The sequence below is a fragment of the Eleutherodactylus coqui genome, chromosome 1, assembly GCF_035609145.1.
Source record: "Eleutherodactylus coqui strain aEleCoq1 chromosome 1, aEleCoq1.hap1, whole genome shotgun sequence".
Taxonomy (NCBI): Eukaryota; Metazoa; Chordata; class Amphibia; order Anura; family Eleutherodactylidae; genus Eleutherodactylus; species Eleutherodactylus coqui.
The window spans coordinates 469,921,815-470,196,538 of record NC_089837.1 but is presented as its reverse complement, the minus strand read 5'-3'; the positions used below and the strand labels follow the sequence as shown (position 1 = coordinate 470,196,538).

The following is a 274,724-nucleotide window of genomic DNA, read 5'->3' as shown; positions in this document are numbered from 1 at the left end:
AGTCAATGTTAGACTCTTTATACAAGCCTTGTAACAATGACTGGGAATTGAAAGCCAAGCCAGATCCCATACACAGACAGCTGTTTCAGGGTATTTGCTCCTCATCAGTGTGCAGTAGGTTTCCCGCTTGGCTAGTGAGAAGCCTGTGATGTGGGTCAGGAATGTTATCTTTTCTCCTTAAGGAGAGCACCTAGAAGGTGAGTGAGTAAGGAGACTTATTAGGCCATTCATGCTCCTCTGGGTAATATGCAAATAAGGGAGATGGAAAAATACCTCTGCAGTTCCAACTATTAGAAGGCAGTATTGCTGTAAGTCAATGTTAGACTCTTTATACAAGCCTTGTAACAATGACTGGGAATTGAAAGCCAAGCCAGAATCCATACACAGTCAGCTGATTTGTCATCACTACCCCTGATGACCCCTAAAGGGCCCTGGGAGTTGAGCATGGCCAGCCCATCACATCATAATTAGCACTTCCAATTTTATGGTTCCAAGACCAAGTTCATTGAAAAACGTAAGAAGTTCTTACTATAAAGGGCAGGCTCACATGAGTGTAATTTAATTGCATATTATGTGCGCAAAATATCTGTGCATAATATGCAGTGAATGGAGTCCATGAAAGTACATTGATTTTCATTGATCCGTTCACACTTCTGTATATTCATTGCGTTTAATACGCGCTTAAAAAAAAAACACATGTTCACTTTTACCACGTATTATGTGTGATAGAGCCCTATTGTTCTCTATGGGTACGTAGAAAACATTGTACAAACGCAATTACATTGCATTTTGCCGGTGTTTATATGCAACATTGCTAAGCAGCATAGCAGGACATTAAAAAATAATGAAACCGGGAAGTCTGTGTATGGCAGCGTGTGTGAGATACACTGTCATGCGCAGTCAATAATCGCTTCCATATGCGGCGATTCACCGGCTCACACTGTGGTAAAATGCTGCTTTATACACGCTGAGTTTTGCCCCTTGCTTATGTGAGCCCTGCCTAATAGAGAATGATAGAAAATGAAACAACTAATTTTGGATTCTTATCTCTGATTCTAGACATTGAAAATAGTATTGAGTCAAAGTGTGTGTGTCGATGAAGGGAAGTAGAAACATAGTTCTCTACTTTAGTCGTATGTTACTTAGAACTGTGATGCCATCATATTAATCAGTAGATGGCAGAAACATTTTGCTGCTCTGGCCTCTCCTAGTTGATACAGTTTATCAATAACTACCAAGGCCCATTTACACGCAAAGATAATCATTCAAACGATTTAAAGATTGAAAGTTTTAGCAATCTTTTTGAATAAAGTGTTAATGGCTATTAACACTTTATCATCTTCCTTTGCATGTAAAAGGGCCTCCAGGAGCTGTTTGCAGAGCCCAACCTGTGATAAATCACATGCCCAGCTGCATTGTTCTCATCAGGGATGCTGGTAAATTACAATACAATCTCCCGGCTCCCATGGAGAACATAGCATGCTGTCTATTGAGAGACATTTTATCTCTCTACGGCTGAACGATATATTTTAAGTTCACCTTAAAATCATTGTTCAGACGAAATTTGCACGATGCCAGCATTTACATGTAACGATTATCGCTCATTTTCGGTCGTTTGAACTAATTTTGATCGACAATCGTTACATGTAAATGGGCCTTAAAGGGGTTGTCCCGCGCCGAAACGGGTTTTTTTTTTTTTTAACCCCCCCCCCCCCCCCGTTCGGCGCGAGACAACCCCGATGCAGGGGTTAAAAAAACAACCCGCACAGCGCTTACCTGAATCCCGGCGGTCCGGCGTCTTCATACTCACCTGCTGAAGATGGCCGCCGGGATCCTCTGTCTCCGTGGACCACAGGGCTTCTGTGCGGTCCATTGCCGATTCCAGCCTCCTGATTGGCTGGAATCGGCACGTGACGGGGCGGAGCTACACGGAGCCGGCATTCTGCAGCAGCGGCCCCATTGAAGACAGGAGAAGACCCGGACTGCGCAAGCGTGGCTAATTTGGCCATCGGAGGGCGAAAATTAGTCGGCTCCATGGGAACGAGGACGCTAGCAACGGAGCAGGTAAGTATAAAACTTTTTATAACTTCTGTATGGCTCATAATTAATGCACAATGTACATTACAAAGTGCATTATTATGGCCATACAGAAGTGTATAGACCCACTTGCTGCCGCGGGACAACCCCTTTAAGTTGAAAAAACCTTGAGTCGTAAATTAATGGGCTAACATCACCAATTAAAAACCACTGTTAACTTGTAGCCATTTATGAGACAGACCCAAGTTGTCATTATTTGACAATCATCTTTTTCTGAAGCTGAAGAAACCCCTTCAAGGCTTACACCCCCATTCTGAGAAAGACTTTAAAATAGAAATGCAAGAATCACTCAGTGATCAGGATATTTTAATTTTATGGACATAGCAATTTTTCATCTAAGACTTAGAAGTGAAGAAAAAATCACGCGTTCTTCTTTTCTCTTCTCTATTCTCTCCTTGAATGCGCTGCATGGCATAAAATATCCTAAAGGCTTTGTTACCTGATGGCCTACATTCTTTAATCAGTTTGCAAAGGCACAAGATGTTTATTTCCTGCACTTTATATCCTGAAACTGAGAATGTTCAGAGCTGACATTTATCTTGGGCAAGGATACCTGCAGGGAAATCTAGGCCATTTTTAGGTTCCTTTGATAATATATTTCCAAAGGTTAAATACCCCAATCTCTGGTGTCAGAAGATCCAAGACCACAGTCTCTATTGCCTAGACAGTTGGTGCCCAATAGAGATGAGCGAATGTGCTCGTTTAGAGCAATTACTCGATCGAGCATCGCTTTTTTCGAGTAACTGCCTAATCGGGCGAAAAGATTCGGGGGGCGCCGGGGGTGAGCAGGGGGGGGGGGGGAGTGGGGGGAAAGAGAGAGAGCTCCCCCCTGTTCCCCCCAGCTATCTCCCGCCGCCCTCTGAATCTTTTCGCCCGAGTAGGCAGTTACTCGAAAAAAGCGATGCTCGATCGAGTAATTGTCCTAAACGAGCACGTTCGCTCATCTCTAGTGCCCAGTGTGATCGCTGTGCTATCTGGTGATCGCTTACTTGCTTGCACAGTTCTTTTTTGCTAATCCCTTCTCTGCCCAAGAATGGAGCAGCATGCAATCGGACAATAGACTCATCACATTATACGTCCTGTTTTTTGTTCCTCTACAGATCTCAGTATTTATGGAAGACGCTTCCGAAGCAGCTAGCCTCCCTTACCACTGCTTTCTTGGGTAATTGGGTCTTGGATCGCGCTTATAGTCTGCTATTTAGTTTTTAATATAATTCAGTTGCATTGCTTACTCAACTGTAGAAACACATATCACGTGTCTAAATAGAAAACCCGTCTGATAAAAATACTTATTATTTTCATGTTTAAGAAGATGGTGAATTGTGATTATTTGGTTAATCTCAAAATATAGTACATGGTTTATTAGAGCAGCAGGGCATTTCTGTAACAATGAATCACAATACCTGAAACATGCAGCACCTAAACTCGTAGACTAAAAACACGTAGATCTGATTCACACTTGCATATTTCGCCATTATTTTGCATCTTCATTTTTTAGATGCCAAAACCAGTAATGGAATGCGAATAGAAGAAAAAAATATATAAAAGAAAAAGCATTAAAACTTTTCAATTATATATAAATTGATAGAAGTAGTACTTTGCAAAAGTCTTAGGCAGGTGTGGAAAAAATGCTGCAAAGTGGATTGCTTTAGAAAGAAAAATAGATGTGTTAAGTGGAAAGCTAATAGAGCCCACATGCATATGTGAATGGGGCCCAAATTGTCAATAACCTAAATACAGAGTGAATGAACAAAAGAGAACTCTAAATCAAATCAATATTTGGTGTGACCGCCCTTTACCGTTAAATCAGCATTAATTCTTCTGGGTGCACTTGTACAAAGTCAGGGATTTTGTAGGATTATAGTCAGGTGTATGATTAACCAATTCTACCAAACAGGTGATTGTAGTAGACATGATAATTAATTAGTATAAAATGTCTATTGATTTGTATAAACCAAATGTATTATGCTGTTGTAATAACTCTTAGCTCTGTGGAGTTTGAAGGACACACACAATCTAATCATGGTATTTGCTAGACAATGGATGTGCAATATAATGTTAGCTAAGTACATAGGAATTGCGCAAGAAGCCTCTAAGAGTTAAGGGCCATAGTGTTATATGCAATATCTGTGTTCAACACTGAGTGTTTACCTAGCCCCCACCCCTCCCATCCTGAAGCTATTTAAACAATGATTCATCACTACACGGAGGTGACTTCAGCTAGGGCAGAGAGGTGGGAGATTCTATATGATCCGACAAATGAGAATCCTATATGTTACTGATGTAACCTGTTGCACGCCCATTGTGTGTCTTTACAATAAAAGGCCCTGTCTGGCTGTTTCTGGGCAGAGAGCCATTTTGGATATGAGGCTGATAGCTTATGTCTAATTTGCTCCACGATGTGTGCACACGATACAATTCGGAAGCTACAAAATACCCCAAAACCTGCTGGAGAAAACCGTAATCCAGATCAGTGATAATGATCAGCATTTTATTTTCATATGTAGGTCGAAACACAGTCATTACCGAAAATAGAAATGGCTGTGTAAGAGGCTTAAAACTGGGCGAGGATCAGCGAAACTGTGTTACAAAGGTGAGGTTGTGGAAGACAGTTTCATGTCATACACCATGATAACTGAGTACAGCAACAAGGTAGTTCTACTGCATCAGCAAGATCTCTCCCAGCCAAAGATTTCAAAGCAGTATCAAGATGTGCTGTTCAAATAGTTTTGAAGAAGCACAAAGAAACGGGCAAAAATGAGGACCGTAGAGGAGTGGTCGGCCAAGGAAACTTAGTGCAGAAAATGAAAGACATATCCCGCTTACTTTTCTTTGAAATCAAAAATGTCTAGCAGTGCCATCAGATCAGAACTGTCTGAAACCAGGGTGACTCAGGTACACCCATTTACTGTTTGTAGAAGTCTGGCCAGAAGTGGTCTTCATGCAGAAATTGCGGACAAAAAGCCATACCTTCAACATAGAAACAAGGCTAAGCGACTCAACTGTGCACAAAAACATAGCAACTGGGGTGCAGAAAAATGGCAGCAGGTGCTCTGGGCTGATGAGTCAACATTTGAAATTTGGCTGTAACTTAAGGCAGTTTGATCGCTGAAGGTCTGGAGAACGGTACAATAATGAGCATCTGTAGGCTACAGTGAAGCATGGTGGAGGTTCCTTGCAAGTTTGGAGCTGCATTTCAGCAAATAGAGTTGGGGATTTGGTCATGATCAATGGCGTCCTCAATGCTGAGAAATACAGGTAGATACTTATCCATCATGCAGTAACTTCAGGGAGGCGTCTGATTGGCTCCAAATTTATTCTACAGCAGGACAACAACCACAAACATAAGGCCAATTTCTTTAAGCTCTTCAGCATAAAGAAGAGCAAGAAGTCCTGGAAGTGATGATATGGCCCCACAGTTCTCTGATCTCAACATCATCCAATTTGTGGATTTACACGAAGAGACAGCATTCAGCCAGCCTAGATCCACAGAAGATCTGTGGTTAGTCCTCCTAGATGTTTGGAACAACCTCCCTGCTAATTTCTTTCAAAGCCTGTTGCAGTGTCCAAAGAGCGAGCCCATAAACTTTTGCACAGAACTATAGATAGAGGTAGGATTAGTTTGTGATTGCCTTGGGTCAAAGGACGCATATCTTCTCCACAATCAGAGTCTGCAGCCAAGCATAAGTTTAAAGACTGACACCCGGCCAGCTTTATTAACTCAGATCAAACAAAAAAATAATCAGCCTTGCGGGTCCAGCACTAACTAGTACATGTGGGTTTCCACCCTACCAACTACAAACAAAAAACATTTTCAGCAACTTTATCCACAGTTTAGAACTCACACAGAGCCGCTCCCACAGACAGGCTTTCTGTTTTCTCCAAGTAGAGCCACTCATTATTCCTTGAGCTGCTCTTAAATATCCACCCACAGTATTAATTACCCAGCAGCTGGACCCTCCCTATCACCTATGAGGAATCTAGAGGAAATGTACCTTCACTCAGTAGCCAATACCCTAGTTTTATCACATTCACCCCCCCCCCTCACCTCTCCCAGGCCACTCCGACTGAGCAACTGTCACCAAATCAGCGGAACACAGAGCCAGTCTTATGTCCCATTTACACGGGACGAGCTGTCAGCCAAATTATGCCGGACAGCGCATCCCAGTGAAGTTCGCTCCTGTACTGTTATACAGAGCGTGGCCATCATGGAGGTGGGGTGGCCGGGGAGCGTTCTCCCCCGCCCTCCTTCATTCACTTTAAGTAGACAGTCGTTCAGAACTGAACAACTGCTGTTTACACTGAATTGTTTGTCTTGCGGTTTTCTGCATGCAGAAACTGAAGGACTGAACAACTCTCGTCCAGTTTTTTCATGCATTTACACGGGACAACTATCGTTCAGATTCCCATGGGAACACAGGAATTTGAACAACTCTGAGTGATAATCGTCCCGTGTAAATGGGCCATTAGTGTCTGGAACACTTTTTCAGCTACTGCGTTCCATTTTAACATGACTGACTCTTTTGTTTGGATAAGGGCAGCTAAAGGAGTCATAATATCTGCCAAATTGGATATAAACTGTCTATAGTAGCCGGTAATTTCCAAGAATGTTCTCCTTTACTTTTTACTAAATAGTTAGGGCCAATTCTGAACTGCTTATATATTGTGTCAACTTTTGCCTTTCTACCCCACTCCTCAATATTTAACCTCCTCTAATCCAAGGTTACATTTCTTGGGGTCGGCTGTCAACCCTGTTGTCCTCAGGTCATCAAATACTGCCTGTACCTTGGCTAAGTGTGTCTTCTAGTCTGAACTAAATATCACCATGTCATCTAAGTGTACAAAAGCATATCGTCGGTGTGGCCCTAAACTCTGTTCATTAGTCATTGGAAGGTCACAGATGCCCCATTCAGTCCAAATGGCATGTTCACATATTGGAACAAACCGTCTTGTGTGGATAATGCTGTCTTTTCTTTAGCGAAATCAGTCAGAATCAGGTATCTGCCAGTATCCCTTGGTCAGGTCTAATTTCATGATGTAATGAGCTGTACCAAGTCGGTCTATCAGTTTGTCATCTCTTGTCATAGGCTATGTGTCACACTTAGACACTGAATTCAACTTTATAGAGTGATTATAGTACCTCTGTGTTTTGGAATTAAGGGCCAATAATCGTTTGGATTCCCGCGACTCAATGAGAATTGGTTATTTTTCAGGGTAAATGCACGCACCGACTGAAGGATAATTTGTTCGCTGTTCAGTTCAGGCAGTCGTTCATCCGGTCATCTGCTGTTATGGCCCATCCTTGCTAAAGAACAATGACTTGCACATTCGGCCATATTAGTGGAAGAATCAGTTAGACTGCACTGCCTGTTCATCAGAATGATTCTTGACATCCTCCTCTGACCTCTTTTCTTGACAACTTGTTTACGTTCACAAGATACTTTTTCAGGGAATGTTTTTCTTTGATGACGCCATTTTCTATATTCTCCAGACAGCGCAGCACAAGAAAACCTCACAAGGTTGGCAGTTTTTGAAATACTGGTTCCAACTACTCTAGTACCAATGACTGTCACGTTCGAAGTTGCTCAGACTGCACAATTTTTCCATTCAAATGTGAATTCATACTGAAACTGATACACAGAAAACTTGTCACAATAGTGAAAGGCCGGTGTGGCTATTCAGTGTATAGGTGTGTACCCTGTTTTTCCCAAAAATAAGCCCTACCCTGAGAATAAGCCCTGCCCTGATTTTTCGGGGAGGCTTGCAATATGAGCCCTTCCCTGAAAATAAACTCTAGATGCATTACATAAATAAAACAAGAAACACTTACCTAGCAGGGTCGGTCAAGGTCCTCCTGTTGCTGTCCGCAGCTCCGCTGTTCACCCACAAAAGATCACGTGGCATTGATTAGACAATTCATAAATTCCACCTCCAGGAAGCGATAGCTGTGATTGGTTCACCGAGAGCTGCATTAATTGGCTGAGCAGTGGTCAGAGAGCCAATAACAGCCATCGCGTTGTGGAGGCAGGATTTATGAATTGTCTAATCAATGCCACGGCTTAGCGTGTTAGAGTTCTGGAGAGCAGCGGGCGGAACCTGGACCGAGCCTGCTAGGTACGTATAATAAGACATCCCCTGAAAATAACACATAGTGCCTCTTCTGGGGCAAAAATTTATATAAGACAGGGTCTTATATTCAGGGAAACACGGTGTATATATACAGTGTTGTAGTAGAATAAATATCCACTTGCAACAACTAATTCTGTTCTTTCAGTTTCATTCCTTCATGCAATATTTTGCTCCGGTTTGTCAGACTGTAATAGCATATTTGGCAAATTAATTTTCAGGAACTATTCCATGTTGAAACATTTTTCTTTTAAATGCTTTTGCACCTTCGCAATTTTCGAGACTTCAATTAATATTATCTTACAATTGTATGAAATTTTATTGTTATATTTATGAAAGAAAAGCATTTACATTTCAAAACACGTTGTGAGCGTGTTATTGTAGTACTCTTCAATAAGGCGCAGAGAGGAACTGAGTCCCTGAATTGCTCGCTAGATGACCATGAAAACTATTCCAGATTTGTAGAAACCATGCTGTTTCCACCCACTGTAGCCTGAAATACCCTTTTGTATCAAATTCTCCCAAACTGTTCCAGTGAGTCTTGAGGGCTCCTTCATACATATATTATACAGTATATCCATATTGTACAGTAAACATCCATAATATGCCCCCTGTAGCTCACTATAACCCCATACTGTTCCTTCAAATGTATATGGTCACAAAGAGGATTTTGTATTAAAGGGAACCTGTCATCTGCCTAAAGCACTATAAACTAACTTATGGTGCTCGAAGGGCAGGTGCTAGGGAGCCGGGGGCTGTATTTTTCATACTCATCCGCTTCCAAGATCCCCTGGTGCCCGCTGCTGAAGTCTGCATAATTCTAATTGGCAAAGGCAGAAAAATACCCATAGGTAAAATCCTCTAAAATATAAATGCTTTTTTATTCAAAAATAGGCAAGGACAACATCAAAAGTATTATAAAATAAAGAGGCAAATAGTGCTAGTAATATAGTGTGACCAACAGTCATCAATCAGTATCCTGTGTGTAATTGTGCATATACACGCTTAAACATAAACCTGGATGGCCAATTTCCAAAAGCCTATGTAGAAATTAGTAGGCCAGTGCAGCATCCCGTAGGGTGACCCGGGACGCAGGGCATGCGTTGAGGAGCTTGGAGAGTAGAGTGGTCACGGCGGCACTTTACATATGTAGCCTTGACCACAGCAGCGCTGGGCATCCCCTAGGAGAAGGATTGCCAATAAACATAGGAACAGGGGATAACGTTGTCACGGGTGACGCCACCGTTCCGTTACCCACTGGAATGACCCCCGGCGGTAAATTAAGCAGCCGTAGACTGTGTAACGTACCTCAGGTCCCTGGGAACGGTCAGGGCCTGGCAAAAGTTTACTTGAAGAAAACTTGGTACAAGGCACAAATTCAAAAGACGGCTGTGCAGGCAAAACAGCAGATTTGAGGTCAGGGAGGAAACAAAGGATGACACCGGTCCTACAGTCTCAGTTATCTGACAGGAACTGCTCCCAGCAGGGGAACTTGCCAGATGAGGATAGGGGTAGAGTCACTCCACAGACACTCTCATAGTACAGTACCTTTGCATGGTGATCTCAGCCTTTTCTGGACACGCTCACTCTCAATCTCTCTCATCCTTTTGTCCTCACTCACTATTGGCTCTTGGCATTGGGGTACTCAGGAAACCTCTCTTTTTCTTCCATTCTTCAGCACATGAGGGTTGAAGGTACCCCCATGTGGCTGGCACTTTCACTCAGGAACCCAGAAGAGTAGAAGATTAACTCTCTACCACACCCAAATCACTCATATGTATCATCTCTCACATACCACATGATAGGACATAAATTGATACATTTGCAGGCATCTCCCAGTCTCATGCAAACATTAACCACTCACTTGCTGCAGCTGTGCAATACACATAGCAGGATGACTAGACAATTTGCACAGCGCATCTACAAAAGACATAACATGTATGACATTTATGGAGGGGCCAGGAATATACATTCTGGGCCACTACATCAGCACCACCAGAACTGTATTAAAAGTCTAGCCTATAGCCACCTGCCAAAAATCTGGCTCTTTTCAGCACCCTGCCCCCTATCTTCTACCCTTACTGCACCATAAGCTAGTTTATACTGTTTTAGACAGGCATTGTGTCCTATAAACATCATTACAACTCTCAGGTGGGCAATGAGAGTTGCACCTGAGATTCTGTTGTGTGACTTGCATCGCATAGCACACGTACACCTCATCCGTCTGTTGTACGATGTGGGGACATTGCACATTACATTACATTTTGTGCAAGACTTGCACAAAAATAAGACATGAAGCGATTTTGAGTGGCTCTTGTACATGAACCCAATCAAATTAATTGGTTCTTTTCCCATGCGAGTTACATTCCAATCGAACAGAACAAATATCACCTGTATAACTATGCCCTCAGAGACACCCTTTTCAAGTCCCCTAGAATAAGCTCTCTGGCAGACATGTGCCATTCATTGTGTACATGGTCACTCAGCCAATCACAGGCTTCAGAGGTCAGGCTTCTCTGGCCGCTGAAGCCTGTGATTGGCTGAGTGGTCACTTGCGCAATGTACGGCACATAACCACCCACCGACTTCTTTCGAGGGACAGGTATCAGGGTTCCAGTCTAGGGTGGGGCAGCATTAGGGCAGGTGAGTGTTTGCTTTTTCTTTATTTTATACATATTAGAGCCACTGAAAATTTTTTAAGTCCAGAAAATCCCTTTAATTCTCCCTTATGGCCAGGAAAGTCGTTATCACACAAACTAACTTTGCTTATTGTTTAAGGAAGAAACAATCTCATGGTCATCTTGGCTAGACATCTTCTTGTGTATTATTTCTTAAAGATGAATTGATAAAAGGGTTGTTCGTAGCTTTTATTACCCTAATACCAATATGTGACTGACGGAAGATGTGCAATATCATTAGGGGAATATCCACCATTTAACTGTGCTTTTAGATATTCTAACTAGTAGAATAGTATACAAAATGTAGAACTACCAGTAAAAAGTATTGGAAGTGCTTATACTGTAGGTGGTAGTGATTGGAGATCAGTCATTACTTACCATAAATTTCCTTTTAAGTCAAACAGATGTCGTAGAAACATTTGTATGCTTGAATAAACTAATGCGCTGTAATTATGCGTTCCTTTCTACCACAATTTCATATGCAGTTCTAAGTAAAACTCGATAACTTACACATACGGTAGAACACTATAGTACTTACCTGAAAGAGATAAAAGGATGCCTCAGTAGACCTATCGATACGAGTTAAGTAACACAAATTGCTATAATGGATCCACTTTCTTTTACAGCGTAGATTTATCCCCAAACCACCATTGTAATTGCAATGCAATTGTTTCTGCATTTCATTTCCACTATCTACTTTATCTAGATTTTCCTGTTTTGAAACTTATAATAAAGTATATTAAAAACAGGTAAAAAGGTAGTTTTTTGCTCCTTGGCAAATTGTGGCAATTAGAAGTTTCATTTTAACCCCTTAGGGATGCAGCCGTTTTTTTCCCCATTTTCGTTTCTTCCTCCCCCCTTTAAAAAAATCATAAATCCATCAGTTATCATTCGACGTCGCTGTATGAGGGCTTGTTTTTTGCAGGACGAGTTGTATTTTTCATTGGTTCTATTTAAAGTACCATATAATGTACTGAAAAACGTAAAGAAAATTCTAAGTGGAGTAAAATGGGAAAAAAAAACAAAACGACATTCCGCCATCTTTCAGTGCGTTTTGTTTCTACGGCGCACAAACTGCAACAAAAACGACCTGATAACTTTATGCAATGGGTCAGTACGATTACTACGATACCAAACTTGTATAGTTTTTTTTTTTTGCTATAGTACTTGTATTTTTTTTCAACGTAGTTGTGCAAGGGCTCATTATTGTGGGATATCTTTTTTTTTTTTGGACGACGTTCACTGTGCGGGGAAAATAATGTGCTACTTTGATAGATCGAACTTTTACGAACGCAGTGATACCAAATGTGTATTTTTGTTACTTTATTACTTTTTTTTTAGCCCCCCCCCCCCCCCCTAGGGGACCACAACATGCGATGCTTTGATTGCTCCTGCAGTATGATGTAATGCCATAGCATTACACCATACTGCAATCTGACAGGCAGTCTATCAAGCCATCCCATGAGGATGGCTTGATAGGCAGACTGCTAAGGCAGGCCTGGGGCCTTTCATACATACTCCGACACTGCAGGATGTAAATGTACGTCCTGGGGCATTAAGGGGTTAAGCACCCCCAGATTGCACACAATGCGCCTCTATTAAATGTCCATAGGGATATAAAGTTTTATTGGATGTAAATATCCTCAATTTGTGTTTATTCTGATGATCTGTGAGGGTCCTTCTGGGGGGTTAAGTCGCTTTTAAGCAGGTGGCACGATAATTGTGCAGTGTGAATGCATGCAGTGAAAGAACGATCAGTGATAAATCGCTGATCGGGTCTTTCATGCAAACTTAAAAATTATTGTTGGTCTGCTACTGCATTGTTCTGTTTAACCCCTTACTGAACCACCTATTTTGCACCTGACTGACCAGGCAATTTTTTCCCGTTTTTATATTCTAAGAGCCATAACATTTTTTCTTTTTATCGATGTAGCCTTTCTAGGCCTGTTTTTTTTTTTTTTTTGTGGGACAAGTTGTATTGTTTAATTTTTGTTAACATTTTTTGGAGTGGTTGGGAAAAAAACTGAAATATACTATTTTTTAAAGTTTTTTTTTACGGGGTTTACATTACTGTAAAAGTGAATTTTAATTTTATTCTGCGAGTCATTGCGCATATGGCAATACCACATTTATATTGTTTTTTATGTGTTACTATTTTTCAACAATAAAAACACTTTAAAAAAATAATTGTAATTGCACTGCCACATTCCAAGATTCATTACATTTTTATGGGAGGTACTAATTTTTGCAGGATAAGGGCTCAGTCACACGGGCGGTGTTCTGCGCATATTTCTGTGCGGAAAAACGCCCGCACCGTGAGCGGACGAAAATCCGCATGACCAACTCCATTGCCACCCATATGTTCTTTTTTTGACAGGTGTGGACTTCTGCGGTGCGGAAGTTTTTCCGCACGGAAATATGCGCGGATCACCGCTGATACACGTGGACATCCGCTCGTGTGACTGAACCATGAGTTGTAGTTTTCATTGACATCCTTTTGAGATAATTGAGTACCTGCTACTTTTTTAAAATTAGTTTACAAATAGATGAAAAATAGCAATTCTGGAATTTTCCTATTGCTCTTATTGTGAGGTATATATAAGGTGCTAACTTTATTCTTTCAGTCAATACAATTATGGAGATACCAAATTAATATGTATATATTTTTGTTGTTGTTGTTGTTTTTTACTATGGCACTACATGAGACTTTTTATTATGATTTTTTATTGCTTTTTTTTTACGCAGATGAATGAAAAATATCATTTACCATGTGGGATAATGGACATTATGTTTTTATAGTACGAGCCATTGCAAACTTGGCAATATCTTTATTTATTTATTTTTTCTATGATAAAGGGGGTTTGTAGTGGGCTTTTTTTTACATATTTTTTGTCTCTCTAAGGGACTGGAAGATGCAATAGTTCAAATGTTGGTACACTATGTAGTGGCCTGGAGGGTCCTCAGAACAGTCACACTAACAATTCGTCCTGTCTATGCTCTTTCCTTAGGCAGAGAAGGTACCGTGCATCAGAGAAACCCTTTCCTAAGCATAGAGCTAGCTCTAGCAATAGCTGGTTGCCTATTGGCTATATGTCAAGCCTCCACTAATTGGCTGGAGAGTCCAGAGCGGGAAAACACTAACATGAGTCCCTATGCAGAGGGGTGGAGTGGTTGGAGAAAGTGCGGGAAAGAGAGGAAGTGGAGGGGAGTTAGAAAGTTGGTAGGAGTCGGAGGAGAGGAGAGGCAGCAGAAACGTGGTCAGAGAAAGGAGGTGTTAGGAGTTCAGCTGTTCATGCAGTGATTCAGCAGTCCAGCAAGGGTAGCGAGGTTGCTTTCCGCTCCCTTGTTTTCCCAGCAGCTAGAGTTGGTGGTCATCACTCCCACCTAACAGTGAGTCAAGCTACTCTGTGAATTCAAAGCCAGGATCAGTTCAGTGCCCATTTTCAACTCGCATTTCATTTATTCATACTACACTTCCAGTAAACCCTTTAGCTAGTAATAACTGGGGAAATTATTACTGAGTAACTTCTAGAATTAGAGAGAGAAAGCGTTGAAGATAAGTGGAAAACAAATTGTCAATATACTCTTTTCATTGTGTCAATTCAGTGCATTACTGTGGACTTTGCTGTGCCTGTGTAATGCTGCCTATCCGTTATTACAATTAAGCTTCAGTAAAACTGCATGCTCCCAGTTTACTAATTCAAGCTACTGGACTCATCTCAAGTTATTCCGCCATCACTACACTTGGGAGTTCAGGTTGGAGTACTGGCATCACCCGTGACAAAACACCTAACTATTTCAAACATGTTCTCATATGCTCTTTGTGCTACTGTGCGACAGCTGAGCAGAGCCCCGTTATCACCACTGTCGGGAGGGATTACAGAGCCACCCGTGATAACCATCTTGCAATCCCTGTGGTCTCCCCCACTTTGGCACACTCCGCTCAGCTGTTGCACACTACACTGTACCACTTATTTAGTGTAGTATAGTATATCATTAAATGACCAACAAACAGACCCTGCAAGAGGGTCTGACAGGTTGTCATGCTTGGCAAATCAAGGGGCCTTAATGAGGCTGCTATTGGAATCTTGCAGAGTGCCGATGACAGGAGGAACCACCTACCCCTGTCAGCTGTTTATATTGTGTGATCACTATTGATCGTGTCATTAATGGGTTAAACAGTTGGGATCCTGGCTGTCAAATGACATTTGGGACCCAGCTTTTCCTTGCACGGAATTCTCTTGCTGGCGGCCTAACCTAAGGTCTTTTAGTGACCGCCATAAAAACCGTATGGCTAGTCACTAAGGGGTTAAACAGGCAGGCGGTCATCTATTAAAGAAAGCAGTGTCACATAAAGTGCTAGCTAAGCTGTCCAAGGTTAAGGCAAGGGGTTATGCACTAATTCGGGACATCCAGAAGAGTGCATCCTGCTGTGTGTAAGCCGGTTTAGCACCTCATGTGACACTGTTGCCCTTTATCCGGCTTGACTGAAGAAGAGACTATTAACTTCGAAACTTGTTTTATGCTGGTTTTATTCTGCTTATGACTTTTCAATGAGGAAGATTTGATCTTGACTTGGAAGGTTGCACTGTGTGCCAGACTTTTTTCTTCTTTCATCTGTTCTAAAGATAAGCCATCGATATGTTTTCCCAGAAAAACCCTTTAATACAGCCCAGAACGCTCTAATAGTAGGAGACAGCAGAAAGAAAGAATCACAATTCCCTAGGGTTGCCTTGTGGATCCTTCAGGAGTCAGCTTAAGTATTTCTCCCTTCCAGATGCTCCCCTATTACTACACATTTCTAACACCTTTGCAACTATTTATATATTGCTTCAATTAATTGAAACTATAAAATAAAGCAGCTTTGCAGATTGATTAAAATGAACTACCATTTCAAACAAAGCTAAAACTTTAAATACTCCTGTTTACCTTCTGGCGGCTTATGCCGAAAAGGCTTTTGATAGTGTATGTTCCTTCAGTCCTCCCTAAAACAACTCGGCCTGGGCCCTACGTTTTTGATATAGAGGTACTCAACAAGGATGTCCTTAGTCCACACTGTTGTACACTATAGTGATGGAGCATTTAGAGGAAGCCTTTTGAGATAACCCCGATGTACACGGCATACAGATTGTCTCTCGATCCAAAGAGAGTTCACGTGATTTGGCCATTTAAGCAATTTTAAAGTAAACCCTGGTAAGACGGAAATCTTAAATATGTCCCTGCTGAAGAAATTGCCCATCTAACTAATCAATTTGACTTTAAATTGCGTTCCCCCTCTCTCTAATATTTGGGGACGAATATATCCGCACGCCTATCTTCCTTATACTAATAGAACTACGGTCAAATCTCAAGTTTTGGTGGTAATCGGTCCGAAAGCAATCGGCCAACCTGAAACCAATGAAACTCGAGGCAATTATCTCCATAGAAATCAATGTAAATCCAATTAATTTGTTCTAGACATTCCAAAAAGCACACCAAACCACATTTAATGGAGAATAAATGTTTTTTAATACCAATAACAATAAATTAATATAAAAAACTACTGTAAAGAATAAATAAAAATGTAACATGTTATTGAACATGTTACTGTGTATTATCTGTGCTGTTACATAGGACTGCAGGTCACATTTACTACATCATTTGTCCTAGTGTTATCATTGTGTTCTCTGTGCTGTTACATAGGACTGCATGTGCCATCATTATCTGTCCTCAGCGTTATCACTGTGTGTTATCTGTAATGTTACATAGGACTGCATGTGCCATCATTATCTGTCCTCAGCATTATCACTGTGTTATATGTGGTGTTACATAGGACTGCAGGTGCCATCATTATCTGTCCTCAGCGTTATCACTGTGTGTTATCTGTGGTGTTACTTGGGACTGCAGCTGACATCATTATCTGTACTCTGCGTTATCACTATGTTATGTGTGGTGTTACTTAGGACTGTAGGTGACATCACTGTGTTATCTGTCCTAAGTTATCACTGTGTTGTCTGGGTAAACATGTCCACTTACATTACACTACAGTACTGTTTTTCTACCACCCACAGCAATGCTGGAGAAGGGTGGGCAGCGTTTCAGCATCATGAGGAGGGGACGTTGAGCAGGAGATCACGCCGGCCGTGTCAGCAGTAAGGCCACCTGGGCTGGCGGCCGCCAATGAAACTAGAAGCAGCCAGTGAAACTAGAGGCGAAATTCTGGCTTGAAAAGTGTGTGAAACTGAAAACCAGTTAAACTAGAAAACAATTAAACTAGAGGTTTGACTGTATGTCTCCCTGCGGGATAATGCCAGATTTAAATATCTACTCAAAAAATCCTTCTTCTTGTTTGGATATTATGCTGTGATTCTTTTACTTATTGCAAACTTTCCCCATTAAAGACCTAACTCAGTTTTTTGAACAGACGTAGCTAGCTTTTCGACAGTTTATATGGGGAGGACAAAGCAGTCATCTTAACTACACATACAGGGGTTTTAGCTCCCCTCTCTTATAATCCAACATTTTCCCCTGCAATGCATAAACATACATTTCTATGCTGGCAGGATTGTGAGAATACTCAGATGTGCCATACTAGGTCAAATACTCCTCTGCCTTTGTTCACTTCCCTCCAAGCGGTACACCTCAATATAAAAATTCTCTTGGATGGAATATTTACAACTATCCTCGTTCCTAAAAACTATCCCCTAGACTTGCCAATCCCACCCCTCACTGTCCCCAATGGTAGACATATTTCTACAGAAAAATTCCCACACACATGCTCTATCAAAAATATACAATATCATATTAACTCCCAGGATATTCCCAGTTCACTAAGTCATGGGAGAGGGAGTTGTCTGTCACTGTGTTGGAATTTGATTGGGATCGGGCATTTACGTTCTCGCAAAAACTGGTGGTATAGATGTGTAAACCTCATCTATCATATCCAACAATATCGGACTTCTGTTGGCGTTACGGCTCAGGGAGAGATACCATGCTTCATTTATGGTGGGAATGCCCGGTCCTTCGGCCTTTCTGGGATGTGGTTTTTCAGATATATGAGCAAGTAGCACACAGTCTGTATGTTGCGTTACCTAAATTTGGATTACTTTCCATTGTTCCTGGCAAATTTGCTCAGGTAAAAAAACTTTACTGTGCCCTTTTTTACTGCAGCGCGAACTGCCATCTGTTGCCACATCCGCCTTACATAGTAGAGTTTATCCAAGAATGGAACTACTTAATACTTATGGAGGGACTGGTAGCTGAGGATGCCCCCGACCCATGTGGAAATGTGGATTCCTGGATGTTGTGTATCTCCTTTCAAAATACTCTTGATTTCCTAAATTTATTGGGGTGATCAGATAAGGTATACCTTTCCCCCCCAGTCACCCATTTTCCATTACCCCTTTTTAGTCCTCGACCATCTACCTGTGATGCTATTTTTTTCCTCTTTTCTCTGTGTTCTTCTTTCTATAAACTCTATCTCTCTCTTAAGTTGTTAGTTAATAGTGGCAGTAGCAAGTGACCATGGAGGCGTTCTCACTTATGACTTGGATTCTATACATATGTCTTAGTTTTATGTTGAATCCTCACTGGACTTCGTGGACTCTTCATGTTCGCCTCAAATGCTCTTCCCGATACTTTACTAGACAAGCCCCTGTCTCCACAACAAATCTCAGAAGTACAGGGTCCCACCTCACATATGGATAGAAGTAAATCAGATATGTAGTTTTATACGCTCCAGGCTTTTCCGACCCTTCATCTGTATGAACACAACTTCTTTTGCAAGGCTCTGTTTGAGATCACCTATGCAACCGGTGATGATTTCGTTCCTGTACTCGACCATAAACCAACCCTCACATGAAGCGTTGGGAAACAGACCTGAACTTATCACTATCGCTTGCAAGGTGGCATCACTGCTGCATCTTTATTTCTAAGGGAAGTCATAAAGTGAGTTTAACGGAATCCTCATATAAGATACTTCATAGGGCGTATTATGTTCCCGCTACCATCCTCAAGTTGTCCCCAACTTCCTCCCCCTATTGTTTTAGGGGATGTGGAGCTCTGGGGACTGTATCTCATATATGGTGGACATGTCCACTGGTGAGATCCCTATGGGGTCAAGTAACCAACCTAATAACAAGAGTCTTGGGTAGGCCATTCCCATTTCTCACATCGGCTTGCCTCCGGGCGGACAAACCTAGGGGACTTAACAGCCAACAACACAAGCTTTTCCAAAACATTTGCATGGCGGCTAGAAAATATATTGCCTCCCAGTGGCGCTCACTGGTTTTACCCCTGGAACCAATTTTAACGAGAATATCTAGAATGATGCTTATGAGAAGTTGTCCGCCATGAGGAAAGATCGCATGGAAGGATTCCTTAAGACCTGGCAGCCATGGTCTGAATACCTTAACATCCCAGGTTTGCTCCAGTTTGCTAGCAATATGAGAGGATGACCTGGCATCTAGATATGGGTAGGAGGGGAAGGGAAGGAACTGGACGACACCATAAAACAGGGGAGAAGGAGGTGGGGTAGTCGGGAAGCAGAACACATATCGTTGCAAAGCAAATTTATACCAGAACACTAATTTAAGCAAGTCACTAAGACACTGTATGTTTGTAAGTTTGTTTATTTGTCTTGTTACAATGATTATGCTATCGAATATATAAGATCCCCCTGCGAGGGGTAAAATCAAGCACAACAGTTTGTTATATTGATAAATATGAAAAATTACCAATAAAATCTTTTGACACTAAAAGCTCTTCCTGAGTCCATACTGATGTATTTATCAGGACAGTGCTTTACTCGATCATAATAGTCTTTTTTTTACTTTTGTATCCGTTTCTATGTTATAATTTAAAAAAAAATTCCAAAAAACAGATTAAACATAAAATGTACTACCATTTCTAGCTCCTCTACAGGCTTACGTGTCTCCATGGTAACAGACTACAAGCAAACCCTGTGTAGTCTGATCCTGTAGTCATGTGCCTTTTCATTTGTCCCCTACTTCTTGTTTACCCACCAAACGTAGGTTTGCAAGATGTAGCGATATGGAAAGGAGTATGGCTGCACGATCAGACTGCAGGTCAGTCTTTTGTTTGTAGAAAAAAAGATGGTAACCAAACAGAACTGAAGCTAATTTAACCCTTTCCAATCCAATTTTGGATTCAGGGTTTCCTAAAAGGCTTTCTCTTTTTGCTCTTATACAACAGTGCCATCTGCTGGCTAAAGCCAGTGTATGTGCGCCAGAAAGGCTCCGACAGCGGAGTGGCTGGCAATAGATGGTAAGAATACCCTGTCGGACGTCTTTTAACATTGGAGCTCTACAAGCTTTAATCAGAATGTAGGAAGACGGCAGACAGTGGGTTAAACAAAACAAGGGTTAAACAAAACAAGTCCCATTGAAATCAACAAGGATCTTCCTGGATCAGATTTTTTTTTCTGCTCATAGGATGGAATAGGAAAGTGTAAAAGAAAATGCAAACGTGAACCCAACCTTAGTAATGCTACAAGGTCTGTCTAGACAAACATTGTATACAGGATGTCCACAGAATACATATCCAGGGGCAGAAGAGATCTTTCTAGCACCGCGTGAGCATATGTGTGTGGAGTATGCTTGTTTCAGCACTAAAATAACCAAAGAAAATCAATTAAAGAAAAATTTGCATATCAATGCATTTATTCATTGATGGCAATTAAAAAATGCTATGAATGAATTAATGCAGTCAGTGAAATAAAATAAAATCAGTCAATTAAAGGGACAATTGTACGGTAATTCAGCAGCAATAGGTACATTTTTCTAACATCAGAGAATGAGGCGGAGTGCCATTGTGCTGGCACCAAACCAACTGATGCCCTTGGCATCAAGTCATTCATCCACTGTTGTGTCTAGAATGCTCAGATATTGATCACCATTCAAGGATTCGTCAACGAAAACTAGACCAAGGGTCTGCTCACCCCAAATTCCACACCAGATACTTGGGGCAAGTATGTCCTTTGGTGTTGTGCTGGTCATGTGCATCATGGAGCATGCTTGGCCCAGTGATGCACTTTGTGATGGTTACAACATTCTATCCCAGGTAAACAAAGACTCATCAGTCCATAAGATGTGCTGAAGGAGTAGTAGCTCATCATGCTGTTCATGTCCAGTGCTAATTGATTCCCTTTGGTTATTTTAGCACTGGAATAAACAAGCTCCAAGCACATACCCTCGTGTAATGCTGGAAAGATCTTTTTTGCCCCTGGATACGTATTTCTGTGGACATCATGTTTACCGTACAATATGTGAAATTATTTTTAAAGGGGACCTCTCGTCACCTTTGAGCCCCATATGGGGTTCAAAGGTGAGGGAATGGGGAATCGGTGGAACTGTGTTTCATACTTAAGGGGTGCCCTGTTCCTGTGTTGTGTCCCCACAAAGTTGGTGCGTGTACACAGTGTAATGCTTTTAAGACAGCTCTATTCTTGAGCTCACAGAGATCAATGAGAGTGCATGTGCACAGAGCTATGTGAAGAGTCATACTGTGTGCGCACCAACTCTGTGGGTCGGGGGTATCATCTCTCCTTAAGAAGAGCACCTAGAAAGTATGTAATGAGACACCTAGGAGGTGAGTGAGGTGACCTATAAGGCCATGCATGCTCCTCTGGGAAATATATACAAATAAGGAAGATGGACTCTATACACAAACAGCTGCTTTGGTTTTTTTTGCCCCTGAGCCACGTCATAGGCCTCTGACTAGCTAAGTCATGATCCTACTGCACACGGATGAGGGCCCAAAACCCCGAAACAGCTGTCTGTGTATTTCAATTCCCAATCATTACTCTTCAGACTTGTATAAAGGGTCAAGCATTGATTTGCAGGAATGCTGCCACCCAATAGGTGGCACTGCAGAGGTATTGTTCCATCTTCCTTATTTCCAACTCTGCGGGGACACAGTGCAAAGTCAGCTCCACGGACTCCATTCCCTCACCTTTTAAATAAAATGTAAAAATGAATCTTGTTATTTGTATAGCGCCAACCTATTCTGCAGCACTGTCAGGTAATTTATTTCCCTCCACCAAGCTGGGTACTCAATTTTATCGACCTCACAAGGATGAGTTCACCTTGAGCCGGCTACCTGAACCATATGGTGATTGAACTTACAACCCTCAGGTCCTGAGCAAGAGCTTAAGACTGCATTTCTGCTGCCTTAACACTCTGTGCCACACAGGAATCCATAGCATAAGTTATGGGGCTCAAAGGTGGTGACAGGTTCCTTTTAAACATTTACAAGTACGTCAAGAGCAATAATTTTATGAATAGCGCACCTTTTGTTTCTGCCAAGTTACTGCCAAAAACTTAGATAAAAGCAGCTGTATGAAATAAGGCGATCTCCATAATGTTACCATGATAGATGAAGTCTTTGCCATTGGTGCCTGTGTTCTACCTGTTCAGTAATTCAAGTATCACTTTCACTGTGATTAATCTGCATGCTTGTAAGAAGCAGAATGTAATTAGGAATGTTCGCTGTGCAATTAAAAAGAGAGTTAATTATTAGAAGCTATCCCATAATGCAATGATTGGACTTCATGAAACCAGAGCCAATCTGTTCTTTTTTCCTTTTTAGTTTAGTCTTTTCCTTCCAAAACACACAGACGTTTGAGAGCTTTTGACCACAGGGCTTTCGAGGCAGAAGTGAACCAGACCTTTGCAAAGCAAATAGCATCTAATTACGAATTGCACTAACTTACACATTTCCCGGGGCTTGTGCCTTTTTCCGCCCCTCATTGCAGGTCATAGTGTTTCAAATCAAGGTCGAGTTGTAACAGTGTTGTTTCCCTGCGTCATATGGATACATTTATAGCAGGTAATGAATCAGTGGCTGCTGGGATGGAGTTGCTTCCATGAAAGAATTCATGATGATGTGTTTTGCAAATGTATTACGTTAAAATATATGTGTGTTTCTTCTGCTGCTTCCTCCGCAGCGTGTCACCATCAGTAACTGCAGGCAGTGCCACGCTCCATCCCGTCATCTGCTGCTTCATTACATACCTTCCAAATGGAATATTTATTGTGTATATACAGATGACTGGATGGAGGCAATGGGATTTTTTTTAAGGAATTCAGTATAAAGTCGGTTAGCTTCTGTGATAAGAAAAAAAATCTGAAATTTTGTGATAGTAAAAAAACGGAATTGTGTCTTTTTTTCGCAGAAGGGGATTGTTTTCACAGCGTTCCTGGTGCAGTAAAAATGACATTATTCTATCTTTAGTCTATGGGTCAGTATGATTATGGCGATATAAAATTTATATAGTTTTTTAAAAGTGTTTTCTTTTAGACGTCTTTCAGAAGAGTGCGATGCCGGCTACTTTTCCGTGGCCCACCCTGTAGATGCTTTGGTGATGATTACAGATGAGCGAACGTACTCGTCCGAGCTTGATACTCGTTCGAGTATTAGCGTGTTCGAGATGATCGTTACTAGAGGCGAGTACCACGCGATGTTCGAGTTACTTTCACTTTCATCTCTGAGACGTTAGCGCGCTTTTCTGGCCAATAGAAAGACAGGGAAGGCATTACAACTTCCCCCTGCGACGTTCAAGCCCTATACCACCCCCCTGCAGTGAGTGGCTGGCGAGATCAGGTGTCACCCGAGTATATAAATCGGCCCCTCCCGCGACTCGCCACAAATGCATTCTGACAGAGATCAGGGAAAGTGCTGCTGGTGTCGGAGCTGCTATAGGGAGAGTGTTAGGAGTTATTTTAGGCTTCAAGAACCCCAACGGTCCTTCTTAGGGCCACATCTGACCGTGTGCAGTACTGTTGAGGCTGCTTTTAGCAGTGTTGCACAATTTTGTTTTTTTGTATATCGGCTGTGCAGAGCATTGCGTCCGCAGTCTGCAGTCATTGTACAGAGTATAGGGCCAGTACTGGTGAGGCAGGGAAAGAGATATTCAGGCTATATAGGCAGTGGGCTTTTTTCAAAAAATTGATCGCCGTCATCCCGCCAGAGGGAAACAGTATACATAATATTATACGCTGCCTACAGTATCTATCTGCTGGGGGTAGCAGTCCTAATTAATACGCAGCTAAGCGTTACAGCAGGCTTGCGCAAAATTGTTTCCTGGATCTGCTGTCTCTGTTACATGATCGCCGTCATCCCGCCAGAGGGAAACAGTATACATAATATTATATGCTGCCTACAGTATCTATCTGCTGGGGGTAGTAGTCCTAATTAATACGCAGCTAAGCGTTACAGCAGGCTTACGCAAAATTGTTTCCTGGATCTGCTGTCTCTGTTACATCAGCGCTGTCATCCCGCCAGAGGGAAAGAGTATACATAATATTATACGCTGCCTACAGTATCTATCTGCTGGGGGTAGTAGTCCTAATTAATACGCAGCTAAGCGTTACATCAGGCTTGCGCAAAATTGTTTCCTGGATCTGCTGTCTCTGTTACATCAGCGCTGTCATCCCGCCAGAGGGAAAGAGTATACATAATATTATATGCTGCCTACAGTATCTGTCTGCTGTATCAGCTCAGCATTTTAAAAAAATAGAAGCAAAATACTTAAGGCCTACTACTGGCCTTTGGCCACTTGACTGCTTCTGCACTGTGAATTCCACTAGCTCAGTCATACGCACCTACATCTCACTACAGGCGTGCGCAAAATTGTTTCCTGGCTCTGCTGTGCGTTCCGTAAGGGAAGTCAGCCTCCAACCACAGGCCAATAAGTGGCACATTTAATTACAGCATTCTGTTTCTGCACTACTGGTAATACAGCATGCTGAGGGGTAGGGGTAGGCCTAGAGGACATGGATGCGGGCGAGGACGCGGAGGCCCAAGTCAGGGTGTGGGCACAGGCCGAGCTCCTGATCCAGGTGTATCGCAGCCGACTGCTGCGGGATTAGGAGAGAGGCACGTTTCTGGCGTCCCCACATTCATCTCACAATTAATGGGTCCACGTGGTAGACCTTTATTAGAAAATGAGCAGTGTGAGCAGGTCCTGTCGTGGATGGCAGAAAGTGCATCCAGCAATCTATTGACCACCCAGAGTTCTGCGCCGTCCACTGCTGCAACTCTGAATCCTCTGGCTGCTGCTCCTCCTTCCTCCCAGCCTCCTCACTCCATTACAATGACACATTCTGAGGAGCAGGCAGATTCCCAGGAACTGTTCCCGGGCCCCTGCCCAGAATGGCCAGCAATGGTTCCTCTCCCACCGGAGGAGTTTGTCGTGACCGATGCCCAACCTTTTGAAAGTTCCCGGGGTCCGGGGGATGAGGCTGGGGACTTCCGGCAACTGTCTCAAGAGCTTTCAGTGGGTGAGGAGGACGATGACGATGAGACACAGTTGTCTATCACTCAGGTAGTAGTAATTGGAGTAAGTCCGAGGGAGGAGCGCACAGAGGATTTGGAGGAAGAGCAGCAGGACGATGAGGTGACTGACCCCACCTGGTTTGCTACGCCTACTGAGGACAGGTCTTCAGAGGGGGAGGCAAGTGCAGCAGCAGGGCAGGTTGGAAGAGGTAGTGCAGTGGCCAGGGGTAGAGGCAGGGCCAGACCGAATAATCCACCAACTGTTTCCCAAAGCGCTCCCTCGCGCCATGCCACCCTGCAGAGGCCGAGGTGCTCAAAGGTCTGGCAGTTTTTTACTGAGAGTGCAGACGACCGACGAACAGTGGTGTGCAACCTTTGTCGTGCCAAGATCAGCCGGGGAGCCACCACCACCAGCCTCACCACCACCAGCATGCGCAGACATATGATGGCCAAGCACCCCACAAGGTGGGACGAAGGCCGTTCACCGCCTCCGGTTTGCACCGCTGCCTCTCCCCCTGTGCCCCAACCTGCCACTGAGATCCAACCCCCCTCTCAGGATACAGGCACTACTGTCTCCTGGCCTGCACCCACACCCTCACCTCCGCTGTGCTCGGCCCCATCCACCAATGTCTCTCAGCGCACCGTCCAGCCGTCGCTAGCGCAAGTGTTGGAGCGCAAGTGCAAGTACGCCGCCACGCACCCGCACGCTCAAGCGTTAAACGTGCACATAGCCAAATTTATCAGCCTGGAGATGCTGCCGTATAGGGTTGTGGAAACGGAGGCTTTCAAAGGTATGATGGTGGCGGCGGCCCCACGCTACTCGGTTCCCAGTCGCCACTACTTTTCCCGATGTGCCATCCCAGCCCTGCACGACCACGTCTCCCACAACATTGTACGCGCCCTCACCAACGCGGTTACTGCCAAGGTCCACTTAACAACGGACACGTGGACAAGCACAGGCGGGCAGGGCCACTATATCTCCCTGACGGCACATTGGGTGAATTTAGTGGAGGCTGGGACAGAGTCAGAGCCTGGGACCGTTCACGTCCTACCCACCCCCAGAATTGCGGGCCCCAGCTCGGTGGTGGTATCTGCGGTGGTGTATGCTTCCTCCACTAAACCACCCTCCTCCTACGCAACCTCTGTCTCGCTATGAAGATGTGTCAGCAGCAGCACGTCGCCAGCAGTCGGTGTCGTGCGGCGTGGCAGCACAGCGGTGGGCAAGCGTCAGCAGGCCGTGCTGAAACTACTCAGCTTAGGAGAGAAGAGGCACACAGCCCACAAACTGCTGCAGGGTCTGACAGAGCGGACCGACCGCTGGCTTGCGCCGCTGAGCCTCCAACCGGGCATGGTCGTGTGTGACAACGGCCGTAACCTGGTGGCGGCTCTGCAGCTCGGCAGCCTCACGCACGTGCCATGCCTGGCCCACGTCTTTAATTTGGTGGTTCAGCGGTTTCTGAAAAGCTACCCACGCTTGTCAGACCTGCTCGGAAAGGTGCGCCGGCTCTGCGCACATTTCCGCAAGTCCCACACGGACGCTGCCACCCTGCGCACCCTGCAACATCGGTTTCATCTGCCAATGCACCGACTGCTGTGCGACGTGCCCACACGGTGGAACTCTATGCTCCACATGTTGGCCAGGCTCTATGAGCAGCGTAGAGCTATAGTGGAATACCAACTCCAACATGGGCGGCGCAGTGGGAGTCAGCCTCCTCAATTCTTTACAGAAGAGTGGGCCTGGTTGGCAGACATCTGCCAGGTCCTTGGAAACTTTGAGGAGTCTACCCAGATGGTGAGCGGCGATGCTGCAATCATTAGCGTCACCATTCCTCTGCTATGCCTCTTGAGAAGTTCCCTGCAAAGCATAAAGGCAGACGCTTTGCGCTCGGAAACAGAGGCGGGGGAAGACAGTATGTCGCTGGATAGTCAGAGCACCCTCCTGTCTATATCTCAGCACGTTGAGGAGGAGGAGGAGGAGCATGAGGAGGATGAGGAGGAGGGGGAAGAGACAGCTTGGCCCACTGCTGAGGGTACCCATGCTGCTTGCCTGTCATCCTTTCAGCGTGTATGGCCTGAGGAGGAGGAGGAGGATCCTGAAAGTGATCTTCCTAGTGAGGACAGCCATGTGTTGCCTACAGGTACCCTGGCACACATGGCTGACTTCATGTTAGGATGCCTTTCTCGTGACCCTTGCGTTACACGCATTCTGGCCACTACGGATTACTGGGTGTACACACTGCTCGACGCACGGTATAAGGGGAACCTTTCCACTCTCATACCCGAAGAGGAAAGGGGTTCGAGAGTGATGCTATACCACAGGACCCTGGCGGACAAGCTGATGGTAAAATTCCCATCCGACAGCGCTAGTGGCAGAAGGCGCAGTTCCGAGGGCCAGGTAGCAGGGGAGGCGCGGAGATCAGACAGCATGTACAGCACAGGCAGGGGAACACTCTCTAAGGCCTTTGACAGCTTTCTGGCTCCCCAGCAAGACTGTGTCACTGCTCCCCAGTCAAGGCTGAGTCGGCGGGAGCACTGTAAAAGGATGGTGAGGGAGTACGTAGCCGATCGCACGACTGTCCTCCGTGACGCCTCTGCCCCCTACAACTACTGGGTGTCGAAGCTGGACACGTAGCCTGAACTCGCGCTGTATGCCCTGGAGGTGCTTGCTTGTCCTGCGGCTAGCGTCTTGTCAGAGAGGGTGTTTAGTGCGGCTGGGGGAATCATCACAGATAAGCGTACCCGCCTGTCAACCGACAGTGCCGACAGGCTTACACTCATCAAGATGAACAAAGCCTGAATTTCCCCAGACTTCTCTTCTCCACCAGCGGACAGCAGCGATACCTAAACAATACGTAGGCTGCACCCGCGGATGGAAGCATTGTTCTCTATCACCATCAAAAACGTGGACCTTTTAGCTTCATCAATCTGTGTATAATAATTATCCTCCTCCTCCTGCTCCTCCTCCTGAAACCTCACGTAATCACGCCGAACGGGCAATTTTTCTTAGGCCCACAAGGCTCAGTCATATAATTTTTGTAAACAATTTTTATACGTTTCAATGCTCATTAAAGCGTTGAAACTTGCACCTGAACCAATTTTTATTTTAACTGGGCTGCCTCCAGGCCTAGTTACAAATTAAGCCACATTAACCAAAGCGATTAATGGGTTCCACTGCCCTCTTGGTTGGGCATGGGCAATTTTTCTGACGTACATTAGTACTGTTGGTACACCAATTTTTTGGGGCCCTCGCCTACAGTGTAATCCAATTAATTTTTTGCCCACCTGCATTAAAGCTGACATTACATCAGCTGTGCTGGGCACTGCAATGGGATATATTTATGTACCGCCGGTGGCTTCCTGGCACCCATCCATGCTGTCGGTCCACACGGAGTTGTAACTGCATGTGTCCACTTCTAAAGAACCCCAGTCTGACTGGGGCATGCAGTGTGGGCCGAAGCCCACCTGCATTAAACATGACATTACCTCAGCTGTGCTGGGCACTGCAATGGGATTTATTTATGTACCGCCGGTGGGTTCCAGGGAGCCACCCATGCTGTCGGTCCACAGGGACTTCACAATAGGGAGTTGTACCTGCCTGTGTCTATGAATTAAAAACCCCGGTCAGGTTGGGGCATGCAGTGTGGGCCGAAGCCCACCTGCATTTAATCTGACGTTAGCTCTGCTGTCCAGGGCACTGCAATGGGATACATTTATGTACAGCCGGTGGGTTCCAGGGAGCCACCCATGCTGTGGGTGCACACGGAATTCCCATTGCGGAGTTGTACCGGCCTGTGACTATTTATAAAAAACCGCGGTCTGACTGGGGCATGCAGACACCTTGACAGAATGAATAGTGTGTGGCACATAGGTTCCCCATTGCTATGCCCATGTGTGCAGCTCCTGATGGCGGTGGCACAGGATTAAATTTCTCATTGCTTCTGTACAGCATTGTGGGCTATCGCCCCGCCCCTTTTAAAGAGGGTCGCTGCCTTGCCGTGCCAACCCCCTGCAGTGTGTGCCTGCGGTTCCTCCTCATGGCAGACGCACTTATAAATAGACATGAGGGTGGTGTGGCATGAGGGCAGCTGAAGGCTGCGCATGGACACTTTGGTGTGCGCTGTGGACACTGGGTCGTGCGCGCGTGCGCGCGGGGGGGGGGGGTTGGGCAGCATGTAACCCAGGAGAAGTGGCAGCGGAGTGTCATGCAGGCAGTGATTGTGCTTTGTAGGAGGTAGTGTGGTGCTTAGCTAAGGTATGCATTGCTAATGAGGGCTTTTCAGAAGTAAAAACTGTTGGGAGGGGGGGCCCACTCTTGCCGCTATTGTGGCTTAATAGTGAGACCTGGGAACTTGAGATGCAGCCCAACATGTAGCCCCTCGCCTGCCCTATCCGTTGCTGTGTCGTTCCCATCACTTTCTTGAATTGCCCAGATTTTCACAAATGGAAACCTTAGCGAGCATCGGCGATATACAAAAATGCTCGGGTCGCCCATTGACTTCAATGGGGTTCGTTATTCGAAACGAACCCTCGAGCATCGCGAAAATTTCGTCCCAAGTAACGAGCACCCGAGCATTTTGGTGCTCGCTCATCTCTAATTACAACCAATAAATATTACTAAAGGAAAATAGAACACAAACTTTAATCATGTCAATACCAAAATCATCTCGGCGTTCTGAATGACCATGGTTGCCCAGAGAAAGCTAAGTAACTAAACTGCCACTAATGACCACAACTAGGATTGGAGGGGACGATGTTCTGCTGCTGCAGTCCTCTAAGGCAATCAAACGCTTTCCCAGAAATGCAGTTCTTAGTAGCAAGGTATTCCGCTACTGGAAATACTTTGGTCAGTCCCTGATGGCTGTCAGGCCTCGGGACCAAAACTTCAGCCAATCATTGGGAACTGGAAGACTTCAGGACCATATGGTGACAAAACGATCCTACGCAGCGTAGAAGGCACTGCTGACCTTTTCACCATCAACCAATAGAAGAAGGAAACAAGAGGGGATGGGAGGGGGCACCAGCCAACATCAGGCATTAACAATTAAATATTGGTGCCATGAGGCTGTATCCACACATGAGAGTGCCATTTTGGTCAGTAAAAAAACTGACCGTTTTCCATGAGTTTTTCCTGATATTTTTATTGTGCATTTTTTGGGGGGGCTTTGCTTTTTTCTTTATGCGATCTCTATGGTAACTTGCATTAAAAATACTTCCCACTTGCAAGCAAATTGCAAAGCATTGTAATTGCAATGCTTTTTTTTTTTTAACATTCCGCAAGAATTTTGAAGAATAATCGCACAAAAATAGGACATGCAGCATTTTTTTTGAATTCAGACTATCAATTCGAGAGAAAAATCGCTTGTGTGAAGTAACCCATTCAAGTGAATAGGTTCTTTTTCCAAGTGAGTTCTGTTCGTTTCGGATTCAGATTACGAAAAAATCACCCATGTGAATGCGCTGCATGAAGCACTTATGTGACCCCTTTCATGAGTAGACGACTCTGATACAAACCATACACTTGTGTGAGCGTCACGTGGCCGGCGCAGACCCTCTGATATTGTAATCCACTAAGAATTCATAGCAGAGTGCAGAGAGGGATGTGCCGGGGTATCAATAACAGCCATCTCTGAGCAGTGGCAAATGTTTTGTACCAATAGTGGTCTAACCTTTGTTAAAATCAAGCCACTTCAGCAATCAACTGATTGACAGGTCCGGCTGTTGAGCTACATTGAGTCCTGTGAAAGCTGCGTCGGAGGATCCCTGCATCTCCGAAGTCCTGCAAGGCTATTTTGCCATGAAAATGCCTCGCATTCATGGGGATTTCACATGGTGGGGAGCGCGATATGGACGTGGGATTCATGGCCCCGTATTGCGCTTTCCCATGTGAAGGTAGCCTTACAGAGAGCACTGAGGCAGAGCTTTGTGTGGCACAGAGCGTTCAAGGGGTTGTCTCACGGCAGCAAGTGGGGTTATACACTTCTGTATGGCCATATTAATGCACTTTGTAATATACATCGTGCATTAAATATGAGCCATACAGAAGTTATTCACTTACTGGCTCCGTTGCTGGCGTCCCCGTCTCCATGGCTCCGTCTAATTTCAGCATCTAATCGCCTGATTAGACGTGCTTGCACAGAAGGGTCTTCTCCCTTCTGGTCGGTCCGGGCACGAGCGGCGTTCTGGCTCCGCCCCCTTCTACACATCATTGCGTAGCTCCGCCCCATCACGTGTGCCGATTCCAGCCAATCAGGAGGCTAGAATCGGCAATGGACCGCAGAGAGCCCACGGTGCACCATGGGAGAAGACCCGCGGTGCATCGTGGGTGAAGATACCGGCGGCCATCTTGGAGGAAAAGAAGGAGGAAGTTGCAGAGAGGGGATTCGGGTAAGTAAAATGTTTTTTTTTTATTTCAACACATCCCTTGCGTTTGTCCTGCGCTGAACAGGGGGCCTATGCAAAAAAAAAAACGTTTCGGCGCAGGACAACCCCTTTAAGGCAGCAGTATGCAGTCCTAAACTCTTGCTCATGACCTGAAGGTTGTAAGCTTAATCCCCACATGGTTCAGGTAGCCGACTCAAGGTTGACTCAGCCCTTTTATCACCCTGAGGTCAGCAAAATGAGCACCCAGCTTGGTGGGGGGTAATAAATAAATTTAAAATGACCTAAAAGTCCTGCAGGATAAGTTGGCACTATACAAATAACAAGATTTATCTATATCTGGTATCTGAAATGTTGTGCCATGCATTAAGTATTCTTCTGAAATGTCTTGCTTTTCATGGATTTGTCCTGTGAAAAGGACAACAAAGAGTCTAGGAAATTTTGTGAGTGTTGCGATGTATTCTAGAGCTAAGGCGTGCAATGTCCCACAAATAGAGATTTAAAGGGGCATTCCCATCTCATAACCAAGATGGCCACCCGGCTAGAGCCTACAGAAAGAGCCGAGCGCTGTTTCCATAGTTCTCAGTGGCAGCTACCGAAACAGCATAGCGTAATGTGCTACACTGTTTCCGGAGCTCCTATTCACTCCAATGAGAGCTATGGAGACAGCACTGCACTCGGCTCTTTGCAGCACGTGGTTGGAAATGAGCTCCTCGGTTTTCTCTTTTCGGTCATAAAAAGCAAAGATGGGAATACCCCTTTAAAGAAGTACTCTTGGAATTTTTATTATTGGTGCCCCCTTCTGTAAAGTACATTAGGTAACAGATAGTGCTGAGAACTCTTATCGGTGGTTTCACTGAAGAATTATCAACCCTGTAGGCTGTTATACCACGTGTCCGCGCACTCTGAAAACCCGAATCGTGTCCGCGCACTCTGAAAACCCGAATCCTATAGTGCCGGCTGTGCGGACAGGAGGTCAGTCCCTCCATGCCTGTTTATGAAAGCCTCGATGCAAGGCCAGATTCACACAAACGTATTTGTGCATGAAAAATGTGCATGCGTGATATGCTGAAAATTCACATGTGCATATTTGGGGCGCGCAATTCCATCATGCATAAAAATGCACAGCATTCTCTATTTTCCTGTGCATTTGTGCAGGGAAAGAGCACATGGTCAAGTCATTAAACCAATTGGTCATTTCAATGGCTGAGAGCAAAAACGCAGTGCAAATACGCATATGCTTGATTGAATCCAACCTAACCAACAAACCGATCCACCATTCATCCTGTTACCTGTAGTCCGCAGCTTGATGGAAGCAGACAGAGTAGCCATGCGCCTGAAGACATCACCTCCGGATCAGGAATAAAAGGCAACCCCTCGCCCGACACACCCTTGCTGGATACCGCCATCCGACTGCCTCGGAAGGTGGGTGAGAGGTCCACTAAGGCATTGACACTATTAGGGCTTCTTCACATGGGTGTGCTTTAGTCCCGTTATGTGACTGTGATTATCACAGGGCGAAACAAAACCATTGATTTCAATCGTTTAGTTTTCATTAGCGGTATTCTCGTCCGGTAATGGTACGGGTAAGAAAAGATAGGATTTGCTCGCACCGCTGTGTTTTTCAAACTAATGTGCACTACCCTGTTTCCCTGAAAATAAGACATACCCTGAAAATAAGACATAGCATGATTTTCCAGAATTTTTAAGGATGCAAAATGATTTTTCAGACGTTTTAAGGATGTTTGAAATATAAGCCCTACTCCAATATTAAGCCCTACTAACAGTTAATTAAAAAAGTCAATTTAAATAGTGTCCAGGCAGCTATACATGTAAAACAGTTAAACCTTTTTGAACAAAAATTTATATAATACACTGTCTTATTTTCGGGGAAACACAATAGTGTGGAGTGCTAGAACAAAAAATAAAAATACTCTGCTCATGTCATCTGTTTTTACCCTAATAATCCCCTTCATTTACATAGCACATACATATTATGATTGGGGTTTGTCCCCATTGAGGCTCATAATGTTCTAATTAATCTATCTCTATGTTTTTGGAGTATGAGAGTAAACCCACACAAGGAGAACATACAAACTCCATACAGATGTTGTCCTTCGTCAGATCAGAACCCAGGACCCCAGCACTGCAAGGCATCAGTGCTAACCACTGAGCCACCACACAGCTCCAAGGCCAGTAAGGAGTACTATTACTGTGAGGGGGTACTATAGCACACTATTACCATGAAAGGCACTATCGGGTACCGTAAGGGCCCACTCATACTGGTGTATTTTCTGTTCGTATTACATCTGTATTTTTTACAGATATGGACAGCATACAGCACCATTGACTTCCATTGGTGTGTTCAGATTTTTTTCATGGACTAATCGTTCACATAAAAAAAGCATGTCCTATTTTTGTGCTATTTACAGACTAAAATCGTCCATTAAAGTCTATGGGATTGTGTAAAAATGCAGCAAACAGGCAGTTGCGTGCGTATTCACCGTGCTTTGTCACATCCCCACAGCACTGACCGGGAAGGTGACGGTGAGTCGGGGATGTATTTATTATACACATCTGCTCCTGCGATCCAACGCTTTCACCCTCCGCTCGATCTTTAAAGGACGACTGCGCTGGATCGCGGAAGAGGGTGAGTATATAAAATAGATCACCCGGCTCCCTGTCACCTTCCGAACAGCAACATAACTTAGTTTATGCTGTAGAGACGTGGCAGGGTCCCTTTAACCATGTGGCCAGAAGACGGTGGGGGAAAAAAGTGGCATGAATTGGGCCTCGTGGGTTTTTTTTGTGGCACGTGGAAGGCGCACTGAATACAGATGTAAAAACATACACGCATCAAAAACACATGCAAATGAAAAATGTGCATGGGGTACTAAGGGGCACTATTAGGCCAAATGTCCACGAGCAGGTTTGATTTGCGTAAATCAAGCCACCCATAGGGAAACATGGGCGTCCGCAAATGATTTAGAGCATGCAGATTTAATTTGGGGATCTTTAGATGCGAAAATCAAATCGCAGCATGTTCCATTTCAGTGCAGATTCCGCACGGACGGCTTCCATTGAAGTAAATGGAAGCCGTCCGATTAGCGGCCCATCCGCAATTGAATTACGGACAGGCCACGGATTCCGGGGTTAAGCAGGAATAAAAAAAAAAGTACTGCACATGTGCGCCAGCGCGTCCGCAGGCATCCGTGAGTGAGAAAATAGAAGACACGTACAAGACCCGGACAGGTATGCAGTGCCCTCGGCCGCCGGCAGGGTCGGATTCCACTACAAGCTGCCGCATGCAGATTCCACTCTGCCTGTGGACATTGGGGCATACTGTGAGGGAGAAAAAAGGCACTATTAGTGTAATTGCAGCACTAGGGGACACTATTACAATAAAGGGCACTATTAGTGTAATTGCAGCACTAAGGGACACTATTATAATAAAGGGCACTATGAGTGTAATGGCAGCACTAAGGGACACTATTATAATAAAGGGCACTATGAGTGTAATGGCAACACTAAGTGACACTATTACAATAAAGGGCACTATTAGTGTAATGGCAACACTAAGGGACACTATTACAATAAAGGGCACTATTAGTGTAATGGCAACACTAAGGGACACTATTACAATAAAGGGCACTATTAGTGTAATGGCAACACTAAGGGACACTATTACAATAAAGGGCACTATTAGTGTAATGGCAGCACTAAGTGACACTATTACAATAAAGGGCACTATTAGTGTAATGGCAACACTAAGTGACACTATTACAATAAAGGGCACTATTAGTGTAATGGCAACACTAAGGGACACTATTAAGCTGGCTCCACAAGGGGGCTGATTTTCAGCAGATCAGCAGTGGAAAGCCTGCCTCCAAACCTGCAATATGTGGTGCGGATTGTACAGCGGGGATTATTGCGTAGTCCTTTGTGGAATTCAACCCCTCATTGAGAAGGTGAATTTATCAGCGGAAACAGAAATAAAATTGACATCCTGCTGTACTGAATTCCGCACCGCATGTCAATTTCCGCGCAGGTTTTGTGCAGATTATTTCTGCAGCTTGCAGATGAGATTTTCAAAATTTCATCCACTTTGCTGCTACTGTAAATGTCACGGAATCCCCATTCGGAGGGTGCGCACGAAAAGTTTGCAGCAAATCCACCTTGTCTGGACCCTTTCATACTGTGAGGGGTCTCTGTTATTGTGAGGGGGGTCACTAAGGGTCATTTTACACTGGCTTTTGCACCCCGAGAGTGCCACCCGATTCTTATATGGACTGAACTCACAAAGGAAACGAACTCATTTGAGGCTAATTTCACACGGAGTTGAGTGCGATATTGGGTGATTTCTCTGCTGATGCAAGACGTTTTTATATCAAAAACACCTTGCATTACTTCGGAGGAATGGCGATCCCCCACCGCACCAGAGAACCATGGAGTGTCTCCCATTGTTTTCAATGGGAGACATTGCATCGCACTTGCGTGCACCTAGCACGTGGTTTGATGCTACTGACGGCCCTATTGAAAACAATGGGCAATGCGATGCTAGGGCATGCCCCAAAGAAAAGACGTGCGTCTCACAACGCAGAAATCTTGCATGATTTTCACGGCCGTGTGAAAAAGGCCTAAGGGTCCTGAGATCGCAGCATGTCCAATATTTGCGCAATTCTTTAAGAACTGCTTATTATTTCCTATGGGAGCATGAAAAAAGCGTATCACTCTCGCATGTCACGCAATTTGCATGAGAGCTTGATGCAATTTTTTTACACCCACGTGAAAAGCGCACGTACATTAATGTGAACAGAAACACATAGCACCTGTATGAAAATGGCGGAAAACACGTATGTGATGTACGTCAGATGTTCAGTGACCTACATCGCACTCGTCCGTGTAAATGCGACCGTAGGGCTTAAACAGATGCGCATGATTTTGTCCCGTTAGGTGGCTGTGAAATTCATGGACGCATAACGACGCGACAAAACAAAATCATTGATTTCAATGGTTCCGTTTTCACTTTCGTGATTCTACTTGCGTGAAAGCTAGGGCAGGACCTACCGTATCTTCCCGTTTATGTCACCTGTAGGGCAGGACCTACCGTATCTTCCCGTTTATGTCACCTGTAGGGCAGGACCTACCGTATCTTCCCGTTTATGTCACCTGTAGGGCAGGACCTACCGTATCTTCCCGTTTATGTCACCTGTAGGGCAGGACCTACCGTATCTTCCCGTTTATGTCACCTGTAGGGCAGGACCTACCGTATCTTCCCGTTTATGTCACCTGTAGGGCAGGACCTACCGTATCTTCCCGTTTATTTTTTCAAACCCGAGTGGAACAGCGCAGAGCTTGAAAGGCAAACCCCCCCCCAGACCTTTACCTTGTTCACGTGCAGCTACTCTCCATAGTGGCAAGCGTAGTTGCGCATACGCCCCTGTGAAGAAGCTGGGCTCACATGGTCATATGTAGAATCCGCTTGTAGAGGCCTGCAGCAGATTCCAACTGTGAGCCAGCCATGCCCCTGCGTACGCCGCGTGATGTAGTGCGTATAACCGCGTACTCACACAGGCGGTCATGCGCAGTACATCGTTTTGTTTATATTTCCCATGCCGTCGCTTATCGATGACGCGGATACCCGCAGACCTACACAATGTAGCTGCTTTATGGGCTGCCGTATATCCGTGACCATGGAGAACAAGGGGCTCTCTGGCACGGATTCCGTGGTTACATTGAACCTGCTGCGTTCTGTTTTCCATGAGCGGATTCTGTAATCCAATGCATTTTATGGTTCGGCGGATCAAACGCTCACGGAATCCGCAATTCCTATCCGGTTGTGTGATAACGGCCTTACCTTGAGAGTGTCAGTATTACTATGAGGGGGCACCATTACTGTGTCCCATGAAAGAGGTCACTCGCCCCTGTCCCCTTGGGCACGGACATGTCACCTGTGGGGTCACTCACCCCTGTCCCCTCAAGCACGGACATGTCACCTGTAGAGACACATGCCCCTGTCCCCTCAGGCACGGACATGTTACCTGTGGGGTCACTCGCTCCTGTCCCCTCGGGCACGGACATGTTACCTGTGGGGTCACTCGCTCCTGTCCTCTTAGGTATGGACATGTCACCTGTGGGGTCACTTGCCCCTGTCCCCTCAGGCATGGACATGCCACCTGTGCGGTCACTCGCCCCTGTCCCCTTGGGCACGGACATGTCACCTGTGGGGTCACTCACCACTGTCCCCTCAAGCACGGACATGTCACCTGTAGAGATACACTCCCCTGTTCCCTCAGGCACGGACATGTCACCTGTGGGGTCACTCGCCCCTGTCCCCTCAGGCATGGACATGCCACCTGTGCGGTCACTCGCCCCTGCCCCTTCAGTACGGACATGTCACCTGTGGGGTCACTCATCCCTGTCCCCTCGGGCACGGACATGTCACTTGTGAGGTTATTTGCCCCTGCCCCATCAGTACAGACATATCACCCGTGGAGTCACTCGCCCTTGTCCCCTCGGTACGGACATATCATCTGTGAGGTCACTCACCCGTCCCCTCGGACACAGACATGTCACCTGTGGGGTCACTCGCCCCTGTCCCCTCAGGCATGAACATGTCACCTGTGGGGTCACTTGCGCCTGTCCCCTTGAGCACCTGTGGGGTCACTTGCTCCTGCCCCCTCGGGCACCTGTGGGGTCACTCGCCCCTGCCCCCTCGGGCACCTGTGGGGTCACTCGCCCCTGCCCCCTCATGCATGGACATGTCACCTGTGAGGTAATTTGCCCCTGCTCCCTCGGTACAGACATGTCACCTGTGGGGTCACTCGCCCCTGTCCCCTCGGGCACCTGCGGGGTCACTCGCCCCTGTTCCCTCGGGCACCTGTGGGGTCACTCGCCCATGCCCCCTCGGGCACCTGTGGGTTGGCACACGTCGGTGCCGCGAGGAGGAGCGGCCCCCGGGGAGTGACGGGTCAGTCCGCCATCTCCCGCCCTGTTCCTACGTGAGCCGCACGTCAGGCCCCTCAGCCTCCTCAGCAGCCGCAGATGCGCAGCCCGGATCCAGCCACGGCGGCGGCGGCTCCACACACGACACATCCACTCCACTGAAATGTTTTATTTAACATGCCATACCGGAAGAAGAAGCCATATTTATCCAGCCCTCACTTCATAGCCATCCATTGCTGCTGCCAGGGCTCAATGCAATAAGAAGACGGGCTGGAATGCAGGAGCATGGCAGTGCATGGTAAGCCCCCAGCCCCTTGCATGTGGGGTCTGTACTGTAGGGGGGTGACAGTCCGTGTCTGACGAGGTATCTGTGTGTTTGTGCAGTGACGATGCCCCCCAGCAGTCGCAGCAGCAGGATGGACGCCTGAGCTGGTGCTGATGCGGCTCCCTGATCACCACTGGATGGATGGACAGGATCAGGCTGGGGATGCTGAGAGCTGAGACAAAAGACGAGGAAGCAAAGGGGAGGGAAGACATAGGAGGAAGCCCGGCACCTCATCCAGATTGTTGCCTTCTCCATTGGATTATAAAGGATTCTTGTCTCTTCTTTTCCAGATCTTCTCCTTCTTCTTCTTTTCCTGATTTCTTGGCTAGCAGAGGGCACGGAAGGCTGCGCTCCCCGCAGATAGGATGGGCACAGGGACCCCGTTATTCTCCTTCCACCATCCCGCATCCATGTTAATTGCTTTTTCCTCTATCCAGTAAAAACCCCCTTCTGCCTTCCACATAGCAGATTGTTGCACACCCTTTACCTGCTGTCCACCCTTTTTTGGCCTTAAGGTTTGCAGGTCCCCCTTCTTCTTCTTCTTCCCCCTCACTGCATGCCGAAATAATACAACTCTTTTCCAAAAAAAAAAATATATATATATATATACATCCAGATTATTTGCTTCACTTTCCCTCCTCAATTGGCGGCTGCCTCTTATTGCAATCCCATCCAAAACCCCTTTTTAGATTGACAATACTGAATTGCACTCACTTAACCCCATGCGGTGCGGTCCCCCGTCACAGGAGCACAGGAGAGTGAGAAGAATTCTACTATCGTTGGGTCACCGGGGACCGAGGTCCATGTCTCTGCAACGCTTGTCCACCGGAACCCCCCAAACTCCTGGTCCACCGGCCGGTGAATGATGTTTAAATACCGGCTCCGCATGTTCTTCAATGAACTTAAGGTTCTGGTGCTGACCCGATCTGGGCGAAGTGAACCGGAGCCGGGCCACGCTATGCGAGGGCTTGGGGTTGGGGGCTGTGGATGGCCACCCTTTGCAGACTGCTCCTCCAGAGACGATGATGAGGAATACTATGGGTCTGATCCTAGACCCCGTAGCCTGGCGCTGGAGGAGAAGGATGGAAGGCTTGGGGCTGCGCTGGACGCTGTGTCCCTGGGCAGCAGCATTGACAGTGGCATGAGGACCCCGCAGTGCAGAATCTGCTTCCAAGGCCCTGAGCAGGTGGGTCGTTGTTTTGTACTTTGGGGTCATGCTTAGTGCTTTGAGATGAAGTCACCTAAGGTAAAGGGTTTGTGGTAGAGAAGGTGCTTGTCTTCCTTTCGTCAGTTCCTCCAGGACTTGTATGTCTGAGGGGCTTGGAATCTATCCTACATAGCTGGAGAGATGGATATTTTTTTTTTGGACCTATTTATGTTCCTTTCTGTATATTGATACATAGTATTTACATATTTATTTACATAGTATATATTGATGCTTTGATGATAACAATGTTGCCATTATTTCAACACACCTGGCACTGTCCATATGTGAACAAAGGAGACTATGTAAAGAGGCTTTCAGTATATGAGGCAGGTGAATATATTGTGTCTTGAGATTTCTTGGCTGGATCTTAATCTGGCTTGATAATTTGGTTGATTAGGTCTTGTACATATTTTGGCCATCGGTCAGAACCTTTTATCGGAGACGGTCCAATTTTGTTATGGCCATTAACAGAAATTGGCCAAGAATTTCCCAGGTGGGACATCGGCGGTAGTCAGTTGTAATGATGTTTGCTACAAACACAATGATTTTTTATGAGATTGTAGAACAATATCTGTTTGTGTGTTTGGAGTATATGGGAAATGACGGACTACTTATCTGATGGAGTAGAGATCTGTGTCTGGTTCGATGTTCATCGTGTCTGAATTGTCTTCCTTGGTCTACTGAAGGGAAGTAGTTATTCCTTAATGGCTATTTAGTCTCCCGAAGCTACAATTATTGTTAATGACAACTCAAAAATATATATATATTTTTTTGCTGTATTGAACTTGTGGGTATAATCCAATCAAATAACTTCTTGTGATTTATACCCAATCGATCTTGTTGGGATTCATGTTTTATGGTATGCTAGTGGATGAATGTGGAGTCGACTACTGAGGTCCAAAATGTTGGGCCTGTGTCGATGGTGGCAGGACCGTAGCGCCCCAGTATAACCTACTGCACAGTGGTTCAAGCAATATTAAAAATTAGTCATTCTACAGTAAATACATATTCAATAGTAATCTTTAAGGCCGGGTTCATCCGTATGGCCGGCCGCATAATGTACTGCATGTGACTACGTACTCATGGATGCCGTCATGTGCAGTACACCCTTTTTTTTGTACTTAGTGATGACGCGGGTACCCGCAGGCCATAGATAATGTAATTGAATATGGGCTGCGGGTAGATCTGTGACCATAGAGCACAATGGGCCCTATGTTGCGGATATCCGCGGTAAAATAGATCATGCTGCGTCCTATTTTCTGCGGGCGGATTACACCTATCCGACCTGTTAATGTGAGCAGAACTGCATAATCCAATGCATTTGATATATTTGTGTATGAATGCGGTTCAAATACAATTCCGCAATTACAATCCACTCGTTTGAGGCCTGGCTTCACACTGTTGAGGGTGATATCGGGCTGTGGTTCACGGCCCGATATTGCCCTCACAATCCTTCTGAAACCCCAAGGAGGTGAGACATTTTCACATGGAAGCAGCCTCACATCTCTGTGGGGCTGAAGGAATCCCCCTGCGTGGCTCACACAGCCGCAGCAGGGGATCGTGATGTTGTCCCATTGATTTCAATAGGGTTGGCCCTGGCCCTACAATATGGGTTATATTAAAGATTTTTTTTTTGAGAAGGAATTCATTGAAAATCATTGGTTTCATAATCATGCGTTTTCACTCACTCTCGCATCGTGCGATTTTATCGCCAGTGTGAAGCCGGCCTGATTGTATTTTGGCCATGTAATACTAGCAGAGTCGCTAGAAAAATCTATAATGCTTAGACAGATCAGCTACAAAGAAGACCCGGCCGCCAAAGGACACAATGGCTGATACTGTCAGAGCGGATACTGGCATGAATATCACACAACTGAAAGAAGCAGTGCAAAACCGAAAAACATGGAGGGAGGGAGCCTTTAGGGTCGTCGGGGTCGTGAACGACTAAACGACTAACAACATTTTCCACTAAGACATCTGATTGATTGGACTTTTAAGCTGGTCGAAAGTAGGATAAATATATCCACGACCCAAATGTTGTGAGAGCGTATTGTCCTATCATAAAGGACAATGCCATTTTGGAGCTACAGTATATTGACAACTAACATTGAACCCAGTATTTCCAAACTTAAAGGGTTTTTCCAGGCTTTTACAACTGATGACTTGTCCTCTGGATGGGTCATCCGTAGTTAACCAATGGGGATCCGCCACTCTAGATCCCCGTCTATCAGCTGATTGTCTGGTCCGCTGTCAGCGCAGCAGGGCCGGACATCATCATCAGTGGTCAGGCAGGAAGTGAAGGCGCCAGCTTCACTCTCATTGAAATCAGTATGATTGCTGCGTTTCTATTACATTTCCTGTTCCTCTTATGGTCAGGATCAAAGTCCTGTCCTTAAGCCTAGAATAACCTTTTAAATTGCAATGGCCATGAAAGAAGTGTGCATTACATAGAAACATATACTTGTTGCCCCAAAAGAGGTAAAACAATGCCAATGTCCTACTGACAGAGATAACTGAGAAGTGCAGCCAGGGGAAGTAGGGATGTAACAAGTAACCATGGGACCCCGTAGCGGAAATTGGAATGGGGTCCCACCCCACCATGACTATTTTCCGCAGCAACTTTAGAAAAGCTCATGATTTTTTAATGCACAGGGATAATGTAGACCATATTGCCACAGGACATAAATAATGCGCACAGGGATATTACAGGACATGGAAAATGCACACAGTGATGTCACAATATTAGCATAATGCACACAATGATGTCACATAACAGGGATACTGTGTTAATAGTTTTTACCCCTTCAATATTACTGGTGGTGCCTTGGATTATTTTGCACACCAAAATAGGTCATGTCGGGTATTTTTTTCCACATACATGAAAAGAATACGTCCACGTGAATAAACCGAGTGAGAACAATGGGTTGAATTCACTCACGCAAAAATTGCCCGTGTAATATGTTGCACAAATATGCTCATGTGAACAAGTCCTTACTATACAATTACCATTGGCAACCATAAGGCTGATGTGGCCCTTGAGGAAAATGAGTTGGATCCCCCTGGTGTAGGAGATCGGTCTTCAGTCGCCTTATTTTTATATTATCTATGGTTACAAATGATCATAAACCTACACTATCCTACCCAAAGTAATTAGATACATGAGCAAGAATCAAAAGTAGTATTTATTTACCTATGGTAATACTTAGTTGGGCTCATTTGGCCCTAAGGACATCGGATACTCTCCGTGGTATATTTTCTACCAACGTCTGATACACTTCAGCTAATTATTCCCTCCATTCATCCTGCAAACTTCTGTCGAGCTCTTTCAGAAAATGGACGATGTTCATACTTCCTGACCTGACGTTCCAGTTCGTTTTAACTATGTTCAGTAGGGACTCTATGCAGTCTGTCCAGTCGTGGAACGTCCATATCCTCAAACCAACGTAGAATGTTGGATTCGTGACAAGGCTTGTTGTCTTGTTGGAAGTATGGCTGACCATTCCCAGAGTATTACCACATTGTCGGCAGCACATTATTGTCTACAATGTCTAGGTATACCTCCGTGTTCATGGTTCTTGGCATTACAACCAACAGTTCGAGACCATGCCATATAAAACATCTGCAGAACCTCAGCTATAATTAACTGTTGTCACAACACACTCAGGCAAAAGGCTTCCCAGGCTCCTCCACACCCAGATACCTCCATCTTATCTGAAGATGGAGTAGCGTGATTTGTCAGTCCATAGAACGTTCTGTTATTGCTCAACCGTCCAATTAAGACACTCCTGGTGCCATTTCACCTGGCCCAATGCGTCTTCTTTGAGAGAACTCGCCACATGTTTGCAGGATGAATGGAGGGAAATACCAGCTAACGTGCATCAGACTTCAGTAGAAAGTATGCCACAGAGAATATAGAAGTCATTAGGGCCACAATAATTATGAACACATGTAAATAAATGCTACTTTTGATTCTTTCTCAGGTGTCCAATTAGTTTTGATGGGAGAGTGTATGTTTTTATTAAATAGTTTATCTAGCCTTTAGAAATCGATGGCCTATCCTCATGATTGGGCATCAATATCTGATCATTGGTGGTCCGCTGCTTGAGACCCAGTTGATTGAAGGGGCCATGGCACTCATATAATTGCTTCACCCTCTTCAATGTTTACAGTCCTCTTCGTACTCAGAATGACATATTATTTGTGAGGGCTGTAGTGAAGTGAATGGGACAAGCCTCTAGTATCCAGCATGGCCAGCGTAAACAATATGGTGTTGGGAGCACTGACAGGTCCGTGCTTAGTTGTAAACATCGTCGCAGCCCCTGTAATCAGCTATTTGGCAGGGGTCCCAAGCGGTGAACCCCTACCAATCAGTTAGTGATGGCCTATCCTGGGGATAGGCCAGCAGTTTTTAAAGGTTGGATAACTTTTTTTAATAATGGGCATGGATGACGGAAAATGGAAAAAAGTAGTAAAAAATACTAGTATCCAATCAGCCTTGAATAGTAAAACTAAAGCCTATTAATAATCATGTTACAAGATATCTCCCTTGTACAGTATGCAATAACGGAACAACTCGCAAATTGCTTCTATAATTCTGTCTCCTCCATAATTCACAACTCCTTTCCAAAACGTATTTTTTTCTTCATTTTTTTAACATTTTATTTCATAGTTGGTGACATCTAGTTTCTAACTTTCTCGAATCGCCCTATGCATTTGTAGAGGAGGTGATGGCCGTGGAGGGAGATCAGGGAGGAATGATCTACCCGGTAATGACTGAGAGATAAACTTTCGCTGTGCGGCAGGAGCGCCGCCTGTTTTATGCGCCTGCTTTTTATTCTACCTCTTTCTGCCATTGTTTTAGCTATGACAAAGATTTGTTCAGTGTTTATGAAACCTGACGAAATGGATCTTTTTAGAAAGTCGAATCAAATGAACAATGAGTCTCATTTGTGCACTATTTGGCAGAGGTTCATCTTTCGGCATGGAAACTGCAAGACAAAGATCTACCTGGGACTGCAGCCACCTGAAATAAATCTGGTTTATATCCGGTGACGATGGCTGCAGCTTGCTCTGCATACTAGGCACCTGTATATACCTTGGGTAATGGTCACTGGTGCCCTTAACACTAATGACTTTCCAACTGTATCTTTTTTATTATTTATTAGGGATGACTAAAAAAGCACTTGTATGCAGATTATATTATATGCACTTGTATGCAGATTATATTATATGCACTTGTATGCAGATTATATTATATGCACTTGTATGCGGATTATATTATATGCACTTGTATGCAGATTATATTATATGCACTTGTATGCAGATTATATATGTGGTCTTTTGTATTTGAGGCACTAGTATAGCTTGTATTTTGCATTAGCATCATCATAACCACTATTCCTTCATGTATCAATAGTAGCTATCAGCAATCTGTTTCGGTCAATAGGATAACTTGTTTCGATTATTGAGCTATGCAATAACCTTTGTATTTGTCATTAGCTTATGAAAAATGTTATATTCCAGGAGGGACGTAAAAAGGATCAGCAATGACCAACTTTGTGTATAATGTAAGATGTAGGATACCGCAGATATCTATACTGTATATAATATGCAGAAAATATTAACTTGTTAGGCTGGCTGTCCACGGGCGATGCCATATCCCATGGCGGGAGCCGCCTGGGGAGCATGAGCGACGACGATTCACCGCCGGTCAGCCCTATTTAATAGATAGGCTGACCACGGAGAATCGGGGCGATTCGCAGCATGCTGCGAATTGCCCGCCGCGAGCGGAGAATCGCAATGATTCTCCGCTCGTGGACAGGTGCCGGCGCTTTCCATAGCAATGCTATGGGGAGCGTCGGTCGGCGTCATTTGCAGTTTACCGCCTGCGAATAAAGTGCAGGGGACAGGGGCCGTACAGTGTTTGCAGAAAAAGTAGAGCTGAAAGTATTTCTAAGGCCTCTTTCACAAGAGCGGATATACGGCGATGGCATTTTTACATTTTCACGCACGCTTCGTACAAGGGCCTGAATGGGTGTTTTTCCGAGATCACGGCCAGCGTTTTCTCGTCCATTCATACAACCACAAGCGTCAATTTTAGCAAAAAAATATGCTGCACCCCGGAAAACTCTCGCTCTGCCAAAATCCTCAAGATGCCTTCCAGTGTCTATATAGAGACACTTGTAAGCTTTTCGCAGCATTGGACGCTGCAAAAATGCATCCCTTCTTTTTCCCTGCTCCCAGGGAGTCTATAGGACCCGCCGGTGTATATTGGCCAGAAGATAGTACCAGAACTATCTTTGTGACCACCGTATATACGCCAGAAATATTTTGTCCGCCTACGTTACACCTTTACGGTACTGACGTATTTATGCGCCATATAGTCGCCCATGTGAGCGATTGCATTGGAAACCAATGCTTCACATGGGCAGCGTTTATACGTCCCGGGTGTAAAAATGCGCCGTACATGTGCTCATGTGAATAAGCCCTTAGGCCGCTTTTGCACGGCCGAAAAAATCGCACGAGTTTGGGCATTGTGAGACACACTAATCTTGCATGAATTTGAACCCAATTTTTTTTAATACAAAAATTGCAGAATGTCCTATTTTCCCCCTCATCGCCCATTGTTTTCAATGGTGGCGGCAAAGCAGCGTGCGGTGGAGGTTTACCACTGAAAATTTTGTGAAACCCTCTGCTATCCTTTGCAGCGGCATCTGCAGAGAAATCACACGTTGGCGAACCCGATATCAGGCCGAGTTTCATGGCCCGATATTGCACTCGTCTGTGAAATTAGCCTTAGGCTGAGTTTGCACGACCGCGATTCATGGTGTGCCGCCCATGGGAGGTAGACACTCGGAGATGGCATTGCATATATGCAGTGGGCTGCCCATCACCATGTACTACCTTGGCATCCATGTGCACATAGTACTTGCCAAGATAGAATATTCTGCGATTTTCCTTGTGTGCGTATGTAGCGCAATTCGTGTGAGCGGCAATATGGCCGCCTATGGGAGAATGGTACAGCGTATTCGACGCCCAAGACACACGCGTGTAAAACGCTGAACCGACACGGTCTTGCGAACCTGGCCTTAGGGTACTTTTATACGGGACGACTGTCACGCATGTAAGCGCCCAAGCTCCTGCGATTATTGCTCCTCTGCTTTCACGCAGGAGCGATGATCTCAGTGAACGGAGGCGGAACGCGCTGCAGATCTTTTCCGGCTGGCCAATTGTCGCTTGGTTTTTAGGTAAGTGATTACTAGGGCACCCCTGTAAAAGTACCCTTAGATGGCGGATACACCGTGAGATCAGTAAATATACCATGCATGGACAGATACGAAGCCGTTGGATTCCAATCTCTCTTTCTGGCCATTCCTGATTGTGAATGTAGGGTGTGATTCACCAGTAAGACACTGGCTTTCTTAGCGCAGCAACTGGGATGTATCTAGAGTGCGTGGGTAAAGATGTATTTAAGGGGTCTGTCTGGAATCATGTCCAAGCTGTTTTTTATATTAATCCTCAATTCGAAAGTCATCCATTGCTTTAAGTCTGGATCTAATTTAAGATTGGAGTTTGAGGAGTGAAATGGAAGCTATGTGACATATCTAAGTATTACCGCAAAATGTGAGAGTTGCAATTTCTTGCAGCGAAGACATACTGTAATCATTGAAGATTGTCCTGGAATCACACTAAGGTTTGCTTTGTGGATAGTGTCTAGGGAAACGGGAGAGCAAAAAGATTTGTTTTCTATGTGTTACACTTATTATTACCTGGTATATACATATGAGGGATTAGCAGGGAAGGTCATCTCGGAGAGGAAAGGACAGGACCCTCTGGATGACCGAGTGACAGAAAATACAGCCCTATGACAACTAGTTTGGGTGACAACCGTAGATAGGAGATAAGCCTCGATATCATCCAGCTGAGCATATGATAATGCACATTTGGCCAATAGCTATGTCTCCTGCCTCCGCCATACACATGAACACTGAGATCGGTTAAGCTTTCATATGTTTTCAAATGCCAGAGGGGAATAAGTTGCTGCCAGATGCCTCCGGCAGCGGCTTATCTCCAGGAAGAGCAAATGGATCCGGCATTGAAGTTTAACTTGCACAATTCTTCTTTCCCCCAACATCATCTGTTGGGGAAGAGTTGGGAAGCGCCCATACACATATGACAGTGATTTTGCCGAAATCGTAGGGCTTGGATGACTTAGCTCTAATGTGTATGGGGACATGTACTTTACAAGTATGGGAGGTGAACTTATAGGTTGTAAGAAGAGATTTGGTGTAAGAAGGATGATTGTCGTTGGCATTTATCTAGTTGTTGTCAAATTCTCAGGGCAGCCATGGCTCATACAGAGGAGTATTTATACAGGTGGACCACCTTTTAAAGGGAGGACCCAGGGGTATGTGGAGACCGACACGATATGGCGCTATACAGCATCAAGTAAGGGTGAACTTGGGTTAAACTCACTGGGATGCCTGCGACTTGATTCCCAAAAACATATCTACTTGGATATATTGAATTCTCAAGTTATTTTGAACCAACTGTATAATCCCTAAAAAAAGAACATGTTACACCGAGTAAGTGTCAGGACAGTGTCCGGGATATGGGGGTCCCTGAGATATCCCGCAACCCCTGTCCCTGCCTACTTGCCCCCCTGGGCTAACCCCCAGGGCGACAACTGGGCGACGGTCCCTACCCTCACTAGGGAAGCGGGACACGGGAGACAAACAGACACTGAGACAAGCAACGGTAGAATGGTCAGACAATCCGGGTAGGCAACAAGAGGGTACGCAGTACGGAGGGGTCAGGCAAAAACGTAGTCAAGTCCAAAAGCAGGTGTCAGAAAAGCCGAGGTCACAAGAGCAGTCAGGATAAACGCGGGTGCAGCTGGAGAACCAAACTAACACTGGCAAGGCCTGAGAGGAAAACACACCTATTTAAATGCTGTCAGCGCTCCCGCCCCAGAAGCTGATTGGGGCGGGGAGCCTGACAGCAGCAGGGCTAATCAGGGCGGTGCTGGGGGCACGCCCCCAGTCTCACTGCACAGACAGTTACTAGGGAAGCCAGCCTGGTAGTCAAGCGACTAGAAGCACCAGCTGCCTCCCTAGCAACCCGGCGGCGACCAGTATTACAGCGGCCCGGGGAGATCACAAGAACCGGGGTACCTCTGCGCCGCGCTCCTGTACCCCGGGTGGCCGGACCGGTGGTGCGGGCACGGCGGCCCCGAGAGTTGCCGGTTCTGACAGTACCCCCCCTTCTACGGGGGTACACCGGACCCCCATGGCCAGGTGCGGGCTTAAGCGGGAAAGCCCTGTGGAATGCCTGGACTAGGCGTGGCGCATGAACGTCCCTGGCAGGGACCCACGTCCTATCCTCAGGGCCAAATCCTCTCCAGTGGACCAGGTACTGCAGCCCACCTCTAACCCGTCGGGCATCCACAAGCCTTTCTACTTCATACTCCAGTTCCCCCTGTACCAGAGAGGGAGGAGGCGGGTTCTGGGTGGGGAGAACTGGAGTCACATACTTCTTAAGCAAGTTCTTGTGAAAAACCTTGTGGACCTTCCAGGGGTCAGGAAGTGCCAACTTATATGACACCGGGTTGATAACCTGAGAAACCGTAAATGGGCCAATGAACCGAGGAGCAAGTTTCAGGGAGGGAACCTTAAGTCTCAGATTCTTAGATGATAATAAAACCTGCTCCCCGACCACAAAAGGTGCAGAGATAGTACGTCTTTTATTTGCGTATTTACGCAGTTTCTCTTGGGAACCCTGAAGGTTCTTACGAACCTGGGCCCAAACTGTGCACAGTTCTTCGGCGGATATGTCGGCGGCCGGATTGTTCGAGACCAAAGGAGTAGAAAGCGAGAACCGGGGATGGAACCCATAGTTACAAAAAAAAGGTGACAGTTGGGTCGACGAGTTACCATGGTTGTTAATAGCAAATTCGGCGAGAGGTAAGTAGTTGGCCCACTGATGCTGGTTATCAGAGACAAACAGTCGCAGATACTGGATAAGTTCTTGGTTCATCCGTTCCGTTTGTCCGTTACTCTCGGGATGGAAAGCGGAGGAAAAGGACAAATTAACGTTTAGATTTTTACAGAAGGCTCGCCAGAAGCGAGCGACGAACTGAACCCCTCTATCAGACACAATATCCTCGGGGATCCCATGTAACCGAACAATCTCCTTGATGAACATCTCAGACAAAAGTTTGGCGTTAGGCAACTTGCCAAGTGGAACAAAATGAGACATTTTGGAGAAACGGTCAACTATTACCCAAATGACCGTATTCCCCAGCGAGGATGGCAGATCAGTAATAAAATCCATGGACAAATGGGACCATGGCCTGGACGGAATGGGCAAGGGCAGAAGAGGCCCCTCAGGACGTCTCCTGAGGTTCTTCCCCCTTGCGCAAACCGGGCACGCGGACACAAATACCCGTACATCCTTGGCCATGTGCGGCCACCAATAGAGTCTGGCCGCTAACTCCAGAGTACCCCTGATACCGGGGTGTCCAGCTAGGACTGAAGCATGTGTCTCCTCTAACACTTTCAATCTCAGTGACAACGGGACAAATAATTTGCCTTCCGGAAGGGCTTCAGGAGCAGATTGTTGAGCGGCGTGAATGAGAGGTGAAAGGTCGGAGGAGACAGCAGCGAGGACCACCCCAGGGGAGAGAATGCTCTCAGGCTCCGGCTCGGAAGGTTCCGGAGAACCAAAACTCCTAGACAGGGCATCAGCCTTGACATTCTTAGAACCGGGTCTATAGGTAACAACAAAATTGAACCGAGAGAAAAACAAGGCCCAGCGGGCTTGCCGAGCATTTAACCTCTTAGCGGAATCTAGATAAGTGAGGTTTTTATGGTCAGTGAGTACAGTAATCTGGTGATGGGCTCCTTCCAAAAAATGCCTCCACTCTTCGAAAGCCCACTTAATCGCCAGCAATTCCCGGTTGCCTATATCATAGTTCCGTTCGGTGGACGAAAACTTCCTAGAAAAATAGGCACACGGTCTAAGGTTGGTGAGAGTGGAGGGACCTTGGGACAGTACCGCTCCCACACCAAACTCAGAGGCATCTACCTCCACCACAAAAGGACTGGACAGATCCGGTTGTACTAGGACAGGTGCAGACGAGAACGCCGCCTTTAGGGTATTGAAGGCCCTCAGAGCCTCAGAAGACCAGGTCCTCACATCTGCCCCCTTTCTGGTGAGGTCCGTTAGAGGTTTAGCCACCACGGAGAAGTCTTTAATGAATTTGCGATAGTAGTTGGCGAAGCCGAGGAAGCGTTGAAGGGCTTTCAACGACCCTGGCTGGGCCCACTCCGTGATGGCCTTCACCTTTTCAGGATCCATCTGGAAGTCGCATGGCGTGATGATATACCCCAAAAATGATATCTTTTGTACCCCGAAAACACATTTCTCGAGTTTAGCAAACAGCTTGTTATGTCTGAGTCGAGCTAGCACAGTCTGAACGTGAGTATGGTGACTCGGCAAGTCGGAGGAAAAAATCAAAATGTCGTCTAGATATACAACCACGAACACCCCCATGATATCCTGAAACACTGAGTTCATGTACCCCTGAAAAATGGCGGGGGCGTTACACAATCCAAAAGGCATAACTAGGTATTCAAAATGCCCGAGGGGCGTATTGAAGGCGGTTTTCCACTCATCCCCCTCCCGAATGCGGATGAGGTTGTATGCTCCCCTGAGATCAAGTTTAGAAAACCATCGGGCACCAGCGACCTGGTTGAGGAGGTCAGGAATGAGTGGAAGAGCATACTGGTTTCGGACTGTGATTTTATTTAGCTCTCTATAGTCAATACAGGGCCGGAGACCCCCATCCTTCTTCTCAACGAAGAAAAACCCGGCACCCACCGGGGATTCTGAGGGCCGGATGTGCCCCTTGGCCAGGCTGTCCTGGATGTAGTCCCTCATGGATTCTCTCTCTGGAACCGTAACGTTATAAATGCGGCCCTTAGGAAGTTTGGCCCCAGGAATCAAGTCTATTTTACAGTCCCATTCCCTATGAGGGGGCAGAGCTTCAGATAATTGTTTGGAGAACACGTCAGAAAACTCGGAGAGGTATTCTGGTAGGGGGCTCCCCTCGCAGGTGGAGATTCCCACCTTCACCGCACAAAGGTGATTGGCACAGCGGGGACCCCACTTTACCAGTTCCAACGTGTCCCAATTTACTACCGGGTTGTGCTCCCGGAGCCAGGGGAGGCCTAGGACGACGTCCACAGACAAATCTCTCATCACTAGAAAGGTGCAGGTTTCCACGTGTAAGGCTCCTATAGTAAACCTTACTTCAGGGGTCACCAGATTAACCACCCCTGCTTGCAAAGGAGTGGAGTCCACTCCTGAAACCAGAATCGGAGTTTCTAAACGTAACAAAACCCCGGACAGTTGAGCAACGAAATTAAAGTTAACGAAATTAGCCGCAGCCCCCGAATCAACAAAGGCTTGCCCAGTACGGTGGAAAGCATGAAATTCTAGGGTGCAAGGCACTAACATTTTGGACAACACAGGGAGTACCTTGGCTCCTAGACAGTCCCCCCGACAACTGCCTAGGAGCGGGAGTTCTTCCTGCCGTGGCTTCTTAGCGCAGGTAGCAATGCGGTGACCCGGCTCCCCACAGTAGAAGCAGAGGTTCTTCTTCAGGCGGTGTTCCCGTCGTTGCTCGGGGTTCACGGCTCCCAGCTCTATGGCCTCGGTGGTGGGAGGGTAAAAGGTCGGGTCAGTCGAAGAAGTAGACGTGGGGAGTGGGGTGGTCCGAGCGGCGTGTCTGGCCCTCAAACGTCGGTCGGCTCGAATAGCCAGCGACATGGCTTGCTCCAGGGTTCTAGGCTCTGGGTGGGCCACAAGTAGGTCCTTGAGACCCTCAGACAGACCGGTCAAAAATAAGTCTTTTAGGGCGGCATCGTTCCACCGGGATTCCGTACAATGTTGACGGAATTGGGAACAGTAGTCCTCCGCCATCTTACAACCCTGGCGCAGGGCCAGAAGTTTGGAGACTGCGTAGCCCGCCCGGTCGGGTTCGTCATAAATTTGACCCAGGGCGGAAAAAAAGGCGTCAAGGGATAGTCGGGCTGGAGAGCCAGCTGGTAGCGAGAAAGCCCAATTTTGGGGCTCTCCCCTCAGGCGGGTAATTACGATTCCCACTTTCTGGTATTCAGTACCAGAGGAGTGGGGGCGGAGATCAAAGTAGAGCTTGCAGCTCTCTCTGAATGCAAAAAACTGATCTCTCTCTCCGGAGAAGCAATCCGGAAGCGTGGCTCGAGGTTCTGACATCGTTCCTGGAGCGGACGAGGGCTGCATGGGACCTGCAGCTGCCACTTGTTCCCGTGGCTGCAAGCGGGCTGTTAGGTCCTGGGCAAGGGTCGTAAGGACCTGGACCTGGTTCGCTACAGCCGCCACGGCCTCCATCGAGGGGCTCAAAGTTGCCGGGCGGATGCAAGGGTCTGACCTTAGTTCGGCCAGTGTTACTGTCAGGACAGTGTCCGGGATATGGGGGTCCCTGAGATATCCCGCAACCCCTGTCCCTGCCTACTTGCCCCCCTGGGCTAACCCCCAGGGCGACAACTGGGCGACGGTCCCTACCCTCACTAGGGAAGCGGGACACGGGAGACAAACAGACACTGAGACAAGCAACGGTAGAATGGTCAGACAATCCGGGTAGGCAACAAGAGGGTACGCAGTACGGAGGGGTCAGGCAAAAACGTAGTCAAGTCCAAAAGCAGGTGTCAGAAAAGCCGAGGTCACAAGAGCAGTCAGGATAAACGCGGGTGCAGCTGGAGAACCAAACTAACACTGGCAAGGCCTGAGAGGAAAACACACCTATTTAAATGCTGTCAGCGCTCCCGCCCCAGAAGCTGATTGGGGCGGGGAGCCTGACAGCAGCAGGGCTAATCAGGGCGGTGCTGGGGGCACGCCCCCAGTCTCACTGCACAGACAGTTACTAGGGAAGCCAGCCTGGTAGTCAAGCGACTAGAAGCACCAGCTGCCTCCCTAGCAACCCGGCGGCGACCAGTATTACAGCGGCCCGGGGAGATCACAAGAACCGGGGTACCTCTGCGCCGCGCTCCTGTACCCCGGGTGGCCGGACCGGTGGTGCGGGCACGGCGGCCCCGAGAGTTGCCGGTTCTGACAGTAAGACTGGGTAGGCTTTACTGCATGTAGGGTACTTTAGTCACAGCGCTGCTTGCACTGGGTTCTTGGGTTCCATTCCATATCCATTTGGGATCACATGATGCGCTTCCGGGAGTATTCATTTTCAGTCGGTTCTAGACATGGAGGGTTAAGCCTCTCGCTGCTGTTCAGCTAAAGGACTGGCTGGACTGATTGACAGCCCAGTCAGCCAATCAGCAACTTTCATATGATATAACCGGCTCCTCCTTGCTGAAGGTGCCGGTTATACTCCTTGTTTTTTGACCCTGTCAGGATCTCAGCATACCTTTCAGATTATCTGTTGGTCAGTCTTTCTGTGGTCTCTTGTCTGGTCCCCAGCTCTTTTCTGACGTCAGATCTTGCCATGTGAAAGTAGGGGAATCATCCTTCTCGGGGCTTTGTGGCGGGTCCAGTTGGTAAGGTTTAGGGGTTTCAGTCCTCTCCCATCCTTTGATGTTCTCTCCCGTCACCTGTCCAGCTCCGCAACCCTTCGCCCCCCACGTACACGTCATCCCGTCTACCCCTGTGTCCAGTCCGCCATAGTTAACGTGTGTATTCGTTGGCGATTCTGGACAGATGTGACAACTTTGCTGAATTTTGTAACCTTTTAACATAGCATATAATGCCCAAAAAAGACATATGTCCATCCTGTTCAGCCTGCCCCCCCCCACCCCCTTCCCCCATATTGATCCAGAACAAGGCAATAAAAAAAATGAGGTAGAAGCCAATTTTCCCCATTTACAGAATTTTTGAAGCTCCTGAAAATCCTTGTTTTATCGTCGTTAGATGCTAAGAGCAGAGACTGAGATATTATTATCCCATCTCATTAATGGGTTAGTAACATAGAGATATACTATAGCATAAAGGCAAAGCAGTGATTATCTTGTGCCCATCTAATTAAAGCTAATAAGTGTATCTGTCACACTGGGGTTCAGGTCATTTGGACTATACACACATTAGTCAGTAAATAATCCCCCTTTTAGTGAATGCAAATTTCTCCAAATATTTAAGCAATCTGTCTTTGCAAATGAACCAGAAGTCTTAATGCAATATTTAAGAAGCCTTCTTGCTGTTGCAGCAATGATCGATAGTCATTTTGCCATGCATTATTCTGCAGTAAATAAGCCTTATTCTCAAATCAACTGATGCAGCAAAAAGAGGTTTCTAATGAAGCATTTATGTTGTGGTTGTTGTTGTTGCTTTATTGTCTGTTAATTGGGTACTATAGGTTTAAGTAAATACATTTTCTCTCTAGATGTCCTGTCCATATAGAAACAAACACTGCCCCACCCGCATCTGCAACCAGGGTCCCTGAGAGCCGCGCCTAGTAATTGAATTTCAATGCGATCTACGTTTTTACATGGGACAACTGTCGGGGCGCAGAAGTGCTTGACCACTGTCCCAGCGATGATCACTCAGTGAATGGAAAGCGCAGCCCCCCTGTCCACCAGCGGAGATTCTGGAGCTCGCAGCATTCTGGGAATTACCGCGATTCTCCCTGGTGAGCCTGTCTGTCAGATAGGCTCATCGCGGAGATCCCTGGGCAGTGGCTCCCGCAGCAGAGATTCGCTGTGGGATTTCATAACGCCGTGGACAGAATATTGGGAATATTTAGGGCTTCTGCCCACGGCTGGATTTCTGCCGTGTGAAACGCAGCAGAAATCCACGATGGTGTCCCGCAGCTATTAAGTTCTATTCAACCTAATAGCTCAATGTTCATGCTGTGGAATTCTACTGTGGAATTCTGCAGTGTGAAAGGAAAACTCTCGTCCAGCTTCCATTGTAGTCAATGGAAACCGGCCGTCACACAATACATGTGTGCCAGCTCGCCGGTCCGGACCTTGAGCGGGGGATCCGGAGAGGTGAGAATGGGGTCTTTGGGGGGCACCGTGACAGACTCCTCTGTGATATTGGGCTGGCAGAGTCCATCACGGCCGTGGGCATGAGGCCTTTTATAGACCGAAATATTAGTTGTAAACTAGTTGGGATATGTTAGGTTCTTTGGCAGGTATGAAATTTGAAATTCCGACCCCTTCCCAATGCACACTCATTTTTTGGGGGGCGAGTCTACTGACTGCACATAAAAGCGTGCCTTTGAGTGAACACTCGTGGCTGGGGGCTCTCGCTGGTTTGACTGAACAGTCGGCACTACAGAGACCGTAGTCTTTTGAAGACCGGCAGGAACTGTTCAGTGAAGGGTCATTTGCACATATTTATGTGTTTTCGGGAACTAAAGAGCGTTAAATGGGAGTTCAAAATGTAAAGAAAAAAAGGCAGGAACCAATCAGTATTCAGTGGGAAGATAATAATCACCTGTTTACACCAGTAGAAAATTAATCATCCAACGACTATTTTTAGGTGAACTGAAACAAAATGACTCGTGAAGTAATTCTCATGCATCAGCCGGTTGGCGGTCGGTTTACACGGAACAACTGCTGCTTATGTTTGCTCTATCGAGTGACTATTCGGATGATACTTATCCCATGAAAAGCCACTCTAATAGCACTATTACCTGATATCGTCGTACTCCGTTCTGACCTAAAACTTTTGGCTTTCCTACAGACAGAAGAGTGAATGAACTGAAGGGAGTAAAGACCCTCTTTACTTGGCCGATGCCCTGGCATGAACGTTCGCTTGCCTCATCATTGGCCAATGTGAACCTGCTTGTGATCGGCTGATAAGACAGCAAATCTTCCTTTATGCTCGCTCGTCGGCAGTACGTCTCCTGTATATACCATGGCGAATACTATCTGTATGAGGAGGAACGATCGTTCCAAAATTGGTTGAAAAAAGTGTACATGGCCTTGTAAGGAGTTTTGTGCGACAGTTAGGGCCCATTTACTGATCGTTAAGCACGAACGTTCATTCACCTAATCCTCAGGCCATATAAAAGGTACAATAATACAATTATAATCACTCGATGAATGAGCAAAGTCATGTTTGTCGGCTGATTGTTGACTTTCAGCAAGCATAAAAATGCCCACTGATCATCTGTACGTCTCATCGTGTGAACGGGAAGATGCACAGTTGGGTTACGGGGGGGGGGGGCGTTGGGGTGAAGGATCGTAGTTACAATCATTCATCCCCGTAAGCGATTCTCATTCCGTGTAAAACAATTAACTGAACGCCAATCAACATGTTTGTCAATCGTCACTCGTTAAAAGTACACTTATATTGATGATATACCCTTAGGATAGATTATTAATATCAGAATGGTAGAGGTCTGACTCTCGGCACCTGTCGATCAACGATTTTCAGAAGTCGTGGTGCATCGGAACTAGCACAGCTCCGTACAGTGGCCTGGAATGGTACTGCAAGTTCAGTCTCATTCGCTTGAATAGGACTGCGCCTTCAGTACCGTTCATGGCAGCTATACCCCTTTAATCATGTCTATAGATAGCTTCCAAAAAATATCCCAGCATTTCAAAATAAGGTTAAGTTCACGGAGCATGGGATTTGCTCTCTGTTTCTAATATATGTTCTGCAGCAAACTCGTGCCGGGTGTGCCATATAAAAGTAGACAGCAAGGTATATGGAGACACAGTGCAGGATACCTGTTCTCACGGACCAGATCACTGTATAATTGACACGGTAATCCCATGTGGATTATCATTAGGTATGGGTTTGATCGCAAACTGCAAATACACAACATTTTTATGGTAGCCAGTTGTTGGTGACAATTTGCTGATATAAGGGCCAGTAAAGGGTTAAATCATCATGCATGCAGAGCATCTGTACAGTCATCTGAACTGGTGGTGGGTGCTGTACATCACTACCATAGTCCTTCTAAAAAAAGAAAAAAATAGACGTATGGCTGGCGAATCAGAGGGAAGACTCTCGCAGTCTGCAGCTATCCCCGTGTTAGTGCTCAGGAAGCACTCGTTTGGAGATATTGATTGGAAGGTAGTCGCTGACTGGGCCCTCTTCATTTGCTGCGCTCATGTCATTTCAAATGGGCAGTGGAAGTGATGTACAACATTCTCAAATTCTGGAGCTGGTTTAACCATTTGCAGACATCTTTGACACTATGTTGATAAAAGTATTGGAACCCCCACTAATCCTGTGCTGTGAGGCGAAGAGTATATGTAAATCAGATGTGTGAGCATTTGGTATAAAGGAGAGTATCACACAGATGCCGCAGTATAGAAACCATCAGGATGCCACCAGGTGTAGAGGTGATGGACTTCCAACAGAGTATGGTGGTGGGACGTCACCAAAACACTCGCTTTCACTGGTCATTGCAACATTTATTAGCACCTGAACCATCCATAGGGAATGGCATGGGTGAGAGACTGCACACAAAGCCAACATCACAGCAGTGAATGCACAGAGGCGCCTGCAGTGGTGCTTGGAGCGTCTTCTTGGACTGTAAATGAGTGGAAGCAAATGTTGTGGTCAGATGAATCACAGTATACCATCTTCCGATCTGATGGTTGGCCTTGGGTTTGGCAGTTATCCCCCATACCCAAGATGAGAGAGCGGTTTCTACTCTACTGCATCATCCCAACAGTGAAGTTTGAAGGAGGTTCTGTTCTGGTGTTGGGGTGTTTCTGCTGCGAAGGACTAGGACCATTGGTTATAGTGAAGTCCACTCTTAATGCCAGTAGGTACAGAGACATTCTGGAGAATATGGCATTACCTACTCTGTGGCAATACTTTGGTACAGCTCCGTGTCTCTACAAACATGGTATGAGGAGCTAACTGCAAACTTCATTGGCCAGATCAAAATCCAGATCTTGATCCCATTGAGCATCTTCGAGACAAACTAGAACGCCCTGTTTGTAAATGCCCAATACGCCCATAATCCCTTATTACTATCTGAAACTCTTAAGGAATGGAGGCAAATCCCTCCACACATTTATGGGAATTTGATGGAAAGCAGCCTAGGAGTGTTACCGCAGTCATTGAATTTCATCACCTTCTGTGTGTGCCCCAATACCTTTAACTGTCACATGATAATAGGACTTTAAATTGCTCCAAGGCTGTTCCTCTTGGGAGTGGGTTTCTTAATACCTCATACACATTGCTTGGTACATGTAGGAGACTTTACAGGTACTCCATATTAGGGAGCCATAGGAGTTCTGTGTACTTTAGTATGATGCTCCATGTAGCACCATGTTTCTGTGATATTCTTCATTGCAATTGGATTCATACAGAATCATCTAGAAGGAACCTTCTTCTGAAAACCCAGTCATATAGCGATACACTATGGCCCCAAATAGGTTTCCAAGTGCCCTATTACAGCTCCTCACAACTCGGCGATTTACAGAGTTGTAATATGGCCATATCTATGAGGCCTTAGGGTGTTTGTATATTAGTATTCTCAGCAATTCTCTAGCAAACAGACAGAAGCATAGTCAAAGTAACAAGTCAGGGTCTGGAGCGGAGACAGGAACTTAGTCAGGGATAGCCAATGTCAAGAACCGGACGATCAGAATGAATCTAAGAGTGGAAGAAGAAGATACAGCATCTCAAAGTTTAATTAATGAGCGCTATGCATAGAACAGTGGAAGCGGCAATGCCATGGCAGAGCTGCTGGGTCGTAGTAGACCCTGATCAGCTCTGCTAGTGACTGCTGTCACTACAGGGGATATTTTCCCTTGTAACTGGGGTTCCTATAGATGTCACAGCTACAGTGGGAAACTGCAAAAAAAATGCCTAGACTATACAAATTATATATCAAAACGTCCCAAACAAAACTGGGAACCCATTTCTGTTCTTAATTTTTTAAGATTGGTATATTTCCACTAAAATAGAGAAGTATACATTTTTTAAAAAATCTGTTTTTTTTCTTTATAGCCTTTTGTACACATTACGCTTAATAAAACAGAACAAAGGAAAATAGTGAAAAAGGTATTATAAGGCTGAAAACACACTGCTGAATGCGCAATCGGCAGTACTGAGCATAGTTGCATCTGAACGAAGGAGATTTTCTCTCCCTCGCCGGCAGTTCAAACTTCTCGTGAGAGCGCAGGAGTTTGAAAAGAGAGGCGGGAAGATAGCGGCTGCCCGAATCTCCCAGCACCATGTATTCATGGGGAAGATAGGGCAAGTCCTATATTTTCTCGTCCGTGGTATTCACGACTGAGAAATCCCCGCAGTGAAAAAGAATCCACTGAACTCCTATCAGAATGAATTTCCAGATCTAAGTGACCACAATACTCAAGCATCGTTCACAGGGGGAAGATGCCTGATATAGCCAGGTGTCAAACATGATTGGATTGGAAAGAGATAGTTTGGACACAGTGGCCTTTTAAGTGTGTGATTGGATGCATACACTCCCTTCTCTGTAGATGCCAGTGCTAGGCATCTGGCAGTAAGGCGGCGTAAGTGCATATCTTGGCCGCCAAATCGGCAGCTGCACCCTGTAACGATAAGGATTGATGTCTGGAATGTATGTCAATACACCATGTCCCAAAACTTCTATACGCCTACTGAAGTACAGCCAACTTTTTCGAATAGTAAGTTATAAGGAACCAGTCCTGTTTTTAGTGCTCTATACCGTATCACCAAAGCTCTGGTTTCCTCATCAGCGTGCGTTCAGTAAGATCATATCACCAGATGTCAACGCTATTACTGGCCAAAAACAACAGTGTCCTCAGGAGCCCGAAAGATGCAAGACACCACCTGGAAGTAGCATCTGCCCCAACTAAGCTTTTAAGAGCAGTAGTAGAAAGCTGACTACCCCACCAACTTTTCATATGTACATGATATCTACATGATCATACAGTTCGAATTCCATTTTGTATATAGTAAAAATCCTGGAATGATCCCGAATAGTAGAAACATTTCTGAGAGATGGAGCCATCAGTAATCTTTGCAGCCAGTACAGCTATACAATGCCTTTATAGTCTACAATAAGTAATAGTTTAGTACTGTGCCACTTTATATTGGCCCTTTCATAGATCAGATTTATATAACAGCTGAAACAGATATTTAAATGTCTTTTCAAAGGAACATTACTTTATCATCTAGAACTGCCAATGTCAGAATATTTCTTAAACCATTTCCCCGTATCTCCCAGTATTCATTAATTATTCATACAGAACATATGTTACGGCTATAGAACTGACAAAACACATAGGGTGTCATGTACAAATCTCGTAGAAATGGGACTTCATGTTTACAGCCGTGTTGCTCAGGTTAGTTCAAGGCTTTGGTTAATGGGACTACCTGTCTCTACAGGGAAGAAAACCGGTTCTCCTTCATAGTAGTAAATTGTGTTGAGATGTCATGTGCCTATTTCCAGTGTTTTGTTTTCTACATTCGGGAAGGTAGTGGAAGATCAGCCATAGTGGATACAGAGAAGAGTGGAAGAAGAAGATACAGCATTTCAAAGTTTAATTAATGAGCGCTATGCATAGACAGTGGAAGTGGCAATGCCATGGCAGAGCTGCTGGGTCGTAGTAGATCAGTCTGATCAGCTCTGCTAGTGACTGCTGTCACTACAGGGGATGTTTTCCCTTGTAACTGGGGCTCCTATGGATGTCACAGCTACAATGGGAAACTGCAAAAAAAATGCCTAGACTATACAAATTATATATCAAAACGTCCCAAACAAAACTGGGAACCCATTTCTGTTCTTTATTTTTTAAGATTGGTATATTTACACTAAAATAGAGAACTGTACATTTAAAAAAAAATCTTTTTTTTTTTTCTTTATAACCTTTAGTACACATTACGCTTAATAAAACAGAACAAAGGAAAATAGTGAAAAAGGTATTATAAGGCTGAAAACACACTGCTGAATGCACAATCGGCAGTACTGAGCACTCGCCGGCAGTTCAAACTTCTCGCGAGAGCGCAGGAGTTTGAAAAGAGAGGCGGGAAGATAGCGACTGCCCGATCCTCCCAGCACCATGTATTCATGGGGAAGATGGGGCAGGTCCTATATTTTCTCGGCCATGGTATTCACGACTGCGAAATCCCCGCAGTGAAAAATAAACCACTGAATTCCTATTGAGATCAGTGGTTTCGTTTTGTCCAGTTATACAGCCGTGATAATCACGGTTGTATAAGGCGAGAAATATGCGCTCATGTGTTTTTAGCCCCAAAATAGCCCTATATTTCATGAAAAATAACACATAGCAAAAATAGAGCCATTAATCCAACCACATGTGTTAAAAATTGTCTAGCTCCTTAGGACTGAGACAGCCTGGCCCTTAAGAGGTTAATGAAATGACATATAATATTGAGTATGAACATGGGATGAAGGTCAAGGGCCCATGTTCTTAAAAGGGACACTTGCGTCAGATCTTCTTAGACTATTCAATTTCTTACATGTGGTTTCTTTTAAGCAGGATGACTGTTAACTGGAAGCCGATGTCACTATTAACAACAGGGATGAAGATGAAAACATATTACTTGAATTTGGGAAGATTAAATGTTGAAAGTGTGTGAGTCACCCATAATTATAATTCATTAGAGCATCTACTCTTGGGTTGAGCTGCTTGATTGCTGTAATAACTGCTCAGGCTGGACAGGGTTAATGGTGATACCGTGAAACTTATAATCTGTAGAAAAGGGAAATCATCATAAGCATTTTAGGATGAAAGGAAACAAACATAAAGAGTACAGCCCTATAAGGGGTCTTGTTGGGTGCCTGGTGTGATGGTAACCATCCATGTAGAAGCAATATTTGTAACGGTGCAACTAGATTTACATGAGAGAAGTAGCATCACATTCCTCATCCTGGTGAGCACAGCATGGCCACCAGCCTTCACTGTTTTGCAAATCGACGGTATGTCAGAAGAAGACAAATTTAACCGTATGACGTTCAACTGCATATCCAGAGATCTGAACTCCCATATACCTATAGGCTGATTACTGGGTAAATGTAAGATCTATGGGGGTCCAGTTAGGACCCTTAATGATCGATAGAACAGTGGATCTCTGTGCTGTTTCCTCTAGACCCTGGCAACAGGTAGTGCGAATGAAGCGGCATCTAAGTAACATAGTAACATAGTATGTAAGGCCGAATGAGGACAATGTCCATCTAGTCCAGCCTGTTTATCCTCCTATGTTGTTGTTCCAGAGGAAGGTAAAAAAAACCAAGAGGCAGGAGCCAATTAGCCCTTTTGGGGGAAAAATTCCTTCCCGTATTCTTGACTTCTGATCCATTCAGCCTCTTCCTTGCCATCATTGTGCAACTGGGTTGGAGAAGGGACCAGAATTCCCCTTCTAGAAATTGGCGAGGGACCCACAATTTGGACCTTCAATAATCGATCATGTTTTAACTTTCAAGTTATTTCTGACTGGAGTACTCCTATAAGTTGTGACCCACTTAATAGGCCAAACACATTGGATCGAAGTAGGTTGATGACCACTTTTGAACAAACACTCCCCAGGTAAACAACCATTTCACAGACACAGCAATACACATTTTGGTCCATACTGGCCAACTGTAAAGATGTTCAGACTGGTCAGAAATAGTAATTAATAAGGGAAACGGATGAACAATCTTTCTGGGACTTTCTCTCAAGGAAAGATCATTCGTGAATGAAAGGTCTTTCTTTAGAACGTAAAGTTTTCTGCCTGACTATATCAGATGGAAATTTCAGATGTGGCCGACGTCCTTCCAAACAATGCCATTCTGCCACCGGTATGCTAAAATGATGATTCATTGTTAAATATCACCGACGACTCTTATTAGCAGAATTAGTTCGCAAAATTAAGTTTATTAAGCGTATTGAGCCTAAGAAGCCTAAGAAGATGATAGATCTAATGGACACCAGTCCACATGGTTGTCATGGACAATCTTCAGGGACTCTTCATATAAGCAGAACTTGCTTACGCACTCTGTACACTAAGACTATCCTGTATCCCCCCCTTATTGTTTAACCCATCACATTATATTACTCCCGTTCCAACATGCTGAGGGACCTCAACCAGCCCTCCTATCTTTTTGACCTTTCCATTCCCTCTTCTCTTCTTTTGTCTTCTCTACATATTTTCTAGCTGTTAGATTGTTTTTCTTAGATGTCAATGATTGGATTTTATCCTGCCATTATTGTTGCTTATAGTGGAAGCTCAGCTTTTTCATCAGCTTTGCTTTTATGCAAATGGGAAGATGTTACAATGCCTCTACAACGCCGCCTATGAGAGGGCAGCTTCCCTGCAAATCAGACCTTTTTAACAAGCCTTATCACAATGACTAGGAATTATGAGCCAAAACCAGAGTCTCCTCCAGAATGAAAAGATAACCATGCACAGACAGACTATTTCGGGGGGGGGGGGGGGGGGGGGGGGGGTGAATTGACCCTCATCTTGACTAGTAAGAGACTTATAGACGTGGGTCAGACAGGGTATCCTATCTTCTTAGGGAGAGCACCTATGCAATTTAGAAGTTGGAACAATGCATGTATTGCCTTAATGGTTGATTTCTACACTGTTAGCCTGTTTGTTATACCTATTTCATAGTCATTAAAACTATATTTACCCAAATTTCACTGGACGAATGATCGTTTTGGTTGAAATCGTTCAACTTTTCATCAACTCTACTTTAAAGTGTATGGACATCTTAAGGTACCAGCCATTCCGAATCCTGAAGTAATGATTTTTCTATTAATTAGTGTAGCGCTTAAGGTAACCATAAAGCTTGCTGTACTCCAAGAAGAAAACACTGCAGAATATATTACATGATAACATTTAAATATTATATAGAATTCAGACCCAAATTTTCAATGTTCAAATGGACACAATATTTCACACTAACAATGCAAGACTGATAAAAAATTAGAGTGACGTACTGGATATTCTTGATAGTTACACAGTTAGACCCTACTTTTGGATATAGTTTATCAAAATAAGCATATATGACTCAAAAGGATGAATGGGCAAAGTCCTGGTTGTTACTTGCTTTTATCTTCTTTAATCAGCAATAGGTAGTGCAGCCTAGTGAGTTGATGAGGGTGCTGGCTATCGTACAAGTCAGGGCGTTACTTATATTGTATGTTGACATGATATATTGCTGTGTAACATACAAGCTGGGAAGTCATCTTGAACTATAGACGCACCACAGCTTCAGGTTTTGAAATTCTCGATCACCTTCTCAATGTACTCTTGACACCTGATATGTTGTACTTTTTGACAGATACTGGATACTACTTAGGACAGCCGGCAGCTAGACATGAATTAATTAGATTGTCCATGCCTGTAATATGGCCGGTGTGATGGAAAAGTTCAGATATCAAGAAGACTAACCAAAAGAGAGCAGTCCCGAGAAGAAGAAGCAGGACATTTTATTAACACCTTAAGATGACCAAATGAGATTCATCTTAGGGAGCCCTACTACTTTGTTATGTTACGCACATAAACCGCATTGGCTCTGTGAGTGGGAGACGTGGCTTGCATATACAACGTATGGAAGAATTGGGTTTCCGCGCAGAGTTGGTTGATGACGTAGTACAAAAGAAAGCAAGAACGAGCAGTGTGTATGCGGCGGAAGGAGCTGAGTCTGTGAGCTTCTGCGGAGTGTGCAGAGCAGTAGCTGTGGGTGCGAAGAGACCAAGACAGCATTGTGGAGTTATCCTTAAGAGGGCTAACCATTATCTTGGTGTTGCCCGAGTCTGCCAGATGTAGAGGCTGCTGAGAGAGTGAATCACAAGTAAACCAACTGGAGTAATTCCCAAACCAGTACCAAGCCAGTAAGCCTAGTCTGCTGTTTCTGTTGGATACAGCTGTTTTAGGCTGGATTCACATGAGCGTATGCATATTTGTGCATGCTTTTAGTGCATCGGAGGTTGCGTATTTGCATGTGCAACTTTGTATGTGTGAATCCGGCTTTAGTTTGCCTTCAGTAAAAGAACTGAGCCACATGTGGCATTAGTTATTTAGTGCTGTGCCACCTCATTTCACCCCACAAGACACCAGCCATGACTGGTACTATAAAACTACACTGCCCCCTAATTATCTGCTTTGATGTCTTGGCAGCTACCGGTCTGCAGCCCCCTGACCCATCCAGCTAGCCTGCCCTCGGCTTATATAGCTAGCTGAGTAGTCCATTTGCTTCAATGGGAACAGTCAGGGGTAGACAAACTCTCTTCTTGCCCAAAGCCACCACCAATCGCAGTCACTGTCATTAAGAGAGGTAGCTCTCAGATAGGCAGTCATGCATTCATTGACTCGGTTGCCATCCTTTTGCCCTTACATTGTGGATCGGTACCAGTCCGTAATATATTCTATACTCTCTCTACTGCAAAGGGAGTGGCCTAATATAATGATTTATGAGACTGATGCAATGTATATTTCTAAAGCACCTCTGCTATAATGAATTGTAACCGTTGCACAGTAGGGGCTTTGTGACAATAGGATTTAGTTTGTATAAGAATTGAAGCATAGAGGAACACGTGATGCAGTAAAAAGCGAGCAGTGCCGACTCTATCTACATCAAACCCCCGGGTGCAGCAAACGGGAAGACGTGTCCAGTCTTTCCCAAGTCAGTAAATGAAATAAACAGTTGTTGTGCTTCATCGGAGATCCAAAGACAAATCAACCAGGAGCAGCTGATTCCTTTTGATCATGAGCAAAGTTGACCATCCCCACCAGCTGATTCAGAATTAAGCGGAATTGAAGAAATGTAGCACACCATCTTTTCCTGTCTTGAAGAAAAACAAGCAGGCGGACAAAGTGCAATCAACTTCCAATTGGTTAAAAGACTTTGTAAAGGTGTTTATTCATACTCGCTAACGGCAATAACATTGATGCATGTAACAAAACAAGTCCTTTCGGAACACATCTGCCCTGTTCTTTATTGATGGAGGCCAGGAGGCCAGAAACGGTGGAACGGTGATTATAAAGACCCCTTATATATTGGCTGCTGGGGTTTCAGAGGATATGCCCCAGAAGAAGCTAAACGTAAAACTCAAGTTGGGTGACGGAGGTTGAGTTCTGAAAAGACTTGATTTGATTGTTACATGCATCAATTTTGTTGGTATTTGTATGACTAAACACTTTTAACGAGCCCTTTAACCAGTTGGGAGTTGATTGCACTTTATCCCCTTGCTTGTTTTTCTTCTAGACAGGAAAGAATGGTGGGGCCAATTTAATTAGACCGGCGTTTCGTAAGCCAGTCTAAGTAGAGTCTTCGCCAAGAAATGTATTAAAAGGTGCAAGGGCATATTAAATAGGCTGTGGTGTGCTTAATTCTATCACAGAGGTGTGGTGCTTAGAGGGGTTGTCCGGTTAATGGAAAAGACCTTTTCAGTAGGATTCCCTGTACGGAGAGATACTTACCTCTCCACAGATGCTGGCATGCAGCACTGCGGTCCCGGCGTTTGTTGTCACTGATGATGTCACAGGAAATCACGTGATCACTGCAGCCTCTCATTGAATGCAATGGGTTAGCATCGTGGACCTCTGCCACAGCTGTGACAGGGCATCCCTTCATCCCCGTAGTCCCCGTGGGGATGAAGGAATCCCCTGACATAGCTGTCACAGCTGTGTCAGGGGAGCACAATGTACTCCCCATATTTTCAATGGGGCCGGCGCTGCTGCCGTCGGCCCCATTGGAAACAATGGGCAATATCGCCCATTCTTCTTTGTGATGTGAGGTTACAGTGAAAACATCGCAAATGAGAATAAAACCATTGAAAATCATTGGTTTTATTATCATGCGTTTTCACTCACTCTCGCATAGTAGGGAAGTCGTATCGCCAGTGGGTGTGAGCCCTAAATTTGATAATCCCTTTTTTTGTTAGGAAGGTCCCCAGATTTTGTGTTGGCTACAAAGTAATCAATTGTAAACTATGGGAAAGCCAAACAGTAAGCATTCAATCTGCTGCAGTGCCTCTACAGGAGAAAGGAAGCATTACAATGTTTCTATTGACCTCAATGAGTTGTCAGTTTATTGCATAGATATCCTGGGTCCTCCAGAGGGTAAACCTTGAAAGTTGGTCTCTGCTTTGGCTAATAGCTCAACATAGATGATTTGAAAATTAATTTTGTAAAGCAGACGACCTCTTTAATAGAATTAAAACACATTCACAGGAAACTTAGAAAGGAACCACGGCTGAAGACTACATTAGCTATTTTCTTGAATATTCTTCTGCTTTTGCTACCTTTCAAACTCGGGAAGATGTGTAGCGGTGATAGGAACCAGGCGCACATGGTACAGGTGTCACATTAATGATTCTACTTGATAACTTAATTATTCTGATGTTCTATTTAGAAAAGAAAGTTTCTGGCAAATATATCCATTTCTTCTAGTAGAGATGCCAATTCCTAATTTTCATTCTCTTCTTTGATATTTCTAATAAAACCATCTAAAACGTCTGTCCTGGCATCAGTCGGTGGTCACATCTTCAGGATCACCTCTGAACTGATTATATCATTTAACAAAACTCACAGTTTAGCTTTGGCTGCTTCATCCCTGATGGTTACCTTCGTGCAGGGCGCAAGTACGGAGCCCCTCACAAATGTCACTAACACATTAGACATCATTTATGTCCACAATGGACCAATATAGTTATATGTGGTATCACAAAAAGGGGCACTATCAACTTTGGCATGACAGACCTGGCCTACAAGCGGGGAGATTGCTCCGATAGGGATGGACCCACATCTCGAACCTAGGGGGCCTAGTCTTTGCCTATATGGAGGATAGGGAAGACGTTCACAGAAAATAAGCCTCACATGTTGGTGACATTGGTGATCTGACATGTTGGTGACATTCGTGAGAGGTGCCGTATTTGCGCCCTGCATGATCGGAACATAATAACTCATCCCTATGTAGAAGTGGGACTGGAACAAATACATTTCCATACTAACGGATTGGCAAGCTAGGGAAAACATCTTCCTGTGAGGCAATCAGTCCATACACCATAGGAGATTTTAAAGCAGGATGAAGAAGGAAACATTAAACACTGAGGGATTTCCGACAGACGACACCTAAGAGGCTCTTTGCAGTGACCAATTCAATTGAGGGATTTCTAATGAACGACATCTAAGGACCTTCTACAGTAACAGGAAAGAGGCACTGCCCAGCACCGAATGACAAGGCTCTACCCCACTGCAGCACAGGCATAGGCCTCTGGCACACTATCGTTTGTTTGTTTTTATGTCTTTGTGGAGTCAGATTTATAAATGGACTCCATACGGTCTCATATTATTCAATATGGTAGCACACAGTTTTTTTTTTCATTCACACACGCACGGACTGCATGAAAAAACTCATGACTTTCACTGGTCTGATCCAATTTTTATGGACAAGACTCTCCCACTCAAGTCTATGGCAATAGAAAAAAAACAAAACAGATACCATCTGTGTGCCATCTGTTTTTTAAGAAATGTGGAAAAATAAAAGTGAGCCTTTTCAGTTTTTCTGTGAATGTTAAAAACACATGGCATATAGAAATAAAAACGGACACACGGACTGCATACGGACTGCATACGGAACTGCGCACGAATCAGAAGAATACATTTTTTTTTTACGGAAGCAACATGGGCAAGTTTTTTCATATAAATGTGCACCTAGTCTCACTCATAGTGGTTCTAGAAACTCAGATATGGGGGGTTGTTTTCTGCTGTCCTTGCACTCGAGAATATTCTGAAATGGAGATAACAAATAATAAAAATGGTCCTTTTTTCGATTTTGCAACCTCGTTGTTTTTTTAGAAAAAAGTGCTCCCCAGTGATCTCTTTGATTGTTCAATGTCATCAGCGTTGCAAACCAGGGACATCAAACACGTTTTTTCCATTGTGAAGAGTCTACCAAACAACTCCCTGTATCACAGCTCATGTGTGTGTGATATATGGGGGGCAGGATATCGGTTTTAATTTCACTCATGCCAACATTCTTGCTTTAACCCTTTCCAATCCACTGTCTGACCTCTGAAGACATTATGGTTTAAGGTTGTACAGCTCCGATGTTGGAAGACGTCTGTCGGGGTTCTCTTACTGGAGCCTATCCAATGTGTCACCTCATGCAGTACTGGCTTTAGCCAGCAGATAGCGCCATTGTATAACGGCAGAAAAAGAGTAAGCCCCCTAGGAAAACCAGAATACAAATTGGATTGGAAAGGGTTAAGGTACCTTTACACGGGGTGATTATTGTCTGACTAATCGCTTGAAACAGCGATTTTCAGCGATAGTCGGCACACAGTCATCGACAAGGCGAGAAATCGCTCTGTAGCTGTTAGTCGCTTCGTTTCTGCTCCCTGATATGAAGCGACTACTAAGCGACTTCTCGTTCAATCTACGCCCGTTTACCATGAACGGAGGCGGGTGGCCGGAAAAGATCTCTGACTCCATTCACTATGTGAAAGCACAGAAGCGACAATTGTTGGGACGGCTGTGGGGGCACGGAAGTCGTCCTGTGTGAAGGTACCTTTTGAGTTACTCAATTCTACAGATATGGATCAGGTTTTTAGAATTCTTTGGGTTTCTGGGATCTTAGAGAAGCATGAAAAGCCTTAAGCAGTCTGCATTTGCACACAGTGGGTCTCTCCCAAACCTTTCCCTTGTGCGGTCAGCCTTCACATTACACATATAGGGAATTATGTCTTTAGAAAACAGCAGGCTGATGCTTGGGGCAAAAATTAGCAGTGCTGATATAAGCAGACTGTGCTGAAGCATTGCGTATTGAATTTAACAAACAAACCATGTAATTCCTTAGCCCGCTCTCGTGTCCTTTCACTCGGTGTAACCCTTTCTTATCCCGTTAATGCATTTTCTAGCTAAGCCTCGTCAGTATTATTCCCGCTATGCTGGAAGTGCCAACAACATGTTGCTTCCCAATTGTGTCCATGTTTCATTGTTGCACCTTTATGATAACAGCATTGATAGAGCCAACTGCTGTTACAAGCCATTCTACTCATCCAGCCAGGAAATCTATGATCATATCACCCATAGTTGTACAACCTAACCTCAAAACGGTAATTATCTTTTGTCAAGGTATTCCGGACACGTACACCTCCTCTTTTCTTTCCATTACACGGGGGGCATTGTACTGTGGCGCTATTCAGAGTTTATAGCTTTAGACACCTTCTGATTCTATAATAGCTGAATTTTATTCTCCACTGTATTATGTACATAAAATAAAAAAACAGATACAGTGCTTACGCCTTTAGAAGCGTTTTTGGGGGGATATTCGGCTGGGAGATTGCAAGGTATATTAGGGTCTAGGGATAAAAGGTAGTGTAGAGGTAGATGGTAGTCCTTTAGCTGATGCAGAACTGTAAGTTTCTGCACGCCTCGTAAGACAACGCCTTAAAGTGCTAAACAAATCACAAAAAGCAATGAGTTTGAATTCCAGGGCTATTAAATGTAATGATGGTTTAGAAAACGATTCCCATCAGTGTTGGCAATCCTGTATAGATAGTCAATCAATAGTTCATGCCATCTAGAAAATGTTAAAATGGGAGGGCCTCTTCGTTGTTCCAATATGTCAGGTTATCCCCAATGAGAGGATAGAGGATAACTTGTTGATTGGTGGAGGTCTTAGTGCTGACACACCCTCGCCAATCTCAAGATCGGGAGTCCTGTGTCCCCCTCTGCCTGTCGCTGTGGGGGTCGCTTCTTCCCCAGCAGTGACATCAGAATGAATGGAGTACTGGCCAGTCCTCGCTCCATTCATTGCAATGGGGCTGACGGAAATACTCAAGCTCTTACTGCGACCAGTGCTCCATTCGGTCTCCTCCGCACTGCAGATAGGGGGAGTGGGGAGGGGGGGACTGTTATTCACCAGTGAGAAGTATAGGCCTCAGCTCTTAAACACAGCATGATAGGAGAGACCGGAACACCTGCGGAGAACCGGGAGAGGTGAGTATGGGATCTTTTATTATTTTTAACCATTGGAAGCAGGAATTTGCAAAAAAATTAACTTCTCCTCTAACTATCCGGTGTCTGCTTTACAGGATGTGTAGAAGTGGACACCACAAGCCACATTTGGCGGACGTGCCATGCCATTTTGGTCTACCATACCTATCTGCTACACCTCATTCACACCTGCGCTCAACCTTCTGGTCTCATTTCTGTGAATTCGTCCTTGGAGCTGAACAACAAAAAATAACTGGAAATGTTGAGTCCGGCACATGCCAAATACAAAAAGTGCCAGATGGACCCCATTGAATATAATAGGGTCAGTACTGATTCTGGCATGCCGATTCAAAAATGTTCCTGGTAAAACAGCCTGGTACACTGCACTATTCCCTTTGGGATTTCGTGCCAGATCTGAACCAGAGGCTCAGAATGGAGCTATCCAAATAGATGTGAATAGGGTCTCATACTTATTGCTGTCCTTGACTACCCATTATATATATATATTTATCTTAGTGTGTGCTGTGTCAGTTTGTAACCTAAATATTGCCACCACGTCGTGGTAGGATAACCGCATGACACGCTAAGGCATTTATATATGCAGGCCAACAGAGGGAGACTTGACACCTAATTGGATGGCTTTTCACTTTCCCCGGAAACGCAGCCAGCCCCTGGCAGAGGGTGTGGTGCCAGCGCAGGGAGCAAGTGCCATCTTGGATTATGAGCGCACCGCATATTTATACAATGCTTTGTTCAGCAACTCCCAGGTGGTGACAGCCCTACCCGGGCACCCTAGCCACCCTCCAAAGTAGGGCGTTTGAGCTAAAGAAGAGGAAGGGGAGAAACACCATTATGGAGTTTTTAAGGAGTAGTTACATTTATGGGTCATTCACTGGAATACCTTATTGCGGGTTTTTTTGTGCATAGACTCATAGACTTCTCCTGCCTTCATTTATAAATACGTAGTGAATATGCATGTATTATGAATATATACCTGAACCCATTGACTTTAGTGGGCAATGTTGGTTCGTAATATGGACCATAATAGGGCATGCTGTGATTTTATTTCACGGCTGTAAGATACATGCCTAAAAAATTCACTCTTGAAGAACCCAATGCAAATCAATGGTGTTTAAGCTGTCTGCATGGCACACGTAAATGGGAGCTCAAACACACGCGTGTCACTGAACCCGTATAAACGTCCCACTGAAGGCAACCATATTGCTGATGTGGCCCTCGGTGAGAATGACTTTGACACCCTTGCCGTAGAACATTTTGGGCAGCTATGGCAGACATGGATTGCCGTAGAAGAGATGAAGATAGTAGAAACGTTGCATTGTCCCTACGAGTGGAGCTAGAATGTGTCTAGGACGGTGCATACTGTTGCTTCTTGTAATTATTCGGCCTCACCCCTCTGCTGTGTTTGTAGCCAGTAACTAATGTTAACACGCAGACTGAATCACTGGAATTTACTGCAGGAGAAGCAAACCTGACACAAGGAATCAATAACACTACATTACTTAGAATTAGCTACTATGAATGTGTCTAAAGTCTGTCCTGCTACTAACATTGATCGGTGGCATCAGCACGATGACAAATCTTACTATTCTAGTTATCATGGGTATTGTAATCTTGAACGTTAGGGTTGTTTTTCTCAATTCTGCCTGCAGACAGTTGGACACAATGGGGGGAATGTATCATCAGGGGGATTTTAGACACCACTTTTCTGGCAGTTTTTCTCCCCTTTCTCCAGTTTGAAGATGCAACAAATGTATAAAATGTCTCAGAATATTGATAAATTAGTTGCATCTTTATATACGTCGGGGGATGTGGAGTCACCCAACTACTAGAGGGAGATTGCAACAAATGTTGTGGCTTTTTAACCCTTTCCAATCCACTGTCTGACGTCTGAAGACATTCTAATTGAAGGCTGTACAGCTCTGATGCCGAAAGACGCCCGGCAGGGTGTTCTTACTGTATATTACTGGCTGCTCTGTTGTCGGGGGCCTCTCCAGCATGTCCCATACCACAGTACTGGCTCTAGCAAGCAGATGGCGCTATTGTATAATGGCAGAAGGAGAAAGCCCCCTAGGAAACCCTGAATCCAAAATAGGATTGCAAAAGGTTACAAAGTTGCATGTCATAAATGTCTCTAAAAATCTCACCTGAGTTTTAAAAAGTGGGGTAAGTCTTGGTGTAACATCGGTTTCTTTTGGTGCAAATCAAAAGAAAGTCTTTCTAAATTGATTTTCAAAAAAAGCCAAGTTTACGTCAGAATTATGGCACCGCACCAATAATACATGTACACTAATGTATTTAGATCTAGTCTATGATACATAAGTGAAAGGTAAATTTTAAATGTTTGCTGCTCCTCTCGTCAGGAATGTGTAGTAAAACAAGAATATAATACAATGCGCCTCTCTCACATTTGATAGGTTGTTACTCTTGAATGAAAGAACAGCTGCAGAACACATGGTATTCTCTTGCCAAGGCCTGGAAGACTGTGTATGTGGTCCTCCAAGCCCTGGTAAGAAACTACCAAGTGCTCTTCACACCACTAGGAGCGCAAGTTGTTTTCAAGATGGCTAATGATTCTTGCCTGAACCTTCTGGGCTTTGATAGGTCTAAGGGAGGCTAGCCCTTACAACTGGTTTACATTACTGTCTCACTGGTCCGGTCATCTGTAGATGCGTCCTCCAGTTCCCCCACTGTCAGTAGACGCTCGCTAAGTCTGCCCCTTGATCAGGCTGTGTAACAATCAGTCCTCAGTAGGAATTTGAACTTGTTTGGGGCTAATAAGATATCTGGATACAATACACAACCACTGTGTCCCTTGGTCAACAGTCTCTCTCAGACTTGCTAGACTCTCTCTTATGAGTGAACTCTCTCTGGGACCTGGTTCTCACTGCCTACTCACCGCAGTAGATCAGACTTTAGTCACTTTCTCTGGTACAGTGACCTTGTCACACTTCACTCCCCACTCAAGCCACAGATTTCTTTCCATAGATGTTCTTGTTGTTTGCGCTGCCCAGAGGCCTTCTATGGAATAACAAAGCACGGCGAAGCGGTAGTTGATGGCCGGGCTGGAAGCTGGTGCACATACGCCGGCCACCCAGGGGAGCATCACATTGGGAGTTCGAGGTGCACAAGCATCGTCCACTTCTTCTCCGTAGTGGAAGTGGTTAGTTCCTCTAACAACGAGCAGTAAACAATTTGAAAGAACATTAGAGCTTTTCAAGAGGACAGGGCATTTTTGAAACGGGCATGTAATGGATGAGTGCTTTGCATTCAAATTTTGCAGCCCATTGGAATTGGGGTTCCCTAGAATACCCCTTTAACTAAGTTTAAAAGTCTATCTGACATTGTAATCAGTTTGGCTGATGTCTCCAGTGCAGTCTTCTCACATCATCCTCAGGCACGTCTCATAGAGATGTGTTGAAAGCTACTGCAATCAAATCACCCAAATCACGCCTCTCTGCAGTTGCTTTACTCACAGCAGGCTTCTCCGAGGTTCCCTCTTCGTCAGGCCCTTACTTTGGGAATCTCACTATGCATCCGGACTAGTTATCTTTTCAACGCCGCAGGGGTGACTGGTGCATTGTGATAACTCCACTTACAGCATTGTAACACATTGTGGTTAAGTTATAATAACATGTTAAATATGAGGTTAACATTGGCTACATCGCTAGTCACAAAATTTACATGTATACAGATACACTGACAGGTCAACAAGAGCATACTGCTAGAGGGAGAATATAGGTTATATAGCATTCAACTCCTTTACACATATATTAAGAGTTAGAAGCAGCACACGGGACTCTCACTTGCATTAAAACTCACATCCCATTTTTTTTTTGTCCAGCATAAAAGCGACAATGTGAGTTTTAACCCTTTGCAATCCAATTTTGGATTCAGGGTTTCCTAGGGGGCTTTCTCTTTCTGCCATTATACAATGGTGGCATCTGCTGGCTAGAGCCAGTACTGCAGTATGTGATATGCCGGAGAGGCCCCCAACAACAAAGCAAATAGTAATATACAATAAGAATACCCAGCCGGACGTCTTCTGACGTCGGGGCTGTACAGCCTTCAATTGGAATGTCTTCAGACGTCAGACAGTGGATTGGAAAGGGTTAATGCAAGTGAGAGTCCTGTGTGCTGCTTGCAAAATACTTCTATGTCTATGAGCATTTGGAATCCCTTTGAAGTCCGGGTTCCGACTAGCAAGCAGGCACTCCAGGAGCTTCCCCATTTGGTATGGTACATTGTTGGTGCTGCTGGAGTCTTCTTACATTTTATATTAAGAGTTAAAGGGGTATTCCTCAGTCCTAAAATACAGCCCCTATGACAGATCTCAGTGCTGAAGAGCTGGCGGCTTACTTCAAAAAGACAATTGATAACATCCGTCAGGAAATAACTTCCCAGTCCCCATTAGTTTTCATCCCCTCCTCTCCTGCACCTCCTCTAGTTCACTCTCAGCATTTGACCCAACAACAGAAGAACCAGTCTCCAGGCTTCTCTCTTCTTTGTGCCCTACTACTTGCATGAATGACCCAATATTCAACCTTTCTCTTTCTTCTGGTATCTTTCCCTTTTCCTTTAAGCATGCTGTCATCTCCCCATTACTAAAGAAGCCGTCTCTTGACTTAACTTGTGCTGCCAACTACTGACCCATCTCTACTCTCATCTAAAACAAAACCCTTACAGTCTGGCTTTTGTTCTTCATATCTCCTAATGGCCAAATCGAATGGCAACCACTCTCTACTGATCCTCCTGGATCTCTCTGTGGCGTTCATTATCGTAGATCACCAAATTCTCCTAAATATACTCCAATCTATCGATTTTAAGGATACTGTTTTCTCCTCGTTGTCCTCCTACCTCTCTGACCGCTCGTTCAGGGTATCATTTGTCGACTCTGCTACTTCTCCTCTTCTTCTTGCTGTTGGGGTTTCTCAAGGTTCGGTCCTTTGTCCTTTCCTCTTTTCCATCTACATGGCCCCTGTTGGGCAAACTATCAGTAGATTTGGGTTTCAATACCATCTTTACACTGATGATACACAATGAGATACTTCTTGCCGTGACATTAGACCTTGGCTTCTACAAAATGCCAGTGATTGTCCTCTGTTTCTAACACTATGTTGTCTCTCTACCTAAAACCAAACCTCTCAAAAACAGAGCTTCATGTATTTCCATCATCTCCTAACTGACCTAAACCTGATGTCTCCATCTCAGGCTGTGGTACCACCATAACTCCTTGGCCGCACGTCCGCTGTCTTGGGGACATATTTGATTCTGATGTATCCTTCACTCTCTGTATTCAGTCACTTGCTCGCTCATGTCTCCCGCACCTCTCCCAAATCCCCCCATACTGTAGAGACATAAAAGCTCTTATTTTTTGCCCTTATCCACTCTAAGCTTGATTACTGCAACTTACTGCAGTTCGATCTGGCCCTCCCTAAACTCTTCCCTCTCCCATCCATCCTGAATGCCTCAGCCGGTCACTGCACTGGTTGCTCATCAAATATAGAATACAAGTTAAAGCCATCACTCTTCTCCATTAGGCTCTCCATAATGCTGTGCAACTCTTCATCTCCTGCCTCCTCTCTGTCTGCCACCTACCTGCTCCCTTCGCTCTGCTAATAACCTTGGACTAAATTCCTTTCTAATGTTCGTGTCCGGAGACCTAGAGGCGCACGCCGTTGTCAGTGCCCAAACTAAACCTGGATTAGTCGCTGAAGACAATCGAGGGGTGTCAAAGGCAGCATATGTAATGGGCGCTGTCAGACCAAAGTGTCTGCATATGGATCCAACAGGAACAGGGGTCTGTAACAACGGTGGCACCCATGCCTGAATGGCAGACGAGATAGTTGGAGCTGCTTGTGCTTGTCGGACAATAAGGCGATCCTCTTTACTGGTGGTCTGTCGAGGGTGTCCCAGCTTCTTTTTAACAGTCTGATCAGAACAGCCCAGGGGGCAGCACTTCATGGATACGACTATCCAGCTTCTTGTATTCCAATAATGCATTCCGATATTATTAGGTCTGCGTTTTTTTTTGATGGGCAGAATAACATTGTCACTTCTGCTATCCCATCCCGTAAGAACCTGAAATACTCAGTGTTAATTGAGTATGGGCTGCGGGTCGGACGGCCTCCATTGACTTCAATGGAGGTCGTCCGCACAGAATCGCAGCAAAGTAGAACATGCTGTGATTCTTCCTCCGCTCGTGAAATATGCAATTCGTATGCGCAAGTGTGAGTTAAAAAGCGTTTTTTTTACATTTTTTTTACATGTCCACGGGCGGGTGTGAATTCCGGGATCTGCGTGGTTCCCACCCTGCCCATGGCATTAGGACATTCCAGACGCGTGTGGGTCGTCCAGCGTCCCCTAAGTACATGTGGGCAGGTGCACCGGCATGTGGGCAGGCCCGCTGGCCGGCACGTCCCCGCACATGCGCAATGGAGATTTTTTTTTTTTAATCCCCTGCTTTACAGCGGGACCCGCGGCACACCCGGAGTGACAGTTCTGAGTGTGCCACAGACCGGACGGCTTCCATTGACTCCAATGAAAACCGTACCCGCGGGTCCCGCAGCAAAACGCAGCATGGTCCGGAAAACAAACCCTCATTCTTTAAGTAAGCTGCGGGCGCCCCTGAATTGCCTATGGGCGGCTTGAACTCTGGATCATCCGCGCGGGTACACCGCCCGTGGACATGAGCCCTTAGTCAGTGTGATTTCTTAGAATTCTTTTTACCATATTTACCATGAATCCTGTAAAAACAGAAGGCATGACACCAATGAAGACAGGGCCGTAATGGATGCTTCAACCTTAAATTGTGTTGACATTTCATATTGGCTTTGCATCTAGAGCTCTTACTCCCCATGATTTCTTCAGGGGTTTAGAGCTGCCAGTCTCCACACCTTGTCTTTTTTTTATACCGGATTCAGTAGAAGCAGAAACTGTCTAAATGCTTGAGTTTTCACTTAACATATGGTTTCATGAAAATAGCTGTAAAATTGGATAAGATTTTGTTTCTGCTTTCTATGTCTTTTACATTTAAGATGAAGTCTCTGTATCTATATACATACAGTGTACATCAGGGGTCCCCAACTCCAGTCCTCAGGGACCACCAACAGGTCATGTTTTCAGGATATCCTATGGTAAGAACCCCAGTGGCAATGTCTGAGGCACCGACAATAATTACATCACCTGTGCCATACTGAGGAAATCCTGAAAACATGACATGTTGGTGGACCCTGAGGACTGGAGTTGGGGAACACTGGTGTACATGACATAGACTGTCCTACAAAAAGTAATTGGGCATCTGAGCAAGAATGAAAAGTTGCATTTATTTACATCTGTTAATACTTAGTTGGGCTCCTTTGGTCCTAATGACATTGGATACTCTCTATGGCATAAGTTCTACTAACGTCTGATACACTTCAGCTGGTATTTCCTTCCATCCATCCTGCAAACTTTTAATGAGGTCTCTGAAAGAAGATGCATTGGAGCAATGGAAGAACGTTTTATGGAGTGCCGAATTACACTACTCCATTATCAAATCAGATGGACGTACCTGGGTGTAGAGGAGCCGAGGGAACACCTTTTTCCTGAGTGTGTTGTGGCAACAGGTAAGTACCGTGGAGGTTCAGTTATGGGCTGGGGATGTGGCAATACTCTGGGAACACTTTTACAATAACGAACTGAAATGTCGAATCAAGTAATATGAGCAGCGAACATCTTCTTTGAGAGAACTTATCAGGCGTTTGCAGGAAGATTGGAGGGAAATACCAGAACCATAAATTTATGGCACTTGATCCTAGGCTTTAATTCCGGCCGATAAAAATACTGTGCGGCATTAAAGCAATTTAGCAGGAGCAGGTCGGGTCCTTGGCTGTTAGTCATAGCTGAGGACCAGGAGGAGAAGGCAGAAGAGGTTTTTAACTGCTTCTGCCTTCTCTCTTGCAGGCTGCATAGCATTCAATGAAGGCTACGTAGTGAAGAGAGAAAGCAGGACTGTCACTTCCACTATTCAACCCGAGTGCCACCTACCGAGGCCGAACTGCAGGGTCCTAGCAGACCCAGGGGGATTATTTTTCCTGTAATTGGGGCTCCTATGGATACCCGACTTACAGTGGAAAAGTGTGAAATAAAGAAAAAGCCAATGTAAATGATCCCCAGAGGTCTTATATGACGTCATGGGGGACACAAATGTTAAACAAAGTAGTTATGAAAATAAGTTTAAAAAATCACAGAATCAAATATAAATATATCTATTAAAAAGAAAATGACCCATCACCGATGCCAACCAAAACTGTCGCCATATGCGCCCCGTAATCCGAGACTATACAAATTATATATCAAAACGTACGAAACAAAATGAGGAACCTGTTCCCATACTTTTTTTTAGCGTAAATATATGTTTATTTTAAAAATAAACAACTATAAGTGAAAAATAATTTTATTTTTACCTTTTTATTCCTAATAAAACTGAAAATTAAAAAAAAAAGTCATTGAAAAAGATATAAAATATAGCCGTATATGTCACTGAAAAAAAACACAGCAAAATAATTTTGTTAGTTGAATAAAAAAAAAATGGGACCGTAAAACCACCACATGGGTAAAATCCCTAAAAAGTGTCAGGTCCTTTTGGACCAAAACACCCTGGCCCTTAAGGGGTTAAAAGAATTTTCCAGAACTAAAATATTAATGACCTTTTGCTTAGGATAGGTCATCAATACCAGATCAGTGGGGGTCCAGCTCCCACCACCCCTGCTGTTTGAAGGGACCACATTACTCGGGTGAGTGCTGTGGCCTCTTCTTCAGCCTTCAACATCACATTCATCAGTTCAAAGAACTTCTTCCTTGGGGTCTGTGACAGTGCGGCCTCCTGGGACCCTGTGATTGTGCTGCCACCTACTATTGTGTTTCTTTCAAAGTAAAAACCTGTCTTATATAAATTTTTAACCCAAAAGAGGCACAGGGTCTTATTTTCGGGGGTGTCTTATACTCACCTAGCAGGCCATTCAATGCGATGCTGTGATTGGTTCATCAAGCGTCGACTCTGATTGAGTTAGCCGCAGCGCTCGAGAACCAATCAGAGCAATCGCTAAAACCCCATTACCAGCAAATGATGCTCTGTCTGCGCTGAGGACTATACGAAAGCCTGCCGGAGACCAGCGGGAGGGACCGGACGGCGCCTGCTGGGTGAGTATTGCTTTTTTTCATATGGTGTAGCCAGGGCTTATTTTGGGGTTAGGGCTTACATTTCAAATCAGAGTAGGGCTTATTATCGGGATATGTCTTATTTTGGGGGAAACACCGTAGTATGTCATGTTCATTGGTCACATGGCCTTTCTGCAGCCCAGTCCCATTCAAGTGAATAGATTTGAACAGCATTACCAAACACAGCAGCCATACAATGAAGAGACTGAGTGCTCATCCGAGTGCCACGGCCCCTTTAAACAGCTGATTGGCAGGGGTGCCGGTAGTCAGCTCCCTCTAATCTGATATTGATGACCTATCCTAAGGAGAGAACATCAATACTAAAATCTCGGAAAACTCTTTTAGACTATTTAGCATAATGTGGATAGTGACAGACTTGGATCTCAGCCTCACGTCTTCTGTATAGTTATGGGATCTGGTTCCTGGATAAGAGTTGGAGAACAATGTATGCAAGTCTTTCTTTCGGCAGGCAGTCTCCCCGTTCCAAAACCAGCAAGGCTATAAATTAGACATGTACACGGTTTACCCAGCCAACTCAATATTGACTATCACTGCTACTCAAAGTTTACTTTGGTGAGCTGACACAGACAGAATTTTATTGGCTGACGTTCAGCGCAAACAGTAATTGAGTTTCAACTGTATGAGATGCCCAATGTGTTGATAATTTAAGATGAAAATAGAAAAAAAAAAGATCTAAATAGAAGACGTCCGCTATAGGATAATGGAGGATCGGTTCCGGCACATTTAACCCTTCTTATCACATAGTCGACTCTACACCTGGACTCCATGATCACATATGTGGGACATCTGTCGGCAATATTGCATTCTGCTGCTTGCAAAGTGTGAATTATTCAGACTTGCTAATATGTTGCCCATGAGATATCTAGACCAGTAGCGCAATAGAGCAAGAGAAGTGGGTATATTAAATCCATTCCCCAGATCAAAATCAAGGTCATTGAGTTAACTCATGTTTATTCCCACCTGAATATGAGATGTTAGAAAATGCTCAGCTATTTGAAGACCTGTCTGAGCTGGTTTAGCTAATGTTCCCATTCTAGGGCATAGGCGTTAGATATATCGAGACCTACCGTATATACTCGAGTATTAGCCGACCCGAAGTATAAGCCGAGTCAATAAGTTTTACCACAAAAAACTGGTAAAACTTATTGACTCGAGTATAAGCCAAGCTATACTAGAGTATATACTAGGTAAAAAAAAAAAGCAACGCAATACTCACCTCCCAGCCGGCGTCTGTGTCCCCAGCACGATGGTCTCCCCGGCGGTGTGGCAACCTGCTTCAGACTTCTCCTCACTGTCATTTTCAATTCCCCTGCTGTCAGCGCTGTGTAAGTAAGCGCTGTGATTGGATCGAGTGCTGGCCAATCACAGTGCCAATGGGGGAATTCAAATCTGAGCAGGGAGATCGCAGAGGGTAGAATTCTCAAGCAACTTGCCGCAGTGCCTGGGGAGACCATCGCGCCGGGGACACAGACTGGGAGGTGAGTATTGCTGGGTTTTGTTGTTGTTTTTTTTTTTTACCTCACTTGAGTATAAGCCGAGGGGGGCTTTTTCAGCATTAAAAAAATGTGCTGAAAAACTAGGCTTATACTCGAGTATATATGGTATTTTATTTGGTGCTCACCTGTACTCTACATGCACTGGAAGTAGCCATTTGGTATTCTGATCTGACGTAGAATATCAGCCTAGTAGGAAGTAGTGACTTTACTAAGTCACAGAGGCCGGTTATAAATATTACGTTTACATTTACCTCCACCATCGATGTCACGTAGGCACTCTTACAACATGTGACTCGGGTGCAGTGACTCGGGTGCAACCGCCTGGGGTTGATCTACCTCTGGCATTGAGTCTTGCACACACCTTCCACTGAGGCTGTCAAATGAGCATAGATCAAAACCCAACAAAGTCCATGTACCACAAATTCTTACTAGAATTGGACAGTGAGGCAATAAGGAAGAAATACAACAAATATTAAACAGTCTGTTAGGGCTCTGGTTGTGGAACCACTGTTCTCACCAACCAGCCTGGCTTTTGGTATGGCTGGAAGCTAACTATAGTGGTCAGATGTACTGCTGCAAGGAAATCTCTGATGGGAAACTTGTCCTTAGCTACTCAGAAAGATGGGAAGACCCCTGTCTGCAAGCAGGGTGATCGTCCCGATAAGGACGGCCCAGCGCTAAAACCTCGGAACTGACTATCCCTGACAGAGCACAGGGACAATATACTGAGCATAGGGCACACAGAACAGGACTGACTTAGCAAAGAGATGGAAACAACGCACAGACTGGAAGAAAATGGACAAACACACACAGGCAAAAGCACAAGGCAAAGAACATACAGAATAAACAGATACAGGAACAGGATCAAACAGACAAAACAGTCCTGTAACAGGCGACCTAGATTTGCTGGGTGTCTGAAGCAAACACACATCAATTCTAAGGCCAAGATGGAGGATTCCCAGCTCCCTTAAATAGGAAGGTGATTTCCAGTTAAGCTGCAGCTGTGCTGTCAGCACTGAGCAGGGTTAACTAGTGCAGTGCCGATAGAAAGTAGAAGATACATTTATACACAAGGAGCAGAGTGACGCCCAAGTCCGCCCGGAACAGCAAGAAGGCAGCAGACATTGGTAGCAGACCTAACACAGTCCATTTTCCTGTACTTCTCCCAGCTGGTGGTGGTAGTTGCTGGATGTTCATCTGTTTCCCTCTTTGGCCGGGCTATTACAAGAACATAAGATTGTTTCTGTTTGTACAGTTAGTCGTGGCCATGGTTTAACGTGCACCTTTCGGTTTCTATTTGGGAAGTGCTGACTTATTTATTTTTTGTTTGCATTAAAGGGTTTGTCCGAGTTGTAAGAGCTCTGCACAACCCCTTCACCATGCATTGAAATAACAAATGGTGATATACTCACATTTCCCCGCTCTGTCCTGCGCCGGAGCTCGGTCCACCACTCTGGTCTCTGTTGACAGCTGCAGTTCCCCCCAGTTAGCAGAGCTTTAGGGCCAATATCTATTGTCCAGAGAACAATAGTTATATCCTAATCCCATTTCCACCAACATGAGCTTAGGACTGTTACTGGATGCCAACTTGGTGTAGGTTTTGATGCTTTTTAAAATGTAAAAGGTTGTATGGCCACGCTCCATTCCCAGTAAGCATCCCGACAATTTCACAGCAGTTAATCCGAGTAAAGAATTGTGGTGGTGCCTGCCTACTACAAACTGACATGTAATGACTTTATACCCAAACTTCCCAACTGTATAACTTTTAAGTATGTATTCTTGCAACATAATTGGACCTGTAGTCTGATGGTTGTCATGCAGTTTAATTCATCACCATGCAAATATTCATGTGATGGGCCCAAAAAATGAGCAAATATTATGGTCAGCTATGATGAATGAGGCTTGGAGTAAGCTGTATTATAATCATTTCTCTGGACCATGCCTTATTATATAGTGCTGTTTGATATTGGTGAGATATTGGAAATATCTCCCTGTTGCAAGAAGACCTACCACCATCATGCCAACACAATGGGGTTGTAGCTTTATTTAGTCCTGAACACCTTAATGCTAAATGGCATACCTATATGCCCTCCATCAGCGGGGTTTGCATTGAGAGAGCTGAGAAGCTGAGGCTGATCCATACACGGAGAGGTGTCGGCTGTCTTTGACAGCCGACAGCCACCCGCAACAGCTGTGATCAGAGAACTCCAGTTGCAGCTGTTAATCATTTAGATGCCGCTGTCAATGAGATCATGGGCTGCCGTTTGGGTGTTATGGCAGCTTGGTGTCTGCTAACTGACTGATTTGCCACCCGAACTGGCAGAAGATAGGATCAGCCTGACAGTCCAAGACGCAATGCCATGTGAGCCTATTGGTGAGTCAATAACAGAGTTATAGCTACACATGGTGGAGAGGTAGAAGTCCTAGCTGGACCCTGATGCCTAAGGAGACTTAAAGGTCCCTCTGTATTATAAATGACACGTGGTAGATGGGTGGGCCTGTTATAAATTCTCCATTGTGACCCAGGAACTTCAAGTTAAACTTCTAGTCAATGCATCTGATAGGCCATCATCACTTACCAACTTTCTACCATTAACTTACATAGGCTTGAACAAAGACCTGTTTTCCCCAGCCGATATCTACGGGTCTATACTTTAGTAATCATCTGAACATTTTTCAGTAATGAAGTTAACCTTTTGTTGTTTCTGTTCATTACTTCCATTTCTAATGTTTTATGCAAGCTCCTTAAATTGTAGTATAATAGATGGATAGCACATTACTTTCCCTCAATAATTAAATTAATGGCTAATAATGCCTCTTTTTATTTTGCTAAATGTCTTTTTCATGGTTGCAAATGACATTAGTTCTGGTATTATACCCAAGGAAGTTTACCTCCTATATACAGACACATCGGGGCGGACTCACCATGTGTGATCTTGTGTAGCTGCACAGGAACCCTGAAGATATGGGGGGGCGCTGTCACTTGAAAAAGGAACATGCTGTCTGTTTGTTAGACTGCATGTAAGAAACTGAGCCGATGAGTCTCCATAGCTCACGGTTGCTCTTGGTCTGCAATCCACCAGAGAAATTGACCTATTTGAGAGGGATTTGCTAGAGAGACATGAAGAACGTAAACTATGATGCTCTGTTGGGAAGCATGAGGTCCTTATGCTGTTTGTGGCTGGTACTAAGATGTACCCTACTAAGAATTGATGGCACGTTTGGTCTTCATTAAGACTATACCAGGCTTGACAGTTAAATCCTCAGGTTTGCATGTTATAATCTGGAGTGCTATAGCTGAACAGGTTTAAATCGTATGGTTACAGATTCAGGTAATATTAAAGGAAGCAGAGCGGTAGTCAGTAAACAATCTGGATTTGGCACATAATTAACACTGGAGAGTTGGAGAGCTGCAGCAAGTGAGATAAGGAGAACAGCAGGCTGGAATCAGAACGCTTACATAGACGCCATTGAGTTTTAGAACAAGGAATATGCCAATAGTCGGGGACTGGTGAAGATTGACTCGAAAGCCAGGAAAGGAGCTGTCTGGCATCCAAAGTAGTTTTGTGAGGAGCCTCCACAGATGGGAGAAACCCTATCAGACTACACAGTAAGAAACAGTAAATGAAACTTTTGGAAGTAACGGGATTTCTGCATTGATTACTAATAAAATGTGATCTGATTGTTATCTAAGTCACAATTATAGACAAACGCAATCTTAAGTAAACCAGGAACACACAAACTGTTGTACCGTTCTTGTCTTTTATTGAGATCATTGAGTAAATATCTTCAATGCTGGAAGAGAAGTATGTTCGCCCTGAAATGTAATAACTTGTTGATCGCCCTTTAACAGCAATCATTTAGACTAAAAGGTTTCCAATAACATCTAAACAAATGTTAAGGAGAAAATTTAGACCATTTCAATTATGCAAATGTGTTTCAGTTCATCAATATTTCTGGGATGCTTTGCACGCACTACTCTCTTCAAGTCATGCTGGTAGTATCTTGATAGGATTGAGGCCCAATGTCTAGGGGCGAGATTGAATTGTGGAATCCGCGCGGGGCACGATTTACAATTCAATCCGCCCATAGGGAGACATGGGTGTCCGCAGCTGAATTAATGCATGCGGAATTGTTTTGCGGACGTTTTGGTCCAGAAAACAAATCGCAGCATGCTGCATTTTGCTGCGGTTCCTGCAAGGACGGCTTCCGTTGAGTCCAGGAATGCAGAAATCCGGGTAATGCCAAAAAGTTCACTTTTTTGCAATTGTTTATGAAAAGTCTGTTTCAAACATGCTGTCATCATCCATTCAAAGAAAGTAAACTGTGTCACTCTATTCCATCTGCAATGGAACCTTCGGTCAGAGGTTCCATCAACGATCCTGCTGAAAGTACTAGAAGGAAAAGCACTTTTTCTTCCGTCTAAAAGCCAGGCAGCTGGGCGGAAAGTGGGCTGACCCCATTGTAGTCAACGGGGTCCGCCCAGTGCTGTTTGGTTCCATCCAGGAAAGTGGATTTTCTGCCGCAAATATGAAACCACCATAAGAGTCATATTCAAGGAACCTTTGTCAACTATTTTTTCTGGTAAGTTGCTTTTATTAACATAAATTTATAACAATAGAAAATTCGAACAAGCAAACATGTAACTAAATGAAGGGTACAAAGGGACCCAGTTGCCAAGTATTCGGCACTACTTTACATGTAGTCAGGAAGTTGTGTGAGGCATATCTTAAGTCATGTAGATGTAAGCTGCAGTGTACATAAGAAAAAAACCGGAAAACACTAGAGATGAGTGAACATGCTCGTTTAGAGCAATTACTCGATCAAGCATCGCTTTTTTCGAGTAACTGCCTAATCGGGCGAAAAGATTCGGGGGGCGCCGGGGCTGAGTGTGGGGTTGCGGTGGGGAGTGAGGGGGGGGGAAGAGAGAGAGCTCCCCCCCTGTTCCCCACTGCTACTCCCCTCTCCACCCCGTCGGCCCCTGGCGCCCCCGAATCTTTTCGCCCGAGTAGGCAGTTACTCGAAAAAAGCGATGCTTGATCGAGTAATTGCTCTAAATGAGCACGTTCGCTCATCTCTAAAAAACACACATAGTTTTTCACAGTGTTTCAGATGCCGCTGTAAACGCTGTAAAACGTCCCCATTGATTTCAATGGTGCTCCTTAGACGAGCGTTCAAAGGTGGCGTTTCTAACTCCAGGATTTTCAAACACTGGCTGCTCCGTTTTAGTGCATTTCAGTGCTTTTAACGCAACTCATCGCCCATTTGAAAACGTGTTAAAGCGCAATGTTTTAACAGATGCCTGTGTGAGAACAGCCTAAAAGAGAACGGCTACCACCTTGGACCCAAACATGCATAGTAGAAGATCTAAAGGAATACAAGTAACACCAAGTAGTAGTCAGCATTTTTGACATATTTGACGGCAAGAACGACGCAGCTTGCACCACTATTCTTTTTGTCAAAATGGCAGCCACTATGACGAGACCCCCGGTGGTCCGCACACTAAGTCCTTAGAGACCACTGTTTCTATTCATCCCACAGATCTGGCATTGTGTCGTGGCTTCCCTTATAAACAGAGGCCATGAAGCAGGTATGTACAGAGCCTAAATACACTTGAAAAGGCAAGTAGTCAATGTGCATAATGTGGGAGCTAACGTTTCCGGGCCCTATAAAATAATGTGTTAGAGATGCTTGCACATCCTTATAGAGTCGATCACAATCCTACCAGCCGCCTTAACTAAATGGTTCTTGAATTCTACAAGCTTTTGTCTGTTCCTTCTTCAGAAACTGTTAAACAGAGTAGTAGGTTTCCCTCCCATAAACACCCGTTGAGAGCAGGTGCTCCTTCTAAACCTCATACACTATTTTCTTCAAGAGATCTTTTGTCTTCGTAGAATACCTGTCAAGTGAAATAGAAGCTTACTTCTGATTGTCTGCTCTACAGCATCCATTAGTAGATCATTTAGTGGAGACCATCACTAGATAGCACTCAGCTGGTGCCGCTATCAGTGATGATGAGGAAAGTGTCAACAGGAAGAGCATTGTTGTGGAGGTCGGCTATGATATTTGGGAATATAGTGGTGGGTGATTTTAGTCACTTAAAGTTGACGCGTATCAGTAAAGTTCTGATCGAGGTTTTTGGAAAGCTTGAAAGAAGATATAGACAGTTTTTTTAAATCTTGGCAATATTCTTGTGCCCCCCTTCTTGTGTGTGGTCGAGCATTATCCTCCTGGAAGATGCCTCTTGGAAGCCGCCTTGAGACAAACACATGTGGCTGCAGGATGTCTTGAACATATCGCTGAGCTGTCATTGTCTCTCGTACCACTACAAGGGGGGACCGACTGTTGTATGCAATGACCCCCAAGAGCATCACATCAGCAGCAGGGGGAGTGTGCCGCTCCACAGCAAAGGCAGGATTGAGGCGCTCACTCCGAGGTCTCCAGACACGAACACATCATCGCCAATGCCGGAACTAAACCTAGGATCGTCGCTGAAGACAACCCGCTTCCACTCTGTAGCAGTCCAGTTACATCATCCATGGCACCACTGCAATCGGAAGCGATGGTGGGTGTCAAAGGCAGTACATGTAATGGTCGCTGTGAGACCAAATGTCCTTAAGCCAAGCACTTAGAAATGGTTCCAACACACACAGAGGCGTAACGATGGTGTCACCTGTCTCTGGGTGGCGGACAATGAAACAGTTGGAGCTGCTTGTGCTTGTCGGACAATCCTCTCTAGTGGTGATCTGTTGAGAACGTTCTGAGCCGGTCACCTTGTGTGTGCTCGCGCATCCGCTGGTCCCAACCCCTCCTAACAGTCTGGCCAGAACGGCCCGGTAGGGAACAAATCGTTGATATGACCATCCAGCTTATCACATTCCAATAATGTTCCCCTCTCAAACCCTGTTAACTGGGCAAAATCTTTCCATCTTCCTCTTCTATTGCGTGGTAGAGCAATATCTAGTGGTCAACAAGCTCTACAGAAGTGGAAAAAGAGTTCCACTACAAACAAGTAACCTATGAGAGCTTTTTTATAGGCCAAGGGTGGAACCACTTCTAGGGCCTCAGGTGGTAAGACCGTTCATCTAATCACCACAACTCTAATTATATTTGTATATCTGCCTGAGATGTAACAGCCGAGTTTGCAACAAAGTGACAACTTGTAGGGGCTGGATTTTTTTGGGCAAAGATTGTATAAATACAGATACATAAATAATCACGAATTGGTCCTAAATAGATGAATTTCGATAAGGTATTAGGTCTGATAAAGAACACCAATCGGGTCTCTGACTGAATGGTCCTTTTGTTCTTTTTTCAAAAGCCGATTCTCTTCGCAACAATATAACAAGCAGTCATATACTCACTTCTTCTACATCTCCCGCATCACTAGTCGGTCCTCTATGCCTGGTGTTTGTTTATAGGCCATATATGGAATGTCACAGGCTGACTGCAGCCAATGATAGAGCTCAGTCTGCTGCTGCCTGTAGGCATTACGTTATGGGGGAGACCCGGAGTGGCAGTATGGGACACAGTGGGGAGCCAGGAGCGGAGAGTGTATGACTGCTTGTTATGTTGTGACAGGGAGAACATGTCCACTTATAGGACAGGGTCCTACACAGCGGTAAACCACTTTCGACTGAAACCCCACCCACCCATGGCTCTCAATGGCTAAAAGATTTTGCTGGTAAAAGGGCAATATAACCAGAAAAATCATCCGTTCATTGGCCACCTTGGGTCAGTGGAGTTTTGACCACATGCATTAGCTACCTTTTGGGACCCTGCCTATTAGATGCTTATACTGAAATGCAGCACTTCTCAGGTGCATAGAATTATACATTCTGCTTATCCCATGCAGAATAAGACTTCATGCCATATTATGGCTACATATGGTCCAGAACTATAATAGGACACCTATACACATGGCCTTACTGTACCTCCATATGTCTTCAATTCTATACACATGCAAAAAAATGTATGAATCCTACAAAACACAACTGTGGCATGTTCCACTGATTAGGTGCTTTTCTACCTAGAAACATTCTCCGACATTCAGCACCCGATGGAGCATTGTACGGCAATACCTTGAACTGTACAGGACTCTGTGGGCTGTCGTACAGCCTCTGGGTCAGTTGTATCTTTAGGATACATTCACATGTAGTGGAAATCATGTACCATCATCAGCCGACACTTCCATTGCAGCTCCCCATTGTCATTAAGAAGTTTGGATCATGGATGTTGCGTACTACAGGTGGGCCACAGAAAAGTAGCCTGCCTCTGACAATAATGTGACAGGAAGAACAAACAAGTGTATTGTTTTTTCCAAAGCTTTATTGATTTACCCACACGTTACAACAGATGACGTAAATGGTACTTCTATGCACCTCTGGGCATGTTGCAACATGTTGGCTGATACTGCCTGCAGCTCTTCAATGGTGATTCTACAGATAGTGTTCATGATATTTTGCTGATTATTACCCCTTGTTCACAGTTCACTTTTTCATAAACAGTTCATGAACCCGTGCCAGTGAGTCGCAGGATTTATGGCATGTTGCCCCATCTTGTTGGAAAAAGCAGTATAGTCTTTCTTCTGGTGTTAGTTGGTCATAAAACTGTTCACACATGTCCAGATAAACCACAGACTCACAAATGACTCAAAGAATATTGGGCCCACTATTCGTATTCCTGACATTGCGCACCCAACGCCAATTTTCTGGTCGTGCGGTGGTTTTTCATGACTCAGGTGGGGGATTTTAATAGACAAATACCTCATATTCTGTGAATTCAAATAACCTGACCAGCAATGGCTCCAAACGTCCTCCAGCAATCATAGGCAGCATCCATGCAAAGCGTCTTATGCGTTTCGCTTTGTCGAGCTCTTTCAGCTCCTGCACACGTTATTCAGTATGGTTTCAAGTTCAGAGATTTCAGTATTTACCGACTTGTCGTTCCTGATGACCAACTTGCTAGGACAGTCTCCAAGCTGATTTTTGTTGGCTATTTGCACCCCATTGCTGAGTGTCACCACTTACTTTGGACTTTTGTGATAGACATGATGATTATTTTGGTATAAAATGTCTATCGATTAAAGGAGATGTCCCGCGCCGAAACGGGTTTTTTTTTTTTTAAACCCCCCCCCCGTTCGGCGCGAGACAACCCCGATGCAGGGGTTAAAAAAACCACCCGCACAGCGCTTACCTGAATCCCGGCGGTCCGGTGACTTCAATACTTACCGCTGAAGATGGCCGCCGGGATCCTCTATCTTCGTGGACCGCAGCTCTTCTGTGCGGTCCACTGCCGATTCCAGCCTCCTGATTGGCTGGAATCGGCACGTGACGGGGCGGAGCTACACGGAGCTACACGGAGCCCCATAGAGAACAGCAGAAGACCCGGACTGCGCAAGCGCGGCTAATTTGGCCATCGGAGGCCAAAAATTAGTCGGCACCATGGAGACGAGGACGCCAGCAACGGAGCAGGTAAGTAAAAAACTTTTTATAACTTCTGTATGGCTCATAATTAATGCACAATGTATATTACAAAGTGCATTATTATGGCCATACAGAAGTGTATAGACCCACTTGCTGCCTCGGGACATCTCCTTTAATATAACCCAAATGTATTTTGCTGTTGTAATGACTTTTAGCTCAGGAGTTTAAAGGACACACACACAATCTAATCATGGTATTTGCTAGACAATGGATGTCTGATCTAATGTTAGCTAAATACATAGGAAGTACATAGGAGTTGCACAACCAGCTTCTAAGAGTTAAAGGGCCATAGTGTTATGTGTATATTTGTGTCCAACACTGAGTGTTTACCTAGCCCCCTTCCACTCCTTCACACAAGCTAGTTAAACAATGATTCATCACTACACGGAGCTGACTTCAGCTAGGACAAAAGTCCATACTACCTCAGCACTTGGAAGGGGGTGGGCAGAGAGGTGGGGGATTCTATATGATCCGACAAATGAGAATCTTATATGTTACTGATGTAATCTGTTGCACGCCCATTGAAGGGCGGTTGTCATGTGTTATAATAAAAGGCTTGAGCCTCTACACATTGTAGAGACTCTCCCGGTTTTAGACCAGCATTTGTGTCTGATTCTGGTCGACGATGTGTGCACACGATATAATTCGGAAGCGGCAAAATACCCCAAAGCCTGCTGGAGAAATCATAATCCAGATCACTTTGGACATCTGGACTGGCGGTTTGCGCTAGACCCAGTTTGGCGCCATTTCTAAACCAGTCTCTGAATACAATGTTTAGTAGGTGGTTTTGTACATGGCTACTTGTTGGCGAAGACCTTTTGAGTTTCCCTTATTGATCCACTTCACACATAGCCTTCCATAATAACTATCCACTGTTTCATGTAGAACACCATGGGGCAGATTTATAAAAACTTTCTAAAAGAAAATCTGTCCTGGTTGCCGATAGCAGCCAATCACAGTGCAGCTTTCTGTTCTTAAGAATGAAAGGCCTATGGCCTCCGCCAAGGAGTATGGTGCTGGGATTGGAGACGGGCTACTTTTCCTTGGCCGACCCTGTATAAGGGCTCATGCCCACAAACGTTGTGGAATTCTGCCGCGGATTTCGGCTGCGGGAGTATCACGTTTAAATACGCAAGTGATAGCGGAATTCCGCCACGGATTTCTGCAGTCTCCATTAATACTATATTAGTGGAGACCTCCCGGCTGTGGAAATCTGCGGTAAAATAGAACATGCCGCGATTTTTTCCCCGCAGCGGAAATCCGAGGCAGAATTCTGCATGTGAGCATTGGCAGCAGGAAAGCTAGTAGGCTCAATAAAACCTAATAGCTGCGGAATTCTGCTGCAGATTTCCACTGCGGGAAATGCAGATGTAGAGATCCGTCCGTGGGCATTAGCCCTAGGGCCCCCTGTCTGTGGGCGATGCAAAGTCCCGCGGCAGATCTCCGCTGCAGGAGTCGCCGCCAATTCTCCGCCTTTCAGCCCTATCTGATAGATAGACTGGCCGTGGAGAATTTGGGCAATTCGCAGCATGCTGCGAATTGCCCGCTGCGAGCGGAGAATCGCAATGATTCTCCGCTCGTGGACAGGTGCCAGCGCTTTCCATGGAAAGCGCCGGCCAGCGTTATTCTTTCCCCGCCCGCAAAATCACGCCCGTGGACAGGCACCCTAATAAAGTATTTTCGATACACAAACAGTTCCTCAACTGTTTTACATTGGTTTGAGGATATGGAAGTTCCACGACTGGCCCATTTACACAGTCCCAACCCGAATCCTACTGAACATCTTTGGGATGAACTGAAACATCAGGTCAGGAAATATAAACAACATCCATCTTCTTTGAGAGAACTCTCCAGACATTTGCAGGATGATTGGAGGGAAATACCTGCTGAATTCTATCAGATGCTAGTAGAAAGTATACCACGGAGAGTATCCACTGTCATTAGGGCCAAATGAGGTCACACTAAGTATCTGGTAAGATAATGTCCGCCCTTTTGTAGCTGGCCAATCACTACTTGTTATTGAAGTACGACTTGTAAAATATTGGTAAGCGGTTTTATATTTTACAGTAGGAGACAGAGGAAATTGATTTGTGTGCTCTATTTTCTATGCTTGGCATTACATGTTTGTATAATCTCCTCTGCAGCCTTTGAGGTGATAAAAACACTTACTTTACCCCCGGAGACAGCCCGGTGATCTGCATTAAACCAACAAAGAGAGCGGTGTAACAATTTGCTCTACATTAGTATGAAAGTCACAATTTCCTTGTAAATTTCAAACAATTAAAACAACGCTTAAGGGGGAAATTTCAATTCCACATCTTTTACTTCTTTCCTCATAGAACTTCCAAAACTAGAAGAATTCTGGAGCACAAAAAAAAGAGAAGTAAACTGTTAGATATAAATTGTTGTCATTATGGAGTCAGAAAATACCTTCACTTCATGCAAATTAAAGGTAGTATAGTTCTGGCTCTGTCTTTACTTCGCATCTTGTTTCCCGATGCTTTATGTATCACTAGAAGGAGTGGACTGAGTCAGTATCCGGGGAAAGTAGCAGGGATGCTGTTAACACTTTCCGATATTGTCATTGAAGTCAGACGAATAAAGCTCCTTTTACACGGGTCGATCGGCATGCAAATCGCTCATTAGATTGAACGATTTGCACGATAATTGTGCCGTGTGAAGCATGCAGGGATAGACCGATCAGCGATAAATTGCTGATCGGATCTTTCATGCAAGCCGTAAATCATCGTTGGTCTGCGCTGCATCATTCAGATTAAACAGGCAGTTGGTCATCTATGAACGACTGCCTGTTTACTGTGAATGGAGGCGAGCGATCCAGAACAATCTCTAGCCTACTCTGGTTCCATTTGCTGAGCCATGATCCTCCTGTATAAAAGTACAGAAACCATAATTATTGCTGGGACAGTTGTCAGACGTGTCGGTGCAAATCTTATAATCGCCCCCCACTCCATCACGACCATCTTTTATCGGGGTGTAAATGGCTTATAATTATATTGGTTCCCAGTCTTTCCCTTTCACACGCTTTTGTTTGCCAAAAGCAATTGTAGATGTGGCCATATGGTAGCTTTCACGGCAGAGATGGGCCATAATTGGTATAAACAGCCCCCACTTAAAGGGGTTGTTCAGTGATTTTTTTTTTCTCAATGCATGTAATGCTTTAAAATATGTCCCCACCATTGACCCCATTACTCCAGCCTCTGCCGATGTCCATTAAGTCCGAAGCAGCTGATTATGTGCTTTCCACATTCAAGACCGCCATAGCCAATTACTTGCCTTAGCATTAGTACCAATGAGGCCAGCAATAGGCCATGAGCTTAGACAGCATGAGAAATCAACAGAGACAGGAACAATTAGTACAATAAAAAGTTTTGTATAGGTTAGTTTATCATCTTAAACGATTCCATGCGCTTACAAAGGTACTTTTTTCACTAGACACCCCTTAAATCCCATTGCCAGAGCTCTGTATTTGCTTATCTGTGTCGGAACCGCCGGTCGAAGGTTCCATCACAGATCCGGTGGCAAATACCAGAAGAAAAAAGGGCTGCATGCACTTCTGTCCCCAAACTAGGCAGCTGGGCGGAAAGCAGGCAGGCCTCATTATAGACAATGGGGTTCACCCGACACTGTTTGGTTCCATCCAGAAACGGAACCGTTCAGCCGCGGGGATTCCCCTTTCCTTCTCCCCGAACGGAGGAAGAAAGAAGAACCCCCAATGCCAGTGTGAAACCACTAAATGGATCAGATTGTCTGTAATACAAACTTAGACTTTGCGGGTTTTCATGGCCTGTTCTGTATGATTTTGTACACCTTCTTAACATAAACACTTTGTCGCATGAAGACTGATCAGCTTCCCTTATAAACTACCCCACGATATCTTATTGACTACATTACATATACCAGTTAGACTCTTTTTACATCTTTGTTGGTATTTTAAGTTGGAAACGTAATGAAAACCAGTGCTTTTCGTCCTGTCAACATGACGGAAACCTCAATGGAAACCCAACCATGCAGCCATGCTGATGTGTTTGATAATAAATGTCATCGATGTAAGGAAATGTCATCAATGCAAAGATATCATCTAGACAAGTTGAATGAAAGACCAGTTTGTGTCTTATTCACAATTCATATTTGGAACATAAATAGCTGATGGAGCGTAGTTGTAACTTATATCAGCCATATGATATAGTAAATGTGGCGTCTCAGATTGCAAAGTACAGTGATGTTTCAGTTTTAGATATTTAGTTCTTAATTAAATGATACAACTTGAATGACCACTGCATTAGAAGCAGCTGACGCATGAGATCTTGTGATCACTAATGTGGTACCACGTGATGGCTGCATCACTAGCTGTCCTCCGATAATGTGTTGACCTTTCCTCTGAACAGCAGTAGACCATATTTGGCAGTCACGGGTAAACATAGTGACTTAAGTGACTTTGACCGCGGGCAGATTGTTGGTACCCAGAGTTGTGGTTCTAGTATGTTTAAAACAGCCACACATGATGACTGTTCCTGAACTACAGTATCGAAAGTGACCCAAGTCTAGTTGAACCATGGAGGCACATCCAACAGAAGATCACACAGCGGTAAGCCATGTGTGGTTAATCCTACTGGTGAGTATCGGGTGGCACTTGTGGTATCTCAGGAATGACGTACCGCAGTGTATCAACTGACCCAGCAGTACAACAGTGAGAAAATTTGACAAATTTACACAATAACCCTGCAGTATACCTTGCGTCAAATGGGGTTCAGTAGCCGAAGACTTTGCAAGAGTGCTTCTAATGATCCTGTGTCATCGCCAAGAACACCTTGCATGGGCCTTAGAAAAATGTCATTGGACCTTGGACAGATGTCAGAAAGTCATCTGGAGTAAAGAGTCCCATTTCCTGCTGAACCATATGGATGGCCGAATCCGCATCTGGTGTAAACAGCATGAAGTCGTTTCCTATGGGTGTAGCATTGGGGCTCAACAGGTTGGTGGTGTCATGCTCTGGGGAGCATTTTTCTGATAAGGCCAAGGACTGTTGGTCATCATATCTCAACCTTGAATGGGGAATACCACCTGCACCCATATTTTCATCTTGTCCTCTCCAACTACAGTTTTATCTTTCATCAGCACGGATCAATAGTTAGTGGCTGGAGGAACACGACATACTGCCTTGGCCCCCAAACTCACCAAATTGTAGTGCCTTGTTTGGAATATGCTGAAAAGAGTTGTGAGATCTGCTTCCACTTCTCCACGAAATGTGTACTCAAAAATGTGGACCAACCCGTTATTAAGTAGGAGTTACTAATGAAGTAATCATTCAGTGTAGTGATAGTTGGGAAAAATTAGTCATGGTTTTGTCACCATAGTAGAACCAATCATTCCTCCAACTTCTTGTTAGTGATCAGATTGGCCAAATTATTAGTACTTCTATGACCATCTTTACAGATAGGACCACTGAAGCTACACATAGCATTTGCCATGAACTAATGTCACGTGTTAGTCTATGGAGGGTGCTGGAAACAACCAAATGTGAGTGCTTGGCTATTCCTGATGGTCCCAATCATTTCTTCGAAGCGTGTCTATGGATGCACTTCCAATTCTCCTACGGAACATGTAGACTCATGGGTCTCTCATTCTCAGTAATAGTGGATTTCTCAAAGTTTGGACCACATTCTATCATACTTATAGGACTTATATGACTTGCCTATTTGACCGGTCAGAAGGCAACAAAATGTTGTTGTGCAACAATCCCATTAAATACAAGAGCTCACATTCAATCTTCCACAGTTTATTGACATCAGAGTAAGGAGCGCTAGCAGGAAAGCGGGGAAATGAGCCTGTCTACAGTAATGACCTTAATGGAAAATCTAAATCCACTAAGGATCTACAATCTACAGAATTGTTATAACCTGCTTTAGGCGAATGCTTGACAAATCCCCGGAGGCAGGTAGCGGCAGCTCTTACAAAGTTACGATTGTTTAACTTTTTGTAGGTATTTTCTGTTAATGAATGAAAATCTTCCATAACACCTTTAAATCATATTGACTTCCAGAATGGCATCTAGGCTTCTCAATGTTTTTTGCCTTCAGTTTGCATCATTATGGGATTGGATGAAGTGAGATCAAAATTTATCCCCACGGAGATGGCAGCGATTCAAGTCCCGGAACATACAGCACATATTTTATTTCTATAAGAAAGAAACAATGGCAAACATAAAAGATGAAAAGTTTGTTATCCACAGACAGAGAGGTAGGACTGATCTAATTTCTTATTCTCTGAAGGCTAAGTCAACAGAGCTTTCTCATCCTCTTGTACCGAAGCGGTCATATATTGGAAGCTTTAAGAACCACTCATTCTACTCGAAGTCTCTGGAAAATTCCAAGGAACACAGGCTTCATAAATAAGACTCACTTTTTGACATTCACTCATATTTGACATCATTTCATTTAGGGTTTGATAGCTTTTTTCTTTATTTTATATTGATTTCTTTTCGGCCTATATGTGTAGCATGTATGATACTGGTAAAGGCAACAGATCATTGTAGTTTTTACATCAGCAGATGGATGGTCTGGTTTCGAGTTGAGCGAGCATACTCTGCCGAGCTTGATGCTCATTCGAGTATTAGCGTACTCAATGGTGCTCGTTACTCAAACGAGCATCAAATCGTGTTCGGGCCTGTTTTGGCCCCTCCCCGCCGCGACGCAGTGCGCGTCGTTTGCAAATTTTTTTGTCTGGCAGGTAGGGGGGGGGGGGGGAGAGAGAGAGAGAGAACGAACTAAGAAAAGAAAAAAGAAAAGCTCGGGACCCGGCGTCCCGCATACAAAAATGCTCGAGTCTCCCATTGTAGTCAATGGGGTTCGTTACTCGAGTAGAGCTCTCGAATTTTACGAAAAGCTTGACTCGAATAACGCGGACCCGAGTATTTGGGTGCTCGCTCATCTCTAATCTGCTTGCATGACGGTGAATGATTGAACAGGCTTCCCTACAGAGCAGCTTAGTGTTTGTTCCATTGTAAAGTATAACTGCACTTTTGTGAAACTTTTGACACGCCGGAAAGACATGTCAAAAGTTTAAATCAATGGGAGCCCCGCTGCTGAGACCCCCACTGATTGCTAGAATGAGGACCGGCAACGCACATTCAAAAGCTATCCCCCTCGGCTGTCTTCAGTGCTTTTCCTCTCTTCCCGGCAGCTGAAGATGGTCTTATAGAGGTGTATAGACACCTGTTTATGTGGTTAACAAAAAACTTTAAAACTAATTACCGATTCTAGAACATCTTCGCTAGAACTTTCTGCAGTTCATTTATTAATCCACTTGGAAATGTATGAATACATTGACAACCGGGTGTTACCAGTTAGAAGTATGAAACTCTCCAATCAGTACTGATAGTATCAGACTGATAGTATTAAACTAGACCCGTCAGGAGGTGTGACAGCTCCTCTTTAAGGCTAGTCTCCCACGAACAGATTCCAATTGCGGAATTCGCAGCAGCCTTCCGCACGGAGGATCGGCAGCAAATCAAAAGGTATGAAAAATTGACTTTTCCTTCACAATTGCGGAAACAAATTGCATATTCTGAGAGCGAAGGAAAAATCACAGCATGCTCTATTTTGCTGCATACTCCGTCCGGATGGCCTCCATTGAACTTCCACAGCCCATTGCGGATGGGCTGTGGGTGCCCGCGTCATCGCTTAGCAACGGAGCAGGAAATACAAACATTAGAAAAAAATAGGTATTGCACATGACCAACGGCGAGCGTCCACAGTACAGAAGAAGTAGGGACGCAGGGTCGCCGGCCGGGGTCACAGCCGGATTCCGTTGTGAGTTTCCGCATGCAAAATCCAGATTGTTCGTTTGAGCCCGGCCTAAGTGGTAAAATTAGATTCTAAACTTGGACTGATATCAGGGTTCCTAACTGTTTAGAAATGTATTTTTGCTGCATTGTGTACACCGTGAAAACAAGATCCTCTAAACATGACGGAATTACACTTTTTTCCATTTCACTCCACTTCTAGGAAAATTATATGGTACATTAAATAGTACCATTGCAAAATACATAGTTTGTAAGGCTGAATGAAGACAATGTCCATCTAGTCCAGCCTGTTATCCTTCTGTGTTGTTGATCCAGAGGAAGGCAAAAAACCCCAAGAGCAGAAGCCAATTAGCCCTTTTGGGGGAAGAATTCCTTCCCGACTCCCCAATGGCAATCAGACTAATCCCTGGATCAACCCCTAATAGTTCCTACTTGCCTGTATACCCGGATTAACAATTAACCTAAGATTTATATCCTGTAATATCCTTCAGCTCCAGAAAGACATCAAGTCCCCTTTTAAACTCCTCTATGGATTTTGCCATCACCACATCCTCAGGCAGAGAGTTCCACAGTCCCACTGCTCTTACAGTAAAGAACCCTTTTCTGTGTTGTCGATGAAACCTTCTTTCTTCCAGACGTAGCGGATGCCCTCTTGTTACCGTCGTAGTCCTGGGTATAAACAGATCCTGGGAGAGATCCTTGTATTGTGCCCTCATGTACTTATACATAGTTATTTGATCATCCCTTAGCCGTCTTTTTTCTAGAGTAAATAATCCCAGTTTTGATAGCCTCTCTGGGTATTCCAGTCCCGTCATTCCATGTATTAGTTTAGTTGCCCTTCTTGAACCCCCTCAAGCACTGTAACATCTTTCCTGAGCACCGGTGTCCAGAATTGTACGCAGTATTCCATGTGAGGCCTCACAAGTGCCTTATATAGTGGGAGGATAATGTTCTTGTCCCTCGCCCCTATACCTCTTTTAATGCACCCCAAAACTTTATTTGCTTTTGCAGCAGCTCGTCCTGCAAAAAACAAGCCCTCATGTAGCTATTCAAAAGAACAACTAAAATGTGTGTACCGGCGCATTTTAATGTACTTTTTGCACACACAGAGCACATCCATTCGCGCAGCAGACGAACACGCCCTGATTTAAATGTCTATTTAGCCTTATGAGTTCCAAATGTGTTCTTTTTCTCATAGAATTGCGCATCCGTGTGTGCAGTGCGCGCACATTCGCACACGTCCCACAGACTTCTATAGGGACCTTTGGTTTTCGCAAATGCACACAAAAATAGAGCAGGTCTAAAAAAAATATATAAAAAGGTGAACGAACCTTAACGGGTTCTTTTCTCCGTGTATTGCGCACGCAAATATGCCCGTATGAAGGAGCCCATAAGAGGTTAAAAATAGGGTGTGATTTTTTTTGAGGCTGGCGGTACTCGAGCAGGTTAATATGACAGTAATTATCATCATTTTACAGCTCCCAGTAATGAGTTCACATCAGTATCTGACCTATACGCATATATCACATATAATAACCATTATCATACATTATGGTTTTCCGATGCGGCCATAAAAAATATGGACCGTCCATGAATTTTTTTGGGTGAGTTGTCCGGAAAAAAAAAAATTCCGGTTGACGATTCTTGACTGAGGTCATTTTCTGTAGAGCTTTACGGAATATGTCAGCGCTAGAGATGAGCAAGTATACTCGCTAAGGCTAACTACTCGAGCGAGTAGTGCCTTATTCGAGTACCTGTCTGCTCGTCTCTAAAGATTCGGCTGCCGGCGGGGGGCGGGGAGCAGCGTGGGAGAGTGGGGAGGAACGGAGGGGAGATATCTTTCTTCCTCTCTCCCCCCCGCTCCCCCTGCTCACCGCCGCAACTCACCTGTCTCCCGCGCCGGCAGCCGAATCGAGCGGGAGGATACTCGGCTAAGGCACTACTCGCTCGAGTAGTTAGCCTTAGCGAGTATACTCGCTCATCTCTAGTCAGCGCCATATTAATTACAGTTAACCATTCCATCCTACGTATATCGCTGTACGGTTCGTCTGCTTTTCATCCTCACTGCAAGAATACCTTGCTAACAACAAAGGGTTAACCCTGGCGGCGGCTAACCGGATGGTTTTACTGTTGTAAACTAATCATATATATTGAAAGCCATTGAAATGAAAATTTTAATGAGGAAATTACAGCTTTCCAGGGCTTTTAGTAGGCCGCCTGATTTCCACCTCATGGTATTTGTACCTCGGTAATTGTCACCTGCTTGAATAAGGCTTTGGGGACTCGAGCAAATTAAGAGCCATTTTCTAAATAAATCTGAAATATTCCAACATTGTCTGTTCGGCACACAAATACACTTGGTTCCTCCAGAAAGATGGGAAATAATAGAAAAATAACAGTAATGGCGCATTAGAAAAAGTCGAAAGTCCGCGTGTGGCTTCGTTCCCGCAATTGAACTTTTGTGCTCCAGAGTCCCACTTTCTGCATGTTGCACAGGTTGTCGAAAACATCTGCTCGGAGCCGGTAGAAGGCCGGTGCACCAGCTGTCCTTGGATCTTATCCGTACCTAGCACAAATAAACAAATCTGTCCTTTTGACTTAAATGCCACCGCCAGAAGAGAAACGGTTATTTAATACCGAACAGAGGATAAACAGTAATATCATTTCTGAAATACGAGGAAACAATCTGTAGTTCTGCTGCTTTCACGATTTTATGCCGCCAAGACTAAGGGTCTGTCAAGGTTGCAGGTTGGTGTAAAATGGAAATGTTCCTGTGGCAGACCTTACTGTTACAGATAAAATGTATTGATGGTTCCGGGCCAAATACTAGAACGAGTGGGGGAGGATTTCTTAAAAGCTGTGTTCCTTAATATACGGCATATCTGTTATCGGAGTCTCTACATTTATGAACAGAAGCCATTCGCAGAATCATATTCTAGGCAGGTATAGTGTTACTATAGGGCCGGGTTACTATATATCTGGCCATCCGTTGTTTTTTGTTTTCTCCAGCATTGCCGGGGTAAAACTGTTGCCAGAACTGATCCTATAGTTTTCTATGCCTTTTTTCGCCGGTTTGATGCCCGGTGCCTCCCTGTGCCGGACGGGAAAAAATATGCATTTTGTTGGCTGCTCAACTGGTGCATAAAGTGCACCATAATGTCATCGGTTGTGTCCGGCTCACAGCCAAACACAAGTGATATATGGTAATCCAGTTTAAAATGAACTCTCTGTAGCTACATAAACATTTACAACATACATTATCTTACCAAAAGTAATCAGACACCTGAGAAACAATCAAAAATAGTATTTATTTACATATGTTAATACTTAGTGGGGCTCCTTTGGCCCTAATGACATACTTTCTAAAACATCTGATACAGCTCAGCAGGTATTTCCCTCCATTCATCCTGCAAACGTATGGCCAGTTCTGTCAAAGATGATGGACGCTGTTCATATTTTCTGACTGACGTTCAAGTTTGTCCCAAAGTTGGTTCAGTAACGTATTACATATGTTAATACTTAGTGGGGCTCCTTTGGCCCTAATGACATACTTTCTACTAACATCTGATACAATTCAGCAGGTATTTCCCTCCATCCATGCTGCAAACGTATGGCCAGTTCTGTCAAAGATGATGGACGCTGTTCATATTTTCTGACTGATGTTTAAGTTTGTCCCAAAGAGGTTCAGTAGGGTTCAGGTCAGGACTTTGTGTAGCCAGTCCAACCGTGGAAAGTCCATATTCTCTAAAATGAAACAGAGTTGGATTCGTGCCAAGACGCGTTGTCTTGTTGGAAGTATGGCTGGTCATTCCCAGAGTATTGCCACATTGTAGGTCGCATATTAATGTCTAGAATGTCAAAATACACCTCCGTGTTCAGGGTTCTTGTCACTACAACCAAGAGCCTGAGACCATGCCAAGTAAAACATCCCCAGGCCATAATTGAACCTCTGTCGTACTTACTTATTGGCACAACACACTCAGGAAAAAGGTGTTCCCAGGCATCCTTCGCACCCAGATACATCCATCTGATCTGAAGATGGAGTAGCATAATTCATCCCTCCATAGAACCTTCTTCCATTGCTCAACTGTCTAATGTCGATGCTCCTTGCACCATTGTAGACAGGCTAATGCATCTTCTTTTACAGAGCTGACCAGACATTTGCAGGATGAATGGAGGGAAATAACAGTTGAAGTGTATCAGACATTAGTACAAAGTATGCCACCGAAAGTATCCAATGTCATTAGGACCAAAGGAGCTCCAATAAGTATTAATATACGTAAATAAATACTACTTTGGATTCTTTCTCAGTTGTCCAATTACCTTTGGTAGAGTAGTGTAAAACATAGCTTCCAACTTTCAGACTGATGAAATGCCAACTCTTGGGTGCAGAAGTCGGAATCAAAGCATATCATACAGTCATAGCCCCATGCTCTTTCAGAAACTGTGATAACCAAAGGACTTCTAAGCATGCTGCCCCTCCATATAAAGTGTGTGTTCCCATAATTGCCAGCCAGTTACCCCAACATAACAACTAAATTCCCCCATAAGTGCCTACCAAATGCCCCTATAACCTTTGCAATGCAGCCATGTGCCCCTTCACATACAGTGCAGCCATATGCTCCTATATACCATGCCGGTCACATTCCACCCATAGGTGTCTGCCACAGCCCCCTCCTCCCATGCAGAATACTCACCATCTCCGGACCCTTCCCTTCTCATCAGCAGCAGGAGGCATCGTTATGTAATTCTGCCACTGACTACATTGCCTTCTCTAAAATAGGGGACATATAATTACTGCAGCAGTCCCAGATCACAAAACCTTTTGGGACTCATCCGCATTCAGGAGGGAACTGCTAGAGCCGTGGGGTAGTAGCCCCAAATTCAGGATACACGTGGATGCTACCCTGCGACTTTATTGGGGATTAGCAGCTTGCATTTATGGCCGCCTCTCGTCTGTCAATATTCCCCAGACTACAGTCTGCTGTAAAACAACTTATACATGCAGAATGTGACTCGGAACTTCCGCGCCTGCCGTAATGTTATTTTTGGAGCACTCCTGCCGTTCTGCTAACAGTAAATTAACACGTCGCTATTTAAGGAGGTTTCCTAATAAACCGTTGAGATCAAAATTGGCTTTTATTTTACGTGTACCCATATATTAAAATGCAGATTATCGGCTATGCAAAAGAGGATTCTTTTACTGCTGTTATCTCCCGACTGCCAAGCAAGCTAAATGCCTCTTTGTCACCATTAGCTATTTTCTTGGTCTGAAAGTACAGGCACTTATTACTGATCTCTTCGCTCAAGACTTGGCTTCTTACTTTAAGAAGAAAAAATTGACTGCATCCGACAAGAGATTCTGTCACAATCTCCGGCGCTCCTTGTGTACTTCTCCTTGAATGCTCTCGCGATTTGACCCTGTAAAGGAGTCTGCATATTTTTCTGTTATTTGGTGTTCAGTCCTGCTTTTTATAAAGTCTCCTTCACTGTTTCTTCGTTGTCTCTTTAGCGCCTTCTACCTTGTCTCAGCTTCCTGTCTCTGCTGGGGTTCCTTAGTTGTGGCCTCCACTGTTCTCTGTTCCTACAGTTCTATGACAGTTGAGTAGGTTAGGTTTTTGGCAGAGTCTCCGTAATGATCCGACTCACCTTGATACCCTTTCTTGCCCTCTTAAAAGACACCTGAGCTGCCCTCATAATACAATCCCTTTAACTCCGCTCCTTCAGTTTCTTCCATCTACTAATATGTCGACACTTGATATTTTCCATCCTCTGTGCAATGGTACCACAGTTCCTAGATCTCCAGATACAGTAGTTCTTAGATCTCAGGTATGGTGTTGTAAGGTTAAAGTTGAGGGATATGTGTAGGGAGGGTTTAAATAGGCCATACTATGTCCGCAATGGTTGCCAAGCTCACGGGGCGAGAAATCGTTCATATACCAGTGATCAGCAAACATCTGAACAATTATCGTTTTTTTCCCTCAGCTACCAAAATTATTTTTGCAGCGTTTTCTTAATGTGACATATAGGGCTATTGTTTAATCTTTTGATCACTGACTTTTTTTTCCTTTCTTTAAATTTTATTGGGAGTAAAAAGCTAAAAAATAAAACGAAATAAAAAACAGAAAAAACACTTGTCCCTTCTCCTCTGGGTCCTCGGCTGTGTCTGACAGCTGAGGACCCGACCTGCTCCTGTTTGATTGCAGGAGCAGAGGCTTTAATCCTGCACCATACTTCTGCTATCATCTGGTATTAAAGACCAGGACAACGTGCTGTATATTTACCGCCCTTGGTCCTTAAGGCCGCTTTCATAACGGCTGCTTTTAACCATGATTAGCGCAGTGTCCCGAATGCCACGTTAGTCGCAGTACAACGCTCCCATTGATTTCAATGGGGCCTCGCAGACCAAGCGATGTGTGTTCTATTTTTCAGTGGTGCATTAAATGATGGGGATCATTAAAAAGCTGTACCATGCGTTCAAAAACACTGCTCGAAATCGCAGCAAAATGACGTGGTTTCGAGCGGCGTTTATCTGAATGCATGTGTGAGAGTGATCTAAGGGATTATGAATATTCCTACAGGGCTCGCCTGGTTAGAAAGCCCCTTCTCATTTATCCCTTTTAGAAAGTTGTGAGTTATTAGAGGGTGTCTCCGGTTGAGGATCCCCATCTTTTGGCCAGGGTAACGCGCAGTGATGGTGAGAGGCTCTGTTACAGTAATTTCCCAGAGTAAATGGCCAACAACCGAATATAAAAAATACTACTTGTGCTTGGCAAAAATTTATTGCTCATGCGTACAAAGTATCATTCTAGTTTATGCGATACTGTTAAATTGTAACATTTGGATGTTTGTTCTCCAAGTTGTTACCCTAGTTGTTAACTATATTGCCAGTACAATTAAATATATGGACAGAATTGTTAGGAACAGGCAAAGGTGTAAAGATCCATCCGACAGCGATAACAATGTGAAAGTCATCTATCTCTAATCTCTAGTGCGAAATAATCGCTTGACCTTAAAGTGAACATATTTATTTGTGTATGGCATAAGTCAGCAAAGAAACCTTGTAATATATCTAAATAGGCCAAAGTGGCATCTTCCCCCTGTATTCCTCCTTTCCGTACATGCAGGATTTTTAGACATGTTCACAAACTAGCTCCGGCCGCATAGAATATGTCTACAGTGACACAGTAAGGCCGGTTGCACATGGGTGTAAGTGCAATTGCGCACGTCTTTGCGCAATAAATGAGGCCTTTTTGCATGCATATCAGTGTATTCTACTGTTCCTTATATCTGCCCACAAGGCATGTTCATTTACACGGCACACAAAAGCACCAATTAAAATGGCTAACTGGTTCCAGATGTGTTATTTTTCCAGCGCAATTACGCAGTGTTTCACACGTCTCCGTACGTATTGCGCATGCATTTACCCACCCCCCATTTTATTTCTATGGAGGCATGTACGTGAATAAAATGCATGTATAAAATACAGAAATGTGAATAAACCCTTTGAAATCATTGGGTTCTATTCTCTGTGTATTGCGCACGCAAATATGCCCGTGTGGAGCCGGCTTAGGCGGGACTTTTTTACAGGACAACTATTGTCTAAATAGCCGCTAAAGCGTATTGTTAAAGTAACCACTTAATTTAGGTGATACTCAAAGGGTATCATAGCCTCATCAATCAGATATGCCTAATTCTTTTTCACTGGGGCAGAAGAGTCAACTAGGTAACTGAAAAGTTTCTTCACTGTGGAGACTCTTGGTCTCTAAAACATAACCTTAATTGAAAATATAGTTTAACCCTTTCCAATCCACTGTCTGAGCTCTGAAGACATTATGATTTAAGGCTGTACAGCTCCGATGTTGGAAGACGTCCGTCGGGGTTCTCTTACTGTATATTGCCAGCCTCTCTGCTCTTAGAGCCTATCCAATGTGTCACCTCATGGAGTACTGGCTTTAGCCAGCAGATAGCGCCGTTGTATAACAGCAGAAAAAGAGTAAGCCCCCTAGGAAAACCAGGATACAAATTGCATTGGAAAGGGTTAAAAACAGTCTATGGTAAATGTAACCACATAAAATAATTTCCTAACACCAGATGGGTGCTGAAAAACAGAAGAAGAGGGATCAGAGACTCGACCCCTCAGGGATATTAGTTTAGCTCTATAGGGTGCACTTATGCCACATATATTCAGGTGTGCATCCAGAGTAACTGAGTCCCATACCACACTACTTCTATAGTAAGAAGTTTAAGTTGATTTTCCCCTAATTAGTCTATGGAACCACGTTCCAATTTGGATTTCAAAGTTCTAGATCAAATTCAGATTTCAAAGATTCTAGGTGTCAAGGTTCAACGCGTTTCCGCTACAATGAAGTATTTTCGTCAGGAAACTATTCTTTCTATCTCTTCATTCTTCATAGATATTTTCTAATAATGCGTAATTCACCTTTTCTAATACTAGACTAGCAAGTTAATGCTTTCCATGCTGATAGAGAGTAAAAGTTCTGTTAAGTAACTAATACTATGAGGCTGGACCCTATAGCTACAGAGCTCCCGGACCCAACCCCAAACCCCCCAGCAGCAAATAAAAATAAAAAAAACTGCAAATTAGTAGCATCACCAGCCTTGATGGTAGGCTGGCGGCGAATCTACCATCAAGGCTAGTGATGCTACTAATTTGCAGTCAATGGTTAGTGGGAGGCACACACCAAACTTAAGCGCACATCCCTGTAAAATCATTGGCTGTTCGTTGAAACAGAATAATTACTTGTTTATCCCAGACAATAACCAACCAGCGACTATTTTTAGGTGAGCTAAAATTAAGTGAGTTGGGAACAAGTTATTATTGATCATCACCCTGTTGTTGGCCATATTTACGTGGAACAACCTAGGGGCTAACCACACTACTTTAAGTGGCCTCTGTCTTATGTACGGACTTTGGAAGTGTTTTTCAGGCTGACAAAGGATGTGCCACGGTCAAGCCAGGACAGACTTACAAGGTCCATACATAAAACGGAGGCGACATAAAGCAGTGGTTAGCCCTTTACATTCACTCTATCAAGCAACTTTTGATACAGTAGTTGTCCTGTGTAAAGTCACCTTAAAGTAGAAAGGGAGGAGGGGGATGCAGCTGCAGTTTTGCTTTTTCATTGTTTTGGTGAAACAGTATAAGGGTAAAGTAGTAAGTAGAAACAACACTAATGTGACATCATGAAATCCTTCCACTCAGGTTTGGAGAGAAAAATGTGCAGTTTCAGTAGTCATGTAGAGTGTTTGCATTGGACCCAAAAACAGAATTTCCAATTGCTCTCTAAAGAGAGAATGTGATTATCTTTTGTAAACATAAGTACGCATTACAGGAGTTTTATACTTTCAAGATTTTTGGCCTATCCCTAGGATGCTAAAGTGCCATTATGATCGGTGTGGATCTGATCGCACATGAATGAATCTAAGTGAATCACTACAAGCCCCTTCATGGTTTTAGTAGACACAGCACCTTTCTTGCCTTTGTACTTTGTATCAGACATTGCACCATTCATGAGAATAAAGTGCCACACCCCTATTGTTTTCGAGACTATAAAGGGTCCTAGTTGCTCAACCCACGCCAATCGCATATCACCGACTTAAGATGCTGCGGGATGCAGGAGCTCCACTCGGCACTGAACAGGGCCAACTCTCTACAGTTTGTTAAGTTTTTTTGTACATACCACTACAACGTGTTTCAAGTCAGAATTTCACTCCACATCAGGTAAATACATCAGCTGATATACATCATAGAATGGTAGAGTTTTAAGGGACCTCCGGGGTCATTGAGTCCAACCCCCTGCTAAATGCAGCATCACTAAATCATCCTAGACAGATGTCTGTCCAGCCTCCGTTTGAACACTTCCATTGAAGGATAACTCACCACCTCCCGTGGCAACCTGTTCCACTCACTGATCCCCCTCACTGTCTAATATCTAATCTGTGTCTCCTCCCTTTCAGTTTCATCCCATTGCTTCTAGTCTTTCCTTGTACAAATGAGAATAGGGCTGATCCCTCTGCACTGTGACAGCCCTTCAGATATTGGTAGACGGCTTTTAAGTCTCCTCTCAGCCTTCTTTTTTGCAAGCTAAACATTCCCAGGTCCTTTAACCGTTCCTCATAGGACATGATTTGCAGACCGCTGATCATCCTGCTAACTCTTCTCTGAACTTGCTCCAGGTTATCGATGTCTTTTTAATATTGGGGTGCCCAGAACTGGACACAGTATTCCAGATGATGTCTGACTAGGGAAGAGTAGAGGGGGATAATTACCTCACATGATCTAGACTCTATGCTTCTCCCAGAATTGTTTTTGCCTTTTTTGCCACTGCATCACACCACTGACTCATGATCAGTCTATGATCTATTAGTATACCCGTCTTTTTCACATGTGCTGCTTAGCTAAATTTTCTTGCCTAGATGTAGTACTTTGCATTTCTCCTTTTAAATTACCATTGCGTTAATTGCCACCCAATATATATATATATATATATATATATATATATATATATATATATATCAATTGATATACTGAAGTGATTTTTGACTTAAAGCACATGTAGTGGCATATATAAATAAACTTTTTAACTAAGGCTGCCTGTCCACAGGCGTTGTGGTATCTTGCAGCGGATCTCCGCCGCCTGGGAGCAGAAGCCGCTGCCCGGGAGCAGGAGCCGGCAAACGGATCTCCGCCAGTTAGCCTATCTGACAGATAGGCAGACCAAGGAGAATCGCAGCAAATGCCGTTTGTGAGCGGAGAATTGCAATGATTCTCCGCTCGTGGACAGGGTGGCTGCGCTCTCCATAGCAACCCTATGGAGAGCTTTCACTGCGTTTCCCGCGGCCGGATTATCGCTGCGGGGAACACAATGAAAACTCGCCCGTGGACAGGCAGCCAATGCTGAAATGTTAGCTGTGGTCTGCCCGAGTGGAGCTCCTGCATTTTACAGCATCTTATCTCATCCCTCATCTGTGGATCTCGGTTGAAGCAAGTGTGGAGCTGGCAGCAGTCCAGGGCATTACAGAATTAGCGCATAGAGAGTTGTGTACCGCATAACCTTGCAAAGTGAGTGGACTAATCAATTCATTTCAATGATGACATATGAGCCTATACATGAAGCTCTTTCTCCATTCTTTATGAGCCGAACGGTTCTGTCTCTGGATGGAACCAAACAGGATGGTGCATACTCCATTAACTATAATAGGGTCCGCCTGCTTTCTGCCCAGTTGCCCAGTATTTGCAGCCGGATCTTTGATGGAACCTCCAGCTGGAGCTTCCTACGCAGATGTGAAGCCACCCTTAGCTGCACATACAGTACGGCTGGGTTGGTGGAAGGCGCTGGAGGTGTTCGGTATGTCCACTGCTCTTTGATATAATGCAGTATAATGACGTGTTGCTACAAGACATTTTACATTCTTTAGAAGTGGAGTCTGTAGAAAACTGTATCTAAATTCAAGCTAGTTTTAGGGATGTGGGTTCAGAGGGGAACAGGTTTGTCCTCACATTTGCATTGGTTCCACAAATGGATCCAATATGTATACAAAAATTGAGGTCTATATATATTTACAGCGTACAACCCTCCTATTACATTATGAAAAATGATGGTAATCACTGATATTCTAAGTAAGTGAATATGGGATAGGTCATGACGTCAAAAACGCACTCCCCCATCATCTACTCTTCCAGGAGAGGCCGTTTAGAAAATACTTGCAATTCTAAAAGTTCATGGAAACCAGGAGATGCTGTAGCTTTTAGAGAGATTGTGGATGGAACTGAAGTATTGTGAGAACATGAACCCTGGGGAATTGTGCGCTGTTCGCCGCTGTCACTACTTCACAATACAATGCAAAGCGCATGTGTTCCAATACTCATCTACCTGAAATCCCACGTACTGTATAACAGATAATACACAGGTAAGACTATCAGGACAAGCTATAACAGTAAGTCCAAATCTAAAGCCCCATTTACACACAACGATTATCACTCAAAATGCGTTTAAACCATAGCTTTTGAGCGATAATCGTTGCATGTAAACACTTCCATCTTTCACTCTTTGGCTGAACGATGATTTTTAAGTCAGCATAAAATCCATCATTCAGTCGGAGAGGGATAGCAGGGACCGCAGGCTATGCTTTGCACGGGAGCAGCTGATTACATTGTATTCCGCTGACAGCGCGCAGCAGCCCAGCCCATGCAAAGACAATGCAGCTGAGTGCAAAGTCTAGACCACATGTTGGGATTTGCAAACAGCTGTTGGAGGCTCATTTACATGCAAATGAAGCTGATAAAGTGCTAATGGGCATTAGTGTCTTTTAGCAGTTTGTGCAAAACGATCACGAAAACCGTCAGTCTTTCAATCGTTCGAAAGATTGTCTTTACGTGTAAATGGGCCTTTATAGACTACTTGTGAAGAAGCTCTAAGTATGCATGTTACATGCGGATTTGCTGCGTACTGCGTATTATGTGTGTACTACGCAGCCAAAATACACTTGTGTTAGCCTAAGCTAAGCTAAGGCTAGTTTCATGCGGATGAGTTTGATATATCGAGGCCGATATTGCACTTGCCAACATGCGATGCCCCAACGGAAACCAGGCGTTTTTGTGGTAAAATCACCTTGCATCACTTCAGGGAAGTAGCCATCCTCCGCCGTGTCTATAAGGATCGCGAAGTGTTCCCCATTGTTTTCAAAGAGTAAACATCGCATCGCACTCCCGTGCAGCTCGCATGCCGTGTGATGCTGTGCCAAACCTATTGAAAACAATGGGCAACACAATGCAAAAACGCCCAAAGATGTGCTACGATGTGCGAAAAAAATTCCCAAAAATTTGCTCATGTCTATGATCTTGTGTATGCATCCCGCAACGCACAAATCTCACACGATTTTCTTGGCCGTGTGAAACCGGAGTTTACAGTGGATCAGTAAGAAGAGTACCTGTCTGTTAGAACCAATGAATATCTTGCGGTAGTCTTGGTATGGATATATACAATCATGACAAAGTACACCCTCTTTGAATTCTATAGTTTTACGTATCAGGGCATAAAAAAAAAATCTTGTCCTTAGAAAGTCTTAAAATCAGCCAAATACAACAATAGTTGACAGATTACACCGTGTTATTATTTATTTAACAGAAACTAGGCCAAAATGCAGAAGCAGTGTGTGAAAAATGAATCAATAGCTTGTAAAATCATCTTTATTAGCAATAACTTGAAGTAATCGTATGATTGTGGATGATTTTCTGTATGACTATTAGTCTCTCGCACCGATCTGGAGGAGGTATGACCCAATCTTCTTTACAACGTTGCTTCAGTTCATTGGGTTTTGTGGGCATTTGCCTATACAAAGGGCTCTAAACCCCTTAGTGACAAAGCCTATTGCACCTTAGGGCTTAAACATATGGGCATAGGAGCTAATACATTCGCCATTTGGGAGCGCAATAGCGCATGGACCGGGAATTTTTTTAATTTGACTATTCAAACTCCGCACTACAGCTGGTAAGTTTGAAATAAAAACCGGGAAGTTAGGTCCTGCCCTGTCTTTTATCATGCTAGTACATTAACCCTTTCCAATCCAATTTGTATCCTGGTTTTCCTAGGGGGCTTACTCTTTTTCTGCCGGTATACAACGGCGCTATATGCTGGCTAAAGCCAGTACTGCATGAGGTGACACGTTGGATAGGCTCCGACAGCAGAGAGGCTGGCACTATACAGTAAGAGAACCCCGACGGATGTCTTCCAACATTGGAGCTGTACAGCCTTAAATCATAATGTCGTCAGACAGTGGATTGGAAAAGGTTAATGCGAGGATCCCGTGAAAGCGAAACCACTGAAATCAATGTTTTTGTTTTGGCCAGTTTTGCATTTGTAATTTTCACGCTCACAAAACGGGACAAAAACACGCCCATCTGTTTAAGCCCTTAATGGCCAACTAATTTTTCAGTTTTTTTCATCGACACATTCCAGGAGCCATAACTTTTTTAAAATTTTTCCGATGACATAGCCATATGAGGGCAATTTTTGGAAATGTATTTTTTGTTTATTGTTGCATTCAAAGACCCCTAACATTTTTCTTTTTTTGTCATTGGTGCTGTGAAAGGGTTTTTTTTTTTTCCGGTGTGAGTTGTATCATCAAGGGTGTATATACCTAATTTTATGACCTTCTAAGAACCAGATGTTTTTTTATTGTGTCCTGGTACAACCAGAGAATTCAAATAGGGTGCACTAAGTTTTTCTCATGACTTGGGCTAGCATTATGGTCTCATGAAGGAGGAAAGGACTAGTACAGGAAATAGTTTTGAGCTTGCAATGGTAGAAGTTGGAGTGTGGATAGCAACACAAGATCAGGCACACTTAGTTTTCAATGTATATCCAAGCACATTGGTGTTCCTGTTTGTGGAACTATGCCTGATGCTGCAGCGGTGCCCCATTCAAGGGAGTAGGGATCAGCTATGGTACTAGGCACAGTCATGCATATAGAAGACCATGTGGCACTCTATAGAATGGGACTGAACTGTAGTACCAGGGACAGATTCACATATGGTGTAGCTGTTGTGGAGGGGTGTAGCATCTTGTGATGTGGGGCTGAGTTGCAGTTCTAGGCACAGGCACATGTATGAACAAGGTGCTGTGAAGGGGTGCAGTACTCACTGGAGTGGGGCTAAGCTACAGTACCAGGCAAAGCTGTAAGGAGGCAAGTTGAATTACTATTCGTAATCACAGTTATGGATGAACCGCTGTGAAGACTCCAAAAGACTTCCATTATTCTGCTGATGATTGGATAACTCACCTAAAAGCAATAGAATAAATACAATATATGACGTGGGCAGAATTAAAGGCACCTTCCTTAATACTTGGTTGCACAGCCTTTAGCAACAGTAACCGCCTTCAAAGGTTTTTAGTAGCCATCTGTAAACTTCTCAGACCTATCTGCCGGTAGTTTTTACCGCTACAATTCTCTCAAGCCCTGGAATGTTTGCAGGTTCATTTTCCCAACAGCAGATTTCAGCTTCTCCAGAGATTTTCAATTGCATTAAGATGACTGGAGGGACTTTCTCCTATTCTTAACTGCTCTCTTTTTACTCTACATTAAAAACTCCACAAGTTTTGGATTTTGAAACTATTTAAACATTCTATAACTTTAAGCCTTTTCCATGCTTCATCAGAAAACTCCGCTTCTTTCTCAAAATCCGCAAAACCGTCTGTAAGCCCCGATCTCCTCGGGCTTACTAGCCACCCTTGCCCATTACCCTTGCTGGCATGGAAAGACCTTCCGCCTACACCAACAGCTGTGACAACTTCCATACCTCCTCATCCCGTCCTTCATATGACTCCAAAACGGATCCTGACCGAAATCCAAAGCTGGGAGGGTGGGTGTGTTCCACCTGATCCTTCTTCACCGCTGTCCTTCTCTTCCTTCTTCTTCTCTCTTCCTCTGCTTCTCCACATTTTCCTATCCTAACTCCACCCCTTCCTCACTAAGGGTCGCTGCCCCCTAACTAACTTAACCCCTCGACCTCCAGTCCCTGGCAGCTTCATTAACAAATTCTGCTGCCTTCAATGCTGGTCAGTTTAGCACCGTCCATTTCTCCAGCTTATCAATTTTTCTGTACTTTTGGATATGGGCTTTGGGTCATTTTCCTGCTGCAGGAACCATTTTATGTAACTCAGACATAGTTTTCTTACACCGGAGAATACATTTTGTCTAAAATACTTCAGTAATCTTGTGATTTCACTGTTTCTATAAAGCTTTCTTGGCCTCTAGTCCCTGAGGCTGAAAAGCAGGCCTACAACATTATGGATCCTCCACCATGTTTCACTGTAGGTAGAATGAACTTTACTTCATAGGCCTCATTTTGTAATCTATAAACATAGCTCTGGTAGGCACTGCCAAAAAGTTTGCTGTAGTTGTCCATGGAACATTTTCCCAGAAGGATAGTGGTTTGCCTTTGTAACTTTTGGCAAAGTTCAGTTGATATTTTTTATGCCTTTCTTTAAGCATCGGAGGTCTTCCTTGGCCTTCACCTGTAGAGCCCTGTAGGTTAAACTATCACTACAAATCTCTCCAGCTCAGGCTGAAGTTCTTTAGATGTTTTTTCGAAAAAACCTTGGTGGGATTCTCTCATCAGTTTTCCTCTTTCTGCCGTCCTGGAAGATTCTTGACTGTTTCATGAGTGGAACACTTCTTGATAACGTTTTGAACTGTTGAAGCCGGGTTGTGAAGGTCTTTGGAGATAGTCTTGTACCCTCTAGACTTCTTGTGCTTGGTGGTGATAGCCTTACTGATCGGATCAGGCAGCTCTCTTGTCTTTACCTTTAGGAACAAGGAATAAAACTGGCTTTCTAAGTGTTAAAGCCGCCATTCAAAGGCTTGTTAAAGTCATGTAAGCAGTGACAAGTTGGGATAAGTGAGTGTAATTTCTTATTTACACCAGGTTGGTCTGATTTTGTTCTTTGTGCATTAATCATGTCCTGGCATTGTTTTCAGTTTCGTGTTCTCTTTTCCAGGCAAGTTTTTAGTTTGTTATTTTTGCATCTTGTGCTTTTCTGTATCAGACACATGAATTTGTATAGATGCAAGCAGTTTCACTAAGCCTTTTACTTCAGGAGATTTTTTACATGGTATACTTAATATTCAGGGGCACCAATAATGTTGACCACAACTGTAAATAATATTATTGCTGTCATTTAACTGTTTAGAAAACTTCATTGAGATATACAATATACCTTAAAACATATCAGCCCTGTTTTGTAGCGCTGTAAAGATGGGGAAATGTTATGTAGTAACGACATCAAACAGATATTTACTAGAATACTAGAGAGGATCCTGTTTTCACACTAATGGAACAAGAACCAACAAAGTCTTAGATCATATAATAATCATCTTATTTTATTGTGTCAACATATATTGAACAATAGGGGTGAGGGCTCAGCTCGCAAGAGTTTATAGACTGTAAGGAGGTAGGGGGACATGAGAGGTATAAAAGCTTGTTCTGTACAGCCCAGTACAGGGATAAAGGTAGAATATATATATATATATATATAATTTTTGTGTATTACTATACATATATACTTAAAGCTGTATTAGCTGTATTAGTTGATTATCAGCCGTGATTGTCATATTAGTGTATAAATAAGTAGGAGGTACAATGGGGTGTGTGGGGGATACAGTGGGAAGAAGGGGGTCAGGTTTCCAAGGGAGAGTGTAGAGGCAGGGTAGGCGGAGAAGAGTTTAGATTAGGGAATATGGTTGGCCTCTCTAAAAAGATGTGTCTTTAGGCACGCATAAAGCTGTGGGCCTTGGGAATTAACCTGATTGTCTTGGGTAGTGCATTCCAAAGAACTGGTGCAGCACAGGAAAAATCTTGGATGCAGGAGTAGGAGATCCGGTTTAAAGAGGTAGTTAGTAGAGTGGATGCATCGGGTAGGGTGGTAGACAGAGATGAGGGAGAAGATAAGGGATGGAGTAACATTGTGGACAGCTTTATGGATGAAAGCGATGAGTTTAAATTCTATATTTAATGGGCAGACAGTGCAGTGACTAGCACAGGGTGGAGGCATCAGTGTAGTGACTGGTACAGAGTGGAGACATCAGTGTAGTGACTGGTACAGTGTGGAGGCATCAGTGTAGTGACTGGTACAGGGTGGAGACATCAGTGTAGTGACTGGTACAGGGTGGAGGCATCAGTGTAGTGACTGGCACAAGGTGCAGGCATCAGTGTAGTGACTGGCACAGGGTGGTGGCATCAATGTAGTGACTGGCACAAGGTGGAGGCATCAGTGTAATGACTGGCACAGGGTGTAGACATCAGTGCAGTGACTGGCACAGGGTGGAGTCATCAGTGTAGTGAATGGAACAGGGTGATGACATCAGTGTAGTGAGTGACACAGGGTGGAGACATCAGTGTAGTGACTGACATAGGATGGAGACATCAGTGTAGTGACTGGAACAGGGTGGAGGCATGAGTGTAGTGACTGGCACAGGGTGGAGTCATAAGTGTAGTGACTGGTACAGGGTGGAGTCATCAGTGTAGTGACTGGCACAGGTTGGAGACATCAGTGCAGTGAGTGGCACAGGGTGGAGACATCAGTATAGTGACTGGTACAGAGTGAAGTCATCAGTGTAGTGACTGGCACAGGGTGGAGGCATGAGTGTAGTGACTGGCACAGGGTGAAGTCATAAGTTAGTGACTGGTACAGGGTGGAGTCATCAGTGTAGTGACTGGCACAGGTTGGAGACATCAGTGCAGTGACTGACACAGGGTGGAGTCATCAATGTAATGACTGGTACAGGGTGGAGACATCAGTGCAGTGACTGGCACAGGGTGGAGTCATCAATGCAATGACTGGTACAGGGTGGAGACATCAGTGCAGTGGTCGGACAAAAAATATGCTGGGCTGCTGCATTCAGGTTGGATTGGAGAGGGGAGAGTTTATTGAAGAGAAGACCGATCAATAGCGAGTTGCACTAATCAAGCCGAACGTGAATAAGGGCAAGCATTCACAAACAAGTGTCATAGATGGTAGACATTTCCATCATCTACAGAGACTATTAACTGGATGACAGACTTGATACCGGTGGATCTAGATCATAAAACTTACAATATTAAATAAAGAAAACGCCAGTGTCTTGTGTCCTTGTCTTAGGCCGGCTGCACATGACCGGATATTCATTGTGGAATTTGGAGCAGGCGTCCGCCTCTGTGTTCCGCAGCACATACCTTCCATAGCATGCTATGGAAAAGTGATTCTTCCTGCACACTCGGTGGAAAAACCGCAACATGTTCTATTTTTAGGTGGATTCCATGCGGATGGTTTCCATTGCAGTCAATGTAAACCGTTCAACCCGCTGCCCTTCTGCAATTGACATTGCGGAAAGGTAGCGGATTCCGCATCATCGCCTAGCGACAGCGCAGGAAAAAAAATTGCCGCGACCATCCGCAGTACAGAATAAATCAAAAGTAAATGGATGGGATTTTCAGAATCAGCGGCACAAATACCCAAAACAGGATCTACAATTCTGGGCACCATGAAAATATTTTTTTTGTTCCCCAGTGTAAGAGAGGGTCCACTGCTTTGGACCTCCACCAGTTAGCTGTTTGCCCGGCCTGCTGTCACTGTGTACGTAGTCGGAGGCAAACAGCTCCATACACTTTGCAGTGGGCCAGGTTGGTATTGTATGGAATGTTCCTATTGAATTCAAAGCTAGACAACCCCTATACTACAAAATACACTGAAAATAATCAAAACTGGGGATAGGAAAGTGGGATGGGGAAGAGGACCACTATAATCTGTCGTAGGAAATCTGGTCTAGAGACCTTCACAAGTTGGGTGCCATTTGTAGAGGTCTCACTGTAGTTTGTACGGATAATGAAGATATGTGGACATTTGATGGGAAATCTGGAATGTCTAGGCATAGGTGATAACATGAAAATTGGGGCAATTACTTATTTCCCGTACAGTGACACCTTAATTTGACCTTCTACTTTAGTAGGTTGTTCTGAAAAAAAGCACAAATCTGTGCAGCTGCAGCCGGTAACAAGGTAGATTCAGCTTCTAAGGATCTAAACTTTCAAAAGAAACAACAAATAAAACGTCTGCGGACAGCGCTCAGCGGCTGCCGCTGATTTAATAAATCTCCTTTGGGCTACAATGCAATTAAAAGAGAGAAAGCAGACCTTCCTTGTACAAGGCTAATAAATCAGTCTATGACCAGACTTCAGACATAGACAACATGACTTAGAGACTCAGCCGGGGTGTTGTGATCCAAAGCTGTGCCAGTTATTCCATGCCAGGGCTGCCAACCTCTGTAGCCTTCTTTATGTTGGATTTTGATAGGATTTTAGTTATATTCTTCAGTGCTGTGCAAAGGTTTTAAGCAGGTGTGGAAAAAATGCTGTAAAATGAGAATGTTTTCAAAAATTGGAGTGTTTGATTGTTGTCAATTAACAAAATGCAAAGGGAATGAACAAAAGAGAAATCCAAATCAAATCAATGTTTGGTGCGACCAATTTATGCCTTCAAACAGCATCAGGTCTTCTAGGTATACTTGCACACAGGTTTGGAAGGAACTCGAAGGGAAGTTTTTCCAAACATCTTGGAGAATTAACTACAGATCTCTTGTGGATGTCGGCTTGCTCAAATCGTTCTGTCTTTTTATGCTATCCCAGACAAGACTGGATGATGTTGGTAACAGGACTCTGTGGAGGCGGATCATCACTTCCAGGACTCCTTGTTCTTCTTCACACTAAATATAGTTCTTAATGAGATTGGCTGGATGTTTAGGGTTGTTGTCCTGCTGCAGAATACAATTAGTGCCAATCAGACGCCTCCCTGATGGTACTGCATGATGGATAAGTATTTGCCCATACTTCTCAGCATTGAGGACACCATTAATCCGGACCAAATCCCCAACTCCATTTGCTGAAATGCAACCCCAAACTTGTAGGAACCCTCCACCATGCTTCACTGCTGCCTGCAGACACTCATTATTGTACCGCTCTCCACCATGCTTCACTGCTGCCTGCAGACACGCATTATTGTACCGCTCTCCATCATCTTTACTGCTGTCTGCAGACACTCATTATTGTCCCACTCTCCACCATGCTTCACTGCTGCCTGCAAACACTCATTATTGTACCATTCTCCACCATGCTTCACTGCTGTCTGCAGACACTCATTATTGTACCGCTCTCCACCATGATTCACTGCTGCCTGCAGACACTCATTATTGTACCACTCTCCACCATGCTTCACTGCTGCCTGCAGACACTCATTATTGTACCGCTCTCCACCATGCTTCACTGCTGCCTGTAGACACTCATTATTGTACCACTCTCCACCATGCTTCACTGCTGCCTGCAAACACTCATTATTGTACCATTCTCCACCATGCTTCACTGCTGCCTGCAAACACTCATTATTGTACCATTCTCCACCATGCTTCACTGCTGTCTGCAGACACTCATTATTGTACCGCTCTCCACCATGCTTCACTGCTGTCTGCAGACACTCATTATTGTACCGCTCTCCACCATGATTCACTGCTGCCTGCAGACACTCATTATTGTACCACTCTCCACCATGCTTCACTGCTGCCTGCAGACACTCATTATTGTACCGCTCTCCACCATGGTTCACTGCTGCCTGTAGACACTCATTATTGTACCGCTCTCTACCATGCTTCACTGCTGCCTGCAGACACTCATTATTGTACCGCTCTCTACCATGCTTCACTGCTACCTGCAGACACTCATTATTATACCGCTCTCCACCATGCTTCACTGCTGCCTGTACTCACGCATTATTGTACCGCTCTCCACCATGCTTCACTGCTGCCTGCAGACACTCATTATTGTACCGCTCTCCACCATGCTTCACTGTTCCCTGCAGATAGTCATTATTGTACCGCTCTCCACCATGCTTTACTGTTCCCTGCAGACACTCATTATTGTACTGCTCTCCACCCTGCTTCACTGCTCCCTGCAGACACTCATTATTGTACTGCTCTCCACCATGCTTCACTGTTTCCTGCAGACACTCATTATTGTACCGCTCTCCACCATGCTTTACTGTTCCCTGCAGACACTCATTATTGTACCGCTCTCCACCATGCTTCACTGCTCCCTGCAGACACTCATTATTGTACCGCCCTCCACCATGCTTCACTGTTCCCTGCAGACACTCATTATTATACCGCTCTCCAGACATTCAGCAAACAAACTGCCTTCTGTTACAGCTAAATATTTCAAATTTTGACTCATCAGCCCAAGAGCACCTGCTGACATTTTTCTGCACTCCAGTTCCTATGTTTTTGTACATAGTTGAGTCACTTGGCCTTGTTTCTGCAATAAAGCTTTGGCTTTTTGGCCACAATTCCTCCATAAAGACCACTTTTAGCCAGACTTCTCCGAAGAGTAGATGGCTGTACCTGGGTTCCACTGGTTTCTACCAGTTCTGAGCTGATGGCACTGCTCGGCATCTTCCAATTTCGATGGAAAGTAAATATGATGTGTCTTTCTCTACTAACCAAAATTACATACCCAGTGTGCAGATGATTGGTAAAATTAAAAATTTTATTGTATCTATCAAAGCTACAACTAAGGGCAGTACGTCTGAAACCTGTCAGATGCTTGCTGGTATTTGCACATTTGATGGAGCAGTTTTTGATGGATTCAATAAAATTTAGAATTTTATCCATCACCTGCGCACTGAATATGTAAATTTGGTTGAACGAGTCTACTGTTCCTTGCAGGCTTGTTTGGTGGATTTTTCCCATGCGGTATTCACGCTGGCTTCCTTCCTCCCTCAATACTCGTCTTTTATCTGTTTACTTGGCCGACCACTGTATTTGCAGACCTCTACGTTGCCCGTTTCTTTGTGCTTCTTCAAAAGAAGTTGAACAGCACATCTTGATACCCCAGTCTGCTTTGGCTGGTAGAGACCTTACTGATGCAGTATAACTACCTTGTGTCTTGTTGCTGTGCTCAGTCCTGCCATGGTCTATGACCTGTCTATGAAACTGTCTTCCACAACCTCAACTGTGTACCGGATTTTGGCAGTTCTTTACCCAGTTTTAAGCCTCCTACACAGCTGTTTCTATTTTAGTTAATGACTTTATTTAAACCTACGTATGAAAATGATGATCATTATCACCTGTTTGGTATGATTGGTTTATCGTACACTTGACTATACTCCTACAAGTGGGCAAGTGTACCTAGAAGAATTGATTCTTTTTTTAATGCACGCTTCTAAAAGAAGCAATGGGTTCCTATAGAAGCGTTCATATGCACAGAATTTGAAGTGCAAAACAGCCAGTCAATCGAAGCTGCTACGAAACGTGCAACTATGTGCTATCTTTTTTCGGTGCGCATTTTGCAGGATTTTATATTGACTCCTATGGGAGCAGGAGTTAATAGAAATTCCTGCGCAGGGATTAGCTTCCCAGCTGCTTACAACAGGGCATTTATAAGGTGATTCTGGCCAGAAGCATCTTTTAAATGTTCTGCTGTTAACCCCTTAGTCCCCACGGGGATGAGGGGACTCCCTGAGGGTTCCGTTAATCCCCGCAGGGAGTCCCCTCATCACTGAACACTATGACAGCACTGTCATAGTGTTCAGTGAAGAGGGGACTGCAGCAGGATGAAAGAATCCCCCGCCACAGCTGTGGCAGAGGATCACGATGGTATCCCATTGCTTTCAATGGGGCTGGCGCTGCTGCCGCCCCAATCAAAGCAATGGGATGAAAGCAACCCCGCAGGGATTTTCGGGGAAGCGCTTAAAATGTAAGCCCTTCCCTAAAAATAAGCCCTAGCTGCTTGAAAAAAAATAATAATAATACATCACCTCTCCAGCATTGTCCAGCTCCTGCAGGTATTCACCCTGGCTCTGCTGCACTGTTCTAAAGCATTTTCTATTGGCCGAGGATTTTAAAATCCCCGCCTCCTGAAAGCACTGCCTTTGATTGACTGAGCGCTGTGACCAATCAGAGGAAGAGGATTCTCTTATCCCAGCGGGGAGTCCCCTCATCCCTGAACACTGTGACAGAGCTGTGTGTGTGACAGTGTTCAGTGATGAGGGAACCTTCTACAAGCGCAGCTGCTCCAGTGAATGGGCAAAGTCTCATGTGCTGCGCATATGAAAGTTTGCCAATTCACGTGTTTTGCGCTAATGCGTGGAGTGCATTTTTTTTGTGCAGATAGGCGCTCAAAAAAGCACGATCGTCTGACCGAGCCCTTATATTACAGCATTTTTCCACACCTGCCTAAAACTTTTGCAAAGTCCTGTACATGAAAAAGAATTCATGTATTTAACTGCTGTCGTGTGGGCAGCGACCTTGTTGCTATAGTTATTGCTACAGTTACCACAACCACTGATTGCATTGTATTTAGAGATGTGGCAGCGCCAAACAGCAGATAGCATGGCGACTTTCAGCCGAGCTACACTCATTGAATAGTGTGGCTGCTGCTAGGTCTCTCTCACCCGAGCGTATGCTCGCTGCGTTCTACGCAGTACGAAATACCACAAACTTTAATTTGTGGTAGCGCGCAAAAAAAACATGCAAAAAAAATCACGGTTTGTCCTATCTTGGCGCGCATTACACACACATACACAACGAGATAGGCTATGGGTATTAGGCGCATGGAGGATGCTACGTGCAGGTACGCATGTACATGCCTTCTCGCCGTGAAAACTATTCCCGTAATACATATGAACATACGCCCATGTGAAAGAGGCTAAATGCATGATTTTTGCAAGATGTTGATACATCAAGGGGGGCCTCGTATTTGCGTAATCGCATATACGCTCGCTATCGCAAAATTTATATGCGCTGTGCAGGGCACACTATTGCGGGCTATAGCACCCGACGAATGGGGGCCTTCAGTGTGCACCAAAGTAGAGCATGTTTTTTTGAAATGTGCACGGAAAAAAAACAACATATGAAGGAACCCATTGAAATTAATGGTACTATTTGCTGCGCATTCGGCGTGCAGATTTACAGCTGCAAATGTGACCGCCCTAAAGAGAACACACGCATTCATATTGAAATTGTTGCCTTCTAATCAAAGCCCCTCATACAGATCTCATTCTGATACGTGCATGTAAGACCCAAAACAATAAGGCTGGGCTCACACTGGGCGGATTCCGAGCGGAAATCTCACGGTTTGGCCGCAGTGAAAAACTGCGAGATTTCCGCTGGGAATCCGCTGCTTCAAAACCTGTGGCACTTAGCCATGGGTTTTGAAGCGGCCTGGCCGCTCACTTTTCCTCTGCGGCCAGCGCTCCCAAAGAGGAGAGCGTGGCCGCAAAGGAAGAAAAAAAATGAACATGCTGCGGCCGGCAAATCCGCGCAACAGCGCCAGCTTCTGCTGGCTGTGCCGCGGCGGATTCGCCATCCCGTGTGGACGAGATTTCTGAGAAATCGTCACATGGCTGGCTAATCCCGGGATTAGCGGCCGCCCAGTGTGAGCCCAGCCTCAATGTAATATATTTGCTCACAATAATGTAATTTATTACCCTAGGCCACATGTACACTGGCATTTCTGGCTTTCTTCTCAGCTGCCATTGATGCCATTTCTTCGGAGCAGAAGGACGTGGAGCTTGGAATGCCATCGGGCTTTGTTGTTGTGTGTACTATTCACAATCATAGTAACATAGTATGTAAGGCTGAATGAAGACAATGTCCATCTAGTCCAGCCTGTCTATCCTCCTGTGTTGATCCAGAGGAAGGCAAAAAAACCCAAGGGCAGAAGCCAATTAGCCCTTTTGGGGAAAAAATTCCTTCCTGACTCCCTAATGGCAATCAGACTGTTCCCTGGATCAACCCCTAATAGTTCCTACCTGCCTGTATACCCGGATTGACAATTAACCTAAGATTTATATCCTATAATGTCCTTCCTCTCCAGAAAGACATCAAGTCCCACTTCCTCCAGGAGAGAGTTCCACAGTCTAACTGCTCTTACAGTAAAGAATCCCCTTCTATGTTGGTGATGAAACCTACTTTCCTCTAATCGTAGCGGATGCCCTCTTGTTACCGTCGTGGTCCTGGGTATAAACAGATCCTTGGAGAGATCCGTGTGTTGTCCCCTCATGTATTTATACATAGTAATTTGATCACCCCTTAGCCGTCTTTTTTCTAGAGTAAATAGTCCCAATTTGGATAGCCTCTCTGGGTATTCCAGTCCCGTCATTCCCTGTATTAGTTTAGTTGCTCTTCTTTGCACCCCCTCAAGCACTGTGACATCTTTCCTGAGCACCGGTGACCAGAGCTGTACGCAGTATTCCATGTGAGGCCTGACAAGTGCCTTATATAATGGAAGGATAATGTTCTCATCCTTCGCCCCTATACCTCTTTTAATGCACCCCAAGACTTTATTTGCCTTTGCAGCAGCTGACTGGCATTGGTTACTCCAGTTTAGTCTACTATCCCCTAATACCCCCAGATCCTTTTCCATATCACTTTTCCCTAGTGGTACCCCATTAAGTGAATATTGGTGACATCCGTTTCTCCTGCCCATGTGCATAGTCTTACATTTTTCAACATTGAACTTCATTTGCCATTTTTCTGCCCAAATACCCAGCTTATCTAGGTCAGTTTGTAGCCGCACATTGTCCTCCATTGCATTAATTATATTGTATAATTTTGTGTAATCTGCAAATATTGATATTTTGCTGTGCAGTCCCTCTATCAGGTCATTGATAAATATGTTGAACAGAGTGGGGCCTAATACTGGACCCTGTGGCACCCCGCTAGCGACTGTGGTCCAATCAGAGTACGAACCATTTATTACCACCCTCTGCTTTCTATCATTGAGCCAATTTTTTACCCACTTACACACGTTTTCGCCCAGTCTGAGCTGCCTCATTTTGTATATTAGCCTATTATGTGGCACGGTGTCAAAGGCTTTAGAGAAGTCCAGATATACGAGATCAATAGATTCTCCCAGGTCCAGCCTAGAGCTTACTTCATCGTAGAAACTGATCAGATTTGTCTGACATGAGCGACCCTTCATGAATCCATGCTGGTGAGGAGTTATTCCCTTCTTCTCCTTGAGGTACTCATCGATGGCGTCTCTCAGAATCCCCTCGAAATTTTTTTCCCGTTACTGAAGTGAGACTTACTGGCCTGTAGTTACCAGGCTCACTTTTGCTCCCTTTTTTCTAAATTGGAACCACGTTGGCAATGCGCCAATCCAATGGTACAACACCGGTCTTGATAGTGTCTAGAAATATTTGATATAGCGGCCTAGCTATCTCGTCACTTAGTTCCCTTAGTATCCTTGGGTGTAATCCATCTGGGCCCGGCGATTTATCTATTTTAGTCTTCTTTAGTCGCTTCCGCACCTCCTCCTGCGTTAGGTATGAGATATTTTGTGATGGGTTAATTTTATTCCCCTGCATCTCATGTGGCATTTCCTTTTCGTTTGTGAATACACTTGAGAAGAAACTGTTTAGTAGATTTGCTTTCCCTTCGTCATCATCAATGATTTCTCCTGCATTATTTTTTAAAGGGCCAGTGCTCTCCCTGCAAATCCTTTTGCTGTTAATATAGTTGAAAAATAGCTTTGGGTTGTTTGTGCTCTCTTTGGCGATCAGTCTTTCTGCTTCCTCCTTGGCAGTTTTGATCTTATCTTTGCATATTTAGTTTTTTTCCTGTATGATTTTAGCGCTTCTTCGCTGCCTTGTTGCTTTAGTAGTTTGAACGCTTTCTTTTTTTCGTTTATTGCCCCTCTTACCGTCTTATCGAGCCACATTGGTTTCCTTTTAGTTGAGTTTCTTTTATTTTTAAAGGGAATGAACTGCTCACATGAGGTGATTAGGATCCTTTTAAACTTTTCCCATTTGTCCTCTGTACCATTATTTTTGAGGATGTTGTCCCAATTAATGTTACCGATAGTAGTTCTAAGCTCATCAAATTTTGCTTTACCAAAGTTTAGTTTCTTTGTCACTCCCTGATAAGGCTTCCTATTCATTGACAGCTGGAAATTGATCATATTGTGGTCACTGTTCCCCAAGTGCCCCTCAACCTGCACCCCCATTATTCGGTCCAGTTTGTTAGTTAGTACTAGGTCCAGAATGGCCCTCCCTCTTGTTGGTTCCTGTCGATCTGTATTTATGAGTCACAGGGTGAGTGTATGCACAGAAACAATTGCAATAGAGCTCAGTGATCCATGGGATGTGCTTCTTAGTTTCCTAAATAATAAGCCTATTAGCCTCTGTTTTCAGTATGGAATATCAGAGATCTGCATGATATCACAAAGTAACAAAATTTTTAAAAATCTTGTTATTTGTATGGCGTCAACTTTTTCCGCAGCACTTTCAGGTAATTTATTTATTACCCCTCCCCCCCACTCCCTTCAAGCTGGGTACTCATTTTACCGACCTCAGAAGGATGGGAGGCTGAGTCAACCTTGAGCCGGCTACCTGAACCAGGCGGGAATTGAACTTGCAACCTTCATAGACACAAGGGATGCTAAGAGTATACTAGAAATAATAAATCAGTGGCTGTTTTGTACATAAGTCTGAATTTTCTTCCATATTGTTGGACCCAAGCAGAAAATTCCGACAGTGAACAGTTTAAGGGGTCGTTCTATTTTATAAGGGACAACATGCTGTTATATGTAAGTGAGGTCTTAGTGGAACATATGGCAAATCACACTTTATAGATACCAAGAAAAATGGCATGCTGGGTCACAGCAAGAGGAAAGGGGGCAGAAAAGTCACCTGTCGGAACTGGCAAATTTTTACTTTTATTTATCTAGAGCACTTTGGAAAAATAATCTACTCAGTTGTTATAAGAAAATACAACTTTGTATCACAGTAACAGTATAGTGACAGAGTACAACTACAACTTTGTATCATAGTAACAGTATAGTAACAGAGTACAACTACAAATGTGTATCATAGTAACAGTATAGTAACATAGTACAACTACAACTCTGTATCACAGTAACAGTATAGTAACATAGTACAACTACAACTTTGTATCATAGTAACAGTATAGTAACATAGTACAACTACAACTTTGTATCTCAGTAACAGTATAGTGACATAGTACAACTACAACTTTGTATCTCAGTAACAGTATAGTAACAGAGTACAACTACAAATGTGTATCATAGTAACAGTATAGTAACAGAGTACAACTACAAATGTGTATCATAGTAACAGTATAGTAACATAGTACAACTACAACTCTGTATCATAGTAACAGTATAGTAACAGAGTACAACTACAAATGTGTATCATAGTAACAGTATAGTAACAGAGTACAACTACAACTCTGTATCATAGTAACAGTATAGTAACATAGTACAACTACAACTCTGTATCATAGTAACAGTATAGTAACAGAGTACAACTACAAATGTGTATCATAGTAACAGTATAGTAACAGAGTACAACTACAACTTTGTATCATAGTAACAGTATAGTAACAGAGTACAACTACAACTCTGTATCATAGTAACAGTATAGTAACATAGTACAACTACAACTTTGTATCATAGTAACAGTATAGTAACATAGTACAACTACAACTCTGTATCATAGTAACAGTATAGTAACAGAGTACAACTACAAATGTGTATCATAGTAACAATATAGTAACAGAGTACAACTACAACTGTGTATCATAGTAACAGTATAGTAACATAGTACAACTACAACTTTGTATCATAGTAACAGTATAGTACCAGAGTACAACTACAACTCTGTATCATAGTAACAGTATAGTAACATAGTACAACTACAACTTTGTATCATAGTAACAGTATAGTAACAGAGTACAACTACAACTTTGTATCATAGTATCAGTATAGTAACATAGTACAACTACAACTCTGTATCATAGTAACAGTATAGTAACATAATACAACTACAACTCTGTATCATAGTAACAGTATAGTAACATAGTACAACTACAACTCTGTATCATAGTAACAGTATAGCGACATACTACAACTACAACTTTGTATCTCAGTAACAGTATAGTAACATAGTACAACTACAACTTTGTATCATAGTATCAGTATAGTAACATAGTACAACTACAACTCTGTATCATAGTAACAGTATAGTAACATAATACAACTACAACTTTGTATCTCAGTAACAGTATAGTAACATAGTACAACTACAACTCTGTATCATAGTAACAGTATAGTAACAGAGTACAACTACAAATGTGTATCATAGTAACAGTATAGTAACAGAGTACAACTACAACTCTGTATCATAGTAACAGTATAGTAACATAGTACAACTTTGTATCATAGTAACAGTATAGTAACATAGTACAACTACAACTTTGTATCATAGTAACAGTATAGTAACATAGTACAACTTTGTATTATAGTAACAGTATAGTAACAGAGTACAACTACAACTTTGTATCTCAGTAACAGTATAGTAACATAGTACAACTTTGTATCATAGTAACAGTATAGTAACATAGTACAACTACAACTTTGTATCATAGTAACAGTATAGTAACATAGTACAACTTTGTATTATAGTAACAGTATAGTAACATAGTACAACTACAACTTTGTATCATAGTAACAGTATAGTAACAGAGTACAACTTTGTATTATAGTAACAGTATAGTAACATAGTACAACTACAACTTTGTATCATAGTAACAGTATAGTAACATAATACAACTTTGTATCATAGTAACAGTATAGTAACATAGTACAACTACAACTCTGTATCATAGTAACAGTATAGTAACATAGTACAACTACAACTTTGTATCATAGTAACAGTATAGCGACATACTACAACTACAACTTTGTATCATAGTAACAGTATAGTAACATAGTACAACTACAACTCTGTATCATAGTAACAGTATAGTAACATAGTACAACTACAACTTTGTATCTCAGTAACAGTATAGTAACATAGTACAACTACAACTCTGTATCATAGTAACAGTATAGTAACATAGTACAACTACAACTCTGTATCATAGTAACAGTATAGCGACATACTACAACTACAACTTTGTATCATAGTAACAGTATAGTAACATAGTACAACTACAACTCTGTATCATAGTAACAGTATAGTAACATAGTACAACTACAACTCTGTACCATAGTAACAGTATAGTAACATAGTACAACTACAACTTTGTATCTCAGTAACAGTATAGTAACATAGTACAACTACAACTCTGTATCATAGTAACAGTATAGTAACATAGTACAACTACAACTTTGTATCATAGTAACAGTATAGTAACATAGTACAACTACAACTCTGTATCATAGTAACAGTATAGTAACATAGTACAACTACAACTTTGTATCATAGTAACAGTATAGTAACATAGTACAACTACAACTGTGTATCATAGTAACAGTATAGTAACATAGTACAACTACAACTGTGTATCATAGTAACAGTAAGCCCAAAAACGACATATGTCTATCCAGTTCAGCCTGTTTCCATCCAATGTTGATCCAGAGGAAGGCAATAAAACCCAATATATTTTATTATTTAAGAAGAATTGCGAGAATAATTCGATAACCCCTTTGCATATTAAACAAGTTGACCGAAGAAGACACTGTTCCTATACCCTATTAGAAAAGATGGATGTCACAGAGAAGAGTCCCCTGTTCAGGTCCCACTCCCTCCTCTAAGAGTCAGAAAAGTAAATTTGAACTGTCATTGCATTACATGGGTGGCCAGTCTTCTGGTTGGCTATCATGCCTTTGTATATCCCTTTTTGGGAATATAGAGTGAGGTACCCCGCTCGGGACTGCCCTCTATGAACCAGAATGAAAAGTATTCTGTAAGACTTTTTTGTCTTCTGGTGGGCTTAAGTAGTTCTTGAATTACAAGGACAGCCAGTCCGTCATGTAATCAAAATCAGCTGTTTGCATCGTTTTCCGGGACTGAAACCCAGGATGATTGACTGATCTCCGTGGAGTGTGCATTTTGAAGGGGGCTGTATGCGATGGAGCAAGCCCTTTAGTAAGTTGTTATTGGAGAATTTTATGTAAATAAAGGAGGAGTCCTAATTTCATGATCCTCACCTATTATGAGTGGCTACAAGGTGTGTCTGTAGCTTGGGAGGACCCAACATGTTTACGTATTACATAGAGAGCTCATTGTTTTTTAATGGACCCTGTGTAGTGCTTACATTCTCCTGTGGAGGTGCTGCAGGAGAATTGAACACTTGCTGTTTTCCTTCCCCCTATAGATTACAGTGGATCACTGGGACCTCCTGTGAACATCTTATTGTTGGAGACCCTTCCAATGTCCAGTTTAGATGGAATGATTTGTTCAGAAAATAGTTCAAATGAACAAAAATTAATCGTTCAGTTTTAACGCCTGCAAATGACCGAACCGCCATTTCAACCGGCATAAAAACCAGCGCCAAATCGGGCACTTATCGTGCTATTTAAACACTGATCGTTCAGTGTTTCACGTGGAATGGGAACGATAAGGGCCTGAGGCCTGAGCAGTTCTCAATGAGAATCATGCAATTTAACCAGTTTGCCCGAGAGCAAATGAGCTGATGATGATGTCATCAGCTCGTTCCGTTGGGCAAATGAGATTCGTGAGATTCTCGGCCATGTAAAAGGGCCCTAACAAAAGGGAGTTTCCAATGTGGAAAGGAAAAAGCTTGATTACTAAATACCGCACCACAATTTTGTATAGATTCTATGTCCGGAGGTGCTAACTTTGGATACAATATTGTATCTATACTATTATGGGTTTTCCATTTGTAAGGCATGTCAGAAGGTGTGACTGTTGGTGGTGGCTTTGGGGTAATTTTTCATGTATCGATCATTTCAAAATATATTTTAAAAAAGAGATAAGCCGATGCACGGCCACTTCTCCGGTGAGAATGAGGAACGGGAGCCTGTTATTCTCTAGACCTGAGGTACTGGCTGCTGGACCGCTATCAAATATACTTTTCTGACATGACTGATGGACAAGTCATATCATTTTGGGGAGTACCCCTAAATGTATTAGGACAGGTGGGGCTGCACTCTAAAGGATAATATAGACTTTACTTTTCTGGTTTGGGTTTAATTACCTCTATTATTTGTCATTTGGGAATCAGGTGACCTAGTTTTAATTCAGAATATAATTCTCTTATTTAAATAGGCTGTAAGATTGTCTATAGGGAACACTTACCGTAATTATTGTCCTTTAATTAATGATCAGATGGAAAGATGAATGTTTTGTGGAATATGTAAAATATTTTAATGAGCACTAATGTGGACCAAAAATATTAGTTCACAACTATTTTTAGTTATGTATTGTTGTTAGTAGTAGTGGTAATTCCAGTAATATGTACCAATAAACTTGTGTACTTTCTTTCCATATGTATTTTATGTATATTTTTAGCCTTATGAATTGATGACTAAAAAGTTGTTTCACATCTATGTTGGGTATTCCACTCTCCTGCTATGTTCAGGGAGCAGGAAAAGGGAATCCCTGTGTCCGAATAGTTCTGTCTCCATCTCTGAACGGAACCAAACAGAACTGGGACTCGAATCCAGGAGCTTCTCTGCTCCATGCGGCGGCTCTACCTGCTGAGCTATCCAGCCTGTTGAACACTTCCCCTGCATAACCTTGTTTTTATCTGTAGCTCCTGCTCCTGATTGGCTCCACCCTGTTCCTTAGTGGGACTTCCTATAAAAGCCTGCTCCTTCCTCCAGTTCCTTGTGAGATTATTTTGCTCTAAGCCAGTAGTTAAGCTTTTCCTCCTGCTGCTCCTCCATACTGTTACTTGACATATCTACCTGTGTATCGACCTCTGGCTTCCCTGACTACACAACCCGCCTGCTTCTCTGTATTGTGAACTGATACCTATCCATGTACCGACCTGTGGCTTGCCCTGACAACGCTTCCAATCCATATAGATTGCTACAAGAGACCCCAACCCTGAACCGGATTGTTACAACTGGATGAACTACTTTGACTATAATGGGATCTGCCCACTCTCCACCCAGTTGCTTGGCTTTTGGGCGGAAGAAAAAGCTCGTTATGCAATGCCTTTTCTTTCAGTATCTCCAGCTGGACCTGTGATGGAACCTCCGATGGGAGGTTCTGACGCAGATGTGGAATCGGCCATATATCTACGAGACTAGGTTTGCTTTCTGGCCCTACTTTTTTGCAAATGGGTAGTCTAGGGTCCTAATAATATAATATGAGATTTACATAGTAAAATATTCCCAGCGCTGTGCCCCCAAGAAATCAGCAAGTGCATACGACGTGATCTTCAGAAGGCTCTGTGTGTAATGTAGTTTATTGGGTTCAAAGTGCTGACAGGTTCTGACAAGTACTCATTAAGGACTATTGATTTAGTAAGGATTTCTCATGAAACCAATTTAAAATAGTGTTGTGATGAGCTAATAACCCTTAAATTCTGTAATTCACAAAACAACCCCTAGGGGAACCACATATAGGATAGTCATCTCAGGGCAGAATATTGGGAAATCAGGTTGTTTTAAAAGCTGGTTGTTTCTGTTGACGGTGGAACTCACGTGACTGGTGCAACCAGTCAGAGGCTACAGGATCACTGTTCGGTACTCCTGGCATCATGGCTCCCAACATGTGAGCGTGGATGCCAGAGAACGGGCGGTGATGCTTTTGCCTCTGACTAGTTGCAGCGGTCACATGACTTCCACTGCCAGCAGAGACTGGCATCGTCGTGGGACACGGTGCAACATCTCCTGGGAGGAGAAGAGAGGGGAGTATGGTTTATTATTAGAGATGAGCGAGCATACTCGTCCGAGCTTGATGCTCGTTCGAGTATTAGGGTGCTCGAGATGCTCGTTACTTGAGACGAGCACCACGCGGTACTCGTCTCGATTAAATGAGCACTGACCATTGAATTCAATGGAGTCGGCAATACAGCCCGCTCCATAGAAAGCAATGGGCTGCCGGCGATCGCAGGATGAATTGTCGAGAAGGGCTTAAATATATAAGCCCTCCCCTGCAATTCATCCAGAAATGTGTAAAAATAAAAAAAAAATATACTCACCTTGTCCCGGCAGAACGATGTTAGCCCATTGAATTCAATGGAGCCGGCAATACAGCCCGACAATTCATCCTGCGATTGCCGGCAGCCCATTGCTTTCAATGGAGCCGGCTGTATTGCCGGCTCCATTGAATTCAATGGGCTAACATCGTTCTGCCGGGACAAGGTGAGTATATATTTTTTTTATTTTTACACATTTCTGGATGAATTGCAGGGAAGGGCTTATATATTTAAGCCCTTCCCGACAATTCATCCCCCGATCGCCGGCAGCCCATTGCTTTCTATGGAGCCGGCTGTATTGCCGGTTCCATTGAATTCAATGGGCTAACATCGTTCTTCTCTGCCACAGCTGTTACAGCTGTGGAGAGGAAAACGATCTTTATGCTGACAGTGTGTGTGGGGGGGTCTCACTCTTGCCACTATTGTGGCTCAATAGTGGGACCTGGGAACTTGAGATGCATCCCAACATGTAGCCCCTCGCCTGCCCTATCCGTTTCTGTGTCGTTCCCATCACTTTCTTGAATTTCCTAGGTTTTCACAAATGAAAACCTTAGCGAGCATCGGCGATATACAAAAATGCTCGAGTCACCCATTGACTTCAATGGGGTTCGTTACTCGAAACGAACTCTCGAGCATCACTGAAAGTTCGACTCGAGTAACGAGCACTCGAGCATTTTGGTGCTCGCTCATCTCTATTTATTATGCTATTTTATAACATCGCCATTTATTAAAAAAAATAGTTTTTTTTGTCAGGTGTTGGGATTAAATATAAGAATTGTTGGACAGATTTGCATTTTGTCTTCCGTCCAGCCCACATTCGCAAATGCAAATAAGGTAGATAGAACAATACCTCTGCAACGCCACCTATTGGAAGGCACCATTCCTGCAAGTCACTTGCAGGAATGCTGCTATCCAATAGGTGGTGCTGCACTGGTATTGTTCCATCTCCCTTATTTGCATATTACCCAGAGGAGCATGAATGGCCTTATAAATCTACTCACTCACTTCTGGGTGCTCTCCCTAAGGAGAAAAGATGGCGTTTCTGACCCTTAAAAAAGAAGATGGGAAGTTTGACATCAGAGGGTTGAAAACACAGCAGAATAAGGGCCATCATGGCGTAGAAACAAGCCCTGCGGCTGTTCCGGGGGTTAGGGTTCATTTTCATGAGCGTAAGTGTATTCTGAAATATGCTGATTTCCTTTGTATTTGCGCATGCTCATTAAATTCCATGGCTATTTTGGTGTGTAATACACACCAAGATAGGACAAACTGCAGGTTTTTGTAAGCGTGAAAGCTGCGAATTAACCCATTGAAATCAATGGATTTTATTCATTGTGTATTCAGTGCGTATAAAATACGTTTGTGCGAATGAACCCTTACAGAGTAAGGGGTTCTCGGCTCGTTCATGTATCCTTTCCCAAAACGTGGTGTGAGCTTCTAGAGGGATTCCCTTTTCCTACAGGCACTAGAACATTAGCAAACAAGGGAAAAAAGTAAGTGGGTTATTTTTGCAAAGAGATTACGCGGGTGATGACGTGCCAAGCTCCCCTGTGCCCGCTTGGCTATTGTGGCACTGTGAAGAGCCTAGGAGGGGGACTCATATGTATTCTAGCTTTGGGGTGGCCTCCATCTGTGCAAGTGTGAACGAGATATTCATTGCAAAAGGCATCTTGTGGTATAATGGCAGAGAACAGCAAGCGAGCTCGTAGTCTGCTGGGCTTCATGGCAAAGATTCCCACTAATCATCTGCTGGGAACAACAGCGAGCACAATAATAAACAGCTTCGGTAAACCTTGATCTTCCTGTTTACTTTCTGTACGTATTTGTACTGCATCTTTCACCACTAATTAATACGGCGTGGTAAATATGACAGGGTCATCCTCTGTTCTCTGTGGGTTTAATACACATTTTGTTTATTTTCTTCATGGAGACCTTGAAGAATTAATAGAAATAACCACATTCACACGTGGCATGAGATTAGGAAGCAGAATACTTGTGATGCGAGGCGCTATTATTGTAAACCCTTCTTGCAATCTGCCAATGCAGACAATGGGGGATATTTACAAAGTCAATTGCAAAAGAAGTCTGGCTCAAATTGCAACAAAAATAATGACTACGGGTGGACGCTCACTGGCGTTTTTTTCTCCACTGCGCTGCGAGAGTAAAATTAAAGTCTCGCAGCGCAGTGCGAGAAAAAAGCCGGCATCACGCCGGGATATCGGCAGTCTCTTCAATGGGGCCAGCGGCAGCAGCGCTAGCCCCATTGAAAAGAGAAGCAGAATGCCGGGACTTCGGGGACCGCGGGGATGAAGGAATCCTCTGCCACAGCTGACACTGCTGCCTATCCCATTGAAAGCAATGGTTTCTGCCAAGCCCCACGGAAAGATTATCGGGGAAGGGCTTGAAATATAAGCCCTTCCCCGATAATCAGCAAAAAGTGTGTAAAAATTTTTTTTAAAAAGTTACTCACCTCTCCAGCGCTCAGACGCGTCCTCCTGGTGGCTCCCCTGCACTGCTATTAAGCTCTTTCAGCAGTCAGGGATTTAAAAATCCTCGCCTCCTGAAAGGGCTCTGCAGATTGGCTGAGGGCTCAGCCAATAGCAGCTACTGCTTAGCTATTGGCTGAGCGCTCAGCCAATCACACATAGCTTCCGCGGGGATGAAGGAAACTCCTGCCACTACTGTCACAGCTGTGGCAGAAGTCCGCGGCATTCTTCCTATGTTTTCAATGGGGCTAGCGCTGCTGTTGCTGGCCCCATTGAAAGCACTAGCGATATGCCGGTTCTATACCGGCCTCTTTCTTGCGCTGCGAGGCGAGAGTTTTCTCGTGCTCTCGCAGCGCAAGAAAGAAAATATCGCTAGTGAGTGTCCACCCTTATAGTCAGAGACAAAAGTACCCACCTATCATAGGCTCCCATGTTGCCGCTCACACATATTGCGTGAAATGCACGTGTAAGAAAAATTGCAGTATGTTCTGTCTTGGCACGTATTATGCATGCATACATGCTCAGATGGTGATTGGTGGCACGGAGCAAGTACACAGTGTCATTGCTTACTTGCTGTGTTCTGCGCTCATGCGTCTCACAGGCCTTACAGTATTCACCTTTATTTTGCCCCGGCATGCTGGATATCAGATTCCAGGTCAAGTTCTGCCTAATCAGTGTTTAGAGTTTAAAACTATTTCTGTTTTTGTTTGTCCACACTGTTTTAGAGGATTGATCACAAATTCTTATTGGGATTGAGATCTGGGGAGTTTCCTGGCTATGGACCCAAAATTTCAATGTTTTGTGTTGGTTGGGAGACGCTGCTGTTGGATGGTTGGGAGACGTTGCTCTTGGATGGTTGGGAGATGTTGCTCTTGGATGGTTATGAGAAGTTGCTCTTGGATGGTTGGGAGAAGTTGCTCTTGGATGGTTGGGGGACGTTACTCTTGGATGGTTGGGAGAAGTTGCTCCTGGATGTTTGGGAGAAGTTGCTCTTGGATTTTTAGGAGAAGTTGCTCCTGGATAGTTGGGAGAAGTTGCTACTGGATGGTTGGGAGAAGTTGCTCTTGGATGGCTGGGAGAAGTTGCTTCCGTTCCGACCCTGATGTAGCCCTGCCTTGACAGCTGGCATGGGCTGGAAAACCCCTTTAAGTTAATTTTCATGGCAAGGAATGATTGACGTTCATCAGTCTTCTTAACAATCGAGAGGTATTGTAAATTGCCACAATAAAACCTGAAGCAGTAAAGTTTGCGAAAAGCAAAATTAGTGTAAGTCTCAAAATTTTTGGCCACAACTGTACACAACGTGTGCCAAATCCATTAGGTGTTTCAATCCCTTTTTAATGTTTTCTTAGACAGTTTTGTCTAGAAAAACAAGTTTAGCTAAGCAGAATAGGAAAACGCACAAGATTTCTTAATGGTGTACGCCGTTATTTTGGACATAACATATTGGTGCAAAGTAAGCCAGTCAAGTGTGTTGGTTGGGAGACGCTGCTGTTGGATGGTTGGGAGATGTTGCTCTTGGATGGTTGGGAGACGTTGCTCTTGGATGGTTATGAGAAGTTGCTCTTGGATGGTAAGGAGAAGTTGCTCCTGGATGGTTGGGAGACGTTGCTCCTGGATGGTTGGGAGACGTTGCTCCTGGATGGTTGGGAGACATTGCACCTGGATGGTTGGTAGACATTGCTCTTGGATGGTTGGGAGACGTTGCTCTTAGTTGGTTATGAGAAGTTGCTTTTGGATGGTTGGGAGAAGTTGCTCTTGGTTGTTTGGGAGACGTTGCTCCTGGATGGTTGGGAGAAGTTGCTCCTGGATGGTTGGGAGATGTTGCTCTTGGATGGTTGGGAGACGTTGCTCTTGGATGGTTGGAAGACGTTGCTCCTGGATGGTTGGGAGACGTTGCTCCTGGATGGTTGGGAGACGTTGCTCCTGGATAGTTGGGAGACGTTGCTGTTGGATGGTTGGGAGACTGCTCTTGGATGGTTGGGAGACATTGCTCTTGGATGGTTATGAGAAGTTGCTCTTGGATGGTTGGGAGAAGTTGCTCTTGTATGGTTGAGAGATGTTGCTCCTGGATAGTTAGTAGACATTGCTCCTGGATGGTTGGGAGACATTGCACCTGGATGGTTGGGAGACGTTGCTCTTGGATGGTTGGGAGACGGTGCTCTTGGATGGTTGGGAGACGGTGCTCTTGGATGGTTGGGAGAAGTTGCTCTTGGATGGTTGGGAGACGTTGCTCTTGGATGTTTGGAAGATGTTGCTCCTGGATGGTTGGGAGACGTTGCTGTTGGATGGTTGGGAGATGTTGCTCTTGGATGGTTGGGAGATGTTGCTCTTGGATGGTTATGAGAAGTTGCTCTTGGATGGTTGGGAGAAGTTGCTCTTGGATGATTGGGAGACGGTGCTCTTGGATGGTTGGGAGACGGTGCTCTTGGATGGTTGGGAGACGGTGCTCTTGGATGGTTGGGAGAAGTTGCTCTTGGATGGTTGGGAGACGTTGCTCTTGGATGGTTGGAAGATGTTGCTCCTGGATGGTTGGGAGACGTTGCTGTTGGATGGTTGGGAGATGTTGCTCTTGGATGGTTGGGAGATGTTGCTCTTGGATGGTTATGAGAAGTTGCTCTTGGATGGTTGGGAGAAGTTGCTCTTGGATGGTTGGGAGACGTTGCTCCTGGATGGTTGGGAGATGTTGCTCCTGGATGGTTTGGAGACGTTGCACCTAGATGGTTGGGAGACGTTGCTCTTGGATGGTTGGGAGACGTTGCTCTTGGATGGTTGGGAGACGTTGCTCTTGGATGGTTGGGAGACGTTGCTCTTGGATGGTTGGGAGAAGTTGCTCTTGGATGGTTGGGAGAAGTTGCTCTTGGATGGTTGGGAGAAGTTGCTCTTGGATTTTTGGGAGAAGTTACTCCTGGATGGTTGGGAGAAGTTGCTCCTGGATGGTTGGGAGAAGTTGCTCTTGGATGACTGGGAGAAGTTGCTTCCGTTCCGACCCTGATGTAGCCCTGCCTTGACAGCTGGCATGGGCCGAAAAACCCCTTTAAGTTAATTTTCATGGCAAGGAATGATTGAAGTTCATCACTCTTCTTAACAATCGAGAGGTATTGTAAATTGCCACAATAAAACCTGAAGCAGTAAAGTTTGTGAAAAGCAAAATTAGTGTAAGTCTCAAAGTTTTTGGCCACAACTGTACACAACGTGTGCCAAATCCATTAGGTGTTTCAATCCCTTTTTAATGTTTTCTTAGACAGTTTTGTCTAGAAAAACAAGTTTAGCTAAGCAGAATAGGAAAACGCACAAGATTTCTTAATGGTGTACGCCGCTATTTTGGACACAACATATTGGTGCAAAGTCAGCCAGTCAAGTGTTGGAGTAATGAAGACAAAAGTATCTGCCTAGTAAGATGCGCCAGATTTATCAGATTGCATGCTCCGCTGTGATCAATTTGGCGCAGCTTCTGCCCGTCTCGTCTGGTTTTAGCCTGTCTACATTTAGGTCAATAATAATAAATCTGCCTCATCGTCTTTTATACAACATTAAACATATTGAGCTCCACATTAAACAGTTCACACAATTAGCGCCACTTGTCCCCGTTATTTATTTTGGCCAGGCACTTAACAAAAGTCTTTGGTATTGATCCAGTAGACTGTGGAATGGTCCCTAAATACACTGTGTGTCACTTTTATAGATGGACCTGTCTTTAAAAAAAATGAGGAGAAATCGTATCTAAGGGCTTCGATCCCATCAGGGTTTTTGTTTACCTTCTGCTGATCCATCGGAGGAGAAAAATGGAACAAAACTGTTCCGTTTTACTTCCCAGTGGACATTAGTGAGGTTGGGATGCGAATTCGATTTTCGATGTGAGGGCAATATGTTTTTGTTTAAAAAAGCATCGCATCTATGGAATTGCGATTTTCATGTGTGTGAAAAAAATCGCAAGGGATTCCAATAGTTTCAGTGGGAAAAATTGCTCTCACCTGCAAACCGAGTACGATGCGTTTTTTTAAAAAAAATCCCAAAGAGAGTAGTGGGCGACTCCTTCTAAGGAATCATCCAAAAATACGACACGCGGCGACTTTGCAATCGCACTGCAAGAGAAAAACTGTTTATGTGAAAAAAACACATTGAATTCAAAGTGTCATTTTGAAGTGCACGTTCCGTCCATATCGCAATCGAACGGAACTCACGCGTGAAAATCACCCATGTGAATCCAGCCTTAATGCTCACTTTGGTTCCTTTCCATGTGCTTTGCTTTATTCAACGGCAGCGATTAGGCTAGGAAAAGAGAAAGCGGACACAAATGACCCTTTTTGCACCTTTTTGCTCTCTGGAGTCTTGCCTTTCTATTTCTTAGACAGCAATGGCACGCAAGCCGGTCGTTTACAGTTATAGCCCATCTGTGCTAAAAAATGATGAGTTGTACATGTGGATGCATTAGTTGGATCACCAATGTTGTAGTCGGGTGCAATTTGCTTGACGATGCACTGCCTGTTTGTCAGAAGGATTCTTGACATCCTCCTTTGACCCCTTTCAGTTGTTTACATCTATAGGATTCTCTTTCGCTGGATGTTTTTTTCTTCAAACTCACCATTATCGTTATACTCTCGACACTGTCGCCTGAAAAGCCTCCAAAAATTTGGCAGTTTTTGAAATACTGGTCCCGATTGGTCTAGTACCAATGACCAGAAGAAGCAGGACCCCTTTTTCCCTTTTAGTACCAATGACCAGGCCTCATTTGAAGTTGCTCAGATGGCTTGATTTTTTCTATCCAAATGTGAATTGACACTGAAATTGAACCACAGAAAACTTGCTCTAATTTACATACAGGGAAGCTCCAATCCTGAAAGGGCTGGTGTCTCTAATAAAGTGGCCATTCAGTGTAAAACTTAAGAGTAGGGCCAGGATCAGAGGAGGGCAGAGTAGACAGTCTCTGATATCTACAGTAAGGGCAGCTAATAAAAAATATCCTTTGCCTTTAAATTTTAGATAATTCTATATGACATAAATATACATGCAGATATGCATTTTGAACACTTGTGAAGAACATGCAAGTTCAAAACGGGTATGATTAGCGGTCAATGCTTATTTATCTGACACCTATTGCACTGAATTTTAGGGACTAAAATAGATGAGGCGGTCTAATGACCCACCATAGGGCCCCAGGAAAGTTTGTCCCGCCCCCGCTTAAAAGTTGTCACTATCACCAAATAGTCAACTGTGTTAATGAAGTGTTAATCCAGTGGAACCATAGCGCTGTAAGTATTAAGTAGTGTCATTGAGTCGCCCAGCTGCGCCTCTTACAATGTACACAGAGTTCTGAGTGTTAATGTCTAACTCAGCTATTTTTACTGAGCTGTCTGCCTGACCTATAAATCTTAAAGTAGTATATGGCTTGTTTACTGCACACTCCACACACGCCTGAGAGACCCGAGAAAGGAGGATTCGTATTTGGGAAGGTAAAACGTGGAGTAGGGGTGCACATAGAATTCATGGGGCCCCATAGTAAAATTCTGACCCCCCCCCCCCCCTCTTTGTATAATGAACCTCATTGAGCTATGGAATGCCCCCCCCCCCCATCCTTGTTCTAAATGTCATTTCCAAGACCCCCACAAATTTAATGAAAGCCAGGAAATGTTATAAAACAAGAAAAGCAACATAACTCACCCATTCGTTCACCACCAGTTCAGCACTGATGATATCACTGACTGCCCACATGACCTCTGAGGCCGGGGATTCACTGCAGAGGTCATAGGGTTAGACTGCTAGCTGCAGTGCTGCTGCCTGAAAACAAGGACCTGCGGGGAGCATCAGAGCAATGGCGGGATGGACAAGTAAATTATGCTTCATTCTCCTGATTTTCATTAAGTCTCATGCCTGCCTTTATTTTCATTGTACTCAGCAACAGTAAATGAGTGACTTGTCGTCACTCTCACTAGTTTGGCCTTCCCTTTGCTCTCTTCAAAGACTTTACTCCAGCAAACTAGTCCTGAAGAGTGCTTCCTGTAGGCCATGGACACAGGGCCAAACACTTCAGGTCAGGATTGGTTACTGGACTCAGCAGTGCGAGTTGAGAATTTCTACATCTACTTAAAAGAGGGTTCTTTACTGTAAGAGCAATGAGACTATTGAACTTTCTGCTTGAGGACGTGGTGATGGTGGGCCCACTAAGAGAGTTCAAGAAGGGTCTTGCCTAGAGTTGAGCGAACGTACTCTGCCGAGCTTGATGCTCGTTCGAGTTTTGACATACTCGATGGTACTCGCTACTCGAGCGAGCATCACGCTGTATTCGACCCCGCCCCAGTTTTGGCCCCTCCCCGCCGCTGACGTGTCAGATTTGACCCCTCGGCGCTGCGCACGTGAACGGTAGATGGTGGCTGGCTTGGCGGAGGAGAGAGAGAGAGAAAAAAGAGCTTGGCAACCGGCTGGTCCCATACAAAAATGCTCGAGTCTCCCATTGAACTCAGTGGGGTTCATGACTCAAAAAGAGCTCTCGAATCTTACGAAAAGCTCGATAACGAGGACCCAAGTATTTTGGTGCTCGCTAATCTCTAGTCTGGACGCCTTAAGTGTAACAATATTACATGTTATAGTCACTGATTAATTCAGAAGGGTCGGTGATCCAGGGATTATTCCAATTGGCAGATTTGGAGTTGAGAAGGAATTTTTTTCCCTAAAATGAGAAAAATTGGCTTGTACCTCATTGGGTTTTTTTGGGGCTTCCTCTGAATCAACAGTATAGGGTAATAGGCTGAACTAGATGCACATGTGTCACATACTATGTTACTGTGTAACTGTGAGCAGGCAACAGCAGGTGGATGGCGCTGGTGAAGATCAAGACTCATTCGGTGGTGGTGCTGCTATCTGGCGATGGGTTGGGAGCATGAAGAGATGGAGTCATGGCATGTTGGGAGGCAAAGCTTTTTAGACCGGGGTTGTAGTGAAGAATTGTCAGACGAAGCTGCTGGCCCATAAACCAAGAACATCTCTCTGTCCTGCTTATTGATCAGCTGAAACGTGTGTCTTGCTTTTCTTGCTTGTAGTTGAGTGGGAAAGGGGTGGGGCCATTTGACCCCAGGCAGACTTCTCCCGCTACATGGCCTCCATTGGGTCACTATAATAGACTATGATAATTATAAGTTTAATGCTAAATTTGATTAAAAATTGATGAGTGGAGAGACAGGAGAGAAAAGATGCCCTTCTATTTTGCTTTAGTGATCATTAGGGGGCGGAGTGGACATTGCTGACATATCCTATCTACTGTATATAGCATCAGTGTCTGTGATGAGACAACCCTCTGATATCTTAGAAAGTTACTTTTCTTTTTAATTAGCGATGAGCAAACCTTTGAAACGTTAAGTTCAGCTGGTTTGCCGAACTTTTTCAAAAAGTTTGGGTTAGTCCAAATTAGTACAAACCGAACTGGAAGTTCACCAAAACCCCTAAAACTGGTGTATGACACTGTCTAAGGGCTTTTTTTCTAGCTCTTAGATAGTGTTATACACCAGTGTTCAGGACCAGTGTTGAGTGAAGTGAACCAGCAGAACCCGGTTTTGGACAGAACTTTGCTAAAAGTTCTGTTCAGGTTCATGCAGAACCAAACTTTTAGCTAAGTTTGACCTGAAACGGGGTTCTATTAGTTCGGTTTACTCAGCACAAATTTTAAGTGTTACCTGCATGTCACCATTACACACTAAATGGGTAAAGCGAAAAGGGTTTGGTACCGTGTGGGTACAAAGGCGGGCAACTAAAGTAATAACTGGAATAGGCAGACTACAATACCCAGAGAGGTTATCAAAATTAAGGAATATTTAGTTTAGAGAAAAGATCGCTAAGGGGCGACCTAATAATCATGGATAAATATATCAGGGGACAATACAGAGATCTCTCCCATCATCTGTTTATACCCAGGACTGTGACTGTAAAAAGAGGGCATCCTCTATGTCTAGAGGAAAGAAGGTTTCTACAACGACATAGAAGGGGGTTCTTTACTGTAAGAGCAGTAAGACTATGAAACGTGGTGATGGCAAACTAGATCAAAGCGTTCAAGAAGGACCTGGACTCCTTTCTTGACCATTACAATATTACATGTTATAGTCACTGATTACTTCAGTGGGGTGGGTGATCCAGGGAATATTCCGATTGCCAGATTGGGGTCGGGAATGAATTTCTTTCCTTAAATTAGGGAAAAGTAGGCTTCTACCTCAATGTTTTTTTTTGCCTTCCTCTGGATCAACATTTGCGGATTAAAAGGCTGAAGTGGATGGACGTATGTCTTTTTTCGGCCTTACATACTATGTTACATGCTAATTAGAAATTGGCTTTTGGAGGGGATAGTTAGAGCTCCTCTTCCTCCGGCAGGCTCAGTGGCCGCTGGGTAGTCGCCTCTGTGGCAGGTTTACCACTAATAGAAAGGGTTCTCCTGTTTGAACAATCCTGTAGTCATGCATGAAGCCAAAATATACTATGAAATCTGCAGCATTATGTTTTTCCAGCTAAAGATAAACTATGATTCAAGGGCTATATCTGTTGTTTCATAAGGGGGATAGAGCTGTACTCCCACCTACCATATGGTTTCAGCTGCGATCTCTGCGAGTAAGCCACCATTCTCTCATCTCTAGCTAGCACTTTTCTTGATTAAGGGTGAATCTTAACATTATGTTAATGTTTTCTTCATTCTCCAAAGCCAAGCTCATCAAATTACTAGCCAATCACTTAATAGCACATATGTAGCAAACAGACCTTATTATTTGGCCTGTAATCTTCCCATTATGTCCCTCAGTTATTTATAGTGATTGAGAGTCTCTCTTCACTCTTCAAAATGCTGTTTTTAATCTATGAACTACTAAATTGGAACACATTTGGCAAATCATTTGATGCAAGCACATTGTGTTACAACGGGAAACAGAAATCCAACATTTTTTTATTTGCAAGAGTGGGATTTTGACAGGTGATTGCTGACTTTCTACCAATCTATACTTCTATTTCTCGTTAGCATGCACAGTCTATCTTGTTAGGGTCTACCACAGATGTCCATGTGGGTAGAAGGATATTTCCCAGGCTTTGCCACCCTCATAATCATTCCTCATAAGCATGCTCCTGAATGCATAGGGAATTGTGGTAGGTTTATTATGACCAATGTCAGCGCAGCAAGCCCCGAAGATTTTCCTGAGGTAATTCGGCAAACGTGTACAGTGGCACAATAACTGTGTGTCCTAGCCAGCATTTCAGCACTATCCAAATAGAAGAGATACACGCAGCACAATCGGTATAACCCCTGCTCGAGGGAGGGAAAACTTGACAAAGACCACTTGAATGGTCGAAACGTTGCCTGTACCATTTTAAGGAATTAAATAAAAGACCTGTTTTATGCACTGGAGCAGTCCTGCTGCCATTCATATTGGATTTGAGCATTTCAGCACTAGAGCTGTCCACGGAAATCCTCCTGGGTTGAACTGCATGGTCAGTGCAGCAAGCCCCGGAGATTTTCTGGGCGTGCCACTAAAGGGGTTAAAGTGAACCCAGGGTTTTCGAAAAAATGTTCACAAGCAGCCCGGATCTTCATTGGCCGCTTCTTTGCACCCAGTTGGAGCTCTATCAATTCGGTTTTCCATGCAGATTTTCCTGCTGTACTACTGTTTGCAGTCCACAAATAGGTGGGGTGTCCTAAGCCGTCATTTTGCCAGTACAGTTAGTCCCCGACTTGCGAACAGGTTCCGTTCCAGGAACCTGTTCGCAAGTCGATTTGTTTGCAAGTCCGAACAAATGGTTGTATGGAGCGGGATCGCGGGTGGATCCCGCTCCATACAACGTCGGGTGCTGTTCTTACAGCGGGCACCCGGCGGCAGCAGTTCCAACGAGTCGCGCCGCTTGTTGGAACTGTTAACACTTTAAATACCACTCTGACAGCGGTATTTAAAGTGTTACCAGTTCTAACGAGCAGCGTAGCTCGTCGGAACTGCTGCCACCGGGTGCCCGCTGTAAGAAACAGCCTCCACCCGACGTTCAGGGGGCCCGTACAGCGTCCCAGGATGAGATCGCGGGACGCTGTGCGGTTGCTAGGCAGCCAGGGACCTCCTGAAAGGCCCCAGGGCTGCCTATGCTGAGTGCCTATCAGGCGCACGGCTTGATAGGCGCTCTGCATAGACAGCCCTAGGGCCTTTCAGAAGGCCCCCGACTGCCTAGCAACCGCGATGTGACCGGACAGGCTTCTATCAGGCTTGATAGAAGCCTGCCCGGTCCCTGCACAGTATGATGTAATGCCATAGCATTACATCATACTGTGCTGTACAGATAGTTCGTATCTAGCGAAATTCGTAAGTCGAATGTTCGCAAGTCGGGGACTATCTGTACTGTACTGGCTTGGACCTCCTCTCCCACACTTCCCATGCTGCCTTGCAAAGTCCTCCTTCAGTCAGCTGCAAGGCATGCAAGTATATTTCGAAATGTATAATTCACATGTAGACGATGAGATGAGCATAAGGCCTCTTCACACGGGGGACAGCGATTTTGCTGCGAGAAAATTGCGCTAAAATCGCATCTTTGTTCCCGCAATTTTTCAGGGATATTGCAGCTTTTTTGTGAGAATAATCTTTTATTGCATTGCGGCCGCTTCCCATAAAATCGCATGATTTTTTTATTGTGAGAATCAATATGACTTTCTAATGTTAAAAACGTATCACATTACAGAAAAATCGCAAGTTCATGCGATGCGATGCAATAAACAAGAAGGCTCCATAGGGAAACATGGGCTACAATAAAAAGATAAAGCATGCCGCCATATTTGTCTCGCAAGATAGCATCAGAGAAATCATGGCTAATGTGAAGGAACCCATTGAAAGCGAAACAGTTGGTGCTGCTCTACTGGTGGTCTTTCAAAGGCATCCTGAGCCCAGTCGCTTTGTGTGCCCTCATGCATTCAGTGGTCCCAACACCTCCTAACAGTCTGGTCAGAACGGCTCAGGTGGCGGGGAATTCATCGAAACTCTCAGACTCTGGTAACGGGGTGAAACCTCTTCTCTGCATCATAGAGGCGTCTAGTGGCCAACAAGCTCTACACAAGCGGAAGAAGAGGTCACTACACACAAGGAGCCTCTGAGAGCCTTTATAGGCCAAGGGGGGAACCACTTTTAGGGCCTAATAATATCACTGTACACTGACCCGATAATACTACTATAAATGACCTAACAGTACGCCAATACACTGTCTAATAATATTACTATACAATTACCTAATAATGTCACCATGCACTAACCTAATACCACCATATGATGACCTAAAAACACGACCATACACTGGCCTAATAAGACCACTGCACAATGACCTAATAACTGTATACACTGATATACTAATTATACCCTACCTGATAATACTACCATACTGACCTAATAATACCGTCACCATGCAGTCACTGAATAATACCACCACACAGTGGCCAATGATAGCACAAAACGAAGGCCAATAACAGTGACCTACAGACACTCCGCATGGCCTCATCACAATGCAAGCGGCACAAAGGAATACAGTGCTGGTCAGGCATAATGAAAGGCACAATCTACAACAATGTAATACACTCATTTATGGGTGGTAGTTCACGAACAACAATTCAGTATGTCACGGTATAATGTATGACCCAAATGTCATCTCCAGTTCTTCCAGCTATGGAGTTTGCCACCCGTATATACATATTTTAGCACACATACCTACCCGGACTGCTTACCTCCCCTCTACGGCAGTACATACACAAATCTGTTAGGTATCCCATAATCCCTTAAAGTGCCCAATAACAGACAAAGTATCGCCATGAAATGTTCCCGCCAGCTGCTTCCATAAGTACCGCCTGCCAAGTTACCCTGAACTACACCAGTCAGAGAATGCCAACAAAGACAGTGCCAGCGTATCCTGATACATAGTACCGCCAGAGTGCCCTCATAAATAGTGCATCCAAAAAGTGCGGTCTATAAGGACCTGCAGGTCTCTGCACCGCCAGAAGTCCACTGCTTGTCAGAGCTACAAATAGGAATGGAAATAGTTCTTATTTTTTATTCAGTACTTAGAAGGAAAACTCCAAGCAGTCTTTCTTCCTGGCAGTATCAGTATGACTTTGCGTCTACCCGCCTGTCCGTCACTGGTCATTTTGTAGATGGATGTAGAAGGATGGATTACCAGGAATGGACTTTAGGAATGTGAAGTATATAAATCTGACAACAAAAAGCTCACAGCGATGCTCGGTCACACTAATCCTAGAAAAGGGCTCTGTGCCGCCCAGACTGCTGGTTCACCTGGTAGCAAAAAGCCATGTATCACCCCAAACACCCTTTCAGTGAGCTGCAATGTATCTCATGAAGCTTCCCTTTTGGAGCTATTTTACACCCCAAGGAAAACTGATATTAAGCCTATTTCAGGGCCTGAAGGTTAGTACATGACACATGGATGCTCTATTTAATGTTGGCAGGGGTAACATTTCTCCTTAGGGAGAGCACCTAGTAGGTGTAAGGAGACTTATGAGGCCATGCATGCTCTCTGGGACATTTATGCAAATGGGGAGGTGGAACAGTGCCTCCACAGACGTCTCCTCACACCTACTAGGTGCTCTCCTTAAGGAAATACTTCAACTCTCCTAAACCATGTCATAGGTCTGTCACCCAGCCAGCCAGCAACCTGCTGTAGACTAACGAGGAGCAACCCTCCCCCCCCAAACAGTGTGTCTGTACATGTCTCGGGCTTTGGCTTATATTTCCAATCATTATTACAAGGCCTGTTAAAAGGTCAGATATTGGCTTGCAAGAATGCTGCCTTCCAATAGGTGGCGCTGTAGAAACATTGTAACATTTTTCTATTTGCATAATTTTCCCAGAAGAACATGTATTGTCTTGTAAGTCTCTTCACACTTACTAGGTGCTCTCCTTAAGGAGAAACTATAACCCTACTCACCCAGCTGGCCAGCAACTTACTGAGACTGATGAGGAGCAAAAACCCTGAAACAGCTGTCTGCACATGGTTATCTTTTTCTTCCTGAGAAGACTCTGGCTTTGGCTTATATTCCCAGTCATTGTTGCAAGGCTTGTTAAAATGTCATATATTGACTTGCAGGGACACTACCTTCTAATAGGTGGCGCTGTAGAGGTGTTATACTGGTAACATCTTCCTATTTGCATAGTTTTCCTAGTCTCTTCACACCCACCAGATGCTCTGCTGACCCACATCATAGGCCTCTCACCCTGTAGACTGATGAGGGGCAAAAACCCTGAAACAGCCGTCTGTATTACTGTTATCCTTCTACAGTCATTATTACAAGGCTCATTAAAAGATCTGACATTGATTTGCAGGAATGCTGCCTTCTAAAAACGTCAATTTCAGATGAGCGTATTTAGATACATCCGTAATACAAATCCACATTACAGATGTGTTACAGATGACATTATAACCATATGCCATCAGTATTTTCCTCTGTCAAACTACTAATGATGACCTGTCCGCCTGTGCGTGCGTGAGTGGGTTTGTGAGTGACTTACATGCTCCACCCCTGATCACATGATGATGACGTCATCAAAGTTCCTTTATTCCCAGTGAGGGAGTTACATGCTCCGCCCCTGATCACGTGATGGTAACATCATCACAGGTTATGTAGGCACACGGCTGCTGTCCAGCTAGGTGTTCGTTAGTATTGCATAGCAACTGAGGCCGCAGGGGGTTCGTAGTCCACCCATAATCTGCACAAGGATGCAGCACCTTTGATGAGGTCACTGCTATGTGATAAGGAGCAGAGCATGTGACTCCCTCACTGGCGGTAAAGGCCCTTTGATGACGTCACAGTCATGTGATCAGAAGCGGAGCATGTAACTCATTTACTTGGGATGAGCGTCACCACCATCTGATCAGAGGTGGAGTATGACGGTGACGTTATTACACGTCCCTCATCTCCAGTACTGTGCTGCTTGTGATCCCTGTTGTATGGGATGAACAATGCATGTAGCAGAGCTGTGTGTGTGACGTGCATGTAGCCCAGCTGTGTGTGTGACATGCATGTAGCAGAGCTGTGTGTGTGACGTGCATGTAGCAGAGCTGTGTGTGAGACGTGCAGTAGCAGAGCTGTGTGTGTGACGTGCATGTAGCAGAGCTGTGTGGCGCATCGCACCACCACAAACATTGCTACTATAATTTCCTAATAATTACTAGTATTGTTTTTATGCTCTACTGGAGAATTAATGATCCGTATTTGCCCAAAAGCAATATGGAGGCAGAAACGAAAAAAATAGGTCATGTCATGTTGCGTTTAAAAAAAAAAATGTCTAAGCGAAGATATAAATTTATATTAGCTTAGTATTACAGTCCCCAAAACACGGACCGGATACGGAGCTAAAATACGCTCGTCCCCTTTGCATCATGTCCCTGTGTCATGTACCGCCCCTCACGCCATGGACTACGCATAACACATTCATTTTACCCAAAGTATTCCTTTAGCATAGATTATGGAAATGACATGGATGCAAACCTCTAGTATAATGTTTATGATCAAGAATGCCCTCTGTCGCCGTGGGCGTAGCTGGATAATGACTCGCGGGGTCACGCAGAATTTGCAGCCCTTACATTTGCCCTGCAGACCTGTCAGCAGCCCCCTGCTTGTATTATTACTAATGGGTTTTGCATGTTGCTATCAGAACGCTCTCGCAGCTGCAGGGAATATCCTAATAAAATTAGGGTAGGATAATGTTATTTTATGTACTTCTCCATGATGAATTCTTCGATGTTCGTTACCGGCTGTCCATGTGAGGAGCGCAGGATCCGCTACTGTTAATGCTGTATTAAAATAAAAAAAGCCTTAACATTGACAATACGTTCATTTTATACCAATATCGCATTGGGATTTTTAATAGATACGGCATAAAACAGCGTTAAACAATGACTCTGTGAGAAGCTGTCATTTGACCTAGAAGTAGAATTGGATCAGTGCAGATTGGTCACAGGCAGGATGGATAGTGCTGAATGGCTGGATGGCATTATGTGCGAGCGCTGTTACTAGGGGATAAGGGCTGAGACAACCAGGGAGGCATGCACAGAGATTTCACCATCAGCTCAGCCCTTCTATAGGGCGGCCGCTGCTTCCCACATCCCGTACTAGAAGGAATCCTCTTACCATGAATACTCCACACTATGTGCAGATCTGCTCTTCTCTTCCCTCCGGCTCATCCTGATTCTGCCATGACTACACTGCGGTAGATGCCACACATCAATAAGGCAGCTTCTTATACGTCTTATATTATATCTTTCCTGTAACCTCGTTAACATCTGAGCCACATAAGTGCCGTAGGTATTACTTCTCCTCACAAGGGGTTGTCCCGCCATTGGGCTAACTGAGGTGACAGCACCTCGGGAACGCTGGTGTCACGCCTAATCCCTCCAAGGGTTGGCTGTGGGGTCTACAAGCTGTTACGCTCACATATAGTCACAGTATTATCATACTTTAAAAAAAGACATATGTCCATCCAGTATAGTCTATTACGCCCCCACCCCCCCATGTTGATCTAGAAAAAGGCAAAAAAAAACTCCAAAGAGGTAGAAGCCAATTTTCCACGTCTAAAGGCAAAACACTTCCTTCCCGACTCCGATCGGAATAATCCCTAGATCAACAATCCTTCTGAAGTTATTAATGATTGTAATATATAATATTGTATCACTCAAGAAAGGCGCCCAAGAACATTTTAGTGAGTTTGCCACCACCACATCCTCAGGCAGAGAGCTCCACAGTTTCACTGCCCTTACAGTAAAGAACCCTCTTCTATGTTGGTGATGAAACCTTTTTTCCTCTAGATGTAGAGGGCGCCCCCTTGTTACAGTCCTGGTATAAATAGATGATGGGAGAGATCTCTGTATTGTCCCCTAATATGTCTATACATAGTTATTACATCGCTCCTATAGTGCTTTCACACGGAAGCCATCATCAAATTCTCGTTCGTCATTCAGTCGCTGCCAGCATTTACACTGAATGATTATCATTCCGATTCCTAAAATCCAGCAAGAATCTAAATGATGATTGTAAAAGGGCCCTAACCTTTCTGCCACAGCCCCTAATAAACTGCTCAGTAGCCCCCTCCCTAAATACCGTGTTTCCCAGAAAATAAGTCTTATATTAATTTTTGCCTCAACAGAGGCACAGTGTCTTATTTTCGTGGGGTGTCTAATAATACTTACCTAGCAGGCGGCATTCGGGTCCCTCGCGATGGCCTGCGACGCTGCTGCAGACTGCCGTGTCCTCCTTCATGCCAACAGAGCAGTTCTTTCTGGTAGCGGGGCTTGAATACCCAACCTCCAGCAAACTAATGCTCTGATTGGTTGATCGAGCGCCGTGTCAGCCAGTGAGAGCAGATGCTTGATTATCCAATCACAGCCATTCATTGAATGACATCATTGAATGGCTGTGACTGGTTAATCCAGCGCTGGCTGTCATTGGCTGACTCAGCCATCGTGAGGGTCCTGAACGCCGGCTGCTAGGTGAGTATTCTTTTGGGTTTTTTTTACATGTAGTCTAGCTAGGGCTTATTTTCAGGGAAGGGCTTATATTATAACCCCTCCCCCCCTCCCGTAACCCCCCCCCAAAAAAAAAACAGGCTTCCTATCAGGAAAACACTGGTGTTTATTCTTTAGCACTGATGTCCCGCACCCCCTCAACCCTGCGTCACCCCCTTCCCCTGAACATCCAGCAGCAGAAGCTTCACTTGCACTGGCCTGCTCTATCAGTTGGTGCACAGGCTGCTCCTCCCCCCTCTCTTGGCAGCACTACACTAAGCAGAGAGGAGGGAGAGGAGCAGCCTGCGCACTGACTGATAGAGCTGCTGAATGTAAGTGAAGCTTCTGCTGCTGGATGTTCAGGGGAAGCGGCAGGCCAGTCAGCAGTGGGACAGGGCTGGGGCCATTCAGCCACTGGCACCATAGCAGTCACATGGTGTACCCACATTGGCGGCATACTACTGCTTGAAAACCGAGTCTGCTTTGTAACCTGCGCCTGGGAGAGACCTTGCTGATGCAGTAGAACTACCTTGTGTTCTGTTGCTGTGCTCAACTTACCATGGTGTATGACCTGTGACATGAAACTGTCTTCCACAACCTCACCTTTGTAGCAGAGTTTTGCTCTTCCTCGCCCAGTTTTCAGCCTCCTACACAGCTGTTTCTGTTAATAACTGTGTTTCAACCTATATATCAAAATTCTGATATTATCACCTGTTTGGTATAATTGGCTAATCATAGACCTGGATGTAATTCTACAAAATCCCTGACTTAGTGCAAACGTACCTAGAAGAATTGATGCGGTTTCGAAAACAAAGGCTGGAAACCTCAAATAGTGATTTGATTTAGATTTCTCTTTTGTTCATTCAGTTTGCATTTTGGTAATTGACAAAAATAAACTATTAACATTCCAATTTTTGAGTGGAAAAAAGATTGGAACTGAGGACCCCAGCGCTGCAAGGCAACAGTAATAACCACTGAGCCACCATTCTTGATCTTCTTCCTTCTCAATAACTGTATGCTATGTATATATATGTATATATAAATTGATCATGAAGAAGACACACACAAAGACAGGGAGGGAATGCTCCTCCTCTTCCTCCCCCCATGCCATCCAGGGTTTGACTGGTTCTGTTTGCACAAGGCTAGTAGTGATACATGTGTAAGACAGGCATTAAGGGATCGTTAAGTTTAAGGACATATTAAGGGATGTGTCTAGACTTCTGCTGTGTAAAGGACAGCAACCGCATTTACATTTTCCAAGAGGTACAGTGCAATTTAATTGCATCCCTTTTATTTTTTCGCATGTTCCTATGCTTTCCGCTTGAGTCAGCATCACATAGGAGTGCTTAGCTTCGTCCTCGCTCTAGACATATAGATCATTTGGGAAGTATGAATGTGACCGTGCGAAACTCTGAATCTATTGTTACAAAATGATCAGTTTTGAAAATACAGAATTGAATGCATCATTTGGAATTTGTAGGATGTTTCTTGATTTTCTTTCTCTGAAGACGGGTGATATGATTGAGTTCTGCTATGTGATTAGAACTTTCTACACGGATCATCACGTACTTCTGTTGTAATGTTTGTAGGGTCACACAGGGCAGATTTGCCGCGGTTTTGCCGCAGCAGATCCGCCCGTGGCAAAACCGCCCGCGGCCGCTAATCCCGGGATTAGCCAGCCATGTGGATGAGATTTCTCAGAAATCTCGTCCACACGGGACGGCTAATCCGCTGCGGTAAATCCGGTTGAAACCGTGGCTGCGGCGGCCCCAGCCGCGGTTTCAAAAGAAGCAGCATGTCCATTCTTTTCTTCATTCCGCTGCGGCCGCGCTCTCCTCTATGGCGGAAATCTCGCGGTTTTTGCTGCGGCCAAACCGCGAGATTTCCAACGAAAATCCGCCCCGTGTGAACCCAAGAGTTGGCAAAATCGGTTGGGTCCTAACTATAAAAAAAAGTTTTTATAATCAATTTGAGTGTTTATTTTGCAGTAGACGTAAGAACACAAAGACACAATTACGATACCCTTTAACAAGAAAAAGCTTTGTTTCTATGGGCAGCTTCAGTAGTGCTAAAGCTTTCTTGCAATGACATCATTTGCACTAGGCCAGGATCCAAGCTATTGCATGTTGAGATGAATATCATGTCTGCCAGAGGAGCTTTGGGAGGAGATAAATGGATTATGGTAAAGAGAAGAAAAACAATGAACAGTGAGCTCAGCTTGCAGAGTGCAGAAATCGTATTACATATATATACATATTGAAGTTGAGCTACTTGTCCTGCAGAAGTGTTGAGAGAGACGGGTAGTCTGTCCTGAGGATTATCCTTGGTGGATATATAGATGTTAAATATGTTGGGTGTTACAGGCTTCATTGGTTGTGGAAATATTCTCCCCTAGACTTAAACGGGGTGTCCAGTTGTAAAGTAGTGATTGCAGATTGGTGAATTGGTGGATTTTCATCATGCGGAATTCCCTCCATTCAGCTGTTCGCTGGGCCAGTGTTCTTCTGTACTGAGCTAATTTCTGCAGGAATCAGACAGCTCTGTTCCCAGGCTTAGTATTGCAGGCCAAGTTGCCATTGGTATGAATTTGAAGTTTGACTGCAGTACTAAATCTGGCCACTACAGTGGGAATGGAGTTGTCTGCTTCCTGCAGAAATCAGCTCAGTGCACGAGTGCAGCGCCCCTGGTGATGGATCCCCTGAATCTACTAGTGATGACCTGTTGTGAAGAAATCAAATAGTAAACCATCAAATAGTTTACAACGGGACAATCGCTTAAATCTAAAGGTGAATACCTCTCTAAATATGGAATCTAATGGATAATACTATGATTATTTTTTTGGTTCAATTTTGTAGGTACCATAGAGCCCCCGTGTAGGTATGAAAGCACTCTTATACCATATCAATGAATAATATTATTTGGTCAAGTTTTTTTGTGTTTTTCAGGATGTTTTTTTTTGTTTTTGCTACAGTGTATTGGGAAGATGTTTACTGGTAGACAATAGGAGAATATGAAGTTCACAGTACTTTTGTGGCCCTGGTAGCAACAGCACGCTCTAGTTTTTATTGGGTATTTTTTTACATTGGTTTCAATTTAGAGTTCAAGAAGGCACCGTCTATGAACCACAGCGTGGAGCTCATGTGTAGTAAACTATCTTACTTGTATAACCTAAGGAACCACAAAACTAGGCCTTTAAAACACAAACATGAAAGACGTCATTTTAAAGGGGTTGTCCGAATTAAGAACATTCCTGTCACCAGGTCCCCATGCCTTAAAATAAAAAATCAGAGGTTACTCACCTCTTCCGGCTCCCCCGTTCGTCGTCTGCCACAAGCTCCAGTCTCTGCTGTGACGTCACTTTAGATCCTGAGTCCGTCTACACACAAGCTGCAACAGCCAATGACAGCGCTCTGCGATTTTGGCTGAGTGCTGTCATTGGCTGCTACAGTAGGTTTACTGGACATCACACCTGCCTATAAACAAACAGTGGGAACCAGAGCTGTGGCAGGGAGTCAACGGGGGAGCGAGGAGAGGTGAGTAACTGCTGATTTTTTATTATAAGGCATGGTGGACAGGGGTTTCCATAACCTGGACAACCTCTTTTACAAAAAAAACTCTGAAAAAACACCAGATTAAATGTATTCCAAAGTTATAAACCACTGGGGTTTTTATAATGTTTTTGTAAGCTATTTTATTTTCAATTCCGCAAAAATCATCAGGACATCCCCGGCTCATATGTAATATGAATATATGTTGACGGGATTGAAGGAGTCACAGAGGGGTCCCTTGCCCAGTACCTCACTCCATTAGCCATAGTAAAGACCACAGTCAAGCACAGAAATTGCCCTGTCAGTAAAATCATCCGCTTACCAGGGGTCTCCAACCATGAGCAAACACTTTACTATCTTTGCCTGCATGGAACCTGCCGTGTTGTGCATGTCTCTGGGCAGCATAATATTCAGGATGTAGTCATACAAACCTCATCCAGTGCTACAGCGCAATACTGGTGTCCTATAGTGATATAACAATAGTGTACTGGAATAGGAAGACACGGATGTGCTACACAATGGTATGGCGCACAGGGGGGCCGTGGAACATGGATTTCAATTTTGTGTTGTGGCCCCTGAAAGAGAGAGAAAACCCAGTTGCATAGTTGAAGAGTAGCATGCGGGAAGTAGGAATTCACTTTTCATCTCCAAGTCCTATGGGACCGCTGCTATGAACGAAGTAATGAAAACGTACTCAAAGTGACCTCCCACTACTACCATGCATACATGGAGTTGTCATTGGACCTGTGTGGGACTCTCAGTACCTGAATCTCCTTCACATGATGTCCTCCTGGATGATCTAACCCTATTGTAGTACAAGAAGGCCACTTTGACTATGCTTTCCTTACTTTAATCATAGAGGCGGTCCCCCGTGACTTTGAAAGACATGGAAAGCGAATTTCTGCTTCTCATATGCTACTCTTTAACTTTGCAATTGGGTTTTACAAAATTGAAATGCATGTTTTCAGGCTCCCAGGGGCCCATGCGGCATACCATCGTGTAGTGCATCAATGCCTTTCTATCAAAGTACGCGATCCAGTTAGTGATTGACCAGAGGGCTGTCCAGTTAGTGATTGACCGCTATCACTCTATGCAGACTCATACAGAGAAAGCTGTCAATCACTGCTTTGGACCGCCCACTGGACTCCTAACCATAGAAAGAGCAGGGAATAAACCATTAAATAATGGGACTTCTTCCACAAACCTATATACCAATCAGCTCAGCTCTTACTGCTTTTTAACATGAAGCCTACAGATCAGGCACCATATTCAATATGACAGCTTCTCTCTAAGCTAAACTATGCATACAGTACCTACTCCTCAACAAAGGGGCCATCACCTTCAACTGACATTAAAGCACAGGGATGGTAGTTACTTTGCCGTCATATGGCCATTATGAATGTTCTTGTACTGTTACATAGAAAATTATGTAGAAAAGGCAATATTAATCAGTTTTTTGTGTTGTTAGGGGATTATTGTATATAGAAAAAAAGGGTTTCTGTCAATTTCAGAAAGTTCTGACTAGCAGCTAACATCTAATGTTAGTTATTATACAACTTGTATTGCATGTAGTACAGCTTGTGTGCTTTTGCCATGACCTTGTGAATAGAAATGTACTGGAGTGAATCATTGGAAACGTCGCATTTGTAACATTGTATTCGTCTCTGTTTATAAAGAAAAGGATACTAAGTAAACATGTAGTGCAGAAGGAGAAGGTTCTCTTTACAGACATAGTGGGTGCAATGGAATTAGGAAAAGATAAGTGATTTTCCTCGCACGTCTGGCCAGGGTAGACAGCCTGAAGGATCCAAGGAGGGGGTTGCAGAAGTTGTAAGGATATAAATGAGTTAGTGGCAGGAAATATTAACCATCCCTGCTGAAAGGTATAGTGATTAATATAGACCATATGTATGTAATATGAATGGGAAAGCTCAATCTTCAGTAACATCTAGTGCAATTGTGTGGGAGGGGGTTATATTATACTTCATTATGACAAACAGTAACATTTAGATCCACTGTCTCGAGTACATTGTAATTATGTAGTCTATCGCTGATAATACATCCAAATGATGGACATAGCAGACCTCAATAGATAAATGTATGTTGGGCGGATAGGTTCACAGATGATTTAGCGATTATATTTGTCTGGTATGTAACTGTCTGAAAACTTGAAAACTCATGGGGGAGATTTATGAAGATGTCTAAAGGAAAAACTGTCTTAGTTACTGCTAGCAACCAATCACAGTGCAGCTTTCATTTTACATTCTGCTCTGGTGAAATGAAAGCTGAGCTCTGATTGGTCGCTAGGAGCAGCTGAGATAGTTTTTCTGTTAGACAGTTTTGTAAATTTGCCCCATGGTTTTCAGTGCAAAGATTGTTCTCTATTAACGTGAACAAGGAAAAATAGCAAAACCATGGAAATTAAAAGTACCTCCATGTCACGGACCGGGATCAGTCCCGGCCATGTGATCCACACACATGCTCATTATCAATCTGGCATTATACACCGAGATGAGCACTTCTCTGCCGATATGCGGATGGATTGGATGGATGTGTCCCAGCCGGCCAATCAGCGCTTGTCTGTACACATTTATTCTGGATCCTTCTCAAGGAGGACGTAGCTTATACTTCTAGTCTGAAGTGTTTGGGGTCTGGTTGGCAGCTCTTGTGCTGTTCCACTGTCACATTAGTCTGTTTGGTGTTAAAGGGGTTTTATCATGAATATAAAAATTTTTCCAACAGCAGAACGAAAAAAAAATAGACAATACCTCTTCTTGGACCCCCGAAGCCGAGCTAAGTGGCTCACACTGCCCTGGCTTAAAGGGGTTGTCCCGCGCCGAAACGGTTTTTCTTTTTTTTCAACCCCCCCCCCCCGTTCGGCGCGAGACAACCCCGATGCAGGGACGTACAGACAGCTTACCGGAGCGCTTACCTGAATCCCCGCGCTCCGGTGACTTCTATACTTACCGGTGAAGATGGCCGCCGGGATCTTCTTCCTCCGTGGACCGCAGCTCTTCTGTGCGGTCCATTGCCGATTCCAGCCTCCTGATTGGCTGGAATCGGCACGTGACGGGGCGGAGCTACACGGAGCCGGCATCCTGCACGACAGGCTCCATTGAAGAAAGCAGAAGACCCGGACTGCGCAAGCGCGGCTAATTTGGCCATCGGAGGCCGAAAATTAGTCGGCACCATGGAGACGAGGACGCCAGCAACGGAGCAGGTAAGTATAAAACTTCTTATAACTTCTGTATGGCTCATAATTAATGCACAATGTACATTACAAAGTGCATTAATATGGCCATACAGAAGTGTATAGACCCACGTGCTGCCGCGGGACAACCCCTTTAATAGAAGCCCGGGTAGAAGCAAGTGAGCACTACGGCCATTCAGAGGCCCCAGCGTCACATCCGCAAAGTCCTGGCATCATGGCGCCCAGGATATGAGCACTGATGCAAGGAGCGCCAACAGCAACACTGCGACCTCTGATTGGCTGCAGCAGTCACAGGCTTCCGCCCAGCTGTCTACCAGGAAGAGTGGCAAGGACAATGTGAGCCACTCAGCTTCGCTTCAGGGGTCAGGGAGTATGATTTTTTTTTTTGCTTTAAAATGTGCCCAACTGCTTGAAAAAATGTTGTACTCATTGAAAAACTCTTTAGGGGGTCACGATATTGCCACATCTGTCTCCTGACTTATTGCTATTTCTGCATTGGTATTTCATCTTGTTCTTTACATGCTGCTTAACATCTATACCATATATATTATTTGTTGGAGAAAGCATTATCCCTGCTAGGAAGAGTCAGGGTTACACCAGTGTTCTGACATAGGGTCACCCTCATCAGGGAGAGTGCTCCACTTTTAGGTAGGGTTCCATCGCATTAGTAGTTTAGGGTTAGATTTCCCATTCACCCACTTTTGGGTTTTGTTATAGGTTATTTGTGTTCTCCACGTTAGTCTCTTTTATGTATATCCGTCTTTTTAACACAAATTATGTTTGAACCGCCTGAGGTGTTTTATGCCCCTCTCAGACGTAACACTACAGTTTTGAAGACCTAAAGGATATACAGTTTTCAGTCACAAAATATGAATTAGATCTAGTCTTAAAGAGCTTCGATCCTAATTATACTCCACAACGAGGTATAAGGACAACATCAAGGTTAAGAAAAATTACTTTTTAGTATAGTTTTTATGATCTTTCAAAGCATATTTAGCTAATAGGGAAAAACCAAAGCTAAGGCATCCTTTGTGAGCTTTCAAAACTATTGATGTCTTTCTGCTCAATTGATTCAATTGATTTAGGATATACTGGACTTGGTAGACCTGATCTACCAAGGATCTGAATTCTTTAAGGAGCCATGAAAGCCTGTGGGAGTTAATTTGCTTAGCTGTAACTTGAAACTTCTATAGACCTTAAAGCAACCCTCCGGTCCTGGACAAACCAAGATGGCCACAACACTTCTCAGATTACCTGATGCACACTGTGTATTGGTAGTCTAAGACACTACTTGCTGCTCTGATTGGTCACTGCTGCTCTCTTGAGCCACCTTGGTTTGTCAGGGACTGTGGAAAGGTTTCTTTAACCCTTTCCAATCCAATTTGTATCCTGGTTTTCCTAGAGGGCTTACTCTTTTTCTGCCGTTATGCAGCGGCGCTATATGCTGGCTAAAGCCAGTACTGCATGAGGTGACACGTTGGATAGGCTCCAACATCAGAGAGGCTGGCAATATACAGTAAGAGAACCCTGACGGACGTCTTCCAACATCGGAGCTGTACAGCCTTGAATCATAATGTCTTCAGAGGTCAGACAGTGGATTGGAAAGGGTTAAAGGGGTTATTCCAGAATTAACTTATCAACTATGCGCAGGATAGGTGATAAAAGTCTGATTGGTGGGAGCCTCACTGCCGATACCTCAACTGATCCCCAGAATAGAAGCCCCGCATCCCCCTCTCTTCTTCACTGCGGGCTCATTGCACCCCCACATAGTGACGTAGAGATTGAATGGAGCAGTGGCTAAGAATCTGCTGCTGCCACTCCATTCATTTCAATGGAGGTGACATTTATAGCGAAGTACAAGCGTTCAGCTATCTGACAGTATCATTGAAGATGAATGGTGGGGTACTGTACATCTTTGACCACCACTGCAGTCAAGTCACTGCACTGATCACCCGCAGTGATGAAGGTAGAGGGACATAGGGCGTCTGTTCTCAGGATGAGGGGAACCCACCACTGATCAGACTTTTATCACCTATCCTGTGGATAGGTAGTACAAGTCAATTTTAATGAAGAACAGTCTGCATGTCCAACTTGATCTTTCTCCTCCCTTTCTCAGCAGATTTGCTTGTCACAACCAGGGAAGTCACGGTTCGCAGTATAGATGGAGGAGGCAGGTAGCGAAGTCAGAAGGGAAGTCAAAAATCAGCAACAGAAGGTCTTGGTTTGCAGTACAGTTGGGTGAGGCAGGTAGCGTAATCAGAAGGGAAGCCAGAAGTCGGTATCAGGAGATCTTGAAGAAATAGCAGAGGAACAGGCAAGTGGGCTTGATCAAACAGTGCTGTGGAGCAGAATAGTCATGCACTGAGGGAGTGGCAGGGCCGGGCTTTTATAGGAAAAACAATCAAGATAGAGGCGGGGTCAGGACCAGGAGGCAGGAACTAGGTAACTGGCATTAGGCAACACATCTGAGAGTCATACAAGGGAACTGTCTACAGGCTGGATAGCTCAGCAGTGAGAGCTACTGACTGGAGCACAGCAGGTCCCGGGTTTGATCCCTGACAGGTTGTGTCTGGTGTTGTAGCTCAGCCTCATTTACTTAGCGCACAGACTTGAGTGGCACTGTTTCTGAAAAGCAGCTGGCCCTTTTTTCAGTACCTGAAGCATCAATTTGCTTAGGTACATCAGAATTGTGTATAATATTTAGTGTTATGGCTCCATATTTTTGTGGTTAGTGTATCTTTAAGCTGAGTTATGTTATTAGTGGGTTAATTGATCTAGTCCTGCACGCTGCTTCAGAGGTTGGCTCCATAGAGAGAAGTGAAGTTTATGCAGTGAGCTGTATCCTCAGAGAGAAGATGCCGGGGGATGATTTCTGGGAAAGTTTATCAGGCTGCAGCTCTTGCATAACAGCTCTTGTAAGGAGCTCCGGCAGACTGCGGGAGAAGGGTGTGGTAATGTGCGCAGCGCCGCGCTGCCTGACTGCACGTTCCTCTCTGAACAGACATGGGACATGGACTTAGAATCTGATACAGAACTACCTCTATTTGCATCTTATGTACATTGGTTAGTAAAGGTGAAAAAACGTATATGTTCAAGCAAGAGAAGGGAGAGCACATGGATGAAGGGAAGCGAAGGGGTGTGGGTAAACTTTTAGAGCTTTACCCCTAACGATCCAGAAGAAGGTAAATTAAAAAAAAGCAGCCCTTGTTCACATCTGCAACGGAGGCTCTATTCGATGCCTCACAATGATTTACCCCAAAATAGTGCATCATGCTGCAACACTTCATCTAGAAAAACTGTGGAGGTCTTGATGGACCCCATTTTAGTCAATAGTGCCCTTCAGCTCCGACAGATCCATTCCTGGCAGGGATTTCATTTTTCTGCTCTCATGATGGAGCAGATGTGAACAGAACTAAGACATGAACCAATCTGCTGTAAAAGGGAAAATGTATCTCTTAATCCCAAGTGGCAATCAGAGTGAATCAGCATTTAAACAAGAATTCTATGCATTTACGTAAAGGGCTGGTACCAGGATGACAAGTTAACCCCTATTTGCCATTTTTGAGAATGGGAGTCCCGTGTTCTCCTCTGCCTGCCACTGTCGAAGGCACTTCTCCTCCTGCACTGACGTCAGAATGAATGGAGTGGCGGTTGGCCATGTGCAGTTGGTGCTCCATTCTTTTCAATGATGGAAATACCTGGGCATTTGCCAATCGGCTATCTTCGCAAACCCTATTGAAAGTGAATGCAGCAGACCAGCACTCTGTTCCTCATTGCACTGGGTGCAGTAAGCCAGCAGGAGGACAGGGGACATACTGTGGATTTTACATAATTCATGACCCTGGTACAACCCCTTTGTTAAAGGGGTTTTCCAGGACTTAACACTTTTTTCACAGGTTTAAAATAAATGAAGACAACATGTATATTCAAGTACTGCAATGGCTCCCTGTCCAGTGCTGGAGCCCTGGTGCCCTCCACTCGGAATGGAAATGGTGGGCAGCTACGTGGTGGTAATTGTGCATGTGACTGTTCATCCAATCACAGGCTTCAGCTGTAATGCTTCCATAGCTGCTCAAGCCTGTGATTGGCTGAATACTCACCTGCACGTGACTGCCAGGCAGTTTTTCCAGGTTCTGAGTGACAGGCAGTGGGGTTCCAGTGCTGTACGAGGAGCCGCTGGAGAAGGCAGGTATACATTTATTTTTTAATGGCTGGGCATGGCATAAAATATAAAAAGAGCCCACAATCACCTGTTTTTAGCTCCCTGGGACACAGCTGAGTGGCTTCAGCTGCTGGTGTAAACATCCAGCGGAAGTCACTGAAGCCGATCAGAGGCCACAGTATCACCGTCTGAACACCTGGCATCAGCGCTCACATCCTGGGTACCGTGATGCCAGAAGTTCGAGAAATCGTTCAGTCATTCACATTCAAGTGAATGATAATGACTGAACCTGCGCTATTTAAACTGAACCATAAGTGAACGAGCCTATAATGATTATTATGCCTGCATAAAAGAAACTTTGAACGAAAAGTGAATGATTAGCATTCGTCCTATCATTGCCGTTTGTTTAGACTGAACGATTAGCATTCATTTTCACTTGTTTTGAAGTGTAATCGTTTCGTCTATAAGGTCCTTTAATCTAAACCTCCTACTTGTATTTCCAAGATTTTTCCAGAGCTGCACCAGCTTTCTAGAATGCGCTACCCCAGACAATCAAGTTCATCCCCAACACCCACAGGCTGACACCTTGTAAATAGGCTGGCTGTAAGGGGTAAACAGAGCTCTAGCGGGGAGAATGCAGGTGCACCGCTGGAGCTGCGGGATGGGTGAGCACAGTCTAGTTCAGGATTTTTGGGCATGGCTAGTTGTATTTTTAAAAAAAAGCTACTTGGAAAACCTCCTTAATATGAACCGATGCCCAAAAAGTAACTGCATATTCCAGATGAGACTGCATTAATGCTTTGTAAAGCTGTAATATTACGTCGCTGTCCCCCGAGTCCATGCCTCTTTTAATACAAGGCAGTAGTATCCTGCTGACTTAGAAGCAGCTGATTGACACTTCATGCTGTTTTTAGTCTACATGATTTGTTACATCAAACTAATTCTGCAGAATCCATACAGACATGAAGACAAAAATGGGTGTAATTCTGTCTCACAATTCTTCTGATTGTCACTCTGAGGAGGCACAACTTCTTGCATTCATTCATGGCAAAGCTTTGAAAAATATTGGCTCCATCAGCAGATGTAAACCCTTACATCTTTTTGATATGCTTTAATTACCCTATTTTATTTCACTTTTACTCTGTTTAATGTATGATGAAGAAGCTTTCTGATTGGCTAGGGTCTGAGTGTTGGGAATACAAGTCCTGAAGGTCCTTGTATGCATGGCGCAGCAGTTGCATTTGTACCCTGGTGCTCCATTAATTTCAATTGGGCCTCCAGAAGTAGCAGAGCCCCCAATTATCTCTGGGGATCCTATTGAAATGAATGGCGTGGCAGCGCGCATTTGCCACCGTTGCTCCATTCATGCTTTATCCTTCAGTATCCCCATTCTCGGGATAGGTTGGGGTGCCTGCAGTGGGACCCCTACCGATCAGAAAAGGGATGACTTTCTATCATTAGCACATGAACACTCACATTTTCATATTCATCTAAGAGTAGCTAATACCTTCATGATGAGTCTGATAAGGTGTTAGTAGAGTTCTCCAGCTGTAAACTATTGAGGGCCCCTTCAGCGGTCATCATCTCTTGTCGGCTCCTCCTGGCCCTTGAAGATGGACTTCTATATCTCGCATCTTTGTATCTGTCTTCAGCTGCCGAGAAGAGACGACAAGCAATGATGATAGCTGAAGGGCACAATGCTCAGGTGATTGCCCCTTCATTTATGTAGTCAGGGAGGATCTCAGTGCTTGGACCCAATGATCAAAACGTTTGACATGTTGGACCGACAAAGTCAAAAGTTTTTAAGGATTTCAGTTACTCTTTAATCAAAAGCAGAGCTTTAATTTAATGAATTGTCTCTTGATTATTATTATGAAATACACTATATGCCCTACCAAAAGTAATTGGACACCTGAGCAAGAATCATAAGAAGTATTGATTTGCATCTGTTAATACTTAGTGGAGCTGCTTTGGCCCTAATGACATCGGTTACACTCTGTGGCATACTTTCTACTATCTTCTAATACACTTCAGCTGGTATTTCCCTCCATTCATCCTGCAAACTTTTGGTGAGTTCTCTTAGAAAAATGGACGCTGTTCATATTTCCTCACCAATTTTCCAGTTACACCCAAATATGTGCAGTAGGGTTCAGGTCGGGACTCTGCGCAGGCCAGTCCAATTGTGCAACATCCATATCCTCAAACCAATTCAAAACAGTGTTGGATTTATGACAAGACGTGTTGTCTTGTTGGAAGTATTACTGACCATTCCCAGAGTATTACCACATTGTCAGCAGCACATTATTGTCTAGAATGTCAGGGCACAGCTCCGTGTTCATTGTTTTTGCCACTAACACCAACAGACCAAGACCATAACAGAACATCCGCCGTACTTACCTGTTGGCACAACTCAGACAAAAGTTGTTTCCCAGGATTCTCCATATCCAGGTACATCCATCTGATTTCAAGATAGTGTAGCGCAATTCTCCACTCCACAGAACATTCTTCCATTGCTCAGCTGTCCAATCACAATGCTCCTTGCACCATTGTAGACTAGCGGATGGCATTTCATAATACTGTAGACCCCTTGTGTGGAGCAGCAAACCTGTATATCCAATAATGTGCAGATCCCGTCAGACTATGGCTGACACCTCCGAGGGTCTGCATCTTATGTAGCATGGTTTATGACACGTTACATGCTAAAAAAGCCATGAACTGTTCTATTGTCCAAATACTATTAGTAGGATAATATATATGTATCTATAATGTAAATGCACCAGGTTTATCAGGGTTTTCCCATTATCGAGGTTGCAAGTTTGCGAACAAGCCACAAGATGGTTCCAATAATATCCTACGTGTTGCTTCAGACTTACATAAGGAAAATAACTAAGAAGCAATTCCCTCATGTGCTGGATGGCAATTCTTAGATCAACTCCCTTTGCAGGCGAGAGACAAGAAAAAATACATCTCCAGGAACAAGTGTCAGAATTTACCAGCAGGAAGGAGATGCCATTTATGGTGGTCCTTGGGGGGCCGCAGCGCTGGTGAAAGGGGAGGCATATATTGTATTTCAACTGCACTTCAGTAGCGGTGAGCGATTCCAGCAACCTGATTGGTTTTTGGGTACACCTCCCCTTTGGAGATGTGCACGAGTGCTACTTAACGAGACCAGTGGGGGGTTAGGGTTTAGGGTTAGGGTTAGGGTTTAGGTTTAGGGTTAGGCTTAGGGTTTAGGGTTAGGGTTTGGGTTTGGGTTTACGGTTTAGGGTTGGGGTTAGTTGCTGACCCTCCTACGGCCCTGCTGCTGCTTATTTAACGGGCCGGCCATTCGTGCACATCTCCAAAGTGGGGTGTGTACTACCCAACAACCAATCAGGTCGCTGGAATCGCTCACCGCTACTGAAGTGCGGCTGAAATACCAAATATGCAAAGGGGAGTTGTAGGGAGCAATTCTGTTTATGTCGGGGAGCTTGTCTTCATCCTATTCCTTGGCATGAGTGTAATCTACACATTAAGAATCGCTATCTGTAACCCTAATTATATACCATCGCGGGCTGTCCTGTAATTCACACCGATGGATTACACCTCACACACGGATATTTATCCCCGGATTACAGTATCCTATCACACAACCCTCAGATGACTTATATACAGGCAATGCTGATATGACTCACACAAGTGAGTCATGGATATAAAGGATGATTTTATTTTAGGCCTTGTCGATAGAGCTTTCCGCCAAGGGAACATGTGCCGGTATTGGTTATTAAGAGGCTGTCATATCACAAATCACAGTAGCAGTGTGGTAAAAACCAAGGACATTTCCTGTAAGTAACAAGGCTTCTATTTTCACACTTGCAGCCTTCGCTGCCGCGTCGCCTCCTTCTACTCCTCAGCCTAGATCCCGCTCTTCCTCTTTTCCCAGTGCGAGTGCTGTCCTTGGTCCTGAACTGCATCCGGCCTTTGGAAGGAGCGCACTTTCCAATTCCACAGCGGCCGCTCTAGAGATCTGCTTTCTAATGTTACCTCTCGAGTAGGCAGCGTTGACTAACTTGTGTGAATGAACACTTTCTGCCCGCTGTAGCTTTATGTCCTCACATCACTTTCTGTGCTGGAGGCTTCAGGCGGCTGCCAGACTTAAGCAGCTTGCAATACCATCAGAAGGTGTAGCTTTGATGTTCTACTATGCGGGCTCAATGCGTGTTTTTTGCGTCAAGGTACTATATAGGAGCAAACATGATCCACTACAAATGTACTCAAATGAGCAGCGTTAAAGGCGATATCCAGGGTAAAACTGCAAATCTGCTTAATATGGTGAAATAACATAAAACGTGCCATAATTGTAACAGCACTTCGCCACTTCTTACTCCTCTAACCTGCTCCTTGGGGTTGTGATTGGACGCTGCCGGCTGTCACATCTTCCGGTTCTCTGCCTATAGGGCTTGTGCATGCTCCCATCCCACTTCTTAAAGAACCAGCTCATTGGTTTTTGTTTTCGTTCACAGAGGTCTGGTTTATGCTAGTGCTGTTTTGGATTTTACAATTTATCAATGGTAGGAGTGCCAATGGGAGTGTTCTGCTACCTGTTGCACCTGCCTAGTAATTAGGGAGGGCTTTTATTCCAGTCTTGGCTGTGAACCTGCGCTGATTATTCTCAGTCTTCATCTGATGGTTGTTGGAATTAGCACTGGATCTTGGTCTCCTGTTTTTACCTGCTCATCTCAAGCTAAGTATTGTGGTAACTGGTTGTAGTTGTATTCTTACTTAGCTGTTGATTTCTGTACCAGATAGTGAGTGGCCGAGGATCGTGGGTTAGGTGTGTTCTTATCAGGACGGGTCATTCGTTATAGGCAGCTGTGGTCTCTTATTCTAGTCATATAGGGAAAGTTCCCCTCACACATTACCTGTAGTGCTGTATGTTATTTGTTCCACTGTGTAAGCAGAGCCCGGGAACTGTTCGGGGGACCGGATTTGGTACATCCTGGACAGATGTGACACTCATGCTCCCTAATCCAGTCCCCCAATGATTATTAGTAATTCCCTGCTATATTAGGCATTCTCCCCTCTGATTGGCTACAGCGGTCAATTGACTTTCGGTGACCTTATTTGTCACAACAATCGCCAGGACCCACCCAAGGCTGCAGTGCTAGATCCCAGCAGTGGCGAAAAGATAAGTACAGCTCAGGTTATTTTACTAGATACAGCTTTGTTAAAGGGATATTGTCCGGTAACTAGTTCACCCCTTTAAAGAATCAGATAAAGGATCTGATTGGATCTCTGATATTGATCAATTTTCCCTATACTAGGTCACTCCTTTTTATATATATATATATATATATATATATATATATATACACATCTAGTATAAATAAGCCTACATACTTTTTCTTGCACCACACTTTGACCCCTTTGCTGTAACTTTAGTGGATGATGTTGGTGTCATTAGATGACACACACGCTCACCGCTGCCGTAAAATCATCAAATGTGAGTTTAATACATTCAGGGACAATAGAGAGACAGAGTGAGAGAGCGATAGAGACAGAGAGAGCAATAGAGAGAAAGAAAGAGATAGAAACACAGAGAAAGCGATAGACAGAAAGAGAGATAGTGAGACAGACAGTGAGAGAGCAATAGAGAGACAGACAAAGAGTGATAGAGAACAGAGAGAGAGCAATATAGAGAGATCAATAGAAAGACAAACAGAAAGAGAGAACAATAGAGAGACAGAGATAGCGATAGAGAGAAACATAGAGAGAGAGAGCAATAGAGAGACAGAGAAACAGAGAGAGCATAGAGAGACAGTGGTAGAGAGACAACTAGAGAGAGATAGCAATAGAGAGACAGAGAGAAACACACAGATAGAGCGATAGACAGACAAAATGAGAGCTATAGACAGACAGAACAAGAGCAATAGAACGAGAGAGCGATAGAAAGACCCAGAGAAGGTGATAGAGAGACCCAGGGAAAGGGATAGAGAGACAGAGAGAGAGAGAGCGATAGAGAGACAGAGAGAAAGAGCAATAGAGACAGAAAGAGAGTGCAATAGACACAGAAAGAGAGAGCGAGAGACAGAGAAGGACAGACAGAGAGAGACAGAGTGATACCGAGACAGAAAGACAGACAAACAGAGAAAAAGAGACAGACAGTGGGAGAGACAGAGAAAGCATATGTGCCTTTTATAATGTCTGTGTCACCCGTTTTTCACGCACGCAAAAAAGAGAAATCGAGACGGCCCAATTGATGTCATTTTTTTTCACTGTCCTGGTAATATATGTAAAAAACATAGTGCACATCCATGTAGCATCCATGCTTGCTTCGGTTTTTCTTTGCACTCCCACAGACTTTCATGGGCAATTCAAGTCTATGAATATGGACCAAAATTGAACATGCTTTCTTATTTATTTATTATTATACAGACCATCGGCCGGCATATAAAGGCGAAGTGCATTAGTGGCAGGACTTCTGTTTTGAGTTACTCGTTCCAGAACCTTTGACTATGTGCTCCACTACCGTAGTGAAAGCCGGTCCCCCTGTAAGACACATTTACACAGACATATTCTTGTTCCATGTTACATGCGTTTTTTTATGCGCGTAATACAGACAGCATAAACCCTATTGATATGCATTGGCATTCTCAGACGTGCCCTTTTTAGGTGCGTAAAAAAAATCTCAACATGCCCTATTTTGATCTATTAAAGTCTATGAGATTGCGTAAACTCACAGCAAATACACAGTTGCATGCATATTCATGCATTTTTACGCGTTGGCAGGAGACAGGAGTTTAAAAAGATGGTGAAATAGTAAAAAAAAACACAGACACCAAATACACATATATACATGCAATAAAAATGCTACGTATTTCATGTACGAAAATTGCATACACCCATGTGAATGAGCCCTAAGCATGGGCGTAACTATAGAGGGTGCAGGGGATGCTGTTGCACCCGGGCCCAGGAGCCTTAGGGGGCCCATAAGGCCTCTCTTCTCCATATATGGAGCCCAGTACTATGAATAAAGCATTATAGTTGGGGGCCCTGTTAGAGGTTTTGCCATGGGGCCCAGAAGCTTCATGTTACACCTCTGGCCCTAAGGATCCTCTTAATGGAGCAGCTGCCAACATAGCAATATGCATAACATACTGCTCTCTCCCATATGAATACACTGCCGTAGGCAAGATCCAAAGCAACAGAAATATATGCTAGTTAGGGCCTATAGACGACGGTGAATAGTATGGCTTTTATGCCACCGGCACCCATCATACCAGTGTGTTGTGGGCACCTACTTGTACTCATGAATAAATGCCCTGTGCCAGCCTTCTCATGTTTGTACAGGACTCTTGGACTTATAAAGTCCTTACCATAGGAGTCACAAGATCATGAACAGATTGACTTAAGACTATGGCTTAAGTCTGTTATGTACTCAGTACTTTTCTCATAATTTCCCTCTAAGTCTTTAGCTTGGAATGTATTTCCTTCTTTGGGAAATGAGAAAGGGATTAATGCGCAAATGAAAATCTTCTAGTAAGAATTCTTCAGTATTTGAAGATGATACAGCTATGTTCTCCAGGACTTTCATGGTTTAAAAAAAATATGGCTATTATATGAGAAGGAAATCATTATACTACATGATTAACATTGTATAGTGATGTGATGCTAATAGTGTGCAGAATATACAGCCCACCCTACAGCTACATGGCAATCAGAATAGCTGATCCATAGGACTGGGACAAAAAGGCATGCCTGGCTAGCTCCATCTATGATTCAGTTGTATCTGTCTACAAAATCCTAGAACCATAGCATTGTAGAGTTGGAAGGGATCTCCAGGGTTATCGGGTCCAACCCCCTGCTCAATGCAGGATTCACTAAGTAATCCGAGGCTTGTGTCTGTCCAGCCTTTATGTGAAGACTTCCATTGAAAGAGAACTCATCACCTCCCATGGCAACCTGTTCCACCCATTGATCACCCTCACTGTCTAATATCTAATCTGTGTCTCCTCCCTTTCAGTTTCATCCCATTGCTTCTAGTCTTTCCTTGTGCAAATGAGAATAGGGATGATCCCTCTGCACCGTGACAGCCCTTTAGATACTTGTAGACCGCTATTAAGTTTCCTCGCAACCTTCCCTTTTGCAAGCTAAACATTCTCAGATCCTTTAACCCTCATAGTACATGATTTGCAGACCGCTCACCATCTTGGTAACTCTTCTTTGAACTTGCTCTACTTTGTCTATGTCTTTTTTAGGGTGACTATCCACTAGCGTTTTTTTCCGCTGTGAATTCGCTGCGTTTTTTTTCCCCAATTGTCAATGGGACTTTCTAATGTTAAAAACAGAACTCACCAAAAACGCAAGTTGCGTTGGGTTGCGTCGCGTTGCGATTTTAACATTAGAAAGTCCCCTTGACAATTGGGTAAAAAAAACGCTAGTGGGTAGTCACCCTTAAAGTGAGGTCCCCAGAACTGGACACAGTATTCCAGATGAGGTCTGACCAAGGAAGAGTAGAGGGGGATAATGACCTCACGGATCTAGGCTCTATGCTTCTCTTAATACATCCCAGAATTGTGTTTGCCTTTTTGGCTGCTGCATCACATTGTTGTCTCACGTTCAGTGTCTGATCTATTAGTATACCCAAGTCTTTTCACATGTGCTGCTGCTTAGCCCAATTCCTCCCATTCTGGATGTGCTTTTTTCATTTTTCTTGCCCAGATGAAGGACTTTGTATTTCTCCTTGTTAAATACTATTCTGTTAGTCGCCGCCCACTGTTCAAGCTTTTGTAGAGCTTTTTGAGCTCTTCTCTAGTGTTAGCTATTCCTCCTACCTTTGTGTCGTCAGCAAATTTGATCAGTTTCCCCTCAATTTCCTCCTCCAGATCATTTATAAAAATGTGGAACAACACTGGGCCTAGGACAGAGCCTTGTAGATAGCAGGCATACATTTTTACAACAATGGCGGAAACTGCAACTCCCAGCGTATTTTGAAAGTTCTATACCTTCAGGACATGGGAGTTGACAAAGTCTGCCGCTTTCAGGACATTTTGGGAGTGGGGTTGCTTAAAGCTACTGAATGACTGACACTGACTGTTATCTCAGCCATTGGAGGCTATTTTACTGTATATGGCCATATAATAAGCTAGGCCTCCCTGGACCCCTGCTGATGCACTGGAGCTCATTTCTGCAGGAAGCTTGGCCTGTCTTGGTATTATCGGCAAAGCTTTCATTAATTTCAATGGGAACTTTGCATGTAATACCAAGCCTGACCACTGCAGTGAGAACGGAGCTGTTTGCTTCCTGCAAAAATCAGCTAAGTGCACAAGCGCACCGCCCCAGCAAAAGCTGATAAGCAGGAGTCTACCACTCCGATCTCCTATTGGTAACCTATCCTGTAGATAGGCTATCAATAGTTTATAACCGGACAACCCCATAAATGAAGCAATTCTTGTTAGTTAAAGCTCAGTGTTTACAACCATGTGCATTTTACATAATGATGCATGATCATATTCTTCCCACTAATGCACTCATAATAAGTTCTCATCACAAAGCAGTTTGCCTTAACTTTTCTCCTGGAAAGTGAGTTTCGTTCAGCCCTTAAAGCAATATCATAAAAACCTTCAAATATACAAAAGCGACAGATCTAATAAAGATGGTCCCAGTGCCATAATCTCTTATGAATCAGTAAGGTAAAAATGAGCTGTATCATTTAAATAAAGTTTTAAGGAATAAAAAAGTAAAAAATGGTAGTAAGTTTAATAAGTTTGACATGAAAGGGAAAAAGTAATTTTTAGTCTTTCCACAAACTGTTTTAGAGGCAAAAAAATATACATATTGGCAATGGTTTTGATGACTTCTTTTATAATAATTGTTCCTGTTCCCTTACTGTTACGTTCTTGTGGGCAAATAAGTACAAGGCCCACACGAACGTGACCAAAGGACAGGGATTTAGGACAACTGACATACCGACAGACTGAGGAAAAGGACAGAACTGCCATACAAAACACGGAAGGGGAAACTGACCCTGTGCGGAAGGGAAGAGGGCGAGACCCTACCTACCAACCAGAGCGATCACCTCAATAAAGGCGGCCCCATGCTGGAACCTCGGTCCTGGCTCTCCCAGAATAGGTGTTACATGGAACCAGGACACGAACGGACAAACCAAATGCACGAACACACTTACCACACAACCTCGCAGTCCCTACTCTAGCAAGACACAGGGGAGTATATATCTACCCCCAAACCCAGGGTATTGGCTGACCAGAACCACTACACCCAGACAGCTCAATTAACCCTCCACTGTGCAGATGTGCTCCTGGAACCCAGAGTACTACAAGTCCCAGAAGCACACTTACATATGGGTTAAAAATATGCTACATGTCCTAGTATCTAGGGCTAGGGTGCATAAGGTATGACATGCTGTGCAGCCCCCGACTATTGGGGGAAATGTTTATCTGTGGTTCCTCACATGTAGTTTCCATATCAGAGAGAGGTTGCACACAGCTCAGGAGCAGAGACAGGCAAGTACTAATGCTGCACTGTGTATCCATCTCTGCTTTCCCCATATACAAGGGGAATGGAGCCCACAACTGTTACCATGTTTCCCCGTAAACAAGACTTATCCTGATAATAAGCCCTACCCTGTTTTTTTTATTTTTGGGGAGGCTTGAAATATAAGCCCTAGCTACACTACATAGAAAAAGGAATACATTACTCAGCAGGCTTGGTCCGGGTCCCTCACGCTGCTCTTCGGAGGTCCGCGCTGCTCCCGCACTCCTAGCCGCACGTACATCACTTCCTGGTTACAGGATTCATACATCCTGTCTCCAGGAAGCGATGGCTGTGATTGGTTCTCGAGTGCTTCTCAGCCAATCAATGCAGCACTCGATGAACCAATCGCAGCCATCACATTGGTTCATCCAGCGCTGCATTGATTGGCTGAGCCCCGCTGTTCGAAGAACCAATCAACAACCATCACATTGTGGAGAAGGGATTTATGAATTGGCTGGTGATTCATGGAGGTTGTATGTTCTTATTGTGTTTATTCTTTGCTTTCCTCTTGATCATGGTGGGTCATTACTAGAGATGAGCGAACGTACTCGGATAGGCACTGCTCGTCTGAGTAATGTGCTTTATCCGAGTACCTCCCCGCTCGTGCTGAAAGATTCGGGACGCGCTGCGGAGCGGGGAGCTGCAGGGGAGAGCGGGGAGGAACGGAGGGGAGATCTTTCTCTCCTTCTCTCCCGCCCGCTCTGCCCCGCTCCCCGCCGCAACTCACCTGTCAGCAGCGGAGCGCCCCGAATCTTTCAGCACGAGTAGAGCGGTACTCGGATAAGGCACATTACTCGGACGAGTAGTGCCTATCCGAGTACGTTCGCTCATCTCTAGTCATTACATTGTCTCTGGCTAGTTGGCATCTTGCGGCAGAGGAAACCACTTCCTACCACTTTGTTTTCTATACATATCAGCTTAGTACATTCCCTTTAGCTCCCTTGAAATTCTCCAAACTGATGACTAAGAGGAACAAGGGCAAAGGAACACCAAAGACCATTGATCTTGTTGAACATCTCAGTCCAAAATCATGAACACTGATATGAAGCTGGTCCCCACATTGGCTAATATTACAGCCTACACTGTATGCTCTAGTTGTGGAAACTTGGCTGCAGGAATTCAGATCTATTTTGCCGGTTGCATTCTCTTGGCATCCAAATTTGTCCAATTGCCAGATAGAGAAGAGTGATTCATCATCCAGCGCTGAGTTTTCTGTTCCATTCCCATTGACACCATGCTTTATACAATTTCAGCAGATAGTTTGACATTGTGCTTAGTTATCTCAGGATTGGACGCTGCTAGAGACTCAATGCTGGAAACTCAAGATAGTAAGCACAGACAATTTTCATTTTTTAATTCTTCCTAGTACTACCACAGTTTGGTGAATGTCCACTTGCTTGGTCATCGGGACATGTAAAAGGGCAAACGATCAGCCGATGAATGAGCAAGCGCCCTTTCATCGGTAGATCGTGTGTTTTTAAGTAAGCATAAAGATGCTTGCTCATTGGCTGCAGGTATCCCCATGAAAACAAGAAGATATATAGCCAGCCAATAATAGCTGTATGGGGACAAATGATCATATTTACCCTTTCCAATCCACTGTCTGACGTCTGAAGACATTCTGATTGAAGGCTGTACAGCTTTGATGTCGGAAGACGTACGTCAGGGTATTCTTACTGTATATTACTGGCTGCTCTGTTGTCAGGGGGGGGGGGGCTCTCGAGCATGTCCAATACCGCAGTACTGACTCTAGCCAGCAGATGGCGCCATTGTATAATGGCAGAAAGAGAGAGCCCCCTAAGAAACCCTGAATCCAAAATTGGATTGCAAAGAGTTAACATTTGTTTGTCCCCACACTGCAGGTAATCTGCCTGTGTGAATGGCAGTAAGTGAGCGCTGATCGGCTTGCTTTGGTTATCGACACTCGTAACAACAAGCCAACTCTCAACTTTTGCAGAATTGAAAATGTCAGAATTTAACCGGCAATTCCACATCAAAATCCGCAGTTAGACATGAAAATTTGGGTGCGTAATTCCAGGATGCAATATTCCGCAACAATGTTGCGGAATATTCTGTCTCATGTGAAAGGTCCCTCAAAGCAGCTTTAGTATATTACAATCTGCCCCTGAAGGTTATTTTACATCTGTAGGCTGTACCCCATGCCCCGGACATGGCTGGGCAGATGTCAGGGTTCACTGCACCCTGGTAAGGATGCTCCTCAGTGCCTTTGTCACACGGCACACTGCATAGCGCCATTTACATAAGAAAAGCAAACAACATTGGCAGATTTGAGCAGCAGAACTGTCTTAACTAGGATTGTGAGTGTCTCTGCCACACAACAAAACGCTCCTCAAGGGTCTCCCGAGTCCCCCTCAAGCAGGATGCATCGTGCTACAAGACACTGTTTGGTCATACTGTTTAAATCAGCAGTCATGGATCAGCGGGTGGTTTTAAGAGGGTTATGTAGACGCGGGAAGCATTGTGACTGTGCTGCCAAAGAGCGCACATTAACCTAGAGCATATACGGCATGCCCAACTGCTTGCTTTAAACATCAGTGTAGCACAACACATTGTCATTGACTATTATGTTCCTTTAGTTGGGGAATAAAGGGCTGCTACGACAATAGAAGAACATTGTGTTATGATATGTATTAAATTTCAAATTGTGTGGAACACTTCATTTTACGGTCGAAATACGTCAGCGGGCTCAGGATGACAACCAATTCTTTGTAGTTAATGGCGTGCATCAAAATAAGGCACTTTACTAACTGTCAGCTGATACATAAATCACCTGTAAACAGGGAGTTTGTGTTATTCTCTTGGGGTTTTATGCATTTTAAAGAGAAGAGCACCTTATGTCTAGTGAGTAGAGTTTAATTCAGATGTCAGTCCAAAAAAGTTTACCCATAGTCATAAAGTATGTGTGTGTCGATTCCTTCCTATTAACTTAGGACTTCTGCCCCCAGCTGGATATTTGCTGCGGAATCCGTGGCAGCTGTCCACACCGTGGATCCACAGCAAATAGAGCCCATAGTATCAAGGGCGTAACTATAGAGGATGCAGGGGATGCGGTTGCACCCAGGCCCAGGAGCCTTGGGGGGGGGGGGGGCATGAGGCCTCTCTTCTCCATATAGGGAGCCCAGTACTATGAATAAAGCATTATAGTTGGGGGCCCTGTTACAGGTTTTGTATTGGGGCCCAGGAGCTTCAAGTTACGCCTCTGCATAGTATACTATGGGAAATCGATTCCTTCTCCACACTTGCTCCATTTTTCCACGGATTCCGCGCATACGGCTTCCGTTGAAGTCAATGGAAGCCGTCTGATCCGCGTCCTGTCTGCAACGTACATTGCGGACAAGTCATGGATTCTGTGTCATCGTCTAGCGACGGGATTCGGCTCTGCAGTGTGCTGGAGGCCTCAACCACTAATGTAGGGCAGGGATGGACAACTTGTTGTGTGGGACAAAAGTTGACCTTGGACTATTTCTTTATCCTAGCCAGTACTACTTTAACTGTAGGCTAGATAAATTTATGGAACTTTTTGCCAATTATGGGGCATTTTTATGTTTTTTTTTAGTACATAAGCAAGTTGTGGAAAGGTTGAACCTAAGAGAGTTATCTCATGAAAGCAATGCAAAGTCTAGTTATGCTGAGAATCTAGGTCAGTTGAAAAGCTGGTCCTCAGAAAAATGTCACCGCTCTCAGACATTACACGTAAGTGACACATGCAGTAGTTCTTTGGGTTTTGACTGTTTCCATAAAGATTCTTAATTATGGTTTCCTTCGCACTCTTCAAAATGCACCTGTAATGAGACAAGGGTTCTTCAAACAGACATCTATAAGATCAAGAGTTTGGGAGCCGTAACACCGGGAGACTTGCATGCAGATTTGCCGAGAGCTACTGTATGTATTTTATGGAAAGCAATTGCAAGTTACGCCTCGCCCTAAAACAATCATCTATATTGAATTTTTAAATCTTCAATGATGAGTTCTTAAAAGAAAATGACGAACAATAGTCAACAAAGCATCAAAAAGGATCTCAAGGCCACATAAATATTGTGAAATAATAGGATACTAATAATAGGATAATAAAAGTTCTAGCAATTTACAACCCCAATTCCAAAATAGTTGGAACGCTGTTTTCAATGTAAAGAAGAAAGAATGGAATGATTTGGAAATCTCATATAATCATATTTTATTCATGATAGAACATAGAAAGTATATCCGAAGGTGAAAATGAGACATTTTAAAAATTGAACTCATTTAGAAATAGATGGCAGCAACACATCTCAAAAAAGATGGAACATGGCCGTGTCTAAGTAGCATCTCCTCTTCCATTTACAACAGTCTGTAAATGTCTAGGAGCTGAGGAGACTAATAGCTGGAGTTTTGGGGGAGAGTAACGTCCTATTCTTGTCTGATGTAGGATTCTCGTAGCTGCTCAACAGTTCTGGTCCTTCTTTGCCTTCTTTCAAATGTTTTCTGCTGGTGAACGGTCTGGACTGCCTGCAGGACAGTTCAGTACCCAGACTCTTCTTTTGTGAAGCCATACTGTTGTGATGGATGCAGTATGTGGTTTAGCATTGTCTTGCTGAAATATGCAATCGTGTGAATGGGAGTATATGAGGTTCTAAAATCTCTATATACCCCTCAGCATTGGTAAGGCCTTTCAAGATGTGTAAGCTACCCATATGCACTAATCCAACCCCATAACATCAGAGATGCAGGTTTTTAAACTGTGTGCTGATAACAATCTAGATGGTCCTTCTCCTCTTGAGTCTGCAGGACACGGTGTCCGTGGTTCCCAAAAATAATTTCAAATTTTGATTCATCTGACCACACAACAGTTTTCCATTTTGCTTCAGTCCATTTTAAATGAGCTTTGGCCCAGAGAAGATGCTGGCGTTTCTGGATTGTGTTAGTATATGGCTTCTTCTTTGCATGATACAGCTTTAACTTGCATTTGTGGCTTACACAACGAACTGTGTTCCCAGACAATGATTTCTGGAAGTATTCCTGAGCCCATGCAGTGATTTGCATTACAGAATCATGCCTGTTTTTAATGCAGTAACACCTGAGGGTCTGTAGAACTCAAGCATCCAATATTGTCTGTCAGCGTTGTCCCTTGTGCAATGAATTTTTTCAGATTCTCAGAATTTTTTGATGGTATTTTGTTCTGTAGATGGTGGGATATTCAAAGTCTTCACAATTTTACATTGAAGGACATTTTTCTGAAATCAATCCACAATTTCTAGATGCAGGTTTTCACAGATTGGTGGACCTCTGACCATCTTTGCTTCTGATAGACTCTGCCTCTTTAATGCACTCTTTTTATACACATTCATGTGACTTAGTAGAAAATTGACTTTCCAGCTGCTTTTCAATAGTATCACTTTTCCAGCCTTTTGTTAACTCTGTCCTAACCATTTTTGAGATGTGTTGCTGCCATCAATTCCTAAATGATTTAATTTTTTTTAATGAAATGGAAAAATATCTCACTTTCACCTTGATATGTGTTCTATGTTCTATTCTGTATATGACATTTCCAAATCATTACGTTCTTTTTTCTTTACATTTCTTTACATTTTAAACAGCGTCCCAACTTTTGGAGAATTGGAGTTGTAATATAGTGTCCTGATATAGTGCCTTTCATTACTCAGTCCTTGAATGCAAACATCAAAATATAAACAAACATGAAGAGTTCATGCAGAATTATTGTACATGTTATGTGACTCGGAGATTCCGTGAAAGCTGATGAAAACAGCACTATGGTGGAATTCCCAGATGCAAACAAACTGGGCCATTCACTTGTATTGTGAAATGGACACAACATGTAATCTATGACCTGGCAGCAAGTTCTGACTGTTGCTTTTGGGGTAGGAAACCTATTTTTTAAGTACCGTGTCAGGGAATTATTACAGGTCCCAGTTCAGGACCCTCATTTATTAAGCAGGGAGGAGAGGTACTACAAAGAGTGCCTACCTCTCTGGAGGACCCAGAATGTCTATACATTCTAGCGCTGAAGCTCTGCTGGGGCCTTGGTGTTTGTTATGACAGATGATGTCACCAGAAGTCAGGTGACCAATGCAGCAATTAGAGGCTGCTCTGCTGGGGCCCGGTGTTTGTTATAACAGATGATGTCACCAGAAGTCAGGTGACCAATGCAGCAATTAGAGGCTGCTCCGCTGGGGCCCCGGTGTTTGTTATAACAGATGATGTCACCAGAAGTCAGGTGACCAATGCAGCAATTAGAGGCTGCTCTGCTGGGGCCCGGTGTTTGTTATAACAGATGATGTCACCAGAAGTCAGGTGACCAATGCAGCAATTAGAGGCTGCACCGCTGGGGTCCCGGTGTTTGTTATGACAGATGATGTCACCAGAAGTCAGGTGACCAATGCAGCAATTAGAGGCTGCTCGGCTGGGGCCCCAGTGTTTGTTATGACAGATGATGTCACCAGAAGTCAGGTGACCCATGCAGCAATTAGAGGCTGCATCGTCACTACTCATTCTCCTGGCATTACGTTGCTTGGGATGTGAGCACTGATACTAGGAGAACGAGCAGTGACTAGACAGCTTTTGATTAGCTGCATTGGTTACCTGACTATCATCTGTCACAGCAAACACCGAGACCATAGTGGGGCTGCAGTGCTGGATCACAGCAGCAGGGAACAGGTAAGTACTGCTCCTCTTCTTAGTTTAGCACAGGGGTAATGTTGTTGAGTAACAGAACAACCCCTTTAAATATAACTCAAAGATAAATATTTGGACACTACCAAATATGGTAGCATATAGGCCCCCATAAACATTAGTCTATAGTCTTCCAAATCCATCGATTTTGGCAGGAACGGTCAACTCTTGTCTGTTTATGAGGGTTTCCTGACTGTCCCTGCGACAGATGATTTCAACGCCCTTATCAGTTTGTCTCCTAAGGAGATAAGCCAGAGCTTTCTGTCTGTGGCTTTCTCCACTGTCCCCATTTAAGACACATGGCCAAACCAAGCATTCATGTGTATGGGGGAAACAAGAGAAATATGAGAGGGTAAGTAACTCTACATGCACCTATACACATGTAGTAAGAGACAAGCCTGAAGACACTGGTACACAAGTAGTAATGTGACATTGACAAATAACGAGCTGCTCTGTACTCCTAAAGCTTAGCACATCAGAAGCGGCCATGTCTTATAAGCGATAAGTGTTTACTGACAGAAGAAGCGAGAAAACAAGACCTCTTTACAGTAGAGATTAAAGGTGATGCCTCGGTGAAGACAACACCTTTCATATCGCATCCGCCGCTGATCGCTAGCAAAGACATGATTTGCTGGGTTTCACTGATCAGACATTTACTGTATGTCAAATGTGGAATTACATGGCGGCCATTCGGAATCAGGCTGAAAAAGAGGGACCCCCTTTCATGATGTCCGTATGCCTAATAGGCCATATAGATAGATATGGGTTGTCTTCATGAGAACAGAAACAAAACGGGTCAATGGAAATGATAACATGAGCGTCTATGGTTGTGTTACATTTATATCTCTGTGTAGCACTTTTTGGACTTTTCCTATGTATCTAGTATATAGTGATTGTCTACGGTGATGGTATGATGGCATGTGAGCCGTATGTTTAGACCTGATTTTATCAAACCCAAGGAATATTGTATCAATAAGAGGATTCCGCATACGATGTTGCATCTGTATTTATCTGACATACTCCCTAACGAGCTCTTCTTTACCACCCATATCACGCAGTATTCTCCACACTCTTATCTTCAGTCTGGCCAATTTATAGTGCTTCTTGTAGGCAGCCTGCCTTATCTATGAAGACCTTGGAGGTGCTGATGTCTTTATCTGCAGGGAGAGACATCATATTGTTTGTAGCTTCACGTTTTCAAAACTCATTGGAGATGGTTATTAGTGCCACAGTTGGAGACTGCTTTGTGTCATTATTATGCCATCATTCAACAAGAAAACTAACATTATCAGTAACAGTTTTACCCAGTGGTTTCCCATTTAATGTGTAATGGTGACATGTTTCCTCTGCCCATGTGTACATTTATCAGAGTCAAACCTCATTTGCTATTTTTTTGCCCAAATCCCCAACTTATCCAGATCCATTTGCAACCACATTCTGTCCTCTCTCGTGTTAATTATTTTACATCGTTTTATATCATTTGCGCATATTGATATTTTACTGTACAATCCTTCTACCAGGTGAAAAAAACGTGATTGTTCTCAGAAAAGGCCGATTAGAACACGATTATCGCTCAAAATGCGTTCAAATGAATTTGCGCGATAATCGTTACGTGTAAATGCGAAGCTCTTTTGGGTACGATAGGAAGCCTGCCATCAGAAAGATGGCTAATAAATATAGATTTCACAGATGGGCAAAGAAACTCTTTTGTGTAAATGCGAAGCCATCGCGCGCTATTCATTCATTTATCGTTTAATGCTGAGTTTCAGCTTGCATAAAAATGGTCTTTAGTTCGTTTGCGTTTCGCTTCATTTAAATGATATTCGTTCAGTCTTTGAAAGACTGAACAACTTGAGGGGAGGGTTGATTGTTTGCTTTTCCAAAACACAAAGAGTACTTGTTTTCTCATGCTGGCAGAAGACAATGGCTTGTCTTCACTCTAATTGAAACCCTGCCAGCCAGAGATTTTTCGTATAAACACACACCCACCTGAGCAAACAACATATAGAGTTTACTTTCGCTAATGAGGGAAATGGAGAGGATTTCACACAATCATCTGTACATTTAAATGCTCAATATTTATATGCGAAAAAGTCATTAATTCGTTCAGTCTTTCGTTCATTCAAACGATAATCGTTATGTGTACATGGGGCCTAAGAGAGACAAAGTAACCTTGTAGATAGGGTACATTTTATTTGCTAACAAAAAGACATGCAAGCTTTCGAACCTACGTAGGATTCTTCCTCGGGCTTAATAGAATAGATCCAAAAAGCAAATATATATATATGTGTGTGTGTGTGTATATATGTATATATAGAAATATATATATATAGGCACAGACATGGTGTGATTAATTTGTGCTTAAAACAATACAATAACAGGATGAGTTAAGGGGGAAATAATTAGTCCACAAAGGGCTCCTGTCCATGGGCGATCTTGCATTGCGTTACTCGTGGCGATAATTCGGCCGCGAGTAACACAGTGCATGCTTTCCATAGCATTGCTATGGAAAGCGCAGCCCCCTGTCCATGAGCGGAGAATCATAGCGATTCTCCGCTCGACTCAAATCGAAGCATGAGAATAGGGCTGATCCCTCTACACTGTGACAGCCCTTCAGATATTTGTAGACCGCTATTAGGTCTCTTCTCAGCCTTCTTTCTTGCAAGCTAAACATTCCCAGATCCTTTCCTCGTGGATATGATTTGCAGACCGCTCACCATCTTGGTAACTCTTCTCTGAACTTGCTCCAGTTTGTCTATGTCTTTTACAAAGTGTGGTGTCCAGAACTGGACACAGTATTCCAGATGAGGTCTGACTTAGGCCCCCTGCACAGAGGGGGATAATTACCTTACATGATCTAGATTCTATGCTTCTCTTAATACATCCCAGAATTGTGTTTGCCTTTTTGGCTGCTGCATCACATTGTTGACTCATGTTCAGTCTATGATCTATTAGTATACCCAAGTCTTTTTCACATGTGCTGTTGCTTAGCCCAATTCCTCCCATTCTGGATGTGTTTTTTTCATTTTTCTTGCTCAGATGTAAGACTTTGCATTTCTCTTTGTTAAAGGGGTTGTCCCGCGCCGAAACGGGTTTTTTTTTTTTTCAACCCCCCCCCCGTTCGGCGCGAGACAACCCCGATGCAGGGAGGTAAAGAAAGCTCACCGGAGCGCTTACCTGAATCCCCGCGCTCCGGTGACTTCTCTACTCACCGCTGAAGATGGCCTCTTCCTCCGTGGACCGCAGCTCTTCTGTGCGGTCCACTGCCGATTCCAGCCTCCTGATTGGCTGGAATCGGCACGTGACGGGGCGGAGCTACACGGAGCTACACGGAGCCCCATAGAAGACTGCAGAAGACCCGGACTGCGCAAGCGCGGCTAATTTGGCCATCGGAGGGCGAAAATTAGTCGGCACCATGGAGACGAGGACGCCAGCAACGGAACAGGTAAGTATAAAACTTTTTATAACTTCTGCATGGCTCATAATTAATGCACAATGTACATTACAAAGTGCATTATTATGGCCATGCAGAAGTGTACAGACCCACTTGCTGCCTCGGGACAACCCCTTTAAATACCATTCTGTTAGTCACCGCTCACTGGTCAAGCTTTTCTTGATTTTTGAATACTCTCTTTCTCTTCCCTAGTGTTAGCTATCCCTCCTAGATTTTGTCATCTGCAAATTCGATCAGTTTCCCATCAATTCCCTCCTCCAGATCATTTATAAAAATGTTGAACAACACTGGGCCTAGGACAGAGCCTTGTGGTGCCCCACTTGGTACATTCTTCCACTTTGATGTGCAGCCATTTATGACCACTCTTTGAGTACTTAGTTTGAGGGTCTGGGTTCTGTATATAGGGAGTCTTATTTATTTAGACATAGCAGTGGGGATGGAGGTAGCCCAAGCACACGTGGAGCATAGCAGTCCTATCTTACCATAGCAGTTCTCCTTCTCATCGTAATGTGTGACTGTGCTTGCCTGGTTTTGGAAAAACAATTAGATTCAGGGTTTGTAGAAATTGCAGTTTTTAAATATAAAACACCAATTATACTTGTTTCAGGAACACTCAGAGGACCAAAGCAAAGAAAACAAGCACAAAGTGACCCTCTAGTTTTGGAACAATTCTGTCCTGCGACTGGAAGAAGAGGGGAGCATATCATCTGCAGTTTTTTCATGCTGTTCCCCCATCCGCTAGTTCCAGGTCCTGTTGTTAGCTGTCCAAGATGGCCAATGCAATCTTAAGACAACCCAATCCCCACAGTGCATTGGTAATGCTAGACTACCAATACACTATGCCTGCTATATGATTGGCCAGAGCTGCTCATGTGACCAGCAGTGGCCAATCAGAGAGCAGTGCACAGTGTGCATTGGGTAGTTGGAAAAATGCTGTAGCCTTCTTGAATGGCCAAACGGTTGGCATAGAAGGACTGTAGGTAATATAGCCCCCTCCACCACTCTTGTCAAGAAACCGGAGCGTCGCTTTAAGTGTTTGATGGCATAATGTTTTCGGTAATTATGAGGGTATCGGGAGTTCAAGAAAAGCTGCAGATTCTAGGATAACCCCTTTGAGCAAAAAAAAGCGCTTGTCTCAGGAAGTGTAGGAAGGGAAACTAATGGATGGGCAGATGATCTACTGGACCAATGACCACTGACTGACTGTCAGCATGTCGGTCAGCACCCGTTCCCTCCATATACATGGGCAGATTGTCTGTGCTACGGGGGCGATTGGTCGTTGACATGATAGATCGTCCCCATAGAGCGGTCAGCGTCCCCATACAGCCGACCACCTAGAACTATTACGGACATCTAAATGATAAGCCAACAAACAAGCGGTTGCTCATGTGCCGGCTGATCGTTGGTCCTGTACGCGGCCCAAAAGTGTTTGTAGGAACGTTCGAGCCCAATAATCCGCCGTGTGAAAGGACCTTTAAAAGGGACCTGTTTATTTGTAAATGCAAATAGAGATAAACTAGATAGCATCTGATTCTAGAACCTAATTAACTCTTTCAGGGGAGTGGCCAGTGAATTAGAGACGCTTATTTTAGTAAATACTCGTATTCTTTGCGCCTGGAGGTGAACATGAATTATGAAAGACATTTGCAGTTTTATCATTTTCCCTCCTGCAATGTCAGATCTGGCAAAAAAAAATGAAGCCCAACTAATGAGAACGCCTTATTTTGGAGCTTAATAGTATAGCTTTCTCAATGCCTCAGTATATGAAAATGCTTCCAGGCTTTATGGTCCATTAAGCAGATATTTACATAGTGCTTTTATTAGTCCTAACTGCATGTCGGCTTAATGTGCACAGTGACAAGCAAAAAGAGTAATTAGTGTAAATATTTTATGCCATTTGACGGGAAGCATGGCTTGTGCTGCCGCACACACTCCATGGTATCCTGCATCTCTCCTTCCTTGGCCACTGTAGTCACAGGGGAAGCGGAGTGACTGAGACGAGTGGCTGGCGGAGCTCCACCTTGCAGCGCTCTCATAGGCTTGCTAAGCAGGGTGAACGATGTGTTGCTATGGGTAGAAGTGGGGGATGCTGGTGGTTGACGGCTGGGTTACTCTGTGTCACTGCAAGCTGGTAGAATGCATGAGGCCTACTGGATGCAGTGGAGAGATCCTGCCTTACTCGTACCTACTACATGTGGAGCAGCGTGAGCCTCCCCTGCCTTCAGCTGGGCACATCCGAATTCATTGCACATATCAGCTGCTCCTAATGCACAACAACAGATACTTACTATTCTGACTTGAAACAACATTTCTATTTAGTATGTAGCAAAATAAAATAAATGTATATATATATATATACATACATACACACACTGTGTTAGGGTGAACGCCCACGGACGGAACCGCTACTCGTTTTCCGCGGGAATTCTGCAGCTTTTGGGTTCTATCGCACCTAATACAAGTAGCTTTCGGTCTGCCAGTGCTCACATGCGGAATTCTACCACGGACTTCTACGAGCAGGAAAAAAGCGGCAGATTCTATTTTCTGCGGATTTTTACGCGGCCAGAGGTCTCCATTATTATAGCATTAATGGAGAATGTGGAAATCCGCGATCACTCACAGGTACTTTTTTGTTTTTAATCGCGGTACTCCCGCGGCGTAAATCCGCGGGTGTATCCCGCATCACTCGTGGGCATGAGCCCTTAAGTGTACGCTGCAAAAAAAGCATGCAACAGCATAACAACTGTATACTTTTTTAAATTTATTTTTAGTTTTTAATCTGTAAAAAAAAAAATCACACTGGCATTTTTTCCACTAATCCAGTTTCATTAAGGCCTCATGTCCACTAGAAAAATTGCACATAGGGATCCATTGGCCATCTGCGGGCAATTAAATTGAAATTTGCACTCGCGGATGGCATTTTAATGGATTTGCATTTTCTCCCACACGTGAGAGAAAACGCAGCACGCTCCATTGTCTGCGGGTCTCCCGCAGGCTTCCATAGTAGCCTATGGAAGCCGTCCGGTCCCGCGGTACACCCGCAGCTGAATTTCTGCTCTCCGGCGCGGGAGCGCGGGAGAGCAGGAGTTCAAAAAGAAAAAAAAAGAGAGTGCACGGCTCATGCGCGCGGCACGCTGCCGGCGTGCCGAGCGCATCCGCCAAGCAGAGAGAAAGAAGATCTGGCCACGACTGACGGGAACCCACAGTGTCCGGACAGGTAAGAAAAATCTATTTTCAGGTCTCATGTCCCCGGAAAAGGAGGGTCCCGCTGCGGGATTCTGCATGGAGAATCCGCGCGGGCCTGAATTTCCTAGTGGACATGAGACCTAAAAATGGGCAGAAGTGAAAGCAAAAGCATCTGTAAGCTTTCCGCTTACATTAGTTGATCAGCATTTAAAAGGTGGTGGAGGCTCTTCAAGTCATGCCATATGAATCTAATTTTCTTCAGAATCACAGAATCAGAGAATCACTGACTGGGGTGATCAGGGAAATGTGGTGGATATAGTATATCTTGACGTTAGTAAAGCATTTCACAAAGTATCCCATACCATACTTATTGAAAAAATGACCCAATATGGGATTGACAAGGCAACTGTTAGGTGGATTCACAACTGTCCGAGTGATCGAACTCAGAGTGGTCATAATTAGCTGCACATCCAAATGGAAGAATGTATCAAGTGGGGAACCGCAAGGCTCTGTCCTAGGCTCAGTGTTGTTTTTATAAATGATGTGGAGGAGGGAATTGAGAGGAAATTGATCAAATTTGACGACGACACAAAGCAAGGAGAGATAGTTAACATTAGAGAAAAGAGAGGATTCAAAAAAATTTTGAAAAGCTTAAATAGTGAGCGGTGACTAACACAATGGTATTTAACAAGGAGAAGTAAAGTAAGATGCAAAGTAAAACATTTAGTAACTCTTCTCTGAACTTGCTCCAGTTTGTCTATGTCTTTTTAAAATTAGGGTGCCCAGAACTGGACACAGTATTCCAGATGAGGTCTGACTAAGGAAGAGTAGAGGGGGATAATGACCTCACATGACCTAGACTCTATGCTTCTCTTAGTACATCCCAGAATTGTGTTTGCTTTTTTTGCTACTGCATCACATTGTTGACTCATGTTCAGTCTATGATCTATTAGTATACCCAAGTCTTTTTCACATGTGCTGCTGCTTAGTCCAATTCCTCCCATTCTGTATGTGCTTTTTTCATTTTTCTTGCCCAGATGTAGGACTTTGCATTTCTCCTTGTTAAATGCCATTCTGTTAGTCGCTGCCCACTGTTCAAGCTTGTCCAGATCTTTTTGAATCGTCTCTCTTCTCTAGTGTTAGCCATCCCTCATAGTTTTTTGTTGTCGGCAAACTTGATCAGTTTCCCCACAATTCCCTCATTTTAAAGACGTATGCAATCATACAGCCATATGATTGGCTTTTTCAACAATAGACCTCCATTATAAGGTTGTCAAATTATCCATATGTAAAGTGTCAAAATTAATTAGACCTGAAAATATGAAAGAATAAACTGTAACATGGAATACTGACACAAAATTTGGTGATAACATCTGGATATACTTAAATAGATTGTTTTATGAAGACCACCGTTGTTCCTGTGGTCTATTAGAGCATACAGACACCATAGAGGGAGGCTTTCCACTTGGGGCCTCCTCTAGGAGCCAGATTGGAGGTCGTACGATCAACTCCTGGTCTGGTAGACTCAAACAGTACTTGTATTACATGGACAAACATTTATCTGAATGGTCACCATTGAATACTACATTTTCCCTGCAGTGGTCACAGCTTATAGCTGATCGCCCTGGTAGCCGCATTTTAATGCAGGTTGTCTTTGATGAGACAGCCCCTTTGACATCTTGCTTAAAAACACAATATACAAAGTTAGGGCTCGTTCAGATTGGCATTTGTGTCTGTTAATAATGTCTGTTGTTCTGCTCAGCTAAAGGAGCAAGACATGGAAAATAATGTTAGTGCTGTGGATTATAATGGCGTTGAATCAGTTTCAGTGGTAGTGTCTATCATTTTACCTGCTATTTTCTGCTATTTTAACCCTTTCCAATCCACTTTCTGATGACATTATGATTTAAGGCTGTCCAGCTCCGATGTTGGAAGACGTCTGTCCGGATTCTCTTACTGTATATTGCCAGCCTCTCTGCTGTCAGAGCCTATCCAACGTGTCACCTCATGCAGTACTGGCTTTAGCCAGCAGATAGCGCCATTGTATAACAGCAGAAAAAAAAAGGGTAAGCCCCCTAGGAAAACCAGGATACAAATTGGATTGAAAAGGGTTAATGGAATCTGCAATGAAGGCTCCAAAAGAAACATCTGAAGCAGATGTGAGTGGGCCTTACTGGTATTAAAGGGGTTGTACCAAAATCTAAAGTTATCCACAGGATAGGGCATAACCTTATGATCAATGGCGGTCTGACCACTATGACCCTCCAGAGAACAGGGGTCCCGACAGTCTCCACATGGATGAAACCCCGGTCGCACATATGTGTCATTGCTCCATTTATTTTAATGACAGCGCTAGAAATTGCCCAGCAAAACCTTATGCATAAGGCAATGTTTCCCAACTCCGGTCCTCAAGGCCCCCCAACAGGTCAGGTTTTCAGGATATCTCATAGTAAGAACACAATGTCTGAGGTGCTGACAATAATTATATACATAATAATTATATAATAATTATAACCTTTGCAATACTGAGGTAATCCGGATAACATGAGCTCTTGGGTTGCTTTGAGGGCTGGAGTTAGGAAACACTGGGATAGGGAATAACTTTAGATTTTAGTACAACCCCTTCAATGTAGAATGGTGAACCAGAGATATGTAGCATGAAGGAGCGTTTCCACTGTATGGAAGATTGATGTATGCTGGGTAGCTGAAGCTTAATTTTTCTGATATGAAGCTTCAAATCCCCTGCATAGTCTGGCCTGGTAATAGGTGACCTGTGGAGTCCAGGGATGTAAGTTTTATACTTACCTTCCCCATTGTTCCCCCGGCAGCAGCGCTGAAAGCCGCAGCTGAATGCATTGGGTGGCGCTGCTAAGTCCACTTGTCAGGACCGGCTGCTCGCGGGGCCTCCATGCCCACACTGCCGGCCCTGTTACCCAGGCTGCAGCTGTGTGGCGCAGGGGAGCCCTGGTTCTGGTAACACCCCCTGGCCGCCGTATTCCTCCTCCCTGCTGGGTTGCTAGGGATGCGGCGGGTGCGGCCCCGCGCCGTGTCATCGTCACCATGACAAGCAGGCACGCAGCCTTGGTCCCTGCTAGTCCTGCAGGGCAGGGGCGGGTTCGCCAGCGCCTCGGTGAGTGTATTCTGCTGCTATCAGACTCCCTGCTCAAAATCAGCTGCTGGGGCGGGAGCTCTGACAGCATTTAAACGCCTCCGTGTCTTCCAGCATTTGCCAGTGTTAGTTAGGTCTTCTGCTGCACTCGCATTTTTGGAATTGCCTGTCTCCCAGTTTTTGACTATTTGCTTGACCCAGACTTCGCCTGACCCTTTGTACCGCGTACCTCCCTGTTGCTGACCCGGATTGTCTGATGTACCTTTGTGTTTGTGTGTTCCAGTGTCTGTTTGTAGTCTGTTTGTTGAAGCGTGCCCCGCTTCCCTAGTGAGTTTAGGGACCGTCGCCCAGTTGTCGCCCTGGGGCTTAGCCCAGGGGGGCAAGTAGGTAGGGACAGGGGTTGCGGGTTGTTTTAGGGGCTTCCAGTATCCCGGACCCCAGTTCCCTGACACCGCCCATTCTAATTTTATAATAAGTGGACTACTTAGCAGCGCTGCTCAATACATTCAGCTGAGGCTTTCAGCACTGATACCGGGGGAACGACGGGGAAGGTAAGTATAAAACTTACATCCCTGGACTCCACTACTACCAGCCAATAAGCTTGGTTAATAGGGCTAAAAGTAGGTGACAGATTCCCTTTAAACCTAAAATAGTCCCTCATCACAGACATGGGCGGCAGGACTAAGATATGCCTCCAATGTCTGACGGCCATCCATGCAGCTGCCTCGAAAGTAACTGTGACATAAAGTGGCACTTCTTGCCAGCTGTCAACATTCGTTGCATAGAATATTGCTAAAAGAGCCCCTTTAAAAGCACAAACGTTGGACCTATTTTGCTTAAAAAATGGAAAAAGTTTTTCCGATGCGGCTATTCACTTTAGGAATGACGAGAACGGAAATGGCCCAAATGCTAATAAGTGTTAAGTGGAGTGCTTATAATGATAGTGGAGATCAAAGAACTTAGAGCCCATTCTAGAGCGATACAGGTAACGTTGACAATGCTGACAAACGCTGCTACAATAAATGAGTGTAAATCTTCTGGAAGCTTCGCAGGTACCTTTTAATCAATCTTACAGAGCACTTTAAGGCACATGAAACTTGCTAACATTTAACTTTTTGGAATAAGTTCAGAGTTGAAGAGTGTAATTTGGTCAGCTCCTATTTAATCTGCTGAGATCGTCAAAGGAGAAAGCACTCAGAGCAAATGGACTTAAAAGTTTTAATTTTTTTCTTCAGTCGTCTTTTTCAGCCACACATTACCCTGCGAGATCCTGGCCAGTTATTTGTAGACTTATTAAACTGGCTCATCTGTTGTGGGTGATGGAAATTATAGGTTTTTTTATAGAATTGTTGCCATGTACATATGGTCCGCTTCTTACATTCTGACGCCATTTGTTGGCCATAAAATTGAATAAATGCTTGAAAGATACCAATGTCCATTATTCTACCACAAGTAATTGGACACCTGAGCAAGAATCAAAAGTAGTATTGATTTACATAGATTAATACTGATTGGGGACTCCTTCAGCCCTAATGGAACTGGATACTTCCTACTAATGTATAATACATATGAGCTGGAATTTCCTTCCATTCATCCTGCAAATGTCTAGCAAGTTCTCTCAAAGAAAATATACATTGTTCATATTTCCCAACCTGATGTTCCAGTTTGTCCTGAAGATGTTCGTTAGGGTTGAGATCGGGACTCTGTGCAGGCCAGTCCAATTATGAGATCGGGACTCTGTGCAGAACAGTCTAATTGTGGAACATCCATATCCTCAAACCAACGTGAAACAGCGTTGGATTTGGAAGTATGGCTGACCATTCACAAAATATTGCCACATTGTTGGCAGCACATTATTGTCTAGGTACACCTCCGTGTTCATTGTTCTTGCCACTACAACCATGGACCGAGACCATGCCACGTAAAACATCCTCAAAAAATAACGGAACCTCCACCGTACTTAACTGTTGGCACAAGACACTCAGGAAAAAGGTGTTCCCCAGGCATCTGCCCCGTCCAGGGACCTCCATTGGATTTGAAGATAGGGTAGAGTGTTTCATCACTCCATAAAACGTTCTTCCATTGCTCAACTGTCCAATGCCGACGCTCCTCGCACAGCTGTACACGGGCCAATGCATCTTCTTTAAGAGAACTCGCCAGACATTTGCAGGATGAATGGAAAGAAATACCAGCTGAACTGTATCAGCTGTTTGTAGAAAGTATGTCATGCGGATTATCCAATGTCAGTAGGGCCAAAGGATCCCGATTAAGTATTAACTTTTGTAAATAAATACTACTTCTGATTCCTGGTGCCCAATTACGTTTAGTAGGGTAGTGTAGATCCTATGTAATGCCCTACATATTAACCCTTTCCAATCCACTGTCTGATGTCTGAAGACATTCTGATTGAAGGCTGTACAGCTCCAATGTTGGAAGATGTCCGGCAGGGTATTCTTACTGTATATTACTGGCTGCTCTGTTGTCTGGGGCCTCTCCAGCGTATCCTATACCGCAGTACTGGCTCTAGCCAGCAGATGGCGCCAGTGTATAATGGCAGAAAGAGAAAGCCCCCTAGCAAAACCCTGAATAAAAAAATTGGATTGCAAAGGGTTAATCATTATTTGTCTTCTTACATCCTGTTTTGAAGCATACATTCTCCATACATATCACTCGCACTGTACATCGATGTTTCTCCTATTCTTCCCGAAAGCTGTTTTCATATCTTGCAAGTGAAAGGATATGGCGTTCATAATTAAAGAAATATATTAAGCTTTTTGTCTTCGCTCTAAATGACTGCACGACTATTTAAAGCAGAGGAAAAAATATCACGCAAAGCCTATTTAGCAAGCAGGTTAGTGTTAAATTGAGACTTCTAGTGTTTCTATTTAGATACTAATTACTGCACTGTAATAGAATAAGTGCTTATCTAATTTAGTTAGTATATATGTTAATTAGCAATCAGATAAGTAGAGCCACTCATGGTATTTGGGGATAGAGCGTAGTGATGTGTACTCCAGCCCATTAGCTCAGTGGTTTGCTCTCGATTTGCCATTTCTAACCATACCGAATAAGCTTTCTAAGATGACTTTTTTTTTCTTTTTAGAAATTATATGTAATTGATATTGATCGGGAAAGATGCCCTTGGCCCAGTTATTGATTGGCATACTCATTTTAATTGGCACTGCATTTTACTCCATAGAAATAAACTCTCAAGTTGACCAAGATAAAAGAACTTTTAGGTTAGGCAAGACAAAATGATGAGGGTCATCTATATTAACCCTTTGCAATCCAATTTTGGATTCAGGGTTTTCTAGGGGGCTTTTTGTCTTTCTGCCATTATAGAATGGTGCCACCTGTTGGCTAGAGCCAGTACTGCGATATGGGATATGCTGGAGAGGCTCCCGACAACAGAGCGGCCAGTAATATACAGTAAGAATACCCTGCCGGATGTCTTCCGACATCGGAGCTGTACAGGCTTCAATCAGAATGTCTTCAGACGTCAGACAGTGGATTGGAAAGCGTTAAAGGAGCAGTAATAAAAACTCCTGTTTTAATGTAAAAAAAAACTTAACATTAAAGACATACAGTTCAGCTTCCGATTGGGGTCCTTGGGCCCACCAGATGGATGATCTCTTCTCTGTTCGGAACATGCACATGTCCACTTTTAACCCTTTCCAATCCACTGTCTGACGTCTGAAGACATTTTGATTGAAGCCTGTACAGCTCCAATGTCCGAAGACGTGTCTGGCAGGGTATTCTTACTGTATATTAGTGGCCGCTCTGTTGTCGAGAGCCTCTCCAGCATGTCCCATATCCCAGTACTGGCTCTAGCCAGCAGGTGGCACCATTGTTTAATGGCAGAAAGAGAAAGCCCCTTAGAAAACCCTGAATCCAAAATTGGATTGCAAAGGGTTAATTAAAGGGTTTTCTGATGTTTAAAAAATATTTGCCAATGGTTTGAAGACAATATGATTGATCACTTACTAGTGTGCTATCTGTAACCGAGATACCTCTGTAAGCTCGTCTCACATACAGCCATGCCGCAATGCTCCTGGTGCTTATCTCCTTCATGCGTAACGTCATGTACTTTCCCCATTCCTGTAGTACAGGACCCCATACATCACTTCCCTGCTATCTCCACTCATCCCTGGCTTTCCCCCTCCTTCCACTTCTTCTTCGGTGCTTGCTGCTTTGTCATTTTTTTTAGCTGGGCTCCATCAGGGCGCAGCTGTAATCTGTGATTACAATGTACCTACAGGGAGAAGGAAAACAGCACCCCCTGTCCAAAGGGATCTGTCGTACGATGGAACCCAATGGCACCGAATGGACCATATTGATTATAATGGGGTCCGTTTTGATTTTGCCGGAATGGACATGATGAAATAGCGCGGCTTACTGCGCTAATTTGTCCTGTCTTTTCGCAGAAATCACCTCCAATGCTGATGTGAACGAGCCTAAGAAAAATATTACTGCAGAGTTTTGATTGGTTATTATGGGCAAGAAGACCAGAATCGTATATCCAGAATAAGACATGAATTCCTTTTTCACAAAATACATCCTGTCAATCATATGTATATTAAAGCAATTATATTAAATATATTTTAGCTGTTGTGGCTAGAAGCCCATCTGGTAGTTGGGATCATTATACTGCATTGCAATTGCTTCTACTGCATTGGAGACTTTTTGACAGGGAGGCCTCAAGTATCAAAACTGTCTCTGAGCAAAAGTTTCTTTATTGTTCATAACAAGCAAACAATCAAAGTTCAGTTCTTGTTTTCCCAGTGCAGGATAGACTATTAAATCTGCATTCCAGTTTCTATGGACTATATATGCAACCATTATAAGTCTTGAATAATAAGCAGAAAACATCTTCTAATACAACCTCAATTTCCAAAAAGTTGGAACGCTGTGTAAAATATAAATAGATGTAAAGAAAAAGAGTGCCATGATTTGGAAATCTCATCTAACCATATTTTATTCACAGGAGAACATAGAATACATGTCAGAAGTTGAAAGTGGGACATTTTAGAAATTGATGGCAGCAACACATCTCAAAAAAAGTTTGGACAGAGTTAATAAAAGTACTAATGAAAGAAATGTACTAAGTAAAACCAGCTGACAATCAGTTTTCTACTAAGTCACATAACTGTGTATAAAAAAAGCATGTTAGAGAGGCAGAGTATCTCAGGAGGAAAGATGGTTAGGGGTCCACCAATATGTGAAAAACTGTGTCTAAAAATTATCGAACAATTTCAGAAAAATGTTCCTCAATGTAAAATTGCGAAAACGTTGAATATCTCACCATGTTCAATACCTAATATCATCAAAAAATTCAGAGAATCTGGAGAAATCATGTGCAAAAAGGATCAGGCCAACAGTCAATATTGGATGTTCGAGATCTACGGGCCCTGCAGAATCACTGCACTAAAAACCATCATTGTCTGGGAACACAGTTTGATGCGCAAACCACAAATGTAAGTTAAAGCTGTATCATACAAAGAAGAAGCCATATATCAATGCAATCCAGAAACGCCGGCATCTTCTCTGGGCCAAAGCTAATTTAAAATGGACTGAAGCAAAATGGAAAACTGTTTCGTAGTAAGATGAATCAAAATGTTAATTTTTGGGGGGAAACACAGATGTTGTGTCCTGTGGACTCAAGAGGAGAGGGACCACCCAGCTTGTTATCAGCGCACAGTTCAAAAGCCTTCAACTCTGTTGGGGTTGCATTTGTGTCTATGGCATAAAGTATCAACAGTTCCGAAGAGCGGTGCAGCTCATTGGAACTGCTGCCGACGGGTGCCGGTTGTTACGGCACTCTGCCCCCCGAGCGCCAGTTGGGGTGCCCTGATCTCCCGCACCCCCACTGTCCCTGCCTACTTGCCTCGGCCCTGGCTAACCCCAGGCGGACAACTGGACGGCGGTCCCTGCCCTGGCTAGGGACCTGGCGACTGACAAGCAGGAACCTACCTAATGGGGGGAACAGAGTGCCGACAGAGGAGGCAGATGAATCAGACCAACAAAACATACAAGGCTGGAGATGGAACTCACAGGCAAACTGGCAGGGTGCTGGATAGCAACTAGTGCTGACTGGGCCAGACTAGATTAGAGGCAAACAGAACCAACCAAAACAGACTGAGTAACAGGGGACCAGAGGGAGCTGACCGACAACTAGGGACTGACTGAGGAGAACCGCAGACAGACTGGCTAGGTGCATACAGAACCAATAACTGGCAATGAGCTCAGTTCACTGCCAGTCTTTTAACCACAAGGTTCCGCCCAGGGGCGGAGAGTGGGAGGAGGCAACTCCACCCACTGCTGTATAAGAAACACAGAGGAGTGCGGGCGGCACCCTACGGGCGGGCACGCCCACGCCGCCGCCCACTGGCCAACCCAAGCTGCTGGGATGACCTCGACACAGGGCTCCAGGCTGCTGGAGCCGACGCCGGAGCGACGCGCGCCGACCGCGGGACCCCATGCCGCACTGTATGGTAACACCGGTTGTAAGAAACAGACGGCACCTAACGCTCAGGGGGCCCGTACAGTGTCCCGCGATAAGACCGTGGGACGCTGTGTGGTTAGGGACCTCCTGAAAGGCCCCAGGGCTGCCTATGCAGAGTGCCTATCAGGCGCACGGCTTGATAGGCGCTCTGCATAGGCAGCCCTAGGGCCTTTCAGAAGGCCCCCGGCTGCCTATCAACCGCACAGTGTCCCACGATCTGACCGGACAGGCTTCTCAGGCTTCATAGAAGCCTGTCCGGTCCCTGCGCAGTATGATGTAATGCCACAGCATTACATCATACTGTGCAGGACAGATAGTTCACATCTTGCGAAGTTCGTAACTCGAACGTTCGCAAGTAGGGGACTATCTGTATGACAAAGAAGACTATTGAGCAGCTAGAATCCTACATCACACAAGAATGGAACAACAGTCCTTTACCAAAAAAGCAATTGGTCTCCTCACTTCTAAGATGTTTACAGACTGTTGTAAAAAGAAGAGGGGATGCTACACAAAAGGTAGACACGGCCCTGTCCCAACTTTTTTGAGATGTGTTGCTGCCATCACTTTCTAAAATTAGTTAATTTTTTGGGAATGAAATGGAAAAATGTCTCACTTCCCGCTTCTGATATGTGTTCCATGTTTCACTGTGAATAAAATATGGTTATATGAGATTTCCAAATCATTGCTTATCTTTACATTTCTTTACATTTTACACAACGTCCCAACTTTCAGGGGAATTGAGGTTGTACAAAGTAACATATTTTATACATTTCTGTCATAATACTTTTTTTTAGCTACATTCTATTTGAGTAATATATAAGGTCATTATTCAAAATCCATCTCCAGAAGGTTCCAAGTTTTAGTAACATTTTCTTAAACAATTACATACTCAGGCCTACTGCACACAGGCATAATAGAACTCTGTGCAAGCTCCAAGTTGTAATATAGCACCCATAGAAACCTATGGAGCCATAACGTGTTCTAGAATTAAAGTGGGGAAAGGTTATGCCATGCTCCATATCTGTATTATGAAGGCACCATACAGAGTTACCATATAATAATCTTTATATAGCGCTTACAAGACAGTTACCTGAAGTAATCAATTGATGGAGACAGTAGGGGTGAGGGTCCTGCTCCAACGAGCTTACATACTACAGATAATGGGGTGATACAGAAGGTAAAGGGGCTGGAGATGTGCACGGTATGGCGGGGTGGAGAGTGAGTGATGCTATACACATAGACAATAATCAAATTGGGCCGTATAGTGGCTGAGTTGGTGTGACTGCAGATGGTCGTTGATGGTGGCTAGCAGGGATTGCAGTCAGTAGGTCAGGGAGCATGTTATCAGGCAGAGTACAGAGGGGATTGGTTTAGGAGATGTGGTATGCCTCCCTGAAGAGGTGCGTTTTTAGAGCACGCCTGAAATTTTGTGTGTCAGTGATTGCCCAGATAGCTTTTGGTAGGACATTCCAGAGGATTGGTGCTGCTCTGGAGAAGTCTTGGAGGCAGGAATGACAGGTTCAAATTAAAGGGGCATTTAGTCTGATTTCGTTAGCAGAGCGGAGGGTGCGGGCTGGGTGGTGAATTGAGATAAGGGAAGCAATGTAGTGCGGGACCGTGCTATGGAGGGCTTTATGGATGAGGGTGGTGAGTATTGAATTCTGTATTTGACAAGCAGCCAGTGCAGTGACTGGCACAGGGCAGAGGCGTCAGAGTAGCCGAGTCTGGTGCCGATTAGCAGCGAATTGCAATAATTGAGCCGAGAGTGGATGAGGGCAACAGTGAGTGTTTTTAGCGTGTCCATGGTGAGAAAAGGGCGGATTCTTGTGATGTTCTTTAGGTGCAAGTGACATGCTTGGACCAGAGATTGGATGTAGGGAGTAAAGGAGAGATTGGAGTTGAATATAACCCTAAGACAGCAGGCGTGCTGGGACTTATGGTGGTTCCACACACTGAGATGGAGATGTCAGGATGAGGTTGGTTAGTAGAGAGCGGAAACAGGAGAAGGTCAGTTTTTGAGAGGTTCACTTTTAGGTAGAGGACATAGTAGTAGAGACAGCGGACAGACAGTCAGTGGTGTTCTGGAGACTGTTGCTGTTATATCACAGGAAGAGGTGTATAACTAGGTGTCATCAGCATAGAGATGGTACTGAAAGCCAAATCTCCTGATGGTTTTTCCAATAGGGGCTGTGTAGATGGAGAAGAGGAGAGGGCTGAGGACCGGGCCCTGGGGGAGCCCAACAGCAAGGGGAAGAGGAGGGGAGGTAGAGCCAGAAAAAGGGACACTGAAGGAGCGGATAGGTAGGAGAAGAACCAGGAGAGAGCAGTGTCCTTTAGTCCAATGGAACGAAGAATACTGAGAAGGAGTTTATGGTCAACAGTGTCAAATGCTGCAAAGAGATCAAGGAGAATCAGTAGGGAGTAGTCGCCCCTCTATTTGGCATGCTGCGAATTGCCGGCCACGAGCGGAGAATCACAATGATTCTCTGCTCGTGGACATGGGGCCGGCACTTTCCATAGCAATGCTATGGAAAGCTTCAGACATCGTGATTCGCTGGCAATTTACCGCCGGTGAAATCACGCCCATGGGCAGGGGGCCTAAGCAGAGCTGAGGAGCACAGTGTTTCAGCACTTCATTGGGAGAAAGAGACCTGTACCTGTTGATAGGAGGGAGAGGATAAGCAGATATTAATTTATGCCATGTTTAACTGCATAAAAGTACACTTGATCCCGGTCACACTTATGGCTGTACAGAGTACTTTAAGGGGTTGTACGGTTTTACGGGATTAGAAAAACATTATTGCTTTCTTCCAAGAACAGTTCTGCGCCTTTCCAAAGATTCTGTGCGGTATTGCAGCACTGTTGAATTCATCGGAGCTAGGCTGCAATGCCAGACATAACCTATGGACAAATGTGGCGCTGTTACTGAAAGAAAGCAGCCTCAGATTCCTGCTAGATACAGGAATTTGCATGCATGTCAGGACCAGCTGTGCTTATTGTGCATTTATACTGCTAGACAAATAGGCCACTAGATAAGAGGATAGGGGCCAAAAAAAACCCAGATCCTTTTAACCCTCTCCAATCCACTGTCTGACATCTAAAGACATTATGATTTAAGGCTGCACAGCTCCGATGTTGAAAGACGCCCGTTGGGGTTCTCTTACTGTATACTGCCAGCCTCTCTGCTGTCGGAGCCTATCCAACGTGTCACCTCATGTAGTACTGGCTTTAGCCAGCATATTTACATGAGCGTATATCGGCTAGCATTTTCACGGATGGCCAATATACGCTTCCATCTAAGTAGTTCCCCCTTTCCCCCTCAAGGCTCTCTGCCTCTCTCCTCCGCTCCGCCCCCATCCCGCCCACACCCATTGCAAACTGCTGCAGATTTTATTGCAGATTTCGATGAGTATCTGCAGCAGATTTCACCCTTTCAATTGAAGCAATGAAGTCTGCTGCTGATCCACGGCGAGGTCCGCTACAAAAACAATCACCGCTGTTGTGCATTTCTATGCAGTGTCTACCACTGAAATTATTGAAACCGTGGGAAATGACCCTAAAATGGAAATAAATGCATCAGTTCTACTTCAGCTTGCAAAAAAAATCCTAATTCTGTTAAAAACAGACCCGTTTTAAATGGACTTAAAACACACATGTGAATTCACCATAAAAGGCTACAAAAAAAAATCTCTTTTTACTGAACTTTTGTCTGAAACCATTTTTAAACACAGAAAAGGCTAATTTTTAGTGGCGAGAATTTTATTCTATATATACTTTGAAGTCCGGCAATCTTCTGCATGGGCTTGAACTAGATCTCAACGCCAGCCATTTCTAAAGCCCCTTTTTACATGATTATTGTGTAAATCGCTCGTGTAGCCAGCGGAGGTTCACAGTGGCTACATATTCTGATTCCCATCCGCTATGCTATAAGGGAAAGATGAACCAGTGGACTATGGTGGTTGAGGTGTTCAGTGCAGAACAGAAGAAGGCAGAGAACTTGGGATAGCAGAAACTAGAAATTTACTGACAATTTGGTAAGTTTGCGGTCAGTCTCTACCACAAATCACAGTACTTCACAGTTTCTCCAGTTGGACGGCTGCACACGAAAGAGCCGGATTCCACATGCGGGAGCCCACATACCTTCTCTTTTCTGTATTGCAGATGATCGCGGACGCTTGCCGTAAGTCATACGCAGCACAGATTTTTTTTTTGTTTCTCCCATGCCATGGCTAGGCAATGATATGGGTACCCGTGGCCTATCTACAATGTCAGTTGAAGTCAATGGAAGCCATCCGTGCGGATTCACGAATGATGGCCTGTTTGGGCCGCCTGCACATGGACTGATTTTTTTGCTGTGGAATACCATCCATAGCATGCTATGGGAAATCCTGCACTCTTGTGGAAACCAGTTGTGGTTTCCACGAACGTAGAAAAAAACACAGCATGCTCAATGGAAGCCGTCCGACCCGGGGCCCCGTCCACATTGCGGACAGGTCATGGATTACGCACCATCGCCTAGCGACGGCGTGGGATACATAAACATTTGAAAAAAAATCTATATTGCGCATGACTGACGGAGGCTCGCCGCGACCATCTGCAATACAGATGGAGAGGAAAAGAGACAGGTACGCGCAGAGGCGTAACTTGAAGCTTCTGGGCCCCAATACAAAACCTGTAACGGGGCCCCCAACTATAACTCTTTATTAATAGTACTGGGCTCCCTATATGGAGAAGAGGGGCCTTATGGCCCCCTAAGGCTCCTGGGCTCGGGTGCAACCGCATCCCCTGCATCCTCTATAGTTATGCCTCTGGGTACGCGCAAACACTGACTGCTGTCAAGGTCAGATTCCGCTGCTGGCTCCCGCATGTGGAATCCGGCTCTGCTCTGTGCAGGCATCGTTATGCTTTATTTACGCGGGTGTTTTATCGCGCCGGTTTTGCCGCAATAAAACACCAGCCGTAAATCGCGACCATCTGAAGCTTTGGAATCCAATTCATTTGTTTAGATGAGCGTTTTTTTTTTTGGGGGGGGGGGGGGGGGTAAAAAATGCCGGAATGCGCATTGTGTGCGCTATTTTTTCCGCTTTTACGCTGTCCGGTCTACGGAATATGGCGGCCTGTCCCATAGACTTCTTGGGAGCTGCCGGAAAGGGAAGGTGGGAGGAAGTTTAGCAGCGGCTTCCCTTTCCCTCCCCCTCTCCGTCCCTTGCCGGCTGCATGAGCGACAGGCAGTCGCAACCAAGTCGCGGCTGCATCTCTTGTTTTTTTGCCCATTCAGATGGCTGCGGCTGCAGCGCATATACGCGCATTTATCTCTGCTAAACTCCCTCCCCTTCTCCGCCCCTTGTCGGCTGCCGGCAAAGGGAGGGGGCGGGACAAGGCAGGACATTAGCACACTAGCTCCTGCCCCCTCCCCTTGCTGGCAGCCAGCAAGGAGCAGAGAGGAGCCGGGAGTTTAACATGCTAGCTCCTACCCCATCCCCTCCCTTTGTCGGCAGCTGGCAAGACGCGGAGAAGGGAGTTCAGCAGGGCTAAACTCTCTCCCCTTTCCCGATGGCATTCTACGCTGCGGCATATATGCGCCGCAGACTCGGCCGCCTGAAAATCACAGCTAAAAATCGCATCACCTGTGTGAAGGAACCCTTACTGTGATCGGAGGCGGGCTGAAATAATCCCCGGCCCGCTCTACCTGCAGTCATTGAGCGATGATCTGTATAAAGGCCCTAAAGTGCCCGACAGTCATCCCGACAGGGCTTAAAAAAGTGATTGACAAAATCATTTTCAACATGGCTATGTACATCACATGACATCGCTGCTAAGCATCATTGAAAGAATATCCTACTGTAGTCGGCACTATTTACTTCATGTTCTACAGAATGGTAACATCCCTCAATTAATTGTACGACGTGAACAATATTGCAAGTAGTCATGGCAAGCGCTGCCAAATCCGTACCCCAGAGATCTGGCAAGAGAAGCTGGTATTTTTACCCTATATACATTGATACACCCTCCTCCAGACTTGTTTGCTTTCTACTTTTGCAGCTCCTCTCCAGAAAGCTACGTGAGGACAGCATAGTAAGAACCAAAACCCAAGCCTGCAGGATCTGTTTGTACCTTCGGCATATTTGTGTATGATCTGTGTTTGCCACTGAGCTGCAGAAATCAATTACTGCAATACCTTGTTAGCAGCTTGTTATCCGGCTGTCATTGCTGAAGGAAGGTACAGGTGGGCAGCCTACGTGAGGTTATTGTGCACTTTCATTATGCGCCGTCATGCCAGTGACAGTGTTTAAGAACCTCTTTTGCCTTTGAATTCTTATGCCGCGCATTTTTTATGTAAGTCGTAGAGACATCAACTCACAACAGGTCACCACTGAGATAACAATGGAGTCCTGTCTTCATTTTTTTTTTTTTTTCCCCTCAAGCATACTTGCTTTGGATGAAGGGAATACAAAGCCTTAAAAAATCCTCTCGATTGTTGGTGACCCGGGGGCTAGTGCGTGGCTTTGATGTTACGGAAATAGTCTTGCCATCGCATGGAAGAAATGGCTAAAGATGAATGGCAAGAGAATGTATGAAGACAGTGAGGTGCTGCCGTGAATGACATTTCTTATCGGCGGCCACGTTCGACTAGCGCATCTTATTTCAGTCACCGGCTATACGGGTCAAATATAGATTAAGACGTATTTGAAATCTGCCTAGATACGACGTTCGAAATGACATCATCTACGTCTTGGATCTTCTCCAACGGTTCATCATTTGACTTGAGAGCCTCCGATGTCTAATGAGAGATAATCTGATCTATTCTATAATCCCAATAGTTTGGATTGCTCGTAAAATAATTGTTGGACACAGTCCAGCTGAGCAAATATCTTGGTTAATTGACCGAGAACTTCCCGTGTGTCGAAAATGCTAACGGTAATTGAATTGGGTTAATCTACTGTGTTGCAATTCCGTTGTTGTAGGGTGAAGGATCTGATGTTGAAGTATATTTTTGCTCACTTTGACTACCCTTGGCTTCTTTTAGCTAATTATATTCCCTCATCGCCATTAGACAAGGGTTTCCAAAATTCTTGTCCATGAGTTGTGTCTGGTAGAGCAACTCAACTTCACTCAGATGCAATACCAGACATAGCCCATGGATCAAAGTTGAACTGTTTTTGGAAAAAAAGAGGACAACCCCGTTAAAGGCTATGGACACCTTTTGGAAGGGCAAAACTTTTTTACGTGAATGGGCTGAAAAAAATTTTGGCCTCGATTAAAAATTTTGCACGGTTTGTCTTCTGCACACCATCATCTGTACAGCTGGCACATCCACATTGCAGATGAAGAACACTGTGGACAGGTAGCAGGTGTCTACAGGGCTCACCGCCTGGCCATCTATATTGCTTTGAGCAGAAAGGGTGGGCGTGTTGGTTTTGATGGGGATTTGAACCTTGGATCTTCTCATTACAAGGCAGAGCTACTGACCACTGGGCTGCCACTAACACTACTGCCACCTCCACTGTTTTTCAAGTGGGCCAAATTAGAGAACCTGATTATTACTCCAATTGACTTTAATGGTATCGGAAGTCCTGAATCACAATTATTTTTTTTTTAATCGAATCAGGATTATTTTAGTGATCGCTCTACACTAGTCATACATTAGCTGGCAAGAAGGTGAGGAGAGGAGAAATAAGGGCTAAAAATGGAGTGTCAGTCCAGCACACTGACGGATCCCCTATAGAGACTTTGTATATAGGCACCGCAGGCTAATCCTATGATATATAGAAGCTGTGGAAGACAAACAGTACAACATTTTTAATTAAACCCTAGTGCAAAAATATTTGTCAGACCAAAATAAGTGAAAAGTAAAAAATGAGATGAGCGAGCATACTCGCTAAGGACAATTACTCGATCGAGCACTGTCCTTAGCGAGTATCTCCCCGCTCGGAAGAAAAGATTCGGGTGTCGGCGAGGGTGAGAGGTGAGTTGCGGCAGTCAGCAGAGGGGAGCGAGGGGAAGAGAGGGAGAGAGAGATCTCCCCTCCGTTCCTCCCTGCTCTCCCCCGCCGCTCCCCACCTGCAGCCGTAGCTTTTCTTCCGAATGGGCAGGTACACACTTAGGGCAATGCTCGATCGAGTAATTGCCCTTAGCGAGTATGCTCGCTCATCTCTAGTTGAGAACCTTTAAGAGAACCCCTAGCCTAGAACATATAAGGATTGCTTGGTGAGCATCTGTATACTGGACAGGTTCTATAATAAACATTACATTATGTCCTGTGGAGTTACCATTATGTACCTTTTTTAAAGTATTTTTTTATTCTGCTTTTTTCCCAGGGAGAACTGCTGAGTCCATGCCGCTGTGACGGGTCTGTGCGCTGCACGCATCAGCCTTGCCTAATACGATGGATTAGTGAGCGGGGATCCTGGAGCTGTGAGCTGTGTTATTTCAAATATCATGTCCTAGCTATCAGTACTAAGAACCCCCTCCAGGTAAGACGGATTCTTTCATGCAAAATACAAGACTTTTTTTTTGTGATGGCATGATAATAACACTTGCAATGCTCTGTTGTACTTCTGGCATATATGCTTCTAAACTCTCCAGATGCTTAGCTCCGACATATGCAACTATATAACTGTATAATGTTCATATCTGTTGGTGAAATAAAATGTATATCCCATGTTACATACTGACCACATGTACGCTGAATAGATGCTTTCTTGGCTATGTCCTCTGCATGAGAATACATACAGTGGTACGTACATTGCAAATACAACGTGAAGATAGCTTTAACCCCTTTAGTGGCATGCCCAGAAAATCTCCGGGGCTTGCTGCATTGACCATGTAGTTAAACCTCGGAAGATTTCCGTGGACAGCTCTGGTGCTGAAATGTGCAAAGCACTAAGCTTCATCTGAAATCTTCCAGGGTTTTAATTTTAATTTTCCAAAATTGTTATAATGTATTCTTTCATTACAAAAAAAATGTTGCAATGCGATTGTTGCATTCCCTAATAAAGATTTGCGAGATTAAATTGCATTGTTGACTTATTTAATAAAAACAGCCCTGTTAGGCATGATATGGTAAAAATAAACCTGCCACTGAAGGGGTTAAAGGCTATGGGCATCTTTGAGGGCTAAAAAAGTTTTTTTGTGGGGAGGGGGGTAGGGGATTTGTTAGATTCGCATTGGAGGTTCAAAACAGAACCTCCAATGCCAATGTGGTCTCAACCTTAGGGCTCCCACCCACTAGCGTTTTTTTTCTCCACTGCGCTGCGAGAGTAAGTGAAAACTCTCGCAGAGCAGTGCGAGAAAATCGCAGCGATATCGCTGCGACAGTCTTTTCAAGGGGGCCAGCGGCAGCAGCGCTAGCCCCATTGAAAAGATATGGAGAATGCCGCGGACTTCTGCCACAGCTGTGACCGCGGGGATGAAGGAACCCTTTGTCACAGCTGTCACAGCTGTCACAGCTGTGGCAGAAGTCAGCGGCATGCTATCCCATTGCTTTCAATGGGATCGGCACTGCTGCCGATCCCATTGAAAGCAGTGGTTTCTGACAAGCGCTGCAGAATGATTATCGGAGAAGGGCTTGAAATATAAGCCCTTCCCCGATAATGATAAAAAAGTGGTTAAAAAAATAATTAAAAAGTTACTCACCTCTCCTGCTGTCAGCCGCGTCCTCCGGCTGGCTCCCCAGCACTGCTACTGAGCTCTTTCAGCATACGGGGATTTTAAAATCCCCGCCTCCTGAAAGGGCTGTGCAGATTGGCTGAGCGCTCAGCCAATGGCAGATAGCTCTTAGCTATTCAATCATGAATAGCTAAGATATTGCTATTCATGAATGAATAGCTAAGAGCTATCTGCCATTGGCCAGTGGGTGGGAGCCCTTAGACTGCATTGTCTATATACAATGATATATAGAAGATATAAGATTTTTTTTTTATTAAACCCTACTACACAAAAGGATTCTCAGCCTCAAATACAAGCATTTAAGTGAAAAAAATTGCACGCCCAAAGGCATTCATAGCCTTTAAAAACGTCCCACAAAAAGAAGTCATCCATAGGATAGGGCATCACTATTTGATTGATGAGGGTCTGAACATAAAGCTTTGTGTGGCACAGAGTGCTAAGCTCTCACTCACGACCTAAAGGTTGCGAGTTCAATCCCTGTATGGTTCAGGAAGCTGGCTCAAGGTTGACTCAGCCTTCCATCCTTCTGAGGTTGGTAAAATGAGTACCCAGCTTGCTGGGGGGGGGGGGGGCAATAAATAAACTACTTGAAAGCGCTGCGAAATAAGTTGATGCTACACAAATAACAAGATTTATTTTGACCACTTGGACCCCCACCAATCACGAAAACAGGAGTCTTGAGCATCCGCAAATGAGTTGAATGGTGGTCATGCATGCAAACTACCTCTGCAATCATTTCAGTGGGACTGTTGGAGATAGCCCAATGCTTGTGCTTAGCTATCTCTGGAAGTCCCATTGAAATGAAGGGCCACACAGATGACCACCACTCCATTTGGAGATTTTCTGGACCTACGTTCTCCTGATTGGTGGGGCCCCGGCAGTTAGACCCACCCTGAGCAGATAGTTATCTGATACTTCTTTTTCAGGGACAATCCCTTTAAAATGTTGTGAGATGATTTTCTTACTGTCAGGCTAACTTCACATGGGCGAACGGATTATCAGGCCATGAATCACGGCCGAACATCGCCCTCGTCAACATGTGAATTCCCCACGGATGCAAGGCATTTTTATGTCAAAACCGCCTCGCATCACTTCGGGGAAGTCGTGATCCTCTGGAGGATTGCAGAGTTTCTCGCATTGTTTTCAATGGAAGATCTTGCATCGAGTGCACCTAGCATGTGGTGCGATGCTGCTGCCAGCTCCATTGAAAACAATGGGGGATGCGATGCGAGAGCATGCACAGAGATAGAACATGCCGCAATTTGTTTCTCACATCACAGTGATTGCTGGGATTTCTTCCCACACCAGAGCTGTAGGGTCATAGTAGACCCTGATCAGCTCTGCCAGTTACTGTTGTCACTACAGGGGATGTTTCTCCCTGTAACTGGGGCTCCTATGGATGCCTCATCTACAGTGGGGGAGTGTCAAATAATAAAAAAAAACATGTGAATGTCCCCCAGAGGTCTTATATGACGTCATGGGGGACATAGATAGTAAAAAACATAATTACATAAATAAGTTTAAAAAAATTACAGAATAAAACAACAATATATACATAAGAAAGAAAATAACCCAAAGCCGACACCAACCAAAACCATCGCCGTATGCGCCCTGTAAACCAAAATCATACATACTATATATCAAAACGTCCAAAACAAAATGAGGAACCCGTTCCCATACTTTATTTTAGCGTAAATATACTAATGAAAAAAAACCCAAAAAACTAGAAATTAGTGATGAGTGAGCATACTCGCTAAGGACAATTAATTGAGCGAGCATTGTCCTTAGCGAGTACCTGCCTGCTCGGAAGAAAAGATTCGGGTGCCGGGCGGGGGGGAGCAGCGGGGGGAGCAGAGGGGAATGAAGGGGAGATCTCTCTTTCCCTCTATCCCCCCCGCTCCCCCCTGCTCGCTCCCATAGCTCACCGCTCACCCGCCGCTGGCAGCCGAATCTTTTCTTCCGAGCGGGCAGCTTCTCGCTAAGGACAATGCTCGATCGAGTAATTGTCCTTAGGGAGTATGCTTGCTCATCTCTACTAGAAATGTTTTTAGCTTTTTAATCCCAATAATACTAAAAAATGGGAAAAAAAGTCAGTGAAATGGATATAAAAAAAATAGCTTTATTTGTCACGGGAAAAAAAAACACAGCAAAAATAATTTTGGTAGCGGAAGGAAAAAAAAGGGCTGAAATCCCTCAAAAGTGTCTGGTCCTTAAGGAGTTAAGACTTCTTCTGAGACTTCTTCTCCAATCTCTTTACGTCTGTCACCATTGTATATATTACTCTCTTCGGAGGTAGGAATACCCACACAATGACCCACATGTCTACACCTTCTCAGGGTTTTCATTAGTTCTGGCTGAGGTAACAGTCATTCACAGCCTGGCGGGGACAGCTACAAAATATGGTAAAATATACAATATTACATTTAAAAACAAGTGGAGTTTTATTAGAGTCCCCCGAGGCACATCCTTAAAAAACAGTCCATTACTGTTATTCATGATGTGTATAGTCATCAGTGTAGGCATCTTAAGACCAATAGGAATTACCGCTACAGATGCAGAAAGTGACATTATACTCAGCAGCTTTCGTTTTTGGAACGCGGGGTCTCCCCTAATCCGCTTCACCTTATGTATTCATACTTAGCATTGTGATTATTTGCATCTCCTGTGTCTAGTAACATCTGATGGAGCTGAATATTTCACAAGGGTGCCCAGGGCGTGAAACTAATGTTTAGCACTGTAACAGTTATGGCAACTGGAGGAATTTTAACTTTGAGCCAGAAGAGTTATTGGCCAAATGATTTACATCCACACTCCGGGGCCAAGCTGTATTTTGGCAAGTTTCTAATTCACCCAAATGAATAATTTGAGCTTTTCTGGCGTGTGCGTTCCAAGTTTTGCCGTGGTGGATGAAAGCAAGCTCCCATCCCAGAGAAAATGTAGCAATAGTAGAACTAAGGATTCTTCCCCTCAATAGCTGAAATTACTGTATGTTAGGAAATGAGACGATAATAACGTAACGCTACGAATGGGGGATTGTAAATGACATTTAAAGGCTCGGAGTTTTGCCGCAAGAATTTTTGTGGCAAAAAATGCCATGTACAAATGTTACCTGTAGGTCAGTAGGGAATTGTGAAGTGCAGTGGGTACTCATTTTACTGACCTTGGAAGGATGGAAGGCTGAGTCAACCTTGAGCCGGCTACCTGAACCAAGCGGGGATTGTGAAGAAAATCACCATACGCAGAGCATGTGGCAATTTTGAAAACACTCGAAATCGGGGGCCTCCTGTGGCACAGAGTGTTAAGCTCTAGTTCACAACCTTCCCTGTGGCACAGAGTGTTAAGCTCTAGTTCACAACCTTCCCTGTGGCACAGAGTGTTAAGCTCTAGTTCACAACCTTCCCTGTGGCACAGAGTGTTAAGCTCTCTAGCTCGCAACCTTCCCTGTGGCACAGAGTGTTAAGCTCTAGCTCGCAACCTTCCCTGTGGCACAGAGTGTTAAGCTCTAGCTCGCAACCTTCCCTGTGGCACAGAGTGTTAAGCTCTAGCTCGCAACCTTCCCTGTGGCACAGAGTGTTAAGCTCTAGCTCACAACCTTCCCTGTGGCACAGAGTGTTAAGCTCTAGCTCGCAACCTTCCCTGTGGCACAGAGTGTTAAGCTCTAGCTCACAACCTTCCCTGTGGCACAGAGTGTTAAGCTCTAGCTCACAACCTTCCCTGTGGCACAGAGTGTTAAGCTCTAGCTCACAACCTGAAGGTTGTGAGCTAGAGTTGAACACTCTGTGCCACAGGAGGCCCCCGAGTTTGAGTGTTTTCAAAATCGCCACATGGTCTGCATACGGCGATTTTCCTCACGTTTCATGAAAGGCTTTTCTATAAGAAAAAACAAACCACAAACTATGTGTGATCAAAAAGCGGCACCAAAAAAAAAGCCTGTGAAAAACAGGGATCATCAAAATCGCAGACAATTTTTTGGACAAAAATATGCCAAAAAAAACGGTTTGAAGAAAGTTAAAAAAAGGAGATTTCTGCTTTAGGCCCGCTTCACACGGGCGAGATTTGGGTCATACATAGGAGCGATTTTCTTTTTCCAGCATCACACCGCGATGCGGGAAACAAATTGCAGAATGTCCTATCTTTGGGAGTGCCCTCGCATTGCAGCGCCCATTTTTTTTCCATGGGGTGAGCGGCAGCATCGTTAGGTGCATATGAGTGCAATGAGTTGTGAGATCTCCCCATTAAAAACAATGGGGAGACACTTTGCGATCCTCCGACGCAACTATCAGCCATGCAGGAGGATCGCTAATTTCTTGAAGTGATGCAAGTTGGTTTTGATATAAAGAACACCTTGCATCAAATCGTATGTTGGCGAGCGCGATATTGGATGGTGATTCATGGCCCGATATCGCACTCCCCCATGTGAAGTTAGCCTTAGGCTAGGTGCATACCAGTCATAACTGAGAAGCATGCCTGAAAGACTCCGGCACAATTTGCATCAGACAGCACACAGAGTCTAGACAGATGCTGCAGCGCAAACGTAGAAGATAAGCGCTCTACTTTTATTACTTTGTTGCATAACTACGTTACTTACTTAGGGCGCCCACCCACTGGCGATTTTTTTTTCTTTGCGTTTTGCGTTTTTTCTGCAGAGCAATTAGAATTGAATGTACTCCTGTCCACTGGCGTTTTGCGTTGCGTTGCATTTTTTAACATAGGAACTGTCAGTTGCATATGTGTCCTTATTTTTCTCCTAATGCACCCATGAAAGTCAATGGAAATTAAAGGAAAAGCCGCGAAAACGCGGCAAAAAACGCGGGAAAGACGCCGCGAAAACGCGGCGTTTTTCACGCACGAAAATCGCAAACGCCAGTGGGTGGGCGCCCTCACAGTGCAACTGCTGCCATTCACTTCGAGTAGCCGTGTGCGCTCCGCAAGTAGTGTAGCCATGCCTCCATAATTCAGTGTCGCATTAACACAATATGCTTTAGCGCTGTTACATCGGTACGCAGATACAGCGCATTCACACACATTGACATGTCCTATATCTCATCTACGATGAGGACAAGAATAGAACATGAGTTTTTTCACATGGACCATCGATGTTTTTAGGCCAGGGGCGTAACTATAGGGGGTGCAGGGGATGCGGTTGCACCCGGGCCCAGGAGCCTTAGGGGGCCCATAAGGCCTCTCTTCTCCATATAGGGAGCCCAGTACTATGAATAAAGCATTATAGTTGGGGGCCCAGTTACAGATTTTGCATCGGGGCCCAGAAGCTTTAAGTTACACCTTCGTTAAATTACATGGACGGCACACAGCCGCAAACCTCACTAGTGTGCGTCTAACCTAATGCCTGGTTTAGACACAACGATTCTCGCTCAAAAGTCGCTCAGAAGAAATCTTTGAGCGATAATCATTGTGTGCATTTACAGGGCAAGGTGATCGCTCAAACGACAATCGGATTGACAGTTTTGAGCAGTCACTTTGCGCTCCGAGCGGGGTATACAGAAGATAGCTAGAGCGCTGTCTTCTGCATACTCCTGCTGTCTTCACAGACCTCTCAGCTGGTATACAGCTGAGCGCTTTGAGCGGGGTATGCAGAACACAGCTAGACCGCTGTGTTCTTCATACCCCGACTGTGTTCAGGGAGCGGAATACAGCTGAAACAATAGCATCAGCTGTATCCCGCTGTGAATCCCTGATAAGGCTGATCAGCGACTCGTTAACGATGTCAGTGCAGTTAGACCCAACGATTCTTGCGCCAAAAGACAGTTTTGAGCGATTTTTGAGCGAGAATCGTTGTGTCTAAACCAGCCTAGAGATACTCTAGTTATTTACCCTAACTCTTAACAATGAACCTTCTGGGCCATGTAGATCCCCTCTAATAGCTAAGATTAACCCTTTCCAATCCAATGTCGGGCCTGCCCCGACATCATCATTTCCCTCCACAGCTCCGATGTTGGGGCAGGCCCGACACTGTAATGCAGGAGTGCATCTGCACCTGATCATCAGACACATCGGGTGCAGATACACTCCTGCATTGGTCCTCATCAAGGACCTCCGAGGAGAAGGCAGAAAGGGTTATTTACCCTTTCTACCTTCTCCTTTACACATTACATAGCGCTCAATTAGCGCTATGTAATGTAGATCGATTCCGGCTGGCGATCATGTGACCGCCGGTGTTACCTGACCCCAGCGGTCACATGAGCGCCAAGCCAGCAGGCAGAAGGGAGAATGCGGAAGTATTACTTCAGCATTCCCCCAGGGTGCAGTGAGCACTTGCACCCTCCTGAACTCTGTCAGATCAGGAGGGTGCAGGGAAAATGTATTTTTTTCTCATCCATTCTCCCCAGCTCCAATTTATTTGGAGCTGGGGAGAATGGATGAGAAAAAATAAATGGATTGGAAAGGGTTAAGAGCCTCATGCAGCAGCTTTGGAGAAATCCAGAAAGTTGACTGGGATGGGGGACGTAGGTACTTGCACAGCAGTTGATTGGGGTCTCAGACAGAAGCCCCCATGATCATATTAGACAACCCCCTTCGGGACAGCCCCTTTAAGTCGGTACTATGAATGTGATGGACTAAGAGGTTTACAGAACTAATTTGTGATATTATAAAATATGGTTTTATGAAAATGTATTCAGGCTCACAAAGTCTTAGAGCCGAAACTGGGCAAATCAGAGAAACCCCTTTGGAACAAGCATTTATTGTGTAAGTTCAGACATAGATGGAATACAAACTGGTAGATTTCTCATTGAAACCAACCATATGTAGCTATATTATTCCAACAAGAATTTCTTCGGGACGTCATAATACTCCTAGTAGGTTCCAGTACAGGGCCTGGTAGGGTCCTAATAACGACTCGAGAATTAAAGAGCACTGCATGCACCTGCCCACCGTTGTGCTTCCACAACCAGATACTGGTAATCATGTCCAGGAGTAATGAAACATCTGCTTTATCAATATGATACTTTAGAGGTGTAACTTGAAGCTTCTGGGCCCAATGCAAAACCTGTAACAGGTCCCCCAACTATAATGCTTTATTCATAGTACTGGGCTCCCTATATGGAGAAGAGAGGCCTTATGGGCCCCCTAAGGCTCCTGGGCCCGGGTGCAACCGCATCCCCTGCATCCCCAGTGTGATACTTTGAATATACTAACAGGATTAGCTGTCAACATAATCAACTAAGAATGTTCTTGGCATTAATATATTAATTTGACATCATGGAATTGCCGAATCCCCCAGTTTTTAGACCTTTCCATCAGTGGACATCACCCATACATGCCTTTGCTCGTAGAATAAAAGATCGTGTGTACAGCAAGTACATTTTTTTCATGTCGGATGCGCTTGCTATCTCCGCCAGACGCCGGCTTTATAACCCTACACAATGATCAGACGTGTATGGCCAATTTGAGTGTGCCAAATTTAGGACCGGAGTACAGAAAGAATTTGATTATTTGAGCTAAAGCAATGTTAAGGGCTGATTTTTCTTTTTTAGGACACAAAACCATTTTCTGCCTATAAAAAGCTTTCCTGAATTCTATTTCTGAAGTCCCTTTGATCATCTCTCTTCCGATATTAGAAGCACTTTTCACCTTCTAGCTGCAAGTTTGCTGGGACACTTAACCAAAATAACACTCAGCTTCAAATACACAGAAATGACACATGCCCCCTCGCCCCCTCGCCCCCAGGATTAATTCAGAACATAGACAGAGCTAGAGTGCACCATACTCTATGAGACAAAGGGATTAGATTTTATGGAATAAAGGGGACAGTCCTAAGATGAACCGGCCCTTTTACTATTTTCCTTTTTGAGACACAGGTTCCAATAATGTAGTTATCTCCGAACTCATTTTCATTCCCTGCAGTAAGCTGGCAAACAGCCTGTTCTCTGTATTGGAAAGCATTCCCAAGACTCCCAAACTCAGAAGAACAGTACAGCAGGACTTCCAGATGCTTCACTAGCTTACAGAGCGCAGGCCGTTTGCAGGCTTACAGCTCGGGAGTAAAAGGGAGTTCAGAGATACTAATTGCATCATTAGAATTTGTAACTCTATAGATGTCCATACATTATAGTAGTTCAGGGGTATTTTTCCATGTTTCAGGCCCTATTTAAAGAAGATATGTTACCATGTTCCCCTGAAAATAAGACACTGTCTTATATTATCTTTTGCCCCCCAAAAAGGCACAGTGTCTTATTTTCAGGGGGCGGGCTTATACTCACCTGGTCCACGGTGTCCCAATGCCTCCCGATGGTCTTCGACGGCAGCGCTGCGGTAAACTTTGTCCTCCTCGGCTCACAGCTGAGCTTCTGCTGGTGACAGGGCTTTGAAAACCCCGCCTCCAGCAAAGAGAACGCTGTGGTTAGCTAATCCAGTGCCAGCAGCCGGAGCTCGATGAGCCAATTACAGCCATTCAGTGATGCCATTCACTGAATGGCTGTGATTGGCTGCTGGCGCTTGATAAGCCAATCATAGCGCTCGGTTTGCTGGAGGTGTGGTATTCAAAGCCCCGTCACCAGCAGAAGCTCAGCTGTGAGACGGGGAGGACGAAGCTTACCGCAGCGTCGCTGGAGACCATCGTGACGCCACGGACCAGCTGCATATTGATTTTTGAGGGGGAGGGAGGGGGAACTGTTTAGCTAGGTCTTATTTTCGGGGGAAGCCTTATATTTCAAGCCACCCCCGAAAACCTGATAAGTCTTACTATCGGGGTAGGACGTATTTTCGGTGAAACAGGGTAGTTCTCTTAAGGTGTCTGTTTTAGTAAATACTTGTATTCTTCATAATTTAACAATTCTGAAGCTTGTTTTCTTAGAACGCTCTTTTGCCTCGTGTGGCGCAGAGTGTTAAGGCAGCAGAAATGCAGTCCTAAGCTCTTACTCAGGACCTGAAGGTTGCGAGTACAATCCCCGCATGGTTCAGGTAGCCGGTTCAAGGTTGACTCAGCCTTCCATCCTTCCGAGGTTAGTAAAATGAGTAACCAGCTTGGTGGGGGGTATTAAATAAAACTTGAAAGCGGTGCGAAATTAATTGGCGCTATACAAATAAAAACATTTATTTTATTTTTTTATTTTGCCCTGTTCCTAGATTATTCTCCCTAAAGAAGTGTGAAAGAATTGACAGCTGGGTTTCACTATTTCTACCTACATACCCTGAAACTGCCCAATGAGTGCTGTCAGTATTGTAGTAACACAAGGAAGGAGTTATTTAGACTAAAATTTTAAAAACTGCTCTTAATATGATCCTTGCTGGAAAAGGATATTCCTAATGTATTAAAAGGTGTAGACTCGGACTATTCATGCGCCTAAAAGGAAATCTATATCAATTATGAGCTGGAGTAGATTTCTAGTATGATTTCCACCAGTTTCTGGCAAAACTTAGGGCCCTTTGGGATCGTTGTCAGGTGCTCCAGTGCCGTGCAGTTGTCAACGATAATTGTGCCTATGTTTTCACACAGGAGCGATCATCACTCAGTGAATGGAGATGGTGCAGGCCGGAGATCATTCCACCTACTTGTCTCTATTCACAGTAACCAGGCAGTCGTTCATAGATGAGCAACTACCTGTATATACTGGACAATCATCATTTGATTTTTTGATCGCCGAACAAATTATCGTTAGTCGAAAAATCCCCCCCCCCACTCCTTATATTGCAGTGCACTCTTTAGTTTTGCAACATCAGACTATATTATATATTGAATAAACATTGCATCTCCCACATTGCTTATTATTAGACCATACCCCAGAAAGAAATTGAACCAGCAACATGTTGCTGAAATATCTACTGTAGGAGTATAGCTAAAAGGAAGCCAACAGAATTGTGATTGTAATTCTGTATGTGAATAGACTGTATACCACTGCATGAGAATCAAGGAAGAAAAGAAGATTGCTTGATATTTTTCATCTTGTTCATACATATTACATAAATAAATTTATTGTCTGTTTCATTGGTGGACATAGCTTATGACCATGGGCTATGGCTGCTGCCCCTAGGAGGTGGACACAAAGTAGAAAAAAGGTGTTGGCTCCTCCTACTCACGATACCTTCCCTGCAGGCACCAAACTAATCAGTTTTAGCTTAGTGCCCATAGGAGACTGTTACTTTGTCTTCAAACACCATTTGGATTTGGGGGAAAATAGGGAAACAGGACTCTCTCTGTTTTTTCACGGAGGAGGGAGAACAGAGTGAAGTTAACTATTCTGTTGTCTGCACTTCCAAGCCTTATCTTTAACGTGGCCCGCCAGCTATAGTGTCCACCTACTTTTTCAACGGAGCACTCCCTTTCTTTCTAAAGGCAGGCGAATGTCATGGGGACACTGCTGGAACGGTGAAGCATCCCAACAGGCAACGAGGGATAAGTATTTTTTAATGCTCAACTCTGAGGTAACTATTATTCACCTACCCACTGTTCATTTTCCCCATCCCCAATAGACTAGCAAAAGTCTACGTCCCAAATGCAAATGGGATCCCTTTAGTCTAATGGCGACTATAGATCCCTTACCTGTTTTTGGTAGGGGACCCTCCTCATTCCCCTCTGGTTGTTTTCCTTTCTGTGCTCTTGGTCTTTCTCGGGCCAGAGTCGCTGTGGAGCTTGAATAGAGGGGGTCCGGGTGGAGTGTTGCTGCAGAGCTTTTTCTTCCTAGGCGATGACTTTAGCGTTATTGCGATTGTGTCCACATGCACTTTAATTCTGGCATGGGCAGTCGTCTGCAGTCTCCCATGGAGATGCAGCAAGTAGGGGACAGTTATGTGCTAGTGGGATGCTGGTCAGTGCTGTAATCTATGCGCCGGCTTCAAGCCTGCTAAGGTCACTCTCACAGGGTGGATTCACGCTAAGCATGCTGGAGGTAGGACTCTGCCTCCATGGCCCTTGAGTGTTTACAAAGGTTCTGAAAATCAGTGGTGGCTGTCCTCCACGGCAAGGAAATAGTAGCCATTCCTGATCTCGATGACATCACAATAAAGGCTCCATCCAACCTGGGCAACCAACCTGGAAAGTCTCCAAATTACTCTCGACACTCTGTCCATATTCGGATGGATCATTAACCATCCCAAGTCTTCTCTCTCACAGTCCCAACATCTGGTTTTTTTGGGCCTCTCCTTTGACATGGCTCAGTCCGTCTACTGTTACCACCAGGGAAGCTACTTTGCTTCTAGAGGCAGATAGGTCTATTCACCACTGTATGAGATTGCTGAGGCTGATGGTCTCCTCCTTCGAGGCGATTCCGTTTGGTCAGTTTCACTCTTGGCCTCTCCAATAGTCCATTCTCTCAAATTGGGACAAATCTCTGAACTCCCAGGATTGGAAGATTCCCATACCTCTGCAAACACAGTGCTTACTTCATTAGTGGCTGGATTCCCCATGAATTCATCTACAACGCTTCTTCCCTACCCTCTAATATCAGGTACTCACCACAGATGTGAGCTTCTTTGGGTAGGGGCTACTCTGCAAAATCTCAAGGTACAAGGTACCTGGGCCGAACAGGAATTCACAGTGACGATAAATGTGTTGTAACTTTGGCCCATTGTCCTTTTGCTCCATCATTGTGCACCCCACCCGTCGGTGTACCCAGTACAGGTCCAAACTGACAATACGACACCTATCGCATACATAAATCACCAGGGCGGAACCTACAGCAGAAAGGTCATGGCCACAGCTGTAAAAATCTTGACCTGGGCCAAAGATCACCTTCCAGTACTCTTGACAGTTCACATACCAGGAATAGGCAACTGGATAGCCAACTTCCTAAGCAGAGAGACAGCTGACCCAGGACAACAGGAGCCACACCCCAAAGTCGATTTGTTGACGGTGGGACCATCCAGACATGGTGGTGATCAGAATCAATCGCAAGCTGTCAACCTTTGTGGCCCGGTCTTGGGATCACCAAGCTCGAGCAGTAGACCCACTCGTAATCTGAAAGACGAACTTTCAGTTCCCGCACCTCTTTCCCTCTTCTTGTTATGGTTTCTTTTAGGCATCAGTTCCCTAAATGAAAACGAAAATGTAGCATAATAAGAATAGTGTATAAAGAAAAATTTTAGACTGCTTTTTTTTGACAAATGTGTGATGTTTGGATAAAAACATCTCACAGTTTAAGAGGAATATATTGCACATGAGGCCACTTACTGCTGTTTACTGTCTTTCTTTAGTGACACCTCTGTGTTCTTGAAAATGTTACAAAATGTGTTATGCACAAGCTGCACAGTGATCGACACCTACTAAAATGTTTTATCTGAAGTGTCAGGGCAACATAAAAAATAATATATCAAACTGCTGATTAGTGAGTTTCTTGGTAAAAAAAAAATGGCACCATTAGAATACTCAGAATACTCAAATAAGTCCTTGACAAGGTAATTGAAAACTACTAGTCTGGAGAAGTTTCCGAAAAAAATTGGATGTTCAAGTCATTGCATAGCCGTCAGAGACATTAAAGCAATTGCTTACAAATGGAAAGAATACACCACAGTTGTACATCTGCATCAGGCAGACAATCTTCAAAACCTAATTGGTCTTGCAAAGAGGTTCTTAGTGAGGGAGGGTAACATAACAATTGTAATGGCGGAATTAGAGGAGTTCTAACTTCAATTAGGGTGCATCCGCGCTGCATTTGCAATGCCCGCTGTAGGTATACATCAGGAGGATTCCCTTATGGATGCCTCTAACATATGCCACTGTAGATATAAAAAGTCTACACACCCTTGCTAAAATGCCATGCTTTTCTCACAAATGCAACAAAGATAAATAATTTCCCATGTACCCTTTGACCTTATGACAGCATTCGGTCTTTTTGGGTCGGTGTCTGTCTGCGTGGCGCATCTTGGTCACTCATTTTTGAAACAGTGCTCCAAATCTGTCAGATTGCAAGGGCATTCCGTGTGTAGCGCCCTCTTCAGGGCAACACACAGATATTCAGTGGGATTCAGGTCTGGGCTCTGGTGGGCCATTCCAGAACTTCGATCTTCTGGCGAAGCCATTCTTTTGTGGACTTGAAGGCATGCTTTGGGTCGTTGTCTTGCTGAGAGGTGAAATTCATCTTCAACTTTTTAGCAGAGGCCTGAAGGTTTTGTGGCATCATGGACTGATGTTTGGAACTGTTCATAATTCCCTCCACTTTGGCTAAAGTCCAGGTTCCAGCAGCAGAAAAACGGCTCCAAAGCATAAAGCTGCCTCCTCCATCTTTACTGTGGGCATGGTGTTTTTTTGGTGATGCACAGTGCTTAAATGTGATTGGCTAATTCTGAACAGAAATATAAGAGGGTGTTCACACTTATGCAACCACACTATTTTAGTTTTAGACAAAAAAAAAAAAGAGGTCAGCACGCAAAAGCCTCAATGAGGCTGGCAAACGGAAGTAGCAGGATGGGGTGGGACTTTAGCACACTAGCTCCCGGGGCTTCGAGTTTAACACCCTAGTTCCCGCCCTGTTCCGTCCCCTCCCTTTGCCGGCAGCTGGCAAGGAGTGGAGAGGGAAGGGGGAGGGAGTTTAGCAGAGTTAAACTCTCTCCCCCTGCCTGACGGTATTCCAGGCTGCGGCATATATGAGCCGCAGCCCTGACCCTCTGGACGGGTGACATACCGAGAGATGCAGCCCAGACTTGATGCCTCTCGTTCATGCAAATTTTTTTGCCCTCGATGCGGCCATGACGTGTGTGGCTGAATATCGCAGCGCCCGTATGAAGGAGCCTTATATAAACGAAGAAATAAAATAGCAATTGCCACCCATGTCGACTCCCTTGAAGCAGGTGAATAGTTACGCATTAAGTTCCCTTTGATCTTTAAGTCTTTTTCAGTTGATCATTATTGAAAAAAACAGTAAAGTGAATAATGGAAGGAGATGCGCGGAGCTTATTCTGTATATGTAGGGTTTAAAGCATTCTGCAGGTATTGTAACACTTGAGAATAACAGGTTGGCCGGTGCCCCATTCAGTTAACGGCTAAGTACAGAAATCTGTGTATTCACAATGAATTGTCATAAAGGTCTCTGCACAGGAGGAGCGGGAAGATAAAACATAGTCATCTGTCTTAATATAGTTTTTCTAGCAAGGTGTAAGTGGGAATTATGTTTTAGTTGTTTTATTATGCATGCCGTATGTTTTACAAAATGGACTTTCAGAGCCTTGAGCTCTTTAATGGAACAGACATTCGTAGACGGTGAGTCAGCGGCGGATTACATGGCGAGCACTTTGACTACAGAATGTATACAGTGAAAACGCTTCACGTGTCCGCTGACTCACACGCTGGGAACATTTCGGCTGAAATTATTTGGAGTCTTTTTCAAGAAACGACGTCGGAATTGCTGCTATCGGGGACCCGGCTGATTGCATTGTTTTTCTATTTTCTCGATCATTGCATGTGTTAAATCCAAGTAAGTCAGGATATGTTGCTCATCACCTTTTAGCAGCTTTACGTCTCCCTCCGATTAAATCATCCTTGCTTCCCTGTCATGTGAGACCCACAATCAGTGCCCCCCCCCTAATGGCCCCCCGCCCCCCCTAATGTCCCCCCACCCCCCCAGCTTCAGCGCCAGGGGTCATTTCCTACTCTATAACTCTTTGGGCTGTGTCCACACTTACATTTTGGCTTTCATTCATAATGAAAGTCAAACTGCTCTGCTTGATCTGTTCCATGATGTACATCACTGGCACAAAGCAAACCACATTGACTTATATTGGTGTCCTGTTAACCCCTAAAACACTACAGGACGTACAGTTACGTTCTCAGGTTCGGGGTATGTATGGAGGGAGATCGCTCCTGCTCCATACAATGCAGGTTCTGCCTATTTCTTACAGCCGACACTTACCCGCAACAGCTCCGATAAGCCTGCTGCTGATCGGAGCTGTTAACATTTTAAATGCCTTGATTGATGTTAGAGCCCCGCACTGACCCTTGTTAAATTTAATGAATGACTGAGAGCTGCCTGTGATTGGCTGAGCACTCAGCCAATCAAATACAGCCCTTTCAGATTCAGAGCAGTGCAAGGAGAAGACAGACTGGATGCGCCTGAGTCCCAGCAGCTGAGGAGAGGTGAGTGATTTTTTTTTTTAACACATTCTAGGGATGATTTTTTAGGGAAGGGCTTATATTTAAAGCCCTTCCCTGAAAATCCCTGCAGGGCTTACCAGCAGCCCATTGCTTTCAATGGAACTGCAGAAGCGCCAGTCCCACTGAAAGCAATGGGAGAACAATGCGATCCTCTGCCACAGCTGTGACAGCTATGTCAGGGGATTCTTTACTCCCCGCGGGGCTGAAGAAATCCTCTGCCACAGCTGTCACAGGGGATTCTTTACTCCCCATGGGGAGTCCCCATTGTCACTGAACACTGTGACAGTGCTGTCACACTGTTCAGTAACAAGGGGACTCCCCGGTGGGGAATATTGACGCGCACCACAGACCTAAGGTGCAGGCATGTCCTATGTTTTGCAGGTACGTGCATTTGCACGCCTGTAAAACACAGACATGTGAACACACCAATGGCTCTAATAGGCACGCGTATTTGTGCACACAATTGTACGCACATAAATATGCTCGTCTGAATCCACCCTTATTCTTCAAGCATCCTCAAAAATCCTGCTAGGGCTTATTTTTGGTGTAGGTCTTATTTTCAGGGAAACATGGGTAAATAGCAGTTCCCTGAAACTACTGTTCCCTCACCTTTCACCCCATAACATAGTTTATGGGCTTAAAGGTGCTGCCAGGTTCCCTTTAAAGGGATTGTCCAGGAATTTAGCAAAATAGTGCAGCCTGTGAGAAAGCTACTCTAGAAGGGACGATTGCATCTGTAATCTGGCGGGGGCACAGGCTGGCGGCAGTGCCCAATGCCATACTATTTGTCGAAATCACAGCATGTTCTTATTTTAGGTGATTCTGTTCAAGAATTGACAATTATTCCCTATGGTCACATTGTACTCGCATGCAAAAACAAGTTTCATGATGCGATTTTTCTATTTTTAGTATTGCAGAACGTGCAATTTTGGCGTGAGTGAAAATCACATGTACAGTGATGCGTTTTCTGTCAAAGCACATCACACTTGCGTGCAAAATCGTTGGTTTGCAAGTGCGATATTAGACAGAGAAAGTCATGGCATCGCACTCGTCCGTGTGAATACACCCTCCTGCTGCATGGTAAGCCTGACAGGTTTGGTGTTGGGCTCCTTACCCCTCCCGTGACCACATTCTTGGCCCTGCCTCTTCCTCCTTCAGTCTAGAGATGCATTCACCCATCCTAAGAGTGCATTCACACAAGCGTGTGCGTATGCGTACATTGATGGGCACAAAACCACGCACCCATGTATGTGCACAAACACTCGTGAAAGCAGGTCCATGCAGCATTGCTTTCAATTGGGACACGGCTACTGCCGGTGGCCGCATTGAAAGCAATAGAATGCTAGCAACCCCTGCAGTAATTTTCAGAGAAGGGTTAGAAAATGGCCGAGCGCTGACTGTGATTGGCTGAGTGCTGTGACCAATCACAGGCAGTGCTCACTTGTCATTCAATAAATGGCTGACTGCTCCCTGTGATTGGCTGAGTGCTCAGCCAATCGGATACAGCCCTTTCAGCAAGTGGGCATTTAAAATCCCCGCCTACTGAAAGAGATTCAGAGCAGTGACAGGACCCAAGCTGCTAGACGTACCTGAGCCCCATCAACAGTGCAGAGGTGAGTATTTATTATTTTTTACACCAGATAGGAATGATTTTCAGGGGTAGGCTTATATTTAAAGCCCTTCGCTGAAAATCACTGTAGGGGTGCCAGCATTGCGATCCTCTGCCACAGCTGTGGCAGGGGATTCTTTAACCCTAATGTCCATGGCACGCAGGGATACTGCTGCTGAATTCCCGCAGGGGAATCCCTGCTTGCCCGCGGACATGGGGTAAAAAATAGGTTTTCTTACCTCCCCGGCTCCCACGTCGTTCTCCTCTTAGCAGGCTGGGACTTCTTTCTTCACCGGCTGGGACTTCTTTCTTCAGTACTGCGGGTGCATCCGGATCTGCTAGCGACGTTCCGGACGCATGCACAGTGCTTTTTTTTTTCAAATGTGCTGCTCTTTTGCGGTTCCGCGGCACAGCGAAATTACAATTTTCGCTGTGCTGCAGATATGACTGTTTTTATTGACTTCAATGGAAGCCGTGTATCCCACGGCCAAAATGGAGCATGCTACGATTTTCTCCCGCAGCGTCAACCCGCACGCCCCGAAAAAAATCACATCCACATGCTTTAAATTGCCCTGCGGGTGCTAATGCATCCCTATGGGCAACTAAAGCTGCGGGTCTTCCATGCGGGGGCCACACCCGTTTTTTATAAAATCTGCCCTTGGACATTGGACCTTACTCCTCTCGGGGATTAATAAATCCTCTGCCACAGTCCACTTGTCACTGGGGAATATTGACTCGCACCACGGACCTATGGTGCACGCATGTCCTATGTTTTGCAGGTACGTGCGGTTGCATGCCTGTAAGACACGCACATGTGAACACACCATAGGGAACCAATGGTTCTAATAGACGCATGGTTTTGTGCGCACCTATGTACGCTCACGCTCATCTGGAAGCAGCCTAAGGTGGGCTCTCACAGGCTTCATGGACAGCGGATGTTTTCTAGAATTCATGGACAACCCTGTTAGTCCACTTTCATACGGCCAAGAAAATCGCACGAGTTTTGTAAGTTGCAAGACATTCTTGTGAATGGGGTCATATGCATGAGCATTTTCTTTTTCTTCCCGCATTGTGGTGTGGGAAAAATATGCGCCATGTCCTATCTTTGGGCGTTCCCTTGGAATGCCTCTCCCATTATTGGGGCTGGAAAACTGGTTGCACGGGAAACACTTGCTGATCCTCCGACGCGACTGAAAAAAGCACCAGAGGATCGCTACTGCACTGAAGTGATGGGAGGCGTTTTCGACACGAACACACCTTGCATCTGCACGTTCACAAGCACCAAGTTGGGCTGAGCTTCACGGTCCGATATCACGCTTCGCCATGTGAAACTAGCCTAAGGGCTTCTTCACACGGATGATGCACTTTCACACTGACCTCATTGCGTTCCATAAAATTCGAGAAAAGGAAAAAGCCACGCTCTAGACCTGATCAAAATTTGCGTTCTCTCATCCATTCATACAGGCGGTTGCGCTATATTGGCGAAACTATACGCTGCAGCGCAGAAGTCTCTTGGTCGGGATAAATCCTCGGAATGACTTCTAATGTTTAACTAGAGCCCGCTGCCATCTTTTCCCAGCCCTGGATGCAGCTAAACTCCCTCCCCCTCTTTTTAGCCCCTATGGGTGCTACCAGCATATCTCGGCAAAAAATAGGACCTATCTTTTGCGGCTGCGTAAAAAATTGGTCGCCGGTGTGCTAATATTCCCGGCGCAACGTTTTTGCTCGGCCGATTGAATACATTGGAAACTAATGCTTCAGATGGTCACGATTTTTTTTTATCGCGGCTACATTAGCTCGAAAAAACGCTCGTGCGAATAAGGACTACAGGTTAGATCTTCCATCAAATTGAGCCCCGCCTGTCCATGCATTACACGGACAGCAATTTCTTTGAATAGCTGCCATACAATGCCACACATCTGATCACTGGCGGTAGAGACGCCGGACCCGCAACGATCAGCCGGCTTTGTTTTAGAAGAAAAGGGCAATGTCTTGGCGAGAAAACTCCTTTAATTCCATTCATGTCGGACTGCTTTGTAAAGTGAGAACAAGCCAAGAACACAAGAATGGTGAAAGATCTCCTGCACCCTCGGCCCCGTGTACGCTGCTCGACCCATGACCAGCCCGGCCATTTATAATTGTCACCCCCATTGCACCCGTTCCAGGATATGCAGGTCACGCGTGGATACGTCTCCCATAGCAGCGCTGCTGTTTTTTGTGTTTCTGCCATTCAGCAATAGCCCTGATTCAGCACGTAGATTACTATTCAGGAGGCAGGATGCATGAATTATGTAAATTGTTCATTTAGGAAATAAAGGCGCTTGTTTTCCTGCAAATACATGAAAACTTTGTTTTGATGCAATAAATCTGACAATAGGCTGGTAAAGTATTACTGTCTCCGGGTGGGATATGGAGCGCTAACAAGACTTGTACATTCCTGACAGCTTTTTAATCTGCATTGCAGTGGCAGGCCATTTCCTTGACTGTGATCGAGAAGGTCCAGATAGCAGCTATAATCCTGGGCTCCCTCTTCCTCATCGCCAGCATATCCTGGTTAATCTGGTCCTCTCTCAGCCCCTCCGCCAAATGGCAGCGGCAGGATTTACTGTTCCAAATCTGCTACGGCATGTACGGCTTCATGGACATTGTCTGTATAGGTAAGTCGAGCCTTCCTTTCTACGTCATCGCTGTTTGCCTCTTCATTAAAGAACGTTTCCTATTAACATTTTATAGATACATAATGCTCTTTTCACGTTGACTTTTTAAGGTTTCCGTCAGTAGTTATTACAACAAGAATGGCGCGGTCTGCGTTACTATTCTTGCAGTTAATAGTACCGGAATTCTGACTGACCAATGGTTTTCTAATAGTAGGGAAGGATGTTGCTTCTCCTTAGGCTTTGTTTCCACGAGCGTATATCGGAGGCAGTTTTCACGGCCAGCCGATAAATGCTATGATCTGAGCAGTAAAAGCTTGTGAACGGGCGTACAGATCTAACGTTTGTGCGCCCATTCAGATGGCATGGGCCACGGCGCATATATGCCGAGGCTGCCTTGCTGTTGAGCCTTGCCCTTCCCTCCCCGACTTACCTCCTCTCTCCTCCCCTCCAGCTGACTGCAGTGGGAGGCGGCGGGATGGGGGTGGAGCTTATCTCTGCCCCTCCCACAGCCAGTAATGGGATGAGGCGGGAAGGGGCGCCACTTAGCTCCGCCCCCCTCCCACCCCAGTCATGCTGCTAAACTCCCTCCCACCTCCCTTCTTCGTCCGCTGTCATTGGCTTCCATAGGAGCCCATGCAGCAACCGACATATTCCGGCACAAAAGATAGTTCCAGGACTATATTTTGGGCAAGATGTAAAAACGCTCGGCGCTATATTGGCCGGCCGGGCGCTCTTACGTCACGGGAATACGACCATCTGATCTGATGCATTGAAATCCAATGCATCAGATCACAGCGTATATCGGCCAACCGTAAAAAAGAGGGAAAGAGAGCTTAAGGAGAGCACCTATATCGTCTATAGGCCTCCCACCAGCCAAGCCGGAAACCTGCTGCACACAGTTAAGGGGCAATCACCCCGAGACAGCTGTCTGTGTATGGTTATTCTTGCTTTGGCTCACAATTCCCAGTCATTGTTATGAAACTTGTTTAAAAAGTCTGACATTGACTTGCAGATATGCTGCCTCCCAGTAGGGGATTAATTTGCACTTAAAACAATACCAGAACAGGATGAGTAGAGGAGTAAATATTTAATTAGTCCACTCATAATGGCTCTCTTACATGGCCGTAAGCGTTTTTACGTGGGTCCGCCGGCACCGTAAAAACGCGTAAACCGGCGCACAAATCTAACGTTTGTGCGTCCGTTCAGATGGCCCAGCGCATATTCAATGCTGTTGGGCGAGGGGAAGACAGTTTAGCTCTGCTAAGCTGTCTCTCCCTTGCTGGCTCACTTCATTCTCTCCTCCCCTTCAGCTGTTTGCAATAGGCGGTGGCGGGAGCTTGTCCACAGCCAGCACTGGCCAGCCGGGCGCTTTTACGCCACAGGAATATGCCTGTGTGATCTGAGGCACTGGAATCCAACACATCAGGTGGTAGCGTACATCAGCCAGCCGTGAAAACAGCGGCCAATATACTCTGGTGTGAATAAGCCCTAAGGATGTAAAAGTAGATACATGGAAAGAGCTTTGCAGTTTGTGGAGTCTTCTGCAGTTTGTATGTTTTTTTCTGTTACCCTTGATTTCCTTTTCACTTCTTTTAGGATTGTCCTGAATTTCTTTCCATTTGTGAATAGTTTATCTAACCCTGGATTGATGTACACCCAGGACTCTAGCAATGCTTTGCAGGTTTTTCCAATTTAATTGCTCTTTATATCTTCTGAGGTCAGAAAACAGATTTGTTGGTAACCATGCTTAGGGCTCTGTCACACAAGCCTATATCGGCCGCTGTTTTCACGGCCGACCGATATACGCTACGATCTGGTGCATTGGATTCCAATGCATCAGATTACATGGCCGTATTCCTGCGGCGTAAAAGCGCCCTGCCGACCAATATAGCGCCGGGCATTTTCACACCGGGTCAGAGAGATAGTCCTGGATCTTTCCGTCCGGAATACGTTGGCTCCTATGGGAGCCAATGACAGCGGACAGCTGTTTGCAAATGGAGGCCCGCTCTGCCCCCTCCCATTGCTGGCTGCAGACAATGGGCGTGAGGGTGCGAGTGCTTAGCTCCGCCCTGCCCCACCCACTTCCATTGCAAAGGAGGTGAGCTGGCGAGGGGGAGAGAAGGGGAGGCTACAGCATTGCGGCCTCGGCGCATATGCGCTGGAGCCCGTGCCATCCGAACGGGCACACAAGCATTACATTTGTGCAACTGTCTGCGTGTAATTACGCCGCCGGCAGGTGCATGTAAAAACGCCCATGACCGTGTGAGAGAGGCCTTAGGGCTCTTTCACACAAGCCTATATCGGCCGCTGATATACGCTACCATTTGAGGTGTAAGAACTCATGAACGGGTGCACAAATCTAACGTTTGTGCACCCGTTCAGACGGCATGGGCCACAGCGCATATACGCTGAGGCCACCATGCCATTGCCCCTTCCCCTTCCCTTCCCCTCACCGACTCACCTCCTTTCTCCTCCTCTCTGGCTGTTTGCAATGGCAGGGGGTGGGGCAGGGGCGGAGCTAAGCACACGCTCCTCGTCAGCAGCCAGCATTGGGAGGAGGCGGGGCAGGCGGTGCTTAGCTCCCCCCATCCCGCCCCTTTCCATTGCAATCAGCCGGAGGGGAGGAGAGAAGAGGGAGGGAGTTTAGCAGTCATGCTGCTAAACTCCCTTCTACCTCCCTTCTCCAGCAGTTTTCATTGGCTCCCATAGGAGTCCTTACAGCGGCTGACGTATTCCGGCCCAAAAGATAGTTCCAGGACTATCTTTTGGGCCCAACGTAAAAATGCCCGGTGCCTGGAAGTTAATGCATCGCAGAGGCCCGCACAGAAACGTCACAGCTGATGCGCCAGCTGTGTACTGCGCATGTGCCGGCTGGGTGGCAGCCGGCACTTAGCAGAGTGGAGAAGACACTGGGAAGAGGTGAGCCACGGTGATCACTGCAGGGGCATGGGTCGCATCCCGCTGCAAGAATTCTTGCAGTTGGTTCCAACCTGGACGTCTGCAGGAGGCCTAACTTGGATAACTAGCAGGCTAGATTTTATTAGTAATCAGTGCACAAATCCCAGTAATTGCAAAGGGTTCACTTACTTTTCTTTTTCTTGCAACTGTTTCTCCTCGTGAACAAAAGGACATCCAACTGTCCTCATACACGTTCGATGATCAGCTGGACTCACTAAAATGTAAAACCCGACTGCTTCCTGTAAAAATGATAATAAGAATGAGCTATTAGTCGTTATTTTGGCCACAATACAGAAGCTCGTAAGGATCCTTGTTTCTTGCTAATCGCTCGACTTACATTACAAACACATCACAGAAAGAAAGAATAGCTTCTATTAAGAAAATCACAGAAAAAGGCCACGCTTAGGCCTCTTTCACGCGGGCGACAGCGATATCAACACCACAAAATCGCGGCAATATCGCAGCTTTTTTTCCCCGCACTTTTGTAGCGTCAGTGATGAGTTTTTTTTGTGAAAATCACGCATCACATCGCTTACGCTTGCAATAAACTCACGCAATTTTATTGCAAGAAGGTTAAGCCTGACTCCGAAAATAAGCTCTAGATGCACTCCACCGCCAAAAATAAGGGAATCAAACTACTAACGACCACTTGTCTTAATGTTTGTGTGTGAGTGCTTTTAATGCTCCGTCCCTGCTGATGTCATTGCTCCGCCCCCTGGCGACGCCATCGAAGGCTGACCGACAGAAGAAAAAGTAACACACTGAGAATACAACTAAGCCATTATTATCTCAGAAGACACAACTCAACAGTCCTGACAGAAGACACTGACCTTCCGCCACCGCAGATATCCAGTGGGCTAAAGGACGTGTGGTGATGTCACTGCTGTGGGAGGAGCCAAGCTGTGTGTGTGATGTGTGAGGTGTAGTAGAGCTGTGTGTGTGCATGTACCATGTAGCAGAGCTGTGTGGCGCATTGTGCCACCAGAAACACTGGTGCAATAATTTCTACACAACTCAGCAGTCCTGATAGAACACATTGACCTACCACCACCACAGAGATCCAGTGGGCTGAAGGACCTGCGATGACGTCACTGCTGTGGGAGGAGACAAGCTGTATTCGTCTTTTGTGGTAATCAAGCTACTGTGAGTGGGATGTGCCACCAGAAACACTGCTACTATAATGTCCTAATAAGTACTAGTACTTACCTAGCAGGCTTGGTCTGGGTTCTCCCGCTGCTGTCCGAAGCTCCGCCATGCATCCTGCAGTCCTCGTTCACCCACAGAAGATCACTCCCTGGTTGCAGGATTTATGAATCAATGCAGTGCTGGATGAACCAATCACAGCAATCGGTGTGGTCCATCCAGCGCTGCTTTGGTTGGCTGAGAGGTGCTTGGGAACCAATCAGAGCCATGTATGAATCCCGCAACCAGGAAGTGACCTTCTGTGGGCGAACGAGGACAAGTGGTGTAGCTCCGGAAAGCAACAAGAAGACCCAGACCGTGCCTGCTAGGTAAGTATTATTTTTTATGGGTGGGGGGGTGAGTGTAGCTAGGGCTTATTTTCAAATGTTAAAGTCGGATCGCATGGCACCAAAACTGCGATTTCGTGCGGTGCAATCCGACAAAAATTAAGGCTCCATAGGGAAACATAAGCTTGCCGCGTTTTTTTCTCTCGCAAGGTAGCAGCATACAAAACGGCATGGGCCCCAGCGCATATATGCCGAGGCCATGGGCTTCACTTATATGCGTTTTGTAGCACTGTTGCATCGTGGGAAAATCGTGCGATATTGTAGCCTGTGTGACACCGGCCTTATTGATATACAAATATAGAGATACAAGGGCAGGCAAAAATATCACTTCCCAGCAATGTGCAGAAAGGGAAAATGCTACATGGGAGAGGGGCGAGATGCTGATGAACAAGCAGTCGCACACGGACCACACCTTGCGGGCGCTCAGTTTTATATTTGCACATAGATAAGGCCGAGCTCACACGAGGGTATGCATAAAGCAAAATCTGTGCCCACAATGCGCAGCGAATAGAACCCATTATCTTCAACGGGTTCCCTCACACTGTTGTTTTTTTTTTCTTCCGTGCATTTTGAGTGTAGGGAACAAAATGCGACATGCTCTATTTTCGGGCGCAATTGCGGACTGAAGGCCCTGTCTGCCTGAAATTGTGCGCAGAAATGTGTGATTTCGCGAGGCTAAACGATACCACCTGTGCCTAATAGGTGAGGTGAACTGCTACTACCCTGTTTCCCTGAAAATAAGGCATACCCTGAAAATAAGACATAGCATGATTTTCCAGAATTTTTGAGGATGCAAAATGATTTTTCAGGCTTTTTGAGGATGCTTGAAATATAAGCCCTATTTCAAAATTAAGCCCTGCTAACAGTTAATTTAAAAAGTCAATTTAAATAGTGTCCAGGCAGCTATACTTGTAAAAAAGTTAAACCTTTTTGAGCAAAAATTAATATAAGACACAGTCTTATTTTCGGGGAAACACGGTAAGTAGGCTGCCTCACCTACTCAAACATGGCAATGAGGGGACAGCACCAATGTAAGCGGTCCTGGCAACGCAAATAAGTACAGGAAAATGCGCCGATACAGACACAATAGCCAGACACTCTGCATAGCGCATATACATCTCGCCATGGCAAGAGTATATGCGCTTACACCAATGAGAGGCTGCCCTAACGCTGTGTTTTACCGCTGTGTGAGTAAATACGCAATTCAATTACTGCTCTATGGCTTGTGTAGGGTGTCAGTCACATATGTGGCACTATAGTGGCACCTATCCCATAGGTCAGTTCTTCAGCTCAGCGGATGTGTCCGGATGTGTCGCGAATGTGCCAGACGCATTCGCAGTGCAATTTACAAAAAATATATATCCTGCTTTCCTGCGGATCCGTGGCACGTCCACCATGACAGCTGTGGCTGCGCCATGGTTCGGTTGGCTTCCATTGAGTTCAATGGAAGCCGTCCCACGGGATCTGCAGAAAAATGGAGCATGCTGCGATTTCTTCCTGCGCATGCGATTCGCACGCCGTGAAAAAAGAATCGCATTCGCTTGCTTTTTACTGTTCTGTGGACGCATATGCATCCCTACGGGCGGTTTGATTCGGGGATCTCCCACGCAGGCGCGGGTTCTGCAAATCAAATCCGCCTGTGAACATTCCAAACAAATCATAAAAAAGGGATTAAATCTATTCAAAAAAATCACAGAAAAAGGGCCATAATTACTGAAATGTACATGGGCAGGTACGAAGTAGTTCCCATCGGCATGGAGAAGGCAAGATGCTATAGGGGGAGGTAGTACAGGTTTTGATAGTGACGGGGTTCCAAAACCCCACCTCCAGCGAGAGATTGCTCCTATTGGCTGAGCCTGCTGAGTGTCAGTGGGCTGTGTCAATCACAGCCAGCACTGGATGCACTAATCACAGCCATTCATTGAATGGATACACCAATCACAGCCATCCACTGACACTCAGCAGGCTCAGCCAATCAGGGCAATCTCTCACTGGAGGCGGGGATTTCAATCTCCGTCACTACCAATAGATGCTTTGGTGGCTTGACAAGTGGTTGACAGCCTGCCCGGAGCTCCAGAGAACAGCTGGAGGGACCAGGACGGCGGCAACTAGGTGAGCATTACTTTTTTTTTTAGGCCGTGCAGCTGGCGCTTGCGATTAGCGCTGTCAAAAACATGGCACCAAGTTGTGCCACGTTTTCAGCAGCGCTGAAGCCGCTGCCTATTCGTTTAAATGGGCGACGCAGGGTTGAAAACGGCCAAAGATAGAAAATGCGTAGAAATATGTAGGTCCGCAGCACTCAAAATATGGCAATAAAACTCCCGCAAGGGAGGAACCACGTTCAGTATAAAAAAATGCAACAGCCACGAACAGGTTGTGAACTGTCAACCTCCGTATGATCAAATATAAATGAGTGTGGCAGCGTAAACTGGTGCGAATAGTTGTTAATTGCAAAAAATCAATACTTTATTATTCCATGGAGCAAGTATCAGGCAACGTTTCGGCCAATAATTGGCCTTTATCAAGCCACTTCTCCTGCGTGATCATGCAGGGAGTCCAGCATGCACTCCATGCTGGACTCCCTGCATGATCACGCAGGAGAAGTGGCTTGATAAAGGCCAATTATTGGCCGAAACGTTGCCTGATACTTGCTCCATGGAATAATAAAGATAGAACATGCATCACTGCCAAAGCGCAGCATTTTGACGCTCGTGTGAACAGCCCCATTGAAACGCATGGGAGCGTTGTACAGCGCTGAAAAGGCAGCGCTAAACGCTGTACAAAAACACCTGTGTGAGGGAGGCCTACGCTAACATTGTTTATACCATTGGTCTAAAACCTGCATCTCTCCAGCTGTTGCAAAACTACACTTCTAAGCATTCTGCAACCACTGGACACTGTCAGAGCATGCTGGTGGGCGTAGTTTTGCAACAACTTGGAAGCTGCTGGTAGGGGACTACTAGTTCAATATTTCTTGAGTGGATTAGTGTTTGTGAGGCCTCAACCACCGAGTCAATGTCAGTGAAGGAGTCCAAAATTTCATCAAAATGTATCACTATTCCCACTTTTACATTTTTAAGGGGCATTTCCAAACTTCTGTACTATATATCCATAGCTTAAAGAGACTCTGTCACCATGTCAGCCCTCACTGAGCGCAGCATAAAGTAGCACCTGTCACACTGATTGCAGATCTGTGCAGTAGTTTTGAAGAAACTTGTATTTAAATAGTAGTACCCGAACACAGAACTAGTCCTGCAGCCAGCCAATGATTGGCAGTTCTCTATGCACAGTTATAAGCAGAGAGCTGTCAATCACTGGCTGAAGGGCTGGTGGGTGTAGCTGGGCTGCAGATCAGGAATATCCAGGACTACTTTAAGTAAACCTCTATGCATGAGCTGCTACTGATAAAAGGCAATTTGCTCCCAAACTACTGCATAGCTCCACACAGCAGGCATATCACTATGATCAGTGTGACAGGCACCGTGCTGCCCTCAGAGAGGAGTGCAAAAAGATGGTGTCAGAGTCCCTTTAAATATCTCCTGATCACAAATGGATCTGTTATGAAAATAAGTTTTCCCTCCTGATCATATGAAAACCTTACAGAAATACTTACAGCCTGTGAACTTGGCTTGCCACTGTTAGGGATAAATCCATGTTACGTTAATATGGTGTGGGGCTCCAAATCAGAGGTGGTTATGGCGGCCACCATGAGAAAGCAATAGACACAGGCTTCACGGTCGTGTCTTAGAGCAATCTGAGTTTATTGTGTACATTGCCTTATTCTTATACAAAAATAAGTAGGCGTATTCAAGTGTCGTCCGAATCAAAGGCTAGTGTTACAGAGGTCGACCTGTTTTACTGGTAAATAATTGTGTCTTCTCTATAAACAATGCTTTATTTGTTTGTATGTAGACATCGTGTCTGGTACCCTGATTATCATCACAATCTACATTTTAATCACATGCCCTACCTAGACAGCAGTCAAGAACAAAGCATTCCATACAACCTTTTGATCAGTGTAACGAGATAAACAAGCTCTTGGAGACATGATGGACATTTAAGATTACACCTCTACTTAATGTAATTAAGTACTAACCTAAATGTACAAGCATTTAATGTATACAATTCAGGCCTTAAGGCCTCCGGAAACGTATATCACAGATGGATGAAATGTATACATATATAAGTTTTCATGTTCATAACCCTCACACCACCAGTCCATAAAAGTAACAGCCCAGGCGATATTAACACTGGGAGGCCGGGGAAACTGCAATAGCAAACACTAGTATTTTTGCAGAATGAACCACTGTGTCTGCAGTCAGATTGTTTCCTATTTAGACTAGATACTCCTCTTTGCCAAGCTTCCCCAGCCTTAGGGCCCATTTACACGGCCGTAGGCGTTTTATGCGCGCCCGCCAACATCGTAAAAACGCCTGAATGGCAAAGGGCCCCTCGCCTATACACCGAGGCCACAATGCTGTGGGGCCTGGGGAGACGTTCCCCCTTCCCCTCCCCTCGCTGGCTCACCTCCTCTCTCCTCGTTTGCAATGGGAAGAAGCGCCTTCTCCTCTCTGCCCCCTCCCATTGCAAACAGTGGCAAGGGGCGGAGGGGAGAAGGAAAGGGGAAAGGAATTTAGCAGTCATGCTGCTAAACTCCCTACCACCTCGCTTGTCCAGCAGCTGGCATAGCCTCCCATAGGAATCTATGCAGCTGCCGCCACCAGCGTGAAAGTGCGCCAATCGGGTGCTTTTGCACCGCGTAAATATGCCTCTGTACACTGATGCATTGTAAGCCAATACATCAGAAGGGCAGCGTATATCGGCCGGCGTGAAAACCCATCTGATATACGCCCATGTGAATAAGCCCTGAGGGCGGTTTCACGCTGGCGAGGGTGATCTTGGGCCAGGATTCACAATATTTCTGAAAACCCCTGGATGCGAGGCGTTCTCACATAGAAACAGCGTCGCATCCCTGCGGGGGTCAAGGAATCCCCTGTTGCAGCTGTGGCAGCACGATTTTCTCGCCAGTGTTCAGCCGGCCTGATGGACAACAGAAGTCAAGACTTGCTCAAGACTACCGTGTTTCCCTGAAAATAAGACATTGTCTTACATTAATTTTTGCCCCAAAAGAGACACAGTGTCTTATTTTTGGGGGTGTCTTATACTTACCTAGCTGACAGCGTCCCAGTGCCTCGCACTGGTCTCCGGCGCTGCGGCAGGCTGCTGTGTCCTTCGCACTGACAGCACTCTCTTCCTGGTAACTAACGGGGCTTTGAATACCCCACCTCCAGCATGCGAGTGCTGTGATTGGATCACAAGCACCACTGGCTCAGCCAATCAGAGCCGGCGCTCGATGATCCAATCACAGCCATTCAGTGATGTCATTCACTGACTGGCTGTGAATGATCGAGCCCCGACGCTGATTGGCTGAGCCAGCGGCGCTCATGATCCAGTCACAGCACTCGCATGCTGGAGGTGGGGTATTCAAAGCCCCGTTAGTTACCAGGAAGAGAGTGCTGTCAGTGCGAAGGACACAGCAGCCTGCCCCAGCGCCGGAGACCAGTGCGAGGGACCAGGATGTCGCCGGCTAGTTGAATATTGCTGTGTTTTTTGTTTTTTTTTATCTAGTGTAGCTAGGGCTTATTATCAGGGTAGGTCTTACTATCAGGGAAATGTGGTAGGATTAAGGTGGGGCATTACAGCGGGCTAAGCAGGCACTCACATTCAGCAGCCAGACAAGCAATGTCCTCCATGCCCATACAGCCCCAAATGTTAAAGGGAGTCTGTCCAACTTTTCTTCATAAAAATCCCAGCACTTCTGTTAAAAATCAACAATTTCATTAAAATGTATTAATTGCATCATAAAAAGTATCCAGGCAGTGTGATTACAACAGCACCTACGTGTTTACAGCATTACCGCTCTTAGGCCTCATGTCCACGGGGACAGATCCACAGCGGGTCACCCGCACACGTGATCCGCGCCCCATAGGGATGCATTGGATACCCGCAGCTAATTAAATACCTGCAGATGTCATTTTCCCCTGAGGCGCGAATTGCATTTGCGGGAAAACACCCGCAGCATGCTCTATTTTAGTGCGGGTCTCCCGCGGGGGCGGCTCCCGCAGGCTTCTATTGAAGCCTATGGAAGCTGTCCGGATTTGCGGCACACCCACAGCCCATTTGCGCGCACACTCCGGCGCGGGAGAGCAGGAGTTCAAAAACAAAAAGAGTGCCCGGCTCATGCGCGCGGCGCGCTGCTGGCGTGGCGAGCACATCCGCCGGCCCAAAGAAAGAAGATACGGCTGCGACGGAGGGCAGATCCGCTGCGTCTGGACAGGTAAGTAATTCTTCTTTTTAGACCTCATGTCCGCGGGAAAGGAGGGAGCCGCTGCGGGATTCTGCATGAAGAATCCGCGGCGGGCCTGATTTTCCCCGTGGACATGAGGTCTTAATCATGGCCTGAGTCTGGCAGTCTGATGGAGATTTTGAAGAAGATCACAAAGTTCCCTTTATTAACTGTAATCGATGCTCCACTCCACAAAGTTAACTCTAAGGACTCCTTTACACTGGCGATCGCAATATCGCTGTGAAAAAATCGCTGAAAAATCGTGACTTTTTTTAGCACTTAAACACAGCTGTATTTTCACTTACTTTCATGTGATTTTATCGCCAGTGTGAAGGCGGCCTTAAAGCGCTTTCTGCACTGTATGCAAATGTGCAGTAGACAATCCATTGGGTGGTCCATCTCTGGCCCAGGCTGTCTTCTGTCTCTGATGTTTAATCATGCTCACTGTGGTTTGGTTGCTGGAGACGTCTTGCGTGCTCTCGTGCGCAACTGAGAATAGCGCATGCGCATGATGGCATTGATAACGTAACCGATGGGCAATAAGTCATCGCTCATGTGCTAGATCCCCCTCAGTAGTGCATGCTCAGGGGAACGTGTTTAAACATCAGAGGTAGAAGACAGCACAGAGAAGAGCGTAGACGCTCAGCAGACAATTCACCTCGCATTTGCTTGTAGCGTTAAAAGGACTTCAAAGACTGATAATTGTAGAGTAGAACCTTCATTCTATTAAAGGTAGCTTCATAATCTTCAAGACCGCCATCTAAGATTACCATTGTTTATTATGGGTACTTTTACATGGGCCAACAGTAGCTCCTATGCATTGGTAGTCCAAGACTGACTGGTGAGCGCTGCTCTTGTAGACAGCACTGGTTAAACGAAGCAGTTGAAGTGTCTTAGACTAATGATGCATACTAATGCCCAGTGTACACCCAACAGTCGTCCCGTGTAAAAATGCTTAGTCGGCCGTGTAACGGCTACAACGCCACCGAAAATGATGTGAGCAGGTGCACAAATCTCCCGTTTGTGCGCCCATTTAGACGGCCCGGGTGCGGCGAGTACACGCCAAGCCTGGGATACCGTCGGGTGGGCGGGAGACAGTTTAGCTCTACTAAACTGCCTCCCCCTTTGCTCCCCCCCCGCAGCTCTGGGCAACGGGAGAGGGTGGGATGGGGCGGAAGCTAGTGTGCTAAGCTCCCACCCCCTCTCCGGCCCTTGTTGGCTTCCAGCAATGAGATGGGGCGGGAGGTTAGCAACTAGCTCCCGCCCCGTCCCTCCCATTGCAAACAGCCGTCAAGGCGTGGAGAGGAGGAGGAGGAGGGAAGGGGCTGGGAGTTTAGTAGTCACTCTGTTAAACTCCCTCCCACCTCCCTTCCCTGACAGCTCCCATAGGGTAGTATGGGAGGAGTCTATGGGAGCCGCTGCCGTATTCTGGCCAGAAAATAGTTCCTAAACTATCTTTTCTGGCAGGCGTAAAAATGCCCGACCAGAATGCGCACCGTATGCGCTATCTTCACCGGCCGGGCGCTTTTATGCCCCGGGAATACGCCCATCTGAACTAATGCATTGTAAACCAATGCATCAGATGGGGAGCGTATATCGGTCGGCCATGAAAGCGCGGCTGGTATACGCTAGTGTGGATGAAGCCTAAGAGTGTAGAAAGAGGATACTGGCTCAGTTAACAATCATTGTTTGTCTCAAGTAAAACCATGCGGCCATTATCAATCAACAGTCAGTTAACCCTTTCCAATCCACTGTCTGACCTCTGAAGACATTATGATTTAAGGCTGTACTGCTCCGATGTTGGAAGATGTCCGTCAGGATTCTCTTACTGTATATTGCCAGCCTCTCTGCTGTTGGAGCCTATCCAACGTTTCACCTCATGCAGTACTGGCTTTAGCCAGCATATAGCGCCGTTTTATAATGGCCGAAAAAGAGTAGGCCCCCTAGGAAAACCAGGATAACAATGGATTTTTAAACAGTCAGCTCGAAAACTTGCATGTCTGCTTGGCTTTTCGTCACATCTTCACTGCATCTTGGTGGCCACTACATGAGACCAGTCGGTAAGAGGTAGAGTAGGTACCGTGAGATACTCCTGGGGGCTCCAGAGTCAACACGTACTTGTACTGAGAGATCGCTTCATGTAACGGATTTTCTCAGAGAATTCAGTAATCAAACCTCCACAAGTGATCTGAGACATTTCTGCTTTGTCTGAAGATACACTGCTAAGGCAATAATTAAAAAGCAAGTGCAGGAAACAGACCCTGAACCGCTTGTTTGAGGTCATTGATTTACATTATATTAGTCACATGAATTTCTTCTGAGGAAATAAAATGAGCATGAATATTTTTGATCTTCCCGCACGCAGTTCTATTGAAAATCCAATAGAAAATCATAAATTTGTGCTTTTAACCCAAAATTTATTTGCCATGATATGTACACTCATTGTCAAAAACAAGCTAGAAGGAGTTGTCGGAATCAAATTAAACTTTATATATGTTTTTGGAACATTGATATAAGTGATTATAGTATCAGAGCAAAAGGATAATTTACTGTGGAAAACTCACCACTTGAAGATAGGCTCTAGTACCCATTTGTCCCGCCTCTAGCTTGGATACAAGATGTGATACAGGCGGGCATGGAGGCTCTAGTACCCTGTTGTACCGCCTGTAGCTTGGATACAAGATGTGATACGGGCGGGCATGGAGGCTCTAGTACCCTGTTGTACCGCCTCTAGCTTGGATACAAGATGTGATACGGGCGAGCATGGAGGCTCTAGTACCCTGTTGTACCACCTCTAGCTTGGATACAAGATGTGATACGGGCGAGCATGGAGGCTCTAGTGGCCTGTTGGACCGCCTCTAGCTTGGATACAAGATGTGATACGGGCGGGCATGGAGGCTCTAGTACCCTGTTGTACCGCCTCTAGCTTGGATACAAGATGTGATACGGGCGAGCATGGAGGCTCTAGTACCCTGTTGTACCACCTCTAGCTTGGATACAAGATGTGATACGGGCGAGCATGGAGGCTCTAGTGGCCTGTTGGACTGCCTCTAGCTTGGATACAAGATGTGATACGGGCGGGCATGGAGGCTCTAGTACCCTGTTGTACCGCCTCTAGCTTGGATACAAGATGTGATACGGGCGAGCATGGAGGCTCTAGTACCCTGTTGTACCACCTCTAGCTTGGATACAAGATGTGATACGGGCGAGCATGGAGGCTCTAGTGGCCTGTTGGACTGCCTCTAGCTTGGATACAAGATGTGATACGGGGGGGCCTGATGGTTCTAGTACCCTATTGTACCGCCTCTAGCTTGGATACAGGAGGTGATACGCATGGGCGTGAAAGTTATAGTACCCTGTTTTACCACCTCTTGCTTGGATGCAAGATGTGATACAGGCAGGCATTGGGGCTCTAGTACCCTGTTGTACCGCCTCTAGCTTGGATACAACATGTGATACAGACGGGCATGGAGGCTCTAGTATACTGTTGTACCACCTCTAGCTTGGATAAAAGCAGTGATACGGACAGACATAGAAGCTCTAGTACCCTGTTGTACTGCCTCTAACTCGAATACAAGATGTGATATGGGCAGGCTTGAAGGCTCCAGTACCCTGTTGTACAACCTCTAGCTTGGATGCAAGATGTAATACGGACAGGCCAGGAGGCTCTAGTACCCTGTTGGGCCTCTTTTAGCTTGGATGCAAGATGTGATACGGGCGGGCATGGAGGCTCTAACACCCTCTTGTATTGCCTCCAGCTTGGATACAAGATGTGATACGGGTGGGCATGGAGACTCTAGTCCCCTTTTGTACCGCCTCTAGCTTGGATACAAGAGGTGATACAGATGGGCATGGAAGCTCTAGTACCCTTTTGTACTACCTCTAGCTTGGATACAAGATGTGATGCGGGCAAGCATGTAGGCTCTAGTAGCCTGTTTTACTGCCTCTAGCTTGGATATAAGATGTGATATGTGCGGGCATGGAAGTTCTAGTACCCTGTTGCCCTGCCTCTAGCTTGGATACATGATGTGATACGGGCAGGCCAGGAGGCTCTAGTACCCTGTTGCCCTGCCTCTAGCTTGGATACATGATGTGATACGGTCAGCCCAGGAGGCTCTAGTACCCTGTTGCCCTGCCTCTAGCTTGGATACATGATGTGATACGGGCAGGCCAGTAGGCTCTAGTACCCTGTTGCCCTGCCTCTAGCTTGGATACACGATGTGATACGGGCAGGCTTGGAGGCTCTAGTACCTTGTTGTTCTGCCTCTAGCTTGGATGCTAGATGTGGTACAGACGGGCATGGAGGCTCTAGTACCCTGTTGCCCTGCCTCTAGCTTGGATACACGATGTTATACGGGCAGGCTTGGAGGCTCTAGTACCTTGTTGTTCTGCCTCTAGCTTGGATGCTAGATGTGGTACAGACGGGCATGGAGGCATACATGTTCCATATGGTAGCCCTAGGATTACGGGAGGATGGCCAATAGGGTTTAGGAATCATTGCCATGGCAACGGTGAGGGGAGGGGTCCTTGGAGTCAGCAGAAAAATATGGTGGGAGGGAAAGCAAGGGCTGGCTAGCTACCTTGCCCTTTGATTGTTTAATTGGTGGGTCTGTCACCTCTTCGCTTTGCCAGGTCGGTGCCCTGCAAAGTTGGTGGGTGTCTAGCCAGGGTATGGTTAGTCTACCTCGGTGTCAGGAGGTCGATGACTAGAGGCAAGTTGGTGAGCCTCCTAAATCAGTTGGTTTGTGGCGGTAGGCGTGTGTTGGGAAATGGGGTTGCCCGAGTCGGTTATTATGCAACAGGTGGCAGTTACAACTATTTCCTGGGTGGTGAGGCGACAGAGTGGTCCAGGGCTCCAAGGATCTCTCCCCAGTTTTTCCAGAGGGTTATAAAATGTTGTTTTATGTTAATGTTGTTTGTTAATAAATTTGGCTGCTGTGGCCAAAATTATCCAAAAATGAAATGGTGTCAGTGGTTACTTTAGGTAAGTGGGGTGAGGGAGGTTTTGAAGGGGCATGGCTACAGCGGAGACGACTCCGTTATACCCGGGTCATGACACCTCTTTCTAGGTGCTTGATTTTTTTTTTTGACAAACAGTGTTTATGCATTGAATGTAATGTCGGCAGTTGCTGTAAGACATATTCAATCCTCTTTTTTTTAACTTGTCAGTATACGCCGATCCTTCATTAGGATGAAAATCAATTTCCAGAGCTGAGTAGCCTTGGAGTGAAGCTCCACTTCTCATTAAGTTTATTTAGCTTTACTTTGCTTAGAGTAGAAAAAATGTGTTGCTTCCTGAAACCATCAACAAGCAGGATAGCAGCTTCTGACAGATCTTATTATGATTTCATTTTTATTCTAATTAAAATCGCTAATTCACATAATCGGGTTGAAGATGTTATTTGCAGGAGCTTGTAGGAAGGATGAAAGTATCAGCCCTGTTTAATGAAGGAAATGTGATAGTTACTTGGGTTTTCTGCACAACTGTTTAATCCAGTTTATATTACAGACCCTGTAGTAGCCCTGAGAACATGCTATGTAGAGCGTCGATCCCAGTCTGGGGACCACTTTCCATAAGCGGTCACCATGCTGGGCGAAATGTGAGTCTGTGGACAGATGGCAGGGCATGTCTCACCCTGCAGGGAGGTATGTGGTACAAATATTGGGGTGTAGCACGCAAATGTAGTTGTTGCCACTATGGTGGAAAGAGAGCTACTGTGTGAAGTGTGATGGCAAATACAAGAGGTCTGTGGAAGAGCATGGGTGAAGCTGAAAGCACTGTACTGGAAGAGAGCCCTCCTGTATCTAAAGGAACTATAATCTGATCCCACAAAGGGCCGAGAGGTTGAGACTGTGTGGCCAAGGTTTTAAGGACAGTGTTGCCAAGTAAAGATTGTTTCTAGTGTTCAGCGAACTTTTGAGAAGCTTGCTTGGCTGGTTCACCGAATTTCGACAAAAAGTTTAGTTCTGGCCAAATTAGTTTTAACCAAAGTGGAACGAAGAAGAAGGAAGAAGGAGGAGGAAATTTTTGTGTGTTTGGCAGAAAAGAACCACTCAAGGTTCGGGCTCATGACTAACTGTACTTTTAGCAAAGTTCAACCCAAAACAGGGTTCTACTGTTTTAGTTTGCTCAACACTTGTTACTGTTCACTGCAATCTGTGTTCCATCCCTTAAACCTACCTCCGACACAGGACCCACAAACTCTTCAGTGGGGTTTATAGAAGTGGATTTGGTACCATGACTTCCATATACCCTAATATAGCTTCTGATGAACAGAAATGCTTGTAGAAGTAGAGAAAAATGTAATAAAAATTACAGATCATCCAACAGCAGAACCGTCAGGGTTTCCATATAGCAAAATGAGATTTTTTTTAATTGCAGAGTAAAAACAAAAATACATAAAACCTAAAAACTAAAAAGTTATTTAGGCTGTTTTGCAAAGCTGCTAGATTTTATTTTTAATAGAATCAATAGTAAAAAAAAGGTCAAGCTCCTATGGGAGCCCATGGTACCAGCCGCAGGTGGGAGGGAGTTTAGCAGCATGCCTGCTAAACTCCCTCCTCCTGTCTCCTCCCCCTGTGCAGGCTCACCTGTCCTCTCCTCCCCACTGGCTCTCTGCAATGGGAGGAGGCGGGATGGATGGGGCTTAGCTCTGCCCCTCCCCTCCCATTGCTGGTTGTGGACAAGGGGCCGGACGTGGGCAGAGCTAAGCCCCCTCCCATCGCAAAGAACAAGCGGGGAGGAGAGGACAGGTGAGTTTGCAATGGGGAGTAAGGGAAAAGGTATGATGGCATGGTAGTCTCTGCGTATATGTGCCGGGACCCATGCTGTCTGAATGGGCGCACAAACTTGTCTTTGCGGCTCAGCGCCTAGGATTTGTCTTACCTTGGTGTCCTAGAAATGAGACATTATATATTTGCCCCAAAGTAGTTTATCACGCTACCATTTATTATGTGATTTATAAATAGAAGATATATTTATAGTCTGACATTTCCTATTTAACCAATCTGCATGAAAGATGTCCCCTGCATATGTACTTCCACAGAATCAGGACAGTCATACATGATTTATATCACACAGGTCTGGAATACAGAAATTCTCCACCTATTCCTACAGTCAATGGATTTGCTTAGAAGCGAGTCTGAATTACCAGCTGTAATATGTGATTGTTTAGACTACACTTACTGCAATATTTTTATACTATAGGATTTTATAGATATTAGAGGGGTTTTCTAGACAAATACTATTGATGACCTATCCTCAGGATAGAATACATCATCGACGGGCACTGCATGAATACAAAATGGGGTGTGAAAGGACGTGAAGAATTACAGAAAACCACAAAAACATAAAATTACATCCAAAAAGATAGAAATGCACAATCAGAATAAAAAAGCCCATCATTTTATTAATTAATGGCAATTAACAATTGCACTGGACAATTAGAAGCATTTACAAATGCCAGATTGCATGGCTATTAAATAGTATGTTTCATAAATTGATTGCAAAAACACCTGTAAAGGTGCACAAATGGCAAAACTGCTTGCGTCCGTAATTAGTGTATGCGTAGGCTCAAAAGCAATACGCAGGGAAACTTAAAGATGGCGCAAATGGTACCATTCCAGGCACTAATGTACTATAGACACATAGACATATCAAATATAAATGTCCTCAATTAGGCCTCCTAAACACAGGCGGATATTTGCTGCGGAATCTGCTTCCGCACCGCGAATCTGCGGGAAAACCTCCTATTACTACCTATGGAGATCTGCTGCTTCCTACACACGAGCAGAAATCAATAGTGATTTCCGTTCACAACAGGGAAAAATTGCAGCATGCTCCATTTTCATGTAGGCTTCACACGGACGGCTTCCATTCAAGTCAATGGATGCCGTCCAACCAGTGGCCCATCTGCAGTGAACACTGCGAACAGGTTGCGAAAAAAAACATTAAAAAAAAATCTGTACTGCGCATGTGCGACAGCGAGCCACCGGGTCTATCGCCCGTACAGAAAAGATAGTGACAGAGCCGGTAGGCGCGGATGCCGCTGCTGCCAGAGCCTGATTTCGCTGTGGGATTCTGCATTCGGAATCTGTCTCTGTCGTGTGCAGGAGGCCTTAGGCCTAACGTCTACACAGAAAATCAGGCCCGCCGCGGATTCTTCATGCAGAATCCCGCAGCGGGTCCCTCCTTTCCCGCGGACATGAGGCCTAAACAGAAGATTTACTTACCTGTTCGGACGTTGCGGATCTTACCTCCGGCACGGGCGGATCTTCTTTCCTTCCGCCCGGCGGATGTGCTCGCTGGTTATTTAACTATCTGCGGGTGTCCAATGCATCGCTATGGGGCGCGGATCACGCGTGCAGGACACCCGCTGCGGATCTGTCCCCGTGGGCATGAGGCCTCAGTCTTCATCTGACCATGATCCCTATCACACCTCTGCATGGAGCAGACTGGGACTGGTTCTTCGGGTTTGGCTCCTCTATTCTCCAGGAGCCGTGAGTGCATCTCATCCTGATGCATGGACCCAATATGTGGTGTTTTTTTTTTAAATACCTCTTTCCAATGTTTGCCCTAACGATTCTTTAATATTAATTTTGCAGGAATTCCTCTGTGATGTCTTTATTGTCCACATCTTATAGCAATATTATTTATTGATCTATTTATTTATGGACTTTGGGAATTAAAATCTTGCTCTTTCGTATGGTAACTTCTAATTGAGGAGGCATTATGAGTGACTGTATTTAGTTACTGTGACACCGGTCTACAGTTTGGGTCCCTGATGAGCCAAAGTAATGTTTGCTGCAATGCATTGGCTGCTTTTTTATAATTGGGCTATATGTGTGTGTCTTGGGTTATCAGAGGGAGTTTATTATGGTCATATGTGATTGTTTCTGGCTTATAACAAGGCCATTCTGAGACATTGGAAATATTCTACATAGTTGTTAATTCTACTCTGTGTACGTTTTTCAAGCTATTCTCTTATAACCATCTAGTAACATTGGTCCTTTTTATAAAGATTATTTATTATTAGTTACAGTTCCAGCCCCCTTTGTTTCTTCCTTGTTTTTTTTCTCCTTTTTGTCCCCAATTTAAGGGTCTATGATTGAAATACAGGGTGAGGTTCCAGGACAGGGTCGCCCCTTCTGGGGTGGGTGCTCCGTATTTTTAGCGGGCACAAAAGGGTACTATAGGGGGTATCTCAGGGGCCTCACCTTTTCTACACATACTTTTCTCTATTCTCCTACCCTTCTGGATAACCCTCCCCAATACAACCAAAGAAAGGATAGATCATCAATAGCTGATCAGCTGGGTCCATCGATTTGCTCCACCAGCTGATAAGTTGTTCAGGTGCCTGCCATCAGCAACACAACACAGTGTAGAAAGCAGAATGCTTTCACCCCTGTGTAGTGGCCAGCGTTGGTAAAATCAATGACAGCTGTACCTGCAATTACCAGCACTGGCCACTACACAAGGATCTGAATTATCTGCTTCCACTCTGTACCCTGTGCTGTGGCAGTGACATCAAGCACCAGAACAACTGACCATCCGGGATCCCCAGCAGCAGACACCAGCCAATCAACTAATGATGAACTATCCTAAGGATAGTTCATCAATAGGATTTGCCCGGAAAACTCCTTTAAAACCCAGTTTCAGTGGTCTACTAGACATTTGTGGGGTTCTATGTAGGAAATATGTCACCTGTATATTTTTTGTATGCGTACCATTGAATTTGGCTTGATGGTGGACTGGATAGCATAGTCTAATAAGCTCCAGGGCTTATTTTCAGGGAATTTCTTATTTTACGTACTCAGCAGACTTGGTCTAGGTCCTTACTGCTGCTTTTCAGGGCCCCGGTGTGATTCACACAGTCCTCGGCCACCCACACAGGATCACTTCCTGGTTACGGAATTCATAAAACCTGCCTCCTCGAAGCGATGGCTGTGATTGGTTCTTTGAGTACTGCATTAATTGTTTGAGACGCAATGTTTGAAGAACCAATCACAGCCATCGCGTCGTGGAGGTGGGACTTACAAATTGACTAAGTGGTGGCTCAGCCAATTCATATATCCCGCTTCCTCGAAGTAATGTCTATGGTTGGTTCTTCGAGTGCTGCTCAGCCAATCAATGCAGCGCTTAAAGAAGCAATCACAGCCATCCCTTTGTGGAGGCAGGATTTATGACTCCCGTAACCAGGAAGTGATCTTGTGTTGGCGACCGAGGACTGTGGAAACCGCGCCAGGAAAACAGCGGGAAGGACCTGGACAGAGCCTGTTAGGTAATGTGGTTCTATTTTTTTGTTATGTAATGTAACTAGGGCTTATTTTCAGAGTAGTGCTTATACTTCAAGCCTCCCCGAATATCCTGAAAAATCAGGCTATGGCTTATTTTCAGGGTAGGTCTTATTTTCGGGGAAGCACAGTATTTAAATTAAAACCAACCAATAGAGTCACTTGTGGCTTCTTTACTGCTCTTTCTGACATGTCAACCATGCTCCATCCTGTGTTATATGGGGTTGATATTGTTGGCCAGGAGTAGAGATGAGCGAGCATACTCAGCCACGCCCCTTTTTCGCCTGAGCGCCACGATTTTCAAGTACTTCCATACTCGGGCGAAAAGATTCGGGGGGCGCTGTGGGTGAGTGGGGGGTTGCAGCGGGGAGTGAGGGGGAGAGGGAGAGAGAGAGGGCTCCCCCCTGTTCCCCGCTGCTACCCCCCGCTCCGCCACGCCTCCCCCCGCCCGCCGGCGCCCCCCGAATCTTTTCACCCAAGTACGGAAGTACTCGAAAATCGCGGTGCTCGATCGAGTAATTACTCGAAACGAGTACGTTCGCTCATCTCTAGCCAGGAGCAATGCTTCCAGGGCAAAACTCCTCAGCACCAGAGCATACAATAGAGCCTCATATGTGCCTCATTATGGTTCTGCCCCCAAAAAAGAATAATTTGGTTTTGCGCAATGAGGCCTAAGTTGTTTTTAAGATTTGATTTAATAATGGCTAAGCTGATTCTGAAGAATACAGAGGCTGGAGTTTATACTAGACGGTAATCAACTTACTTCTGACTTCCTTATTTCCTCCATGTGCCAGTTCTCCAATTATGAAGATGGCTCATTTATACAAAGTGTTTTTGTGCCGCCTGCATTTTGGAGCTGCACCCACTTTACAAAAGTGTTGCTTACTATTTACAAATGCATATACATTTGGTGCAGGTAACCAATCATATACAATATACCAGCTGACCTGACTTTGGCGTTTCATAATAAAATTTACGACAGATTTACACTCCTAAAGAAGTTTTATCAGGGGGAAGAACATGCATATATACCGGTATATGCAACCAGACACAATTGTAATAAATGTTTCTCGACGACCCATCCTCCTGAGGGCTCTTTCACATGACTGTATGCATTTTTGTGGTCACCCGTACGCACCATAAAATCGCATGAATGAAGAATTGGTGCAATCGAGTCCCAAACTTTAGCCGCGGATTTTCTGCCATTCACCTGGGCAGCTGCTGCGTACCGGCAAAAAAATCCATTGATTGGCAGAAATCCTCAGAATGACTGCTAATGCCGAGTAACTGCCTCCCTTTTTTCCCCCGCATCCATAGAGGTCTATGGGAGCTTCCTGCGTATCTCAGCAAAAGGTAGGGCAAGACCTATCATTTGACGCGGCATATAAAATCGGTGACCGAATACGGTCCCTGATATGCAGTTTTCCCTGGCGCAATTTGTTTTACGCACCCCTAAAACATTCATCTGAATGAGTACATTGGAATCCAATGCTTCAGACGATCTAGACTTCTGGGCGATTTTTTGACGCAGCTGCGTATATACCAGTGATGGGCAACCTTTTGAGCTCGGTGTGCCAAAATTCGCCAAAAAAACGAGCATAACTCGGGTGGTGAGTCATTTCGAGAAAAAGTTTTTTAGTTTAAATAACAAAAAAGTATAATTGTAATGTATAACTGTATTTAGTAAACCTAAAACACCCATAGCACAGGCCCTCACCTCTCCCAGCCTCCCCGTCACTTATCTCAGTAATGATGAGCCCCCAGCAGTGACAGCGGCCCCCTACAGCGCCCCCCCAGCAGCGACAGCAGTCCCCCAGCAGTGACAGCGGCCCCCCAGCAGCAACAACGCCCCCCCCCCCCCCCTCAGCAGCGGAACCAAGTGGTAAGAGACGCCAGGGGAGGGGGAAGGAGGATCCCGGCTGCACACTGATATAACAGTGTGCGCCGGGATCAGCGCTGCTACCTGTAATAGTGCGGGTTAGTGAATACCAGCAGGGGAGCCACGGCCCCTGCTAGTATTCACCAACGGGGTGAACGTCCGACAGCGGCCGTGTGTCAGCGACTATGACTACATGTGTCAGTGCTGACACGCGACTCATAGGTTCGCCATCACGGGTATATACGGTAGCGTAAATAAGGCCAAAATAGGAGGCCACGATAAAACATTGTCCAAAAATGGCGATCATTTGAAGCATTGGATTCCAATGTATTCATTCAGATGGGCGATGTTTAGCTGCACAAAATCGGACGGACTGAAAAAATAGCACATCTGTGGCTAATTTGGCAGCTTATTTAACACGCGGCCAAAAAAGATAGGTCTTGCCTTATCTTTTGGCCACAATCAGCCGACAGCTCCAATAGAAGCCTATGGGAGCTGCCGGCAAAGGGAGGGAAGGAGTTTAGCAGTGCCTCATGCTATTGACTCTATTGAGCCATGCTGACATTAACTGCTGGCCAAAGGAATTCTTGGCTGCAGTGTATATACGCCGCACCCAGCTGTGTGAATGGGTGAAAAACCATGAGATTTAGCTGCGACTTAGTCATGTCTTTCTCTCGTTCATGCGTGTTTTTGCCCGTGATGCAGACTGCCAAAAAGCGCATGGCCCGTGTGAAAGAAGCCTATAAGATATCTTCAGAGTTACTTGCATTAAGGCATGGTTCACACTAACCAGTCTTTAAGAACAGATTTGTCGCTAACCAGGCTTTTTGTACCTTTATTTCATGGGAAAAGGACCTGTGAAACCCACACTTCCAATCTGATATCCTCAATTGAAACACCTTTTGCCAATTAACTCTTGGAGAAGTCATTAGAATAGAAGCTCACTTACCTTTTCTCCCTACAGGGTGGATGTTTACTCCGTGTACTCAAAAAGACATGAATGGTACAATTATTTGCGTGTTATTAGTTTAGTTCATTTGCACTTGTCTGTAATTGTGACTTGCATAACAATCAGACCACATTTTATTAGCAATCAGAGCAAACATCCAGGCAATTCCAAAGGGTTCATTTACTTTTTCTTGCAACTGTAAACATGTCCAGGTTGTGATGATATATTGCATTATTCTTTATCAAATCAGCTGTTTTGAGTAATGAACTTGTTGTGGTCCCGGCTCCCCAAATAAAGTTGTGATTTATGACAGTGAAGTAATTTTCTGGTTAGCTGACTACTGCATAAAATTTTAATTAGACAAGCAACATATTAGTTGTTATTCCATTTCCAGTAAAACTGAGGAGGAAGGTGCTGCCTCTGTAGAGGGGATATTATCGCTGTTGGTTTATGCAGAATTTACAGGAAACTCTATGGGAAAATTAAAGGAGCAACGGAACAACCAGGGAAATAAACAGCGTTTCAGACAGAACCCTTTATTGGTCATATCTACTTAGATTTCCCCTTTATCTGAATGGAAGGCAGCGCTATATTACAGAATATAGCCGACAAACAGAGAGGAAAACGAATTATTGCACAGAGCCGTGGATTCTGTTTCCATGTACATGCTCGCTTGTAGAAGTCACAATGTTCCCTCTGCAGTCAATGTCAATATACCCGCCAGCTGAAACAAGAAGGGCAGAGGTATAGTAATAACAGCCATAATAATAGTAATGTATATTCTTTATAGCACCAACATATTCTGCAGTAGTTAACACCTAGGGGGGCAATACAAAGGATATTGAACCATGTCCACAAGAGCGTACAGATGGGGAGAGTGATACAACATGCTCACAGTGCTGATTTGTCCCGTACATCAGCTATTTATGGGCCTAATGGAGGTAACACACATCTTCCTTAAAGGGCAACACAAGGCTCTTTAACGGCTGGGCATGTCATAAAATAAAAAAAGGGGTCAATACCTTTGTCCTGAATTGCTTGGAATGTATGTCAGGTGACCGCTGCGGCCAATCAGAGCATCACCGTCCTAACTCTAGAAACCACATTCTAGGTGCCAAGATGCCAAGATGCTAGGAGTTCGGTACAATGACACTGTGGACTCTGGTTGGCTGTAGCCAGGGGCGTAACTATAGAGGATGCAGGGGATGCGGTTGCACCCGGGCCCAGGAGCCTTAGGGGCCCATAAGGCCTCTCTTCTCCAAACAGGGAACCCAGTACTATGAGTAAAGCATTATAGTTGGGGCCCTGTTACAAGTTTTGCATCGGGGCCCGGGAGCTTCAAGTTACGCCTCTGGCTGTAGCGGTCACCTGACTTAAGTCTAACGTACACTGTAGGAGCTAGAGCCACACAGCTATTTTTTTTTTTTATTTTATGCCATTTTTTTATGTAGTGGAAAAACACCCCTTTAACACCTTAGGAGAAGTAAACTTAGACCGGAGTTTCTAATATAGGTCTTAGTATAATTTTCCGCGGGACACAATGCACTTAAAGGGGTTGTCTCGCGAAACCAAGTGGGGGTATACACTTCCGTATGGCCATATTAATGCACTTTGTAATATACATCGTGCATTAAATATGAGCCATACAGAAATTATTCACTTACCTGCTCCGTTGCTAGCGTCCTCGTCTCCATGGTTCCGTCTAAATTCGCTGGCAGCTTGCTTCTTTAGACGCGCTTGCGCAGTCCGGTCTTCTCCTTTCAGCACGAGCCGCTTCAGTGTGCTCCCCGCTACAGCTCTTCTGCGCATGCGCAGACGAGCTGTCACTGCTCGGGAGCGCGCTGGAGCGGCCATTCTGTACCTTCCTCTGTTAGAGGAAGGTGCAGAAACTGGAGCTGCCCAGCGGAGAAGCCCAGCCCAGCTGCCCAGCTGTCCCGAGAAGCCGCCCAGGTAAGTGATGGGTCGGGGGGTGATCTTCACTAACAGGTGAAGGTCCCGGGCCGCAGCGGTAGGCCCTAGAGCCCAGCGCTGGGCTCCGGAACCTAGCGCTAGGCTCCGGAACCTAGCGCTGGGCTCCGGAACCTAGCGCTGGGCTCCGGGGCCTTCGTCTGTTGTCAGGGTCTAGCGCTGGGGAGCCGGGAGCGTAGCGCTGGGGAGCCGGGGGCTAGCGCCGGTTACCTGCTGCCTGGCGGTGGGTGACTGGTCGGCGGCTGCGGTGGGTCCGGTCGGCGGCTGCGGGGCGTCTGGTTGCCATGGAGACACAGCTGGTAGTGTCTCGGGAGCGCGCACGTCGGGCTGCAGCAAGCGAAGGGAAAAGAGCCGGCGACCATCTTGGGGAAACTTTTATAAGTTGCTGAAACGCTGGAACGGTAAGTACAAACCAGCTAGAAAAGTCATTTACAGGGGGGCTTAGTAATGTATGGTTAATTAGGGGGACTGGGAAAAAAAAAATTCACTGCTTCCTCGAGACATCTCCTTTAATACATGAAGAGGCGAAGGAAATGTGCAGGGAAAACGTACAAGCGGAGTCCGCACTAAATAAGCATTGTAGCCCCTTCATTTTAAAGATCAACTAGTCTATATACCTGGCATTGCCCGGGTCTCCACTCCTGCAGCACATTCCAGGAGGTTCTGTTTTAAGTTTCTTGGGTGACAGTAGTTACATATTCGGTCCATTCATCCAATAATAACATTCGGATGTTGATCGTAGTCCTTGTGAGGATCATATTGAAAACCTTCCAGCAACAGATTGGAATGCCTTGCTGACCCTTGATGCACTTTTCTCTTTTTGAATTCGGGCCTCATGGTGTTGCGGAGTCTCTGCAGCCCTTGATGTCCTGGCTCTTTCCCCCTCATTCTTAGGTTGTCAGTCACGTTGTTCACTTGTCTCACTCGCTCTTATGGGCTTTCTGTTTTTTTTGGAGGCATTCACAGCTAAAGTATTCATCATGCTGAATCACATATCATAGCATAACATAGAATGCAATGGAAAGTAATTGTGTATGTGTGCCCACCTGTCTGCTGCAAACTGGAGGAAGCAGGAAATTGAATGGAATGTGTAACCCTTGGATGCAGGCAAGGGACGCATCTGAGGTTCTGCAATTTGCTAGGTTGACCACCAATATTTATCCAAAGCAGTGAAAGAAGTTTCCCAACTCTACCCCAGTTGACAATTTTGTCATAATTCTGCTGCTGAAATACAATAAACTGGAAATGAATCATCCATTGTACAATCATGGCCCCGATGTTTCATGCATTCTGTGGTGTGCTTTTGAGCAGCATTGTATAGCATTGTTGTGCTGACAGCATTCTATGGGGATGTAGAGACATTTGCCATTTCCAGAAGTACTATAATTGGCAGTTCAGCTTGAGAACATCCCAGTAATGATATATAATGTTCCAGCAAAAATGTAACCCTTTAAAGAAAAGGCTATTTATTTTAATTCTTCAGTTGATGTAAGCATTTGGAACACCATAGCTACTCTGTTTCTTCTAGGGGCGAGTGGGATCCTGAAGGCTCTACTGATTGGTAGCCATTGTTAGCTATAGAAAAATCCTAAAGTACTGCAAGTCTTATTAATTGAAACTAACATGTACGCAAATAGATTAGTAGGCCCTTTTAGATCATAATTAGTGATGAGTGATCATTGCCCTTAGCGAGTACCTGCCCACTCGAGACAAAAGGTTCGGGTGTCGGCGGCGGGCAGGGAGCTGCGGGGGAGAGCGGGGAGGAACGGGGGGGAGATCTCTCTCTCCCTCTCTTCTCCCCGCTCCCCCCTGCTGACTGCCGCTACTCACCGCTCCCCCGCCTCAGCACCCGAACCTTTTGTCTCGAGTGGGCAGGTACTTGCTAACAGCAATGCTTGCTCGGGCAATTGCCCTTAGCGAGTATGCTCGCTCATCTCTAATCATAATGTTAAAGTAGCACTCCAGGAAAAGGCGCATCCGTCCTAGATCCCACTAGGCACAAGAAAGTGTACAGTTCTTCATACAGTATTCAGTATAAGACAACCCATGCATTTTGGAAAGCTATGATAAGTAAAAAGGGGTAGACCCGCTCACCACCACCTGATCCAATATCTTGTAGATAGTGTTGAGCGAACCAAAACAGTAGAACCCCGTTTTGAATCGAGTTTTGCTAAAAGTTTGGATCAGTATGATCACAAACCTCAGGCAGTTTGTCTCAACTTAACTCACTAAAATTCTTATTCTTTTTTCCTTTTTACTTCTTTTTCTTTTTTTCCTTCTCCTTTTCCTTCTCATTTTTTCCTTGTTTTTTCTTCTTTTTCCTTTTTCTATGAGTAAGTGCAAAGTTTTTTTTTGTGAAACGCGTCATTCCCATTTTTACCTTATGCTCCTGTACTAGCTGTGCTTTTGTCAAGATGGAATAAAAGTTACATTTTATGTATTTGCTGGAGTGCTGGGAGATCTTTGCAACTTTTGGACTTCGAATAGCTGTCAGCCAATCGCTAGTTTGGCCAACAGTTGTCTTCCCCTACACTCAGCTAAGCATGCGTATGTTCCGAATATAAACATGAGAAAGCCACTGCTAGACAGTTCTGGCAGTGACTTATCTCCCAAAAAGAAAAGGATTGGACAGTAGAAATCCAAATACCCAATTCTTATCCCTTCTGACATTTCTCGTCAAGGGAGAGTTGGGAGGACTCGTTATATCATTGTCTGGCCCCACCAAAATTACTGGGTTCAGCTAATCTCCAGCCAATTTCCCTGGACGAAGCTAAGGGTGAAATGTGCCCGTCGGGGTGCAGGGATTTTCAGACCCTCGGTCACGTGGTAAGCTTTATTACGTGCATAATCCTGAGCTTGGTTGTGCCTATTGTAGGTTGATATGAGTATGATTTTCTTTAGGAACTTTCTATATGTGTGACCTGAGCTGATGTATTTCCCTTGTATCGATGCTGCATTTCCTTCATGTTCTATTTTTTAAATGTTTTTATTATATATGTCATTTTCAATAAGCAATTTTTATGATAATTTCCGCAGCCCTGTCTTGGACATTGATTTTGGGGTTGTCCCCTAAAACATATGGTCACCATACATTTCGTATGAAATACTATGGAAGCGATGTCCATATTTTCTCTAGAGTCATTTCGGTCATGGGCGTAACTGTAGGGGATGCGGTTGCCCCCGGGCCCAGGAGCCTTAGGGGGCCCATAAGGCCTCTCTTCTCCATATAGGGAGCCCAGTACTATGAATAAAGCTTTATAGTTGGGGGCCCCGTTACAGGTTTTGCATTGGGGCTCAGGAGCTTCAAGTTACGTCTCTGATTTCGGTAGTTACACTCATGTATGTTTTTCCATATCTTACAGGTTTGATTATCCACGAAGGATCATCCGTCTATCGGATCTTTAAGCGATGGCAAGCTGTGAATCAGCAATGGAAGGTTCTGAACTATGATAAAACTAAGGACCTTGGGGAACCTATTAGTGGGACTACAAAGCTTGGGGGAAGGAATTCACGGACGAATCATTCTTCTCACAATGATAGAGGCCCTGGGCGGAGCCAGCGGGTTAGGACTATTTTAAACCATCACTGTGGTTATACAATCCTACACATCCTCAGCCACCTGCGGCCTAATGAACATCGAAATAGCTCAAACTCCAACAGAGAGGTGGTGATGAGAGTGACAACAGTATGAGAAATTTTTTCCGACTCGTTGAAGGAAATGGTTTGCTGCTATCCTTCACTGGCTTTACTGATACCACCACTGCAATGGTGTCAGAAAGGGAAAGAAGAGAGCTTTGTTTTGCTGGAGAAAACAGCGAATTCTGATCCCTGAGACGCCGGCCTTTCAATGCATTTTGGCCAACTGTGTTAATATATGAAACGCCCGGATTTTTATTTTTTAAAAGTTCGGCCTTCTTTTATCACCTGATACTTTTCTGTGCGTCTTATCAGCTCCAAATTCGCCCAGCCTGAATTGAAACGATAGGGTTCCCTCAAGAAAAAAAAACAAAATGTTATTGACTGAAACCAATCTCATCCGAAACGTTGAAATACGTCGAAAGCACAAGCCAGCGTTTAAAAAAGAAAAACATAAAAAAGTCATCACAAGAACCAAGTCTTACCTTTTTTACCTCAGCTTTAAAGGATGACAACACCAGAGAAAACCCTAGATAGGATACGATACCCAAACGAGAAGATACAATTATCTAAAGGTAATTGTAAAAAAAAATGCCTAAACACGAGGGTAAATACAGCAGAAATAACAAAAAGACTTTGAAGTGGTTCACAACTTTCTAAGCGATGAATAGGTGCAATAAAACATATTTTTACGGCAAAATGGGATCTTTGCAATAAGACGCTTGTACTTTCCCTGGTTTTACATTTTTTGCATGAGTAAATGTAATTTTTTTTCCTCTCTTCTCCCTGCGGGAGGATAAAGAAAAAAATATTTATATGCAAATGGTCTCCAACTACATTTCTTTTCTTTTTCTTCTTATTCATATACTGGGATGTAAAATTAAAGGCATCAGGTTTTTCCTGTAAAGTTTGCCCTCATGTCTGTATATGACGATGCAAGGGGGTCACGTTCTTACTCACCTGTAACACCCGCTTGTTTCCATACTTTAACATTAGTAGTTAGTGTACAGCAAATAACAATCATTTATTTCCATTAAATTAAAACAGTGTGCGTCACCTATGGCAGCCGATGAAGCTAAAGACCCCGTTGCAAAACTTTGGCGCTGCACAGTAAAACACGTGCGGTTTTCCATCAGCGTTTTGATGTGCAGTTAACATGCACATCAAAAATCTATATATATAAAGGTGAAAGCCCTCACTGACTGACTGACTGACTCGCCACTAATTCTCTAACTTCCCGATGTTGTGCAAGCAGGTAATTTGGTAGGAGCATTCTTTAGGTACTAAATAGGAAAAGTAAAGGGGTCACAACTCGAAAATTCAATGCTAAGTGCAAAAGTATTGGTGCTCCCGTGTAATGTACCAAATCTAGTTCTCTAACCTTCCGATGTTGTACAATCATAATATTTGGCAGGAGCATTCTTTAGGTCCTAAATAGGAAAAGTAAAGGGATCACAACTCGAAAATTCAATGCTAAGTGCAAAAGTATTGGTGCTCCCGTGTAATGTACCTAATCTAGTTCTCTAACCTTCCGATGTCGTACAAACATGAAATTTGGCAGGAGCATTCTTTAGGTCCTAAATAGAAAAAGTAAATGGGTCACAACTCGAAAATTCAATGGTAAGTGCAAAAGTATTGGTGCTCCTGTGTAATGTACCAAATCTAGTTCTCTAACCTCTCAATGTCGCAAGAAACATGAAATTTGGCAGGAGCATTCTTTAGATCCTAAATAGGAAAAGCAAAGGGGTTACAACTCGATTATTCAATGCTAATTGCCAAAGTAAGCGCACCCCTATGTAATGTAACTTCTCAGTGGCATACGAGCATGAAATTTGGCGCGAGCATTCTTTGGGTCCTAAATGAAAAGAGTGGGAGGGGTGACACATTCTGCAGAGGGACATCAGTACATGCAGCCTGAAGATAATCTAGCGCTCCTCTATGTGTATACATATTTTATTTCTCAGTTACTCTAAAGTAACCTTGACTTCATAAAATTTTCCGTGCAAACAACACGTAAACATCTGTATCCTATTAACTTGGGCGAGGCCAGGTATATCAGCTAGTACAGTATAGATGCCCTGAATACACTGTAAAATCACAATTCCAACTCCATGTGGGAACACAGCCGAAGAATACAGATTTTTTTCCCCATTGCCTTCTGTTTTCCAGTTGTATCAATAGGGACAGCAATATAAATAATGCATTTTTTTTTTCTGTTTGCCATGGCCACAGACAAGTACGCTATACATCTATGTATATAAATAAAAGATAATTACAATACAAATATAAACACATCTGTGGACGTAGCCCTGACAACCAGAAAGGAAACATCAGCTTCTTTACCTTACTGACTGTATTTAGAGTAAAGGAAAATGGAGCATAATAGCATCTTTTACACACTTTTTTCAGCATTTTAAAACACTTGTAAAAAAAAAACATACATCGCTAAAGGCTGTATTAGCATTTTTTAAAGGGGTTGTACCAGGATCACAAGTTATTTCCTAGCCACAGGATAGGGGATAACTTGATAATTGGTGAGAGTCTCACCTCTGAGACCACCACATATCTCGAGAATGGGGGTCCCATGTCTTTCTCTGCTTGTCACTATGAGGTCACTTCTCCCACTGCAGTGACATCAGAATGAATTGAGCAATGGCCGAGCATGCACAGTCGGTGCTCCATTTCAGTGGGGCTGATGAAAATACCCGAGCACTTGCTATCTCCAGAGGTCTAACTGAAGTGAATGGAGTTCTCCATTCAAGGTCCTCACTACAGTATGTGGGGTGCAGTAAGCCTGTGGTTAAGTGGACAGGGGACACAAGAGCCCTATTCTTGAGATCCAGTGGATAGGGGATAACTTTTGATCCTGGTAAACCTCTTTAATTACATTTGTACAAGGGATTTTTTCTGTCATTTTTAAGCCCTATATAGAAACCTATGGAAAAAATACCAGAAAAAAGCACTGCACCTAGAGTATACTACGTTTTGTAAAGAACTTTTAAATATTTTCCTATAGACATTAAAGTAATATCTAACCACAGTGTTTTAGAACTAAAATCACAAGCAAAAAACATTTTAAAGGGGTTGTCCTAAGATATAAACTTATCCCCTTCTTACAGGGTAGGGTATAAGTGTCTGATCAGTGGGTTTCCAACTGCTGGAACCCCCACTGATCACAAGATCAGTGTCCCCCAGTATGAATGGAGCAGTGTTCAAGCCTTTGCATCTATGTGGGGCTGCAAGGGATAGCCAATCGCTGTACTTGGCTTCTCTTCATCAGTCCCATAGAGACAAGTGGAGCGATAGTATTCGTGTTCAGATGCTGCTTCATTCATGCAATGTGATTGGTTGGGATACCAGTGATTGGACCCCTACTGATGAGACACTTGTAGATAGGGGATAATTTTGTGCCTTGGGACAACCCCATGAAAATCATATTTCTACCTTCTAGCCTTATATCACATAGTAACTTTTTATTTCATTGGCATTAATGCCAAGACATTGGGAATGGAAAATTGTCTCTCCTATGTTTCATGTCGCTCAAAAATATTCCAATTTCCTATTCATGTGAGATATTATTTTTAGACATTTTCTGGTGACTTTTTTTTTAGTTTTCCATGTCACTTTCTACACTTAAATCCTGAAATCCTGCAGTTTTCACAGTGACCACAAAGCCTGCTAAATTACAAGGAAAGGTAACAGCTATATATAGATAACACAAAATCCACTATCCTCTATGTCTCTTCACAATGACCTCGGTACAGGTCACAAAGCATGCAAAGCAACAGTCTTCCATAGATGTCAGTGAGTCGTCTCCAGACACAAGCTTCCTATGGCCCATACCAGCTGGCCATCCATCCACATTAGATAAAGGTCAGCTGGCCATCTAATCTGTATAGAGGGTCTCCAAACCATGCTTCTAAAAGGCTGATATCAGGGTAAGAAGTGTTGAGCATATTTTATTTCAACTTCATAGAAGATACACCTCTGCTGGTATTGCTATGGCCTATCCCCATCAAATTGCACATGCACACAGGTCTGAGTGGAGCACACATGAGTATGGTGGAGTTGAAATAGATGTTGGTTGATTAATTTCTGATTACTTTCTTTATATCTTTTCAGTGGTCAAAACCTTATATCTCTAAAACAGAAATTACGATTTTCTGCATAGACATATAATTTAAAGGGGTTTTCCAGGCATTTACTATTGATGACTTATCTTCAAGCATGGAAATCCCGCTGATCATCTGATCCTCTGGCCCGCTGTCAGTGCAGCCAAACTGGATGTCCTCACCGGGGTCTGAGCCGGAAGTGTAATAGAAGGCTTTGCTCTCATTAAAAATCAATAGGAGAGATGCTTTCCATTACACTTCGTGCTCTTCATTGCGGTAGGAGCTGGAAGTGTAACAGAAGGCACCACTCCCACTGAAATCAATGGGAGCAAAGCATTCTATTATACATCTGGCTCTGACCTCAATGCCATCCAACTTGGCCGCACTGAGAGCAGGCCAGAGGATCAGCGGTGATCCCAGCAGCGGACCCCCGCCAATCAATATTAAAATTCTGTATGCCTGCAGTCACCACTAGAGGGAGCTTAGGAAGTTACCGCATACTTCAATAATAACACAGTATGCTGTAATCACCTTGTTTCCTTCTAGTGGGACTGCAAGAAGCCAGCATGTAATCTGCTAAATTTATGTATTTGCAGAGAATTTATAGTTGTGTATAAAAAAAAGACATATTGAGAAATTAACCAGCACTGAATTATGGACCTGCGTAATTTCAATTAAGGTCCTATATTAACTTGAAACATTTGTGCAACTGTTATCCCTTCCGCATCTTCTATCCCATTCTCTCTGAACAGAACAGGATACAGCCCGGAAGCGTATTGAGTGATGATCGTTGGTCTGTATAAGGATGACAATGAACACTCATACAGAGTCTTATCAAATTTTTCTCTGCAGAGACAAAGAGAAACCAGTCATCCAGAACATTACATGGTAGACTGTGTGTGGGCGAGATAGGTTTTTACTGAAATACTTTGAGCAAGAATGAAAACGGATCTTTTGATGATGGCATTTTCATACTTTCTCCTCTCTTGTTAATATATTCATTTGTTACCGATGTTCTAATAGAAAACGGAGGAAGGCACACAGAGTCGGAGTTACTTTATGGAGACAGTCCTTATTTACTAAAACTAGCTAACAAAAAACTGGCCTTGTTGACCATAGCAACCAATTGTAGGGCAGATTTCATTTTTGCAGAGCAGAGTGCTTGCTAAGGGCAACATGGACAGCTTTTCTACTAAACAGTTTGGCTAAATGAGGCCTGTCCAGTGTATATCAGTAATGGTGTACCTATTGTACTGTAGTGCACTTGGGCTGGCCTAGTCTATCCAATAATGTACAGAAGGGAAGTGCAGCAACCTATCCAAAGGTGGACTAGATACATAGTGTTAAAGGGTGAAACACATTTTTCCATCCCTGCCTCCCTCACTTGATTGCCTTTGATACCCTGGAGGTTTGCACTGTCTGTAGCATTAGTTTTACGTCCAAAAAACGGAAACTTGACATAATGGAAGTCTTTATGTTTGCCGTCTGTTTTTTTTTTTTTTTAAACTCCATTGAAATCAATGGGGAAAAAAATTGATCCTTTTTTTGTTGTATTTCAGTTTCTCTCTTCCAAAGATGGAGTAGAGAGACAAGAAGCCTGAACTGATCCCTAATGCAGGTGTGAAAGCAGCCTAAAATACAGTAAAATCGTCAAAAATCGGGATTTGTTGCAGATTTGGATTTACTTTAATTCAAGCATCTATTGAAATGAATGGAGTGGTAATGCACATGCATGACCAGGGGATGCTTGGGTAGCAGTTGCTATCGGGCCTTGGAGCCCTAAGGGGCCCAAAGGCCCCTCTATCACATAAGAAGACAGTATTATAAATAGCACATGGTAGGTAGCAGCCCTGTTACAGATTGTGCATTAGGGCCCAAGAGCTTTTAATTAGGCCTCTGTGCATGAACACCACTCCATTCATTTGGGGGCCTTCGGGACCCCCATTCTTATGATCAGTGGAGGTTCCACTGTCTGGACCCTATGGATCATACAATAATTAGATAACTTCATTTTGTGAAAAAACCCTTTTAAGCAAGAGTCCTCCTACATTCTAGATCACATAGAGCATTTTGTATTTAACCCTTCTCTGACCAGGGTCACTGATGCCTATGTTCTTCTATAGTCTTAGAGCAAAATCCCACCTTTTGGAACGTCGTGTTTTATAAGAGAAATGCAATCCAGAAAGCAGCTCCTCTGCAGTGGCTCCCACGCAAGGACTGGCTGGAAACCAAAATTGATGCACAGGAAAACACGTTTTACCGTGTTTTAGAGGTCTAAATGCTATCATTTTATTTCTTAGCCTTTATACATTTTTTATTTCTTTTCAATGGAGTAAATTAGGAGAATTATAAGATCTAGAACTTGTAAGACTTTTATCCTTCTAAATTATCTCACATTTATAAACTAGTTTATGTATGCTTTATCCAAAATGTGAAAAGAACAGAAGAGCTAAGGGTGGCTTTACAAGGGGCCAGTAGCCACCTGAGTGATCGCTCAGAAGAGCAATTACAGGCAACTGTCATCCCGTGTGAACACGAGACCTGATAGGAGTCGCTTGGTTTTTAGTTAACCTAAAAAACACAAGGCGGTCATGCATGTGCGGAGCACACTGGAGATCTCTGCTGGATGTCCATCTCCATTCAGAGTAAACTTTTGCCCTGTGAACAGGCAGTTGTTCATCTATGAACAACTGCCTGTTTACTCTGAATACAGGAGGGCAGCCAAAAGAGATCTCCGGTGTGCTCTGCTTTCATTCAATGAGCATTAATCGCTCTTTTGTGAAAGCATAGGAGATATAATTGTTGGGATGACTGTCAGGCGCTTAAGTGTCCAACAGTTGTCCCATGTGAAGCCACCCTAAGAACAAAAGTCTCTATTTTAGTTCAGATGTAACATCTCTGCATGGGTGGGAATCACCTGTGTGCAGGAATTTCTAGGTCCGGTTTAACAACAGATATGGACATATTATCACATCAATACATGATACCCTTGCAAAATAATGCGAAAACAGCTGATATCAATGTAGAATATTGCAGTAGACATACAATTATACTATAACATGGAGACCTTTAAATCGAATAGCTGACCATGTAATACATGGATGGGCCAACTGCTCAAGAATGAGGGCTATTCTTGGGTAGCTGTTTTTCGCTCTCGTCATTAGAGTATAGCTCTGATTGGGAACCTTCTACTGTGACGTCCATATGGTAAAACAAGGGATATGGAAAAAGGTTGTCACGAAAATATCTCCCTCTAGCTATCTGTTCACGGTATATTTAGTTTCTTAGTGGCTCAGATGAGTCCTTCTCCCTAGTTGGGTTGACAATCCAATATTCCTATCTTTCATTGATACCCATTAACCAAATGCATTAATTATGTGCTGTCATAACAGAATGAAAATCTATGCCTATCGGATGTAGGTGTTCCTGCTGTTTTGGAACTACAACGTTTAGTGTCCCCCTTGGATGACATGAGAGTCACAAGATGTATATGGATGAGATAACATACTGTATCTGCTGCACCTAAATAGAATAATGCTTCTGAAACAGAACAAAACATTCAGTATATTTAATTATACTCCATGGCCGGATAGCTCCTTGGGGGTGCTATATGAATATTTTTACTGTTGAAGCTGAAATAGATGTAGCTATTACTAACTCTCTTGTGAGTCAACAAGCAGTCTTATTGCGCTTGCCATGTCCTTGAAATCCTTACTATATAGCTCATTATAGCTCATTACCCACGTCACCGATATGTGAGAGTTGAGTAAAACGCCACAGCACTAATTGAGAAAGGTGGTTAAAAACTGCCATTCGTGTCAGTGGCTAGCGATACTAAATTAGTCCATGATTCATTAAGCTCCATTAAGTCAAGAAAAATAAAGTGGCCTTATTAATAGTCGCTTCTAATTAACCCGCAATGTACTCAAATGTCATAAAATAATGTTCAATAATCAAAGATAAGGTACCTACAAAAAATATATGGCACATCAAGGAAATACAACATCATGGACCCTGGGGTGGGTAGAATATCTTTTACACCAAGGGATGCCATTTATTTTGGTAACAAATGACCCTTCTTGTGTTTCAGTGACACGAAGAACAATGGAGATCTTTGCCCGAAGAGCTTATATTTACCTTTTACATGTAGGTGAACATTCAAATGTCCTTCCACCTAGAAACCAGATTCATACTGCGTTATCTAAACCAACAGGTCTCTCACATGCTTTTAGCTACATTTCAGTGATGGTTGATGACATTCTCCAAGCCTGGAAGAAGGAGCAGCTAAGGTTTTGTATAGCTACAGCAGTTTGTGCCACCTTAAAAGACATTATGGCCCTAAATTTGGAATTTTCGTCAATCACTTTGAAGCAAATAAGTGAGTTAAAGTGTATCTCCTGCAATGTATTATATAAATGGTAAACTATGCCCTTCTCTTAAAGGGACCCTCCAGTTCCTGGACAAAATTCTATCCAAAGGGAGTGCATGGGTATTCTGCATTTGTTCTTCTCTGCCGTCTGTTTGATCTGCTGATCTCAGGTCCCTTTTTTGCCTGTCCAAGATGGCTGACAATCCCCACAGTGCATTGCTAATGTTAGACTACTAATGAACTATAGCTGCTCTCTGATTGGCCTGTGCTACTCATGTGATCAGCACTGGCCAATCAGAGAGCAATAGACAGTGTGCATTAGCTAGATAGAAAATTGTAGTTTCCATTTTGGACGGCCGAAAACCAAAACCAGGACCGGCAGATGAGACCGACAGCAGAGAAGAAAAGTGCAGGTAAAATACCCCCAACTCATACTCTCCCAGGACAAAATCTGTTGTCCTGAAAACAGGTGGTTCTCAAACTGGAGGATAGCCTTACTGTAGAGTTGTTCCACTTGTTAGGTGTAGCCAAGGAAACATTTTTGACATAAGAGGTCATATACTACACAGACCTTTCTCTAGCTGCTCCAATCTCTGCTTTAATCCACATATTTTAATCCTTGTGTGCCGATTTTAGTGCTCTATCACATTGCAGAGACGAGTGAAGAGAGATAGTAAAACTTTTAATTTTGCCTTAAATTTCGACCAGTGATGAAGCCTAATAGTAAACGGTTGAGAAGCCCTGGTTTAGCCAGTAATGTCTTCACTACGTTAGGCCTCGTTTACACTGCACTAAATACTCTAGGAGTAAAACAACAATAACAATGGAAGTGCCAAATCCAACAGAATGGGTCCAAACGGGACTCGAAGGACCCTTGTGACTATATTGGGGGTCCATTGGTTTTCCGTCATGCTGCCTGGCATTTTTCTTGACAAAGTAATACAGCATGCTGTTCTATTTTGACCAAGATTTTGTACCGAATCTGCACTAGAGGCTCCAAACAAATCCTCCGACATAGTTGTGACCAAAATATCATTATGTCAGACACTGCACTGGGTTGTTGAGTAATATTTAGATATTTATGGGAAGTTGACAAGGTAAGAGAGTCAGCAGCACAAATCTGTATCTGGAAAGGTCAACAAGACTGGAACAGTACAAGCTTCATAAAACCTTTTGGGATCTCCTCCGAAAACTGCTACAAAGGTAATTTGTTTTCTTGGCTAGGTTCTTGTGTAAATAATACATGGAGGTTTCATAAGTGAGGCATAAAACATATTTTAATGGAATCAGGTATGTGGAGAGGGATGATGAATAGATGTAGGATAGATTGATGCGGATAACAAGGTTTTTGGTTTGCATTCCTTGCGATTTTGGAGAACAGTTCTTAAGCGGGACACACATATACGGTACTACAAAAACAGTTCAGGCCTGAGGAGGAGATGCCCTCTGGTGGTTGCAGGAGACTTGTGCAGAAATACAAAAACTGAAGTTACCTTTCTGGTATTGTTTTTGTAGAGCTGTCATTTATGACTCAAAGAATTAGAGATCGACTAGCAATGCAAGAGCAACAGTACGCAGCCGGAAAAATAGATTTGCCTGCAATTGATGACTGTGAAATCTGTGGAGGGTTCTCATACCTGTTCTTTCTGATGAAGAAATGACTCTGGCGTAATTGATATGTCCAAAATGAAAAATTATATAGCTCTACCTGAAATATCACAACCAGGAAACTTCACAATGAGGGAGACAGCACAACCTTAAGAAAACCTCTGGTAGGAAGACTATGTTTCATCTGGTGGTACCCCCTCTATGCCTCTTTACAACTCACATGTAAAATCCTAGAAAGTGATCATTGTGGTCACCACAACACTGTCTAAAGAACAATGTGCTCTTTAACAGCAAAGGTTGAATAGAAGGTCGTGTCTGTCCAATTTCCTATATAAGTGAAAGCCCCCATACACATCAGATAACAATCGTCTGAACCTGTAGATTTTGATGGGATCAGATAACTCTTGTATGTGTATGGCGCAGATGATGCCAAGGAAGGAAGGATCAGGCATGTTGATTTTGTATGCCCAATCGTTTTGTCGCCTCCAGATCTGTCTGGCCGCAGTTTTCTCCACTGTCCGCATGTAAAACACATTCATGCTCAGCCGAATGAAGTGTTCACGTGTATGGGGATTAGTTAGAAATTGTTTCCTGCCAAATGAGCATTGAACCAACCGCTATTGATGGTGTTCATTTTCTGAGGGGATTAATTCAATAATGTGTGAAAGAAATCAGCCATGTTTTCTCAATCCTCTACAATCCCTTTAATGCTATTCATAGTGAAGTAAATCATATATTCCTCATGCCACTTACTTACATGATGTGTACATTAGTTTATTTGCCCTTTAAAAAGTAATGAGGGAAGAATTGTTAAAGGTAATGAGGAGAAAGCAAATCTATTAAATAGTTTTTTTCTCCAGGGTATTCACTCAGCAAAATAAGATGTCAGGCGAAATGCTGAGTGATAAAGTAAACTCTCCATTAACTCTCATCAGTCCAACCCAGGAAGACGTGTGGAGCTGCCTTAAAAGGATTAAAATAGACAAATGGCCAGGTCCGATGGCATAACCCCTTAGTTCTAAGGCAATTAAGCAATGTGATCGATAGACCGCGGTTTCTTATATTTAAGGACTCTGCAGTGACAGGGTCTGCTCCACTGGATTGGTGCATAGCTGATGTGGTGCCAATATTCAAAAAATTGGTCAAAAAATGAACCTGGAAACTATAGGATGGTAAGTCTAACTCCTATTGAGGGTAAAATGTTTGAGGGGTTTCTAAGACATGCTACTGTGTAATATCTCAATGAGAACAGCTGTATATCTCTATATCAGCATGGGTTTATGAGGAGTTGCTCCTGCCATACCAACCTGATCAGCTTCTACGAGGAGGTAAGTGCTAGACTTGACCGGGAAGAGTCATTGAATCTTGTATATCTTGATTTTTACAAAGAGCTTAATTTTATCTCATGAGGTCTCTTGCCTTCCTCTGGATCAACATTGTAGGATAGGCTGAAATAGAAGTGTTTTCCAGTCTTACACTCTGTTACTATGTTACATAACCCATGATATTAATGACTAATGTTAAATGTGGAGGTATAGCAATTCCCGCTTACAGGGAAATTAGGACAATATCTATTAGGGAGTGCTTCTGCCAACCTAGTAAATAATGGTTTTATGTATTTTTGGAAGTTGCAATATATTTGGGCTTAGTTACAGACTCTGCAGAGAGTGATTGACATGGTCTTATTTTCACGCTTCTGTAACGTTGCAGCACAAATCCTTGCTGTAAGAGATATTGGCCCGTAATGATAGTCTGTTGACACTGCTCCAGACCCCTATCATTGAAGCGTAGATCTCTAGGTAAGTATTTTTTTTATTTAATATACAGTACATGCCTTCTTTGAGGTTGGGACATTTGATTTGATGTCTCCTTCTTAGTCTTCTGTTGAGATCATAAGTGCAATAATAACAGTTTGCAGTTTATCTGAACTTTGGATAAGAAGATAAGAACAGAAGGTAATTTCCAAATCCATACCTTGACTGAAAAGCGGCGACAGACTATTACTTTTGCTTTCTCTACTTTGAACTCGGTTATATTGTTCACTGCATTTCGCTCAGAATAAGAAAGTAGCTTGATGGACTGGTCTAGGAATAGCTCTGCCGGTATCCCACAGAGAATATCCTCCACTTAACAGAAAAAGAGTGAGTGACCAGCTGACTGCAGACTATATAGTGCTGGCCCTTCCAAACATTAGTCATGAGCTTCTAAGAATATACATCCTGGCCTTTCTTGGAAGCGGTTTTTAACCCATCGCATCTAGTAGCACCTTTTTGGTGGAAGAAGAGTTTTATATCATTAGGATACCTTTACACAGGCCAATAGTCGCCTGAATAATTGCTCAAATGAGTAATTTCAGGTGACTGTCGGCCTGTCTACATACGGCCCCCAACAGAGCACTAAGCGAGAAGTTGCTCAGTTGTCACAAGTTGTTTTATTTCAGCTTAGTGAAATGGAATGTCTGCTGAAATAGAACAGTGAAATGGAATGTCTTCTCGCTCCGTGTAAACAGGAATCGGTCAACCTATGAGCAACTCCTCTATACTGTGAATAGATGCTGGCGGACCAGAATGATCCCCGAACCGTTCTGCATCAATTTACTTGAATGACTTTTACTCCTATGTAACACACAGGAGCAATAGTTGTTGGCATGACTTAGGCACCCAACATTCGTGTCCTGTAAATGTATCTTTAGATTTCCATCATCTAGATATCATTTGCAATGTTCACTTATTACCATGTGAGTTAACATTGCAAATGATATCTAGTTCAGTAGAGTTAGATTATGAGGTCACCATGAGGAAGCATTTGCATCTCCTCTGTGTTTTTGGCTCATTTTTTTCTTCCTGGAAGGATATCGATTTTGCCAAATTGGATCGACTGCAATCTATAGGGTCAAATGTCACACTTAATGTTAGTATATCTTATACAGACATTACCTTCAGTTACAAATATGCCAAGAACAATGCAGCTTGCTGGTATCATGGGATTAGTGGAAGCATATTCTCAATGTTGGATTATAACATTGGGTGGAGCACAGAGCCCATGACGTCTAGGGGGGCTTATGGCTGCGCAAACTATCCACCATCTTAAAAGGCTGCAAACAACTGTGTTAGCCAGTACGTACCATGACTATAGTGCTGTAGGCACCAAATACACTTAGCATATGGTGAGGGGATCATGTGATTTTCATGGCAGTAGACGACTTATCCACTTTCTAAGTAAGACGTTCTGCAACACCAGTGCCGACTCCCGTCTGACTTCTTCAAAACCTTCCCTGCCCTGCCTGTCTATGATATCTTCTGGCGGCCATGACTGGTCCTCTAAAGCTGAACATAAGAGTGGAGGAGATCAGATACACTTGCTGTGTCACAGGATACAGCAGGCAGCAGCTTGTTTTTGTCGCCAACCCAGACAGCTTATACATTGGTCAGGGGCTGTGGTAGTAGACAACAAATTTGTCATGACCAGTGTCCTTCTACTAGCTTGGCTGCCAGTTCCTCCCTGAAGGCAGTGGTGCCACTTTAACTTCTTTTGGTTGGTTCCGTGTTCTTGACTGGGCCCTAGAAAAAAGTACATTGTGACATCACATTATTGGTTATCGAAAAAGAAAGAGCTATATATTTAACAGATTTATGAAAGGGGTTGTACCTCTGATTCCCACCGATCACTAGAAAAACAGGGGAACCAATGAGTTGGAGTTGGAATGTAATGGAAGATGAATGTTTGACCACTACGATCGTGCAGCGAGGAGTAATGGGACTCCAGATCCTGATTTTAGTGATTGGTGGGTATTAATACGATGGAGTCTCCAGCAATCAGGCATTTATTATGTATCCTGTGGCCAGCATACAGCTGAAGCCATCCCTATAAACAATGTTACAGCTCTCCATTCGATACTCAACAAGTTTTGATAAGATGTAAGGGTGGTTTCACAGCTGCAGCACAGATTATGCTTTCCTGCTCCGTTCGGGGAGCAAGAAAGGCAGAAACCAAAATTGGCAGCAGCACACAAAATAAATTCACTATCAGAGGTATACAAACCTATAATCTAACCACATTAAATAATGCAAGGTTCTTAGTATATAATTTGATCAAATTACATTGGCCCATCTACCAACGTCCAGGTGACCAAGCTCTCAGATGGGTCCTAACATTAATACCAGGTGGCTATCTTAACCTGGGAAAGCTGAGTTCCTACCTCTCAAAATGCTCCTCTCTTGGGACTAAGCCTACAAATAAAACCGGTGAGGGTAGGATACTATATAGATGTTTCAATGGGAGGGACAGGAGGTAAATGGGCGGCAGGTGTGCACGACCCAGTGAAGGCAGCCAAAGCTTCACAATATTTGTATAGAAAGAGAAAAAAGGGGGGGGTCAGCACTACCCAAAAAAATTGGAAATATATCCCAATAGAAATGTATAGGTGCACGCTAAACCATGGCTGCAACACACAGTAGAGGCAGAAACCAAAATTGGCAGCAGCACACAAAATAAATTCACTATCAGAGGTATACAAACCTATAATCTAACCACATTAAATAATGCAAGGTTCTTAGTATATAATTTGATCAAATTACATTGGCCCATCTACCAACGTCCAGGTGACCAAGCTCTCAGATGGGTCCTATGGTTTAGCGTGCACCTATACATTTCTATTGGGATATATTTCCAATTTTTTTGGGTAGTGCTGACCCCCCCCTTTTTTCTCTTTCTATACAAATATTGTGAAGCTTTGGCTGCCTTCACTGGGTCGTGCACACCTGCCGCCCATTTACCTCCTGTCCCTCCCATTGAAACATCTATATAGTATCCTACCCTCACCGGTTTTATTTGTAGGCTTAGTCCCAAGAGAGGAGCATTTTGAGAGGTAGGAACTCAGCTTTCCCAGGTTAAGATAGCCACCTGGTATTAATGTTAGGACCCATCTGAGAGCTTGGTCACCTGGACGTTGGTAGATGGGCCAATGTAATTTGATCAAATTATATACTAAGAACCTTGCATTATTTAATGTGGTTAGATTATAGGTTTGTATACCTCTGATAGTGAATTTATTTTGTGTGCTGCTGCCAATTTTGGTTTCTGCCTCTACTGTGTGTTGCAGCCATGGTTTAGCGTGCACCTATACATTTCTATTGGGATATATTTCCAATTTTTTTGGGTAGTGCTGACCCCCCCCTTTTTTCTCTTTCTATACAAATATTGTGAAGCTTTGGCTGCCTTCACTGGGTCGTGCACACCTGCCGCCCATTTACCTCCTGTCCCTCCCATTGAAACATCTATATAGTATCCTACCCTCACCGGTTTTATTTGTAGGCTTAGTCCCAAGAGAGGAGCATTTTGAGAGGTAGGAACTCAGCTTTCCCAGGTTAAGATAGCCACCTGGTATTAATGTTAGGACCCATCTGAGAGCTTGGTCACCTGGACGTTGGTAGATGGGCCAATGTAATTTGATCAAATTATATACTAAGAACCTTGCATTATTTAATGTGGTTAGATTATAGGTTTGTATACCTCTGATAGTGAATTTATTTTGTGTGCTGCTGCCAATTTTGGTTTCTGCCTCTACTGTGTGTTGCAGCCATGGTTTAGCGTGCACCTATACATTTCTATTGGGATATATTTCCAATTTTTTTGGGTAGTGCTGACCCCCCCCTTTTTTCTCTTTCTATACAAATATTGGGGAGCAAGAAAGGGGAATCCCCGCAGCCAAACAGTTCCGTCTCAAGAAAAAACTGAACAGCGCCTGACAGACCCAATTGATGGACCCCATTAATGGACACAACCAAACAGTGGTGGATGGACCCCATTGATGGACAGAACTGAACAGCGCCGGGTGGACCCCATTAATGGACACAACCAAACAGTGGCGGATGGAGCCCATTGATGGACAGAACCGAACAGCGCCGGATAGACCCCATTAATGGACACAACCAAACAGTGGGGGAAGGACCCCATTGATGGACAGAGCGGAACAGCGCTGGATGGACCCCATTAATGGACACAACCAAACAGTGGCGGATGGACCCCATTAATGGACACAAACAGTGGCGGATGGACCCCATTGATGGACAGAACCGAACAGCGCCGGTTGGACCCCATTAATGGGGTCCGCCTGCTTTGCTGCCAGCTGCCCAGCTTTTGAATGGAAGAAAAAACGCTACATGCAACGCTATTTCTCCCGGTATTTTCATCTGGATCTGCGATTGAACCTCCGACCAGAAGTTCCGACACAGATGTGAAACCACCCTGAATGGTTAATTGGAGACACATAGGAAGCCAGTCTTCTACTACTATCTATTTGATTCTGAAGCTTGACAAACTGTAAGCAGCTGCAAGTAGCACACTTAATAAAAGGTAATATAAGGGCAGCACATCCTTTGTCTTCTGGTGTCAAATCTTCCAGCAATGTACAAGAACAACTACAACATATTTTACACTAATGAGCTTTTCTGTATGGCAAAACAGAAACACGGAGCAAACAAATGACATTAGAACAAAGACTAAATTCATCACAATGAATAGTAATACTATAAAATGTAGCTCTAATGATCTTCTGACATATCCATAAGACATAGCTGGAGTTGTAACCCCTGATGATAACCGGAACGTAAGGGCTCCATTTTGGCTTTAACCCTTTCCAATCCAATTTGTATCCTGATTTTCCTAGGGGATTACTCTTTTTCAGCTGTTATACAATAAATAAGTAAATAAATCTTGTTATTTGTATAGCACCAACTTATTCCACAGCACTTTTGGGTAATTATTATTTATTACCCCCCACCAAGCTGGGTTCTCATTTTACCAACCTTGGAAGGATGGAAGGCTGAGTCAACCTTGAGCCGGCTACTTGATTCATGCGGGGATTGAACTTGCAACCTTCAGGTCATAGGTGAGAGCTTACACTCTGCACCACACAACACTCTATGACACTATATGCTGGCTAAAGCCAGTACTGCATAAGGTGACACATTGGATAGACTCCGACAGCAAAGAGGCTGGCCATATACAGTAAGAGAACCCCGACAAACATCTTCCAACATCAGAGCTGTACACCCTTAAATCATAATGTCTTCAGACGTCAGACAGTGGATTGGAAAGGGTTAAAGCAGATCTGGCACCTGTATATACTGCCCTATCTAAGTGCCGCATCATGCGCGGACCGGTTAATTCTACTAGTTAAAATGACAAAAAAGAAAACCATTTGGGCAGTAGAGCCTAAAGCCGGGTTTAAACAGGCAATTTGAGGTGCATTTCTCAAAAAATAGAACTCATTGACTTCAATGGGTTTGCTCACATTCACGTATTTTTCCTGCGCAAAGTCCCCAAAGAAGTCAATGGGGATATGCAAATGCGTGCGCAATACTCTAGGAGATGTGTGAAACACTGTATAATTGCACAAGAATAGGAAACACATCTTGAACTCATTAGACTAATTAGGCATTTCAATAGTTGGAAGCATTGTTACTTTTTTTTGGCGTGTCAAATGAAATGTTCATTCCACAAAGGTGCAGAGTTCATGCGCAAACATGCATACGCTCGCGTGAAGCCAGTCTATAGGCCCTTTTACACGTAGCGAGAAATCGGTTCAATGAGCCAACGACAACACAGTTTGCTGGTTCGCTTAGGCGGTCAGTTTAAACACAAAATTAAATAGCTTATTTTTTAATTTTTTTTAACAGGATCGTTCAGTTCGCAGTATGAGTGACTGAGAATGATTGAATGATCGGTGTTTAAACCGGACGATTAGCGAATGTGCAAACAATGATTTTCATGATTGCGTAAAATAAACGACAAGCAAACGCATTATCGTCAGATCGTTTACACTCAATGATTTTTGTACAAATTCGCCCGATCCAACAATTTTTGGATTACAATCGTTCTGTGTAAAAGGGCCCTACCAATCAATATAGCAAATGAAGGGAGTGCTTCCCCCGCACCTCCCACCCATGACTGCATGCCGTGGTGTATCTGCATTTATACCCAATGGTCCAGAGGCGTAACTTGAAGCCCGTGGGCCCCAATGCAAAACCTGTAACTGGACCCCCAACTATAACGCTTTATTCATAGTACTGGGCTCCCTATATGGAGAAGAGAGGCCTTATGGGCCTCCTCAGGCTCCTGGGCCCGGGTGCAACCGCATCCCCTGCATCCCCTACAGTTACGCCCCTGCAGCAGTCATTATCATTAACCATTGATGTCAC

At 44.5% G+C, this 274,724-nt stretch overlaps 1 protein-coding gene across 1 annotated transcript; it reads left to right on the top strand.

Moving 5' to 3' along the window:
* Positions 1-38,611: 38,611 nt before the first annotated feature.
* Positions 38,612-257,265, top strand: MARCHF9 (membrane associated ring-CH-type finger 9). Its single transcript, XM_066584393.1, has 5 exons — positions 38,612-38,796; positions 38,883-40,009; positions 206,220-206,375; positions 226,684-226,876; positions 256,161-257,265. Exons 2-5 carry the CDS (start codon positions 39,686-39,688, stop codon positions 256,487-256,489), a joined length of 1,002 nt encoding a protein of 333 aa, XP_066440490.1. The 5' UTR covers positions 38,612-38,796; positions 38,883-39,685; the 3' UTR covers positions 256,490-257,265.
* The last annotated feature ends 17,459 nt before the right edge of the window (positions 257,266-274,724 follow it).

Excerpts from the sequence above, each read along its gene's own strand:
- MARCHF9 (XM_066584393.1), top strand. The coding sequence starts at position 39,686 with ATGATGTTTAAATACCGGCTCCGCATGTTCTTCAATGAACTTAAGGTT. Across the intron at positions 206,376-226,683 it reads GTACTAAGAACCCCCTCCAG|TGGCAGGCCATTTCCTTGAC; the intron begins GTAAGACGGATT and ends TCTGCATTGCAG. Across the intron at positions 226,877-256,160 it reads CATGGACATTGTCTGTATAG|GTTTGATTATCCACGAAGGA; the intron begins GTAAGTCGAGCC and ends CATATCTTACAG.